The 288358-nt window shown below is 45.4% G+C and overlaps 6 protein-coding genes and 1 long non-coding RNA gene across 15 annotated transcripts; 6 read left to right on the top strand and 1 right to left on the bottom strand.

Annotated features, from left to right (window-relative positions):
* The first annotated feature begins 1579 nt into the window (after positions 1-1579).
* LOC143774929 (peptidyl-prolyl cis-trans isomerase-like) lies at positions 1580-6851 on the top strand. The gene is made up of 5 exons (XM_077262742.1): positions 1580-1737; positions 2954-2984; positions 4996-5084; positions 5464-5636; positions 6521-6851. Exons 1-5 carry the CDS (start codon positions 1669-1671, stop codon positions 6651-6653), a joined length of 495 nt encoding a protein of 164 aa, XP_077118857.1. The 5' UTR covers positions 1580-1668; the 3' UTR covers positions 6654-6851.
* Positions 6852-17977: 11126 nt separating this feature from the next.
* LOC143774928 (peptidyl-prolyl cis-trans isomerase F, mitochondrial-like) lies at positions 17978-50918 on the top strand. Of its 5 annotated transcripts, XM_077262736.1 has the most exons (6): positions 17978-18970; positions 23874-23952; positions 44144-44174; positions 47992-48080; positions 49165-49337; positions 49463-50918. In XM_077262736.1, the coding sequence occupies exons 1-6, from the start codon at positions 18912-18914 to the stop codon at positions 49611-49613; spliced, it is 582 nt and encodes a 193-aa protein (XP_077118851.1). In that variant the 5' UTR covers positions 17978-18911; the 3' UTR covers positions 49614-50918. The 5 variants fall into 5 exon arrangements, with proteins under 5 accessions (XP_077118851.1, XP_077118855.1, XP_077118852.1 ...); XM_077262740.1 differs by lacking the exon at positions 23874-23952 and having other exon boundaries at positions 18864-18970; XM_077262737.1 differs by lacking the exons at positions 17978-18970; positions 23874-23952 and adding an exon at positions 24670-24761 and having other exon boundaries at positions 49463-50917.
* A 38719-nt stretch (positions 50919-89637) lies between these two features.
* Positions 89638-176814, bottom strand: LOC143774926 (uncharacterized). 2 transcript variants are annotated; one of them, XR_013215570.1, is made up of 4 exons: positions 176401-176814; positions 93654-93836; positions 91473-91555; positions 89638-90779 (listed from the first exon to the last, which is right to left on the bottom strand). It is a non-coding gene; the product is annotated as an uncharacterized LOC143774926 (long non-coding RNA). The 2 variants fall into 2 exon arrangements; XR_013215569.1 differs by lacking the exon at positions 176401-176814 and adding an exon at positions 175143-175272.
* On the top strand, positions 102444-118623 carry PGAM2 (phosphoglycerate mutase 2). Its single transcript, XM_077262731.1, has 3 exons — positions 102444-102994; positions 114310-114490; positions 118384-118623. Exons 1-3 carry the CDS (start codon positions 102584-102586, stop codon positions 118551-118553), a joined length of 762 nt encoding a protein of 253 aa, XP_077118846.1. The 5' UTR covers positions 102444-102583; the 3' UTR covers positions 118554-118623.
* LOC143773351 (uncharacterized) lies at positions 107958-109213 on the top strand. The gene is made up of 2 exons (XM_077260826.1): positions 107958-108082; positions 108173-109213. The coding sequence occupies exons 1-2, from the start codon at positions 108069-108071 to the stop codon at positions 109125-109127; spliced, it is 969 nt and encodes a 322-aa protein (XP_077116941.1). The 5' UTR covers positions 107958-108068; the 3' UTR covers positions 109128-109213.
* LOC143774925 (melanin-concentrating hormone receptor 1-like) lies at positions 173975-223481 on the top strand. Of its 2 annotated transcripts, none has more exons than XM_077262734.1 (4): positions 173975-174164; positions 175692-176353; positions 196234-196785; positions 221080-223481. In XM_077262734.1, exons 2-4 carry the CDS (start codon positions 175995-175997, stop codon positions 221294-221296), a joined length of 1128 nt encoding a protein of 375 aa, XP_077118849.1. In that variant the 5' UTR covers positions 173975-174164; positions 175692-175994; the 3' UTR covers positions 221297-223481. The 2 variants fall into 2 exon arrangements, with proteins under 2 accessions (XP_077118849.1, XP_077118848.1); XM_077262733.1 differs by lacking the exon at positions 173975-174164 and adding an exon at positions 175149-175284.
* Positions 223482-242409: 18928 nt separating this feature from the next.
* Positions 242410-266124, top strand: NUDCD3 (NudC domain containing 3). Of its 3 annotated transcripts, none has more exons than XM_077262726.1 (7): positions 242410-242541; positions 246820-247020; positions 247102-247349; positions 259366-259498; positions 262021-262164; positions 264100-264288; positions 265106-266124. In XM_077262726.1, the coding sequence occupies exons 2-7, from the start codon at positions 246829-246831 to the stop codon at positions 265214-265216; spliced, it is 1017 nt and encodes a 338-aa protein (XP_077118841.1). In that variant the 5' UTR covers positions 242410-242541; positions 246820-246828; the 3' UTR covers positions 265217-266124. The 3 variants fall into 3 exon arrangements, with proteins under 3 accessions (XP_077118841.1, XP_077118842.1, XP_077118843.1); XM_077262727.1 differs by lacking the exon at positions 242410-242541 and adding an exon at positions 242542-242782; XM_077262728.1 differs by lacking the exon at positions 242410-242541 and adding an exon at positions 244434-244497.
* Positions 266125-288358: the final 22234 nt, after the last annotated feature.

Raw genomic sequence — 288358 nt, 5'->3', positions numbered from 1 at the left:
GATAGACTCTGTGTGGAGTGAGTGCAGCCCCAGCCTCCTGTGATGTCCTGTTCCAGGAGGGGCAATAGACTCTGTGTGGAGTGAGTGCAGCCCCAGCTTCCTGTGATGTCCTGTTCCAGGAGGGGCAATAGACTCTGTGTGGAGTGAGTGCAGCCCCAGCCTGCTGTGATGTCCTGTTCCAGGAGGGCGGATAGACTCTGTGTGGAGTGAGTGCAGCCCCAGCCTCCTGTGATGTCTTGTTCCAGGAGGGGCAATAGACTCTGTGTGGAATGAGTGCAGCCCCAGCCTCCTGTGATGTCCTGTTCCAGGAGGGGCAATAGACTCTGTGTGGAGTGAGTGCAGCCCCAGCCTCCTGTGATGTCCTGTTCCAGGAGGGGCAATAGACTCTGTGTGGAGTAAGTGCAGCCCCAGCCTCCTGTGATGTCCTGTTCCAGGAGGGGCAATAGACTCTGTGTGGAGTGAGTGCAGCCCCAGCCTCCTGTGATGTCCTGTTCCAGGAGGGGCAATAGACTCTGTGGAGTGAGTGCAGCCCCAGCTTCCTGTGAGGTCATGTTCCAAGAGGGGCAATAGACTCTGTGTGGAGTGAGCGCAGCCCCAGCCTCCTGTGATGTCCTGTTCCGGGAGGGCGGATAGACTCTGTGTGGAGTGAGTGCAGCCCCAGCCTCCTGTGATGTCTTGTTCCAAGAGGGGCAATAAACTCTGTGTGGAGTGAGTGCAGCCCCAGCCTCCTGTGATGTCCTGTTCCAGGAGAGGCAATATACTCCCTGTGGAGTGCAGCCCCAGCCTCCTGTGATGTCCTGTTCCAGGAGGGGCAATAGACTCTGTGTGGAGTGAGTGCAGCCCCAGCCTGCTGTGATGTCCTGTTCCAAGAGGGGCAATAAACTCTGTGTGGAGTGAGTGCAGCCCAAGCTTCCTGTGAGGTCATGTTTGAGACTCTTCTATATAAAAAGTTGCAGAAAGTGAAGTAAAAAAAGTAAACCATTAATGGATTAGCAGACTAGGGAGAAGTGTAGGGTGTTGTGTAATACATTACAAAAGTGTAAGGCTAGACCTAGGAGCGGACCACACCTTTAAGCTGCGCTCATACTCTGAACTGAATCAATTCAGATGTGTAGAACATTTCGTTTCCATGTTTCTTATTTTTTAAAGCCGCGTGTGAATCCGCCTCACCAGGAGGCTGCAGTGCTCACGCTGCGGCTTCTGCTCCATGTGAGGAGGCGCTGACAGATCCGGGGGTGTCAGCCGTCACCAGCAGCTCCGTCCTCCCCTCCCGCTCAGTGACCGGGAATGATCGCGCACCGGTCTCTGCCCCACAATACGGGCCGCATCTTTCTCGCTCCATCCTCGCCTTCTCCGCGGCAGACAAGACGCGTCCATCACGGCCGTGCGTCACAGCCCCCATCCACCCCGACTACCGCGCCTTTCCGGACCGCGCCCACTTACCTTTTAAAAGACCACGCCCTTTTCCGTAACACTTCGATTCGATTGGCTGCTGCATCTTTGATTTTCCGCTCCTGACCAATCGCCAGTGGGCGTGTTGGGGGTGGAGCTAGCACGACATATAACAGCCGCGGAGCCGCCCTCTATAGGTTCTTTTCGGTTGTTCTCTCGTACCGAAAGGGCTTGTGGCTGCTCCTCGGTTTCCCGCCGCTCCTCTATCCGTGCATCATGGCTCTTCCTAAGGTTTTCTTTGACATCACTGTGAGCGATGATCCCATCGGCCGCATTGTTATTGAGGTAATGATACATTTTCTAATTTATTTTTTCGTCCTAATGCGCCGGCTACTCATTGACACAATGGGCGGATCACGTGGTGCGGTATTTAGGGGCGGTCAGGTCTGCGCCCTCAGTCTCGTCGGTGTGAACGTGTGTGGTGCCTTCTGGAGACGAGCGGGCAGGAAGCGATTGCGTTGGTTGCTGTGCACGCGTTCTCCGCAGTGATGGCGGGCTGTAACGTCTGTCAGCGGCGCCGGGGTCTCTCCTGGCGGAAGGGGGTGTGGCTTAGGACTGGCCCCGCCTTCGCTGTTCGGGTGGGCGGGGTTTGCGGAGGACGCCATTTTGGGGAGCGCTCTGTATAAGATGTCTGCTTCCCCCGCTGTAGCGCTGTGACTGCGGCGCGGCTGCTGGCGCCACTTTCCTGAGCAGCTGGGGGTCTTGTCACTTCTAATGCCTGAAATAAAAGCCCCCTGTAACGTGGCCGCGTCTGTGACATGCAATGCTCTCACTAAGGGCCGGCACAGCGGCATCCCCGGCACTGTGACCTTGAATGGCCGCTCCGCAGCACGTGTGGTGATTAATGCAGCTGGCCCAGACTGCTAAACCATGGGGCTGCTGTGGAACTACCACTCCCGGCATGCATTGCCCCTTGGGGCGGTGGGTTAGGCGCCACTGGGGCCGAGATGACCAGAGAGCTGTGAGTGGTTTCCAACCTTAGCAGTTGCAGGACTACGACTCCCGGCATGCCCTGAGGGGTTTCAGCTGCTCCTTGCATGCTGGGAGTTGTAGTTCTGCAACAGCTAAATCTGGAAACGGCTTTTAGCCCCCTGGTTTAGTAGTCATCTCTGCCCAAATGGAAAAGAAACCATCAGGTCCCCCAAACTCGCTGCCCTAAGTGGGCAGTGCATGCTGGGAGTTGTAGTTCTGCAGCACATGGGCGCTAAATACTGGATGGGAGGCTTCCCTGCTGTGCTTAATGCTGAGGGGAGGCCTAAAGTGGTGTCCCCTCCTTATGGGCCGTGCATGGTGGGGGTGCGCCCGGCTGTGGCCCCCCGCAGTGCCCTAGAAGCCTCTCCTCCCCCATAGCCTCTGTCCAGGCATCCGCTGACTTGTCTGCTGACCCCCACAGCCTGAGGCATCGGGCACACGCCGCCTGTGAGCGCTGCTCCCTCCATTGTAGCATCTCTCTCCACTTCTGCTTTTAATAAGGTTTTCTCTCCTGTTTTTTTTTTTGCAGTTGAGGCCAGATGTCGTCCCAAAGACCACAGGTGAGGGGCCGTGCTGAGATCTTAAGGGGGTCTTATGGGTCTACATGTGTTCCCCTGATCAGGAGTCACCAGTGGATCTGTCAGTGAGCTCCATCTGGCCGCATTCTCCATCTCTTATCCTGTGATCTGACCTTTGAACGAGCTGTAAAGATGGCTCCGGAGACGAGGCTCTGGTGATGGAGCTCACTAATGTGATACCTGGTGGAGACTTCTATAATTTGGGTTTCTCCCCCCCCCCCCCACACACACAATCCAGGGCTGCACTGCTCTCCTGACAGTTCGGGGGCAGCGCTGTGGCTGGGCGCCTCTTTCTGAAGGTGGTGGCTTGTAAGCGCTGCCCATGTTCGGCCTGCCATCAGAAATCAATAAAACACGATTTACAAGATGAGAATCCTCCTTTATAAAACCCTACTGCAATGCTTTTTCTCTAAAAAGACATTAGTGGCCACCTGAGGTTGTTCAGCGCCCCCTCCCCCCTGTCAGGAACAACCAGCACGCTGGCCTTATGGCTGCCTGTAATGCCTCATCTCTCCACTTGGAGTGCTGTAATGTGAGTGCCCATTCTTCTGCCACTGTCAGTTTCAGGGGTCCGTTTATGACAATGGCCCACTTTATTGGAATGTAAATACTAACATGGGGATCCTGCATGATCACTGGGGGGTGATCACATGTGCTGCCAGCCCTGTCGCTGAGGCTGACGTCGGAAGGGTCAGCGGTCCAGTCAGCTTCTAACCAGTCTCCATGCATGTGCTACTCATGGCAATCTGCTCCCCCTAGTGGTGGCTGCTTGTAGTGAGGATGCAGGAGTTTCTGTGTATTTCTAGGCAAGACATGGGGACACAAAGCTCGGCACGGTGTACAGCCTGCAGCCCTGAGGCAGCACTGTACATAATTTTCTGTCTTCCTTGTGCTGGTGGCTTTTGCACCACAATTTGTGCCTTTATTGCTCTAGCAGTCTTGTTACACTAAAACAGCAAATGATGAATTTGGCTAAAATTGCTCACAGGAGAACATGTGTTGGCAAGTCTGATGCTTTTGGGATCCCAAGTCAGGTTACCAATGCAGTAGACCCCCCGCCCCCAAATGATAAAGGTGGGGGCATCACAAGTGAAAAATACAAACCTACAAATTTATGGAGAGGGGTGATTAATCTAGTATTAATTGGACTGTTTGCACATAGTGACTGTTCATACCAAGCACAGGCACTCTGTGTTCCACAGCAGGGCCAATCTATGTAGTACACGCTATGGAGCTATAAAGGACAGGAGGCTGCAGATGGATGGAAAGGTGTAAATAAATGATTGGGCCCCCACCATGGTGCACTGAATGGTTGTTCAGAGTCCCTTTAAGAAAGTCACAACCCTCTTGTGCACAGTCGCCCTATACAAGCCTCATCTGTGCACAATGAATACCAGGCAGTCACACTCCATGAACTAGGCAGTCTGCAAGTGGTCAATTCATTGATATTTGGCACCTGTGCTGCCCCCTGCCTTTGTCATGGTGTACTGCATGCTGCCAGCACTTTGGTAACCAGCAGTTTTTCAAAACCCAACACCTAAGAAGAAAACAGCCTGACCGACACCAGGTCAGGCATAATGCCAGAAAAGTTAGCGGTTGCCAGTCAAAACTCTGAAGCCTGTAGTGACTGACTAGACTTGTGAACCACCACCATACACACTGTGCACTGCAGGGATTTGTTGGTTCCAGTCCAGGAAAGGTACGTATGAGTTATACATGCTCTCGGGCAGAGGACAGGGCCTTGTGCCCCATTCACCTGTGTGGATTGAGGCTGCCCTCTCTAGTTGGGCTATGGCACTGCTAATTACTGCTGGCCAGGGCATATGTATTACTCATTCATGGCCTCCGGTCAAACTGGCGAATCCCCACAGTGCAGTCACTGACTGCAGACTTATCAGTTTTGTCTGGTACAACCCCTTTAAGGGGTTGCTGCTAGGTGGCGGTGCCAGTCGGCAGATTGTAGCCTCATATCATGTCGTCTGCTTTTCTTTAGAGAACTTCCTGCAGTTGTGCACCGGGGAGAAAGGCTTTGGCTACAAGGGATCCTGCTTCCATAGGATCATCCCATCCTTCATGTGCCAGGTATGTAGCCCAGCTCTGACTTCATCCGCATCACTCCATGGCTGGAAAAAACAAAATGAGGTGGTCCATAAACATGTAGTGCTCATTGATCCTGTCCATTGAGGTGGTGGGTTGGGCCCCCCATGGATCCAGAGAACTGACGGAGTCTGTGCGGCCAGGCTGCCTGTACACGGAGCAATGAGCACTGATGCTTCAGGACGCCAAGGCCACCAGTCACTTGTCTGCTGAAGGCTATAATCCCAGTGCACATATTTGGTGCAGGGAAGCCATGGATCATCAGGAGGCCACATCAGTCAGACATCTAAGTGACGTGTCCTATGTGTTTCTTGAGATGACGGCATTAAATAACTGGTTTTTACATTCATTTTTACCCCTGTAGGGAGGAGACTTCACTCATCACAATGGCACTGGTGGAAAGTCAATCTATGGCGCCAAGTTTGCCGATGAGAACTTCACCCTGAAGCACACCGGACCTGGCATCATGTCTATGGCAAATGCTGGCCCGAACACAAATGGCTCCCAGTTCTTCATCTGCACTGCTAAAACTGAGTGGTGAGTTTCTGCCTTCTCAATGCTTCTTGCAAAGTGATTCTGGCAGTGGACAATCCCATGGGGTCAGTGCACTGGTCACAAGTGGGATCCTGCATGATGGCCGTTGTTTCCTGCCCTAGATAAAGCTTTGATAGCTTTCAGTAAATGTCTGTCGGTCCATGACCCTCTGTCTGTCGGTCCATGACCCTCTGTCTGTCGGTCCATGACCCTCTGTCTGTCGGTCCATGACCCTCTGTCTGTCGGTCCATGACCCTCTGTCTGTCGGTCCATGACCCTCTGTCTGTCGGTCCATGACCCTCTGTCTGTCGGTCCATGACCCTCTGTCTGTCGGTCCATGACCCTCTGTCTGTCGGTCCATGACCCTCTGTCTGTCGGTCCATGACCCTCTGTCTGTCGGTCCATGACCCTCTGTCTGTCGGTCCATGACCCTCTGTCTGTCGGTCCATGACCCTCTGTCTGTCGGTCCATGACCCTCTGTCTGTCGGTCCATGACCCTCTGTCTGTCGGTCCATGACCCTCTGTCTGTCGGTCCATGACCCTCTGTCTGTCGGTCCATGACCCTCTGTCTGTCGGTCCATGACCCTCTGTCTGTCGGTCCATGACCCTCTGTCTGTCGGTCCATGACCCTCTGTCTGTCGGTCCATGACCCTCTGTCTGTCGGTCCATGACCCTCTGTCTGTCGGTCCATGACCCTCTGTCTGTCGGTCCATGACCCTCTGTCTGTCGGTCCATGACCCTCTGTCTGTCGGTCCATGACCCTCTGTCTGTCGGTCCATGACCCTCTGTCTGTCGGTCCATGACCCTCTGTCTGTCGGTCCATGACCCTCTGTCTGTCGGTCCATGACCCTCTGTCTGTCGGTCCATGACCCTCTCTTCTCCTTCAGGCTGGACGGAAAGCACGTGGTGTTCGGCAAAGTGGTTGAGGGCTTTGACGTTGTAAAGAAAATGGAGTCATGTGGCAACAGCAGCGGGAAGACAGCAAAGAAGGTCGTCATTGCCAACTGTGGCCGACTTTAAGGAACTCCTCATCCCTGGTCTTACATCACAAGCATTCCTTACTCTGACTGCTTCGGATTCATTCGGTTATAATGAGGCTTTGTGGACTGCTGGAGCATAACATTTCACACTGTATCTTATTTTTTTTTTTTTTTGGGTCATTTTCCATTAGTTCTGTGATCTGCAGAACACAATCCAGATTAAATAAAAAAAAAACAATTATTTGGTCGTATGACTTTATTGGGGGGGGGGGGGTCCTCAATGACTGCTTTTCTCAGTGCATGTCCTGGCTGTCTGCAGCTTACAGATATTTAGCACTTTTGTCTGGCAGCTGTTGAGGCTTCTGCAGTCTGGCTCTAGTTATATGGGTTTTGCTAGTATGTGAACAATGTACTGAAAGTAAAGAAGGCGCCCATGTTACACATGTCCTGTCAGCTGTGCCGCTTATCACAAGCAGGAGGCGTGGGCTGGCTACCAAAAAACATACCGTATGGTCCCCAAAGACCCAATTACTATTCAAGGAGGAGTTTGTCTTGCGTACAGGATATTGTGACTTGTGAATGTTCTGTGCATCACTTAAAGGGGCTCACATAAAAATTACACTTGTTGGGTGATGGCTGACTTCTGTTTTGATGGGGCAGGCACAGTTCATTACTCACTGCTCTATCCAGGGGATGAGAAGCATACAGGGCATGGCCACCCCTAGACTTCATGAATAACATGCATGCTCAAATTTGGGACCTGATTAGCAGAGGTATATATATATATATATATATATATATATATTAATATATTACTTGTGTGGTCTTCCCACTGACATGTAGTACCCCCCCAATGATCAGTGCAATGTCTGCCACTCCTAAGTTGTGGGGCGGGGCATCTCCCATCAGGCTGGTATAACAAAATATTTGAAGAAACTCCATTATATACAGTAATGAGCACGGGCAAGGTGTGATACATGGACATTTAAATGAACAAACACAGACATTTAGGCCATGTGCACACGTTAAGTATTTTTTGTGTTTTTTTCGCTAGAAAAACGCTTACATATGCCTCCTATTATTTTAAGTGTATTCTGCATTTTTTGTGCAAATGTAGCCTTTTTTTTCCGCGAAAAATTCGCATCGCGGAAGAAAAAAAAGCAACATGTTCATTAAAGTGCGGAATTGCAGGGGATTCCGCACACCTAGGGGTCCATTGATCTGCTTACTTCCCGCACGGGGCTGTGCCCACGATGCGGGAAGTAAGCAGATTATGTGCGGTTGGTACCCAGGGTGGAGGAGAGGAGACTCTCCTCCACACACTGGGCACCATATAAGTGGTCAAAAAATAAGAATTAAAATAAAAAATAGTCCTATACTCACCCTCGATGTCTTCCCGCCTCCACTGCACGCTGTCGCTTCGGTTCCTGTAGCTGGTGTGCGGTGAAGGACCTGCCGATGACGTCACTGTCCTGTGATTGGTCATGAGCAGTCATGTGACTGCGACATCACGGAAGGTCCTGTGCAAACAGACGCCGGTGAGATGTCTGGGTGAGTATAACCATTTTTTTATTTTTTTTATTATTTTTAAACATTCAATCTTTTACTATAGATGCTGCATCTATAGTAAAAAGTTGGTCACACTTGTCAAACGCTATGTTTGACAAGTGTGACCAACCTGTCAGTCAGTTTTCCAAGCGATGCTACAGATCGCTTGGAAAACTTTAGCATTCTGCAAGCTAATTACGCTTGCAGAATGCTAAAAAAACGCAAAAAAAAAAAAATGCAGATTTCTTGCAGAAAATTTCCGGTTTTCTTCAGGAAATTTCTGCAAGAAATCCGCAACATGTGCACATACCCTTAAACAGGACATGTGTTTGTTCATTTAAATGTCCATGTATCACACCTTGCCTGTGCTCATTGTATAGCATTGAGTTTCTTCAAATTGTCATACCAGCCTGATGAAGAGATTCAAGCCACCTTGAAAGCTTGCTTTGTAACATCATTCACTATATCTTGTTAGGCATTAAAAGGTATCACACCCACAAGATTCCTATTCTCTCCCACTGAGCACTTTTTTTTTTTGCTACTGGCTAATACGGTACCAAACCACTTTTTTCATTTAACAGATTATAAGTGACTGTCTCTAACAGGAATCAGCCGATAAGACGGATTGTTAGATTTATTAAAGCATGTGAGAGATCCAAGCTGATCCCTAGCCCAAGGATACCTCCTTGGGATTTGAATTTGGTCCTAGAAGCATTAACTAAGACTCCCTTTGAACTATTAGAAGAGTTGCTAGTCAATATTCTCACCTTAAAAATTGTAATTTTAGTGGCGTTAACATAGGCCCGTAGATTCTGTGACAAGCCTTGTCGGTTAACCATCTGTTTACACAAATTTTTGAGGATAGGATTGTCTTAATACCAGACCCAACCTATCTTGCAAAAGTGGTCACAAAATTTCATAGAAGCCAGGAGATTATTCTCTTTTTTTTTTTTTTTTAAATGATCTTAAGAATACAGAGGAGGAGAACCTTCACACACAAGACGTTAGACGGGCCCTGGTAGAGTACTTGGCTGTGACAACAGTGGATGAAGAGGGAGGCCTTGTTTGTTTCTTTCCAGGGTGTTAGGAAAGGCCTCAATGTGACAAGGGGTACCCTAGCTATATGGATTAGGGAGGCCCTTAGGTTATCTAACTCCTCCAGTAATGTGTCAGTTCCATAGAACTTGAAGACTCATTCTACTTGGGCTGTAACAACCTCCTGGGCAGCGAAGGTGGAAGTGTCTATCAACCAGACATGTAAGGCAGCAACATGGTCCTCTCCTTCCATAAACATAGGTGTGATCTGGTTTCCTCTGTTGATCTATCCTTTAGGAGAAAGGTATCACAAGCTGTGGTCCCTCCCTAAGGTGGATTTGTTCTATGTAAATCTCTCCGGTGGTACTGTCATGGGACAAATGCAATCTTAGTTGCTCACTGGTAACCTGATTTTTTTTTCCATCATACATGACGGCACCACGAGAGAGGGGATCCACCCATCAAGGACAGGAAACCTTCAAGATAAAAGGGCAGCTCCTCTCTCCACATCAGTTGGTTTCCTGTCCTTGACGGGGAACCCTCAAGATGGAAGACATCTGATGAAGATTGAAGAGGATGCTGGGTCAGGTGGATTTGGGCAGGTGCTGTCTGCTGCACCAGGTACCCGTAGTCGCCTCGGGGGTCAATGAATACCATGCCCCTTCCTGAGCGAAGCATGGCCACAGCCCGCGAGGCGAATGCCCGGGTGAAGATTCTCCACGGGGGCCGCAGGTGGCATTTCCCCCCCCCCCCCTGTTGAGTAGAAAATCCTGCTGTCCACGGGGGTCACCTTATGGTGCCCCCCCTGTTGACCAAAGGTGGCCATGCAGCCCGTGAGGCACATCGGTGCCCGGGCTGAGTAAGTCTCCACGGAGGTTTTGGGGCCCTCCCTGTCGAGCTTCTAAAGCAGGTCTCCCCCTCCTCCCTGGTCGGTACCTGAGGATGGAGCGGTGTCTGGCGATGAGGGATGCTGAGGGTAAGTGCTGGCTGACATCTGTGGCGTGGACACCGTCGGCGCTGAAACCTCCCTCCAGCCGGCGCTGGGTACCCGGATGTGGAAGTACGCACATGCGCACATTACCCGGCGGCAGCACTCGGAACTGTTGTAAGGAGCTATGGGGCAGGGGGATCGGAAAAAGCGGCGCACACCGGAAGTGATGCGCGCCTGGAGCACAGCAGCGCGCACCGGAAGTCCGGGTGCGCGCGCAGGCCATCGGTAGTATTCAGATGGCAGGATCAACCAGGTATATGGTGAGCGCGCACCGGAAGTGGTTGCCAGGTGCGCGCTCTGGCATAATTGAACAGCGCAGGCGTTGCGCTTGCGGCGGCAGGATCAACCAGGTGTTTGATTTCTCATAGCACCGGAAGTGGTGCAGGCACGATCAGCCAGGTAATTAATTCATGACAGGTGCACATATGCACCTGACTAGTGAAGCAGCCAGTAATGGCAGGATCAACCAGGTGATTCATTAAAGGGGAAAAAAAAAGTGAATATTTAAACGAGCCAGAAGTGCTGCCCTGTGTCACTAAAACCAGGCTAGGTTGAAGGTGACTACTCTTGTTACGTGGTGGTGTGTATGATGGAGAGCTTTTCACCAGAGCATTTGATGCCACAGCAAGAGGTGCAGGAGAGGCGGTCTCGCTCAAGCGAAAAGAGCCAGAACCGCCGTGGCAGCAGCAGAAGCCGCTCGGATAGCATACGGACGGATCGCCATACCAAGGAGGGGTCCCTAGGCTCATTGGGAAACACAGAGAAAACCAATCGACCTCCGGATCCAGTACCCGTACTTTGAAAGCGTCCGAGTGGTGAGTGAACTGCGAGAAAGTCCAGCACGCTAATGTCTGTTCTTTTCTCTTATCTCCGTCTCTCCCCTCTTTTCTTACATACATTGCGGGGTGGAGTATAGGAGGTCCCCAAAAAATATAAGGGAAAAACTAAAAATAAGGGGTGTCCCTTATGTAAAAAGCCTTTAAAGACATCTTGGGGTAAAAGACTGTGTCAGGAGTGTATCAATAGGACGGTGGCGGAGGAAACACCCTCCTTTACGGACAGCCTAAGATCTCTGATCCAGTCCGAGGTCTCTAAGTCCGTAAAAGCATTGCAGACAGCCGACACAGATGTCAGATCTAGGGACAGATCCAGCCCCTCCGGAGCATCCCAGAGGGATTCCTCAGAGTCAGAGGGGGACTCGGATACAGCTCACTACTCAGATAGTAGCTCAGAGGAGGAGGATACATTTCCAGCAGAGGCTACGGACAGGCTTATAAAAGCTGTTCGTTCTACCATGGGGCTGGTAGATGAGAAGGCAAAAAAGACAGCCCAGGAACTTATGTTCAGTGGCCTACAGAAGAGAAAACGGAGGTCATTCCCTATTAATGAACAATTACAAGAACTGATTAAAAGGGAATGGCAAAAACCGGAAAAGAGGTCCCAAATAACCACCTCCCTAAAGAGAAGGTATCCGTTTGAGGAAGAGGCGTCCTCATCTTGGGATAAAGCCCCGAAGATTGATGTGGCAGTCTCAAAAGTTGCCAGGAAATCCTCCCTGCCATTCGAGGACCTAGGTTCTCTAAAAGAGCCTCTGGACAGGAAGGTGGATAGTTCCCTAAAGACGGCATGGGAAGCCTCGGCAGGTGCACTAAGGCCAGCTATCGCGGCCACTTGTGTAGCCAGATCCTTAAAAGTCTGGATAGACAACCTGGAGGAACAGGTAGAGCAAATAGTTCCCAGGGAAGCTATTCTAGAATCAATACCAACCATGAGAGCAGCGGCTGTGTTTCTAGCTGAAGCATCAGCGGACTCGGCTAGGCTGGCAGCAAAATCAGCAGCGTTAGCCAACACAGGACGCCGTGCCGTATGGCTTAAATGCTGGCCAGGAGATACTCAGGCGAAGATGAAGCTTTGCTCTTTGCCTTGTGAGGGGAACTTCCATTTCGGACCGGCATTAGACGAGGTATTGGAGAAAGCCGGGGATAAAAAGAACTTTCCAAAACAGCCATTTCAGCCCTTTCGTCGCTCCTTTCGGAGAGGTCAAAAATTCCGGAGGCAGCAGTACAGAGACCGAGACAGGAGCAACCTGGACAAGCGACCCAGGGGAGGAAAGGGCTTCTATTTTGGCAAGTCCCCCAGAGATACCAAAAAACCCTCCCAGTGACGGTCCTCAGGTGGGAGGGAGGCTCTCTCACTTCCTTCCAGCCTGGGAGAGGATCTCATCCAGCATATGGATCCTGCAGATCGTAGGATCAGGCCAAAAGATAAAATTCCACCACTGGCCTCCAAGAAGATATATGCAGACCCCGGTACAGTCCTCCCAAGAAAAACAAAACAGTCTGGAGGGGGAAGTAACATCACTCCTAGACAAGCACGTCTTGGAAGAGGTTCCTATAGAGGAAAGGAGGGAAGGATTTTATTCCCCTCTTTTTCTCATAAAAAAAACCGGACAACTCGTGGAGGACAATAATAAATTTAAAAGGCCTCAACAAATTTCTTGTAATACCATAGTTCAAGATGGAAACCATAAAATCAGCGGTGAAACTTCTCTATCCCCAGTGTTACATGTCCGTCCTCGACCTCAAGAACGCTTATTATCACGTCCCAATCAGACAACAAGATCGTCAGTTCCTCAGAGTGGCAGTTCAGATGGAGTCCCAGTTGCGTCACTTTCAGTACAGGGCTCTGCCCTTTGGGATAGCAACAGCCCCACGGGTATTTACAAAGCTGATTGCAGAGGTCACAGCACATCTCAGGGAAAAAGACACTCTAATAATTCCCTACTTGGACGACTTCCTGATAGTGGGGAAGAACTTTTCTCACTGTCAGGGGAAGGTCAGGATAGTGATGGACACTCTACAAACACTGGGATGGCAACTAAACCTCAAGAAATCAAAACTGGAGCCAGCAATGGTCCAGAATTTCCTGGGGATAACAGTAGACTCCGTGGCACAGGAGTGTCGCCTCCCAGAAGAAAAAGAAGAAAAAATCAAACAGATGATTATGACCACATTAAAAAAGCCGGAAATGACTTTAAGAAGAGCCATGTCAGTGTTAGGGTCCCTAACCTCCTGCATACCGGCAGTAAAATGGGCCCAGTTCCATGCAAGAGAACTGCAGTGGTGTGTGCTGCAGAACGACCGGGAACTTCAGGGGCAGCTAGAGAGGAAGCTCACTCTCCCACTCTGTGCTCCAATCACTGAGATGGTGGTTGCAGATAGATTCATCCCCCAGAGGAGTTCCCTGGACATTTGCAGCCTCCATGATAATCACAACGGACGCCAGTCCATGGGGATGGGGAGCTCACATAGACACACTATGGGTCCAAGACCCCTGGGCTCAAGAGGAGAAGGATCTATCCTCAAACGAGTGGGAGCTCCTAGCAATAGAAAGGGCGCTAGAGAGATTACTTCCACACTTGGCAGGGCATCATGTGAGAGTCCTATCGGACAACCGAACAGCGGTCGCATACGTGAACCACCAGGGAGGCACCCGCTCTCGGGCACTGATGCACATAACCACAAGACTCATGTCTCTAGCCGAAAGGCACTTCCTTTCATTATCGGACCTGCATATCCGAGGTGTGGACAACATAAAGGCAGACTTTTTAAGCAGGAACCACTTGAGGCAAGGAGAATGGTCCCTAAAAAAGTCAGTTTTTCAACGGATAGTGCACATGTGGGGAAAACCCAGGGTAGACCTCTTTGCCTCAAAAGCCAACAGAAAAGTTCAAACATTCTGCTCCCTGAACCCAGCAGACAGGCCGTTGGCAGTAGACACCTTCAGCATAGAATGGATGTCAGGACTCCTGTATGCCTTCCCACCGATATGTCTAATCCCAGCAGTTCTGAGGAAGATCAGGGAAGACAAGGCCAGAGTGATTGTGATAGCGCCCTTCTGGCCGAAAAGGCCATGGTTTTACTGGATGAGAGTGATGTCAGTGACGGACCCGTGGGTTCTCCCGGAAGACCAGGACCTTCTAACGCAGGGTCCCTTCAACCACCCGCAGAACTCCGGGCTTCATTTGACAGCCTGGCATTTGAGCGGTCGTTACTAGAGAAAGAAGGGTTCTCAGCTGGGTTAATATCCACCTTGCTCAGCAGCAGAAAACCAGTAACGACCAAGATCTATGGGAGGATATGGAAGAAATTCCTGTCCAGTTCAGGGCCAATACAGGAAGGTGAGGTCCCGATAGTGGCAATACTGGAGTTCCTGCAAAAGGGCTTAGATCTGGGGTTAGCTGTTAGTACCCTCAAAGTACACATTTCAGCCTTAGCCGCCCTGTTCAACTGTGACCTGGCAAGCAATAGATGGGTGGTGAGGTTTATCCGAGCCTGTAGTAGAGCTGACCCTGTTCCATCCCCTACTCCTCCACCATGGGATCTAAACTTAGTGTTGACAGCTTTAACAGAAAGCCCCTTTGAGCCGTTAAATACAACATCAGATAAAGTACTAACATTAAAAACAGCTTTGTTAGTGGCACTTACATCGGCCCGTAGGGTGGGGGATTTACACGCATTGTCAGCTGACCCCCCTTACACACAAATTTTGGATGATAGGGTTATATATATATAATAATAATTTTTATTTATATAGCGCCAACATATTCCGCAGCGCTTTACAACTTAGAGGGGACTTGTACAGACAATAGACATTACAGCATAACAGAAATCACAGTTCAAAACAGATACCAGGAGGAATGAGGGCCCTGCTCGCAAGCTTACAAACTATGAGGAAAAGGGGAGACACGAGAGGTGGATGGTAACAATTGCTTTAGTTATTTGGACCAGCCATAGTGTAAGGCTCGGGTGTTCATGTAAAGCTGCATGAACCAGTTAACTGCCTAAGTATGTAGCAGTACAGACACAGAGTGCTATTAACTGCATAAAGTGTATGAGAACACGATGCAAGGAACCTGATTATGTGTTTTGTTTTTTTTTCTATTTTTAATAGGCCACACAGGGATAGTTAGGTTAATGCGTTGAGGCGGTAGGCCAGTCTGAACAAATGCGTTTTTAGGGCACGCTTAAAACTGTGGGGATTGGGGATTAATCGTATTAACCTAGGTAGTGCATTCCAAAGAATCGGCGCAGCACGTGTAAAGTCTTGGAGACGGGAGTGGGAGGTTCTGATTGTTGAGGATGCTAACCGGAGGTCATTAGTGGAGCGGAGGGCACGGGTAGGGTGGTAGACTGAGACCAGAGAGGAGATGTAGGGTGGTGCTGAGCCATGGAGTGCTTTGTGGATGAGGGTAGTAGTTTTGTACTGGATTCTGGAGTGGATGGGTAGCCAGTGTAATGACTGGCACAAGGTAGAGGCATCGGTGTAACGGTTGGTGAGGAATATGATCCTGACAGCAGCATTCAGGACAGATTGGAGCGGGGAGAGTTTGGTAAGAGGGAGGCCGATTAGTAGAGAGTTACAATAGTCCAGACGGGAATGAATAAGAGAAACAGTAAGAGTTTTTGCAGAGTCGAAAGTAAGAAAAGGGCGAATTCTAGAAATGTTTTTGAGATGCAAATAAGAAGAGCGAGCCAGTGATCGAATGTGGGGGGTGAATGAAAGCTCGGAATCAAGGATAACCCCAAGGCAGCGGGCATGTTGCTTTGGAGTAATGGTGGAACCACACACGGAGATGGCAATGTCAGGCAAAGGTAGGTTAGTAAAGGGAGAGAACACGAGGAGTTCAGTTTTTGACAGGTTCAGTTTCAGATAGAGGGAGGACATGATGTTAGAGACAGCGGTAAGACAATCACTGGTGTTTTCTAAGAAGGTCGGAGTGAAAGCAGGAGAAGAGGTGTATAATTGGGTGTCGTCAGCATAGAGATGGTACTGGAAACCAAATCTACTGATTGTTTGTCCAATAGGGGCAGTATACAAAGAGAAGAGGAGGGGGCCTAGGACTGATCCTTGAGGAACCCCAACAGTAAGGGGAAGGTGAGAGGAGGAGGAACCAGCAAAACATACAGTGAAGGATCAGTCAGAGAGATAGGAGGAGAACCAAGAGAGAACGGTGTCCTTGATGCCGATGGAGCGGAGCATAGTGAGGAGGAGCTGATGATCCACAGTGTCGAATGCTGCGGAAAGATCCAATAGAATTAGCATGGAGTAGTGACCATTAGATTTAGCTGTTAGTAGGTCATTAGAGACTTTAGTGAGGGCAGTTTCAGTAGAGTGTAAAGAGCGGAAGCCAGATTGAAGAGGGTCGAGAAGAGAGTTATCTGAGAGATAGCGGGTAAGACGGGAGTGGACCAGGCGTTCCAGGAGTTTAGAGATGAAGGGAAGATTAGAGACAGGTCTATAATTAGCGGCACAGTTTTGGTCGAGGGAGGGTTTTTTAAGTAATGGATGTATGATGGCATGCTTAAATGAGGAGGGAAAAATACCGGAAGTGAGGGAAAGGTTGAATATTTTTGTTATGTGAGAGGTGACAGCCGGGGAAAGGGACTGAAGGAGATGTGATGGAATGGGGTCACTGGTGCAAGTGGTCGGGCGAGAAGATGCAAGGAGCCTGCTTACTTCTTCTTCAGTAACTGGTTCAAAGTCAGAGAGTGAACTAGATGCAGTGGGGGAGGGGGGACAGTGCCTGGTATGAAGAGATTGGGAGATGATTTCCTGGCGAATGTGGTCAATTTTTTCTTTGAAGTAATTGGCCAGATCTTCAGCGCGGAGATCTGTGGTTGGGGCCTGCTCTCTTGGGTTGAGTAGGGACTGGAAAGTGTCGAAGAGACGTTTAGGGTTATTGGACAGTGAGGTGATGAGGGTGTTGAAATAGGTTTGTTTGGAGAGGTGAAGGGCAGAGTTGTATGTTTTTAGCATGAACTTATAATGGATGAAATCTTCGGGTAGATAAGATTTTCTCCACAGACGTTTGGCGCACCTGGAGCATCGCTGCAGGAAGCGTGTTTGCAGCGTGTGCCACGGTTGTCGCCGTCTGTGTCGAGTTGCTCTATGTATAGGAGGAGCAGCTTCATCCAGGGCACTTTGCAGGGTTTCATTGTAATGGTTCAGAGCAGAATCAGGACATGAGATGGAGGAGATTGGGGCCAATGAGGACTGCAAGTTCTTCATAAGTTTCTGGGTGTTAATGGCCTGTATGTTTCTATAAGTGTGGAAAGTGGGGGTGACCTGAGCGGGATGGCAGTTCTTGATAGAGAATGAAAGAAGGTTGTGGTCAGAGAGAGGGAGAGGGGAGTTTGTGAAATCATCCACTGAGCAAAGCCGGGAGAAGACCAAGTCAAGGGAGTTTCCATCTTCATGCGTTGGAGAGTTAGTATGCTGCGAGAGGCCGAAAGAGGAGGTTAGAGATAAAAGGTGAGAAGCAGACGGGGAAAGGGGAGAAGCAATGGGGATGTTGAAATCACCCATGATAAGGGTGGGAGTGTCACAGGAGAGAAAGTGTGGAAGCCAGGTGGCAAAGTGATCCAGGAACTGATGAGAGGGGCCAGGAGGACGATACACCACCGCCACTCGCATGGAGAAGGGGACGTAGAGTCTGACAGCATGGACCTCAAAGGAAGGGAATACAAGTGAGGGTACTTGGGGAATAACTTGGAAGGTACATTTGGGTGAAAGGAGCAGCCCAACGCCTCCACCTGCTCTGTTGTCTGATCTTGGGGTATGAGGGTTGTATTAAAATTAGATCCGGCATATCTCCCCAAAGTGGTATCGAGATTTCATAGGGCTCAGGACATAACCCTACCCTCTTTCTGTCCCAATCCTAGTAACAAAAAAGAGGAGAGACTCCATTGCCTAGACTTTAGGAGATGTATCCTACAGTATCAAGAGGTGACAAAATCCTGGAGGAAGCAGAGGGCTTTATTTGTTTCGTTCCAGGGGTCAAGGAAGGGCCTTAAAGCCTCAAAACAAACTATAGCTAGATGGGTGAGAGAGGCCATTATTCTAGCGTATAGTAGTGCAGGCAGGGTTGTTCCACAGGGTCTGAAAGCCCACTCCACGAGGGCCATGGCGACGTCGTGGGCGGAGAGAGCAGATGCTACCATCGACCAAATCTGTAAGGCGGCCACTTGGTCCTCTCCGTCTACATTTTTTAAACATTATAGGCTAGACCTATCTGCTACCTCTGATCTCACATTTGGGAGAAGAGTGTTACAAGCAGTGATCCCTCCCTAAAAGAGAATACAAATCTCTGTAACTCTCTTGTGGTGCCGTCATGTATGATGGAAAAACACGGGTATTACATACCTGGTAATGTGTTTTTTCATGAGACATGACGGCACCCTTATATTCCCACCCTTTTGATCACGTCATTAGTTGGGTGCATTATTAGCATTATTTGTATTATACACTCCCTGGGGTATCGGTGAATAGAACCGTATAGGATGTATTATTTATGTGTACACTAACCAGCGGAGTTCCTCTCGTACTCTGTAAAACAACTGATGTGGAGAGAGGAGCCGCCCCTTTTATCTTGACGTTTTCCTGTCCTTGATGGGCGGATCCCCTCTCTCGTGGTGCCGTCATGTCTCATGAAAAAACACATTACCAGGTATGTAATACCCGTGTTTCCAGAAGCCATGATCGCACCCTTATATTCCCTCCCTTTTTATTACTGGTTGGTGCGCACCACTTACATTGGGCGTACAGTTAGAAGTTGTGATGTTTGATTGGTGATGGTTGTACAAATAACTGTCTGGAGGTCCTCTCATGCTCTGAAACCCAACTGATGCGGAGGAGAGCTATCACGTAGGTTTCCTGTCCTTGATGGGTGGATACCCTCTCTCCGGTGATGCTGTCATGGGCTCTGGAAAATCTTGTTACCGGTAAGCAACTAAGCTTTTTTCTGCTACAGATCTAGCAGAGCTCAAATGCTGAGCCCTGTATAACCCTGTCCACACCACTGACTGGCAGCTTTCAATTTTCCAGGCTTTCCATCAGATTCAAGACACCTTGTTAAGAAAATATAAAAAAATAAAATATTCATAAATTTCCAATTACACAAATTTCCTTTTTCCCCCAAACAGATATATGTCCACAATGACCTGGAATATATAATCTTGTCTGCAAAATAAAGTTAAAATGTCAATTTTGCCGTATTTTGAAATCTAAAAAACAATGGTAGAATTGCAGTTTTTTTTCATCATTACCACCTAACGAGAATGATGAAAAGTTTGCTAATATAATGTATGTATCCCCCCAAAAAGTTATGGTTTTCAGGATGCAGTGATGAAGTGTTCCGGACTAATTTATACATTTGGTAGTTTTCCACCTCATACTTGAATTTCTACATTTACGAGAATCCCCAGGTAGGCTGGTAGATGTAGTGCAGCTGATGACTATTTGAAGGCCTTTTGCAATGTATGGGGCTAGTGAAGACGCCATATATTTGGTAAAACTGGAGAGCAGATATGTTGCATAAAACCTTGATTTACTGTAGGGCCATATCCTGGACATCATGCAGTTCATAATGAGAATGCAAAGGGCCCACCCTTAAATGAACTCACATATGGACATTTATTTAATATCAGTCCGGTCCTTCTTAATTTTAATTCTAGTTGTGTCTAACAATGCACCCCTGAGAAGGATGATTCCATAGCCAGGTCCTTAATTCATTTTAAAGAGGTTTAGTTTCCACAAATCCATGCCCAGTGACAGGGCAAGATATTGGGCAAGAATACTACATGGTACACCCACAGATATAGAGTTTACAAAGGGAAGGATGCCATGATTGGATCCCCAGAATGCTCCCTCACTGTAAAATTGAGGAAAATGGTGCACCCACTCTTAGACTAGGGTTACCACCTCTACGTGGATAGCTTCTACAAGTGGTCTTTGATTTGCTTCATTTCCATGAAACACCTAAAGGGTTAACAAATAAACTGCCATTCTAAATACTTTGGGGGGTGAAGTTTATAAAATGGAGTGATTTATAGGAGTTTCTAATATTTGACCCCTGAAAGCCCCTACAAAAATAGCTGAACATTTTTTATGTCTTCAAACAGCCTTAAAAATTGAGAGAGTCTTAAAAAAAAAAACTATACCTACATGGAATTGTCAAGGTAAATTTGAAATATTTTTTTGTAGACAGGTAAATTCAAATTTTGAAAACTTCCAATGTTACCAAATTTTCTGTAAATTAATTTTTTTTAAAATAACGTAATGAAAAGCATATCAGTCAAAATAGACTCCCAAAATAACAAGCAAATGTGACATAAAAAGGCAAAATCTAAAAATCACTGGGATATGTAGAAGCGTTCTAAAGTTGTTATCACATAAAGTGACATATGTCAGATTTTAAAACTTGGGCTGTGTCTTGAAACCTAAAATAGAAAGTGTGCTTTAAGGGGTTAAAGTATAATTCCAACTTCAAAGTCACTTGTCATAGGGCATGGGAGATTCATGTATCAGTCATATGCTATATTTGAGGGCAAAGATGGACACTGGTACAGTATGGGGCACAAAGGGGAATTTTCTATTGTATTAGGGACCTTTTGGGACATATGCATTAATACTGTATGGGGTCCACAGAGGGAAGAGGGGCATTTTATTTTGGGGGAGACACTGTTACTGTACTCGGCAACAGGATAGACCTAGGGCACTTATATTCTTCTGGCACAGTCTGTAAGTTGGGGAAAAGTGGAGAGTTCTGTATAAGTGGATCAACTATAGATATCTGTGTGTTACTTTCTACAGAGACAAGTCTTGGCTGGGAATAGCATAGAAGACATAGCGAGCTGCAGCGTATGAAGAGCAAAAGCGAAAATTAATTACTTCAATTGGAGATATCACTATACACTAAATACTATATGTTACACGATATACTATCCATAGAGCTCTTGTGTATAATGTCACAAGTGATCACTGAATGACCTGAACACTCTATATACAGATCTCCTGTGTATAATGTCACCAGTGATCACTGTATTATCTGTACACTTACATTATATACTATCTATAGAGCTCCTGTGTATAATGTCACTGGTGATCACTGTATTACCTGTATACTAATCACTATATACAGAGCTCCTGTGTATAATGTCACTGGTGATCACTGTATTACCTGTACATTGACACTATATACAGAGCTCCTGGGTATAATGTCACTGGTGATCACTGTATTACCTGTATACTATACACTATATACAGAGCTCCTGTGTATAATGTCAGTAATCACTGTATTACCTGTACACTATATACAGAGCTCCTGTGTATAATGTTACTGGTGATCACTGTATTACCTGTACACTATATACAGAGCTCCTGTGTATAATGTTACTGGTGATCACTGTATTACCTGTACACTATATACAGAGCTCCTGTGTATAATGTTACTGGTGATCACTGTATTACCTGTACACTGACACTAAACACTGTAGATTATATACAGAGTTCCTGTGTATAATATCACCAGTGATCACTGTGTATTACCTGTATACCATATGCTATATACAGGAATCCTCTGTATAATGTCACTGGTGATCACTGTATTACCTGTACACTGACACTATATACAGAGCTCCTGTGTATAATGTCACTGGTGATCACTGTATTACCTGTATACCATATGCTATATACAGGAATCCTCTGTATAATGTCACCGGTGACCACTGTATTACCTGTACACTGACACTATACACAGAGGTACTGTGTATAATGTCACCGGTGACCACTGTATTACCTGTACACTGACACTATACACAGAGGTACTGTGTAGAATGTCACCGGTGACCACTGTATTACCTGTACACTGACACTATACACAGAGGTACTGTGTAGAATGTCACCAGTGATCACTGTATTACCTGTACACTGACACTATATACAGAGGTACTGTGTATAATATCACCAGTGATAACTGTATTACCTGTACACTGACACTATACACAGAGGTACTGTGTAGAATGTCACCGGTGACCACTGTATTACCTGTACACTGACACTATATACAGAGGTACTGTGTATAATATCACCAGTGATCACTGTATTACCTGTACACTGACACTATACACAGAGGTACTGTGTAGAATGTCACCGGTGACCACTGTATTAGCTGTACACTGACACTATATACAGAGGTACTGTGTAGAATGTCACCAGTGATCACTGTATTACCTGTACACTGACACTATACACAGAGGTACTGTGTATAATATCACCGGTGACCACTGTATTACCTGTACACTGACACTATATACAGAGCTCCTGTGTAGAATGTCACCGGTGACCACTGTATTACCTGTACACTGACACTATACACAGAGGTACTGTGTATAATATCACCAGTGATCACTGTATTACCTGTACGCTGACGCTATATACTATCTATACAGCTCCTGTGTATAACTGTAACTGGTGATAATATTAGTGCTAGGGTTCATTCAAATGTCAGTGATCTTGCATCAGTGTTTGTATGCCAAAATCAGGAGTGGAACTTACAGAGAAAAGCTTTAATTGAAAAATTGACACCTGTTCTGTGTTTAGGAGACACTCCTGGTTTTGGCATAGGGTGCTTTCATATTGCATTTAGGCACCCGTTCAGTGGCTCACAACAGGTTTTGTGTCTGAAACCTCCGCAAAACAGGATTCGGACGTATGCGCCGATAGAGCCATAGACTATAATGGTGTCCACAGAGCAAATGTTGTCTTTTCCGTATACCTACTGGAGATGGATATTCAGACGTAATAGACTGCGTCTGGGTGTCCACCTCCAGTAGGCATATATGACTGAAAATGTGAAAGCGCTCTATATACAAATACTGGTGAAAAATCAATGACGTCTGAATTAACCCTTATTGCTGTGCTTTTTTTACACCTCTGCTGGATGGGGCATCATAGAGTGTGTGTGGAACTGTGGGGGGCATCATACTATGTTGTAGGACTGTGGGGTTATCTTACTGTATTGTGGGACTTTGGGGACATCAATACAATGTTTATATTTCTGTGGTGAGTGTGGGGGGCATCATATTGTGTGTGCATGGGTCTTTAAGGGTATCAAATATTGTTGGCGGCGTTATGCTGTATTGTGGGGACATTATACTCTGTTGTGGGACTGTGGAGGCATCATACTATGTTGGGGGACATCATACTAACTTTATGTTTTTATGGCTGTGGAGGAATTCTACAGAGTTGGGGGAATACGGTGGCATCATACTGTATGAGAATGAGTGTGGGATCATATTGTGTGTAGGAGACTGTAGGACCATCATACTGTTGGGGGTGTCATACTGAATTGTGGGGACATCATACGGTGTTGTAGGACTGTGGGGGCATAACACTATGTAGCGGGTTCTGTGAGGCATTGGACTATGTGGAAGGCTGAGGGGCATCATAGTTTGGGGGGGACAGTGAGGGTATCACTGTTGTGGAGATGTTGTAGAGACTGGGGGCAACATATGCGTGCGTTGGGTGGCAGCATTATTCTCTGAAGAGTTGCTATGGGGGCATCATACTGTGTGTGAAGGAATGTTCTGTGTTGGCATTATACTGTTTGTGGGAATCATATTGTGTGGAAATCTACTTTTTGGAGCATCATACAGTGTTCCGGGGACCTAAGACGGTTTTTTAATGTGTGTGGGGGGCATTGTGTGGGAATACTTGAAGGCTTTACTAAATCATTATTTCTCTATGGACACATCTAAAGTATTGTCCAAAATTAGGGCAGTGACTTAGCGTAAAACAGAGATTACCGTTCCTTGGTCGCTTCAGTATATGTCTCTCTTTTTCCAGTCTTTCAACGTTGGGAGAGTTGAGGGCACCCAGCTACTGTTATCTCTCCAGCTCTTGGTTGCCTAATGGCGGACTTACAGTAAGTTAATAATAGCGCTACCATTTGCTTTTGTTTGTTATGCCTTTTTATGGCGACTGCTCAATTCTAGTTTAGATGACAGATTTATTGGTATTGGATGGGGGACATAATATGGGATTTGTTTAAGGAATCATGTAATCTTGGATTATAAGTAGCAAAAATATTAGGAAAGAAAATTCGCCATCTCCCCCATCCTGGAGGGATTAGGTTTATATATAGAGAGAGTTGTGGAAATAACTTGGCAGACATCTGAATGTAGGGCACCAAACCCACACACAAATTGGGACCATATAGTCAAATGAAAAGCCGTTCAATTCTCTTTATTATGTACACAATATTCTAAAATGCGTAATAAAAAAATTATAGGGAATGACATCGGGGATTGCCCCCTGAAAACACAGCCACTAAGAATATTTGGAGCCTGAACAATACAAGTTCAGTTGTCAGATGTTCTTGAGGTTACTGAAATAGCTTTGTGTTCATTGCGTTCACTACCCCCACCATAATCACACAGCATTTGGTGCTACCCACGATATATCCAACAGGATTAGAAGGGGAATATACTGAGCTGGTATCAAATATTCCTGGGTTCATTGCTTCAGGGGGAAGGGGAGGGCGGTATTATGTGTTATTGTGTGTGATGGACATAGCAGGCAGTAATACGTGTAGGTATATAAGGCAGTGGACACAGAGATCCTAATTCAGCATCTCTGAGACTTCACAGCGTGCCTGACCTCATTATGGAGAATAAACGGGTATTCTTTACCATATCGGCAGACGAGATCCCCTTGGGCCAAGTGGTGTTTGAGGTACGATGTGTACGATATAGCGCGGGTCTATTGGGCTCGGGGAAGTTGGGTTCAAGGATTAGGATAAGTTGGGGTTAGTTTTTAGTCCTTGGGTGTTGAGAAATGAATAGACCACTGCATGTATAGATACTTGGCTACTTAATATATACGTTTGTAATTCTGTTGACGTGAAGATATGGATGCTGTTGGGTATAAACGACTGGGTTCCCAAAGTTATGGTTCGGTTTCTGGTTCTTTTCCCCTGGATAAATACTATATTTATACACAAGCATCTCCTCGACGCAGTGGCTGGTCCATCACTCAATGGACATCGAAGGCAACCGATTGGGCCATACTTACTTATAACAGGGTCTGTTAGGTTTTGTCATGGCTTCTTCCATCTCAACGTAAAACAGCACCACATGCAGGGCTATTCTACCCGTCCAAACCAATGTAATGTGCGCTGGAGGTGCACGTAGCCTTGCTGACGACACACAACATGCATTCCTCATCAGCTTATCTGCGTGCCTTGCATAGCCTAGGCCCTTCTTTATGGATTACACTTCTTGAGTGCTTTTGAAGAGTCATTAATTATATTGCAATGTTTTTAATCATTACTGGGATAAATCAACATCAGCTACTAATTGCTAAACCAAGTACCCAAATCAGATGCATGCAAACTGTGTGCATACATAAACTATGTGTATAGAGTATACCGTACAAATCCTGGAAGCAATCTATATGTGATATACCAAGGAAACAACATATCTACCTCCCAATATCCTCACGATGTTTATCCAGTTTATAGTAAGTCCTACAGTTCTGTTCTTGTAAAATCAAAAGGGGGACGTACATTTAAATGAAAAACATTATAGAGACCAACGTTTAGGCAAAAAAGTGACACATTACGATACAGCTTCACACCCCAACAATCCCAGGTCTGGAGGACTCACTTTCCCATCTTCTGGAAGAACGGGTGCTTGCTTGAGCTAGTGCTCTTTTCCTTTAGGCCCTGTAGCGCCACATACTAAGTGCTAGAGTTGACCTTGATGCAGTTGCCACATTGTTACCAAAATCTTGCGAATCTCCTTCAACCTGCTGGCATTTCCAATACTTCTTCTAATTAGAAGACCTGGGTCAACGTTATCAGTGGGTCAATGTGATGAGTGCGTCACACCACAACGATGATGTTGCACTGGTCCCACTAATCAGAAGAGGCATTGGGGTTGCCACCAGGTAGGAGAAGGCTTTCAGAGGCATGGTCCAGCGCCCACAGACTACTGCCGTGGCTGTTGGAGCAGGGTGCTGCAAATATTTTTGCTCAACTAAACTAGGTGCAGAACCTTTTCTATTCTGAAGGCCTTATTGTCGGACTAAGCCAATCCCTTGGGTTGCAATACGATTTAATGGGGTATGATCATTCGAGATATTTATGGCTTATTGAAAGTTTGTCATAATTGTCCAACCGGTGCTGGTTCCACTTTCAGGATTCCCACCCATTGAAAGAATCACTCAGATCATATATGACTGTGGCTCTCCATTGTAGCTTATGTGAGTTAAATGCTGTTTGTTTTTTGTTTAAATATAATATTGCATATTTTCGATACTAGATTGTGGATATGGGACGTTGATCCAGGCAATTAGTTTGAGTGCCAATCAAATGCAGTGTTGGCAGTAATTTTTTACCTAATATGGGGCAATTAGCATTTGCCTCACATAATTTTTACCTTCACCAGGATGTCAGGTTTTACGATGAACTCAATGGACTTGTGTTTTTTTTTTCATCCTCAAAACTATGAAATGTTTAGTTTTTTCACTATTCCGTTTCCGGATCCATGCATGCCCCATCTTCACCTTGACTGCTCCTTTCTGGACTGCAGGTGATGTCATGAGTCCTTAATTTTACCAATATATGTCGAATACATAAAGGACCACAGTGCGCCATACAGTGGCACGTAAACGTTTGGGCACCCCTCGTCAAAACTACTGTTATTGTGAACAGTTAATCAAGTTGAAGATTAAGTAATCTCTAACAGGCCTAAAATTAAAGATGACATATTTCCTTTGTATTTTAGGCAAAAAATGTTTGCATTGGTCCATTTGCCTTTTTGTAATTTTTAAAATGTAAATGATGAAAATATATATATTTTTTGAGTAAAATACAACGGAAATGTGTCATCTTTAACTTTAGTCATTTTAGAGATCATTTCATCTTCAACTTAATAACAGTAACAGAAATTTTGACCTGGGCTGCCCAAACTTTTACATACCACTGTAAGTAATTATCTCACCCTTCTCCATTGCAACGGGCCATCCCTCTCTGGTGTGAGACCATCATGTGAGCCACCATACACACATGAGCATGTCCCAAACTAGGTGGTTGGCAGCCTCACTAAATGGCACCATGGACCTCATGTGGCCCGTACACGGGTGTTTCTTGCCTTCAAGCCCCATATGATGTCCAAGTCATGCATGACTTATTGTCCGCTGGTGTCAATAGCTACCACGTGATCTGCCGCCATCGTGCCATTTGGTACATCTACCCTCGCCTCCACCTGTTGTCCGCCGTCACAAACTAGACACATCAATCATTATCACAGCTCATTCTTGCCGGCTCTCATCGTCGGCCTCCGGCTTTCCAATTGAGCTTTACTGTTTACATAGGAAGGTCTTACGGTGATTCCTTCATAAGTAACAGGGGATAACTGGGATAGTTACATGGGCGCTGTTAATTTACAAAGCAGCTGTCTAGATCCGGATGATCCATCCGTCTGTGTCACATGACTCATTCTTAAAACATCCCATGGAGCAATTCATAAGCAGTAGGGGGAACGTCAAAGGGAGGAAAAGCGCCTAGAAGCAGCTTGTTTAATGCTGATTATCTACACAATGTGCTCTTTATTCCGGGAGGGACGTCTTTCTCGATAATCTGGAGTGGAGCATTGTACTACGCTATATCTGCATCGATGAGCATGCGCGCCTCCTAATACACCACTATGAGCACACAGATAGAAAGCACTTTAGTATCACCCGGTGGTCTTCTGGCCCTGCGTACATTGCAGTAACTGGACTGAGTCGGCCAGCGGGGCCAGTAAGGTCTCTTGATGGGTCTACTGAGGTGACGGCGTTGAACACAAGTCACTGCTTGTTTCCCGACACCATTCAGTCCAGTATAATCTGTGTCTAATGTAACAGATGACATAATAAGAAGGAAATCCCACTATTAGGCTCACATTACACTGCAGCTATTCATCCTAATCTCTGTTCAATATTTGCCAAAATTGTAACATTACCGGACCAGAATACAATGTGGCAATGAATATTTCCTCTCCCTTAACCTTTTTTTTCCAACAGACTACTTATCTCCATTATGATAGTAATCATTATTTTTATTTATTTTGCTTACTTACAGTAGATATAAAAAGTCTACAAAGTTTCAAATTTTTGTCATTAAAAAAAAAAAAAAAATCGTACCAAGAATAATCATTTCAGAACTTTTTCCACCCTTAATAATGTCATCTCTAATCTGTACAACTGAATTTAAAAATAAACTGAAAAATAAATATCTAGAAATAAAATAATGTTGTTGCATAAATATGCACACCCTTAAACTAAGACTTTGTTCAAGTGTCCTTTGAATTTATGACAACATTCAGTCTTTTTGGTAGGAGTCTGCCAGCATGACACGTGCCACTCTTCCTTGAAGTTGTAATCTACATCTGTCAGATTGTGAAGGAATCTCCTGTGTACAGCGCCCTCTTCACATCACCCATAGATTGTCTATTCGATTCAGGTCTGGGGTCTGGCTGGGCCGTTCCAAAACTTTGATCTTCTTCTGGAGAAACCATTCTTTTGTTGATTTGGAATTATGCTTAGGGTTATTGTCATGCCAAAGCTTAAAATTTCTCTTCATCTTTAGCTATTTAGCACAGGCCTGAATTTTTTGTTGAAAAATTGACTAATATTTGGAACATGTTAATTCTCTTAACCTTAATTAAAGCTCCAATTCTAGTGGCTGAAAAATAACCCCAAAGCATAATGCTGCCTCCACCCTGTTTCACTCTGGGTATGGTGTTCTTTTGGTGATATGAAGTGTTAGATTTGCACCAAACATATCTTTTGGAATTATGGCCAAAACGTTCAACCTTGGTCCCATCAGACCATAACACATTTTCCTCACATGCTTTTGGCAGACTTGATGTAGGTTTTGGTAGAACATAGCCGGGCTTGGATATTTTTCTTTTTAAGGAAAGCTCTTGCCATCTTACCCCACACACCAGACATATGAAGAATATGGGAGACTTTTATCACTTGCAATACAAAACCAGTATATTCCAGAAAATTCTACACTCTTTTATTGTTGCTGTAGGACTCTTGGTAGCTTCCAGAACCAATTTTCTTCTTGTCTTTCCATTAATTTTTGAAGGACATCCAGTTCTAGGTAATGTCACTGTTGTGCCAAATTAAAGCCACTTCTTAATGACCGTCTTCACAGTTTTCCATGGCATATCTAATGACTTGGAAATTATTTTGTACCCTTCTCCTGACTGATAACTTTCAACAATGAGATCCCTTTGCTGTGTCGCCAGCTGTTTATGATCATGGGTTTTGCTGTAAAATGCAACGAAGAAAATATTAAAAAAAAATCCTACTAGAACAGTTAAACTTTAGATAACACAGTCAACAGGTATTGTTATGAATAGGACTGGTGCGCAATACCTGGAGAGCAGGCACAAGCTTTGCTGATACTTGTCAGCCACCTGTCTACACAGTATCAGGGGTCTTTAATTTTTACGTATGGTTATGACTTCCCCGTCTTCAGGGTGGCTGATCAGAAAGTGGCAATTTAAGAGCCCAATTGGCATTCTGTTTATGTGCCGCTGCCCCTGCTGTACGATGACTATATCATCAAAGATAACTGCAATGTGGACAATGCTACACATGGTATTTCTTAACTCCGTTAACTCCGTTGTATGAGGCCGCTCACTTCTTCAACCTCTCCCATCGCTCCTGGCTGTCTCATCAGTCCTCCCTTTCTCCCTGCTGTTCACATGAGTCTTGTGAGTCACCGCAGCCTGCTGTGTGAAATCTGAGGGAGAAATCAACTGCACAACCACTCCTGAGACCACCGTATTATTCTTCTTATGTCACTTGTTTGATTCTTGCAGGGATTGCCTGTTTGTTAGGGAATGCCCACATGTATTCAGGCTGTCTACCAGCCACAAATCATGCAGCTGCGGGGACTCGAACATAATATAAGAGCACGGCCAAGATACTCGGATAACACCGGAGCATGCTTGGATAAGACGTTATCCGAGCATGTTCACTTATCACTAGTCACTTCATTTACATAGGTCCGTGTACAGTCCAAATTGAAATTATGCCTGTCTGAACTGGCCCTAAATACAGAATTCTGTTCACCAGAAATGAAACAGGACTAAGGGTGCAGAAAAGGTAATAGAGATACATTACAAAGCAGTGGATTTTTACATTTTATATCTATTGGCATCAATTTATGTTGTAGTGGACTTGCACTTTAAAAGGTTCCCTAGTATAGATAGGTTATTACCTATCCAATGGATAAGTGATAACTAAAAGATCGATGGTGGGCTAGCCACTGGCACCAGCATTGATCAGCAGAATTGTGAACTCTCTACTGGTATGTGCACCCAACATCTTTTTGAGGCAGGACCCGTCTAAGAAAAAAAAAAGCGCCATAGAAAGCCAAAAAGAATGAACATGTGCAAAGCAATGTCAAAACAACCTGCTATGCACATGTTCCATCTTTTGTAACTTCCTTTACAGCTTCAGGCTTCAAAAACTGAGAAGCGGCTAAAAAAAAAAGTGACCAGCCTGTTCTACTGGTGGCTGCAGCTATCTAAGACATTAAATAAAAAAAAAATAGTTTTCTGCTATAGAAAACCAACAGATCATAGGAGCATAAACAAAGGAGGTGACTACTGGGTGGCTGAGACGAAACAACAATACAAAGACTGCACAGCCATAACAACATCTGCAGTTTTATAACAGATCATTAAAGGGTCTAAGTTGACAAGTCTGCAGTCAATCTGTGTCCCCTTCAACCACAAGTCCAGCACTCTACACCCCATTCCTCTGGTGCACGACTCGATTTGTGCGTTTGGCCATGGAAGAGAGAAATTCCTGTTCTGACGTCTCGTCATACTAGGTCTCAGTGCTAGGTGTTGCAGTATTAGCGGGGGTTCCTCTGATGCTGTGTAATTCTCCCCAAATGTCTCATAGATCTAGCTGTAATTCTCAGGCCCAGTCCAGCATTTGGCAACTCGGAGACTTATTTCATGGCTTCATACTATACCTGTCATGACTGGGACCTCTCGTTCTCGAACCATGGCTTCCACCCCAACCTCCAGGAAACTCATATTGAGGTTATAGCATAGGTGCTCCTTCGGGGCCTATCTCAGGTAGCTGTCTCTCAGGCCTGCAACTAGTTGGTCTCTCAGCACCTCGTCCAACATATCCAGCCCTCGATACTCTTCTTGAGTCTTCTTAGTGATATGAGCCATTACTTCCCGCAGAGCAGTACCATACTGGGCCACTGTTTCACCCTTCCTCTGAACCCAGCGGAATAGACGTATGCATAACTTACCCATGTCAGTGATGTCATCATGCATGTCCTCTAGAATTTTGATCACTTTGTCTATCATATCATGGTCCCTTGGCTGGTAGAACAAGCGTTTGTCGTGCCTCTCCATCTAGGCTCAGCAGGTTCATCTCCGCCTGTAACGCAGGTGTCATGAGGTGCATGCGTACACACTCCTCAGTCGCTCCACCCAATCCCATAGTAACAAATTGCTCTCCGTAAACTTTGGGAGGTTACTAAGCATAGCCCCCAGGGGAATGCTTCCACTTGTGGACTCGGTTACTAACTGATCCGCCATTTCTGTGCTGCAGAGTTGCATCCTGCCGGCTACAACAAATCTGAACAGGTTACTAGAATGCAACGTGCACATAGAAATGAGGCAGAAGTAACCATCTAAGCTGTTTATTTTGCTAACATGAAAATCAAGGTGCTAGTTATGGAAACAGTCAGTTATTTGGGTACAGGGTATGAAATCACACAATATTAGCAGTAATGGCAATAACAATTCAACAGTTTTAATATCTTATCCTCTATTCTAACTATATTTCAGTGTTAACAGCGCTTTAATGTCCTTCTGCTTTAACTTTCATGGGCAGTAAGCGCAGTAATGTAACTTGTTTTTGGGCCATTTGGCTCATAACAGCACCCAATCCCTAAACTAGGGTCACATCTGCATGTTCCAGCTTCCGAAATTTTTGATCCTCTAGTCATTTCATTGTCTGGAGCCAATGTCTATGCTCCAAGACCCAGGTGCTGGGACTGTTCCTCCTGCAGTTGTCCTCGGGATCAAGCTCTACTTCAATTTCTCGATCATTCCGACCAAACAGCAACATATACAGTGTGTACCCGGTGGTAGCATGGACTCAAGTGTTGTACGACCACACCAACTCCAAAGTGAATTTGGGCCACCTTATCTTCCGATCTTCCTCCAATGTTCGCAACATTTGTAGCAACATTGAAGCATTTCTGGAGGACGTTTTTGAAGAGAGCACTGGGTCAGGTGTTAGATATGCCACGGTTATCAAATATAAAAGGGCGGAACGGCAAGGCGGGAAAGCAGTTGGCGCCAACCAGTTAGACAATAAAGACGTGTGAACGGTGGAACACAGAAGCAGAGCCACCGGGGAGTGACTGGGGACCAAGACCAGTGAGACATCGTGGGTCAAGCACCAAAGGCAAGAATACGCCGGGGAAAATCTGAAGCCCAGACTATGCCAGTCAAGACCTGATGTTTGGAAGCCACTGGTCAAGCCCTGAAGGTCCAACTCTAATCATTGTACTGGACCAGAAGTCTGCTGTGATGAAAAGGAAACATGAGTCAACCGGGTCGTCACTTCCAGTGTAGACACACGGTACAGGGTGTGGGCTGGGGTTGTGCAACGGAAGGGACAAGGGCCAGTCAGCGTGATGAACACACATAGGGTATTAAATGACTGGCTACTAAAGACTTGTGACCTACCAGGAAAGACAGGTGACCCCGTTAGCTTAGTTGATTTCTTCCGTCTCATCTCTATCTGTGAGTTGCATTCTAGTACCCTGTTAACACATGTAAAACAGATCATGAATAGTGTTGGACAGATTGATTCACAGGACTCTAGTCCAGTGACTGGGTCAGTAGTCTCTGGCGGCTGGATGGAAAGCTTGTTAATCTCTATCCTTCTTGGCTCTCCGATGCCACTTTTGATTAGTCGGGCTGGTGCGACTTCATCATTGCCCATGTTATGTGATGCACAGACGACGTTGCGCAAACCTGGCTAATCTATGTCGGTGCTGGGGTTCCTGGAAGGTAAGAGATTCGCAAACTTCCAGCCTAGTGGCCAGAGACTACTGACTTGGTAAATGGATTAGGGTCTTGTAAATTGATCCTTCAAGTTGTTGCCATGATTGATGAATGGGATAACCACGGGTCTCCTGATCTGAACTTGACAGCCTCATATACTCCTTTGAGGCTGTCAAGTTCAGGTCAGGAGACCTGCCGTCAGTTTTACATTGATGTCTGAAATTTTTTCTTGGCTTGACAAAGGCCCTGCGTGGCCGAAGTGTTGCTAATTTTCATGTGTGTATACTGATGTCAACAAAAATAATTGTTTTGGAAGGAAGATACCGGGTGCCTTGGATTTTTGGAGTATGAGGATGTCTGAATTTCAGTCTTTGTGTTTTATTAAGGTGTTCCAAAGTGTTTGTAAAATAATAACGGCTGTTTGTGATTTTTTTTGTCAAGCTATCGAGAAATAAAAACTAAAGTTGGCAACCCTGTTGTACCTGCATAGTAAGAAAGGCAGCAATTAAAGTGATTACAGGTCCGGAGATACCAGGTAGAGCACACATGTTTATATGATATAATAAATCGCATGATATTAATATCCACATATTTAACATATATGCAACATGAAGACATTTGGATTCCAGACCACACACTGCCCAAATAAAAAGGGTCCTTGTAAATTCCTTAGCATTATCTAATAATAGTAGCAGCGTCGGCTCCAATGATCCATAGTCGCATGGACTTAACACAAAGTCATATGTGTCACGAAGACTATGCCAATGCCCTAAATCCTATAACGCTACAGAAGACAAATAAATTCCATCCTTTATCAGGGATGTCTCCATGGCTGCTTAAGCCTTGAAATAATTGGGAATACATTCTTTTCAAGGATCAAAGGCATGTCAGTGTGAGCTGTGTGATACCTGCTCCTCTGCTATCTGTTACACATCACTAATAAAATGTAAGCTCCTGGGGACAGGAATCTGAGCCGAGGCTCTTTTATCTCGATATGTCTCTGCTTTTGTAGTTTATAATATAAGGTATATAACTGTGAAATAGTTTTGTCCTGTACATACACATATGAGGAGGGGGACTTGTCTCATAAAATGTCTCATAAAGCAAGATGACTGGGTCGCATACGTCATTACTTATGACTACATGAAAGTCTAGTAAATAGGATGAATGAATATACGGAAATTAAATTTGCTGGATTCAGTAAAATTCACCAATCACATTTATTTTAATTAGATTTATCTCTCCAGATCCCAGAACATAATTATTGGAGGGGTTAAAAAATAAAAATCATTATACTCACCTCATCCCTCACTTATTGGGATCGCTGGATCTCTTCCTTACTCACGCTTCAGTCTTGTATTCCATCTTCAGTCTTGTATTCCATCTTCAGTCTTTTATATTCCATCTTCAGTCTTCTATTCCATCTTCAGTCTTCTATTCCATCTTCAGTCTACTATTCCATCTTCAGTCTTCTATTCCATCTTCAGTCTTCTATTCCATCTTCAGTCTTCTATTCCATCTTCAGTCTTTTATATTCCATCTTCAGTCTTCTATTCCATCTTCAGTCTTCTATTCCATCTTCAGTCTTCTATTCCATCTTCAGTCTTCTATTCCATCTTCAGTCTTTTATATTCCATCTTCAGTCTTCTATTCCATCTTCAGTCTTCTATTCCATCTTCAGTCTTCTATTCCATCTTCAGTCTACTATTCCATCTTCAGTCTTCTATTCCATCTTCAGTCTTCTATTCCATCTTCAGTCTACTATTCTATCTTCAGTCTTCTATTCCATCTTCAGTCTTCTATTCCATCTTCAGTCTTCTATTCCATCTTCAGTCTACTATTCCATCTTCAGTCTTCTATTCCATCTTCAGTCTACTATTCCATCTTCAGTCTTCTATTCCATCTTCAGTCTTCTATTCCATCTTCAGTCTTCTATTCCATCTTCAGTCTTCTATTCCATCTTCAGTCTACTATTCCATCTTCAGTCTTCTATTCCATCTTCAGTCTACTATTCCATCTTCAGTCTACTATTCCATCTTCAGTCTTCTATTCCATCTTCAGTCTTCTATTCCATCTTCAGTCTTCTATTCCATCTTCAGTCTTCTATTCCAACTTCAGTCTTCTAGTCCATCTTCAGTCTTCTATTCCATCTTCAGTCTTTTATATTCCATCTTCAGTCTACTATTCCATCTTCAGTCTTCTAGTCCATCTTCAGTCTACTATTCCATCTTCAGTCTACTATTCCATCTTCAGTCTTCTATTCCATCTTCAGTCTACTATTCCATCTTCAGTCTTCTATTCCATCTTCAGTCTTCTATTCCATCTTCAGTCTTTTATATTCCATCGTCAGTCTTCTAGTCCATCTTCAGTCTTCTAGTCCATCTTCAGTCTTTTATATTCCATCTTCAGTCTACTATTCCATCTTCAGTCTTCTAGTCCATCTTCAGTCTACTATTCCATCTTCAGTCTACTATTCCATCTTCAGTCTTCTATTCCATCTTCAGTCTTCTATTCCATCTTCAGTCTACTATTCCATCTTCAGTCTTCTATTCCATCTTCAGTCTTCTATTCCATCTTCAGTCTACTATTCCATCTTCAGTCTTCTATTCCATCTTCAGTCTACTATTCCATGTTCAGTCTACTATTCCATCTTCAGTCTTCTATTCCATCTTCAGTCTTCTATTCCATCTTCAGTCTACTATTCCATCTTCAGTCTTCTATTCCATCTTCAGTCTTCTATTCCATCTTCAGTCTTCTATTCCATCTTCAGTCTACTATTCCATCTTCAGTCTTCTATTCCATCTTCAGTCTTCTATTCCATCTTCAGTCTACTATTCCATCTTCAGTCTTCTATTCCATCTTCAGTCTACTATTCCATCTTCAGTCTACTATTCCATCTTCAGTCTTCTATTCCATCTTCAGTCTTCTATTCCATCTTCAGTCTTCTATTCCATCTTCAGTCTACTATTCCATCTTCAGTCTTCTATTCCATCTTCAGTCTTTTATTCCATCTTCAGTCTACTATTCCATCTTCAGTCTTCTATTCCATCTTCAGTCTACTATTCCATCTTCAGTCTACTATTCCATCTTCAGTCTTCTATTCCATCTTCAGTCTTCTATTCCATCTTCAGTCTTCTATTCCATCTTCAGTCTACTATTCCATCTTCAGTCTTCTATTCCATCTTCAGTCTTTTATTCCATCTTCAGTCTTCTATTCCATCTTCAGTCTTTTATATTCCATCTTCAGTCTTTTATATTCCATCTTCAGTCTTCTAGTCCATCTTCAGTCTTCTAGTCCATCTTCAGTCTTCTAGTCCATCTTCAGTCTTCTTCACTTTTCAGTTCTTGCATGGCATCATGTTGGCACTAAAGAGTGAAGATGGAAGAGAATACTGGATGCGGAGGTAGGAAGCAAGCTAGCAGACGAACGGGCAAAAAGCAGGGACACAAGGACAGGCAAGAGGTGAGGAAAGTATAATGTATTTTTTTAAACTACTTTCAAGACCTTAAAAAAAAAAAATTTGAGCAAATCTCAAAAAATTAGGTTGTAGAAAGATCTGGATTATTGGTGAAATTTTAAGCAAATTTAATTAACCTCAAATCGATTCTCTTTTCTCTAAGGGCAAGTGCAGATGAGCTTATTTTCGGTCTGAGTGCGATCCGACAAAACGTTCGGATCACACTCGGACCAATATAAGTGTATGGAGCTTTGCGCATGCGTAATATTTTACTCAAACGGCGTCTGTCCGAGGAAAAAATTGCTGCATGCCCAAGTTTGATCCAATATTCAGATCGCACTCAGTCATGCAAGTCAATGAGTCCATGGAAAACAATGCACTCAGATGACATCTGAGTGCAGTCTGATTTTTACGGACTAGCAGAATGGCGAAGATGGAGACATGTTTTTCCCATCTTCTCCACATCTGAGATAATTGGATCATTCTATGATCACACTGTGATCAAACTCTGATCAGAGCGTGATTAGCACTATTGGACCGATTTTCTCATATGGTCGTGTGACCCTAGCTTACTAGTGAAGCAATGCTATGAATAGGGTATATGCTTATATCTCAGTTTTAAGTTAAGAATTAGCCAACCCCCTCCACAATGACAAATTTTATAGATGAGCCCCATAGTATTATATGCTGTAATAACAGGATGATCTACGGTGATGAATATAGTAAAGTAGCGCTTGCAAGGGATATAGAGGTGCAGAAGATTTAAGGAGGACCAGCATTCTATTGTTAGTTCATGCTCATTGTAGGTATCAAATAAGAATCACAATGATATAGGAGCAGACATCAACTGATTAAAACGAGGGACAAAGGGAATTACGTCCCAAATCTGACTAATCCTCAGACAGACGCATTGGAGCCGTTTTTAAACTCCTACTGCCCGAAGCATGCCTCGTTACAATCCCAGGATTATTGTACTAGCAGATCAAGGGTTAAATAATTGTTGCCCCATCCAGCCGTGTGCATCTAGGTCTCGGTGGCACACATTCTTATGATGTGTGAGTTTTATTGTTTCCACCCACACTGATGGGTCATTTGACTTCCTATGAGACTGGTTTGTGAACCCCACTGGGGACAGGGACTGATGTGGGTGAATGCACTGTGTATACGACTAGAATATAAGGGGATAATGGAAAATAATGAAATAAATCATGACAGCATGAAATATCTCTGCAGCGAGCAGCCGCTTACTGCAAGATGTAGGCCGAGCACGCTGCAGAGTCTGTCGCCCCAGGGATGCTGCTATGGCACAAAGCTGTCCGCGGGTGGAGTTATGACGTCACCGTGTGTGGGAGCAGAACGCCGCACTGCAAGATGTGCGAGTGTCTGACAAGGCAAGACACCCAGAATGTGTCATCGCCAGAGAGACAGCAAGACCCCTTCATGTGCAGACCAGAAATATGGTCAGCAGTGAGACTATCTTGTCCTTATTGTAATCCATATAAAAATATCAAGCCATTCAGTGCAAATGTGAGGAGATGGACATGCTGCCCACGTTTCCCTCTTGAAAACACAAGTTTGTTGTTATAAAATGTTATGCAATGTGAACTGTGATGTATAGTGTGACTTGTGATGTACGTTATAGAAGTTAGCAGAACTGAGTGTGCAGTTCAACCATAGGGACAGTTAGAGTTAATGGTTGATGGTTAGGAATAGCCCAAGTGGGAGGGGTTGAGTTGCAGGGAAAGTGACAATTTCCTGTCAGATAGGACGTGGAGTGCATAGCAAGTGGTCCTAAAGGTCAAAGGAGAGCATTGCCGCATTCTGGGGTGACCTGAAGTCAGAGGAGACCAAAAAAAAGCGATAGTGAGATCTGGAGTAAAAGTGACTAAGAGACAAAGTGACCTTCCGGAGACGGGTCTTGGGACATGACGCCTAGCCATAAGGCCCTGAGTTTATAATGATTGAAGGTAACAAGACAAAACAGGACTGAGTATGTGAGATGAGTAAAGTGTCCCTGGCAGTAGTTCCAGAGCACCAGCATTACCGGCCATACTGGCACCCTAGAACAAAAAGAGGACGTGGGACAAGTAAATTACTCTTGCTAAGCAGGACTCTAGTGTTAAAGCTGGGTTGTGGTGAAGTAGTGAGAAACAGTGGATATAGAGAACAATAGAGAAACGAAGAAAGGAAACTGTGTGGAAAATGCTTCGAGTTGTAAAGGAAATGTTCATAAGACTGTGTACCTGCTATCTCTTGTATATATTCCCTACCGAGTTCCCGTTCAGTAAAGAGCTTATTTTTCACTGGTGGTCTCCCTCATTGAACTGTGACACATCTGGTCCTGGCAAACCAGCAACATCGGTTACATGCGCCTGCACTGGCGTAGCGCCCTCACAGCACAAGTTCACATACCCAGCCAGGACTTCCACTTTTATGTAAAGTTCTGGGACATGACAGACGAGTGCCTCACCCATGGCTACTGCCCCACACCACGTTACACATCTTACATGTACAACAAGTCCAAGAAAGGGGTCAGATAATATTGACGCGTTTCAAACCTATACAGTTCTTACTTATAACCTGTTATGTCAGGCTGCATGTTAAACCCATCTTTCACTGCAGGTGTATTAGAGGCTTGTTTTGGAGCAAGCCCCTGATAAAGCTGTCTGACCCCCCCTCCCCATCCTGCTTGACTCCCTATCTCCCTGCATGTCTACCAGTGAAGAAAATTGGAGATGTAATTTCATGTCAATCATTTGTATGCTATGTGGCATGGGATTATAAAAACATCTTCAGTGTGCAGCTGTAACAGAACACCTACCAGCAGGGGGGAACAGGCCTCAAAGACTGTGAGTGACAGGTCTCACAGCTTGAGCAGCTTAGCTCAGGACAAAGACTTGCTTGCAATATAGTCATGCTGAAAAGCTGCAAACACCTTTTACAACATTCCAGAAACATAATTTCATTAAGTTATGGAGATACTATACGTCCTAGTCATACTTTGTGTATATTTCCGAGATCCCCAGAACATAGCGAACGCCTGCCTGGGTCTCAACCCATTCTAGCACCCAGGGCCATGGAGAACATAGAACAGCTAATAGGAAACAGATAGCCAAGATGTGTTTAGTCTATGTCAGGAAATAGGAAGAATTTCTCATTACTTCAATTACACATACAGCTCTCAGCTGCAGTTTCCTCTGCCTGCATGTGCCTGTGTGTGATTTCACCTTTCCCCCTCCCTCCTCTGCTATATAGCTGTAATGTGAGACCAGCGTGCCAGCAACCTTCACTGAGCAGCTTATAGCTTTATGCTGGGAAAGGCAGCCACAGTGCCATGTGCTCTTTTGTTCCTGTAGAAACTTAATAGTAAGGCATAACTCGACCCCAATTAGTGACAGACATATGAAAGTTATATATTTGGTATGTGCGACAATAGGGCTACATGCCGGTAAGTTCTGAGTGCAGCACCTCGCAGGGACCAAGGGATGGATTGCAGTTTAAGCGGGTCATGTATCTACCTTGTGTTTACACTTATAGGAACCCCCATGATGTGGGGATCATCATGATCATTGTGTCATCTTTCTACGAGGTTTATACAACAAGATATGCGGGATGATGGTTTTTCATATCCTCAAGAACGAGGAGTGCATTCCATAGCTCTGTCCACCCCATGAGGTCATCCAGGGGGAGAGACCCTTAGGTTTAGGCAAAGGTATAAAACTCAGAGGCCCAGACAAAGGGGGGTCTTTTGCCAGGGGATTCAGCTACGACAGGCTGTGCAATCTGACCTGAAGATAAGTGGGGAAGGTCCCCTCCCCAGCCACCACACGGCGTACCTCTGAATGATATGAATGAACCATAAGTCGATTTTCAACGTTAATCCCTTTTTATTTGTAATTGTTTGTACATACAATACTTGTCTTCTTTTATAATATCTTTTCTACTTTTGTAAACACTGCCTGTTTGGAGCAAAATAAATAAAATTACTAGCTTCCTTTCTCCTTTTTGTCCTACCACTATTGTATTTTCATATCTGACCATTGTATATGTATAGCTATTGTGTATATAGTGTATTGTCTAGTGAGCCCTTAAGACAATTAAATATATAATTTATCCTTGGGCTGCTCTTTTATTTCGATCCACGAATCCACACGTCCATTTCTGGGTTTAACTTTCCATGCTACCGGGGCTGGTTTCTGGCCTGATATAGTCTCATTAAATGACCGGTCTTATCTATTTAACGAGGAACTGGTGCCAGTCCTACTGGGCTCGCAGCACTGTTTCATTGGTGCTAGTGAAAGGGGCCTCTCAGCCTGTCAGGGTTGTTAGTGAGAGTGGTGTCACGTCAGTGACTGCATGGGCCACATCCTCTCGCTCTCCGTGCCTCCCTGGGCCAATGTGGACTTGGACGTCTGTGTAAAACTCTACCAAGTTGACCTTACGTGTCCGCAGGGGGTTGCAAAACGATACATTGGTGGAAGTGGAGATACCGCATTACGTGATCCATCTAACGTAATAATGACATCAGGTGGGGTTGCGAGATGTAGGTTCTTCACAAGTGGTGGCAACAGTGGGATTGTGGGTGATCTCTCTGGTGCCAATATATGTTAAAAAGCTGTATAACTTTTACATATACAATTAATACAGTATCGGTCAAAAGTTTGAATACACCTGTTCATGCAATGATTTTCCTTTTTTTGTTGCTGAAAATTCCCCATTGTAGATTAAGAAGGCAACAAAACCATGGAGGGACACATATGAAAACAAAGAGTAAAGAAACATGTGTTTAACAAATCATAATCTATATATATAATTGTCTAAGGGTTTTTCTGTCTGTCTGTCCTGGAAATCCCGCGTCTCTGATTGGTCGAGAATTCGCCTCGACCAATCAGCGACGGGCACAGTATCGACGTAGATCTCATAATGGTTGCCATGGCGACGATGATGTCATAAAGGTTGCCTTGACCAATCAGCGACGGGCACAGTCTGCCGCGAATTCTGGAATCATCATTGTCCATGTACTACGGGGACATGCATATTCTAGAATACCCAATGCGTTGGAATCGGGCCACAATCTATACAATTGTCTAAGGGTTTTTCTGTCTGTCCTGGAAATCCCGCGTCTCTGATTGGTCGAGGCCGCCTGGGCCTCGACCAATCAGCGACGGGCACAGTATTGACGTAGAAATCCCGCGTCTCTGATTGGTCGAGGCCGCCAGGCCTCAACCAATCAGCGACGGGCACAGTATCGACGTAGATGTCATAATGGAAATCCCGCGTCTCTGATTGGTCAAGGCCGCCTGGGCCTCGACCAATCAGCGACGGGCACAGTATCAACGTAGATGTCATAATGGTTGCCATGGCGACGATGATGTCATAAAGGTTGCCTCGACCAATCAGCGACGGGCACAGTCTGCTGCGAATTCTGGAATAATCATTGTCCATATACTACGGGGACATGCATATTCTAGAATACCCGATGCGTTAGAATCGGGCCACAATCTAGTATATGATAAACCTTAGATTCCTCAAAGTACCCCCTGTTACTCTGATGACAGCTTTACACCTACAGGGCATTCTCTCGAGCAGCCATATCAGGTCATCACCTGGAATGGCTTCCAACAGTCTTGAAGGAGCTCCCAGAGGTGATGAGCACTTGTCGACCTCTTTGCATTGATTTTACATCCAGCTCATCTCAAACCATCAAAAATTGTGCAATTGTTGGGTGATTGTGGTAGCCGTGTCATTTGATGCCCTGCTCCATTGCACTCCTTCTTGATCACACAGCCTTAACATAGCCTGGACGTGTTTTGATAATGATGTCACACTAATGATGTGATGACATTACAGAATGCTGAAATAGTCAGGTTGGGTAAGTTTGCATTGGATTTAGAATAAATTACCAACAGTGTTAACATAAAAGCACCCCTACACCATCACACCTCTCCCGCCATGCTTCAGCGTCGACATCACACATGTTGGAACTCATCCGCACACCTTTATGTTTATCACAGAGGCATGGCAGTTGGTTACCAAAAGTCTCACATTTTGATCATAGTACAGATTTCCACTGAACTATTGTCTAGTGGCAATTTGACCATAAAGGCCTGCGCCTCATAGTCTCCTCTGGAAAGCTAATATTGAGATCTCTCTTGATGTCTGTTTCTGATGTGCTGTAAATTTGAGTTTTCTGAGGCTGGTACTGTAACTCTAATGAATTTATCCTCTGCAGCATAGGCAATTCTTAGTCGTCCTTTACTGGGGCAGTCCTTACCATAGAGTTTGATAGGTTCATAGAATCCTAGAATGTTAGAGTTGGAAGGGAAATCCAGGGCCACCATGTCCAACCCCCTGCTCAATGCAGGATTCACTAAACCATCTCAGACAGATGTCTGTCCAGCCTCTGTTTGAAGACTTCCATTGAAGGAGAACTCAGCACTTCTCGTGGCAGCCTGTTCCACTCATCGATCACCCTCACTGTCAAAATGATTTTTTCTAATATTTAATCTGTATTTTCTCCCTTTCAGTTTCATTCCATTGCTTCTTGTGTTTCCGTGTGCAAATGAGAATAAGGATGATCCCTCTACACTGTGACATCCATTCAGATATCTGTAGACAGCTATTAAGTCTCCTCTTAGGCTTCTTTTTTTACAATTTAAACGTTCTCAGAGCCTTTAACTTTTCCTTGTAGGACATAGTTTGCAGTCCTCTCACCATCCTGGTAGCTCTTCTCTGAACTTGCTCCAGTTTCATGACTATACTTGAGGATACCTTCAAGGTTCTAGCAATTATCTGTATCAACTGACCTATGTCTTTGATGGACTGTTATTACACTTTCCGTAGTTTAGTGGTGTTTGCCTTATTCAGGCTTAGACGTTGTATGATAGGGCTTAGCACTGTATGGAGCTGTGTACTAATACTGCCTCACAAAACACACCTGTGGTTGCAAACATATCCTGTAGGCCGGTGGTTCCACAAATTAACTCTTGAAATGTCATACCTGTTCATTGGAAGCCTTTCCAGATGACTACCTGCTGAAGCTGTTTGAGAGAATGCCAAGGGGGTGTAAAGCTACCATGAGACTAAAAGGTGGGCACTTTGAGGGGTCTAAGGTTTGAGAGATATTCTGGGTGTGTTTGACGTGTTTCTATTCAACATTGTTTCCATGTGTAGTTTTGCTGCCTACAGTCTGAATCTACATTGTGCACTTTCCAACAAAAACAAGGAAAATCATTGCATAAATAGTTGTGTCAAAACTTTTTAGCGTTACTGTTTTATTGAAACTGGAATACCCCTCTAACAGATCTCTGCCACAACAGAGTGTGCCTTTTGATAGGCATCTATAAAATATCTAAGAGTGGTAAGAATAGTATCTGTGTAGGGTCCACTGTACAACTGGATTGCTGAGCAATATGCATCTGATTTTCCAAAAATATTTACATTGGAGAAACTAGTGTGGGAAGAAATGGCTTCTGTAGCTCAGTGATATGTCTGTGCATACTGTATGTAATGTGGTGGACTAATCTGTGTTTCTATTTCTCCTTAGCTCCGGTTTGATGTAGTGCCCAAGACTGCAGGTAAATGGCACATTTAGATTTTAGATCAATGAGATATGAAAGTGTATTTTTGCACATCAATACATGATCTGATTCCAGTACATGGTATAAACAGATGATATAAACTGTACATTTATATCCTATACACAGGTGATCAAATGTATGATCCGAGTGGTCGGCCTCCCCACCAGTCAAAAAAATGAATGAGGGTTGAGGTACTCCCATGTATAAGAAACGGTAGCCTATATGCATGACCACCACTCCATTCACTGTCTGTGGGAACAGTGGTCAAATACTTGCACTTCTGCTCCAATAGACCCATAGAAGTGGATGGAGTGGTGGTCATGCATGCACGCTACCAGTTCTTTCACACAGAATTTTGAGATTACTGGGATCCCCCCAATAATACATTGATCACCTATCCGGTGGTATTGTCATAGATGATTGTAGTGAACTATGTATAGGTATATATGTGTGACTAGCAATAATTTAACATCTGTCCGGAGACTGCAGGTCTCACAGTGGGTCACAACATATGGTATCCTGAGCAAGCAGTCTACTGTCTCCAATCTCGCCAGGGGGTCTTGCTGGGAACCAGGAAGGGAAACATTTCACACCTTCTAGCTCTTTTGAAGAGAGATGTCAATTACAGCCTGACACTATCTATCTATGAGAAATGTTATACAAAGAGTTTCAGAGAAAATAATATATTCATTGGGGGAGCGGCCGTGGTTTAATCAAAAACAAGCAATTATAATATTAACCTGAGAGGCTGTCACCGCTGTGCTCTGCTTTACGGCCGGCGCTGACACATTCAGTGCAGGGAAGCCGCCGGCGGGGGACGTGACAGACATCAGAAGGTGAGTATGTAGTGTTTTTTTTTACTTTTACAATGGTAACCATGGTAAATATCGGGTTACTAAGCGCGGCCCTGCGCTTAGTAACCCGATATTTACCCTGGTTACAAGTGAACACATCGCTGGATCGGTGTCACACACACCGATCCAGCGATGACAGCGGGTGATCAGCGACGAAATAAAGTTCTGGAATTCTAGCTCCGACCAGCGATATCATAGCGGGATCCAGATCGCTGCTGCGTGTCAAACACAACGAGATCGCTATCCAGGACGCTGCAAAGTCACGGATCGTCGTCGTTCTCGCTGCAAAGTCGCTTAGTGTGAAGGTACCTTAAACTCTATAAATTAGGCTTGTGCACATACAAAGTTGTTCACAGATTGAGGGCAGCCGGGCTGATGCGGTCCAGTCCATATTCATCCCCCCTCAGGGAGCAGAAAGCAGACTACAAAGTTAGATATTTCTGTAAGTTTTCTCCTGTTTATTTTTTATAACTGTTTTGCATATTTGTACTGTATGTCTTTTTGTTAGCATATTTTTATACCTTTTTTTATTGTAAGCACTGTACCTTTTTGTATTAAAGCATAAAACTTTAACAACTTGAACCTTGTATGTTCTAAAGAAGCCATAGTCTTAAACTGTATGAGCCTTATGATTGTCAGACAGTAGTAGTAATGGAGCGCCCCCAGAAGCAGGGCCGCGGGGCACTCGGTACTGGGCCTCTCTGTCTCAGTTCTGGGGTTGTGACGGTGGCTAGACCCGGTCCGTGACCCTGCTAAGGGGCGTCCAATGAAAGGTGTGATGATGGTGCATGGTGTAGATCGCGGTGAATAACGAGGACACAGGGTTGCAGTCTCTTTACCTCTTTACTGAAGGCTTCAAGGTCCTCAATCCAGAGTACGGTTAACAGGGCTGTCTGAGACCGGCCGGTCCGATGGCACCTCCAGAGTTCCCTTTGCAGGTGGAAATCTGTGCCTACCTTCTAGCGCCTGTGTGTTGTAGTACTTCCCTGCTGAGCACCACGGGATAGTCCTCACAACTATTGTGTCTGTTCCTGTTGTTCTTTCTCTCCGTCCCCCAGATAATATGGCTAGGACGCACCCGTATGACGGGGTAGGCCTGGAGTTCTTCCGGGACCCTAGAGTCGCCCCTCTGCCACAATTGCCTCCGTTGTCTGCTTAGGTGATTTAGGTGAGACAGCCAACCTATAATTGACTGTCCTGCCGTGGTTTGAAGTAATGCTTAAAGTCTCTTACTTTCTCGGCGTTCCGGCCACCGGCTTTGCGCCTCAGAAGGATGTTGCTGGTCTGGGGCACGACTCCTTCTGGTTCTATCGCCTCTTTGCTGTATTCCCGTTTCTCACTCCTCCACAATACCCCTCGCTTCTTGTCCTTTCTTGAGATACTGCCGCAATGCTAGGCCTCTGTCAGGATCCCACCCCTGACAGAGACCCCCCTGAATCTTTCCCCGCAACACCCTCTGCCACAGGATGTTGCCTGGTTCCAACCCAGTCAGCTTCTCTCTAACTTCCTATCCAACCCCAGTTTTACCAGATTGTGAGGAGTGGCCTAATACATAGCACCCTTAGCTCCCCCTGGAGACCAGACTATGAAGTGTATTGGTGTCTGTGATACCTGGTCAGGTGAACTCCTTCAGTGCCATCAGACGTACCATCACTCCCCTTAGCGGCGGAGCATCAGTACTGCAACGACCAGGACTCTGGGGCGCTGCACTAATATTTCCGGGACTCATCACCCGTGTGTTCAGTGAGTGGTGGCAGCGTGTATGAGCAGGTGTGTGGCCTGGGTCGGTGTGTGATTTATGCTCCCATTACAGCATAGGACAGAGGTTGAATGCTGAACTGAGAGAGGGGAGATAGATTAACTCTTGCAGGCATAACTCCAAGTCGCGTGCTGAGAGTGGGTACGTGACAAATTGGTGGCAGCACGGTGGGATCCGTGACAATGATAGAAAAAGAATGTTCCAGTGCACCATGAGATTATTCCCATATAGTCTTAAGCACGGAGAGCGGCTCTGCCTTGGCACAAGGTAACTGTGATAGTGGAAGGATAATCCAGCCTAATGGACATGCAATCTTATTCAAGTAGGGTATCATACAGAGGGTAACTGATAAAATATTTATGCTAGGATAAAAGATGACGTCAACGCGTTTCTAGTGCCGCAGCATCCTTAATCATGATGTATGATACCTACTTGAATAAATAAGATTTCAAGTCAGTTGGGCTGCATTATCCTTCCTCTATTATAGCCCTAAATGGCCATACAACACTAAGCCCAGTCCAAAGACCAGATAAAGACCTGAACCATTCATGTTAATATTTTACAAATATTTTGGAGGACAAGAAGTCATTGGACTTAGACTAACATAGAGATGATAAAAAGATTTTCATGACCCTGGTCCAGTGACCACATCAGTAGTCTATGGCCATTGGACACCTCTTCTGATTTATAAACCCGGCTCGATGTCATCATTGCGGCACTAGCCACGTATGACAACACTCTAGTCATACTAATCAGAAATAGCACTAAGGATTCTGGCAGGTAGGAGGAGGCTTTCAGCTCTCTGGTCCGGCGACCATGGACAACATACTCTGCCACGTTGTACCGAGCTCCTCATCATTCACATTCACTGTCAATAAATATCGTAGTCCCATTAGCTGTCACAGGAGACATTTTCTTTGAAAACTAGATAACCTATCTATATGTTTAGAGGACGTTATAAATTGAGATACTCAGAGGAAACGCACAAAAAATGGGGAGAAGATACAGATGTCATGGTCTTAGCCACATATAAAACTGGAGTGCAGCTCTGTAAGGAAACTGTGCCCACCAATGAGCCACTGTGCTCCTCCAAATATATAGACATATATTAATATGTTTTCTTGTTTTTCCCTGGAGACCTAATTTATTCTAAGCCTTTGAATGGGCCATTCATTGCATTCATTTTGTTTCCTGTTTGTAGAAAATTTCCTTAAACTCTGCACAGGCGAAGTTGGCTTTGGATACAAGGGCTGCACTTTCCACCGCATCATCCCTAACTTCATGTGCCAGGTACTTAACTGTGGCTTAAAAGTGGTTGTCACACCATTACAGATCACATTCATCACACAGATAATATGTATGAACAACATTTTCCATTTACGGGCTCTTAAAGAGAGTATTTCTGTAGGATGAACCCTCCTCATCCGTCTATATGGGCATGTAGGTCATAGGAAGCTGAATAAAATGATACCTTGATATCTGCGATCCGATATCTTATTTCAGAGAAATCCATGTTTTTCTTAATATGTAAATGAGCTGTTTAGATCTATGGGCCGGACATAGATCTCCCTGAGAATTTGCTTCCAGATCTAATTATAAATGAAAGAGGAAGATTCCACAAACGATAAAAAAGGAACGTTTCAGCAAAAAATTATTAGCAAACTATTTTTATGCTAGAAATACTACCATGAAACAGTTATTGCCAACCTTTTAGGCCCTTCGGTATGAAAATGGTTCTTGGAATACCCCATTTTATTTTTCATATGTATTTATATACAGGGAGGGCCATTTATATGGATATGCCTAAATAAAATGGGAATGGTTGATGATATCAACTTCCTGTTTGTGGCACATTGCCAGGAGGACGATACACCACCGCCACTTGCATGGAGAAGGGGATGTAGAGTCTGACAGCATGGACTTCAAGTGGATAGGTTCAGCCTAAAAATCAGACAGCAGACAGATGGTCTGTATTTTCTATCTGTTTTTCATGGATTGATGTCTAATAAAAGCATGAGTGACCTCTATCAGATTTGTTTAGTGTATGAGAAAAAAGAATACAGGTTTAGGTCCTGGAGAAGAAGGGGTAAAAGAGCTTATAAGATGGCACTGTAGGGTAAAAGGGTACAAAGAAAAGCATTGTGAATTTGCACCAATTTATTTATTATTTATTATTTAGCATTGTTCACCTACTTTGATAAATTTGAAACAAAGTCCACCAATGCAAAAAGAAAGATAAGAGACAAAAATTTCTTTAAAAAAATGATTAATCCGGGACAACTTTTCTTCCTTCTTTGCCTCCAGTCTTCTCCATAACCACCAGAATTACATATGCTCACACCCTCGTCTTTCTGCTCTGTTCCCCTCTCTCCAGGGTGGTGACTTCACAAATCACAATGGCACGGGTGGTAAATCTATATACGGTGGTAAGTTTGCAGATGAGAACTTTATCTTAAAGCACAACGCTCCAGGTACTATCTCTATGGCCAATGCAGGACCCAACAGCAATGGCTCCCAGTTCTTCATCTCAACCATTAAGGCTGATTGGTAAGAAGAAAAAACTTGAGTGACATATTCAATTGTTTTATAAAAATGCACCCAATATCTAGTATCCCTTGTTCCTCATCTACATTATCGCCCACCATAATCCGTGGCTCTCTCCTTCCCCGCAGGCTGAATGGTAAACACGTGGTGTTTGGTACCGTAGTAGAAGGGATGGAGGTAATAAAGAAGATGGAAAGTTATGGCTCCAACAGTGGAAAGACAAGCAAGAGGATTGTTATTGATGATTGTGGGGTGCTAGAAGAGGCACCCACTGCTTAATAGCCCTCCATTAAACCATACATTGCATACCACACTATACGACTGGCATACGTGACAATAATGCATTCATTGTTAAAGAGCTGAGCATAATCCTTCTTGGCATCACATGCCCATCTCTTAGCTATGTCCTAATGTGGCTAGGACTCATCATCTCATTCTACTGACCACTGTAGCCTTACCATTATCAACGACGTTGCCTTCTACCGCTTACAGGGGTTGTCCATATTTAGCAAGTTATCACCTGTCCAGGGGTGGAGACATACAGAAGAGGGCCCCTGTGCAAGAACAGTATATGGGTCCTTAAAGTTCCGATAATAACTAGCTAAATTGGACTGGATTGCTCAACACATTAGGATTTTGGTTTAACTCAGTGTCTTTTTTCAAAATTGATAACTTGGAAATCCATTTAAAACCATAGTAGTCATAAAGTAGTTTTAGCAGAAACATCATTTATGCACAGGGTTGGTGATAAAAGTGTGATTACTGGGGGTCCACCGGCTGGAAACCCCACCAATCATTAAGTTCGAATGAAGAAGTAGTACGCAAGCAAGACCATCAGTGCAATGTGGACTGACCGGTCAGCTCTCCTTTTCAGTTAATAGAGCAGTGGTCATATATATATAAACCACCACTCCACTAACTCATTAGACTCATGGACTTCAGTTTTCAGGATTGGTAGGGGTGCCGGTGATCAGACTCACAGCAGTCATATATCTATTACCTATTCTGGGATAATAACTGATTTGTAAAGATTTTCCCTTCGAGTAAATGAATGTCCTCGGCTGCAGGTTACTATAAAGCAGAGTTCCCCAACTCCGGTCCTCAAGGGCCACCAAACAGATCATTTTTTCAGGATTTATTTAGTATTGCCAAAGTGATAATTCCATATCCTTTGCAAATACTAAGGAAATTCTGAAAACAGGATCTGTTGGACTGGAGTAGGGGAACACTTCTATAAGGAAGCAAACTTCTCTGTACCCATCTTACCAGGTCCGCCTGTGAGTCTCCGCCACTGCTCCTGGTGTCTGGCATTGGCTTTGGAACTTATGAGCTCACCAATTTGGCTACTGCCCTGTGGTAAGTACAGTGGGAAGTGGGAAGGTAAGTACAGTGTGGTCAGGGCCAGTTTTAGGTAAAGTGGGGCCCTGGGCAAAGTTTAAAATGGGGCCCCAAATGCTAGCATATTGTACATCACACAGAAGCATTTCGGTTGTATTTACATGCGCTGATCTCAGGCCGCTAAACGAGTGTGATCGACAATACTGAAGTCGTTGGAAGCTTGTTTCCCGGCCTCTTTCCTGAGAAAGAATGATGAGGACAGAACGATCACTAATAGATCACTAACAGATCACCATACAGTATCATGTTATCAGCAGCACATCTACAGTTTACACCGGTGATGTGCTGCTGAGAACAATGATTTTTATTCCGGCATAAACAATCCAATCACCCAATGAATATGCAGCATTTTGCTTGTTTAGTATAATACACCCCATAGTCCTCCATATAATATAATGTGCCCCATAGTCCCCCATATAGTATAATACACCCCATACTCCTCCATATATTATAATGTGCACCACAGTCCTCCATATTGTAAAATGCACAAACCTTGGTCCTCCATATAATATAATGTGCCCCATAGTCCTCCATATAGTATAATACACTCCTCATAGTCCTCCATATAGTATTATACACTTCCCATAGTCCTCCATATAGTATAATACACTCCTCCATATATTAAAATATACTCCTCAGTCCTCCATATAGCATAATACACTCCTCACAGTGTTCCATATAGTATAATGCACCGCCATAGTCATCCATGTAGTACAATTCACTTCCCATAGTATAATGCACCCCATAGTTCTTCATATAGTATAATATATTCCCCATAGTCCTCGATACAGTATAATTCAGCCCACATATAGTATAATGCAGCCACCACCCTCCAGAATATAATGAGCCACCCCACAGAATATAATGCAGCCACCCCACAGAGTATAATGTAACCCCCCACAGAGTATAATGTAACCCCCCCCACAGAGTATAATGTAACTTCCCCATAGAATATAATGCAGCCCCCATATAGTATAATGTAGCCCCCTCATAGAGTATGATGCAATCACCCCTCATAGAATATAAATGTAATACAGCCCCCCCATAAAATATAATGTAGCCCCGAACAGGATATAATACAGCCCACCTCCCCATAGAATATAATGCAGCCCCATCAAAGAGTATGATGCAATCATCTCTCATAAAATCTAATAAAGCCCCCCACAGAATATAATGCAGCCCCCCATAGTATATAACACAGCCTTCCCCATAGAATATAATATACCCCCATAGTATATAGCACAGCTACGTAGTATATAGCACAGCCCACACAGTAGTATATAACACAGCCCACACAGTAGTATATAACACTGCCCACACAGTAGTATACAGCACTGCCCACACAGTAGTATACAGCACAGCCCACACAGTAGTATACAGCACAGCCCACACAGTAGTATATAGCACAGCCCACACAGTAGTATACAGCACAGCCCACACAGTAGTACACAGCCCACACAGTAGTATACAGCACAGCCCACACAGTAGTATACAGCACAGCCCACACAGTAGTATACAGCACTGCCCACACAGTGGAATACAGCACTGCCCACACAGTAGTATACAGCACTGCCCACACAGTAGTATACAGCACAGCCCACACAGTAGTATACAGCACAGCCCACACAGTAGTATACAGCACTGCCCACACAGTAGTATACAGCACAGCCCACACACTAGTATACAGCACAGCCCACACACTAGTATACAGCACAGCCCACACAGTAGTATACAGCACAGCCCACACAGTAGTATACAGCCCACACAGTAGTATACAGCACAGCCCACACAGTAGTATACAGCACAGCCCACACAGTAGTATACAGCACAGCCCACACAGTAGTATACAGCACAGCCCACACAGTAGTATACAGCACTGCCCACACAGTAGTATACAGCCCACACAGTAGTATACAGCACAGCCCACACAGTAGTATACAGCACACCCCACACAGTAGTATACAGCACAGCCCACACAGTAGTATACAGCACTGCCCACACAGTAGTATACAGCACAGCCCACACAGTAGTATACAGCACAGCCCACACAGTAGTATACAGCACTGCCCACACAGTAGTATACAGCACAGCCCACACACTAGTATGCAGCACAGCCCACACACTAGTATACAGCACAGCCCACACAGTAGTATACAGCACAGCCCACACAGTAGTATACAGCCCACACAGTAGTATACAGCACAGCCCACACAGTAGTATACAGCACAGCCCACACAGTAGTATACAGCCCACACAGTAGTATACAGCACAGCCCACACAGTAGTATACAGCACAGCCCACACAGTAGTATACAGCACTGCCCACACAGTAGTATACAGCACTGCCCACACAGTATACAGCACTGCCCACACAGTAGTATACAGCACATCCCACACAGTAATATACATCACTGCCCACACAGTATACAGCACTGCTCACACAGTAGTATACAGCACAGCCCACACAGTAGTATACAGCACTGCCCACACAGTAGTATACAGCACAGCCCACACAGTAGTATACAGCACTGCCCACACAGTATACAGCACTGCCCACACAGTAGTATACAGCACTGCCCACACAGTAGTATACAGCACAGCCCACACAGTAGTATACAGCACAGCCCACACAGTAGTATACAGCACTGCCCACACAGTAGTATACAGCACTGCCCACACAGTAGTATACATCACTGCCCACACAGTATACAGCACTGCTCACACAGTAGTATACAGCACAGCCCACACAGTAGTATACAGCACTGCCCACACAGTAGTATACAGCACTGCCCACACAGTAGTATACAGCACAGCCCACACAGTACTATACAGCACAGCCCACACAGTAGTATACAGCACTGCCCACACAGTAGTATACAGCACAGACCACACAGTAGTATACAGCACTGCCCACACAGTAGTATACAGCACTGCCCACACAGTAGTATACAGCACTGCCCACACAGTATACAGCACTGCCCACACAGTAGTATACAGCACAGCCCACACAGTAGTATACATCACTGCCCACACAGTATACAGCACTGCTCACACAGTAGTATACAGCACAGCCCACACAGTAGTATACAGCACTGCCCACACAGTAGTATACAGCACAGCCCACACAGTAGTATACAGCACTGCCCACACAGTATACAGCACTGCCCACACAGTAGTATACAGCACTGCCCACACAGTAGTATACAGCACAGCCCACACAGTAGTATACAGCACAGCCCACACAGTAGTATACAGCACTGCCCACACAGTAGTATACAGCACTGCCCACACAGTAGTATACATCACTGCCCACACAGTATACAGCACTGCTCACACAGTAGTATACAGCACAGCCCACACAGTAGTATACAGCACAGCCCACACAGTAGTATACAGCACTGCCCACACAGTAGTCTACAGCACAGCCCACACAGTAGTATACAGCCCACACAGTAGTATACAGCACAGCCCACACAGTAGTATACAGCACAGCCCACACAGTAGTATACAGCACTGCCCACACAGTAGTATACAGCACTGCCCACACAGTATACAGCACTGCCCACACAGTAGTATACAGCACAGCCCACACAGTAGTATACATCACTGCCCACACAGTATACAGCACTGCTCACACAGTAGTATACAGCACAGCCCACACAGTAGTATACAGCACTGCCCACAGTAGTATACAGCACAGCCCACACAGTAGTATACAGCACTGCCCACACAGTATACAGCACTGCCCACACAGTATACAGCACTGCCCACACAGTATACAGCACTGCCCACATAGTAGTATACAGCACTGCCCACACAGTAGTATACAGCACTGCCCACACAGTAGTATACAGCACTGCCCACACAGTAGTATATAGCCCAGCCCACACAGTAGTATACAGCACAGCCCACACAGTAGTGTACAGCACTGCCCACACAGTAGTATACAGCACTGCCCACACAGTATACAACACTGCCCACACAGTAGTATACAGCACTGCCCACACAGTATACAACACTGCCCACACAGTAGTATACAGCACAGCCCACACAGTAGTATACAGCACTGCCCACACAGTAGTATATAGCACTGCCCACACAGTATACAACACTGCCCACACAGTAGTATACAGCACAGCCCACACAGTAGTATACAGCACAGCCCACTCAGTAGTATACAGCACTGCCCACACAGTAGTATACAGCACAGCCCACACAGTAGTATGCAGCACAGCCCACACAGTAGTATACAGCACAGCCCACACAGTAGTATACAGCACTGCCCACACAGTATACAACACTGCCCACACAGTAGTATACAGCACAGCCCACACAGTAGTATACAGCACTGCCCACACAGTAGTATATAGCACAGCCCACACAGTAGTATACAGCACAGCCCACACAGTAGTATACAGCACTGCTCACACAGTAGTATACAGCACTGCCCACACAGTAGTAAATACCACAGCCCACACAGTAGTATACAGCACAGCCCACACACTCACTAGTATACAGCACTGCCCACACAGTAGTATACAGCACTGCCCACACAGTAATATACAGCACTGCCCACACAGTAGTATACAGCACTGCCCACACAGTAGTATACAGCACAGCCCACACAGTAGTATACAGCACTGCTCACACAGTAGTATACAGCACTGCCCACACAGTAGTAAACAGCACTGCCCACACAGTAGTATACAGCACTGCCCACACAGTAGTATACAGCACTGCCCACACAGTAGTATATAGCACAGCCCACACAGTAGTATATAGCACAGCCCACACAGTAGTATACAGCACAGCCCACACAGTAGTATACAGAACTGCCCACACAGTAGTATACAGCACTGCCCACACAGTAGTATACAGCACAGCCCACATCCCCCCTTCCCTCCCGAGAATGGCCCCACAGTCCAGTAAAAAAAAACAAAAAAACACAAGCTCCTCACCTCTCCTGGTGCCCTCGCTGCCTCCTGCTCCTGTGTCGGCGGCTGCAGCTGCACTGCCTGGTACACAGTGAGTGCGCGATGACGCCCACCCGCAGTGTCAGAGGCAGAGCGGGAAATGATGGGAGAAGGAGCATCAGCTGACACTCTCTTCTCCATCATTGCCTTGAACTGTACCAGCAGACGCCGGTATAGTTCAATGCGGTAGGGGAGTCGGCGCTGGGGGCAGGCGGGCCCCCCTGCCTCACAGGGGCCCCATAGCGGCTGCGTGAATTGCCGCTAGCTGAGGGCCTCTGGGGGAGTGGGGGCCCCAGGCAGCTGCCTGGTCTGCCTGCCCCTACCTGAGTGTGGTTTGTGTCTTTATAATAATCTGCAGCCAGGGATGTTCATTTACTGAAAGGGAACATCCCCTTTAATAGACAACCATTTCACACATCAATATTTGGTCAGTATTTTACCTCAGTATCTGTAAGCCAAAACCAGGAGTGGAGCAATCAGAGGAAAAGTATAACAGAAACATATGCACCACTTCTGCATTTATCACCCACTCCTGGTTTTGGCTTACAAATACTGAGATAAAATACTGACCAAATACTGAACGTGTGAACGTGGCCTAAATGCAGCTAATCATGTAGTTGATATTCGGTAGTTCCCTTGAGAGTTTTCTCAACTTCTTAAATAGGTAAAATTGGAAAAACGAGCAGCTCTGCACTCTACCTCTTTTTACAAATCAACTCTGTTCCCAGGAACAAAGGGATTCTCTATTATGAAGTTTACTGCTTGTTTTCTAAGTGAGGCGTGCATGCTTGCAAGCTGCTTTTTGCTATACATCTTGCTCTGAAGCTAGCGGATCTTCGGTGTCCCTGCTCTCCTCCGATGCTGCGGAGGCAAAGCTGCCTCCGCTTGCACCATGGGAGAGTGCACGGTCCAGACCAGCAGGGCGACCATGTGGCTAATCTGTACTATTCACCCTCCTCCCAGCAAGCCGGGACAGAGAAGCGGTGTGCTCCTGAAGAAAGAAGATTAAACAACTCCTTGCATATCTCTGTTGGGCTACGTTCACACCTGAGCCCTTGTCACACATTCTGGGGGCGATTCATGGAGGCGGTGTAGCGCACGCCAGTCTCAATGAAGCATTTGGTGGACTGCAGTCACCTGACTCTATAAGCGCAGTGTCCCGCTTAATGAATTAGACGCGTCTGTTACCCAACGTGCACCACAGCGACAAATGCACACTAGTCGGGGGGCTACCATACATTTCTGGAGGAAGTTATGCCACTTTAGTGGTGTAACTTCTGAAAAATTTGTGGGGCGTGACCATGCTACGTCCATGTTGACATGGCTGACCGGGACTGGCATGTAAATGCCACAAGTTGCGCAAAAATATTGCGACTTAATATTGTGTTTATCCCAAATTTCTTAAACGAATCGCCCCCATCGTCCTCTGAGATAGGAAGAATAGCAGGGCGTTTTTCGCTACTTTTTTCATAAAAAAAGATGGACAAAGCTTCATGGCCTGACGGATCTCGTTCTAGGTCAATGGGATCTATAGGTCACAATCAATGTCAGATCTGTTGTCAGAAACCATGATTCAGCTGTGAATCGAGCCTTAGAGTCTTGGCCACCATTGCAATCAGGACCTACATATAAGCATGACGCCAAAGACGAATCCTAGCCTTCTGACTCCACCATGTCGCTGTATAAGGGGCAATGCCACGCAAGTCAACTGTTTACGTCTAGAAGACCCATCTCAGGGTTCTCTCTGATTTAATGTTTATTTGATGTGTAAACTTATAAATAAAGTGCTGAAATAATGCTATAACCCTTATATCTAAGATATGTCCTTGTTGCTGCAGTACATGTATATGATGGGGATGTGTGATATACCATTACAGCTAGTATGAAAAAGGCCATAAAGGCACCATGGCTTCTACCACTGGAGTAGATGGTCAACGTTGCATTAGGTGAAGCATTGTCATAATTTATGTGTACACTATGAGAACACAGGACTTCCAGTTTATGAAGTCCACCTAAGGTCTATGCATATAAAAATCAGTCCGATTCTCATCCAGGAAAAGTTGGACGAGTGGAATCTATATGGTTTACCTTTTGTCATGCGAGTGCAATGTGAGTGTGCGATTATTAACTTGGCTCACATAAATATGACATACGTATGAAATGTGTTTTTTACTTCATATTTTACATTCTATGCTCTGTGTAACTTAAAGTTCGTTATCATAAATAATTAAGCAATTTTATATAGAGATATAGACAAATAGATGATAGAAAGATATTAGATATATAATAGATAATAGATAATAGATATATAAATATGATAGATGATAGATATGAGATACTGTAGATGATAGAAAGAGATTAGATACATAATAGATAATAGATAGATAGATGATAGATAGATAGATAGATAGATAGATAGATAGATAATAGATGATAGATAGATAATAGATACATAGATGATAGATACATAGATGATAGATAGATAGATAATAGATGATAATAGATAGATAGATGATAGATAGATAATAGATAGATGATAGATAGATAATAGATAGATAATAGATAGATGATAGAAAGATAGATGATAGATAGATAGATAGATAGATAGATGATAGATGATAATAGATAGATAGATGATAGATAGATGATAGATAGATGATAGATAGATGATAGATAGATAGATAATAGATAGATGATAGATAGATAGATAGATAGATGATAGATAGATGATAATAGATAGATGTGAGATAGATGATAGATAGATGATAGATAATAGATAGATGATAGATAGATAGATAGATAGATAGATAGATAGATAGATAGATAGATAAATAGATAGATAGATGATAGATAGATAGATAGATAGATAGATAGATAGATAGATAGATAGATATCCTGCAGATATATCATTTCTCAACTGGTGTGATTTATATTCAAGTGTGAGCGAGCCCTAACAGGAATGTCAAATTTCCTGCTGGCCGCCTTGTAAACCAGACCCAAGCCCCAGGCCTTCAGTTACAACAATCTGTTGATGGCATTCAGACTATATAGTAGCACAGTCTGTAATCTGGTCTGGTCTGTAACCCCCCAGCACCACTAATTATACACAGCTCAGCATTCAGAGCTCTGCTAAATCTGCAGCAGAGGCAAGTGATTGTTGTATCAAAAAATAAGTGTGCAGACCAGCAAGTGACACATTACTGAAATCAGGTCCTCAGTCCCTACATCATGCTGCTCTCATATTACATATCAAAAACTTGGTGAAAAATTCCCTTTAAAGGAGCTTTCCCAAGATTTCAATTTATCACCAACCACAGAAATGTGATGAATGTTAAGAAAATAGCACAGCCACTGTCAAAATTCAATATCCTGCCACCACCCTCTCTTGCTTGTGTTCCTTTAAGATACAGGAGATTTTTTTTACTAGCTGTTGTAACCTAATCCAGGCAACATCTGTGTCATAACAGCCAGAAGAGAAGGGTGGGGTGGGAAACTGTAGGACAGGTAAGTATGCATGAACTTATTCATAAGTACATAATCTGAATGTATATACTGTATGTGTGATGTTTATGAATATATCTAGGTAATATGTATGTGTTTGAAATTAGTATGTGTCAGGGATCCAATATTTGTCAGGACTTTTCTAATCCCAGAAATCCCTGATATCACAGGCCGGGAAGGTCACGAGTAATACCCGCTGTGATCTTTGGAGCTAACCGCTCTCTGCTACCCCCTATCATCCACACAATTTCTCGATTGGCCGACGATCAAAGCAGAAGGCCACATCCTGTTTGCACCACTAGGCCGGCAATCGGAAAATTAACATTGAGTGTACAGCATGTATACCTCCGGGTTCCAACACATGGAATATGTGCACACACTCCAGTACAGTCACAGCCAATTCTCAGATAACTCCAGACTACTTGCCACCACCAAAACTCTGCTTTGGTCGAAAGGACACCGTTTACGGTAGCTATTAGTTTGAGGCATAGTTTACAGAATAGAAGGAACAAAACTATGGTGGGCCCAGGCCCTGACACCTGCTGGCATACAGGGCCCCCGCTGCTCCAGGGGCCCCCAGCCAGTGGGGTGTCGCTAATAACGGCACACCACGCAGCTGCTATTGGGCCCTCGGTGCCAGAGGAACAGCCGCGGGTGACAGGAAGACTAAGCCTATTCCCGCTGCTAAAGTGAAATGAATATTCACGCTTCCCCATGCCCCCATGGGCGTGGAGAGGAGTGAATTCATGCCTCCCAACTTTCGAAGATGGGAAAGAGGGACAAAGTTTGCATGGCTCATATTCCCCCCCCCCCTGTATGCATGGCTCATATTCCCCCCCCCTGAATGCATGGCTCATATTCCCCCCCCCGAATGCATGGCTCATATTCCCCCCCCCGAATGCATGGCTCATATTCCCCCCCCCTGAATGCATGGCTCACAGTAGTCTCCCCCTGTATGCATAGCTCATATTCCCCCCCTGAATACATGGCTCATATTCCCCCTCTTGTATGCATGGCTCATATTCCCCCCCCTGTATGCATGGCTCATATTCCCCCCCCCCTGGATGCATGGCTCATATTCACCCGTGAATGCATGGCTCATATTCCCCCCCCCCGAATGCATGGCTCATATTCCCCCCCTGTATGCATGGCTAATATTCCCCCCCCTGAATGCAAGGCTCATATTCCCCCCCCCTTGAATGCATGGCCCATATTCCCCCCCCTGAATGCATGGCTCATAGTCTCCCCCCTGTATGCATGGCTCATATTCCCCCTCCTGTATGCATGGCTCATATCCCCCCCCCGTATGCATGGCTCATATTCCCCCCCCTGAATGCATGGCTCATATTCCCCCCCCGTATGCATAACTCATATTCCCCCCCCTGTATGCATGGCTCATATTCCCCCGCGAATGCATGGCTCATATTCCCCCCCCCCCCCGAATGCATGGCTCATATTCCCCCCCGAATGCATGGCTCATATTCCCCCCCTGTATGCATGGCTCATATTCCCCCCCCTGAATGCATGGCTCATATTCCCCCCCCCCGTATGCATGGCTCATATTCCCCCCTGTATGCATGGCTCATATTCCCCCCCCCCTGTATGCATGGCTCATATTCCCCCCCTGTATGCATGGCTCATATTCCCCCCCTGTATGCATGGCTCATATTCCCCCGCGAATGCATGGCTCATATTCCCCCCTGAATGCATGGCTTATCTCTCCACCCCCCGCTCCCGCTCCTGCTCCCATCTTGCATGGCGCACCGGCTTATGTCCTCCTTCATCCCCCCGTCCCCCGTCCCTCATACTCACCTGTCCCTCATACTCACCTAGTCACCTATCTCACATCGCGCGGCCACGCCGACATCCCCCTCGCTCTGTCCCGACTCCCGGCGCAGCACCTTCTTCCTGCGCGAGCGGTCACGTGATACCGCTCATTAAGGTCATGAATATGCGCATATTCATGACCTAAATGAGCGGTACCACGTGACCGCTCATTCAGGACAAGCTGTGTACGCCGAGACCAGGCATTGCTGGAGCAAGGTGAGGTGAGTATGGTCTTCAAGCAGGGAGGGCGGGCGGGGGCGGGATCAGAGCATTCCGTGCTGGACAGCGGGGCGAAGCAACAAAACCGGGACAGTCCCGCACAATGAGGGACGGTTGGGAGCTATGGTGAATTAATTACACTATAATAACGGGCAGCGTTTGCCACATGCTGCAGCTAACACTGCCCGCTATCAGGGTCCGCAGACCAGGGCCCCCGCTACCTCAGGGGCCCCTAGCCCACGCGGCCGCTATGGGGCCGTAAGCCAGGGGGACCCATCGCCAGCGCCGCCCCCCAGCCGCATTAATGGCAGCGGGTGCGCGATGACATCACTTCATCTCGTACCTGCTGTGTGCGAGGCCGACTGCAGCAAGCTCCTGACATCGGAGCAGACCAACTGCCGGAATCAGCGTGGGAGCGAGGAGGAGAGGTGAGTATTGTGGGTTTTTATATATATACAGTATATACATACATATGTATATATCTGTGAGTCTGGGACATCATTATTCCCTATGGGAGGGCAGCATTATACCCTATGATGGGGGCAGCATTATTCCCAATGGGGCAGCATTATACCCTATGAGGGGGGCAGCATTATTCCCTATGAGGGGGGCAGCATTATTCCCTATGGGGACAGCATTATTCCCTATGAGGGGAACAGCATTATTCCCCATGGGGGCAGCATTATACCATATGAGGGGGGCAGCATTATTCCCTATGAGGGCTGCATTATTCCCTATGAGGGGGGCAGCATTATACCCTATGAAGGGGGCAGCATTATTCCCCATGGGGGCAGCATTATACCCTGAGGGGGGCAGCATTATTCCCTATGAGGCGGACAGCATTATTCCCTATGGGGGCAGCATTATACCCTATGAGGCGGGCAGCATTATTCCTTATGAGGGGGCAGCATTATTCCCTATGAGGGGGCAGCAGCATTATACCCTATGAGGGGGAGCATTATTCCCTATGGGGCAGCATTATACCCTAAGGGGGGCAGCATTATTCCCTATGAGGGGGGCAGCATTATTCCCTATTCGGGGAGATACATTATACCCTATGGGGGCAGGATTATACCCTATGGGGAGCTGCATTGTACCCTATAAGGAGGGCAGCATTATTCGCTATGGGGGAGCTACATTATACCCTATGGGGGCAGCAGTATTCCCTATGAGGGGGGCAGCATTATTCCCTATGAGGGGGGCAGCAATATTCCCTATGAGGGAGCTACATTATACCCTATGAGGGGGGGGCAGCATTATTCCCTATAGGGGGAGCTGCATCGTACCCTATAAGGGGGGCAGCATTATTCCCTATGGGGGAGGCTGCATTATACCCTATGGGGAGCTGCATTATACCCTATGGAGGGAGCTGAATTATACCCTATGAAGGGGCTGCATTATACCCTATGAGGGAGGGCTGTGTTATACTCTATGGGTGGAGCTGCATTATACCCTATGAGGGGGGCAGCATTATACTCTAAGAGGGGGGGCAGCATGATACTCTATATTCTATGGAGGGGCTGCATTATATTCTATGGAGGGGCTGCATTATACTCTGAGGGGGCTACATTAAATTCTGGGGGGCTGTATTATGCTATATGAAGGGGGCTGCATTATACCCTATGAGGGGGCTACATTATATTCTATGGGGGGCTGCATTATACCTTATGAGGGGGTTACATTATACTCTATGAGGCTGGCTGCATTATATTCTATGAAGGGGCTACACTATAATATATGAGGGGGCTACTTTATATAGTATGAGGGCACTGCATTGCACCCTATGAGTGGGCTACTTTATATTCTATGAGTTGGCTACTTTATATTCTATGAGGGAGGCTACCCCAACCCCTGCTACATAATTGGGACGTGTACTACCTTATATTATACCCTGATATTAGCATATTTTACCACACAATTGTATTTATTTCTATGTAGCTACATAGTGGGCCCCAAGAATGATTTTCTCTGGTGGGCCCAAGGTGCTCCAGTCCGACGCTGCATGCATACACGATATGTAGCTCTCTGCATGAACACTGATGATAATTAGGATTTAACATTTTTGTCAGACCCTAAGTCTCACTCACACACCCCTCTATGATGACCTCACAAGGGCCCGGTTGTAGGCTGGACTCAGCCCTTCATAATTTTAGGAAATCCCAATTTATGTAATAACCCCTCATAGAGCGATCACAGAAGGTGGAGACTGATGTCATCTTTTGCATCTGGATTTTAGCTACACTTAGAGACCAAACATGGCTTATCTGCTGGTGGTTCTATGGCCTCTATGGATTTGGGGCCTTTTGGTGGGCGTTATAATTATGAAAAAAATATGGGTATTTTGCCTAGTTATCCCGGTACCAAAAATGTACCCTTCATTAATATTGGATGTATATAAAATCCAATATTCCATATCTTCTCCGGGAGCCATACTGTCTGCTTTCCCATTGTACTGCAGTTACCATAGCTAGTTGTAAAGGGTATTATATGTTCTTTGATCACCTGAAGGTACCTTCACACGAAGCGACGCTGCAGCGATAGCGACAACGATGCCGATCGCTGCAGCGTCGCTGTTTGATCGCTGGGGAGCTGTCACACAGACCGCTCTCCAGCGACTAACGATGCCGAGGTCCCCGGGTAACCAGGGTAAACATCGGGTTGCTAAGCGCAGGGCCGCGCTTAGTAACCCGATGTTTACCCTGGTTACCAGCGTAAAAGTAAAAAAAACAAACAGTACATACTCACCTGCGCGTCCCCCGGCGTCTGCTTCCTGACACTGAGCTCCGGCCCTAACAGCAGAGCGGTGACGTCACCGCTGTGCTTTCACTTTCACTTTAGGGCCGGCGCTCAGTAAGTGTCAGGAAGCGGACGGCGGGGGACGCGCAGGTGAGTATGTACTGTTTGTTTTTTTTACTTTTACGCTGGTAACCAGGGTAAACATCGGGTTACTAAGCGCGGCCCTACGCTTGGTAACCCGATGTTTACCCTGGTTACCAGTGTAAAACATCGCTGGTATCGTTGCTTTTGCTTTCAAACACAACGATACACGGCGATCGGAGGACCAAATAAAGTTCTGGACTTTATTCAGCGACCAGCGACATCACAGCAGGATCCTGATCGCTGCTGCGTGTCAAACTAAACGATATCGCTAGCGAGGACGCTGCAACGTCACGGATCGCTAGCGATATCGTTACAAAGTCCTTTCGTGTGAAGGTACCTTTAGATCCTAATTACCTTTTCCTGTCTCTCTCTCTCCTCTCTCTCTGTGGACAATAGATATCCTCTTCAGTCACCTGGACCTAAAGAGGAATCCTTGCATTTTAATTGATCAGCTTCACATAGCTGTACCTTGCATTTTATATAAAGACTGGTTTGATTGCTAGCTCTCATCTCCTCAGGACAAATGGTTGATGAAAGAAAAAAGGAAGGGGGGATATGAGGGACCTCAAGGATTTGTAATATTTTCTATGACAGTATGTATGAGTTAATAATGTGCGTATGTATATGTGTGTAACGTATGCTTGCATGTAAGTAGTAAATTTGTATATCATATAGCAGTACTATTTATGTGCATTATAGTAATACTATGAATTAGAAATGTGTGTGCTATAGTGGTACAATGTCTGAGTACAGTATGGCATGTAAGTTACATTATATTTTAAAGGTGGGAGAGCAAATTTAGTTACAGTGGTATGTATAAGTTTGGGCACTCCTGGTCAAAATGACTGTTATTATGAACAGTTAAGCAAGTTGAAGATGAAATGATCTCTAAAAGGCCTAAAGGTAAAGATTACAGATTTCCTTTGCAAGATTACAGATTTCCTTTGCATTTTAGGCAAAAAATATACATATATTCTTTCCTCTTTTACAATTTAAAACTACAAAAGGGAAAATGGGCCAATGTAAAGTTTGGCCACCCTTGGAGATTTGCGCTCTCAGATAATTTTGACCAAGATTTAATACCTTAATTAGCCTGTTAGGGTTATGGCTTGTTTACCATCATCATTTGGAAATGAAAGGTGATGGAAATTTCCCAGCTTTATAAAAACCAAGCCTCCTCTAACCTTGTGCCAAATGGGTTCTTCTAAGCAGCTGCCTAGCACTCTGAAAATGGTGGAGGCCCACAAAGCAGGAGAAGGCAATAACAAGATAACAAAGTATTTACAGTTGCCCTTTCCTCAGTTCGAAATGTAATTAAAAAGTGGAAGTTAACAGGAACAGTGGAGGTCAAGATAAGGTCCAGAAGACCAAGCAAAATTTCAGTAAGAGCTGCTCGCAGGATTGCTAGAGAGGCAAATCAGAACCCTTGAATGCAAAAGACCTTCAGAAAGATTTAGCAGACTCTGGAGTTGTGGTACCTTGTTCTCCTGTTCAGAGTCACCTGCACAATTATGGCCTTCATGGAAAAGTCATCTAGGAAAACATCTCCTGCTTCCTCACTATAAAATTCAGAATCAGAAGTATGCAAAAGAACATCTAAACAAGCCTGATGCATGTTGGAAACAAATCCTGTGGACTGATGAGGTTAAAAAAGAACTCTTTGGCCACAATGATCAAAGGTATGAGTGAAGAAAAAAGGGCACAGAATTTTAGGAAAAGAACATCTTGCCAACCATGAAACATGGGGGTGGATCAATTGTGGTTTGAGGGCGGTTTTGCAGTCAATGGCATGGCGAACATTTCATGGGTAGAGGGAAGAATGGATTCAATTACATTTTAACAATTTTTTAATGTAAACATAACACCATTTGTAAAATAGCTGAGGTTGAAAAGAGGATGGCTTCTACAAATGGATAATGATCCTAAACACACGTCAAAATCCACAATAGAAGGCCTCAAAAGGCGCAACCTAAAGGTTTTACAATGGCCCTCACAGTCCCCTGATTTGTACATCATTGAAAATCTGTGACTAGACCTCACAATTGCAATGTATGCAAGACGAACCCGGAGTCTCACAGAACTGGCAACACTGAGATCCATAGACAATATGGAGAGGAGTCTTCTGCTCACAGAGCAGACGCTCAATGGGATAGATGAGGAGGGGGATGGTAGGATGGAGCTGCAGGACAGTGTGGCAGTTAGCTGGGTGACAGATAGAAGGCGGGGTAGAGGGAAGAGTGCCAGGGAGGCTAGTCCTGATCTGGCACACCCCAATAAGTTTGCTAAGTTGGCAGATGAGGGGGGTGCCAGTACAGGGGTAGCACTGCTGCAGCCAGGCATGTCCTCTGAAAGCCGGAGGAGTGACTGCTCCAGTAAGGAGGGAAAAAGGAGAGCAGGGCAGGCCAGACAGGTGCTGGTAGTGGGGGACTCAATTATTAGGGGAACAGATAGGGCAATCTGTCACAAAGACAGGGATCGTCGGACGGTGTGCTGCCTACCTGGCGCTCGAGTCCGACACATCGCTGATCGGGTGGACAGATTACTGGGAGGGGCTGGTGAGGACCCAGCGGTCATGGTGCACATTGGCACAAATGACAAAGTTAGAGGTAGGTGGAAGGTCCTTAAAGATGATTTCAGGGAATTAGGCTGCAAGCTGAAAGCAAGGACCTCCAACGTGGTATTTTCCGAAATACTGCCTGTACCACGTGCCACGCCAGAGAGGCAACGGGAGATTAGGGAGGTTAATAAGTGGCTCAAGAATTGGTGTAGGAAGGAGGGGTTTGGGTTCCTGCAGAACTGGGCCGACTTCTCAGTTGGCTACAGGCTCTACGCTAGGGACGGGCTGCACCTCAATGGGGAAGGTGCAGCTGTGCTGGGGGAGAAAATGGTTAGAAGGTTGGAGGAGTGTTTAAACTAGGGATTGGGGGGGAGGGTATTCATTTTATAGGAGGGGAAGATAGTGCAGATAGAGACCTGGGCACAAATAAGGAAGTTGGGGGTGGCGGTGGCATGGGGGGTGGGGTTAGAACAGTTAGTAATTTAAGAAAGAATAGAGGTACAGAGAGTAACATCAAGTGCATGTATACTAATGCCAGAAGCCTCGCCAACAAAATGGATGAATTAGAACTAATGTTGTTGGAGCATAATTATGACATGGTGGGGATATCTGAGACGTGGCTGGATGAGAGCCATGACTGGGCTGTTAACTTGCAGGGCTATAGCCTGTTCAGAAATGACCGTACAGATAAGCGAGGGGGTGGGGTGTGTCTGTATGTAAAATCGACCTTAAAACCCATCCTGCGTGATAATATAGGTGAATCTAATGAAAATGTAGAGTCTCTGTGGGTGGAGATAAGGGGAGGGGGAAAAAATAATAAATTACTGATAGGGGTTTGTTATAAATCTCCAAAACTAATGGAAGCAATGGAGAATATCCTCGTAAAGCAAATAGATGAAGCTGCGACTCAAGGAGAAGTCATTATTATGGGGGACTTCAACTACCCTGAAATAGATTGGGGAACAGAAACCTGCAGTTCCAGCAAAGGTAATCGGTTTTTGACAACTATGAGAGACAATTACCTTTCACAACTGGTTCAGGACCCAACAAGGAGGGGGGCACTGCTAGACCTAATATTAACCAACAGGCCAGACCGCATATCAAATATAAGGGTTGGGGGTCACTTGGGGAATAGTGATCACAAAATAATAAGTTTTCATGTAACCTTTAATAAGATGGGTAGTAGGGGGGTGACAAGGACACTAAACTTCAGGAGGGCAAATTTCCAACGGATGAGAGAGGATCTTGGTGCAATTAACTGGGACGATATCCTGAGACATAAAAGTACACAAAGAAAATGGGAGACATTTATTAGCATCCTGGATAGGACCTGTGCACAGTATATACCGTATGGGAATAAACATACTAGAAATAGGAGGAAACCAATATGGCTAAATAGAGCTGTAAGGGGCGCAATAAGGGACAAAAAGAAAGCATTTAGAGAATTAAAGGAAGTAGGTAGTGAGGAGGCATTAAATAAATACAGAAAATTAAATAAATTCTGTAAAAAGCAAATCAAGGCAGCAAAGATTGAGACAGAGAGACTCATTGCCAGAGAGAGTAAAAATAATCCCAAAATATTCTTTAACTATATAAATAGTAAGAAACTAAAAAATGACAGTGTTGGCCCCCTTAAAAATAGTCTGGGTGAAATGGTGGATGAGGATGAGGAAAAAGCCAATATGCTAAATGACTTTTTTTCATCAGTATTTACAAAAGAAAATCCCATGGCAGACAAAATGACTAGTGATAAAAATTCCCCATTAAATGTCACTTGCTTAACCCAGCAGGAAGTACAGCGGCGTCTAAAAATAACTAAAATTGACAAATCTCCGGGCCCGGATGGGATACACCCCCGAGTACTGCAGGAACTAAGTACAGTCATTGATAGACCATTATTTTTAATCTTTAAAGACTCCATAATAACAGGGTCTGTACCACAGGACTGGCGTATAGCAAATGTGGTGCCAATATTCAAAAAAGGGGCAAAAACTGAACTCGGTAATTATAGGCCAGTAAGTTTAACCTCTACTGTGGGTAAAATCCTGGAGGGCATTCTAAGGGATGCTATGCTGGAGTATCTGAAGAGGAATAACCTCATGACCCAGTATCAGCACGGGTTTACTAGGGACCGTTCATGTCAGACTAATTTGATCAGCTTCTATGAAGAGGTAAGTTCCGGACTGGACCAAGGGAACCCAGTGGACGTAGTATATATGGACTTTTCCAAAGCTTTTGATACGGTGCCACACAAAAGGTTGTTACATAAAATGAGAGTAATGGGGATAGGGGAAAATATGTGTAAGTGGGTTGAGAGCTGGCTCAGGGATAGGAAACAAAGGGTGGTTATTAATGGAGCACACTCAGACTGGGTCACGGTTAGCAGTGGGGTACCACAGGGGTCAGTATTGGGCCCTCTTCTTTTTAACATATTTATTAATGACCTTGTAGGGGGCATTCAGAGTAGAATTTCAATATTTGCAGATGACACTAAACTCTGCAGGGTAATCAATACAGGGGAGGACAATTTTATATTACAGGATGATTTATGTAAACTAGAAGCTTGGGCTGATAAATGGCAAATGAGCTTTAATGGGGATAAATGTAAGGTCATGCACTTGGGTAGAAGTAATAAGATGTATAACTATGTGCTTAATTCTAAAACTCTGGGCAAAACCGTCAATGAAAAAGACCTGGGTGTATGGGTGGATGACAAACTCATATTCAGTGGCCAGTGTCAGGCAGCTGCTACAAAGGCAAATAAAATAATGGGATGTATTAAAAGAGGCATAGATGCTCATGAGGAGCACATAATTTTACCTCTATACAAGTCACTAGTTCGACCACACTTAGAATACTGTGCACAGTTCTGGTCTCCGGTGTATAAGAAAGACATAGCTGAACTGGAGCGGGTGCAGAGAAGAGCGACCAAGGTTATTAGAGGACTGAGGGGTCTGCAATACCAAGATAGGTTATTACACTTGGGGCTATTTAGTTTGGAAAAACGAAGACTAAGGGGTGATCTTATGTTAATGTATAAATATATGAGGGGACAGTACAAAGACCTTTCTGATGATCTTTTTAATCATAGACCGGTGACAGGGACAAGGGGGCATCCTCTACGTCTGGAGGAAAGAAGGTTTAAGCATAATAACAGACGCGGATTCTTTACTGTAAGAGCAGTGAGACTATGGAACTCTCTGCCGTATGATGTTGTAATGAGTGATTCATTAATTAAATTTAAGAGGGGACTGGATACCTTTCTGGAAAAGTATAATGTTACAGGGTATATACACTAGATTCCTTGATAAGGCGTTGATCCAGGGAACTAGTCTGATTGCCGTATGTGGAGTCGGGAAGGAATTTTTTTCCCCATGGTGGAGTTACTCTTTGCCACATGGGGTTTTTTTGCCTTCCCCTGGATCAACATGTTAGGGCATGTTAGGTTAGGCTATGGGTTGAACTAGATGGACTTACAGTCTTCCTTCAACCTTAATAACTATGTAACTGAAAGACTGTTATATGGCTACAAAAAGCATTTACAAGCTGTGATACTTTCAAAAGAGGGTGCTACTAGGTACTAACTTTTGCATCGGCCCATTATATGTTTTGCAATTTTTTTAAATATAAAAGACGAAAAATAAATAAATATATTTGCCTAAAATACAGAGAAAATGTGTTATCTTTAACTTTAGCCCTTTTAGAGATCATTTCATCTTCAATTTGCTTAACTGTTCATAATAACAGCAATTTTGACCAGTGGTGCCAAACTTTTACATGGCACTGTAACTTGTAAGTGTGTAAATGCGGAGGGGAGTTCTTCACTGAATTAATACTTTGGGTGAAAAAAATGCCAAGCTCTAACTACAGTCAGCTCAGAAAAAGGGAGGGACCAGTCCTGCTTAGTCTTGTTCCCTTTGCTACTGGGTGGTAAGAATATCTGCAGGACTCCATTTTCCAGAATAACAGCATTGTGAACTAGTGTAGGGGTGGGGAATTGGCCCAAGGGTCATGGACAAGCAAAGGATGGGATGACCTGACCAATGTGGCCAAACCAGCCCCACTGTTGTTCACTCTGATATTTTCTGTGGACCACTCGCCCAGTAGACTATCATAGGTACGAGTGTCATCCATAAAAAACATGCATAGCACTCGTACAAGAAAATCAGACATGTGAACGAGCCCTTAGGCTATGTTCACACTTTGTGTTTTTGCTGCGTTTTTTTTTTATGCAACGTTTAAGCTGCTTACCAAAAGCAGTTTTTGCTGCTTTTTTGCTTATATTTTTCTGCAGTTTTTTTTTGCGTTTTTGTCAGAGTACATTTGTGTCGTGTACGTGCTGATAAAGATTAGTGCATAAAAAAAATAACCTGATTCAACTTCATAAGGTTTTGGCACCAAACCTGATACCGGCGTTTTTTTCCAGCGTTTTTTTGTACTACCCATTGCTTTGTGTACTACCCATTGCTGAAAAACGCTGAAAAACAAAAACAAAGTGTGTGCGTGAGATTTTTAAAATCTCAGACTTTGCTGGTACTGTGAAACGCAGCTGAAAATTTGCATAAAAAAAGCTGCTAAAAAAAAAAAAAACCGCTGCAAAAATGCAACGTTTGAACTTTTCTAATCTCAAACTTTCATGCAGATGAATACAACAAACACTAGAGGGAGACCTCGGCTCGTTATCTAATCATTCAGCCGGCCATACTGTCTTTTACTTTTTTAAACAAGTACATTGTCTAATTCCATGAAAGGAGCATGCTGTTAAAAAATTAATTGTGCACCCCTGCAAAAAAAAAAAGTTATACTCCAATAATCCGAGTGACCAACTTCACTTCTCCCTGCACACAGAGCGGAGCGGTACAGGAGGCACAATGCTACTTCGTGTAGACCTTATGCCTACAACAGCCTACAGGACGGAGAGTGGCGGTGCAGGGAGTCAACCATGCGTTTCAAAGTGGTGCTTGCCCGAAAAGTCCAGGGCATGTGGACAACCTTGGATCTTGGAACGCAAAAATTCTTCCAGATCATTCTTCTGAATTTACACTTTGATGCCCATTCTGGTCTGATTTTGGATACCTCTTTGTCTTGTCTGGCCTCCTGGACTCTTATCCTGTTACCCCGAACTTGTTTCTAATTCTAAATCCTATGAAAAAAAGATTAGACGTAAACCCTAGCATACAAAATCCGAGAAGAAAGGCGAAAAATATGTACCGGTTTATGAAATATTCACTTTATTAGATACATGAAAAACACATAGAGACAAGGACATATAAAAAGTATTTAAAAAAAAGAGCTCATGAGGGGGAAGGGTATGTCCAAAAAGAATTAGAAAATCTTATTACAATTATATGTCCTCCTTGGTAGAATAACACTTAGGATAGAACAGTATGCACACAAAAATAGATAAGATATTCGTATAAATGTGTAGTATATAAAGTATAATAAAATTAATTAACTGCATATAAATGGATGTGAGGCATACATTATATGATAACAAAGATGCTAACAAAGCATATGTTATATTCTATGCAGCACAAGCTAAATCACAGCAATAACAGTTATAATGGAGAATTCCCATAATAATTTCATCACAAGTGAATAGGGACATGCCACAACCACCTCACACCACTCCAATGCTGTTTCGCCTCTGCTTCATCAGGGAGTGTTATTTTTTTGCTCTTTATATGTTCTTGCCTCTATGTTGTTTTTATTTGTACTTCATGTATCCAATATACACCGTGTTCCAAATTATTATGCAAATGACATTTTTCTCGGATTTTCCTAAATGGTTGGTGCAAATGACAGTCAGTCTAATAAAAGTCATCACCTGTTAGATTATACATCGAATTTTATTGAAGAAACTTCGCAATGATAACAGTATAATCTCCAAAATGAATAAAAACTCAAAATGCACTGTTCCAAATTATTAGGCACAGTAGTATTTCTAAACATTTGATTTGTTTTAAAGAACTGAAAATGCTCATTTGTGGAATTTTCAGCATTAGGAGGTCACATTCACTGAACAAAAAAACTATTTACCTCCAAAACATCCTAACAGGCCAAGTTACATGTTAACATAGGAGCCCTTCTTTGATATCACCTTCACAATTCTTGCATCCATTGAACTTGTGAGTTTTTGGAGAGTTTCTGCTTGCATTTCTTTGCATGAATTCAGAATAGCCTCCCAGAGCTGCTGTTTTGATGTGAACTGCCTCCCACCCTCATAAATCTTTTGCTTGATGATACTCCAAAGGTTCTCTATAAGGTTGAGGTCAGGGGAAGATGGTGGCCACACCATGAGTTTATCTCCTTTTATGCCCATAGCAGCCAATGACTTAGAGGTATTCTTTGCAGCATGAGATGGGGCATTGTCAGCATGAAGATGATTTTGCTCCTGAAGGCACGTTTCTGCTTTTTATACCATGGAGGAAAGTTGCCAGTCAGAAAATCTATAAACTTTGCAGAGGTCATTTTCACACCTTCAGGAACCTTAAAGGGCCCTACCAGCTGTTTCCCCATGATTCCGGCCCAAAACATGACTCCTCCACCACCTTGCTGACGTTGCAGCCTTGTTGGGACATGGTGGCCATCCACCAACCATCCACTACTCCATCCCACAAGTTGGTTTGGCTTGATGGGCACTTCTTGCGTACCATACGGTCAAGCTGCTCCCACAACAGCTCAATGGGGTTGAGATCTGGTGACTGCGCTGGCCACTCGATTACAGATAAAATATCAGCTGTCTGCTTCTGCCCTACATAGTTCTTGCATAATTTGGAGGTGTGCTTTGGGTCATTTGTAGATGAAATTGGCTCCAATCAAGCGCTGTCCACGGGGTATGGCATGGCGTTGCAAAATGGAGTGATAGTCTTCCTTATTCAAAATCCCTTTTACTTTGTACAAATCTCCCACTTTATCAGCACCAAAGCAACCCCAGACCATCACATTACCTCCACCATGCTTGACAGATGGTGTCAAGCACTCTTCCACCATCTTTTCATTTTCTTTGCCACTCTGCCCTGAAGGCCAGCATCCCGGAGTTGCCTCTTCACTGTAGAAGTTGACATTTTGCGTGTACTATTTAATGAAGATGCCAGTTGTGGACCGGTGAGGCGTCGATTTATCAAACTACAGACTCTAATGTACTTGCCTTGTTGCTCAGTTGTGCAGCGGGGCCTCCCACTTCTCTTTCTACTCTGGTTAGAGCCTGTTTGTGCTCTCCTCTGAAGGGAGTAGTACACACCGTTGTAGGAAATCTTTAGTTTCTTGGCAATTTCTTGCATGGAATAGCCTTCATTTCTAAGAACAAGAATAGACTGTCGAGTTTCACATGAAAGTTCTTTTTTTCTGGCCATTTTGAAAGTTTAATGGAACCAACAAATGTAATGCTCCAGCTTGTCAACTATCTCAAAGGAAGGTCAGGTTTATTGGTTCTGTAATCAGCCAAACTGTTTTCAGCTGTGCTAACATACTTGTACAAGGGTTTTCAAAGGTATTTTAACCATCCATTAGCCTTCTTACACAGTTAGCAAACACAAAGTAACATAAGAACACTGGAGTGATGGTTGTTGGAAATGGGCCTCTATACACCAATGAAGATATTGCATTACAAACCAGACGTTTGCAGCTAGAATAGTCATTTACCACATTAACAATGTATAGAGTGCATTTGTGAATCATTTAATGTTAACTTCATTGGAAAAAAAACTGTGCTTTTCTTTCAAAAATAAGGAAATTTCTAAGTGACCCTAAACTTTTGAACGGTAGTGTATATCTGAATAAAGGTGACATTTTTTTGGGGGGTGAAAAAATGGACTATTGTCATCCACACAGTTTAAACTGCTTTCTGTAAAATTAGAGGGGTTTGAAATGAAAAAAAAAAAAAAAAATGCTTTGCCTGCTACAGGTGACCACATTTTTTTGTCCAAAAAAATGACTATTGTCATCCATAAAATTTAACCTGCTTTGTGTGAATTTACGGTGGTCTGAAATAAAAAAAATTCTTTGCATGCTGCTGGGGACCACATTTTTTTATTCCGAAAATGTATTTTCAATTAAATCAAGGAAACTTGGCTTCCCGAGAGCTAGTGTAGCGCCCCCACTGCCGCAGGGCCGAGGGGTACCCGGTACCGGGCCTCTGAGTCTCTGCTTTGGGGTTGTCACGGTGGCTAGACCCGGTCCGTAACCCTGCTGAGGGGCGTACAGTGAATGATAGATATGGATGGTGGTCGTGGTGCGGTGTAGTGCCGGTCGCAGTAAATAACGAGGACACCAGGTTGCAGTCTCTTTACCTCTTTACTGAAGATCTCTGGGTCCTCAGTCCGGAATACGGTTCACCAGGCCGCGCAAGTCCGGCCGGTCCAATGGCACCTCCAGAGTTCTCTTTGCAGGTGGAAATCTGTGCCTTCCCGCTAGCGCTATGTGTTGTGGTCCTCCCCTGCTGTGCTTACGGGATAGTACCCCACAACTGTTGTGTCTGTTTCTGATGTTCCCTCACATCTCGTTCGGATGATGTTCTTGTCCTCCGTCCCTCCCTGATGTTCTGGTTAGGACGGCACCCGTATGACGAGTAGGCTCGGAGCTCTTCCGGGACCCTAGAGTCGCCCCTCTCCTAGTGCGCCCTGTCATGGTTCTCAACACACAGAGAACATAGTTGAGCATACAAAAGGACTAGCTCTTGGAAGATGGGAACTCGAGCTGACCGTGAGCTAAACCTATCACCACAACTGAAAGTGGCCGGGTAGCGTGCCTACGTTTTATCCCTAGACGCCCAGCGCCAGCCGGAGAACTGACTGACCCTAGCAGAGGAAAATACAGACCTGGCTCACCTCTAGAGAAATTTTCCCCAAAAGGCGGACAGTAGCCCCCACAAATATTGTCGGTGATATTAGAGGAAAATGACATACGAAGTATGAAAATAGGTTTAGCAAAATTGAGGTCCGCTAACTAGATAGAAGGAAGACAGAAAAGGGGACTTCACGGCCAGCTGAAAACCCTATTCAAAATTCCATCCTGAAATTACTTTAGAACTCTAATATCAACTCATGACACCAGAGTGGCAATTTCAGTTCACAAGAGCTTCCAGTCTCAGAAATATTCAAACACAGAGAACTGGAACAAAAATGCAAACAAACTTAGGACAAAAATCCAACTTAGCTGAAAGTAGTCTAGGAGCAGGAACATGCAACAGAAATGCTTCTGGTAACATTGTTGGCCGGCATAGAAATGACTGAGGAGCAAGGCTAAATAGAAACTCCCACATCCTGATGGAAACAGGTGAACAGAGGAGATGACAAACCCACGTTCAGTACCACCAGTGACCACCGGGGGAGCCCAGAAACCAAATTCACAACAGTACCCCCCCCTCAAGGAGGGGGCACCGAACCCTCACCAGAACCACCAGGGCGATCAGGATGAGCCCTATGAAAGGCACGGACCAAATCGGAGGCATGAACATCAGAGGCTGTCACCCAAGAATTATCCTCCTGACCGTAGCCCTTCCACTTGACCAAATACTGAAGTCTCCGTCTGGAAACACGGGAGTCCAAGATCTTCTCCACAACGTACTCCAACTCACCCTCAACCAACACCGGAGCAGGAGGCTCAACGGAAGGCACAACAGGTACCTCATACCTGCGCAACAATGACCGATGGAAGACATTATGAATAGAAAAAGATGCAGGGAGGTCCAAACGAAAGGACACAGGGTTAAGAATCTCCAATATCTTGTACGGGCCGATGAACCGAGGCTTAAACTTAGGAGAAGAAACCTTCATAGGGACAAACCGAGAAGATAACCACACCAAGTCCCCAACACAAAGACGAGGACCAACACGACGACGGCGGTTGGCAAAATGCTGAGTCTTCTCCTGGGACAACTTCAAATTGTCCACCACCTGCCCCCAAATCTGATGCAACCTCTCCACCACAGCATCCACTCCAGGACAATCCGAAGGCTCCACCTGACCGGAAGAGAAACGAGGATGAAACCCCGAATTACAGAAGAAAGGAGAAACCAAAGTGGCAGAACTAGCCCGATTATTAAGGGCAAACTCCGCCAAGGGCAAGAAGGCAACCCAATCATCCTGATCCGCAGAGACAAAACACCTCAAATAAGTCTCCAAGGTCTGATTAGTTCGCTCGGTCTGGCCATTAGTCTGAGGATGGAAAGCAGACGAAAAAGACAAATCAATGCCCATCCTAGCGCAGAACGCTCGCCAAAATCTAGACACGAATTGGGTCCCCCTGTCAGAAACGATATTCTCCGGAATACCATGCAAGCGAACCACATTTTGAAAAAACAGAGGAACCAACTCGGATGAGGAAGGCAACTTAGGCAAGGGAACCAAATGGACCATCTTAGAGAAACGGTCACACACCACCCAGATGACAGACATCTTCTGAGAAACAGGGAGATCAGAAATAAAATCCATCGAGATGTGAGTCCAAGGCCTCTTCGGAATAGGCAAGGGCAACAACAATCCACTAGCCCGAGAACAACAAGGCTTGGCCCGAGCACAAACATCACAAGACTGCACAAAACCTCGCACATCTCGTGACAGGGAAGGCCACCAGAAGGACCTAGCCACCAACTCCCTGGTACCAAAGATTCCAGGATGCCCTGCCAACGCAGAAGAATGGACCTCCGAGATGACTCTACTGGTCCAATCATCAGGAACAAACATTCTACCAGGCGGGCAACGATCAGGTCTATCCGCCTGAAACTCCTGCAAGGCCCGTCGCAGGTCTGGGGAAACAGCAGATAAAATCACTCCCTCCTTAAGGATACCCGTAGGTTCAGAATTACCAGGAGAATCAGGCTCAAAACTCCTAGAAAGGGCATCCGCCTTCACATTTTTAGAACCTGGTAGGTATGAAACCACAAAATTAAACCGAGAGAAAAATAACGACCAGCGCGCCTGTCTAGGATTCAGGCGCCTGGCAGACTCAAGATAAATCAAATTCTTGTGGTCGGTCAATACCACCACCTGATGTCTAGCCCCCTCAAGCCAATGACGCCATTCCTCAAAAGCCCACTTCATAGCTAAGAGTTCACGATTACCAATATCATAATTTCGCTCCGCGGGCGAAAATTTACGAGAAAAGAACGCGCAAGGTCTCATCACGGAGCAGTCGGAACTTTTCTGCGACAAAACCGCCCCAGCTCCAATTTCTGAAGCGTCGACCTCAACCTGAAAAGGAAGAGTAACATCAGGCTGATGCAATACAGGGGCGGAAGAAAAGCGGCGCTTAAGCTCCCGAAAGGCCTCCACAGCAGCAGGGGACCAATCAGCAACATCAGCACCCTTCTTAGTCAAATCAGTCAGTGGTTTAGCAACATCAGAAAACCCAGTTATAAATCGACGGTAGAAATTAGCAAAGCCCAAGAATTTCTGAAGGCTCTTAAGAGAAGAGGGTTGCGTCCAATCGCAAATAGCCTGAACCTTGACAGGATCCATCTCAATGGAAGAGGGGGAAAAAATATACCCCAAAAAAGAAATCTTTTGAACCCCAAAAATGCACTTAGAACCCTTTACACACAAGGAATTAGAGCGCAAAACCTGAAAAACCTTCCTGACCTGCTGGACATGAGAGTCCCAGTCATCCGAAAAAATCAAAATATCATCCAAATACACAATCATAAATTTATCCAAATATTCACGGAAAATGTCATGCATAAAGGACTGAAAGACTGAAGGGGCATTTGAAAGACCAAAAGGCATTACTAAATACTCAAAATGACCCTCAGGCGTATTAAATGCGGTTTTCCACTCGTCCCCCTGCTTAATTCGCACTAAATTATACGCCCCACGAAGATCAATCTTAGAGAACCACTTGGCCCCCTTTATGCGAGCAAACAAATCAGTAAGCAATGGCAAAGGGTACTGATATTTAATCGTGATTTTATTCAAAAGCCGATAATCAATACACGGCCTTAAAGAGCCATCCTTTTTAGATACAAAGAAAAAGCCGGCTCCTAAAGGAGATGACGAAGGACGAATATGTCCCTTTTCCAAGGACTCCTTAATATATTCACGCATAGCAGCATGTTCAGGCACAGACAGATTAAATAAACGACCTTTTGGAAACTTACTGCCCGGAATCAGATCTATTGTACAATCGCAATCTCTGTGCGGAGGCAGTGAACCAAGTTTAGGTTCCTCAAAAACGTCACGATAATCAGATAAGAATTCCGGAATCTCAGAGGGAACAGATGACGAAATGGCAACCAAAGGTACGTCCCCATGAGTCCCCTGACATCCCCAGCTTAACACAGACATTGCTTTCCAGTCGAGGACTGGGTTATGAGATTGCAGCCATGGCAATCCAAGCACCAAAACATCATGTAGATTATACAATACAAGAAAGCGAATAATCTCCTGGTGATCCGGATTAATACGCATAGTCACTTGTGTCCAGTATTGTGGTTTATTACTAGCCAATGGCGTGGAGTCAATACCCTTCAGAGGTATAGGAACTTCCAAAGGCTCTAAATCATAACCACAGCATTTGGCAAAGGACCAATCCATAAGACTCAAAGCGGCGCCAGAGTCGACATAAGCGTCCGCGGTAATTGACGATAAAGAGCAAATCAGGGTCACAGATAGAATAAACTTAGACTGTAAAGTGCTGATTGAAACAGACTTATCAACCTTCTTTGTACGTTTAGAGCATGCTGATATAACATGAGTTGCATCACCACAATAGAAGCATAACCCATTTTTTCGCCTAAAGTTCTGCCGTTCGCTTCTAGACAGAATTCTATCACATTGCATATTCTCTGGCGCCTTCTCAGTAGACACCGCCAAATGGTGCACAGGTTTGCGCTCCCGCAAACGCCGATCAATCTGAATAGCCATTGTCATGGACTCATTCAGACCTGCAGGCACAGGGAACCCCACCATAACATCCTTAATGGCATCAGAGAGACCCTCTCTGAAAATCGCCGCCAGGGCGCACTCATTCCACTGAGTAAGCACAGACCACTTACGAAATTTTTGGCAGTATATTTCCGCCTCATCTGTACCCTGGGACAAGGACATCAAGGCTTTTTCAGCCTGAATCTCTAAATGGGGTTCCTCATAAAGCAACCCCAAAGCTAGAAAAAACGCATCCACATTGAGCAACGCAGGATCCCCTGGTGCCAAAGCAAATGCCCAATCCTGAGGGTCGCCCCGGAGTAAGGAAATTACAATCCTGACCTGCTGTGCAGGATCTCCAGCGGAGCGAGATCTCAGAGACAAAAACAATTTACAATTATGTTTGAAATTCTGAAAGCGAGATCTATCCCCGGAGAAAAATTCAGGTAAAGGGATTCTAGGTTCAGATATTGGAGCATGAATAACAAAATCCTGTAAACTTTGAACCTTATTAGCGAGATTACTCAAACCAGTAGCTAAACTCTGAGGATCCATTTTAATCAGGTGAGATCAGAGCCATTCAAGGATTAGAAGGAGAGAGAGACGAAGGCTGCAGTATAAGCAGAGAAGCAAACTCAGGGAAAAAAAAAAAAAAAAAAATTCTCTGCAGACTTCTAATTCTCTCCTTTCTTCAGCCAATTATTTTAACCTCTGGCCGGCCAAACAGTCATGGTTCTCAACACACAGAGAACATAGTTGAGCATACAAAAGGACTAGCTCTTGGAAGATGGGAACTCGAGCTGACCGTGAGCTAAACCTATCACCACAACTGAAAGTGGCCGGGTAGCGTGCCTACGTTTTATCCCTAGACGCCCAGCGCCAGCCGGAGAACTGACTGACCCTAGCAGAGGAAAATACAGACCTGGCTCACCTCTAGAGAAATTTTCCCCAAAAGGCGGACAGTAGCCCCCACAAATATTGTCGGTGATATTAGAGGAAAATGACATACGAAGTATGAAAATAGGTTTAGCAAAATTGAGGTCCGCTAACTAGATAGAAGGAAGACAGAAAAGGGGACTTCACGGCCAGCTGAAAACCCTATTCAAAATTCCATCCTGAAATTACTTTAGAACTCTAATATCAACTCATGACACCAGAGTGGCAATTTCAGTTCACAAGAGCTTCCAGTCTCAGAAATATTCAAACACAGAGAACTGGAACAAAAATGCAAACAAACTTAGGACAAAAATCCAACTTAGCTGAAAGTAGTCTAGGAGCAGGAACATGCAACAGAAATGCTTCTGGTAACATTGTTGGCCGGCATAGAAATGACTGAGGAGCAAGGCTAAATAGAAACTCCCACATCCTGATGGAAACAGGTGAACAGAGGAGATGACAAACCCACGTTCAGTACCACCAGTGACCACCGGGGGAGCCCAGAAACCAAATTCACAACAGCGCCCCCCATGTCTTCATAGGTGATGTATGTTAGACAGCCCGCCTGAGACTGACTGTCCTGCCGTGGTTTGAAGTATTGCTTGAAGCTAGATATATAAATACTTCCTCGGCGTTCCGGCCGCCGGTTGTGCGCCTCAGTAGGATGTTGCCTCGGTCTTACAGCACGACTCCTACTGGTATTTCTCCTCTTGCTTTGATCTCGTTTCTCACTCAGCACAATATATCTCGCTTCTGATCCTTTCTTAGGGCACCGCCGCTATACTGAGCAGGCACGGTCCCGTGACGTTCTTCCTTGTTGCCAGGCCTCTGTCAGGGTCCCAAACCTGACAGGGACCCTACCGAATCTTCCCCCCACAACACCCTCTGCCACAAGGTGTTGCCTGGTTCCAACCCAGTCAGCTTTCTCACTAACTTCCTGCCTGACCCCCAGTTTTACCCACTGTGGTGAGGAGTGGCCTAATAAATAGCACCCTTAGCTCCCCCTGGAGGCCCGACTGTGAAATGTATTGGTGTATGTGATACCTGGTCAGATGAACTCCTTCAGTGCCATCAGACATACCATAGCCCCCCTTAGCGGCGGAGCCACAGTACTGCAACGACCAGGACTCTGGGGCGCTGCACTAGCAATTTGAAAATTTGTAAGGTGTGTATTAAGGGACTGGGAAGTGTAAGTGTTGATGATGGTACACACAGATGGCGCGGACATGGGGCAAGTGTGACTGTTGCTGAAGCACAAGAAACACACCCATACACAACACATAGCTTCCTGTCCCACTTTGCAGGGAGACATGGGACACCACTTCGAAGCCAGACCAGTGCGGAAAGGTTGTTGGTTGGATAGCAAATAAATAATGCTTCCAGCATGCTTGCTAGCTCCTCCCAGTGTTCCACATGGTTCTGTCTCACACCCAACAACCTGGATCACTTAATCCTTACCCTGATCCTCCTTCCTCCCACCATGTCAAGTTCCAGGAGACCAGTGATCCCACACTAGAACACTCCGAGGAGCTCTTCACAACATCTTTTTTGATTGTAGCCTCTCACCCTACATCTTGGAGGACATGATGTTTAATGATGCACAAAACTTAGAGTAGCCACAATTACAAGAAGATAATGGTAGGGAAAAGCAAATTTTGTCTAAGGAGGTAGATGATGATAAGACACAGTTGCCGATAAGTCAGGTTGTTGTTAAGTCACTAAGTCAGGAGAATCAGGATGCGGCGGTGGAAGATGAGGTGGTGGATGACAAAATCACTCACCAAAACTGGGACTTTGGCACTCAGAGCGAGGACAGCAGCGCTGAGGGGGAGGGATCGGCAGCACCAAAACAGGCAGGATGTGGTGGTGGGGTCACCAGAGGGCGAGCAACTGTTCCACAGAGCACTGACCCTCGTGAATTTCTCCATCAAAGAGTTAGGTGTTCCCCAGTCTGGGACTTTAAAAAAAAAAAAAAAAGAATTCTGAGACAAAAAAATGTCTCAAGAACCTGACCACTAAGGCTGGTTTCACACTTGCGTTTTTGTCTGCATGCGTTTTTTAAAAAAACGCATGTGTGAAAAACGCATGTAAACGCGGTAAAACGCATGCGTTTTTAGACGCATGCGTTTTTATAGAAAAACACAAGAAAACACAAGAAAACACAAGAAAAAACAAGAAAACCCTAACCCTACCCCTACCCCTAACCCTAACCCTAAACGTGACTGAAATACGTGGCACTGAAATACGTGCAACTGAAATACGTGGTACTTAAATACGTGGCACTCAAATACGTGGCACTTAAATACGTGGCACGTGGCACTTAAATACGTGGCACGTGGCACTTAAATATGTGGCACGTGGCACTTTAATACGTGGCACGTGGCACTTAAATACGTGGCACGTGGCATACGTGGCACTGAAATACGTGGCACGTTAATACGTGGCACGTGGCACTTAAATATGTGGCACGTGGCACTTTAAGTGCCACATATTTAAGTGCCACGTGCCACGTATTAAAGTGCCACGTGCCACATATTTAAGTGCCACGTGCCACGTATTAAAGTGCCACGTGCCATGTATTTCAGTGCCACGTATGCCACTTGCCACGTATTTAAGTGCCACGTGCCACGTATTTAAGTGCCACGTGCCACGTATTAAAGTGCCACGTGCCACATATTTAAGTGCCACGTATTTAAGTGCCACGTGGCACATATTTAAGTGCCACGTGCCACGTATTAAATACGTGGCACGTGGCACTGAAATACGTGATACGTGGCACTTAAATACGTGGCAATATGACTGTCAGAAAATGTTCATTAAACGGTTAGGGGTGAGGTTAGGGGTAGAGTTAGGGTTAGGGTTTAGATCCCTTTATCACCTTGATGGTGGTGGGTGGCTTTTCAGTGTGTTTTCTGTTTTTTTTCTATAAAAACGCATGCGTTTTTAGCGCAAACAAACGCATGTGCTTAAAAACGCATGCGTTTACATAGACAGCAATGCATTTTTTTGCCGCGAAAAAAGCATGCGTTTTTTCGCGGCAAAAAAACGCGCAAGAAAATACTGCAGATAGCATTTTTGAAAATGAACGCATGCAGACAAAAAACGCATGCGTTTGAAAACGCGACCAAACGCATGTGCAAAAAAACGCATGCGTTTTCAATGTTAAATATAGGAGAAAAAACGCATGCGTTTTTTTTGCAAAAAACGCTGCAGACAAAAACGCAAGTGTGAAACCAGCCTAAGATCCTAACCACTAGTGTTGAGCCGCCCCCTAGTGTTCCAGTTCGGTTCGGTTCGTCGAATTGGGGCATGTTCGACGAATGTTCGTCGAACGTTCGACAAACACCGTCGAACCCCATTGAAACCAATGGCAGGCAAACACAAACACATAGAAAACACATAGAAAACACCTTAAAAGGTGTCCAAAAGCTGACAAACTGCTCAGAAGACACAACAAACACATGGAAAAGTCACAAGTACATATAGTCATGCGAAAAGAAAAGAGGTGGAGGAGTAAAAGGAGGAGGAGACACAGATATAGGCATGTCATGCCCTTCTAAAATCAAGAAAGGCTGGAGTAAAAATCTAAAATCAGCCTACCAACTTCCAGACGTCGTGACTAGGGTTGAGCGAAACGGATCGTTCATTTTCATAAGTCGCCGACTTTTGGTAAAGTCGGCGTCTCATGAAACCCGACCCGATCCCTGTGTGGGGTCGGCCATGCGGTACGCGATCTTGGCGCCAAAGTCGCGTTTCGTATGACGCGTTTAGCGCCATTTTTTCAGCCAATGAAGGAGCGTGGGCAGAGTGATGACATAGGGGTTATGTCTGATATGCACGCCTATCATCATTTTATCGCTTGTGCGCAGTAGCGATTTGGAATGTGTAAAACGAAATTCTCTGTGCTGGGACGGAGGAGAGAGAGAGAGAGAGAGAGAGAGAGAAAAAAAGAAAAAATACCCATTGACGTGCATAGGGTTTCGTGTTCCGGCCGATCCTCGACTTTGCGCAGTAATCGGCCGATTTCGCCCGACTCGACTTTTCCAACAGTCGGGTTTCGCGAAACATGACTCGACCCTAAAAAAGTCAAGGTCTCTCAATCCTAGTCATGACAAGAATGGCGGCGGGTCCATTCAGAACACTTTCCTTAGAAGACGTAGTGGTATCCCCGTTGGGAGTCGTGCCAAAAAAGGAACCCAATACATTCAGACTAATCCACCATTTGTCATATCCAAGGGGCAGGTCAGTAAACGACAACATCGACGCGGAACCAAGTACAGTACTATATACTGTACCTCCTTTGACGAGGCAATCAGACGGGTCAAGAAGTTGGGAAGGGGCACTCTAATGACCAAAACAGACACTGAGGGGGCGTTCCGGTTACTACCTGTGCCTCCAAATAGTGTCCGCCTATTGGGCTGCTTCTGTGAAGGAGCATCCTACATAGATCGCTGTTTGCCCATGGGGTGCTCCATATCCTGCTCACTATATGAGGCATTTAGTTGCTTCCTCGAATAGGTCGTCATGGACGTTTCTAAGGGGGCACATATTATCCATTACCTCGACGACTTCTTATGCCTGGGCCCAAAAGACTCGCCACAGTGTGAATACACGCGGTAGTTTACCTGTGAGAAGGACAGAGCTGGAGGGAGAGCGGACACTTCAGAGCCAAGGGGTTAGATTGAGAAAGGAAGAAGGCGGTGTAGCTTACTTCATGGGTGGAGTACTCTGCTGAGTAGCAGACACTGCTACTAGGCCCAAAAGGATTTCCTGGGCTAGATGCAGTTAAAAATTAGTACTTAGATAAACAGGCGGTGTAGTTTGCTTCATGGGTGGGGTACTCTGCTGAGTAGCACAAAATGCTACTAGGCCTAAAAGGATTTCCTGGGCTAGATGCAGTTAAAAATTATTAATTAGATAAACAGGCGGTGTAGCTTGCTTCATGGGTGGGCTACTCTGCTGACTAGCAGACACTGAAGCTTTGGAGCAGACCTCTGAAACTGAGGCCATAGTATGAGTAAACAGCTCTGCAGACTCAACCATCTGTGTTACCCCAAGCCATAGTGTATGTCATTTTTAAAGGTTAAAGGGTGGGGGAGCAACTCCACCCACCTGGAATTGACGATGGCAACGTCATGTAAAACACAGCAAGGGGACTCCAAAAACAGTCTCCATTTTTTCCAAAAATTGGGGCACAGACACCACTTAAATGGCATCAATTTCGCCAGAATTTCATAAAATGGTTGGTGAGGTGATTTTCTAAAAATCATCAAGCTTTTAGTCTGCCCAGGATGACACAAGGGTAGAAAAGTCCTTGCGGATCCAGGATTTGTTCATCTTGATGAACGTTAGTCTGTCTACATTGTCACTGGACAGCCACGTGCGCTTATCTGTCAGCACACCACCAGCAGTGCTGAACACACGTTCAGAGAGAACGCTGGCTGCGGGGCATGACAAGATCTCCAAGGCGTGAGTGGCGACCTCAGGCCATTTTTCCAGATTGGAAGCCCAAAATGAGCAAGGGTCCAGTTCCACAGTCATGGCATTGATGTTAACTTGGAGATACTCCTGTATCATCCTCTCTAGGCGTTGGCTATGCATCAGACTTCTTGTTTCCTGTGGCCTTGCAAAGGATGGTCTAAAAAATTCTTGAAACTATTGGAAAAAATTGCTGTTTCCACCAGATACGATGTTACTGTTACAGTTTGAGTCATGACTCGACAGTCTCACAGTTGGCAAGTTAGAACTCAGAGATTCACTATGTGCACCACTGGTGTCTTGTAGAAAAGCAGATGTAAGATTCTGTAACAGTCTCTGCTGATACTCCTGCATGCGTGAATCCCTTTCTATGGCTGGAATTATTTCGCCAAATTCACTTTTGTACCGGGGATCTAAGAGTGTGGCAACCCAGTAGTCGGCATTACTTCGGATTCTGACAATCCGAGAGTCATGTTGCAGGTAGTGCAGCAAGAAGGCACTCATGTGTCTTGCGCATCCAGGAGGACCAAGTCCTTGTTGTCTTGGTGACGGCGAGGTGAGAATCATGCTTCCTTCCTCTGCCCTCTCCCCCCAACCTCGCACAACAGAAATTTGATCAAGGTCTCCATCATCTGATGAGTCTTCCATGCCCAGTGCCAGCTCGTCCTCCACTTCTTCCTCGCCTCCTGCACCTTCCTCAACAGTTTGGCTGCTACCATGCACCCTCGGAAATCCCTCTCCCCCACCCTCCATTGCCAGCCGCCTTGGTGCTGCCGACCGTCTGGACCTTGGAGATATTATCCCTTCCGTATACAACTCCTCCTGTTCCTCCTCCTCTTGTCCCACCACCTGACTCCGAATACTGTTTAAGGTGTGCTCCAGCATGTAAAAGACCGGAATAGTCATGCCGATAATGGCATCGTCAGCACTAAACATCTTCGTCGCTATTTCAAAACTGTGCAGAAGGGTGCATAGGTCCCTGATCTGAGACCACTCCTGCAGCGTGATTTGCCCCACCTCTAGATCTCATTGGCCCAGGCTATACGTCATAACGTATTGCACCAGGGCTCGTCGGTGCTGCCACATTCGCTACAACATGTGCAGAGTTGAATTCCACCGTGTGGGCACATCGCATTTCAGCCGGTGAACTGGCAGGCCCAACGACTTCTGTAGAGATGTAAGTCGTTGAGCTGCGGGATTCAAATGGCGGAAGTGAGCACACAGCGACCGTGCCCTCTGCAGAAGTCCATCTAGTCCGGGATAGTTTGATAAAAATTGCTGGACAACCAGGTTCAAAACGTGAGCCATACAAGGCACGTGTGAGACATTGCCCCGGCGAAGGGCCGCACCCAGGTTTTCCGCATTGTCGCACACGGCCTTCCCTGGATGCAGGTTCAGTGGAGACAACCATTGATGGAACTCGGTCTCCAGAGCTGACCACAACTCCTCAGCTGTGACTCACATTTCCCAGACATTTCAAGGTAAACACCGCCTGATGCCGTTGAGCCCTGGTGACAGCATAGTAAGGAGGTGTGCAGGATTCCTTCTGCGCAGTTAGAACTCAGGTGGCATTACCAGACAGGCTTTGGGTGCAGGTGGAGGACCGAGAGGAGTTTGAGGAGGTAGAAGCAGTGGAGGAACTTCTAGATACAGAGGATCGACGAGCAACTCGTGGGGATGGCAAGACTTGGACAGCAGCCCCTTCTCCTGATGTCACCATAGTTACCCAGTGCCCAGTCACCGACATGTAACGCCCCTGTCCATGTCTACTCGTCCAAGTGTCTGTGGTGAAATGCACCCTGTCACACACAGAGTTTCTCAAGGAAGCGGTGATGTTGTGTGCGACATGCTGGTGTAGCGCAGGCACAGCTTTCTTTGAGAAGTAGTGGCGACTGGGCATCTGGTACTGGGGCACTGCGACGGACATAAGGTCTCAAAAATCCTCTGTGTCCACCAGGCGGAAAGGCAGCATTTCTGTAGCCAACAGCTTGCAGATGGGGAAATTCAACCTCTTAGCTTTGTCATGGCTAGGAGGAAATGGTCTTTTACTTGTCCACGTCTGAGGGACCGAGGGCTGGCTGCCGTGCTTAGACAGGGTTGAGTAGGGTGTCCCTGGCAAACTGCTGGTCTGTGAGGAAGGTGCAGGCGGAGATATTATGTTGCCTTGATCAAAATCTGGTGGTCTCGATGTCGGAGAGCGCTCAACACCAGCAGGTGTTCCACTTGCAAATATCTTGACGACCTGCCAATCACACTGGCTGTTGCGGGTAAAGAGGTGGAAGGTCTGTGTCCAAAACCATGTGCGACTGCTGTCCCCACAGTCACAGAGGATGAAGAGGCCGCGGATGCACTTGATGGGGCAGACGGTGGTTGGCCCGGCCCACTAGGCTGCATTGTAGCACAGTGAGCTTCCCACTGCAACTTATGCCTCATATTCATGTGACGGTTCATGCATGAAGTACTTAGACTATTCATTTTTTGGCCTCTACTGAGATTTTGGTGACAAATCTTACAGATAACATGAGTTGGGTCATCCTTTGCGATCTCAAAAAATGCCCAGGCTATGCAAGGCTTAGACCCCGTGCGACCTGAAGAGCCACGACGACTTGTGCTCAGAGGCACAGTTGTGGTTGAGGATGCAGTTGTTGACGTGCTTCCAGTACTCCATCTCAGTCCAGGAAGGCACAACTTAACCTCGTCGTCAGACTCGTCACCAGCATCCTCCTCCACCTCCTCTGCTGACCTCATGGAATGGCGGACTGTCGGTTGACAGTAAGTGGGGTCTCCAACCTCGTCATCATCACCCTGTGTGTTCTCACACCCGCCAACCTCTTCCTGCCCGGACCGAAAAGTCAAGTTTTCGTTCCAATCAGGTATCTCAGTCTGAGCAGTCTGAGCAGACCTCTGATTCCCAGGCTATAGTGTGAGTAAACAGCTCTGCAGACTCAACCATCTGTGTTACCCCATACTCAGACGGGCGGCTGGAGACTTGGGAGCTGTGAGGAAGCAAGTGCGATTGGGGTGACACCTCTGAGGACTGGAGTATTTGTGATGTTGAGGAGGAGGACAGCCCACTTGAACGAGCACTTGATATCCGTTCAAGCACCTGCAGTTTTTGTGCCTCATCTGGAATTTGTAGCGATGCTTGTAGCGATGGTCGTAAGAAAGGGATCATATCAGATTGTCCACGAAAAGAAGTAGACATCTTACTTTGGCTGGAAGATGGTCTTTCTTCTGCAGATGTTACTGTTGCTCTACCACCTACCCCACGGACACAACCTTTTTTTCCCTTTCCAACACGCCTATTCCCCTTTCCACCAGCAGCAGGCCTTTTGCCACTCATTTTGGTGCTTTACTAATTGACAACTCTGTATCTGTAGTTGTTGGCACAAAAAACGATGGATGGAAACCGACCAGAGCTGAGTGGCCAAACTGTGCTCCTAGGCCCAAAACGATTTACTGGGTTAGATGCAGTAAAATTTTAGATACACAGGCGGTGTAGCTTCACAGGTGGGCTACTCCGCTGACGTGCAGACACTGCTCCTAGGCCCAAAATGATTTACTGGGTTAGATGCAGTACAAATTTAGATACACAGGTGGTGTAGTTAGCTACACAGGCGAGCTACTCCGCTGACGTGCAGACACTGCTCCTGCTCCTAGGCCCAAAACGATTTACTGGGTTAGATGCAGTAAAAATTTAGATACACAGGCGGTGTAGTTAGCTTCACAGGCGGGCTACTCTGCTGACGTGCAGACACTGCTCCTAGGAGAAAAACTATTTACTGGGTTAGATGCAGTACAAATTTAGATACACAGGCGGTGTAGTTAGCTTCACAGGCGGGCTACTCTGGTGGCGTACAGACACTGCTACTAAGCCCAAAACGATTTACTGGGTTAGATGCAGTAAAAAATTAGATGCACAGGCGGTGTAGTTAGTGTGGAGGCCACACACATTACTGAGCATCATTTCCTTGTCTTGAGGCATTTCCACTGAAGTTGGATCAGCCTGTAACTTCATTTTCCACTTTGATTTTGAGCATCATTCCAACTCCAGACCTCCGTGGGATATTAGTTGTGATTTACATTGATAATTTTTAGGTTTTATTGTTCTCAACACATTCCACTATGTAATAAATAAAGATTTACAACGGAAATATTTCATTCAGTGATATCTAGAATGAGGGATTTTAGTGTTCCCTTTATTTTTTTGAGCAGTGTATAAACCAGCTAACCCATGCTCTGGACATGTTGGAGCAAGGAATCCAAAAGGACCAATTGCAGTAAGAATATATAGAAAAAAATCCAGCTTCTTAAAATTTGCAGAAATTATTGGAAAAATGTATAAAAAAATCAGTGCATGATATTCACAGAGACAGTGCACCAACAGTGCAGCAACGCGTTACCAACGCACACAGCTTTCTTTGTCAAAGCTGCAGACAGAATGTCTACAAGGTATTTAAACTATCCAAACACCAATGAGCACATGTCAAACAGTCTCACGATCACCACTAAATTCGGACAAAATGAAATGGCAGAATTTAAATTTAAAAAAAAAAAAATAAACACCAAAAAGCCAAAAAAAAACAACCCAAAACTCCCACAGATATAGAGACAACAATCCTACAAATAGAAACTGTCTCAGTAATGAAACAAGTTATTTGCGAATGTTTAATCCATTAGGGTCGCAGGTGTTGTGGCTGAACATCCAATATGTTTCATGGTCACGGAGCCGCCTCCTGATGTCTTTGCCTCTCAGAGTGGAACAAATGTTTTCTATTGCGAACACTTGAAATGAAGAAGTGTCACGATTATGATGCCTAGATGCATGAGAAATCGCACGATTAGTGTCAGAAGTATCATAGATATCAGAGCTGCTTTTCTTTAGTGCAGCCCACATAAATCTTATCACTCAAAGAGCATTTAGTAATGTATATCACATTGTCACTATTAAAATTAATGCAATGCTTGATGTCATAACATTGTGAATGGTCCACATTTAGATCATTTTTTGTGACAACAGCATAGCGACATATCCTGCAACGATTAATGCCACATTTGTAAAAATCCTTACAATTGAGCCAAGTGTGACGATGTATAGCGGATTTTGACACATTACATGACATAATATTCCCCAGTGTGTTTGCTTTTTTCGCCACAACTGAGCAACCTAAAGTCAGGATCTTAGATAGAATCGCGTCCTCATGCGATAAAGGTAAATATTTTAATACAATATTTTTGATTTCTTTGAATTGAGGACCAAATTGAAGAGACAAAACCGGGTTAATGTCCCGGGGGTTGTCATTTCTCGGTCCACATGTAATTAAATCTGAACCCTGTGCAATATTACTGGCCAAGTTAAGGGTCTATGATGGGTAACCCCTCTTTTTTTAGTTTTGTGTCACATTTGTGTAGTCCATTCCCCAGTTTGTCTACGTCACTAAAATTGCACATAATACGGGTGAACTCACAACCGGAACTGCTTTAATAGTGTGCCTAGGATGGCCACTCACCGCAGGCTGGATTGTGTTGCCTGATAAAGGCTTGGAGTACGTGGGTGTCACAATATTACCTTTTATGCCCTGTAGTTTCAGATCTTAAAAAGAGATGCAAAACTGGTGAAATACAAATGTGAAAACCAAACCTTATGGAATAACATTAATAAATGCAACATAATTTGGTATGGCATATATATTGCCCCTACAAATGAAGAGGAGGTCATCAATATACCTGCCATACCAAAAAACATGTGACGAAAAGGAATTGGAAGAAGCATACAACCATTTTAACTCCCACAATGACATGACCAAGTTAGCGACCGAGGGTGAATATTTAGCTCCCATAAAGACCCATTTGCAAATGAGAAAATAATTCTGCTCATATACAAAAAAAACTATAAGTCATCAAGAAATGTGTTAGATGCAGAATATACATACGGTAATCAAATGAGATGTATAATCGCTAAATTGAAATAAGTGGAATCTTAAAGCTTCAAAGGGGATTTTGTATGGAACGCATGTATATAATGAAGCCACTGGCGGTGGCTTATCTCTTAGAGAGGAAAAGGATCATCAGTCCATGTTGGATCTCCATCTTCCCCAATATCATCTGTATTGGGAGAATCAGTGCCCCCCATAAATATTAGACTGTCAGAGAGTCTGTCAATATTGGTAGGTTCAGCCAATTTTAGTCTAATGTGTATGAAGGCCTTTAAGATACTCACTGATCAGCAGAACAAAGGGGTCACAAGACTTAAACGGGTGGTGCAAAACACAAGTTAATGTACATTACAAATCCCTATCGATTTAGTGCCATCATCTAATCTTTCTCTTTGAGGATGCTTCATTTGAAAATCCCACCGCATGCTGGGATACTGAAAAGAAATGCCATCAGAGGGCAATCCTCACTTATGCAGCCACTTCTCCCTCCCTCGAACTAAGCATAATCGGTGACCTCCATATCAGGGGCTGGGCTAGTCCCTGCTCTACTGAGCATGCGTTAGTTGTCAATTCCGAAGCACGCTCAGTAGATTTTTGTCACTTTGCGATGCACACAATGTCAGTGCGCTCCCTCAACAGCTCTTATCAGAAGTAACGAGCCAGCAACAGAGCGCACTGTAAGATGAACACCCAGCTTGCAGAGACAAGCGGCGCCCCTGTAAGTGACGTCAATTGCAGGCGTGGTGCTGGTGGTCTCTGCCTATGCACTGCCCGATGGCTGGAAGCGAGTAGCTGCAGGGAGAATAAAACTTCATTTTCTCCCTGCAACCGCACTTCCAGTTACACTTCCAAACATGAATAAAACGCTATTTACTCGCAGATTACCGCTATGTCTGCACGTAAATGGCATTTTTATAGCTGACAGATTCCCATTAATTGTACTGAAATGTATAGTCGTCAACACTTTTTAAAGGTGTATCCAGTACTATATTATTTTTTTATTATGGGCCTAAGAGCTACCTGACAGTTCTGCCTGGCGCCGATCTCAGCCAGCACAAAACAGTAACAAATTGCTCCTGCTGGCGATTCTGCAGCTTCCGTTGATGTCATGTCAATGATCCATTGTCTAAATAACGGAAGCCTGCTGTCAATCAGCATAACATCAGTAGTCATGCCGCCTTGACAGAGCAGAGCGGAAGAAGAAAAGCTCCTCTGTTGACGTGGAGCAGCTGAATCGCTGGCAGGAGAGGTCAGTGACCGATCTGAGCCAGCACCAGATAGAACAGACAGGTAGTTGCTAACTAGTTAGTAACTACCTGTCTGTTAGTTTTTTGGCTCATAGTAAAAAATAATTTAGTCCTGGACAACACTTTTTATACTGTGATTCTACAGGGTATTAATTTTATACAACAGGAGTCAATGGGTGACATATGCTAATGCATGCTAAATGTGAGGACATTTTCATGAAATATGCACTACATGGTGCGATCAGATCCTTTACATAAGAACCTACCATGACTGGTACTAGGAACTCTGCAAGCGGTGTATTTGGAAGGTTAGTAAGCCTAATTGATAGATAATAAAAAGTTATACACAGATCTGATGTGATTCATATTGCCTTGGAGTGCAAAAAATAATATTTCCATTCACTGACAGCAAGCAGGAACTGGTGATGAATTAGTGCACAAAGTATATTAGAAAGTTAAACTATGTATCTATTAAGGTTATATTAAGAAACTGAAGAAACAACTTTACCTGGTGCCGTCCTCTCCATTACCACTGCGCCGTTCTTCTCATTCTCAGTGTCCAAAATGGTGACAGCAGTGTGATGGACAGCACTGTGGAAATCTCATCCTTCCCTCCACTGCTACTGGTTGGACCAGTGCCGATGACAATGGCCCCGCTCCATTCTACAGTGACAATCTGACGGCTCTCCCACTGTAAAGGCCCCGTCTCACATAGCGATTTACCAACGATCACGACCAGCGATACGACCTGGCCGTGATCGTTGGTAAGTCGTTGTGTGGTCGCTGGGGAGCTGTCACACAGACCGCTCTCTCCAGCGACCAACGATCAGGGGAACGACTTCGGCATCGTTGAAACTGTCTTCAACGATGCCGAAGTCCCCCTGCAGCACCCGGGTAACCAGGGTAAACATCGGGTTACTAAGTGCAGGGCCGCGCTTAGTAACCCGATGTTTACCCTGGTTACCAAAAAAAACAAACACTACATACTCACCATCTGATGTCCGTCAGGTCCCTTGCCGTCCGCTTCCTGCTCTGACTGAGTGCCGCCGTACAGTGAGAGCACAGCACAGCAATGACGTCACCGCTGTGCTCTCACTTCTCACTGTACGGCCGGATCTCAGTCAGAGCAGGAAGCGGACGGCAAGGGACCTGACGGACATCAGATGGTGAGTATGTACTGTTTGTTTTTTTTGGTAACCAGGGTAAACATCGGGTTACTAAGCGCGGCTGTCATGTTCTCAATGGCAAGAGAACATAGCATCAGCATATATAGGAACTAGCTCTTGGAAGATGGAAACTGAGCTGACCATGAACTAAACCTAACGCACAACTAGCAGTGGCCGGGTAGCATGCCTACGTTGATTCTAGATGCCCAGCACCAGCCGGAGGACTAAATAATGCTAGCAGAGGAAAATATTAGTCCTAGCTCACCTCTAGAGAAATACCCCGAAAGGAGACAGAGGCCCCCCACATGTATTGGCGGTGAATTAAGATGAAATTACAAACGTAGTATGAAAATAGGTTTAGCAAATTTGAGGTCCACTTACTACATAGCAGAAGACAGAAAGGACACTTTCATGGTCAGCTGAAAACCCTATCAAAACACCATCCAGGAATCACTTTAAAACTCTGACATTAACTCATAACACCAGAGTGGCAATTCCTGTTCACAAGAGCTTTCCAGACACAGTAACGAAACTTCAGCTGTGAACTGGAACAAAAATGCAAAAACAAACATGGACAAGAGTCCAACTTATCTAGTAGTTGTCTAGGAGCAGGAACAAGCACAGAGAGGCTTCTGATAACATTGTTGACCGGCAAGCAACTAACAGAGCAGCAAGGTTATATAGCGACTCCCACATCTTGATGGGAACAGGTGAACAGAGAAGATGACAACACCAGTTCAATTCCACCAGTAGCCACCGGGGGAGCCCAGAATCCAAATTCACAACAGTACCCCCCCCCTCAAGGAGGGGGCACCGAACCCTCACCAGAACCACCAGGGCGATCAGGATGGGCCCTATGAAAGGCACGAACCAGATCAGAGGCATGAACATCAGATGCATTCACCCAAGAATTATCCTCCTGGCCGTATCCCTTCCACTTGACCAGATACTGGAGTCTCCGTCTGGAAACACGAGAGTCCAAGATTTTCTCCACAACGTACTCCAACTCACCCTCAACCAACACCGGAGCAGGAGGCTCAACGGAAGGCACAACCGGTACCTCATACCTGCGCAATAATGACCGATGAAAAACGTTATGAATAGAAAAGGATGCAGGGAGGTCCAAACGGAAGGAAACAGGGTTAAGAATCTCCAATATCTTATACGGGCCGATGAACCGAGGCTTAAACTTAGGAGAAGAGACCCTCATAGGGACAAAACGAGAAGACAACCACACCAAATCCCCAACACAAAGCCGAGGACCAACACGACGGTGGCGGTTGGCAAAAAGCTGAGTCTTCTCCTGGGACAACCTCAAATTGTCCACCACCTGTCCCCAGATCTGATGCAATCTCTCCACCACAGCATCCACTCCAGGACAATCCGAAGTTTCCACCTGACCAGAGGAAAATCGAGGATGAAACCCCGAATTACAGAAAAACGGGGACACCAAAGTGGCAGAGCTGGCCCGATTATTGAGAGCGAACTCCGCCAATGGCAAAAAAGCAACCCAATCATCCTGGTCAGCAGACACAAAACACCTCAGATATGTCTCCAGGGTCTGATTAGTCCGCTCGGTCTGGCCATTCGTCTGAGGATGGAAAGCGGACGAAAAAGACAAATCTATGCCCATCCTAGCACAGAATGCCCGCCAAAATCTAGACACGAATTGGGTCCCTCTGTCAGAAATGATATTCTCAGGAATACCATGCAAACGAACAACATTTTGAAAAAACAGAGGAACCAACTCGGAAGAAGAAGGCAACTTGGGCAGAGGAACCAAATGGACCATCTTAGAGAAACGGTCACACACCACCCAGATGACAGACATCTTCTGAGAAACAGGCAGATCTGAAATAAAATCCATCGAGATGTGCGTCCAAGGCCTCTTAGGAATAGGCAAGGGCAACAATAATCCACTAGCCCGAGAGCAACAAGGCTTGGCCCGAGCACAAACGTCACAAGACTGCACAAAGCCTCGCACATCTCGTGACAGGGAAGGCCACCAGAAGGACCTTGCCACCAAATCCCTGGTTCCAAAAATGCCAGGATGACCTGCCAACGCAGAAGAATGAACCTCAGAGATGACTCTACTGGTCCAATCATCAGGAACAAACAGTTTATCAGGTGGGCAACGATCCGGTCTATCCGCCTGAAACTCCTGCAAGGCCCGCCGCAGGTCTGGAGAAACGGCTGACAATACCACTCCATCCTTAAGGATACCTGTGGGCTCAGAGTTACCAGGCGAGTCAGGCTCAAAACTCCTAGAAAGGGCATCCGCCTTAACATTCTTAGAACCCGGTAGGTATGACACCACAAAATTAAACCGAGAGAAAAATAATGACCAGCGCGCCTGTCTAGGATTCAGGCGCCTGGCGGTCTCAAGATAAATCAAGTTTTTGTGGTCAGTCAATACCACCACCTGATGTCTGGCCCCCTCAAGCCAATGGCGCCACTCCTCAAAAGCCCACTTCATGGCCAAAAGCTCCCGATTCCCAACATCATAATTCCGCTCAGCGGGCGAAAATTTACGGGAAAAGAAGGCACAAGGCCTCATCACGGAGCAGTCAGAACTTTTCTGCGACAACACTGCCCCAGCTCCGATCTCAGAAGCGTCGACCTCAACCTGAAAAGGTAGAGCAACATCAGGCTGACGCAACACAGGGGCAGAGGAAAAACGGCGCTTAAGCTCCCGAAAGGCCTCCACAGCGTCAGGGGACCAATCAGCAACATCAGCACCCTTCTTAGTCAAATCGGTCAATGGTTTAGCAATATCCGAAAAACCAGCAATAAATCGACGATAAAAGTTAGCAAAGCCCAAAAATTTCTGAAGACTCTTAAGAGAAGAGGGCTGCGTCCAATCACAAATAGCTTGAACCTTGACAGGATCCATTTCAATGGAAGAGGGGGAAAAAATATATCCCAAAAAGGAAATCCTCTGTACCCCAAAAACACACTTAGAACCCTTCACACACAAAGAATTAGACCGCAAAACCTGGAAAACCCTCCTGACTTGCTGGACATGAGAGTCCCAGTCATCCGAAAAAAACAGAATATCATCCAGATACACAATCATAAATTTATCCAAATAATCGCGAAAAATATCATGCATAAAGGACTGGAAAACTGACGGAGCATTTGAAAGACCAAAAGGCATCACTAAATACTCAAAGTGGCCCTCGGGCGTATTAAATGCGGTTTTCCACTCATCCCCCTGCCTGATACGCACCAAATTATACGCCCCACGAAGGTCAATCTTAGAGAACCACTTGGCCCCCTTTATGCGAGCAAACAAATCAGTCAGCAACGGCAATGGGTATTGATATTTTACAGTGATTTTATTCAAAAGCCGATAATCGATACATGGTCTCAAAGAGCCGTCTTTTTTTGACACAAAGAAAAAACCGGCTCCTAAGGGAGATGACGATGGACGAATATGTCCCTTTTCCAAGGACTCCTTTATATATTCTCGCATAGCAGCATGTTCAGGCACAGACAGATTAAATAAACGACCCTTTGGGTATTTACTACCCGGGATTAAATCTATGGCACAATCGCACTCTCGGTGCGGAGGTAATGAACCAAGCTTGGATTCTTCAAAGACGTCACGATAGTCAGACAGGAACTCAGGAATTTCAGAGGGAATAGATGATGAAATGGAAACCACAGGTACATCCCCATGAGCCCCCTTACATCCCCAGCTCAACACAGACATAGCTTTCCAGTCGAGGACTGGGTTGTGAGATTGCAGCCAAGGCAATCCTAGCACCAAATCATCATGTAGATTATGCAGCACCAGAAAGCGAATAATCTCCTGGTGATCCGGATTAATACGCATAGTTACTTGGGTCCAGTATTGTGGTTTATTATTAGCCAATGGGGTGGAGTCAATCCCCTTCAGAGGAATAAGAGTCTCCAAAGGCTCTAAATCATACCCACAGCGTTTAGCAAAGGACCAATCCATAAGACTCAAAGCGGCGCCAGAGTCGACATAGGCGTCCGTAGTAATAGATGACAAAGAGCAAATCAGGGTCACAGATAGAATAAACTTAGACGGTAAGGTGCAAATGGAAACAGATTTATCAAGCTTTTTAGTGCGCTTAGAGCATGCTGATATAACATGAGTAGAATCACCACAATAGAAACACAACCCATTTTTCCGTCTAAAATTCTGCCGCTCGCTTCGGGACAGAATTCTATCACACTGCATACTCTCTGGCGACTTCTCAGTGGACACCGCCAGATGGTGCACTGGTTTGCGCTCCCGCAAACGCCTATCGATCTGAATAGCCATTGTCATGGACTCATTCAGACCCGCAGGCACAGGGAACCCCACCATAACATCCTTAATGGCATCAGAGAGACCCTCTCTGAAAGTCGCCGCCAGGGCGCACTCATTCCACTGAGTAAGCACAGACCATTTACGGAATCTTTGACAGTAAATTTCCGCTTCATCTTGCCCCTGAGATAGGGACATCAAAGTTTTTTCTGCCTGAAGCTCCAAATGAGGTTCGTCATAAAGCAACCCCAAGGCCAGAAAAAACGCATCCACATTGAGCAACGCAGGATCCCCTGGTGTCAATGAAAAAGCCCAGTCTTGAGGGTCGCCCCGGAGCAAGGAAATCACAATCCTGACCTGCTGTGCAGGGTCTCCGGCAGAGCGAAATTTCAGGGACAAAAATAATTTGCAATTATTTCGAAAATTCTGAAACCCAGATCTATTCCCCGAGAAAAATTCCGGCAAAGGAATTCTCGGCTCAGATACAGGTGCATGACAAACAAAGTCTTGCAAATTTTGTACCTTCGTGGCGAGATTATTCAAACCTGCAGTCACACTCTGAAGATCCATTACAAACAGGTGGACACAGAGCCATTCAAAGATTAGAAGGAGAAAAAAAAAAAAAAAAAAAAAAAATTCTCAGCAGACTTCTTATTTCTCTCCTTTCTTAGCCAAGGATTTTAACCCTTTAGTGGTCCGGTCAAACTGTCATGTTCTCAATGGCAAGAGAACATAGCATCAGCATATATAGGAACTAGCTCTTGGAAGATGGAAACTGAGCTGACCATGAACTAAACCTAACGCACAACTAGCAGTGGCCGGGTAGCATGCCTACGTTGATTCTAGATGCCCAGCACCAGCCGGAGGACTAAATAATGCTAGCAGAGGAAAATATTAGTCCTAGCTCACCTCTAGAGAAATACCCCGAAAGGAGACAGAGGCCCCCCACATGTATTGGCGGTGAATTAAGATGAAATTACAAACGTAGTATGAAAATAGGTTTAGCAAATTTGAGGTCCACTTACTACATAGCAGAAGACAGAAAGGACACTTTCATGGTCAGCTGAAAACCCTATCAAAACACCATCCAGGAATCACTTTAAAACTCTGGCATTAACTCATAACACCAGAGTGGCAATTCCTGTTCACAAGAGCTTTCCAGACACAGTAACGAAACTTCAGCTGTGAACTGGAACAAAAATGCAAAAACAAACATGGACAAGAGTCCAACTTATCTAGTAGTTGTCTAGGAGCAGGAACAAGCACAGAGAGGCTTCTGATAACATTGTTGACCGGCAAGCAACTAACAGAGCAGCAAGGTTATATAGCGACTCCCACATCTTGATGGGAACAGGTGAACAGAGAAGATGACAACACCAGTTCAATTCCACCAGTAGCCACCGGGGGAGCCCAGAATCCAAATTCACAACACGCGGCCCTGCGCTTAGTAACCCGATGTTTACCCTGGTTACCAGTGGAGACATCGCTGGATCGGTGTCACACACACCGATTCAGCGATGTCAGCGGGACCTCAACAACCAAAAAACGGTCCAGGCCATTCCGACACGACCAGCGATCTCGCAGCAGGGGCCTGATCGCTGGTACGTGTCACACATAGCGAGATCGCTACTGAGGTCGCTGTTGCGTCACAAAACTTGTGACTCAGCAGCGATCTCGCTAGCGATCTCGTTATGTGAGATGGGGCCTTAAAGAGGACAACCTTTAAATACCTAGTCAATAATAATGATGTCATTTCTATAGCTCCACCATAATCTGCAGCACTTTACAATTAAGCGGGGACATGTACAGACAATAAAGACATGGTGGATGGGGGTGTCATTGGGTCATTTTGGCGAGCAGTTGTGAGGGGGTTCTTGATGTGTTTTGTCTGGCGGATTTTGGGCCTCTTCAGGGTGCCCCCGAACTTGCATGATCCGGACATCGACCAGGATCTAAGTACATGTACAAAGTGCTATTGGGTGCACGAAACATGTGGAGGCAGATGAATAGGAGGGACAAGATTCTAAGGAAAATTTAGAAAAAGGGAACACAGAAGTGTGAGGTTCAGATTATGGAAGATATTAGTTTTAGGTCATCAGCGGAATGGAGGGCACAGGTACGGTGGTAGACTCAGACGAGGGAGGAGATGTAGGGTGGTGCAGAACTGTGGAGAGCTTTGTGGGTGAGAGTGGTAAGTTTATGTTGTACTCTATAGCGGATGGGTAACCAGTGCAATGACTGACACATGATGGAGGCATCGGTGTAGTGGCTGGGCAGAAATATGACCCTGGCTGCTGCATTCAGGATTGGAGAGCAAAAAGTTTAGTAAGGCCGGGTGCACATGATCCGGAAGTAGCAGCACTTTGGATGCAGACTTGTCCAATATTGATCCAAGTGATCAAACTCGCCAATGCAAGTCAGTCTATGAGTCTGTGAAAAAAAATCAGTCAGCACTTGGATGCCATTTATGTGCTGTCTGTTCTTCACTGACCCCTATCAGTTTTTTTTCTCATCTGAGAAACAGGATTCTCTGAAGGCATGGCTCACATGATTCTCTGGAGGCATGGCTCACAAGATTCTCTGGGGGCATAGCCCATATGAATTTTTGGAGGCGTGGCTCACATGATTCTCTGTGGGCGTATCTCACATGATTCTCTGGAGTCATGGCTCACATGATTCTCGGGGGCGGGGCTCACATGATTCTCTGGGGTGGGGCTCACATGATTCTCTGTGGGCGTATCTCACATGATTCTCTGGGGTGGGGCTCACATGATTCTCTGGGGTGGGGCTCACATGATTCTCTTGGGGCAGGGCTCACATGATTCTCTGTGGGCGTATCTCACATGATTCTCTGGGGTGGGGCTCACATGATTCTCTTGGGGCGGGGCTCACAAGATTCTCTTGGGGCATGGTTCACATGATTCTCTGGGGTGGGGCTCACATGATTCTCTTGGGGCAGGGCTCACATGATTCTCTGGGGGCAAGGCTCACATGATTCTCTAGGGCAGGGCTCACATGATTATCTGGTGCAGAGCAAGACAGCAATGGAGGCTGGAATGGGGTCTATTCTCTTCAGAGAGGATTCACGCTTTCGTCTTGGATGCAATGATAGATTGGTCTGGAGGCCACATATGCAATTAATTGGTAATTGCAAAGGGAGCTGCCAGCAGTGGATCTTGATGATTTGCCCAAGTGCATTCAGTGTGGCAGAGCATTCCTCATACTACCATTAATAACCTCATTGATGTAAGTGCAGCCATTTTTGCACATGACGCTCATACTCAATACTGTATAAATCAAGACGTTTTGAACATTTTGTTTCCATTTTTCCCTCATTTGCTTATCATTAACTTGTCTACCCATCCTTTGATTGCTATCACTCCATGACTTTTCTTTCTTGGGTTTGTAGTTTCAATATTGAGGGGTGTATTTCAAATGTTATTGTGCCAATAGCTGACTATGGGGTATTAGATTCTTGTACATTGCTTTCAGCAGTGAGCACAAAATACAGCAATGCAGGATTATGGCAAGTATAAAATAAAACATCCATCTGATCAAACAGTCACCAAACTGAGAAAAACCTTAAGAACATCATAGTGTTGCACTGTACAGTATAACCCTTTTTGATACCAGACATTCTTGTAGAGTAAAGGTACAAGTGACCTTTAGTTGATACCTCCTCAGTTGCCCTGTTAAAAGGTCAGTACCAGCTGTCACTGTTGGGCGAGACTATTTTAAGCCTCGTCCCCCCTCTCCACTTCTCCCATTGGACACCTGTTCCTACTGAGTGATTGGACACCATGAGAACTAACACCGGGTATATAAGTCTCAATGACCTGAGTTTGGATGGGGGGACATTTCAGGGACCAGGATATTCGTCTGACTACTTCACGGCTTTCTTTCCCCACGTACAAGCCACAGTGAACATTCACAGGTCGCCTCAATCCAAGACATATAAGTCACAGCTCTAGTTACTCCGTTTTGGTAGTCACCATGCCGCACCGTTTGGTAATTGTCCGTCATGGCGAAAGCTCATGGAACCAGGAAAATCGGTTCTGTGGCTGGTTCGATGCTGACCTCAGTGAGAAGGGTAGAGAGGAGGCCAAAAGAGGGGCTCAAGCCATTAAAGACGCAAAGATGGAGTTTGACATCTGCTACACATCTGTTCTGAAGAGGGCAGTGCAGACACTGTGGTATATACTGGAGGGCACGGACCAGATGTGGCTGCCAGTGCACAGGTCATGGAGGCTGAACGAGCGTCATTATGGGGGCTTGACTGGCCTGAACAAGGCAGAAACCGCTGAGAAGCATGGAGAGGAGCAAGTGAAGATCTGGAGGAGGTCTTATGACATCCCTCCACCACCCATGGGAGAAGACCATCCATACTACAAGCTGATCAGCAAGGTAAGAAACCAAAGCATCTCCAGTAACTTCTATCCATGATGATTTATTATGTCTGTATGGCAGAAAGACTGACGACAGTCAAGATTATACAAAGTGCAGAACAAGCCTTATGTGAAAAAACTTAACGTTAGTTGTTTTTTTTCTACTGTTTTTCATGTCTTATATAAAGAAAAGCCAGAAAAAAATGCCAAATTCAGAGGACGCGTTTAAAAAAAATAAATAAAACAAAGAACCACCCCACCAGAAAAACACAGTACACCAAATAAGCCACAAATTAATAGTAGGTTTTATGTTTCACTATTACCTTTATTTAACATCTTTACACAGCATTTTTGACAGAAACAAATTTGTATTAAAAAACAAAACAAAACTGTGAAAATCACTTATAGGGAGTCTGGCGTCCCCCAAAAGTCAAATGAAACCTCTGTCATATAGGGGACCTTGCATATATAAAAATCATTGCTGTTGTACAGATTTTACTAACTTTGTTTTACATAAAAAAAATATTTGATCACATATGTAAATGAGAGGTCCTCCGTGCCCCTCAATTACAGTCCTTCCCTTATGTTGATTGACAGAGCTCACTTTGAAGTGCTGCTTGACTTGAATGACTGGCTCTGCGCACACTGACACTGCAGCGGCTGCTCGCTGCACACAGGATCACACAGTAGCGGGTGACCAATGCTGACAGCCCAAACAATTCAATTGAGATTAATGGAACTGATCTTCAGTCATAGCGTAAGACCAATATCAGTCACCTGTGAAACATGTGAAGGCTAGCTATGGTCTCCTGACTCAAGCTTGACCGCCTCAGCCTTTTGAGTTGGGGTCATGAGACCTGTGACCTCCCTGAGCATTGTGGTCCATACTCGGACCGGAATACAAAGGTGTCCGAATTCGACATAAGGTCAGGAACTGCTTGCTATTACATGCACTGTTTTTGTCCATAAAAATGGATGAGAATAGCGCACTGGAACACTGCCTAAGATTGGTCAGTGTGCTGTTCATGTACTGACCATGCGGTGCGGTGGCGCACAGCAGCTGAAAGATGCGCCAGATTCATTAAGCGGCACACACTTCTTCACAAATTTGGCATACATTACTTTAGAGCATTCCATATTAACTCCACATCAACACTGGCGTACAAAATACCATTCCTGATAAATCAGGGCAGCACTTTCTGATATCACCCTATGCTAATGACACTCCCATTCCTTGGCCTGAGCAAGTACCAGAGGAGCAGTTTATTTTTCACATCTGATTCATCTTTTGCATCTTTTTTTTACTGCACCTCTTTTTTTTGTTTTGTGGTTTTCCTTGACATTCTGTGTGCGAATTCTTTCAAATGGCGCGTGTAGTTCATGAACTTTGAGCAAAAACAAAAATGCTTTTTGTTTTGCCTTTAACCTTTTTTTTTGCGTCTTTTAACTGCAAAAAGTTGCATGTTTCACCACAGTTATGCAAAATTTTGCCCAGATTTTAATTTTGCTTATAAAATATCACTCCAGAAGGGGGGACGGACTGCGGTGCATTTGGACAAAAAAATGCACCTCTTTTTAAAAAGTCCCTGCTTTGAGCAGGGGGTTGGACACCATGACCCTGGAGGTCCCTTACAACTGTAATATTCTATCATGAATCAGCCCAAAACATCTGGAAACCCCAAACCCAGCCCCCAAAAACCCAAAGGAACACATATAAAAATAGACTTCAAAAAAGGCACAAATGGAAAGATGAATCGCACCATGAAGATTAGTGCTAGGAAGGAACAGGGGATGTGGAGATTGTCATTTCACTGGTGACTTCTCAGCTGTAGATGACCTGCACGCAGGAACCTTACACCTTTTCCTCCCTGGCTCTCGGCATGCCTGTCATCTCCGCAATTCGAGACTGGACTCAAAGCACGCACTCTGGTTCTGAAGTGCATCAGGTCTGTTCATATATGGCCAGCGGACTATTAGTCCCACCGTCCAATAGAAAGATAAAATATAAGTAGGTCCTGATAGTTAGTCCCAGAACACGAAGATTACAGACTACGTTCTACTACAAAGATGGTTATGCTGGCACCAGTAGTACATCAGCTGCGCACATCACAATACAATTGTGTTCCAAACCAGCGACAGTCTAGTGAACACATCTCATGCACCATTGGTGACTTTTGAGCTTACTCAGTAAGGCCTTCAACTAGGTCACAACACACAACAGAATTCCCAAAAATCCGAGGCACCAAAGGATAAACCTTGTAAAAAAAAAAATAGATTTTTTTGACCACATTGGGTCTTTGTGAAGCCTATGGAATATCACAGTATTTTCTAGGCTTGAGAGAGGATAAACTGAAGCCCACAGCAGAGCCATGGACCCAGTGACCCATGACTCAGCGTGGTAGGGCAAGCATGGGTTAAATTAATAAAAGTAGAAGAAGCATGGGCTTTGTGGGGTCAAAAGTTTAAGGGGGTTCGTAAAAGGTGGGGGGACGTTGACATTAAAGAAGGCCTCTATATTATCTGAGAGGGGGTGAGGGCTACCACTCGGCAGGAGTCACCAACAGTAAAAGTCCCGTCCTTTAATTTGGTTGTTCTAGTAAGGCTGAATTATCGAAAATGGTGAATGGGGGTGTTGTTGGGTCAATTTGGCAAGCGGTGGTGAGGGGGTTCTTGAAGTTAGTTGCAAAATTGTTGTGGGGGATTGTATAACGGGTGGATAGTAATCTCCCCTTTGTTTTAATTTTGCCTGGCGGATTTTGGGCCTCCTCAGGGTGGAGTCCCTGGGAGTCGGTGTAATGGAAAAAGGTTTTTTCGGCAACAAAGGTGCCCCCGAACCTGTGGTTGCGGCTGGGGGTAATGTTGGAGGGTTCATTATTATTTATTGGTTTCTGCCATGGTTAGGAGCTCCATTGGTTCTTGGCCAATTAGTTTAAAGACAAAGCTGGTAGGAGTGTTTATTTGGTCGCGATCTGTGGGAGCGGGGTGGTGATGTGAAATGTTTGGGTAGCAGTAAAGGGACATTCGGAGGGAAGCCTCTACAATACTGCAGTCAAGGCCAAATATGGCTGAAACGTTGCCTTGCCTTCCTATTGTTTTGACTTCTTTTGAAAATATTTTGGAATAAAAATCAAGTTGTTTTTTTTTTTACAAGGATTATCTTTTGGTGCCGCCGATTTTTTGCAACTCCAAAAGAGTGAGTTCCTAGTAGAGAGAAGTAAAAAGCCGCTCCCAAACCTAATGTCAGCAGCCGGGTTCAGGTCAGGAGACCCGTATTCAGACTGTGCATTGCAGCCTGAGTACAGACACAGAAGTAGGAAACCTGTCTCTAATGCTACTTTCACACATCAGGTTTTCGCCGTCAGGCTGAATCCGGTGAGTTTTGAAAAAAAACGGATCCATTGCAAATTGTGAAAAACTGATGCAACGGATCCGTTTGTTTGTTTTTTGCCGGATCTGACGTGCTGATATTTGGGCACTAGCTGGGAGAGAGAGAGAGAACTCCAGAATGGGAAAATGCAGCTACGGGGCATGCTCAATGTAAAAAACCGGAATCGGTTTGACGGATCCGGTGCCATAGGTTTCCATTGTAGCAAAAGCTGCATGGCGCTGGATCCGTCGCTGCCCGTTTTTTAAACGGACAAAATAAGTTCCTCTGTGTGTTCTGTCCGGCCGCACATAGGATCCAGAGAAAAACGGATGAAACGTGAGGCCATCTCACGCTAATACAAGTCTATGAGAAAAAAACGGATCCGGCGGCCAAAAAAAACCAGATCTGTTTTTTTTTCAAAATTCGCTGGATTGTGCATGGGAAAAACCTGATGTGTGAAAGTAGCCTAAGGCCGGGGTCACACTAGACCGTAATACGGACGAGTGCTATGCGATAAAAAATCGCATAGCACTCGGCACAATGTTAATCTATGGTGCAGCTCCCATCATCCGATATTTTCTCCACCGTATTTCGGATCCGAGGGAACTCGCAGCCTGCTGCGATTGTCAGCGTATCTCGGCCGAGACTCGCCAATGCAAGTCTATGGGTGCGAGAAAAAATCGGATTACACACGGACCATGCGTGTGCATTGCGAGAAATACGGAAGACTTCTCCAGGTGACAGGAAATTGAATCATCCATCATCAGGAAGCTTTGGAATGCTAATTTATGCCCCACGCTGGATTGCAAACCAGGAAGCACGCCTCCACGGAGTGTACTGTGTAGCAGCATGGCCAGACATATAAATGTGGAGATGCTGATTGCTCTGGTCCATGATAGACCAGAGTTATGGGACCAACGCGATGCACATTATGCTGACCGCGCACGAAAAGACGCAGCATGGAGGGCAATCTGTCGCCACATGTTCCCCGATTTTGATCAGCGACCTCAAGAGGTTCAGCAAGAAATTTGTAAGTACCATTCTTTACACAAAAAATGTGCTTTAACATTTTTGGAACGATAAAAATAGGCGTGAACACATCATATGTGGTGTGTTTTGGAGTGATGTAAATGTTCCAAGCTCTTGGTTGAGGCTACAAAAACATTAACAAGACACACCAATATGGTTCCAATATATTAGCTACAGTCCTTTCAGATCTTACCAAGGGAGTTTTAGGTCCCCTTAGGCTCCTGGGCCTGTGTGTGCTTGCAAACCCTGAACCTGTTGTAGTTATGTGATTGTGCAGCATGGTGGCTCACTGGATATGAGTCCTGGGTTAAAATTCCACCAAGGCCAAAAGATGCAGAGTTTGGATGTTCTCTCCGTGTTTGCGTGGGTTTCTTCTGGCCACTCCGCTTTCCTCACACAATCCAAAGACATACTCATAGGGAATTTATATTGTGAGCCACATTGGTGACAGCAATGATAATGTTTGTTCCAAACTGCCGAATATGTTATCGTTATGTAAAAATACAGATTCTTTCTTATTATTTGTTATTCCCCAAACAACTTTTTCTTCTTTGCAGTGAATGATGTCACTAGACGCTGGCGGAGTTGCCGGGATCAATACCGGCGGGAACGTCAAGTTTCGGGGCGGAGTGGTGATGCAGCACCCAAAAAAAGAAAATATCTTTATTTTGATAGGCTGAATTTTCTTGCCCCGGTGATGGAGCTCAGACCGTAAGTGGATGCATGTCCAAAAAACTTAGACACATCTTCTAATCGAATCTGTTTATAATTTTTGCCTCTCAAATCATTTTTGAAATACAGAACAGAGTCCAATCTGACAGAAAGAGAGACTGCATCTGACTCGGAGTTGGTGATTGACCCCATTGGTGAGGATTCCGAAAGGGCTGGACCCTCAGAGCAAGCACAAAGCAGCAACCAACCACAACCAGCAGCAGCGTCTTCTGCCACACAGGAGGCCAATCCAGAGGTTGAGGAAGGAGGCCAGAGCAGCAGTCCAACCTTGGCTCTGGATACATCACCACAGCCTACTACCAGACCAAACCGTGGTCGGCGCAGAAGGGTGGCTTCTAACACTGGCACCAGGAGGCAAGTGGATACAGGGGTGTTGGACTATTTGGCAAGGGCTGCACATGACGATGGGGAGGAAGCGTACTTCCGCAGTCTTGCCCGCTATTTACGCCCCATTCCACGTTCGCTCAGGCTGCGTACCAGAGGTTGTATACAAATTGTTATTGATGCGGCAACACCCCCAAACAACCCCATTCGTTTGTTCAACTACCTAGAACAGTGGCAAATGTCACCTACAAATGTTCTGGCGGTGCAAGACCTTCCAGAGGAACCCAACCAAACAGTTGCAGCACCCTCCTTGCCACGTATAGCTCCACCACACCAGCCTGCCCAAAACACCCACCAACAAACAAACAGGGCAATGAATGAATATCCATCCACTGCCCAATCTGACCACTTGAACAGACACATGTTTGGAGGCTGGTCCCACCATGTGTCTGCTCGACATGGCCAGATTGGGGGTTATGACCAAATGGGTCAATACAGTACACAGGACTTTATGCCCTTCTACCCTCAACATCCAGTTTTACCTCACACTCAGGAACGAAACGTGCAACAACACCCTTCATATATATCTGCCATACCACAGGTTGACAGTCTGGTTGGTCCACCACCTAGGCCAAGTTCAGCACATGCTGGACACCCGCCATCATCATCATCGCCACCCCCAACCTACCAGAACCTGTAAGTTCGGGCCCAAAAGTTTCAGCATGTCATTTAGTTTTGTTAATTTTATTATTGTGCGCCATTGGCCTGTTATTTTTTCATTTTGACTCTGGTTACTAGGCCTAAAATTACATATGATGTGAATATGTTTAGGCCAAATATATATATATGCTTGGAGCATTAAAATTGTTGCCCAAAATATGAGTGTTGTGTATTCTTAGGACTACAAAGGTGATGTTGCAACTTTCTCTTTTTTTTGGAAAGTAAAAGAAGATACATACTACACAATTCAAACATGAACATTAAGCTATTTATTACCTAACAATATAAAGAAAATTTAAATCACAACAGCATTGTCTTGCCAATCAGTCGCTCCCTCTGGTGACACAAAATAATTTGTTAACACATCTCGAACTTTTAGGCCTGAGGGCTGACGACGAGAAGGAAGAACACGTGGAGTAGGCAATACAGTATTAGCATAATCAATTTCATCAGCAGCAGATGATGGGCAATCATGTTTTCTAGTAAAGTTGTGAAGAACAACACATGCTTTGATTACACCATTTACATTGCCTTCACTCAGTTGTATTGCGGACTGAAGGACCCGCCATTTAGCAGTGAGAATGCCAAATGAGCACTCTACCAGACGGCGGGCACGTGAAAGGCGCAAATTAAAAATTCGACGCCGGTAGTCCAGGCCTCTCCGTGGATATGGCCTCATGACGTTCCGGGATAATTGAAACGCCTCATCTGCTACCATCATGTAAGGCACCACATCTAAATTTGCCCCTGGTAAGTTACTTGGGGGTGGGAGATCCAAATCATTGTTGCGCAGCCGCCGACCCATTAAGGAAGAACTGAAGACTCTAGAGTCTCCAGTTCTCCCATAGGCCCCAATATCTACAATTATAAACCTGTAGTTGCTGTCGACCAGGGCCAACAGCACTACAGAGAAAAACTGTTTATAATTATAGAATTGTGTCCCTGAGCCCGGCGGCTTACGCACACGGATGTGCTTTCCGTCAAGAGCACCAATACAGTGCGGAAACTGGCAGGTGTCCTGAAATCCTTGGGCAATCCGTAACCAATCGGACATTTTCGGCTCAGGCATCACCTCTTGATGGAGTCTTCGCCATATTTCCGTGCATGTATCCCGCACAATTCCTGAAATTGTAGATTTTCCAAGTAAAAACTCTAAATGCAGTGCCGCATATGATAGTCCAGTGGCAAGGAAGCTAAAAGAAACAAGATAATTTGTTTACCCGACAAAATTCAAACATTCCAGTGTTCTCTGTGGAAAAAATACAATTGTCAAAATAATATGCCAGGATTCCACAAACATTAAGGACATGCGATGGCTTTGATGTTCGATTTGCTCAAATATTCCAAATTTAGCCCAAATTACGTTGTTTTATGGCTGATATGACTAATTTTTAACCCCAGAAAAACTCATAGAAAGTCGGGGGTCGTCTTATATGACGGAAACTACGGGTATGTTGAAGTTTAGGAAACATTTAAGTAGCTATTTTTCACAATGGGCAATACCCTTAAACACAAATCTTTGTTGGGAAACAGAGGATTGATACATACCGTAAAGTAAGGATAAGGCGCTCCTCTGCACAAATTGATTTTCGCATCCTGGTGTCCTTCTTGGTAATCCCTGGTCGCAAAATCTCCAACAAAATATCAAAGGTTTGGATCCGCATCCGACAATAGTTGAAGAACTTGTCTGGATTGGTCCTCAGAGCAGCATACAGACGTTGGAAATGTCCTTTCTTGATCCGTTGCTTCATAAGTGGATGTACCCACATCCGTCTCCGCCTCCTCGGATCAACAATTACTGGGTATGGCTCTCCAAAACGTTGTGAAAGTACCCAGTTGTAAAGCACACGCTCTGTGGTGTTAAAAGTCAGTAGATCCGACATGTTGCTCATCAAGCAGAAGTGCACCAACACAAGCAGGGACTCTGCTGCCTTCATTGGTGGCTGCCACCTGTTTTAGGGCCCTTAAATCATGGTCTGGGTGATGATTTAAATTTCTTCAGGTGCCAAAACCGTTATATGTCCATTTTGCAAGCTTGCGTGAAAATCTCGGCATACGGATGCCATACGGATGTCACACGGATGTCACACGGATCATTTGATGCGAGGAAAACGCATCCTCGCACGGCACACGGATCACTGTTTTTGAAACATTTGTGCGATTCTCGGCCGTGAAAAACGGACCGTTTTTTTATACGTTAAGTGTGTCCCCGGCCTAAGGCGAGAGAGAGAGAGACCCCAGAACGGAAAAACTCCATGATTTGTATGGAAAATGTTTTGAAAACTGGATCTGGGCGCCGGATTCATTGTTTCACACCTCCGTTTCATGTGTTTTTGGCCGATTCCATCACTGTGCATTTTTTCCGCCGGACAAAAAAACGTTGCAGTGTACATTTTCTCCGTCCGCCGGAAACGACTATTTGGACGGATCCGGAAAAAAACTGATGAAACGTCTGGCCATCAGGCACAATCCGGCGCTAATACAACTATATGGGAAAAAACCGGATCCGGCGTAAAAAAAAACCGGATCTGTTTTTTCCAAAAACTGCCGTATTGTGCCTGAAACAAAAAAACCTGATGTGTGAAAGTAGCCTAAGGCTATGTTCACATGGAGTTTTTAAGGTGTTCAAAAAACAATGAGGTTTTCAAGCAGAACACTCATTTTGGAGGAATTTTTGGGAGAATTATTGTTTTCCTGAGCCGTTTTTGGAATTTTTTCCTTAAAGGGGTTGTCCGGTCTAAATTGATAAGTCAGCAGTCACTGGTGTGGGGATTTGCCAGTTTCTGAGCTGGGATTGCGGGGTATGTTGGCATTAAGGCCTCGGCACACATAGCGATTTACCAATGATCACGACCAGCGATACGACCTGGCCGTGATCGTTGGTAAGTCGCTGTGTGGTCGCTGGGGAGCTGTCACACAGACAGCTCTCTCCAGCGACCAACGATCAGGGGAACGACTTCGGCATCGTTGAAACTGTCTTCAACGATGCCGAAGTCCCCCTGCAGCACCCGGGTAACCAGGGTAAACATCGGGTTACTAAGCGCAGGGCCGCGCTTAGTAACCCGATGTTTACCCTGGTTACCAAAAAAAACAAACAGTACATACTCACCATCTGATGTCTGTCAGGTCCCTTGCCGTCTGCTTTCTGCTCTGACTGAGTGCCGCCGTACAGTGAGAGCAGAGCGCAGCGGTGACGTCACCGCTGTGCTGTACTTTCACTTTCACTTTGCGGCGCTCAGTCAGTGTGGGAAGCAGACGGCAAGGGACCTGACGGACATCAGATGGTGAGTATGTACTGTTTGGTTTTTTTTTGGTAACCAGGGTAAACATCGGGTTACTAAGCGCAGCCCTGCGCTTAGTAACCCGATGTTTACCCTGGTTACCAGTGAAGACATCGTTGGATCGATGTCACACACACCGATTCAGCGATGTCAGCGGGACCTCAACGACCAAAAAAAGGTCCAGGCCATTCCGACACGACCAGCGATCTCACAGCAGGGGCCTGATCGCTGGTACGTGTCACACATAGCGAGATCGCTACTGAGGTCGCTGTTGCGTCACAAAACTTGTGACTCAGCAGCGATCTCGCTAGCGATCTCGCTATGTGAGACGGGGCCTTTAGACATAAGGCCCCGTCTCACATAGCGAGATCGCTAGCGAGATCGCTGCTGAGTCACAAGTTTTGTGACGCAACAGCGACCTCAGTAGCGATCTCGCTATGTGTGACACGTACCAGCGATCAGGCCCCTGCTGTGAGATCGCTGGTCGTGTCGGAATGGCCTGGACCTTTTTTTGGTCGATGAGGTCCCGCTGACATCGCTGAATCGGTGTGTGTGACACCGATCCAGCGATGTCTTCACTGGTAACCAGGGTAAACATCGGGTTACTAAGCGCAGGGCTGCGCTTAGTAACCTGATGTTTACCCTGGTTACCAAAAAAACCAAACAGTACATACTCACCATCTGATGTCCGTCAGGTCCCTTGCCGTCTGCTTCCCACACTGACTGAGCGCCGCAAAGTGAAAGTGAAAGTACAGCACAGCGGTGACGTCACCGCTGCGCTCTGCTCTCACTGTACGGCGGCACTCAGTCAGAGCAGGAAGCAGACGGCAAGGGACCTGACAGACATCAGATGGTGAGTATGTACTGTTTGTTTTTTTTGGTAACCAGGGTAAACATCGGGTTACTAAGCGCGGCCCTGCGCTTAGTAACCCGATGTTTACCCTGGTTACCCGGGTGCTGCAGGGGGACTTCGGCATCGTTGAAGACAGTTTCAACGATGCCGAAGTCGTTCCCCTGATCGTTGGTCGCTGGAGAGAGCTGTCTGTGTGACAGCTCCCCAGCGACCACACAGCGACTTACCAACGATCACAGCCAGGTCGTATCGCTGGTCGTGATCGTTGGTAAATCGCTATGTATGCCGGGGCCTATACTCCCGGCCAGAACCCGACTACTGGGCACAAGTTGTGCAACCTCAATCCATTCACTTGTATTGAGTGAGGTCGTGGTCACTGGACTGCCGAGTCACTGGATGGCAATGTCATTTTGCGCTATGTTCATTTTTGTGGCACTTTTTCAGATGAATTCCAGGCAGGCGGCCCATAACCTGAATGAAGTTTTTGTTTTCTTTTCACTATGGGCCTAAAAACTAGCAAGAAGTTTGTAGTTGCTCTACCAGGAGCAGCTCAGAGTGGTCATTGACTACTCCTGCCGGCGATTCAGCTGCTCCACGTCAACAGAGCATCTCTTCTTCCTCTGGGCTGCTCTGTCTACAGCGTGTGACTGGCAGCGTCATGCTGATTGACAGCCGGATCTCCTCAGTTAGAGCTGGCTATCAATCAGCATGACATTGTCAGTCACACTCCTTCAACAGAGCAGAGCGAAAGAGAAGCCACTCTGTCCATGTGACGTCAGCGTCGACAGCTAAATTGTCGGCAGGGGCAGTCAGTGACCGTTTTGTGTCGGCAGAGATTGGCACAACAAGCGGGTAGTAGCAAGTACCTGTCTGTTTGTTTTTTAGGCCTCAAGTAAAATAAAGAAAAATAGTCCTTGGTAACCCCTTTTAATTTCCATGACTTCCAATTACTGGGAGTAAACAAGAAAGTCTGGTTCCATGCAGGAAATCCCTTACATGTCATTCTTTATCCACTTCTTGCGGTGCAGGATCGCCGCTATGCATCTCTGGCTGCATCTGAGCTGCCTTCATGTGAGAGTCTGAAGGACACCATTGCCCGGGCACTCCCACACTGGAATGATGTCATCGCCCCACAGATCCTGGCGGGCAAGAGGGTGTTAATCGCTGCCCATGGGAACAGCTTAAGGGGCATCGTCAAACATCTGGAAGGTAAGGAGCAAGTGCCGCATGCTCAAAAGGAATCTGTCACCATCTTTTTATTATTCCATCTGAGACCAGCAAGATGTAGGGGCAGAGACTCTAATTGTAGCGCTGTATCATTTACTATACTGGTTGCTGCAGTTTTGATAAAATCCCTGTTTTAGCTGCTACAGATCTAGCAGTTCTCTGAATGCTGAGTTCTGCAAAACCCGGACCACACCGCTGATTGCCTATGCACAGTGTACACAAAAAGCAGCCAATCAGTGGTGAGGATGGGGATATATAAAGCTTATGAATATGGAGCACTACATGGCATCAGGTTTGCTAGTCCTCTAGTGATAATCTTCTGCAGATAAACAGTGATTTTATCAAAACTACCACAAGCAGCCCATTAGCAACATGTTACTGGAATTAGGGTATCTGCCCCTACATCATGCTTCTCTAAGATTAGGTGGGAAAAAGACAGGTAACAAATTCCAATTAAAGGGGTAGTCTTAACGTTTGGAAGTTAGTTTGGGATAGGGGATAACTTTCCAATTGTTGGGGTCAGACCACTGGAATGGGTTCCGATCCAGTGATTTGGGGCTCTGAATAACCCCATGTCAATCATGCGCATTATCGCTCCATTCATTCTTACAGGAGCACCAAAGACCAGACGAGTGCAGCACTTGGGTCCCATCAAGAATGAATGGAGCAGATGTGAGCATGATCGACCACCGCTCCATTCATATGAGGCTCTTTAGAGCCCCAATCCTCGGCATTGATGGGAGTACCAGCAGTTTGACCACCATGGATAGGGGGACAACTTAAAAACTTGAGGATACCCCTTTAATTAAAGGCAATATTTGAATACTATAGACGTACTAAGTTCATTATTCCGGCATTACAGTGACATTTGTACCAAAAAACTGTCATACATGGCTTGCATCATATCTATTGTGTGGGTGTGGTGTAGAAGCGGAAAGGAGAGTGGCTTGGCATGAAATTGTGGCTCAAGATCCATCACCATATACCAAAATGTTGCCACAAATTTCTAGTGCAAAGTCAATTAGTAGGTGAGGGTCTACTTAATCTAGATTTATACTGTCTAACTATTACACATAATTAGTAAACCTCTAATTACTACAGTAATTTTAAAGAGATCCAGTTCACCGAGATTGCCCTCAGTCTGTCATCAACATATCTATCAAACTATTTTCCTAGGCAAAAGGTCATACACCTTAAAAATGAAGCCTGTGGGACCAATTCATGACGACCGGCGGTACTGATGGTGGGGCGTGCTGGAGTCATGAAGAGGCGTATGCACCTATGTGTGCGCCTTGCCACAAATCCTACTCCAGCCCCTGTGGGAGTAACATCTGTGTTGTAGTGAACTCCGTCGCTCATCATGAATTTAACGGCCGCCATGCCCTCGTTCCACCCCAACTCTGTCAATTTTGTTAGAAACTGGCGTGAAAGTGACAAACGTTGCAAAATTTTGCCGCGTTCTCCATACATTTCTATGAGCAATAACATAGGAAAGGTAGACACCAGAATAGTGCATGTATTGGCTCCTGCTCCAGTATGTACACAAAGCTGCTCACGGAGACAATCATGTCCGCAATTTACAGATGTGACTGGCTACATTAGTACTGTACTGCCTAATACTGCAGCTTGAGAACATGTACTTCTGTATGTATGAGAGAGGAGCAAGATGAGGAAACAAGCAGAGAACGAAACACAGAAAGATTGTGCTGAGCTTTCTAACAAGTCTTTTATCTCACCCCAGAGATGGATTCCCATCCACGTAGCCCAGTACTGCTAAATAAGTTCATCTATGTCACTTCTCTCTGTGAGCTAAAAAAGGGAATGAAGAGCAGGAATCTCTCTCTGCGTGTTGTGCAGGAAACATCATAGCACCTCGTTTCCAGCTCAGAGTCAATTACAAATTAAGAAGTCAACCTTGCAGTGGAGAAAACTGGTAAAAATGTACTCACACAGGACAGCTTATTCTGAAAGTTACTTGAAAGTATGGATACTCTTTAAATGTCACTTATAGTATTCGGCCTGGCTGCTTCCTTGCACCTGTCCCATCTCATCGTCTGGCTGGTATAGTTACCCTGACCTTTTCCAACTGACCTTAGAGTGACATTTCCTAAAATGACCTTACACCCTGCCTGCTGTAGAGGTTAGCAGGACAATCAACTTTCTACCCGACGGCATCACTATTCATGTGTAAATTCACTGCCAATATAACAAGCAGCCATATAGCATGATATAGCTATTTCTTAGCCAGTACTTCTGCGTGACCTCCATGTAACCCGTCTTCTTCTGCCTCTCATTCCTATGGTCTCCCAGTTACTATTCTTACTGGCACCAGTTCCAGAAGCCATATATAAATATCTGCAGCTGCTCTAGCGCACTCTGGTTTCTCATAATGCCCCCTTGTGGTGCGCGGTGGTAACACATGTGCAATACAACATTATGTAATGAGCTGTAAAAACTATATGTGTATAAAATCCGATATAACGCTGGGTATTATCTGCTCAGAATATCACAGTAACACTAAAGGGTCGGTAAAATGCTTCGATTAGATGCACTTTTGCATTTGATTCCTGCATGCATGCTGCTGATTATCCTGAATATGTGCTACATAGAGATAGGAGAGCAGGGATCTATCAGGACTGTGTCTGCTGTGTATTGGAGATATTATAGCAGGTAGTCTCCACCCACCAGCTCAGAGACAACTGAAAATTAGGATAGAGTCTGTAGCGGGGAAATTTGGTGAAAAATGAAGAGTCATATAATAGTGATATTCCTCATGTACACACAACAGCTTATTCTGGAAAGTGCGACAGGTACGTTGTTGTAACATTAGGGGAGGCTGCCAACATATACACTCACCGGCCACTTTATTAGGTACACCATGCTAGTAACGGGTTGGACCCCCTTTTGCCTTCAGAACTGCCTCAATTCTTCGTGGCATAGATTCAACAAGGTGCTGGAAGCATTCCTCAGAGATTTTGGTCCATATTGACATGATGGCATCACACAGTTGCCGCAGATTTGTCGGCTGCACATCCCAAAGATGCTCCATACAAGGCAGGATGGATCCATGCTTTCATGTTGTTTACGCCAAATTCTGACCCTACCATCCGAATGTCGCAGCAGAAATCGAGACTCATCAGACCAAGCAACGTTTTTCCAATCTTCTACTGTCCAATTTTGATGAGCTTGTACAAATTGTAGCCTCAGTTTCCTGTTCTTAGCTGAAAGGAGTGGTACCCGGTGTGGTCTTCTGCTGCTGTAGCCCATCTGCCTCAAAGTTCGACGCACTGTGCGTTCAGAGATGCTCTTAGGCCTACCTTGGTTGTAACGGGTGGCGATTTGAGTCACTGTTGCCTTTCTATCAGCTCGAACCAGTCTGCCCATTCTCCTCTGACCTCTGGCATCAACAAGGCATTTCCGCCCACAGAACTGCCGCTCACTGGATTTTTTTTCTTTTTCGGACCATTCTCTGTAAACCCTAGAGATGGTTGTGCGTGAAAATCCCAGTAGATCAGCAGTTTCTGAAATACTCAGACCAGCCCTTCTGGCACCAACAACCATGCCACGTTCAAAGGCACTCAAATCACCTTTCTTCCCCATACTGATGCTCGGTTTGAACTGCAGGAGATTGTCTTGACCATGTCTACATGCCTAAATGCACTGAGTTGCCGCCATGTGATTGGCTGATTAGAAATTAAGTGTTAACAAGAAGTTGGACAGGTGTACCTAATAAAGTGGCCAGTGAGTGTACATGCTCAATGTAATATCATACTCCATTGATGTCTCACATTTTAGTCTTTTTCTTTACGGGGTACTCATACTCCACACACATCAGTAACCTCTTAATATATCTGCATTTCACCTCCTCGTTGCAGGAATGTCGGATGCAGCCATCATGGAGCTCAACCTTCCCACTGGCATCCCCATAGTGTACGAGCTGGATGACAACTTAAAGCCATTGAAGCCCATGTCTTTCCTGGGAGATGAGGAGACTGTGAAGAAGGCGATGGAAGCAGTGGCTGCTCAGGGCAAAGTCAAGAAATAAAGGGAAAAGAAGGCACTTAGAGAAAGTAACGTGGACTAGTAGAATAAATCCTTCTCTTATGGTCCTTCTACCATTTTCTCATTATTGTAAAAACCATGTAATTTTTTATTCTACTGTCATCGCGTCCTTAATTAGTCCGTTTTATGTTGACCTTCTTCAGCCTTAATCTGATTTCGCAAACTGGAGATGAAATAAAGATCTGCATAATGGGGATATGTAACATAAAGGGATCCTCGCCGGCAGCAATGACACCCAAGACGTTAGACCTTTCTCCTTCTCTATGGCAATGTGGACCCATGGAGCAGAATTACCAATTAGGAAAGAGAAGAAGCGGCCCTACTTTTCTTACCTACTGAAAGGTTTGGAATCATGGATGACCCCACCAAGAGCTGACATCTTTAATACAAACGGTAGACCATCAAAACCAGATTGGTGGGGGTCCAACACCCAGCACGCCTGTTGATCAGCTGTTCCCGCTGCTGGCCAGATGTGATCAATTGCGAAACTGCACAGCTCCATCGACTGCATAGTGGCCGCGGACGGGTACTGCACATCGCCCCTATTAAATGAATAGGAGTGGATCTGCAGTACCTTTCTGTGGCCACTATGCAGTTGATGGCGCTGTGCTTTTTGCTTTTCCACTAGCAGCTGAGCATATCCAGCTACCAAACAGCTGACCTGGTATTGATGACCTATCCTGAATATAAGCCATCAATGTTAAAGTACTGGGCTGGACAACCCCTTTAACCAATGCAAAAAACGGTGCTTTCCTATACGTACATCCATGAATCTAGTCCATAGGCTGAATACATCACAAAATACTGTGTATACTTAGCGGTGATTTCAGAAATCTGATTTTATCCTTTCTTCTCACTTCAGCTCATCCCATTTATTGACCCATATGCCACTGCTGATACAGCGCCATCCTGTGTACACTCAGCATTACTAGACATGTAGAATCACACAAACACCGCTCTCAATGGAATGTCTTCCAATCTCATTGGTGAAAAAGTGTTCACTATATGTCATTTTACAAAACGTCCTGACATCCTTGAAAACATGGCGGCAGGTGTGTTCTTGTATCTGAATAAAAGAACAATAAGCCAAACGCTGATTGCACAATTTGAGAAGTTATTGGTGGTGTTATTGCTAAGAATACGGTTGGGCTTCATTGCCTCCTGTCCCTCCAGAGACCTGGGGACACGTACTGGAGCCACAGAGGTAAGAGTAATTGGGTAAAAAATATTTTATTATTTTTTCTCATTTATTGCTTCTATAATTTTCGTTAAAGGGAATCTGTCACCTGATTTTGGATATTCTGAGAGTAGCAAAAGCAGGGGAAGGAGATCCTGATTCCAGTGATGTATCATTTACTGAGCTGCTTGCTGCACTTTTGAAAAAAATCCTGTTTTATCTGCAGCAGATTTAGCAGTTCTCTGAATGCTGAGCTCTCTATAACCCTGCCCATGCCACTGATTGGCTGCTTACTGTGTATAGATAAAAAGCTACCAATCAGTGGTGGGGGCGGGGTTATACAGAGCTCATGAATATAGAAGACCAAACCAGCAGGATTACTAGTGATAATCCCCTGCTGATAAAGTAGTGATTTTATCAAAACTACAGCAAGCAGCCCAGTGTCATGGATCCCTTCTCCGTGGTGTTACTTATTCCTCACGTGCCTGCTCACACACGTGACTTGGGGTTGTGCCTGCAAGGGTTAATCTATCTCCCCTCTCTCAGTCCAGCATTCAGCCTCTGTCCTATGCTGTAATGGGAGCATAAATCACACACCGACCCAGGCCACACACCCGCTCATACACGCTGCCACCACTCACCGAACACATGTGCGATGAGTCCCAGAAATAATAATAATACTAATAAAAATATGTCTAGCACTCATAAGGCTCACACACCTTAGGCTATGGATTCTTTAGAACATTCAAGGTTCAACTTGTTAAAGTTTTATACTTTAATAACAAAAGGTTCAATGCTTACAATGAGAAAAAGGTATAAAAATATGGTAGTAAAAAGACATACAACTTATGCAAAACAGTATCAAAATAAACAGGAGAAACTTACAGAAATCATCTAACTGGTAGTTTGCTTTCTGCTCCCTGAGGGGGGGGGGGGTGAATGGAGTTGGTGGAACACATCAGCTTCTCAGGCTGCTCTCACACGTGAACACAGTTCTCTGTCTGCAGCCTAAATTTATAACTTTGGTCTGGAGGTCAGGTTTCTAGACCGGCCCCTCAGGTCAATATCATAACTGCTGCCTGTTTGATTGGGCCACGGCCGCGCCCCCAATGAATACATTATTTTCTCTTGCGATACTTGAGAAAAGGTTCTCAGGAATAGATGCCCTCCGGCCGCAATTAGCATCTCCCCTCCAGGACCTAGAAGGTGCCAAAGGTTCCCTTTCTTCTTGGCCCTAGCTAGACCTCCTGGTGAAATATGGAGACACAATGTCTACTAGTCCCAAGGAAGTACCTGTTAACACCTAGGTGTGACTTGCCTTCAGGACAGATGTTACATTATCACTAGGCACACATATAACCCTAGACATATGCCACTACACACATATAGATATATATACACATATTTCACCACACCCAGTAAGTGACACAGCTCTTGAATCAGTGTCTCTTCTACGTTATGCTGCTTTCAGAATAGGTAGCAAAAACCTGCTGACAGATTCCCTTTAAGTCAGACTGTAACATGTGAGAGGGGGTCTCTATAGATCAGAATTATTATTATTATTATTATTATTATTATTATTATTTTTTAAGTTTTACTCCACGGATAATTGATCAGATTGAGATCTGGAGAATGTGGAGACGAGCCATCATGGTGATCTCTTTCTGATATTCAATAAACCATTCCTGAGCTCTGTCCACATTGCATTTTGGCTATATATCAGATTCAGGATAATTCCTTGTCATATACATAAACCTCTAGTGTATGCCACTGTAAAGCCATACAGCAGTATGTGTCCACCATTGTCGGGAGTATAAAAAAACATAATGCATTGTGTTGATTTTTGCAGTGACCCACTGAATATTAAAATGAGTAATCAGACCAGGACACCTTCCTTCATGGTTCCATAGCCCAGTTCTGATGCTCACCTGCCCACTGTAGACACTTTCAGCTGTGGACACAGGTTAGGATGGGCCCTCTTGGCTCATTGAAGCCTCTCTGATATAGCAGTAATGAATCCTGACCTTCAGTTTATTACACGCTGTTAGGCTTGGGCAGGCTACAGTGCTGAACTCTATAATTAAATGGATTGTTCAGGTTTGTGATGAAAGTTTGCAGTCGCTCTATGTGATTGCAGGCTTCTGAATCCTCACACTGCATGCTGTAAAGGTACTCCCGTGCAGGCGGTAAGAGTGGGCGGTCATGTGAATGCATATATGCAATTTGCATATTTCCTGATACATTCTGACTAAACATGCATGGCCTCGCTATATAAAAGTGAATTGAGCAAAGGCAGCAGATGTCTAGTTGGCACGTGACCGCATGTATACAAACCGCATACATGTGGTCAGGTGACCTTTCCCTCTCACCACTGGCACTGGAAATTCCTGATGTCACGCAGTGCCTGTGCTGTGAGGATTCAGAGTGACTGTAGAGTGACTATAGAACTTTCACAATAAATCTGGAGAATTATTTTAATGGAAAAGAAAGAGCAACAAAGATCAGCTCACCTCCTCTCAGTCCCAGCGCACAGATCATGCAGTGCTGCAAGTAGTATGAAGGAAAAGCAGAAGTCCAGCGTGGGTGATGTCCATAAAAAATACCTTTTATTCCATTTTTGTTAAAAGCACATAAATCCAAAGTCCATCTTCATATCCATAGACACAAAAACGGGTGATTCATACCAGTGACAGTCACAGGCTTAAAGTGCATTAAAATCAAACGCGTTTCAACGGTCGTGCCGCCTTACTCATTGAAATAAAAGGTATTTTTTATGGACATCACCCACGCTGGACTTCTGCTTTTCCTTCATAATTCTTTTAATGCTCCTAACATAAATATAAATTTAATTACCCTAAACTTGTCAGATGTCCCAATACTTTTTTGACATGGCCATTATTATGTAATATGACAATTTAGGGATTGTTACATGTGTACAGGTTCAGAACCACCATCAGTACATGAATACATCACCAGAACCACCAACAGTGCAGAAATACATCACCAAAACCAACCTCAGTACATGAATACATGACCAGAACCACCATCAGTACAGGAATACATCAGCAGAACCGCCATCAGTAAATGAATACAGCACCAGAACTGCCATCAGTACATGAATACAGCATCACAATAGCCACCATCAGTACAGGAAAACATCACCAGAACCACCATCAGTACATGAATACAGCACCAGAAAGACCATTAGTACATGAATACTCATTGTAATGTTAGGTCAGACGAATATACAATTGCATCACGTGAACTTACAATTCCTGGTATGTCCTTAACAATGGAAAGGAGATGCTGGGAGTTGATGTTACCAGCCATCATCAAACTGCGCACCATACAGGAACCACAATACTGATTAGATGCAGGCAGTAACACTAATAAACATTTTCATCAAGGTACCGTACCTTATAGGTAACATCTTGTCAGATGGGAGTTGCTCTAAATCTTTTCATCTCCATCTTGTCCACACACCATGATGACTTTTCACATCCATAACTCATCTCTGCAGACTTCTACAGCACAACCCATCATGTTGCCCTTAAAAATAACAGTGTGATTATAAAGCTCCTGAATAAAAGTATCTGCCCTACGCTGAGAGTCAGAGTGATGAGCGGGAAGACAGTGGCAAGCATAGCGTGCACGCTCAAAAATTATCATGTGGTCACTGACGCTCAGCGGCTTTGGAGCATACACACATAGGATATGAAGCACCCAGATTCAGTGCCATGCCCAGACAGCTGATCGTTATTGCGAAGGCGCGGGATCTGCTGGGAGATGGTTGTGATGTAGGGAGCAGTGACGGGAAGGAATGCTAATAGGATGGGCGTGGAGAATTTGATAAAGGCATTTGACTGACCGTGACTGAAAAGCTAGAGATCCCCACCCCTATGACTGAAACACAAGGTATGTGGGGCAATCATCAAAGTATAAAAAGTGATTTTTTTAGATAAATACGGGGATGTTTTGTTTGAGACAAACATGTTAGTGATGCAATGTGCATCACTAATAAGACATTGGGGGCGGTTTAATAGCAATAAAGGACGTGGCAGGTTCCCTTTGAATATCATTTCACCAGATGAAACAGCTTTTTGCTCGTTCATAGGGCGACCGGCAACCTGTTTACACTGCAAGATATCCATGTAAGGAGCGTCGCTGGTATCACTCATTCACAATCATCTCGCAGTGTAAATTCACCTTAAGGAAATCTGGCTTTATCGCCATAGACAAGTTGTAGCCTCCAGTAATGATTTGTTTCAGTATCTGAAGGAAAACATGAACATACCCCCCCACACACACTGTACAAATACCATACTGAAACACAACACCGCTGCTCTAATGTTCCTCAATTGCCTATAAAGGTCGGGTATGTACCGTAATTACGTCGGCTAGATTTATGGGCACAAAATGACGGCACATCCGACAGAGGCGCAGCAATATATTCTATATGTGCCATATCTGCTTCTATCAATGAGCTCGGAAATGAGGTGACCACACACACACGTCTCCGGGTACTAATGTATTATACGGTGGCTTTGTACTATGATTATGTAATTATAGCCAAGTTATATTATCCATTAGCCAAAAACAATACAACTCTGACAGAATAGCGCTATTCTCTATACCAAAGAGCGAAGCCACCCACCGGAGACAGATGCCACCCACCGGAGCCATATGCCACCCACCGGAGACATATGCCACCCACTGGAGACATGTGCCAGCCACTGGAGCCATATGCCACCCACCGGAGACATGTGCCAGCCACCGGAGCCATATGCCACCCACCGGAGACATATGGCACCTACCGGAGACATATGCCAGCCACCGGAGCCATATGCCACCCACTGGAGACATATGCCACCAACTGGAGACATGTGCCAGCCACCGGAGCCATATGCCACCCACCGGAGACATATGGCACCCACCGGAGACATATGCCACCCACTGGAGACATGTGCCAGCCACCGGAGCCATATGCCACCCACCGGAGACATGTGCCAGCCACCGGAGCCATATGCCACCCACCGGAGACATGTGCCAGCCACCGGAGCCATATGCCACCCACCGTAGACATGTGCCAGCCACCGGAGCCATATGCCACCCACCGTAGACATGTGCCAGCCACCGGAGCCATATGCCACCCACCGGAGACATGTGCCACCCACACATGCAAGACATACCTGTGACAACCATACTGCTCAGCCAGACGGCGTGCTATTATCTACACTAGCTGTATATTATCCTGAGCCCTCCTGCATTTTTTTTTCCTCATATACTTAGCAAAAGTGTCCGCACACCGACTCTATGGTGTCATTTGCTTCTCAGTATGTATAAGTGTGGAGCGCCCCCACACCGCCACAGGGCCGAGGGGTACCCGGAGCCGGGCCTCTGAGATCTCAGTCCTGGGGTTGTCACGGTGGCTAGACCCGGTCCGTGGCCCTGTCTGTCAGTGGGGGACGTCCGTTGCAAATAGGTGCTGTTAACGGTGGTGTAGCGGTGCAGTTGTGGGGTGCAGGTCGCGGTAAATAACGAGGACACCAGGTTGCAGTCTCTTTACCTCTTTACTGGAGATCTCTCGGTCCTCAGTCCGGAATCCGGTCCACCAGGCTGCGCAAGTCCGGCCGGTCCAATGGCACCTCCAGAGTTCTCCTCACAGGTGGAAATCAGTGCCTTCCTTCTTAGCGCTTTGTGTTGTAGTCCTTCCCTGCTGTGCTTACGGAAAGTACCCCACAACTGTTGTGTCTGTTTCTTAAGTTCCCTCACAACTCGATTAACTGATCTTCTGCTAATCTTCCGTCCCTTCCTGATGTTACAGTAAGAACGGCACCCGTTTGTCAGGTAGGCCTGGAGTTCTTCCGGGACCCTAGAGACGCCCCTCTCCCGCAATTGCCCCCCAAGACTTCATAGGTGATATGTGGTAGACAGCCCGCCTGAGACTGACTGTCCTGCCGCTGTTTGGAGTATGGCTTAAAGCTGTATATTATTCCACTCCCTCGGCGTTCCGGCCACCGGTAATGCGCCTCAGCAAGGTGCTGCCTCTTTCAACAAAACCCCTGCTGGTATTCTCCTTCTGCTTGATTTCGTTTCTCACTCAACACAATCTATCTCGCTTCTAATCCTTTCTTAGGGCACCGCCGCTATTCTGAGCAGGCACGGTCCCGTTACGTTCTTTCAATGCCAAGCCTCTGCCAGGATCCCACCCCTGGCAGAGACCCTACTGTCTCTTCCTCCACAACACCCTCTCTCACTAGGTGTTGCTTCGTTCGATCCAGTCAGCTTTCTCTACTAACTTCCTGCCTGACCCCCAGTTTACCCACTATGGTGGGGAGTGGCCTAATGAATAGCACCCTTAGCTCCCCCCGGAGGCCCAGCTGTGAAACATATTGGTGTCTGTGATACCTGATTGGAGGAACTCCTTCAGTGCCATCGAACGCACCATGGCTCCCCTTAGTGGCGGAGCCACAGTACTGCAACGACCAGGACTCTGGGGTGCTGCACTCCCCCCTGGTTAAACACAGTACTCCGGGACTGGGAAGAAAACAACAATACAGGTTAGCAAAAAGACATACAAATTTGTTGAGTGCAAAACAATAAGCATACTTGAACAGGCTTCCCTTTATGGGAGGTGAGGACACTTTAACGTTACAAAACATAATCAAATATCATAGCAACAGGCTACAATTAACTCTCATTACCCAACCGGGTATTCTACTAAGTGCAAATGCTGGAACAATAAATTAACATTGCCTTTAAGAAACATACACTCTTAGTTTATCAAAGGCCTTCCTATAATCACATTACAGGGCAAGGTAACTTCACATTCTCCTACTTTGAACCTGCAGGACCGCCTGTCCCTATGGCACCAGACCTACTGCCTCTCCTTTCTTTTACAGGACCGCCCCGTTCAGCCAGGGCCTACTGCCTTTCTCTACTATACATAGTATAGACATAACATTCCTTTCAATTTGAGAGCATGGAGCACACTCTGCTTGGCTCCTATAAGGACTCACTCACTAACCCCTACGGGTCTACTTTCTGTCCTTAGTAACGAACTAACTTTCTATGGGGACGCAGGGTTTACCTTCTATCCTCACCTTCGTTATTACTTCTTTACTTTCAGTTAAACGGAACTCTACATCTACCCCTACGGGCTTTCTGCATCTTTCTCTTCAAAGAACATTATCTAGGTTTCACATTTTAAACAAATTAAACACACATAACTTTTCCATGAAAAACAGTTACATTTCCTTCAAAGCATTATCTTGACATTACTGTTCTAAAACAGTATCACTTTCAAGTTCAATTCTAACCTCCCCTTTAAGAGGAGATCAAGTCTTTCTGAGGTAGCTCTTCTTCTCAGCCTACCAGTCCATGCAAAGGCTCCGGAATGGTATCTTCGCAAAATGTCTTTAAACAAAACCAGTAGGAAGCACCTTTAAGAAGGTGCAAACTATTTACAAGAAAGTTCAAATCATGCACAGTCCATGATTTCGCAGTTTGTGTAACTTTGTGAAAAACTTCAAGAAAACAACAATAGTGACCCCGGGTCAACAAAGGGGTCACCTTTTTAAAGTTTACCCTGGACGGGTTTAGCAGCAACTTAAAGAACAAACAGTAACTATTTACATTTTCAGGTTTCCGAGGTTTACTCTTGCTCAGGTGGCTTGGGCTCCTGCCCCCCGGCCACTGTGGTGCCAGTGTCCGCGGTTCGAACGTGCAGATGAACTCGACTGGCCAACTCGGTGGCCGCTACCAGGCGCACTGTCGCGATGGTGACAAGGTCGGGTGCTCCTGGGACCAGGTCCGAGGTGGTAAGGGTTGCGGCTCCAAACATACACCGCCGAACATTCCGTGCATACCACCCGAGCGGGTTCTGGTGGCGGCTGTAGGTCACCTGATCCCCCTTTTGCAATGGTTCTCCACTTCGGCCACAGCAGGGAGCCCTCACGTTACAGTGCGCAACAAAAACGTCAGTATCCAATCCTGGCTCGTGTATGAGGCCCCACCCCCTTCTTGCATGGTAGGCCAACACAGTGCCCCGCCTTATCACGTCTCTGTCATCCCATGCCGGAGGGGATTGTTGTATTTTCGATGGACCCATCGGCTCGGCCTCTTTCCGGCCTTTCCACTGTAGAATCAAGCACTGTCTATATTGTTCCCACGTAAGCACCGCAAGAGTGGACCCGTTCTCCTGGGATCCATCTGTCCCAACCCAGGGGCTGTCCCACCGAAGAACTACTCCATCTAGACTCACATCCACGGGCTCTCCCACTCTAGTCGACAGCGGTGGCACCATCCTCCCCAGGTCACCAGGGGATAACACCATTAACCCTGCCGAGAAGGGTCGACCTTTACTGAGATGGAGGTGGGTCGTGGAAGCGGACTCGGGAGGGGGAGCAGGGGCGTCTTCCGTACCTACGCCTGATGTGGTTCCACCGATGTCGATCCGGTCCGCCGACAAGAACGCTGGAGTCGGCTGCTGCTCGGACCGCGGCTCTTCCGATGCGGCCCCCGAACGCTGCTCCGCTCGCTGTGGTTCCTCCTCCACGGACTCCAAGGTCAGGGTTGGTGGACTCAGCTCTGCTATCTGCTCCAGGAGTTTCAGGCCCTCCGGCTGCAGGGGACATAAGTCCGGCTCCGGTGAAGAGGGGCAAGCCGGAGTCGCATCTTCCTCGCTCAGGCACTTGCTGTTCATCATCGCTGCCTGATAGTCGGTGGCAGTGCATGCACCTGACTCCGCCATTTCTCCGAGGTCGGGCTTCTCCATCTCCTGCTTCCCGCCGTTGCAAATCAGGAGGTTGTCTTCTGCTTTGGGGCAGGTCATCTCCTTGCAGCCCGAAGCGCAGAGGGCGGTATCCATTTCTCGCGCCATTCTGGTAGTCTCCTCCCATAGCACGCCCTCCTTCTTCTCCAAAGTAGCGATGGCGGCGGCTTTTGGCGGGAACTTCTATTGGTCAGTGGTAGCACACAGTCTCTCAATAAAGCTACAGTTCATGCACAACAAATCACAGTCTCTAGGCACACATGACCTGATTCTTCAGGCTTAAGTAGATCCTGTTCGTGACGCCAAGTTGTGGAGCGCCCCCACACCGCCACAGGGCCGAGGGGTACCCGGAGCCGGGCCTCTGAGATCTCAGTCCTGGGGTTGTCACGGTGGCTAGACCCGGTCCGTGGCCCTGTCTGTCAGTGGGGGACGTCCGTTGCAAATAGGTGCTGTTAACGGTGGTGTAGCGGTGCAGTTGTGGGGTGCAGGTCGCGGTAAATAACGAGGACACCAGGTTGCAGTCTCTTTACCTCTTTACTGGAGATCTCTCGGTCCTCAGTCCGGAATCCGGTCCACCAGGCTGCGCAAGTCCGGCCGGTCCAATGGCACCTCCAGAGTTCTCCTCACAGGTGGAAATCAGTGCCTTCCTTCTTAGCGCTTTGTGTTGTAGTCCTTCCCTGCTGTGCTTACGGAAAGTACCCCACAACTGTTGTGTCTGTTTCTTAAGTTCCCTCACAACTCGATTAACTGATCTTCTGCTAATCTTCCGTCCCTTCCTGATGTTACAGTAAGAACGGCACCCGTTTGTCAGGTAGGCCTGGAGTTCTTCCGGGACCCTAGAGACGCCCCTCTCCCGCAATTGCCCCCCAAGACTTCATAGGTGATATGTGGTAGACAGCCCGCCTGAGACTGACTGTCCTGCCGCTGTTTGGAGTATGGCTTAAAGCTGTATATTATTCCACTCCCTCGGCGTTCCGGCCACCGGTAATGCGCCTCAGCAAGGTGCTGCCTCTTTCAACAAAACCCCTGCTGGTATTCTCCTTCTGCTTGATTTCGTTTCTCACTCAACACAATCTATCTCGCTTCTAATCCTTTCTTAGGGCACCGCCGCTATTCTGAGCAGGCACGGTCCCGTTACGTTCTTTCAATGCCAAGCCTCTGCCAGGATCCCACCCCTGGCAGAGACCCTACTGTCTCTTCCTCCACAACACCCTCTCTCACTAGGTGTTGCTTCGTTCGATCCAGTCAGCTTTCTCTACTAACTTCCTGCCTGACCCCCAGTTTACCCACTATGGTGGGGAGTGGCCTAATGAATAGCACCCTTAGCTCCCCCCGGAGGCCCAGCTGTGAAACATATTGGTGTCTGTGATACCTGATTGGAGGAACTCCTTCAGTGCCATCGAACGCACCATGGCTCCCCTTAGTGGCGGAGCCACAGTACTGCAACGACCAGGACTCTGGGGCGCTGCATAAGAACATAACTTTAAGTTGTGATCTAAACTCTTGGACCCCACCAAGCGCTGCTCCTCTTCATAGAAAGGAAAAGAAACATTAGAAACAGACGAATTTGGCCATCTCATTAATCACCGAACATGCCTGGTGCCTAGCCAGAAAGGAAATTTAGGGCCCTGTGTTCTCAATAATGCATGGGTCCCATCGGTCAATCTCCCACTCAACTACCTTTTCTAACCCATCTTAGACTATGTGCACACAGAGTTTGGGAGTACTTGGAGCAGGAAGTAGTTAAAAGAACGTGACCTCTTTTTCAGGCAAATTCTGACCGAAATCTGCTTGAAAAAGTGCCAAAAAAGTTCTGCAAAAAATGGACATAACACACAGTAATGTCAAAATCACATTGCTGTGCACATGTTCAGTATTTTGTTACTTCTTTTAACCGGTTCAAGCTTCGGAAGCAATTAAAAATAGTAACGTGTTCCTTTTTCGGGCGGCTTAGCTTTGAAGCTACCCACTCTGAATTACCAGAAGATGCAGGAAAAAGATGCTAGTGACGGAGCTGCAGCAAAAACATGAGCAGCTTTTTCCCTGAAAAAAAAAAACACTGTTGGCTCCACTATAAGACACTTTGTGTGCACATATCCACTAAGCGGAACTTTCCAAATCTCAAAATTTTTCAAAAATGTTACGTTTCGGCTCAGTTTCTACTCCATAAACTTAGCAAAAAGACTCCATGTGTACACAGCCTTAAGTTATGTGCACACGTCTTTTCCAGGTGGATTCCAGGAGAATTCCACTAGGAATCCACCTGAACAAGTGTCATGAGAGCGTCCGATAAAATGAATATAATGCAAAGCAATGTCAAAACTGTGTTGCTGCGCACATGTTCCGTCTTATGTCACTTCTTTAACCGTTTCGGGCTTCAGAAATCCTGAAGCGGTCAAAAGAAGTGACATGTTCCTTCTTCGGGCGGCTTCTGCTGAGAAGCCGCCCACTTGCTATACTTCACAGTATAGCTTAAAAGACACTACTGATAATATCCTGCTGATAAAACAATTATTTTATGAAATTTCCTTGGTTAGGGCAGTACATGTCAGTCGTATCCTGCAGCTAAGGAGCACATGACATATTTTTATATTTCTATAGGGTATAGAGTGGACCTATCTCATCGTGTTGGATCCATGATATAGATCTGTGCCATCCTATATGCAGTCTTGTGGTTGAGCCTTTGAAATGAAGAACCAGCTGGGTTAGAGGAGTTTGATTTGCATTTAGGAGGTACGGTTTCTTCCCTTCCTACGTGGAAACAGTTAACAAGCTGCTCATTAACTTATAATTAATCAAGGTACACGCCGTATTAAATATTTATGTGTTAATCAGGCCATTCGGATATTTGTGCAATAATAATGAGAACTCTAATAGGTAAAAAACTGACTGTGGCTTTTCGGAGTTCTTAGCTTGGGGACACAAGTCATTAGATCCATCAACAGCACTTACTCTGCAATTGGACTATTTCTCGATAACAATATTATTTCACCTGCAAAATGGTAACTAAAAATGAATAAATCAATTGAAACAGCAAAAAGATAATGCAAATACATGAGGCGAAATAAGAATTGAACACATTTCGAAGTAAATATATTTCTAAAGGTGCTATTGACATGAAATTCTCACCAGTTGTCGGTAACAACCCATCCACTCCACACAATGAAAGAAATCAAACTATAGATGTCCATAAATTATGTGTAATAATGAGAAATGACACAGGGGAAAAGTACTGAACACACTTTCTGAAACTGATTTAATATTTCATACAAAAGCCTTTGTTGGTGATGACAGTTTGACATCTCCTGTATGGAGAAACTAGTCGCAGGCATTGCTCAGGTGTGATTTTGGCCCATTCTTCTACACAAACACTCTTCCAATCCTGAGGCTTCCGTGGGCTCCTTCAATGAGCTTTAGTTCCTGCTATACATTTTCTATTGGATTCAGGACAGGTGATCGGCTCGGCCATTCTAACAGCTTTATTTTCTTTCTCTGAAACCAATTGAGAGTTTCCTTAGCTGTGTGTTTGGGATCATTGTCTTGCTGAAATGTCCTCTGTCTGAAATCTTCCAGGGAGCCTGTGGTCATGGCTTGTTTATGGTGAAATGATTTTCTTTCCACTTCCAGATTATGGCCCCAACAGTGCTCACTGGAACCTTCAGCAGTTTAGAAATTCTTCTGTAATCAATGCCATCAGTATGTTTTGCAACAATAAGGAAGCAAAAGTCTTGAGAAAGCTCACTGGTTATACCCATCATGAGGTGTTTCATGTGTAGCACCTTGGGAATGAGACACCTATTTATAGACTATTAGTTGAACCAGCTGATATTATTTTTCACTAAGTGGCAGGATTTCTTTCTAATTACTGATAGATTTCATGACTTCCCATGACATTTTGCAGCTCTGTCTTCATGGGTTCAGTACTTTTTCCCTGTGTCATTTCTCATTATGACACATAAACCTAATTTATGGACATCTATGGTTTGATTTCTTTGCCTGTGTGATTTGGATGGCTTGATACTGAAATCTGGTGAGAATTTCATGTCATTAGGACCTTTAGAAATATATTTACTTAGACAATTGGTGACATGTTCAATACTTATTTCACCAGCTGTATATGACATTGCCAAGTATATAGCCAATATGAAATGGGTTTGTCTCATATTAGAGCATGTAGATGATCAATAAAGGGTTATTCTCAAGTTCACAGAAGGGTGCTGTTGGGTAGTGCTTGTAAAAACCACTTTTGTGATTTACTGCTTATTACAACTTTTCTTGAGATAGTAACACTTTCCTTTCTTTTCCATATATCTAGGCTGTGTGTTGTTGTTTCGATAAAGTCAGCAGGAGACTATCACTACCGGACTAGCTTCCTTGTGCCTCCTAGTCAACCTGCTATGTGTAACCCCGCCCCCACCATTGATTGGCTGCTCTCTGTAAATGCACAGTATACAGAGAAAGCAGGCAAATCAGTGGTGTGGGCGGGTTTATACAGAGCTCAGCATTCTGAGCACTGCAGCAGAGAACACAGGGATAGTATCAAAATGACACCATGCAGACAGCAAGTTGCACATCGCTGGAATCAAAGCCTCAGCCCCTACATCATGCTGCTTTCATATTGCATTACACAAAACTGGTAATAGATTCCACTTTAATTTACTTTCAACTTCAGCTTGAGTAAAATGTTCATATTTTTTCTACCCTGTGTTTATTATGTCCCTCTTCTGACATATATATAACAAACAGGGAACTCAGCAGGAATTCACCTTCAAGGGTCATGATCAGTATTTTTTGAATGAAGCTTTTTGAGTATCAATTTCCTGGTAAACAGGTGGACATCTTTCACTGATGTAAATGTGTCTAGATGGTGTGAAGGGGAAAAAGTCAGACCTTTTTGTAACACCCCTATCTGAACAGGGGTTAAGATATGATTAGAAAGATTGACTACCTGATACTGGTTATTCTTCCTCCGGCCCGACTGGGCACTATGAGCCCGGGGGTCTAAATGAGAGTTTGGGTTTCACAGCATTTTTATAGTAGGGCTTTAATGGGAATATGATATTTGTAGCATCTTTGATCCCCTTATATACATCTGAGGCATCTTTTTAGGGATGGGTTTCTTTTAATATGTTTAATTTACTTTGGTACATGTTTATATGTCTATTAATTGTACTTTTTGTCCTAATCTTTAAGATTCTTTACTTCATGTCCTGGTGTGGTCCTAATATTGGTGGCTCCATCGGTGCTGTTGAAGAGGCTATTTGCTATTTCCCTGCTTACGGACATTTTGCAAAATTTTGAATGGGTCTTTCTCTTATATATGATCAAGTGCGTGCCGGAGACCATGGCGTCAGAAGAGTCAAGACGTTTTTATTGGATTATGTATAGGTTAGGACGGATGGTGGTAAATTGTTATACGCACTATCTGCGCTATTCTGCATGTCTCATTTATTATTATTATTATATTTATTATGTATGCAATATTTTTAACAAGCTTGTTTTACATTATTACGCTTTGTTCCTTGCATTGCTTATTAATATGTATGTAAGTACACATGGGTTTTACTCATATGGGATATTACTGTATTCGTATTGATTGTAATGGTAGCTTTATATATATTAGATTATTGAGATAGTGGTTTTATATTTCTCATCACTTCTCACCCTCAATAAACTGTTAGTATATATATATACTCACCGGCCACTTTATTAGGTACACCATGCTAGTAACGGGTTGGACCCCCTTTTGCCTTCAGAACTGCCTCAATTCATCGTGGCATAGATTCAACAAGGTGCTGGAAGCATTCCTCAGAGATTTTGGTCCATATTGACATGATGGCATCACACAGTTGCCGCAGATTTGTCGGCTGCACATCCCAAAGATGCTCCATACAAGGCAGGATGGATCCATGCTTTCATGTTGTTTACGCCAAATTCTGACCCTACCATCCGAATGTCGCAGCAGAAATCGAGACTCATCAGACCAAGCAACGTTTTTCCAATCTTCTACTGTCCAATTTCGATGAGCTTGTACAAATTGTAGCCTCAGTTTCCTGTTCTTAGCTGAAAGGAGTGGTACCCGGTGTGGTCTTCTGCTGCTGTAGCCCATCTGCCTCAAAGTTCGACGCACTGTGCGTTCAGAGATGCTCTTAGGCCTACCTTGGTTGTAACGGGTGGCGATTTGAGTCACTGTTGCCTTTCTATCAGCTCGAACCAGTCTGCCCATTCTCCTCTGACCTCTGGCATCAACAAGGCATTTCCGCCCACAGAACTGCCGCTCACTGGATTTTTTTTCTTTTTCGGACCATTCTCTGTAAACCCTAGAGATGGTTGTGCGTGAAAATCCCAGTAGATCAGCAGTTTCTGAAATACTCAGACCGGCCCTTCTGGCACCAACAACCATGCCACGTTCAAAGGCACTCAAATCACCTTTCTTCCCCATACTGATGCTCGGTTTGAACTTCAGGAGATTGTCTTGACCATGTCTACATGCCTAAATGCACTGAGTTGCCGCCATGTGATTGGCTGATTAGAAATTAAGTGTTAACAAGAAGTTGGACAGGTGTACCTAATAAAGTGGCCAGTGAGTGTATATATATATATATAATATATATATATATTTTATTACCTTTTATGTTATATCTAACCTGGTCGCTCATCATGTTGAGCACCTTTTTCCTTGTCTAGCACACCCTCACTGGAATTCAATCTGCACTCCTTCTGGTTTAATCGTTTATTATGCACAGCACAGCATATTATGTCTCACAATTCTGGCACTGTCTCCTCGGTCCTTTTCTATCAGGCACACGGGCGATAGTGCGCATGCGCTGTCTATCGCATCACCATGTATTTCCGTAAGCGCTCCAGTCTGGGCCTGCGCACTATTATGTGCCAGATCCAGGGAGCGCAAATCCGGAAATACTTCATTATGGTATGATGACGATCACCGCATGCGCCAATGATCTCGCTCATCGTGGTGTGCTGATAAACTTTCTCCAGGTAATAGTCCCATGAACGCTGTATTATGCGGTCCATATGCGGGCCATTGAGATCATCCTTCCGCGCCGACTCTTAGTGTATTAATGCACCCAATGAGATACGAGCAGGGGTATAGGCCCGCCCGCCTCTTCCCTACACCTTTATTGGTTGCCACCGGTTTAAAAGATCACACTTTCCATCCCCTGGGCACGCTCCTGGAAGAAGCTTAGGGCGAAACGCGCGTCGGGACGCACAAGGGAGCACGATATCACCCTATACCGTCTAATCTACCAGCCTATATACCGGCGATCCATTGCTGTCAGGTAATACCTTTGATGTTTGTTCTATGTATGATGATTGCCCATGATGTATGCCCCGTTTGGGCACTATTAAATGGTTAAACTTTACTTCATATATTGGGCATATACAGCAAGACTTTTTGATAGCACTTATTGAGTATTATGCTCTTGGTATAGCTACGTTCTTTGACATATATTCAAGCGGCTAGGTAATACCTTTTGTGTCTGGTGTTATATATGAGAATAGTTTAAAAAAAAAAGTATGCCCGGTGCAGGGCACCAAATAAATATTGTTATATCTAATCTCAGTATACACTCCGCATATATGGCAATGCTATGATAGCACAAGCTAAATGGACATTATGTTCTCTTTTTTATGTCGTGTTTCTTGGCATATACTTGAGCAATACCAATTAGGGTATTAATTTCGTATCTCCACTGGGTATTTTTTGTATTTTTTGTACCGTACCTTTTGTCTTTTATGCTTTCAATAAAATAAGTTACATTTCTTGATAATTCTTGGTCCTCTTCCTTGGGCTCGGAGGTGAATTCCTGCTGAGTTCCCTGTTTGTTATATATATGTTGTGAAGTGCCAAACCAATTCTGTAGGACAATTGTTGAGTAATAACCTGATCTTTTACAGAATAGCTATGGCAGCACACCGCATACTTTACACACACAGTGGAGTCAATAATAACCCAGTATGCAATGGGCTCCTCAGCTCCCTCTACTGGTGACAGAATTTAACTGCATGTCCATGCAGGAATGTGGGGCTTTGTATGAAAAAAACAACTAGAACTCTGATTCTATGAAAATCAGCACAGAATGTTAGACCTAGAAATTATTAAGGTTTAAGTAATCTAAATGAAGCAATATCGAATTTCCTTTTGGTGCGTGTCGCCAGGGAGAAAGAATGAAAGGAAATAATGATTGTCTCAATAAATGGATGTGAACACAGGCAGGTAATTGTTCAAAGTTAATTAAAAGAGAAAAATTGAGAATAGCATAAGAATAAAATAAAAAAATAAGAAACCTCATTGGTGGCAGTACGTGCTAGGAAGAGATGTAATGTGATAGATGACTAGATCTACTGGCTTGCTGCTTTCTTCCTTCTGGAGGAGAGCCAGTTTGCATACCTTTTCCTGATGGAGGGTTTCCTTTGCGTATAAGTCTCCCTATGCTAGCTAGTCCATCACTTGCATACTCCATCAGAAGTGTCTCAGATCGCCCACCGGTACCCTGCTCATGAGGGGCAACAACCTTGATAAAGCCCATGGAACATTTTTTTTTTCTTGCCATGAAGAATCTAGATTGGCTGAAAATGCATAGTCATATTGAAAGACACATTTTAAAGGGAATCTGTCCACCAGGTTATTGTCACCCCATCTGAGAGCAGCATGACGTAGAGACAGAGATCCTGATTCCAGTGATCTGTCACTTACTGGACTAATTGCTGTAGTTCTGATAAAATCACTGTCTTATCAATTTATCAGCAGGAGATTATCACTAGAGGACTAGTCATGCTGCTGTGTAGTCCTCCATATCCATGAGCTCTGTAAAACCCCGCCCCCACCACTGATTTGGCAGCTTCCTGCCTGTGCATAGTGTACTCAAAAAGCTGCCATCAGTGATGTGGGCAGAGTTATACAGAGCTCAACATTCAGAGAACTGCTAGATTTGCAGCAGATAAACCAGGGATTTTGTCAAAACTACAGCACATAGCCCAGTAAGTGATATATGATCTGTGTCAAAGGTTTCTGCACCTACATCGCGCTGCTCTCAGATGGGATAGCAAAAATCGTCCTTTAAGGCAGATACCTCTAATTCAGCGTTTCTCAACTCCAGTCCTCAAGACCCCACAACAGGTCATGTTTTCAGGATTTCCTTAGTATCGCACAGGTGATGGAATTAATGCTAGAGCAGGTGATGAAGTTATCACCTGTGCAATACTAAGGAAATCCTGAAAACATGACCTGTTGTGGGGTCTTGAGGACAAGGGAACAAATGTTCTTTCTTCTGGAAGAACCCTAATTTGCCTCCCCTTTTCCCAGGTTGCACTGGGAATGGTTCCACTGCTATTTCTGGATCAAACAAAGGGACAATAACATATTCTATAGTTTTGTATTCTGTAATCGCCCCCATGACAAGTATCTATGAGACCCAGCACATTTTGCCGTCCGTGCTGTAAGGAGGGCAGATCTTCCTGAGTGCAGTCTTCTGAAAAGCTCTAGGCCACTTTCCAGTAACCCGGTGTAATAATATCATCATCACAGTCATAAAACATTGGAATAATATAAGCTACATTGTTCTCTTGCATATTGTGCACATAGAACATTGCCAGCCGATAACATTGTCAAGCTCATGAGAACAGAAGACCAAGAATAAAAACTAAACACGTAGACCCTGATTCATCAGGACCAGTATTATTCTCGATGAGGGGGTGCGATGAAGTGCACACCTCTTAATAAATTAGATGATGTGCAAATTGACTAATCACTTGTTCACACAGGACCCTGTAGGTTTGGATTTCTTTTTCCCTGAGGGCTGTCCCACACGTCCAGATAATTCCGGTACCGGAATAAATCGGTACCGGAGTTATCCGTGTCCGTGTGCCTGGGAACTCACGGAGGCCATACGTGCGGCACACGTGTGCCGCCCGTATGGCGAGTGGGTACCACACGGAGTGTGTGGTACCCACTCTGCATCATGCTGAAGCCGCGATTCATATGTTCCCTGCAGCAGCGTTTGCTGCAGAGAAAATATGAATAATAGTGTTTAAAATAAAGATCTATCTGTCCGCCGCCCCCCCCACCCCCTGTGCGCCCCCCCGCTGGTCAGAAAATACTTACCCAGTTCCCCCGTCGGCTGTCACTCCTTCCTGGTCTGGCCGCGGCTTCTCTACTGTATGCGGTCGATTACACTCATGAATATGTGGCTCCACCTCCAATAGGGGCGGAGCCGACTATTCATGATTGTAAATGAGCGGCCCCACGTGACCGCATACAGTAAGCCGCGGCCAGACCAGGAAGGAGCGACAGCCGACGGGGGACCCGGGTAAGTATTTTCTGACCAGCGGGGGGGCGCACAGGGGGTGGGAGGGCGGCGGACACATAGATCTTTATTTTAAACACTATTATTCATATTTTCTCTGCAGCAAACGCTGCTGCAGGGAACATATGAATCGCGGCTTCAGCACCATGTGGGGGGGACAGCGCTTACTGTAGCGCTGTCTCCTGCACGCACACGGACCCCAGACGGAGAATGTCCGTGTGAGGTCCGTGTTTTACACGGACCCATTGACTCTATTGGGTCCGTGTAATACGTGCGCTCCCACGAACACTGACATGTCTCTGTGTTTGGCACACGGAGACACGGTCCGCAAAAAATCAATGACATCTGAACAGATGCATTGATTTTTATGGGTCTACGTGTGTCAGTGTCTCCGGTACGTGAGGAAACTGTCATCTCACGTACCGGAGCCACTGACGTGTGAAACCGGCCTTAATAATAAAGACCTTCATTTTAAAACTGCATTTTGTGATTACTTGTGTTATCTGTGTCTAATATTTACATTTGTTTGATGATCTGAGCTATCTAACCCCTTAGTGACAGAGACAATTTGGTACTTAATGACCGGGCCAATTTTTACAATTCTGACCACTGTCACTTTCTGAGGTTATAACTCTGGAACGCTTCAACAGATCCTGCTGATTCTGAGACTGTTTTTTCGTGACATATTGTACTTCATGTTAGTGGTAACATTTCTTCGATATTACTTGCGATTATTTATGAAAAAAACGGAATTATGGTGAAAATTTTTTAAATTTTGCAATTTTCAAACTTTGTATTTTTATGCCCTTAAGGCTGCCGTCACACTAGCAGTATTTGGATAGTATTTTACATCAGTATTTGTAAGCCAAAACCAGGAGTGGAACAATTAGAGGAAAAGTATAATAGAAACATATGCACCACTTCTGCATTTATCACCCACTCCTGGTTTTGGCTTACAAATACTGATGTAAAATACTGACCAAATACTGCTAGTGTGACGGCAGCCTAAATCAGAGAGATACGTCACAAAAAATAGTTAATAAATAACATTTCCCACATGTCTACTTTACATCAGCACAATTTTGGAAACAAAATTTTTTTTTGTTAGGGAGTTATAAGGGTTAAAAGTTGACCAGCAATTTCTCATTTTTACAACACCATTTTTTTTTAGGGACCACATCACATTTGAAGTAATTTTGAGGGGTCTATATGATAGAAAATAACCAAGTGTGACACCATTCTAAAAACTGCACCCTTCAAGGTGCTCAAAACCACATTCAAGAAGTTTATTAACCCTTTTCGTGCTTCACAGGAACTGAAACAATGTGGAAGGAAAAAATGAACATTTAACTTTTTTTGCAAACATTTTACTTCAGAACCATTTTTTTTTATTTTCACAAGTGTAAAAACAGAAATTTAACCATAAATTTTGTTGTGCAATTTCTCCTGAATACGCCGATACCCCATATGTGGGGGTAAACCACTGTTTGGGCGCACCGCAGAGCTTGGAAGAGAAGGAGCGCCGTTTTACTTTTTCATTGCAGAATTGGCTGGAATTGAGATCGGATGCCATGTCGCGTTTGGAGAGCCCCTGATGTGCCTAAACAGTGGAAACCCCCCACAAGTGACACCATTTTGGAAACTAGACCCCTTAAGGAACTTATCTATATGTGTGGTGACTACTTTAAACCCCCAGGTGCTTCACGAAAGTTTATAACGTAGAGCCGTGAAAATAAAAAAATTGCATTTTTTCTACAAAAATGATCTTTTTGCCCCCAAATTTTTATTTTGACAAGGATAACAGGAGAAATTAGGAGACAAAAGTTGTTGTGCAATTTCTCCTGAGTACGTCGATACCCCATATGTGGGGGTAAACTACTGTTTGGGCACACCGCAGAGCTTGGAAGAGAAGGAGTGCCGTTTTACTTTTTCAATGTAGAATTGGCTGGAATTGAGATCGGACACCATGTCGTGTTTGGAGAGCCCCTGATGTGCCTAAACAGTAGAAACCCCCCCACAAGTGACCCCATTTTGGAAACTAGACCCCCTTAAGGAACTTATCTAGATGTGTGGTGAGCACTTTAAACCCCCAAGTGCTTCACAGAAATTTATAAGGTAGAGCCGTGAAAATAAAAAATCCTTTTTTTTCCTCACAAATGATTTTTGCCTGCAATTTTTTATTTTCTCAAGGGTAACAGGAGACATTGAACCTCAAAATCTGTTGACCAGTTTGTCCTGAGTACCCTGATACCCCATATGTGGGGGGGCACTGTTTGGGCACCCATCGGGGCTCGGAAGGGAAGGAGCGCCGCTTGGAATGCAGACTTTGATGGGATGGTCTGAGGGCGTCATGTTGCATTTGCAGAGCTCCTGATGTACCTAAACAGTAGAAACCCCCCACAAGTGACCCCATTTTGGAAACTAGACCCCCCAAAGAGCTTATCTAGATGTGTGGTGAGCACTATAAACCCCCAACTGCTTCACAGAAGTTTATAATGTAGAACAATGAAAATAAAAAAAATCATATTTTTTCCACAAAAAAGATTTTTTAGCTCCCAAGTTTTTATTTTCACAAGGGTAACAAGAGAAATTGGACCCCAAAAGTTGTTGTCCAATTTGTCCTGAGTACACTGATACCCCATATGTGGGGGTAAACCACTGTTTGGGCGCATGGCAGAGCTCAGAAGGGAAGGAGCGCTGTTTTGGAATGCAGACTTTGATAGAATGGTCTGCGGGCGTTATGTTGCGTTTGCAGAGCCCCCGATGTGCCTAAACAGTAGAAACCCCCCACAAGTGACCCCATTTTGGAAACTAGACCCCCCAAGGAACTTATCTAGATGTGTGGTGAGAACTTTGAATGCCCAAGTGCTTCACAGAAGTTTATAATGCAGAGTCGTGAAACTAAAAAATATTTTTTTTTTCCACAAAAAAGATTTTTTTAGCCCCCAAGTTTTGATTTTCACAAGGGTAACAGGAGAAATTGGACCCCAAAAGTTGTTGTCCAATTTATTCCGAGTACGCTGATGCCCCATATGTGGGGGGAAACCACTGTTTGGGTGCACAGCAGAGCTCAGAAGGGAGAGAGCACCATTTGACTTTTTGAGCACAAAATTGGCTGTGGCGTTTAGAGACCCCCTGATGTACCTAAACAGTGGAAACCCCCCAATTCTAACTCCAACCCTAACCCCAACACACCCCTAACCTTAATCCCAACCCGATCCATAATCCTAATCACAACCCTAACGATAATCACAACCCTAACCCCAAAACAATCAGAACCCTAATCAGAACCCTAAATCCAACACACCCCTGATCCTAATCTCAACCCTAACCTCAAATCTAACCCTAATCCCAATACACCCCTAATCCTAATCCCAATACACCCCTAACCCTAATCCCAACCCTAACCTTAACCCTAATCCCAAACCTAACCCTAATCCCAAACGTAACCCTAATGCCAACCCTAATCCAAACCCTAACCCTAATCCCAACTCTAACCCTAACTTTAGCCGCAACCCTAGTCCTAACTTTAGCCCCAACCCTAGCCCTAACTTTAGCCCCAACCCTAACCCTAACTTTAGCCCCAACCCTAACCCTAACCCTAAATTGAGCCCCAACCCTAACCCTAGCCCTAACTTTAGCCCCAACCCTAACCCTAGCATTAGCTTTAGCCCCAACCCTAATCCTAAACTTAGCCTCAACCCTAACCCTAACTTTAGCCCCAGCCCTAACCCTAAATTTAGCCCTAACCCTAACCCTAAATTTAGCCCCAACCCTAACCCTAAATTTAGCCCCAACCCTAACTCTAACTTTAGCCCCAACCCTAACCCTAAATTTAGCCCCAACCATAACCCTAACCCTAAATTTAACCCCAACTCCTCTAGCTGCCGGCCGGCAGATCATGGCGGGAGCACTGCGCATGCGCCCGCCATTTTATTACCGGAGGAAGAAGCCAGCGGCCAGGAAGGGACACAGGAGGACCCAGGGACACCGGTAAGTATAACAGGGTCCCCGAATCCCCCTATTTCTCTGTCCTCTGATGTGCGATCACATCAGAGAACAGAGAATTACACATCGCTTTTTTTTTGCGGTCGCCGGTAAACAGTTAATTACCGGAGATCGCAAAACAGGGGTCGGTAAAAACCAACCCCAATAATGTTCTTTGGGGTCTCAGCTAACCCCGGCAGCCGAGACCCCAAAGATCTTCCGGGCATGCGCCCGCCATTTTTTGGCCGGAACAAGATGGCGGCGCCCATCGGGAGCCACGAGGAGCACCGGGGGAGACAGGTATCGGTGGGGCGAACGGGGACCCCATTTCTCTGTCCTCTGATGTGCGATCACATCGGAGGACAGAGAAATTAAATGGGAAATCGCGTTTGTTTGTTTTTTGCGACCACAGGTAAACGGTTAATTACCGGCGATCGCAACCCGGGGTCTGTAAAAAAACCCCGAATCATGTTCTCTGGGGTCTTGGCTACCCCCGGTAACCGAGACCCCAGAGAAAATCCGACTCTGGGGGTTTTTTTTCACTTTTTCAACAGCGCCGTTAATTAACGGCGCTGTGGTTTAACCCCTTCACCCCCAAGGGTGGTTTGCACGTTAATGACCGGGCCAATTTTTACAATTCTGACCACTGTCCCTTTATGAGGCTATAACTCTGGAACGCTTTGACGGATCTTGGCGATTCTGACATTGTTTTCTCGTGACATATTGTACTTCATGTTAGTGGTAAAATTTATTCGATATAACTTGCGTTTATTTGTGAAAAAAATGGAAATTTGGCGAAAATTTTGAAAATTTTGCAATTTTCCAAATTTGAATTTTTATGCCCTTAAATCACAGACATATGTCACGCAAAATACTTAATAAGTAACATTTCCCACATGTCTACTTTACATCAGTACAATTTTGGAACCAAAATTTTTTTTTGTGACGGAGTTATAAGGGTTAAAAGTTGACCAGCAATTTCTCATTTTTACAACACCATTTTTTTTTAGGGACCACATCTCATTTGAAGTCATTTTGAGGGGTCTATATGATAGAAAATACTCAAGTGTGACACCATTCTAAAAACTGCACCCCTCAAGGTGCTCAAAACCACATTCAAGAAGTTTATTAACCCTTCAGGTGTTTCACAGGAATTTTTGGAATGTTTAAATAAAAATGAACATTTAACTTTTTTTCACACAAAATTTATTTCAGCTCCAATTTGTTTTATTTTACCAAGGGTAACAGGAGAAAATGGACCCCGAAAGTTGGTGTACAATTTGTCCTGAGTACGCTGATACCCCATATGTGGGGGTAAACCACTGTTTGGGCGTATGGCAGAGCTCGGAAGGAAAGGAGCGCCATTTGACTTTTCAATGCAAAATTGACTGGAATTGAGATGGGACGCCATGTTGCGTTTGGAGAGCCCCTGATGTGCCTAAACACTGAAACCCCCTACAAGTGACACCATTTTGGAAAGTAGACCCCCTAAGGAACTTATCTTGATGTGTGGTGAGCACTTTGACCCACCAAGTGCTTCACAGAAGTTTATAATGCAGAGCCGTAAAAATAAAAAATCATATTTTTTCACAAAAATGATCTTTTCGCCCCCAATTTTTTATTTTCCCAAGGGTAAGAGAAGAAATTGGACCCCAAAAAATGTTGGACAATTTGTCCTGAGTACGCTGATACCCCATATGTGGGTGTAAACCATTGTTTGGGCGCATGGCAGAGCTTGGAAGGGAAGGAGCGCCATTTGACTTTTCAATGCAAAATTGACTGGAATTGAGATGGGACGCCATGTTGCGTTTGGAGAGCCCCTGATGTGCCTAAACATTGAAACTCCCTACAAGTGACACCATTTTGGAAAGTAGACCCCCTAAGGAACTTATCTAGATGTGTGGTGAGCACTTTGACCCACCAAGTGCTTCACAGAAGTTTATAATGCAGAGCCGTAAAAATAAAAAATCATATTTTTTCACAAAAATGATCTTTTCGCCCCCAATTTTTTATTTTCCCAAGGGTAAGAGAAGAAATTGGACCCCAAAAAATGTTGGCCAATTTGTCCTGAGTACGCTGATACCCCATATGTGGGTGTAAACCATTGTTTGGGCGCATGGCAGAGCTTGGAAGGGAAGGAGCGCCATTTGACTTTTCAATGCAAAATTGACTGGAATTGAGATGGGACGCCATGTTGCGTTTGGAGAGCCCCTGATGTGCCTAAACATTGAAACTCCCTACAAGTGACACCATTTTGGAAAGTAGACCCCCTAAGGATCTTATCTAGATGTGTTTTGAGAGCTTTGAACCCCCAAGTGTTTCACTACAGATTATAACGCAGAGCCGTGAAAATAATTTTTATTTTTTTTCTCAAAAATGATTTTTTAGCACCCAGCTTTGTATTTTTACAAGGGTAACAGAATAAATTGGACCCCAAAATTTGTTTTCCAATTTGTCCTGAGTACGCTGATACCCCATATGTGGGGGGAACCACTGTTTGGGCGCATGACAGAGCTCGGAAGGGAAGGAGCGCCATTTGGAATGCAGCCTTAAATGGATTGGTCTGCAGGCGTCACGTTGCATTTGCAGAGCCCCTGATGTACCCAAACAGTACAAACCCCCCACAAGTGACCCCATATTGGAAACTAGACCTCCCAAGGAACTTATCTAGATGTGTTGTGAGAACTTTGAACCCCCAAGTGTTTCACTACAGTTTATAACGCAGAGCCGTGAAAATAAAACATCTTTTTTTTCCCACAAAAATGATTTTTAGCCCCCCAAATTTTTATTTTCCTAAGGATAACAAGAGAACTTGGACCCCAGAAGTTGTTGTTCAATTTGTCCCGAGTACGCTGATAACACATATGTTGGGGTAAACCCCTTTTTGGGCGCACGGGAGAGCTCGGAAGGGAAGGAGCACTGTTTTACTTTTTCAACGCAGAATTGGCTGGAATTGAGATTGGACGCCATGTCGCGCTTGGAGAGCCCCTGATGTGCCTGGACAGTGGAAACTCCCCAATTCTACCTGAAACCCTAACCCAAACACACCCCTAACCCTAATCCCAACGGTAACCCTAACCACACCCCTAGCCCTGACACACCCATAATTCTAATCCCAACCCTAATCCAAACGTAAATGTAATCCAAACCCTAACCCTAAGTTTACCTCCAACCCTAACCCTAACCCTACCCCTAACCCTAAACGTGACTGAAATACGTGGCACTGAAATACGTGGCACTGAAATACGTGGCACTGAAATACGTGGCACTGAAATACGTGGCACTGAAATACGTGGCACTGAAATACGTGATACGTGGCACTTAAATACGTGGCATTGAAACACGTGGCACTGAAATACGTGATACGTGGCACTGAAATACGTGGCACTGAAATACGTGGCACTGAAATACGTGGCACTGAAATACGTGGCACTGAAATACGTGGCACTGAAATATGTGATACGTGGCACTGAAATACGTGGCACTGAAATACGTGGCACTGAAATACGTGGCACTGAAATACGTGGCACTGAAATACGTGATACGTGGCACTTAAATACGTGGCACTGAAATACATGGCACTGAAATACGTGGCACTGAAATACGTGGCACTGAAATATGTGATACGTGGCACTGAAATACGTGGCACTGAAATACGTGGCACTGAAATACGTGGCACTGAAATACGTGGCACTGAAATATGTGATACGTGGCACTTAAATACGTGGCACTGAAATACGTGGCACTGAAATACGTGGCACTTAAATACGTGGCACTTAAATACGTGGCACTGAAATATGTGATACGTGGCACTTAAATACGTGGCACTGAAACACGTGGCACTGAAATACGTGGCACTGAAATACGTGGCACTGAAATACGTGGCACTGAAATACGTGGTACTAAAATATGTGGCACTGAAATACGTGATACGTGGCACTGAAATACGTGAAAATACGTGAAATACGTGAAATACGTGGCACTGAAACACGTGGCACTGAAATACTTGATACGTGGCACTGAAATACGTGGCACTGAAATACGTGGCACTGAAATACGTGGCACTATGACTGTCAGAAAATGTTCATTAAACGGTTAGGGGTGAGGTTAGGGGTAGAGTTAGGGTTAGGGTTTGGATCCCTTTATCACCTTGATGGTGGTGGGTGGCTTTTCAGTGTGTTTTCTGTTTTTTTTCGATAAAAATGCATGCGTTTTTAACGCAAACAAACGCATGTGCTTAAAAACGCAAGAAAATACTGCAGGTTGTATTTCTGAAAATGAACGCATGCAGAAAAAAACCGCATGCGTTTGAAAACGCGACCAAACGCGTACAAAAAAAACGCATGCGTTTTCAATGTTAAATATAGGGAAAAAAACGCATGCGTTTTTTTGTGCAAAAAACGCTGCAGACAAAAACGCAAGTGTGAAACCAGCGACGCTTTTTATAGCAAAAAAGTTTTTGCGTCTCCACATTTTGAGACCTATAATTTTTCCACATTTTGCTCCACAGAGTCATGTGAGGTCTTGTTTTTTGCGGGACGAGTTGACGTTTTTATTGGTAACATTTTCGGACACGTGACCATTTTTGATTGCTTTTTATTCCGATTTTTGTGAGGCAGAATGACCAAAAACCTGCTATTCATGAATTTCTTTTGGGAGAGGCGTTTATACCGTTCCGCGTTTGGTAAAATTGATAAAGCAGTTTTATTCGTCGGGTCAGTACGATTACAGCGATATCTCATTTATATCATTTTTTTATGTTTTGGCGCTTTTATACGATAAAAACTAAAATATAGAAAAAATAATTATTTTGGTATCGCTTTATTCTCAGGACTATAACTTTTTTATTTTTTTGCTGATGATGCTGTATGGCGGCTTGTTTTTTGCGGGACAAGATGACGTTTTCAGCGGTACCATGGATATTTATATCAGTCTTTTTGATCGTGTGTTATTCCACTTTTTGTTCGGCGGTATGGTAATAAAGCGTTGTTTTTTGCCTCGTTTTTTTTTTTTTTTCTTACGGTGTTTACTGAAGGGGTTAACTAGTGGGGCAGTTTTATAGGTTGGGTCGTTACGGACGCGGCGATACTAAATATGTGTACTTTTATTGTTTTGTTTTTTTTATTTAGATAAAGAAATGTATTTATGGGAATAATATATATTTTTTTATTATTATTTATTTAGGAATTTTTTTTTTTTTTTTTTACACATGTGGAAAAATTGTTTTTTTACTTTTTTACTTTGTCCCAGGGGGGGACATCACAGATCATTGATCTGGCAGTGTGCACAGCACTCTGCCAGATCGACGATCTGCTGTGCAGGGCTGCAGGCTTACGAAGTGTCTGCTCTGAGCAGACACTCGGTAAGCCACCTCCTTCCCTGCAGGACCCGGATGCCGCGGCCATCTTGGATCCGGGACCTGCGGCGAGGAGGGAGGTAGGAGACCCTCAGAGCAACGCGATCACATCGCGTTGCTCCGGGGGTCTCAGGGAAGCCCGCAGGGAGCCCCCTCCCTGCGCGATGCTTCCCTATACCGCCGGTACACTGCGATCATGTTTGATCGCGGTGTGCCGGGGGTTAATGTGCCGGGGGCGGTCCGTGACCGCTCCTGGCACATAGTGTCGGATGTCAGCTGCGATATGCAGCTGACACCCGGCCGCGATCGGCCGCGCTCCCCCCGTGAGCGCCGCTGATCGATGATGACGTACTATCCCGTCGGCGGTCATACGGGCCCACCCCACCTCGACGGGATAGTACGTCAGATGTCAGAAAGGGGTTAAGTACCCTTAACTGCCGCCGTTAAAAGGCGTATCGGCGGTCGTTAAGGGGCTAAGTGTGACAAACATGCAAAAGAATAGGAAATCAGGAAGGGGCAAAGACTTTTTCACACAACTGTACATATCCATGTAGACGGTTTAGGAGAGGTGATCCCACAGGCATGTTCCCTCTAAGAGAAATAAAATACGAAGAGAGGAGACATTTGAGGACTGAAAACTATAAGGGTATGTGTCCACGGGCTGGATTACATCTGGATTAGCTGCGGTTTGAACGCTGCGTACAACCAGCAACGTCCAGATGTTACAGCATAGTGGAGGGAATTTTCTGAAATCACGTCTCCACTATGCGTGCAAACACGCACCCAGCGGCCCTGCATTTACGGACATGCGGCGCGTCTTTTTAGAACGCAGCATGTCTGTTTACCTTGTGGCGACGCTGTGTTGCCTCAAGATGAATCACAGGGTCCTATGTATGGGGTGCAGAAATTCCAGATGTGTGCAATGAACACATCCGGAATCACCACGTGTACAGAAGGGGGCCGCGCTGTGGGCGGAGCGGGTTTTCTGCTCCATCCAAAGCGCCGACAATCCGGACCGTGGACACGTACCCTAAGAAGGAAATATTGGGAAAAAAAAAGGGAATTAAGAAGAAGATAGACAAAAGTGATGTGATGCAATTGATGGAAAAGAAGAATGGATGCAAAAAGGGAGAGCAGGATGCAGAAAAGGAGTACAGAAGGAATTATAATTATTACTAATATTTATTTTTAAGGCACAATTAATTCCAGGTTGCTGTACATGTGAAGATGGATTACATACATAAAATACACAGAAAAATACAATAAACAAACTATCTGTTCCAGACTCGTACAGAGGGGAGAGGACTCTGTTCTCACGGGCTTACAATTTATTAGGTACTGGCCTGGGGAAGGAGACAGTAGGTTTCTCCAACATAGAGAAATAAGAATCATAGAATGGTAGAGTTGGAAGGGACCTCCTGGGTCATCTGGCCAAACCCCCTGCTCAAAGCAGTATATACTAAATCATCCCAGACATGTCTGTCCAGCCTGTTTGAGGACATCCATTGAAGGAGAACTCGCCACCTCTTGTGGCAGCCTGTTCCACTCATTGATCACCCTAACTGTCAAAAAGTTTTTTCTAATATCTAATCTGTAGGGAGTAGATGAGTAAAGAAAAAGATTAAGAGAGGAGTAAAGATGAAGGGTAGGAGAAAGAAAGCAGAAGGTAAGAGCTAGAAGAATAGATGGAAAAAGATGGACAGAGACGTTAATGAAGCAGATTAGGAATAGAAGGCTTAAGGGGGGCAGTTAGGGCAAATAAGTAAGAAACAGAAGAAAAATTGTAAAGTGAGAAAGATAAAAGGAAAGGACAAACACAAGCATTTAGCACAAAAGCCAGTGTTGGAAAACAGGCATCACTATAACTAGTGTGCAGTCTCGGAATGGCCTAGCAGAGAATCAGTGGATCCTCCGGTGGGCCCCACCCCCCAACCTGTATCAGAGCTGTGCACATTAGTTTTAGAAAGAAGAAGTCTACTGCAGCGGCTGGTTCTGAGGGCCGGTGAAGAGGACAGAGCGGAGTGGATGCAGAGTGTTATGATCCGGTGACCCTGGAGCCGCATGAGAATATCTCTGGAGTAGGTGGTACCTGTACTGACCGCAATCCTAATACTGACACCGCAACTAGAAGTAGCCGTGGGATGTACCTAACCAGGCCTAGACACCTCGACACAGCCGGAGGACTAAATACCCCTAAAGATGGAAATGGGAAATCCTATCTTGCCTCAGAGCAGAGCCCCAAAAGATAGGCAGCCCCCCACAAATATTGACTGTGAGTTTAAGAGGAAATACGTACACAGGCAGTGTCATGGTATGTACTTTTGCCCGGTCCTGTATTTGAGTAATATGCCATTTGATGTATGTAACTGTTCTCTGGTTTCTATAAGCTGTAATTTATGTATTTTCTTGTGCTGGGAGTTCACCTGTAACAATGTCTCCTTCCCCCAATACTTGCAGCCCTAAGCTATAATGTAATTAAGCTTTGTCAACACCTCTAGTGGAATAGCCAATCTTCCTCACAGCAGGTGGCTAGTCAAATGTACATACTACGTAGACTAAGCGGAGCCGACCAGAATAGAATCTTCTGCTGGACCCAACCATTGATAGAAGGTGTGACCCCTACCCCCTTCATGGGTGGATCCCAGGAGCTCAGACAATCCATTCTTATTTTTGAGATCAGATGTGAGTTGACTTTTGAAGGAGAAGGAGTGGGGATTCTTAGCTGAGGCAAGACCCCATGTCCATCTGTGACTGCGGAAGCAAACGGGGCGAGACTTGAGCTGAGGACATATCTCGTCGTTCGTGGGATTGTTTTGTGATCGCTTGGACTCGTGTGGACTATTGTTTTGTTAGCTGGCACAAGGATTATCGGGAGGTGCCCCCGAACCTGTTCCGTTGGACTAATTGTGGACTCTGTAGATCTACCTGCATGTGTTGTTCCAGCGTTCTTGATAATAAATCTGTGGAATCATCCCTTGGCCTGTTGTCCCTTCTTGCTCTGCCGTACACCCCGTCACAAACTGGTGGCAAGCAGCGGGATCAGAGCAGAAGGAATGGAGGACAATGGCCCAACATCGGGAACCAGCACCACAGAGTACAAGAACTGGACTTTGGGGAGCCTACAATCAAAGGCCCGTGAAGTAGGAGTCCGTTTTAAAGGACTCTCCAAGGAGCAGCTAATTGAGGCTTTGGAAGGAGTTCGCCTGCAAGATGACGCTGAGGAAGGATCCTCACAGCAAATGGAGGAAAGACTGCAGCCGGAGGTAAATACCCAAAAAAGTCAGTGGGTTGTGTGGTACGAGGAGGAGTTGGCATTGCTCGGAGAAGAGGCCACCATAAACGATAAGAGGGAGGCCATTCACAGAGCTCAGGAGAGGGAGGCCATTCACAGAGCCGAGGAGAGGGAGAGGGAGGCCATTCACAGAGCCGAGGAGAGGGAGGCCATTCACAGAGCCGAGGACAGAGCTCAGGAGATGGCATTGCTGGAGAGGCAGATCGCTTTGGAAACAGCTAGAAGCTCCAGACAGACTGTAACCCCAGCACCCACCATGAGGGAACTCCCCAGAGTGTCCCGCAAAGACTTCAAGCCGTTTAATGAGGCTGCAGGCGACATTGAAGGCTTCTTCCAGGACTTTGAGCATCAGTGTCGATTAATGGAAGTCCCGGACAGGGAGCGAGTCCGACATCTTGTGGGGCTCTTAGAGGGTGGAGCTGCCGAAGCCTATAGAGCTATGGACCCTCGGGGGAACCGCGAGTATGCGGAGATTAAACAGACTATTCTAGAACATTATGCTGTGACGCCAGACACTTACAGGACTCAGTTCCGTACTTTAGCTTGTGATGGGGAAGTGTCTTTTAAGATATATGCTCATAGACTCAAACAAATATGTCATCGCTGGCTGGAGGCAGAGGAGGCCTTAACCTGGGAGACCTTCCTCCAGGTTATCCTAAAAGAGCAGTTTTACTTCAAGTGCCCTGCTGAGATCCGGGAATGGGTGCGTGAGAGGAGACCAGCGACAGTGGAAGAAGCTGCATCTCTCGCTGATGAGGCTCTCACCATCAAGCCTCAGTGGAGGGTTCTGTTGGAGGATGGAGAGAGGCCTACCAGCTCCACAACATCGGTGGCCCCCAGTTCTTCTGTCCCCATTGTTCCCTGTTCCTCTAAGCCACCACCTCATGCTGATACCCGTGTAAATGTGCCTCCAGTTGTTTCTACTGCATTTTCTGGAATACGACGAGGAGAGGAAGTAGCAGAGCGCAGGTGTTATGGTTGTGGGCATCCGGGGCATCTGCAGGCCTCATGCCCAGCCAGCCCATGGAGGAGTCGTCCTCAAACCCCTACAGCACCTTCAGGTGGGAGCCGGCCTCCAGGTTCCCTTACCCCTCGCCCAAGAGGACGCCTTGGATGGAGTGAGACCCAGCACAGATGCTATCGATGTGGGCAGCCGGGACATCTGCAAGCCTCCTGCCCAGCTGTTCAAATGAGGATTGATCCTGTACCCAGTCATATTATTAATTATGTACAGCCAAGTGCCATGGAGGAAGATGTGTCACCACTACGTGAGGATTGGCCTAGTGCCTCACCCACCCATGTTGCACCACTAGGAGTTTATGGTGTGCGACCTGCAGCTATGACGACTTCTGCTCATCGAGGTAAGCACTTGCAGGAGGTCGTGCTGGATGGAGAGACTTATTGGATTTTGTGACTCAGGGGCTTTCCTCACAGTGGCTGATCCCCGAGTGGTTCGGCCTGAGGCAATCCATAGAGGACCTGGGATTGTCATTAAACTGGCTGGTGGGCAATGGAGGACTATTCCCACAGCCACTGTGGATCTGAACTTTGGTTTTGGGGTCAGGCGATGTGTGGTTGGGGTGATGGGTGGTCTGCCTGCAGATGTTCTCTTGGGCAATGATGTGGGAGAGCTACGATGCCAATTCGTGGCTGCATGAAGCCACATGTAAGTTACGCTCTGCCTGTGTGTACTTAACCAGCGACCTGTAGAGGTCCCTAGTACGTACACAAATTGGGAGGGGAAGGGATTGTCATGGTATGTACTTTTGCCCGGTCCTGTATTTGAGTAATATGCCATTTGATGTATGTAACTGTTCTCTGGTTTCTATAAGCTGTAATTTATGTACTTTCTTGTGCTGGGAGTTCACCTGTAACAATGTCTCCTTCCCCCAATACTTGCAGCCCTAAGCTATAATGTAATTAAGCTTTGTCAACACCTCTAGTGGAATAGCCATTCTTCCTCACAGCAGGTGGCTAGTCAAATGTACATACTACATAGACTAAGCGGAGCCGACCAGAATAGAATCTTCTGATGGACCCAACCATTGATAGAAGGTGTGACCCCTACCCCCTTCATGGGCGGATCCCAGGAGCTCAGACAATCCATTCTTATTTTTGAGATCAGATGTGAGTTGACTTTTAAAGGAGAAGGAATGGGGATTCTTAGCTGAGGCAAGACCCCATGTCCATCTGTGACTGCGGAAGCGAACGGGGTGAGACTTGAGCTGAGGACATATCTCGTCGTTCGTGGGATTGTTTTGTGATCACTTGGACTCGTGTGGACTATTGTTTTGTTAGCTGGCACAAGGATTATCGGGAGGTGCCCCCGAACCTGTTCCGTTGGACTAATTGTGGACTCTGTAGATCTACCTGCATGTGTTGTTCCAGCGTTCTTGATAATAAATCTGTGGAATCATCCCTTGGCCTGTTGTCCCTTCTTGCTCTGCCGTACACCCCGTCACAGGCAGAAAAGACAAGAGTTTATCAAAAGAGGCACTTCTAGCTAAATAGAAAAGGATAGGACAGAGTTCTAAGCGGTCAGTATTAAAACACTAGAAAAATCCACAGCAGAATATACTATATACTACATCTGACTAAAGACATAGGATGTATATCTGCATCTCCAGAGAAACCAGCATGACAGAAAAATCCAAACAAAGTCTAAGCTGGACAAAAACACAATAGATTGCACTGCACATAAAAGCACACTGCATGCGTGCTACAGAGAACCAAAACAAGACACTTATCTTAGCTGAAATGACAGCAGGGCAAGTGGAGCCAGACAGAGATGCAATCCCTCCAAGATACAATGGACAACTGGCAGGGATTGATGGATCCTACAAACCTAAATACCTAATAGAGCTGCAATAAGCAGAAACACCTGCCCGGCCTATAATCCAGAGACCACTGCACTACCAATAACAACCACCGGAGGGAACCCAAGAGCAGAATTCACAACAGCAGAGCTGCCTAGCTTTAAAACCCGCCCCAGCAGCGGGCGAAGTCTTCACTCCAGTTCCTATCCCTACATCTCCTAGCCGGCTGGCGGATGATGCAGCACAAGTATTGCAGAGGACCAAGAGTGCCCAGAGGTCATGGCGTCCAAGAGTTTCATACTCACCGCCTGGTGAGCCTGCAGGATCCAGCAGCTGCGCTCGGGATGTGCGCGTGAAGACGTCTCACCCCCCTAACCAGAAGTCTCGCAGCCGAGCGCAAGACTTTCGGCCATGTCATTAGCAGGCGCCACCCTCATCATCGGCAGCCGCCGGTGATGCATCTAGCCGCCGCAGCCATAAAGCACTGCAGCGGCCCAGTCTGCCTCGTTCGCTTCATCTGGGGGTGGTTGCAACAGCTGGAGCCGCGATCCTCCGCCTTGGACAAGGCCCCACCTTTTCCTGGGCAGCAGCGACCTCGGATCCCGAAGACCATGAGCCATCAGCGGTGCAAGCTCCGGATCCGCTCCGCTCGCCTCCCATGCTGGGCTCGAGCGGGAGCTTCTTTGAAGATCAGGACCTATCCCAATCCAGAAGGGGTGATACTTTCTGTGTGCCCTTGTCTGTGTCTCATTCAGATCTTAAATCTTTGGTTAGCTCTCTTTTAGCTGAGACCCTGGGTGAATCGGCATCAGCTGTTTCTCCTATGGCTTATCAGCATCAGTCAGATGTTAACCCCATTCCTCATGGTGTACCCCAATCTCTTTTAAAGGAGGCTCTCATTTGTGAACTTTGCCGCGTTGGGGTTTCATTTGAGTGACTCCATAAAAGAAGCATATTTGGTCTAGGGGTTATGTGGATTTGATTTCAATTCTGCCTTCTCAAAGGGAACAGCATAATAAATCTGACAAAAAAGATTATGTTTTCCATTGATGACAGAAAGCCTGGAACGAGATCTTTTAACAATTGGCTCCAGACATTTACAATTTATTCTGCTGTTCTTGGTGAGAAATTTCCAAAATTATGTAGTGGTCTTTTTCAGCACATTGACATTATTCTGGAAGCTTACCATAACTTTGGCGGCATGGCCTGACTTAGTTACGATGAAGCTTTCAGACAGAAAATGGCAGTACATTCTAACGTTTCATGGGGTGTTAAGGACATCGGCCTTTGGATAAATATGATGCTCCTGCAGAGACACTCATTTGTGAAACAGCCTCCTCCTTCAACAGCAAAGAACAGCATTTGTTTTGTTTTCAATGAGTCATCCTGTAAGTGGCTTCACAATTGTAGGTTTTGCCATGAGTGTACTTTCTGTGCTGGGGGCTCATCCTTTATACAAATGTTATAAAAAAAACTTTCCATGAACTCCCAACAGGGATTCAACAAAGACATTTTTCTTACAAACACAGACCCCGGGGATTTTGGAAAAAATGCTTCAATGGCTAAGCAACTACCCAGATCTGGAGAGTAGAGACCTATTGTGCCGAGGCTTTTCTTCAGGGTTTTTTATTCCCCCTTTAAAAGGTTTGGGCTGCATGCTGGTAAAAAATCTCAGTTCATTAGCGGTGTTCCCTGAAATAGCTAGAGCTAAAATCGAGAAGGAGTTGCAATTAGGACGGGTCGCCGGTCCTTTTAATCACCCCACTTTTTCTGATTTTCGGGTTTCTCCGCTAGGTTTAGTCCCTAAAAAAGAGCCGGGTTCCTTTAGGCTTATTCACCATTTGTCATATCCCCATGAGTCTTCACTGAATGACGAAGGGAATAAGTCTTTATGTTCAGTTCACTATGCCTCATTTGATTCTGCAGTAGATTTCCTTAAGAGGTTTGGTAAGTGTGCATTGTTGTCTAAATCGGACATTCAATCTGTTTTTCGTCTTCTCCCAGTTAACCCGTTGGGTTTTAATTCACTAAATCACTAGGTTTTTGTTTTAAAAATACGTTTTTCTTTCACAAATGCCTTGTTTTTATTTTGAAACATTCTCTGCTTTTTTGCAATGGGTTATTCAATCTGATGTTAAAGAAGGCGGTGTTCTCCACTATTTGGATGATTTTTTATTTGTTGGGTCCCCAGACTCTAGCGTTTGCCAAGATCTCCTTAATAAGATTGATCATGTTTGTAATGAGTTTGGTGTCCCGATAAGACGGTTCAACCCGTTCATTCCCTTGAATTTCTTGGTATAACATTAAATTCTTTGAGGATGGAGTGTAGATTGCCAATGGATAAGATCTCTAAATTACGGGATGCTCTTTTTAGCATCCTTGTCAGGGATAAAGTCACTTTAAAAGAACTTCAATCCCTACTTGGTTTATTGAGTTATCCCAATGGGAAGGATTTTTTCTAGGTGCCTTTACGACGCCACAAAAGGCCTTCGGTCTCCTGGCTCTCAAGTTCATATTGGCTCTGATATTAAGGAGCATGTTAAAATATGGCTTGATTTTCTCTCTAACTTTAATGGTTATATCTTGCTGGCAGTGTTCTTTCGTTTGTTCTCACTCAGATATTTCTGTCGGTTATGGGATTTTTTGCTTTTCTCATTGGTCGGGGCCACAGTGGCCTGATTCGTGGGTTTCACAGAAAGTGTCAAGAAATGAAACGGTTTTGCACCTTTTTTCACTCGTTTTATTAATTTTTTGGGGGGGTCCTTTATTAAAGGATAAAAGAATTTTGATTTTACCAAAAAAACAAAGCATAGTTTTTGAGTTAATACTGTCTTCTAAGAATATTTTAGCAGCTAGGGTCCTTAGATATTTAGTATTATATTGCTTAAAGTTTAATATTTGGTTGAAAGCTAGACTCTGCCAGAGAAAAAAAATGTTAATTTCTGATTCCATTTGTCACCGCCAGTGGTCACTATTCCGTCATTTGGCCCCGGAAGCTGACAGAGAACCGACACCTTGCCCCCTCATGTTTGGGACATGATTCAGGGTTTAGCAGTGGGTTGATTTTTGTATTAGCAATAATTTTAACTATGTAGAATCCTCTCCGGTACTGGCTCTTAACTTTGCGGAGTTTTTAATAAAGGACAGTCATATTCGGCTGTAGCTAAATCTCTCACTGGAGTCTTTCTTTTTAAAATTGGCATGTAAAACCCCTTTATCACACTTATTCCCTGTAAAGCAAATCTTAAAGGGTTTTAGGAGAAGCTCCTTTAAGGTGGACACTAGATGCCCGATATCGTTCGAGTTGCTTGAAGACTTGTTTCAAGCTTTAAATTCAGTTAGCATTAACCACGCTGAGGCATGCTTGTTTAGTTCAGCCTTTTGCTTAGCATTTTTTGCAGCGCTGCGAGTTGGTGAAATTGTATAATCAAAAAAGTGTGAGCCATTAAGTTTGATGGTCTCAGATGTTTTACTCAAGGATTCTTATATGATCTTGCTCGTAAGAATATCTAAGAATGATCAGTTAGGTAGGGGAGCTAGCATTCTTTTAAACTCGATTTCCGATATTTCTATCTTTCCAGTAGCTAATGCGAATAGATGACTTTCCAGAAGACCCAAAGGTGCTGGCCCATTTTTTATTCGTTCTAAAGGTGAACCGGCCACCATAAATCAATTTAATTCAGTTCTTAAGAAATGTTTGGCTAAACTAGGTAAAGGTAATTTAAAAATCACTTCCAACTCTTTTAGGCTCGGCGCAGCAACTGAAGCTGCCATATTTGGCCTTCAAGATGAAAAGAATATGAAGTTGGGCAGATGGGAATCTAGGAGATTTAAGTTATATATTCACCCTGATCTTTTTGATTATTAAATTCTAGCATTCCCTTTGCAGATCCTTTAATAGTTTGGATTGTCGGACATTCTTTTATATTCTGGACTCGGAAGAGAGCTAGCCAGAGATCTTACACCGAGAATCTTTCCTTTAGCTCTTCTCACCGGCAAGTCTTTTGGCACAGCGTCAGGGGAATGCGATGGAATGATGTGTTTAACAAATTGGTTCAACTATGTTTTAAGTTTCCTTTTCCGGATTTAATTATAATTCATCTGGGCGGTAACAGTCTTGGAAAAAGCAAAACGTTAGATCTAGTAGCTGCAATGTGAAATGACCTCTCCTGTTTAAAGCTTAAATCTGGTTGCACTTCTTTTGTTTTTTTCCGAGATCGTCCCTAGGTTACTCTGGTCAACTCCGAATTTGATCTTTCTTGACAGGATTAGAAGGAGAGTCAACACAGCGATGAAACACTTTTTGGTTTTGTTAAATGTTTTTTCTATTAGGTATATGGACTTGGAGGGTTTTACTCCTGGTATTTGCAAGAATGATTTAGTTCACCTTTCCGATATCGGTTTATACATTTTCAATCTAGATCTTCAGTCTATAATTGAGCAATGGCTGCAGTGTTTTGGGGGGTCATGCCGCTCTGAGCCATGGCGTTTGGGGAAAATTGCCCAGCTGTCTTCGTGGATTGGTTTGGTATGGTTTAAATCATTGACAATTCTTGGTACTACCGTATTTTCCGGTGTATAAGACGACCTTTTAACCCCTGAAAATCTTCTTAAAAAGTCGGGGATCGTCTTATACGCCGGGTGCAGACCAATGTGCATATGGTGGGTGGGGAGTGGTCCCGATGACGAAGATAGGGGGAGTCTCACAGGAAAGTGTGAATGGAGTATCCCCCTATTACCTCTGTGCTGCGTGGGTGCTCTGTGCTGTGGGGCAACGGATCTTCATGCAGCGTCGGGGCTCTGTGTTGTGGGGCGGCAGCGGATCTCCGTGCAGCGTCGGGTCTCCGCCGGCATTTCCTCAAAGCCTGGAGGCACCGGCAGCTCCATTGCTGCAATGCGGTGGCCTCCGGGAAAATGGCCGCTTGGGCCGGCGCATGCTCAGATTCAGATCTCGTCCTGAGAGATCTCGTGCATGATCAGCAACTTTATCTCTCAGTGCAGCGCTGATGCATCCCCATGCTATACAAGCGATCAGCCTGCAAAAAATGATAGTCCCATAGTGGGACAAAGTAAAAAAGAAAAAAAAGTAAAAAACTTTTTTTTAAATAATTGTTAAAATATATAAAAAATGTAAAAACAAATAATAAAAAATCTAAAGATAAATATTTGAATTAAAAAAATAAAAAAAAAGTACACATATTTGATATCGCCGCAACTGGAACGACCTGACCTATAAAATTGTCCCACTAGTTAAGCCTTTAATGAACACCATAAAAAAATTAAAAAAACAAGGCAAAACACAATGTTTTATCATCATACTGCTGAACAAAAAGTGGAATAAAATGCGATCAAAAAGAAGGATATAAATAAACATGGTATCACTGGTATCAAAAGTCATCCTGTCCCGCAAAAAACAAGCCATCATGCAGCTGCATCAGCGGGAAAAAGAAAAATGTTATAGCTCTCAGAATAAAGCGATGCAAAAATAATTATTTTTTCTATAAAATTGTTTTTATTGTGTAAAAGTGCCAAAACTGTTATGACCTGGTGGTTAAGAGGCCACACTGATATGACCTGGTGGCTAAAACGCAACATGGGACGAGCTCTGAGAAGGTGGTATCTCTACTGACCGCAGTCCCTAATCCTAACAACAACACTAGTAATAGCCGTGGGATGTTCCTGACTCTCCCTAGACACCTCTTCATAGCCTAAGAACTAACTACCCCTAAAGAAGGAAATAGAAAGCTATCTTGCCTCAGAGAAAACCCCAAAAGGAAAGACAGCCCCCCACAAATATTGACTGTGAGTGAAGAGGGAAATGACGTACACAGAAATGAAATCAGATTTCAGCAAAGGAGGCCAATACTAAACTTGATAGACAGAGAGAAAAGGATACTGTGCGGTCAGTATTAAAAACTACAAAATCCACGCAGAGTTTACAAAAATGAACTCCACACCGACTCACGGTGTGGAGGGGCAAATCTGCTGCCCAGAGCTTCCAGCTAGCCTGAATATGACATAGTGACAAGCTGGACAAAAAGAGACATATTTGCAGAGCAATAGAGTCCAGGAAAATGGACAAACAAAAGCTAGCAAAAACTTATCTTTTGCTGACAAGGACAGGCCATATGAGAAATCCAAGGAGAGAACCAAATCCAACCAAGAACATTGACAGCTGGCATGAACTAAAGCCCAGAGCAGGTTTAAATAACAAATCCAGGCAAGGCGATTAGTGAAGGCAGCTGCCACAGCTACCTAAAGGAGCAGCAGTTCCACTCGAAACCACCAGAGGGAGCCCAAGGGCAGAACTCACAAAAATACCATTAGCAACCACAGGAGGGAGCTTCAGAACGGAATTCACAACACAAAACACACACAAAAAAGATATAAATGAGGTATTGTGGTAATAGTACTGACCTGAAGAATGAAACTGCCTTATCAATTTTACAACACGCGGAATTACATAAACCCCCCCACAAAAAAAAATCCTGAATTGCTGTTTTTTGTTCACTCTGCCTCCCAAAAATCAGAACAGAAAACGATCAAAAAATATAATTTGTCTGAAAATGGTATGAAAAATTATAGCTCTCAAAATATGGTGATGCCATTAAAAAACATATTTTAGTGTGTGACAGCAGCCAAACATAAAAATCCGATATAAATGTTGCATTGCTGTAATCACACCGACCTGAAGAATAAAGACACCTAATCACTTATACCACACGAGGAATGGCATAAAAAATAAATCAATCCAATTCTTCACCTGCTGATGAGTTTTTCATTCTGCCTCCCAAAGATCGCAGTAGGGCTCGGCGCACATTTATCCTGCGCTCTGTGTTGAGCGCTTACTTCGGGGTTTCCGTGTAAATCTCTGAAATACGTGATTCAGACAGAACCCTCAATGGAAGATTCCCTAAAATGAGGCAGTTGGAGGCACTGTGGACGCCGTGTCTGACCCGTGATTCGACAGTGCCCGTCTTTTTAGGATTGCATAAAAGTGCCATCGGCCACAGTTTTGTGCACTTCTGAAAAGAAGGACACCGTTGCACAGAGGTCAGACAGAGTCCACAGTAACTCTGCTGCCTCATTATAGTGAATGGATCCCTCAGGGGTTTCAACTGAATCAGGTCACTCGGAGATTTAGATGAAAACCCCAAAGTAAGTGCTCAGTTTAGAGCACCGGATAAATGTGAACACAAACATTATGTAAAATGCTCCCAATAAAAGTTTCAACTCAATCCACAAAAAAAGCAAGTCCCCACTCAGCTCTGTCATCTGTTAACGGAAATATAGGGGGCTTCCACATTACTGGTAGTACAAAGGTTTGGAAAAGTGAAATGGCTCCTCACCCTCCAAATGAAATTCAGCAAATTCTCCGCTCCCAAATCCAAAAAATGCACCCCTCCATTCTGAGCCCCACAGCGTACTTAAACCAAATATAGCGTCCACATGTTTGGCACTTCTGATGCAATGAGAGAGTGGCTAACTTACAGGTGCGTGTCTCCAGACGCACGGGCTGGGCATAACGTACTGGTGACTGCAACATACTGGTCACTATAGCGCAATGGTTACTACAATGGTAGTTTGCTATTTTCACTCGGCAACATTCATTGCTGCTTGTTTCTGAAAAATACACATGAAATTAAAATAGTCACTACACCTGTAGATAATTTCCCAAAGGGGTATAATTTCCAAAATGGGGTCACTTGAGGGAGGATTCTGCTCTTCTAGCAATTAGGGGCTCCATATAGGAAGTCCGCAAACTATTGCCACGTTCAGTAGAAATTGTGGAACAAATTATGGTACCATTTTTACCCACCTCTTGTGTGAAAATGTAAAATCTGGGGGTAAAATAAAATTTTGGTGGTAAAAAATGTAGTTATTTTTTCTTCACTGACCAATGGTATAAAATTCTGTGACACACTCGTGGTGTCAATATGATCACTGCACCCCTAGATGAATTCATTGAGAGGTGTAGATTGTAAAATGGGGTCACTTATCGGGAATACCTAATGGGCTTGCCTCTCCTAGTGGGTCATAGCACCTGCAAACCACAATAGTAAAATCTGGTGCGCCTTGCCTTCTGAGCTTTGCACTGTGCCTGAAAAATATTTCCTGATTACATGAGGGGACTGACGCACTCAGGAAAAAATGAACCTCAAAAAATCCTATTAGCCCTTAGAAAAATTAAAACTTGGTGCTAAAACAACATTTTAGTGGTAAAAATATAATTTATTCTTTCTTCACCGCTCAATGGTATAAAATTCTGTAAGGCACATGTGGTGTCAATATGATCACTGTACTCCTAGATTAATTCATTGGGAAGTGTAATTTGTAAAATGAGGTCACATATAGGGGGTTTCTGTTGTTCTGGCACCTCAGGGGCTCTGCCAATGTGACATGGCACCCTCAAACCATTCCAGCAAAATCTGAACTCCAATATGGCGCCTCTTCCCTTCTGAGCTTTGCACTGCACTATACTGTATTGTACTTGTATGTTGCAATTTCTCCTGTTACCCTAACGAAAATGCAAAATTTGGGGCTAAAATAACATTTTTGTGGGGAAAATGAGATTTTACTATTTTCACAGCTCAACAGTATAATCTTCTGTGAAGCACCTGGGAGTTCAAGGTGCTCACCACACATCTAAATACATTCCTTGAGGGGTCTAGTTTCCAAAATGGGGTCACTTGTGGGGGGTTTCCACTGTTGAGGTACATCAGGGGCTTTCCAAATGGGACATGACATCCACTAATGATTCCATAAAACTTTACATTCAAAAAGTCAAATGACGCTCCTTGCCTTCTGTGCCATACCATGCGCTCAAACAGTAGTTTTCTCCCTCATATAGGGTATTTGCGTACTGAAAAGAAATTGCACTACAAATTGTATGGTGCAATTTCTCCTGTTACCCTTATGAAAATGCAACATTTGGGGCTAAAAACATATATGTGTTTTTTTTATCATGGCTCAACGTTATAAACTTCTTTGAAGCACTTTGGGGATCAATGTGCTCACCACACATCTAGTTCAATTTCCTGATGGGTCTAGTTTCCAAAATGGTGTCACTTGTGTTGGATTTTCACTGTTCAGGCACATCAGGGGCTCTCCAAATGCGACATGGCGTCTGCCAATTGTTCCATCAAATTTTGCATTCAAAAAGTCAAATGATGCTCCTTCCCTTCCGAGCTCTGCCGTGCGCTCAAACAGTGGTTTCTCCCTCATATTGGATATCGGCATGCTCAGGAAAAATTACACAACAAATTTTGGGGTCCATTTTTTTCTGTTACCCTTGTCAAAATAAAACATTTTGCATCTGAAGTAAAAATTTTTGTGAAAGAAAGTTAAATGTTCATTTTTTGTTTCCGCGTTCCTAAAACTCCTATGAAGCAACTGAATGCTTAATAAACTTCTTGAATGTGGTTTTGAGCACTTTGAGGGGGTTAGTGTTTAGAATGGTGTCACTTTTGGGTATTTTCTGTCATATAGACCCCTCAAAATGACTTCAAATGTGATGTGGTCCCTAAAAAAAATGGTTTTGTAAATTTTGTTGGAAAAGTGAGAAATCGATAGTCAACTTTTAACGCTTATAACTTCCTAACAAAAAAAATGTTGGTTCCAAAATTGTGCTGACGTAAAGTAGACATGTGAGAAATGTTACGGTATTTATTAACTATTTTGTGTGGCATATCTCTGTGATTTAAGGACATGAAAATTCAAAGATTGAAAATTGTGAAATTTTCGTCAAATTTCTGTTTTGTTCACAAGTAAACACAAGTCATATCGAAGACATTTTACCACTAACATGAAGTACAATATGTCATGAAAAAAAGTCTCAGAATTAGTGTTGAGCGATACCGTCCGATACTTGAAAGTATCGGTATCGGAAAGTATCGGCCGATACCGGCAAAGTATCGGATCCAATCCGATACCGATACCCGATACCAATACAAGTCAATGGGACTCAAGTATCGGACGGTATTCCTGATGGTTCCCAGGGTCTGAAGGAGAGGAAACTCTCCTTCAGGCCCTGGGAACCATATTAATGTGTAAAAGAAAGAATTAAAATAAAAAATATTGCTATACTCACCTCTCCGAGGGAACCGGCAGCGTTGTTTGCTTAAAATTCGCGCTTTTCTTTCCTTACGTGAAGTCCCGGCTTTGTGATTGGTTGCGTCGCAGTCACATGGGCGACGCAACCAATCACAGCAAGCCGTGATGTAATTTCAGGTCCTTAAGGATTTTAAAATTACGTCCCGGCTTTGTGATTGGTTGCGTCGCAGTCACATGTTGTGAATTTGGATTCTGGGCTCCCCCGGTGGCTACTGGTGGAATTGAACTGGTGTCTTCATCTTCTCTGTTCACCTGTTCCCATCAAGATGTGGGAGTCGCTATATAACCTTGCTGCTCTGTTAGTTGCTTGCCGGTCAACAATGTTATCAGAAGCCTCTCTGTGCTTGTTCCTGCTCCTAGACAACTACTAGATAAGTTGGACTCTTGTCCATGTTTGTTTTTGCATTTTGTTCCAGTTCACAGCTGTAGTTTCGTTACTGTGTCTGGAAAGCTCTTGTGAACGGGAATTGCCACTCTGGTGTTATGAGTTAATGCCAGAGTTTTAAAGTAATTTCTGGATGGTGTTTTTTGATGGGGTTTTCGGCTGACCATGAAAGTGTCCTTTCTGTCTTCTGCTATGTAGTAAGTGGACCTCAAATTTGCTAAACCTATTTTCATACTACGTTTGTTATTTCATCTCAACTCACCGCCAATACATGTGGGAGGCCTCTGTCTCCTTTCGGGGTATTTCTCTAGAGGTGAGCTAGGACTAATATTTTCCTCTGCTAGCTTTATTTAGTCCTCCGGCTGGGCTGGGCATCTAGAATCAACGTAGGCATGCTACCCGGCCACTGCTAGTTGTGCGTTAGGTTTAGTTCATGGTCAGCTCAGTTCCCATCTTCCAAGAGCTAGTTCCTATATATGCTTATGCTATGTTCTCTTGCCATTGAGATCATGACAGTTTGACCGGCCCGCAAAGTGTTAATTGTTTGGGCTGAAGCAGGAGAAAAAGAAGTGTTGAAGGGAAATTTTTTTTTTTTCCCCTCAAGAGTTTGGCTGCCTAGCCCTTAATTGCTGTCTAGCTGCTTCTTACCTCCTCTTAACCCTTGAATGGCTCTGTGTCCACCTGTTTGTAATGGATCTTCAGAGTATAACTGCAGGTTTGAATAATCTCGCCACGAAGGTACAAAATTTGCAAGATTTTGTTTGTCATGCACCTGTATCTGAGCCGAGAATTCCTTTGCCGGAATTTTTCTCGGGGAATAGATCCGGGTTTCAGAATTTTCGAAATAATTGCAAATTATTTTTGTCTCTGAAATCTCGCTCTGCCGGAGACCCTGCACAGCAGGTCAGGATTGTGATTTCCTTGCTCCGGGGCCACCCTCAAGACTGGGCTTTTTCATTGACACCAGGGGATCCTGCGTTGCTCAATGTGGATGCGTTTTTTCTGGCCTTGGGGTTGCTTTATGACGAACCTCATTTGGAGCTTCAGGCAGAAAAAACTTTGATGTCCCTATCTCAGGGGCAAGATGAAGCGGAAATTTACTGCCAAAGATTCCGTAAATGGTCTGTGCTTACTCAGTGGAATGAGTGCGCCCTGGCGGCGACTTTCAGAGAGGGTCTCTCTGATGCCATTAAGGATGTTATGGTGGGGTTCCCTGTGCCTGCGGGTCTGAATGAGTCCATGACAATGGCTATTCAGATCGATAGGCGTTTGCGGGAGCGCAAACCAGTGCACCATCTGGCGATGTCCACTGAGAAGTCGCCAGAGAGTATGCAGTGTGATAGAATTCTGTCCCGAAGCGAGCGGCAGAATTTTAGACGGAAAAATGGGTTGTGTTTCTATTGTGGTGATTCTACTCATGTTATATCAGCATGCTCTAAGCGCACTAAAAAGCTTGGTAAATCTGTTTCCATTTGCACCTTACCGTCTAAATTTATTCTATCTGTGACCCTGATTTGCTCTTTGTCATCTATTACCACGGACGCCTATGTCGACTCTGGCGCCGCTTTGAGTCTTATGGATTGGTCCTTTGCCAAACGCTGTGGGTATGATTTAGAGCCTTTGGAGACTTCTATTCCTCTGAAGGGGATTGACTCCACCCCATTGGCTAATAATAAACCACAATACTGGACACAAGTAACTATGCGTATTAATCCGGATCACCAGGAGATTATTCGCTTTCTGGTGCTGTATAATCTACATGATGATTTGGTGCTAGGATTGCCTTGGCTGCAATCTCACAACCCAGTCCTCGACTGGAGAGCTATGTCTGTGTTGAGCTGGGGATGTAAGGGGGCTCATGGGGATGTACCTGTGGTTTCCATTTCATCATCCATTCCCTCTGAAATTCCTGAGTTCCTGTCTGACTATCGTGACGTCTTTGAAGAATCCAAGCTTGGTTCGTTACCTCCGCACCGAGAGTGCGATTGTGCCATAGATTTAATCCCGGGTAGTAAATACCCAAAGGGTCGTTTATTTAATCTGTCTGTGCCTGAACATGCTGCTATGCGAGAATATATAAAGGAGTCCTTGGAAAAGGGACATATTCGTCCATCGTCATCTCCCTTAGGAGCCGGTTTTTTCTTTGTGTCAAAAAAAGACGGCTCTTTGAGACCATGTATTGATTATCGGCTTTTGAATAAAATCACTGTTAAATATCAATACCCATTGCCGTTGCTGACTGATTTGTTTGCTCGCATAAAGGGGGCCAAGTGGTTCTCTAAGATTGACCTTCGTGGGGCGTATAATTTGGTGCGAATCAGGCAGGGGGATGAGTGGAAAACCGCATTTAATACGCCCGAGGGCCACTTTGAGTATTTAGTGATGCCTTTTGGTCTTTCTAATGCTCCGTCAGTTTTCCAGTCCTTTATGCATGATATTTTTCGCGATTATTTGGATAAATTTATGATTGTGTATCTGGATGATATTCTGATTTTTTCGGATGACTGGGACTCTCATGTCCAGCAAGTCAGGAGGGTTTTTCAGGTTTTGCGGTCTAATTCTTTGTGTGTGAAGGGTTCTAAGTGTGTTTTTGGGGTACAGAGGATTTCCTTTTTGGGATATATTTTTTCCCCCTCTTCCATTGAAATGGATCCTGTCAAGGTTCAAGCTATTTGTGATTGGACGCAGCCCTCTTCTCTTAAGAGTCTTCAGAAATTTTTGGGCTTTGCTAACTTTTATCGTCGATTTATTGCTGGTTTTTCGGATATTGCTAAGCCATTGACCGATTTGACTAAGAAGGGTGCTGATGTTGCTGATTGGTCCCCTGATGCTGTGGAGGCCTTTCGGGAGCTTAAGCGCCGTTTTTCCTCTGCCCCTGTGTTGCGTCAGCCTGATGTTGCTCTACCTTTTCAGGTTGAGGTCGACGCTTCTGAGATCGGAGCTGGGGCAGTGTTGTCGCAGAAAAGTTCTGACTGCTCCGTGATGAGGCCTTGTGCCTTCTTTTCCCGTAAATTTTCGCCCGCTGAGCGGAATTATGATGTTGGGAATCGGGAGCTTTTGGCCATGAAGTGGGCTTTTGAGGAGTGGCGCCATTGGCTCGAGGGGGCCAGACATCAGGTGGTGGTATTGACTGACCACAAAAATTTGATTTATCTTGAGACCGCCAGGCGCCTGAATCCTAGACAGGCGCGCTGGTCATTATTTTTCTCTCGGTTTAATTTTGTGGTGTCATACCTACCGGGTTCTAAGAATGTTAAGGCGGATGCCCTTTCTAGGAGTTTTGAGCCTGACTCGCCTGGTAACTCTGAGCCCACAGGTATCCTTAAGGATGGAGTGGTATTGTCAGCCGTTTCTCCAGACCTGCGGCGGGCCTTGCAGGAGTTTCAGGCGGAGAGACCTGATCGTTGCCCACCTGATAAACTGTTTGTTCCTGATGATTGGACCAGTAGAGTCATCTCTGAGGTTCATTCTTCTGCGTTGGCAGGTCATCCTGGCATTTTTGGTACCAGGGATTTGGTGGCAAGGTCCTTCTGGTGGCCTTCCCTGTCACGAGATGTGCGAGGCTTTGTGCAGTCTTGTGACGTTTGTGCTCGGGCCAAGCCTTGTTGTTCTCGGGCTAGTGGATTATTGTTGCCCTTGCCTATTCCTAAGAGGCCTTGGACGCACATCTCGATGGATTTTATTTCAGATCTGCCTGTTTCTCAGAAGATGTCTGTCATCTGGGTGGTGTGTGACCGTTTTTCTAAGATGGTCCATTTGGTTCCTCTGCCCAAGTTACCTTCTTCTTCCGAGTTGGTTCCTCTGTTTTTTCAAAATGTTGTTCGTTTGCATGGTATTCCTGAGAATATCGTTTCTGACAGAGGGACCCAATTCGTGTCTAGATTTTGGCGGGCATTCTGTGCTAGGATGGGCATAGATTTATCTTTTTCGTCCGCTTTCCATCCTCAGACGAATGGCCAGACCGAGCGGATTAATCAGACCCTGGAGACATATCTGAGGTGTTTTGTGTCTGCTGACCAGGATGATTGGGTTGCTTTTTTGCCATTGGCGGAGTTCGCTCTCAATAATCGGGCCAGCTCTGCCACTTTGGTGTCCCCGTTTTTCTGTAATTCGGGGTTTCATCCTCGATTTTCCTCTGGTCAGGTGGAATCTTCGGATTGTCCTGGAGTGGATGCTCTGGTGGAGAGATTGCATCAGATCTGGGGGCAGGTGGTGGACAATTTGAGGTTGTCCCAGGAGAAGACTCAGCTTTTTGCCAACCGCCACCGTCGTGTTGGTCCTCGGCTTTCTGTTGGGGATTTGGTGTGGTTGTCTTCTCGTTTTGTCCCTATGAGGGTCTCTTCTCCTAAGTTTAAGCCTCGGTTTATCGGCCCGTATAAGATATTGGAGATTCTTAACCCTGTTTCCTTCCGTTTGGACCTCCCTGCATCCTTTTCTATTCATAACGTTTTTCATCGGTCATTATTGCGCAGGTATGAGGTACCGGTTGTGCCTTCCGTTGAGCCTCCTGCTCCGGTGTTGGTTGAGGGTGAGTTGGAGTACGTTGTGGAGAAAATCTTGGACTCTCGTGTTTCCAGACGGAGACTCCAGTATCTGGTCAAGTGGAAGGGATACGGCCAGGAGGATAATTCTTGGGTGAATGCATCTGATGTTCATGCCTCCGATCTGGTTCGTGCCTTTCATAGGGCCCATCCTGATCGCCCTGGTGGTTCTGGTGAGGGTTCGGTGCCCCCTCCTTGAGGGGGGGGTACTGTTGTGAATTTGGATTCTGGGCTCCCCCGGTGGCTACTGGTGGAATTGAACTGGTGTCTTCATCTTCTCTGTTCACCTGTTCCCATCAAGATGTGGGAGTCGCTATATAACCTTGCTGCTCTGTTAGTTGCTTGCCGGTCAACAATGTTATCAGAAGCCTCTCTGTGCTTGTTCCTGCTCCTAGACAACTACTAGATAAGTTGGACTCTTGTCCATGTTTGTTTTTGCATTTTGTTCCAGTTCACAGCTGTAGTTTCGTTACTGTGTCTGGAAAGCTCTTGTGAACGGGAATTGCCACTCTGGTGTTATGAGTTAATGCCAGAGTTTTAAAGTAATTTCTGGATGGTGTTTTTTGATGGGGTTTTCGGCTGACCATGAAAGTGTCCTTTCTGTCTTCTGCTATGTAGTAAGTGGACCTCAAATTTGCTAAACCTATTTTCATACTACGTTTGTTATTTCATCTCAACTCACCGCCAATACATGTGGGAGGCCTCTGTCTCCTTTCGGGGTATTTCTCTAGAGGTGAGCTAGGACTAATATTTTCCTCTGCTAGCTTTATTTAGTCCTCCGGCTGGGCTGGGCATCTAGAATCAACGTAGGCATGCTACCCGGCCACTGCTAGTTGTGCGTTAGGTTTAGTTCATGGTCAGCTCAGTTCCCATCTTCCAAGAGCTAGTTCCTATATATGCTTATGCTATGTTCTCTTGCCATTGAGATCATGACAGTCACATGGGCGACGCAACCAATCACAAGCCGTGACGTCACGGGAGGCTGGACACGCGCGCATTTTAAAATGCGCGCTTGTCCAGCCTCCCGTGACGTCACGGCTTGTGATTGGTAGCGTCGCCCATGTGACTGCGACGCAACCAATCACAAAGCCGGGACGTAATTTTAAAATCCTTAAGGACCTGAAATTACGTCACGGCTTGCTGTGATTGGTTGCGTCGCCCATGTGACTGCGACGCAACCAATCACAAGCCGGGACTTCACGTAAAGGAAAGAAAAGCGCAAATTTTAAACAAAGAACGCTGCCGCTTCCCTCGGTAAGGTGCAGGCTGCGTCGGAGAGGTGAGTATAGCAATATTTTTTATTTTAATTCTCTCTTTTACACATTTTTACATTAATGTTGTTTCGATACCGATACCCGATACCACAAAAGTATCGGATCTCGGTATCGGAATTCCGATACCCGCAAGTATCGGCCGATACCCGATACTTGCGGTATCGGAATGCTCAACACTACTCAGAATCACCGGGATCCGTTGAAGTGTTCCAGAGTTATAACCTCATAAAGTGACAGTGGTCAGATTAGTAAAAATGGGCCTGGTCATTAAAGTGTAATCCACCCTCAGAGGTAAAGGGGTTAAAGGAACAGAAGGATATAACCATAATGGTGAGATGACTGCACCAAACGCCTTAATAAATTTGCAGCGATCTCCTGTAATGTATATTTACATATATGACAATCGTCAGGAGCGGACCGGTAATGTATTTATATATTCTCACATTTCCCATTAAATAACATTGCTGGATCATCTTTCCTTAGAACTCTGGGTTGTGCAGTTCCTCTGTTATTCCTCCTGGATACCTGGTGTATCCCTATACAATGTGGCTCTGTCAGCGCTGTTTGGACTGTGTCAGTCTATGTAGCCCCTGACTAGTAACACCCGGCTGTCAGTGTATTCACATATTTCTAGAAGGAATAGCAGAGTGGCACACAAAGTTCTAAGAACAGATGGATTTGCTAAAACAAACATATTAGGAGCCAAGAGAACCTTATTAACTAATTAGGGGCATAGTCAGTGTTAGGGCTCTTTCTGATGTTCTCGTATGAGCACGATTCGTGGTTTTCACAGACAGCATTCGTACCTATGATAGTCTACAGGGCCAGTCACGTATCCATGATCTTTTGTGGACCGTGTGACTGTTTTTGATTACATTGTCATGGCTGTCCAGTGTCCAGTCACAACATATTGAAGACCTCTTCAGCAAATTCTGCGCTCCCAAATCCAAATGCCCCTCTGCCTTCTGAGCCCCACAGTGTGCTGAAATCACATTTAGCATCCACATGTTTGGCAGGAGTATAGTTTCCAAAACTGAGTCACTTGAAGGGAAATTCTGCCTTTCTAGCACTTTTCTAGGACTCTGGATATGGAGTCCACAAACTATTCTAGAAAAAGCTGGACTCGAGGAGTCAAATCGCGCTCCGTCCCTCCCGAGTCTTGCCATGTGGCTAAGTAATACTGTACAGCCACATATGGGGTATTTCTACATTCATCAGAAATTGTGTGACACAATTTGGTGCCATTTTTAATCATTTCCCAGTGTGAAAATGTAAAATCTGGGGCTAAAACAAAATTTTGGTGGTAAAAATGTAATTATTATTTTTTTACTGCCTAATGGTATAAAATTTTGTAACACACTTGTGCTGTCAATATGATCACTGGGCATCTAGAGGAATTCATTGAGAGGTGTAGTTTGTAAAATGGGGTCAATTATGGGGGTTCTGCTGTTCTGACACCTCATGAACTCTTCCAGTGGCACCTGCAAACCATAACAGTAAAATCTGGCCCTCCTTCTCTTCGGAGCTTTGCACTGTGCCTGAAAAGTAGTTCCCGATTACCGTTGTTAAAAATAAAAAAAATTTCCCACCTCTATGCACTGAAGTAGGGGTCGGGAGGTGGGAGGGACTATGGGCGTGTGGAGCAGTGAATATTAATTTCTCTTTAGTAGAGGGCACAATAACTACAACCGCCAGCTCCTGCAGTGGCTGGACAATTATGTGAGGTTGGAGCGCCCCCGTAGGGCAGTGGGGTACTCGGTACCGGGTCCTTCGGTTCTCAAGGGGGATGTCACGGTGGCTGACCCGGTCCGTGGCCCTAGGGACGTCCGTTGTAAATGGGGAAAGGTCTTTAAAGGGATATGTTCATGACGCCACATGTGGTATTCGGTCAGGGTGACCGACGCTGCTTTTAGGGGTCCGCTGGGGTGATGTTATGGCAGCTAAATGGTATACCTTCCCACAGGTGAAGTATGTCCCCAGGGCTTCCCAGTGTGTAGATGGTGGATGGTGAGAGGTCAAGTGAATAACGAGGACACAAGGTTGCAGTCTCTTTACCTTTTTACTGAAGGCTTCAGCGTCCGCAGTCCAGAGCACCAGATCACAGGGCAAGCAGAGTCCGGCCGGTCTGAAGGCAAATCCAGAGTCCCCTTATCCAGGTGGAAATCAGTAGCCTTCCTCTAGCGCCTGGGTGTTGTAGTACCTCCCTGCTGAGCGTCTCGGTAAGGTCCTCACAACTGATGTTGGGGTTCTAGATGTTATGTCTCTTTCTCTGTCCCCCAGATGGAATGGATAGGACAAACCCGTATGACTGGTGGTCTGAGGCTTTTTACAGGGACTCTAGCACGCCCCGGCCCCCACAAGTTGCCACCGTGCCTCCTGGGTATGGGTCGAGCAGCTAATATGGAATTAACTGTCCTGCCGGTCTCTGGAGCAAGGCTTGGAGACGATTACTCCCTCCGTATTCCGGCTACCGGATCCTGTGCCTCAGAAAGGAGGCAGCCTTTTGCAGGGCAGAACTCCTTCTGGTTTCCTCTCCTTTTGCTATGACTTTGTTTCTCACCCTCTACAATACAATTCACTGCTCATGTCTTTCTTAGGATGCTGCCGCACTCCGGGCCGACGCAGCTCCGTGGCCTTCTGTCTAGGTCTCTGACAGGATCCCACCCGTTAGGGACCCACTACCCGAGCTCAGATAGCAGCTCACTGGGTGAAGCCCAGTCAGCTTCTGCCTAACTTCCTATCCAGACCACCAGTTTTACCTAATTGTGAAGAGTGCCCTAATAAATAGGAGCATAGCTCCCCCTGGTGGGCTGGAGTGTGAAGTGGGATGTATGGTTCTAGATACCTGGTAAAGAGATCTCCTTTATTGCCTTCAGACGTAACATCACTCCCCCTGGTGGAAGAATGACATTACTGCAACGACCAGAACCCTGGGGCGCTGCATGACCACTATTAAAAGAATAAATATTCACTTCTCAACACGCTCATAGTCCCGGGCGTGGGGAGCAGTGAGTATTCCAGCAGCCATGCATACCAGGATAGGGATGACGGGGCCATGCATACGGGGATAGGGATGAAGGGGTCATGCATACCGAGATGGGGATGAGGGGGCCATGTATAGCAGGATGGCGATGAGGGGTCATGTATACCAGGATGGCGATGAGGGTACCATATATACCAGGGTGAGAAGGAGGGGCCATGCACATGTATACTAGAATGGAGATGAGGGGACCATATATACCAGGATTGGGGACATTACTACAGAATTAACCACATTTCTTGCTTAAATGTTTTTTTCTTCCTCTAAAACCTAGGTGCGTCCTATGGTCCGGGGCGTCTTATAGTCCGAAAAATACGGTAATTATAAACTCAAATACTGGACTTCTGCAGGGACTTGGACCGTACCCCATTTTCCCCACTGGTCTCCTCATTTCCTCTTCTAGATTGCATTTCATATGACCAGGGTTCTAAAGAGCCTCGTCAGAATGGGGCAGAGTCGCATCTCAACGGATCGTGTCTCCAGGGATTGGGGAGTTATCTCCTGTCCCGGAGGTAAGGGATCATTTCCAAATATATCCCACCCTCTTTAGGGGAAAATGTACTTTAATGTAGTACAGTGGATGAAATTGTTCTGTTTTGCATACTGTATTATAAAATTCTCACGTACACAGAGCTTAAATACAGAAAAAGTAGGGCGGACCCTGGAGTAAATTCCACCTGTGGGCCGAACGAGAATACTAGTGAACTGATCTGGACCACATTATAATACCTTTCTACCACCTAAAACCTGCTCATTAGAGCATATTCCAGGAAAACATATTTCTAGAATAGTCTGGCAAGCTAAGATGAGAAGCAAAGCAAAATATGGGTTAACGAAAAGAAAACAAGACAGAGGGAGAAGAGTAAAAAGAAGAATGGAAAAGAATATCTTATGGGTAGGATGTAAAAAATAGAGAACATGGAAATTAAATGTAGAGTATAGATAGCAGCAAAGAGAAAGAAAGAGATAAACCGGAAAAAAAGAGATGGGTTAATGTGGGCGAGGAGTAGAAGCGGATTAATAGAAAGGAAATGGAAAAAGCGGAATAATACAAATATGAAGGCAGAAAATTGAAAAAGACTAAGAAACTCGAAAAGAGTGGAGGGCTTGAATAAAGAGAACTATCACAATGAGAGTGCAGGATGAGAGCGCAATAATGAGACACTAATGGATAGAGTGGAGGGGTGACAGAATCTGAGAATGAAGCAGGAAATGAATGAGGGTGGATAGGATGACTAAAAGGAAAAATGAAGGGTGGGAATGAAAGAGGCAATGTGAGCCGGTCTATACAGAGGGGGCAGCAGAAGTGATCGGAAGCAGAAAATGGACAAGTACAACCAGAAAGCAGGGGGAGGAGAGACAGAACACAATGAACAGAATACAGGAGAGCAGCTGTAGAAAAGGCAGGAGAGAGACCTGGGTCTATTAGAAGAGGGAGGGAAAAAACACTCAGGGACAGATTTAAGTAGATTAGTATGTACAGTCCTTACCTAGCAGCCTTCTCATTTCTTGTTATTTTTCATGCACTTGCAAGCAACAAGTCCCAGGTCCTGGTAGCAGGGATCTAGTCTGGGTGTCACATACTTCCATGCAGGCACAGACATACAGCAGCTCTCAGACACAGCTGGGGAGGTAAGCTACTGGCACAGACATGTCATCTATGGATTTCTAGATGGGATTGATTGAGGCAGGACATATGTGCTTATAATGTGTCTATGGCATTGTAAAATGTGGAGTGATATGATATGTATGGATGCCATATGTGCTCCCTCCAGGCTCTGTACGGATGGGTTGCGAGAGGCAGACTATATATATCAGCAGATTTCTGTGCTGCAGAGTGAATGGCATTTGTTAATGCAGTGGAGCTGCAGTGCCCGGAGTTGTAGGATGTATGCGGCAGTGGGTATATATAGGGTGGCAATGCATGTATATGGGGTATATATTGTATGTAGTCACTGCTGGCACAGACTCGTACAGGTGACTGATCCACGCGTGGGAGGGAGGTGATTAACTACCATTCTGTCCTTCTTTTATTTCAGCTTTCGGTCTGGAGGAAAAGTGAGAAATGGTGATAAGGAGACAGATAGAAGTGAATGAGTTCACACCTAGGATATGAAGAGTAAATAGTGGGATGTGTGAGAATGAGGGGTTCGCTCTGTATGTATGTATCCTTATAACCTCTCGGCCAAACTGGGCTCTTCGCCTACAAGATATTAAGAATTATTACAGTGAAGGACCATCTCTTCAAACCCCCCCTTTGGGATGGACTATGACAATCTAAGAGGGATCAGGACAAGCTCCAACATCCACGTCGTGACCCCTGTACACACAACAGTAGCAGCATGACACCATCCTTGCCTCTGATGCCAACGACTCTGCCCCCTGCCTCCGGTGTATTGTCTGTACGTGGTCCTGGGTGGGGAGTAGTCTATGGAATGATCTGTGGTTGTGGAGTCTTGTGCAATGGACTGGTCTTAGCCGTACTTCTCAGCTGTAGGCACACCTTGGTATCTGACCTGTATGTGGTGAACCTGGCGTTGGCCGACCTCCTCTCTTTACTTGGCATGCCATTACTTATCCATCAGCTGCTCCATGATAGAGGCTGGGTCTTTGGAGACATCCTATGTCGTGCTGTGACAGCCTTGGACTTGAACAATCAAATCACCGGTGTGGGCATTATTACTGCCCTCTGCGTTGACAGGTAATAAGTTTGGGATGCTGTGTGTATTTCTTTTACTTTATTTTTACCTGTAAGACTTTGCTTTGTCTTCTTCTGTTTCTGGGACACTGGTTAAAAATGCCTACAGTGTCCTGAATCCTGAAAGTCAAAACGATATGGCTTTTGGGCCCGTGAGGGTGGAATCACACATCATTATTTTTTCACAAAATTTTGATTGCAAAATCTACACTAAAATTTAGCAACAAACTACAATGCAATATAACGCTGGCCATAAACATTAGTTAGCTGTCGAACGAATGATTGTTTGACTGACAGCTATCTCTCCCTACTCCACGATACACAACAAGGCTTAGTTTCTATGTTCCTTATGAGAGAGTAGCTGCCAAAGTTATTTAGCAACTGCTTATCTCCTCTCTGAACCAAAGGGTTATCTCCTAAGGCCAGGTTCACATTGCGTTAACAGCAGCCTGTTCAACACATGCGTTAACAGCAGCCTGTTCAACACATGCGTTAACGGGCTGCTGTTAACGCAAGTGCCGGTATGTCAGTGCGCTAGCGCAGATAGAGCAGATAGACCAATACTTATGTCTCCTGACATAATCTGTCGGGATACAGTTGGGAGGTTCCCATGCTCATTACATGGTCAGCTGATTTTGACAAAATTGGCGGGTTTGGCCAAACTTTATCTAATTTAGATGGGGGCCTTAAAGTGGTTTTCCAGTTTCTAAAAAACCCCTGTATGCCTTCTGCAGTTTGTGTTAAAAAGACCATCCCCAAGTCAAGCGTTGAGTCTCCACCGCTGCTCTCGGAGTCTGGTATTGTCTGCGGCACTGATGTCATGTTACCCTTGCTACAGCCAATAACTGAGTTTAGCGGCAGAACTTGGGCAGAACTGCTGTGCTCAACTATTGGCTGCAGTATTGTCAGTGTGACGTTAGCGCTGCAGACAGTACCAGACACCAGTTGCAGCGGGTGAGACTCATTCACTCACATTGCATAAACCTCCATAGACTGTAGGCATGCTGCTGATTTTGTGACTCTGCAGCAATCCCTGTACGTTGTAGAAATGTTGCTGATTTTCTCTATTGATTTATTTCATTCCAATTCAATGAGATAAATATGTTGTCAAATTCTGCATCAAAATCTGTGGGTAACACACGAACATTTAAATGGCAAGTTTTGGTACCGATTTTAGGCCAGTTCCACAGTGTAGGAGGATATGCCACCTAGGAACACAAGAAAACAGGGTGACCACCCCGATGAGAGTTACAATTGTAGCCATATTGGTTGTTATCCAAATTTACCCAAGAGCAGAAATTACTAAAGGTCTCATTCACACGTCACTATTTGGTCAGTATTTGTATGCCAAAACCAGGAGTGGAGCTTAGAGACCAACAACTATAATTGAAAGATTTACTCCTTTTTTGGAGACAATCTTGGTCTTGGCATACAAATACTGATGAAATACTGATCAAAAACACTGATGTGTGAACAAGGCTGGGGGTTTCCTGACTCTGCACTGACAAATGATGAGCAGACACCAGCAGTTTCCTGCCATCTCCCTATTGAAAACACTTGAATGCTCAGACAAGCTGAACATCTACGTGTAAGGTGGACTCAGGGTGCCTTCACTTTGAGTTAAGTGTCCCCGTCATTGCATACGTCCCAAATTTCCAGAAAAATGGGGCCCGGACGCATGTGCCGATGGGGCTATAGACTGTAATGGTGATGGCAGAGCGAACGTGAGTTCTGCCGTTCACTTTTTTTCAGGAGTGTACGTCTACAGGAGGCGGACACTCAGACGCAGTCTACTGTAGGTGTACACTCCCGAAAATGATGCACGGCAGAGCGCACGTTCGCTCTGCCATCACCATTAAAGTCTATAGCCCCATCGGCACAAGCGTCAGGACCCCGTTTTGCTGGAGGATTTTGGTCATATGACCCGACGGGGACACAGAACGTGATGTGAAAGCACCCTTAGGAGAGATCGGTGTCTGCCATTCGACTGTTCGACTGACATCTGTCTCATTTGTACCTTAGACATGGTTGACTATCACTGCGAACAATTTAATAGAAGATGGGCACTTAATAACGAAATCCTCCTTTCGGCAGCATTTTAAGCAGCTCAATAGAGCCTTATTGTAATATACTGTATATATTACGACAGAAGCGAGAAACGGTCTGCTACAGCTAAGGCTTTGGGTCCTTTTGCATCTGGCTATTCTTGTGATGTTCATCCAACATTGTAAAAGATGAAAACTGTAATCTTTTCGATATTGGAGAAGTGTCAAGTCTTGGCTGATGGCACCGAGGGGACTCATGCCATTTTATATAAGATTGTGTAGCACAAAACAGACATGGTATATAAAGCTACATCGCTGGGCGACATATATAAAATAGGGGCAAATTATAGAAGTAACCAAGACATTTAGGCTGGTTGGTTGTTTTTTGTTCTTCTTCCAAAGAATGGACCCCCGAAATAGATCTCATAGGGGTATAAGACAAATCGAAGACTTTGCTTCTTATTGAGTCACGGCATAATTATTATCTGGAATGTGTTGGGTACATTTATTTTACTTGGAAAAGAAGGAGGAGGCAATGCCCTTTAAGTGCAGTGTTGCAGAAAACCTACTTTCATACAAGGTATTAGGAAAAAGACAATGATACTTAGAGTTGCCCTAGAAACTGGAAGAAAGTAGGAGAGTTTGCCATTAATAACGGGGTGATCTATAAAAAAAAAATCACATAATCATGAAAAACAATCTACTGGTAACGACTTTGTATGACACTTTAAGGGTGACAGCTATAAGTAGTCAGGTCCTTTTTTTTAACAGGGAGAGTAAATTAGACTTAATATGAGGTTTTGTCCTTGATCCAGCTGTGCAGATAACAGCTATTGTGTGCATGACATTCAGGGGTACATGTAACAAAAGCGTTTTTGCGATTAAAGGATTTTGTAATTAAAAGTGGCACTAAATTCACCAGAGTCACAAAATTCACAAAACTGCTGCTTGGATATAAATTTGGCACTTACTCCCAAAGCAACGGAATGAAGGATATTATACAGCAGTACTGAACAGTGTAACTGTGAATCCAGCTCTGGGGGGAGAATATACAAGCTCTATGCAGATGTCATCCTTGGCTAGATTGGAAGCTAAAACCCCTAACCACTGGACTGGTCTATGAGTGTGACTGCACAGAGGGGTCTATGAGTGTGACTGCACATAGGGGTCTATGAGTGTGACTGCACATAGGGGTCTATGAGTGTGACTGCACAGGGTGGTCTATGAGTGTGACTGCACAGAGGGGTCTATGAGTGTGACTGCACAGAGGGGTCTATGAGTGTGACTGCACAGAGGGGTCTATGAGTGTGACTGCACAGAGAGGTCTATGAGTGTGACTGCACAGAGGGGTCTATGAGTGTGACTGCACAGAGGGGTCTATGAGTGTGACTGCACAGAGGGGTCTATGAGTGTGATTGCACAGAGGGGTATACGAGTGTGATTGCACAGAGGGGTATACGAGTGTGACTGCACAGAGGGGTATACGAGTGTGACTGCACAGAGGGGTCTATGAGTGTGACTGCACAGAGGGGTCTACGAGTGTGACTGCACAGAGGGGTATACGAGTGTGACTGCACAGAGGGGTATACGAGTGTGACTGCACAGAGAGGTCTATGAGTGTGACTGCACAGAGAGGTCTATGAGTGTGACTGCACAGAGGGGTCTATGAGTGTGACTGCACAGAGGGGTCTATGAGTGTGACTGCACAGAGGGGTCTATGAGTGTGACTGCACATAGGGGTCTATGAGTGTGACTGCACAGAGGGGTCTATGAGTGTGACTGCACAGAGGGGTCTATGAGTGTGACTGCACAGAGGGGTCTATGAGTGTGACTGCACAGAGGGGTCTATGAGTGTGACTGCACAGAGGGGTCTATGAGTGTGACTGCACAGAGGGGTCTATGAGTGTGACTGCACAGAGGGGTCTATGAGTGTGACTGCACAGAGGGGTATACGAGTGTGACTGCACAGAGGGGTATACGAGTGTGACTGCACAGAGGGGTCTATGAGTGTGACTGCACAGAGGGGTATACGAGTGTGACTGCACAGAGAGGTCTATGAGTGTGACTGCACAGAGGGGTCTATGAGTGTGACTGCACAGAGGGGTATACGAGTGTGACTGCACAGAGGGGTATACGAGTGTGACTGCACAGAGAGGTCTATGAGTGTGACTGCACAGAGGGGTATACGAGTGTGACTGCACAGAGGGGTATACGAGTGTGACTGCACAGAGAGGTCTATGAGTGTGACTGCACAGAGGGGTCTATGAGTGTGACTGCACAGAGGGGTCTATGAGTGTGACTGCACAGAGAGGTCTATGAGTGTGACTGCACATAGGGGTCTATGAGTGTGACTGCACAGAGGGGTCTATGAGTGTGACTGCACAGAGGGGTATACGAGTGTGACTGCACAGAGAGGTCTATGAGTGTGACTGCACAGAGGGGTCTATGAGTGTGACTGCACAGATGGGTATACGAGTGTGACTGCACAGAGAGGTCTATGAGTGTGACTGCACAGAGGGGTCTATGAGTGTGACTGCACAGAGGGGTATACGAGTGTGACTGCACAGAGAGGTCTATGAGTGTGACTGCACAGAGGGGTCTATGAGTGTGACTGCACAGAGGGGTATACGAGTGTGACTGCACAGAGGGGTATACGAGTGTGACTGCACAGAGAGGTCTATGAGTGTGACTGCACAGAGGGGTCTATGAGTGTGACTGCACAGAGGGGTCTATGAGTGTGACTGCACAGGGTGGTCTATGAGTGTGACTGCACAGGGTGGTCTATGAGTGTGACTGCACAGAGGGGTCTATGAGTGTGACTGCACAGAGAGGTCTATGAGTGTGACTGCACAGAGGGGTATACGAGTGTGACTGCACAGAGAGGTCTATGAGTGTGACTGCACAGAGGGGTCTATGAGTGTGACTGCACAGAGGGGTATACGAGTGTGACTGCACAGAGGGGTCTATGAGTGTGACTGCACAGAGGGGTATATGAGTGTGACTGCACAGAGGGGTCTATGAGTGTGACTGCACATAGGGGTCTATGAGTGTGACTGCACAGAGGGGTCTATGAGTGTGACTGCACAGAGGGGTATACGAGTGTGACTGTGTAGGGACCGCAGGTAAAGAAGGATGCAGGGACAAATAGGAGCCAGAAAGCAAATAGCGTTTTTTAACTTTCTTTTTAACTTCCAACCAAAAAGATGACAAACGTTTTTCCACGCAGGGAACTTATATACAAGAACACAATCTCGCAGTAAATCCCAATTATTATATGGCCGCCCTGAACTACACCCGTAGAACGCGGCAGCGCCTCACTAGTGACTCCCTACTAAGATAAAGTCAACAACGGTCACTTATCAGTGCTGGTTCAGCGATGTAGTCCTGACGGTGAGGCTCCGACAACGCCGTAGTCCTGATGGCGGAGGAAGGAGGTGTCTTCTGGCGACGGGCCCAGGCGTAGAGTCGAGTCCAGAATGTCTTTTGCGGTGCTGCGTTCCCTCCTGCAGGCGGACGTTGATCCGAGGTAACAGCCTCCCAGTCCAGAGAAGAGTCTTTTTGAGGAGGATTAGGAGAATAATCAGTATCAGTCACATCTGAGACGAAACCATGCGAGTCCGTAGCACTCTCTGGCAAGGTGCTCTCAGGGAGCGCGGTAATACTGTCCCTGAGCTGGTCAGCACTACCCCTCTGCCTGGGGGGTCGCTGACGACGAATGCGTCTCTTTTTGGGGGCTCTGGTAGTTGCCCGCAGTGTCTGTTGCACGTTTTCCCCCTGCTTCCAGCAAGTCTCACTGCGGCCTGCACACTCACAACAACTGCGCTGCAGTTTCCTCTCCTCAGAGATTTCCCGCGCTTCTCTGCCCCTGCTTTCGCGCGTTTTGCTTTTTATCCTCTCCTCTCCCTGCGTCACTCTTCCTCCTGTCACATGAGCCTGGCTTCCCATGCACCCCTCAAATCCGTCCCCGGAACCCCGACTCCCGGCAACAATGGTTCCACCCGTCTGCACAGCTCACCAGGTCCCTGTCCCCTACATTCCCCCACCCTGTATGCTCGCCAGTCCCTGGGCGAGGCCTTCGCACTGACAGGTCGCCCACCTGACGGATTGTTCCACACTTGGGTCTGTCTGGTGTGTAAGTCAGGACTGTAGCGAGTTGGGGGTCTACCGGCAGTAGAACGTTCAGAACGTCGTGGCTCGGGTCCTTGTATAGGGGGTGTTGGGGAAATGTCGTCAGCGGAAGAGTGACTGGTCAGGGGTAGTGTAGTAGTCGAGATAGGGGGAGTATTTTGACGCCGTTCTTCTTCTTCATCATCTTCTTCATCCCACCAATGGTTGTTGGGGGATTCAGTCGTAGGTGGCTCTTCCCTGATTGCGGATTCCGGGGTGTCCGAGTCAACAGAGCGACACAACCGGAGCATGTTGCGATGAAGAATGCGAGTACCTGTACTTCCGAGGGCCTCAGACTGCACTTCATATACAGGTCCATGCGGGTCTATACGGCGAAGCACCCGATAGGGTGTTTTTTCCCAACGATGGTCTAACTTGTTTTGCGGTCTTTGCTCTCGAACGAGTACTCGATCACCTGGCCGGAACTCTGGGGGTTTTGCTGTAGGGGTGCTCCGATGCTCCACTTCCCGAATTCGAGTGTGTACCAGTCGGTGTAAGGTCTGCAGCCGATGCCGATGATCACGCACCCACGAAGCCATCCCTGTTCGGGGGCCTTCTTCCTCCGAAGACAGTTCCAGATCTGTCATGCCTTTTCCTGGGCGCCCAAAGACCACTTCATACGGGGTGCGTCCTGTGACTTGATGAACTCTATTGTTGTAGACCCACACTAGGTCCGACACATACTCCGGCCAGCGGGCCTTCTGATCTTGTTCTAGCGCACGCAGCATTTGAAGCAAAGTCCGGTTAAACCGCTCACAAGCCCCATTTCCCTGGGGATGATACGGTGTGGTGCGTGACTTATCAATGCCGTAGAGGCGATGCAGCTCTTCCATGACTTTGCCCAAGAAACAGGCGCCTTGATCCGAATGTATTCGCCTCGGACAGCCGTAAACTTGAATAAAGTTCTTACAGATAGCGCTCGCCGCCGACTCAGCTGTCTGATCACGGGTAGGGGTGACTACCGCGAATTTTGAAAAATGATCTACCATAACGAGGCAGTGTTCGTAGCCTTGATGCGCTGCTCCAATGGTAATGTAGTCTATCATTAATACTTCAAAAGGGGCAGACGTCGTGATGCTCTGCACAGGCGCCCTTTCCTCCGGTGACTTGGTTAGCTCACATTGTCGACATTGTCTACAGGCAGTTTGTACTTCCGCAAGCAGCCGAGGATGATAGAACCGAGTTTGCAGCCACTTAAACGTCCTCTTCACTCCGAAGTGTGCCCCGGACTCATGAGCTTCTTTAGCAACTGCGGCCACCACGGGCCCTGGTAAGACCATCTGCCAGGTCAGCTCGGAATCTGCCTGAGCCATGGTTAAGTGGCATAAGAGCCCGTCCTGAAGAGTTAGGCGCTCCCACTGCCGCAGAAGAAGGTTCAGGTCTGACGGGAGAGTTTGTCCAGGGCTCCTCACGGGCAATAGACCATTCGTTATCCACTGTCGCAATGGAGCTAGTTCCTGGTCTTCCTGTTGCAGCCGTATCCATTCGTCCCGACTCTGAACCAACAGTCCTGTAGCCGTTCCGTTCCCGGTCTGTTCCCGGCTCACAGCCGTCCGAGTAGCGCCCCCGATGGCGTAGGGGATTTCTTCTCCCTCCAGCTCCTCATCTCGGTTAGTCCTTGGGGGATTCTTCCGCAGACGAGATAATGCGTCAGCATGAACATTCTCCGCTCCTCGCTTGTAAAGGATACGGTATCTGTACTTGGCCATCCGGGCTACCCAGCGCTGTTCTAGGGCACCCAATTTTGCATTTTCCAGATGTGCCAATGGGTTGTTATCCGTGCGTATCAGCACCTCGGAACCGGCCAGGTACTCAGCGAACCGCTTTGTCATAGCCCACACCACGGCCAGCAGCTCCACCTTGAAAGAACTGTAATTGTCTGGGTTCAACTCAGAGTCATGAAGAGACCGACTCGCATAGGCGATCACTCTCTCCCGCCCATCCTGAACCTGAGACAACACAGCCCCCAATCCCTGAGAGCTGCCGTCGGTGTGTAGGATGAACGGTTGCGAAAAGTCCGCATAAGCCAACACCGGCGGCTCCATGAGAGCTGTCTTCAAGTCCCGGAACGCTGCTTCTTGTGACTCCTGCCATTGTATCTTCTTTCCCCGTTCCTTGGGGGAGCTTCCTTTCAGCAGGACTTGTAGATTGTGAGAACGGCGAGCAAAATTCTTCACGAAGCGCCGGTAGTACCCAGCGAGGCCCAAGAACGCCCGTACATCCTTAGCGGTCTCCGGTGTGGGCCACTCCCGGATTGCAGCAATCTTCTCCTGCGATGGCCGGACTCCTTCGGCGGACACCACATGCCCCAGGTACTCGATCTGTTCCCGGAACAAGTGACACTTCTGGGGCTTCACCTTAAGCCCGTATTTCAGCAACCGGTCTAGTACCTGTTCCAGTCGGCACAGATGTTCCTCGAATGTTGGGGCGTAGATGATGATGTCATCCAGATAAATGAGAGTGGCCTCGAAGTTCAAATCCCCCAGACACCGCTCCATTAATCGTTGGAAGGTGCCTGGAGCGTTGGCCAGCCCAAACGGCATTCGATTGAACTCAAATAGTCCCATGGGAAGGATGAACGCTGTCTTAGGACGATCTGCTTCTGTCATCGGGACCTGCCAGTATCCGCTGGCTAGGTCTAAGGTGGAAAAATATTTGGCCCGACCCAGCACGGAGAGAGACTCCTCGATACGGGGAAGTGGATAAGAGTCTCGGACGGTGCATGCATTTAGCTTACGATAGTCCACACAGAACCGGAGCGTGCCGTCCTTTTTCCGCACCAGCACGATCGGGGCAGCCCACGGGCTCTGACTCTCGCGGATCACTCCCTTTTGTAGCATCTGGCCTAACAACGTCTTTACTTCCTGGTACATCTGCGGGGGAATCTGTCTGTACCGCTCCCTGATGGGCACTGTATCTCCGGTCGGAATTCCATGTTCGATGGCCGTGGTACAGCCAAAATCATCTTCATGTTGCGCAAACACTTCAGCATAGTGTCCAAGGAGCCGCTGCACTCGCGAGACTTGTGATGGATCCAGACCCGGCAATTCTGCTCGCATATGTTCCAGAATAGTTTGACCTTTTCGGAACGCTATCAGCTCAGGATCCTGTGTAGACCGGACACTGACCATCCAGGGATCAGGGGAATCCACCTTTAACTGTAAAGTATCTGGAGGAGGCATCACTTCTAACGGTCGTAACACTTTGGCCATCTCACTTCGGACCCGTAGCACGACATCGTGTTCGTCCACATTCACACATCGCACTGGTACGGCCCCATTTTTAACAGTAGCCAGAGATCGGGCCACCAGCAGTCCTGTGGGCAAAGGGGACGTAAAGGTGGGCTCAACCTGCACTTGCACTCCTTCCAGAGGGATGCGAGCTCGGATGGGCAGGGATATAACAGTCTGTCCTGGGGGAAACGTCACTTCTGCTGTCGGGGAGGTGATTACTTTCCCTAGTATGTCTCCCTCCTGAAAGGTCTCTTGCACACGGACTTCCCTCACTAACTGTCTGAACACGGAGCCTTGAGGTGTACTGGTCCCCCACTGATTGAGTGTCTCTTGTGTGGTCTCCCCTAACAGCAAACTGCCAAAGTCCTTCAATACATTCATCCCCAAAGTCACGATATGTTGTGGGCTGGGATCCCCCCGCGTCAACACAACCCCCCGGCGGCCCAGGTCTTTCCCACATAAAGATATTTGCATCCAGGTGACCCCTTCCACTGGGATGGGCAGCTGATTGGCGGCCTGCAACCGGATTACGGGGCCCCATTGGGGTCTGACTGACACAGGGAAGTGTTTTCTAAAATAGGCCTCGGGCATCGTCGTGACTTGAGATCCGGTGTCCACCAGACAACGTACAGCCCGCCCTTCAAACTCTGCCCAAACCAGGGGGCAGCTGGCAACCAAATTTTCGGGACTTTCACCACCCATCCGCGGGGATTCTGACTCCGAGCGTCGTCCCCTTAGCTCGGAGTCCTCTAGTTTAACGGCCGCCGTGACGAGGCCCTCCCTCTCCGGGGGCACTCCCGTGCGAAATGTCCTGCCTCCCCGCAACCATAGCAAGCACCGGGGACCGGATAATATCCTAAACGAGCGCCACGAGCTGGACTCCCAGACCCTTGCCCCCGGGGTAGCTCCCTTGGGCTTCGCGCATTTTTTTTAACTTCGGCCAGTTCCTCTCGGATTTGTTTGAGCTCCTGCCGCATCTCCTGAACCCACGACGGCTCACCCCCTCCTGGTGCAGCGGTCTGGATAACCCGAGCCTCTCCTGTCAGGACCGTCACCCCCCTCTCTTGCTCCCGGGTGCGGGCCTCATTGCCTATGTCGGAGAAAGTCAGGCGCGGGTCGACCCGCACTCGTTCACGTAGAGCCTGTTTGGTCAACTCATCCCGCAGTCCCGTCACCAGTTGGTCGCGCAGGGTCACGTCAACATGTCCCATCCCCATACCATCTTTCCGCACGATTGCAATGTTTAGCTCTTGCAGAGCATTCATGTACTGAGTGACAGTCTCGCCCTCTTTTTGTCGCCGTCCAAACAACCGGGCCCGCAGCTCTCCCACGTCGGTGGGATCCCCGTGCGTCCCCTCTAACACATGTAACACCCCGGTAAAAGTATTCCGCTCTGTGGGGGGTCTCAACATCACTGAATCCCGAGCCTCTCCGTCTAAGGCCATAATGGCCACCTCTGCTTCCAGGGCTGGGGTCATAGGATGCATTCTCAACAGCCCCCTCATCCTTTCAGTCCAGCTCCACAACAACATGTTGCTCCCATTAAACTTGGGCAAATTGTTTAACATGGCCCCCAATGAGAGAGAAGCTCTAGGCCCAGCCCCATCCTCCGTATCTTCTGGCTCCTTCTTTGGATCCTGCATCCTGCCGACTACGCCAAATGTAGGGACCGCAGGTAAAGAAGGATGCAGGGACAAATAGGAGCCAGAAAGCAAATAGCGTTTTTTAACTTTCTTTTTAACTTCCAACCAAAAAGATGACAAACGTTTTTCCACGCAGGGAACTTATATACAAGAACACAATCTCGCAGTAAATCCCAATTATTATATGGCCGCCCTGAACTACACCCGTAGAACGCGGCAGCGCCTCACTAGTGACTCCCTACTAAGATAAAGTCAACAACGGTCACTTATCAGTGCTGGTTCAGCGATGTAGTCCTGACGGTGAGGCTCCGACAACGCCGTAGTCCTGATGGCGGAGGAAGGAGGTGTCTTCTGGCGACGGGCCCAGGCGTAGAGTCGAGTCCAGAATGTCTTTTGCGGTGCTGCGTTCCCTCCTGCAGGCGGACGTTGATCCGAGGTAACAGCCTCCCAGTCCAGAGAAGAGTCTTTTTGAGGAGGATTAGGAGAATAATCAGTATCAGTCACATCTGAGACGAAACCATGCGAGTCCGTAGCACTCTCTGGCAAGGTGCTCTCAGGGAGCGCGGTAATACTGTCCCTGAGCTGGTCAGCACTACCCCTCTGCCTGGGGGGTCGCTGACGACGAATGCGTCTCTTTTTGGGGGCTCTGGTAGTTGCCCGCAGTGTCTGTTGCACGTTTTCCCCCTGCTTCCAGCAAGTCTCACTGCGGCCTGCACACTCACAACAACTGCGCTGCAGTTTCCTCTCCTCAGAGATTTCCCGCGCTTCTCTGCCCCTGCTTTCGCGCGTTTTGCTTTTTATCCTCTCCTCTCCCTGCGTCACTCTTCCTCCTGTCACATGAGCCTGGCTTCCCATGCACCCCTCAAATCCGTCCCCCGGAACCCCGACTCCCGGCAACAATGGTTCCACCCGTCTGCACAGCTCACCAGGTCCCTGTCCCCTACAACTGCACAGAGAGGTCTATGAGTGTGACTGCACAGAGGGGTATACGAGTGTGACTGCACAGAGAGGTCTATGAGTGTGACTGCACAGAGGGGTCTATGAGTGTGACTGCACAGAGGGGTATACGAGTGTGACTGCACATAGGGGTCTATGAGTGTGACTGCACAGAGGGGTATACGAGTGTGACTGCACAGAGGGGTCTATGAGTGTGACTGCACAGAGGGGTCTATGAGTGTGACTGCACAGAGGGGTATACGAGTGTGACTGCACAGAGGGGTCTATGAGTGTGACTGCACAGAGGGGTATACGAGTGTGACTGCACAGAGAGGTCTATGAGTGTGACTGCACAGAGGGGTCTATGAGTGTGACTGCACAGAGGGGTCTATGAGTGTGACTGCACAGAGAGGTCTATGAGTGTGACTGCACAGAGGGGTCTATGAGTGTGACTGCACAGAGAGGTCTATGAGTGTGACTGCACAGAGGGGTCTATGAGTGTGACTGCACAGAGAGGTCTATGAGTGTGACTGCACAGAGGGGTATACGAGTGTGACTGCACAGAGAGGTCTATGAGTGTGACTGCACAGAGGGGTCTATGAGTGTGACTGCACAGAGAGGTCTATGAGTGTGACTGCACAGAGAGGTCTATGAGTGTGACTGCACAGAGAGGTCTATGAGTGTGACTGCACAGAGGGGTCTATGAGTGTGACTGCACATAGGGGTCTATGAGTGTGACTGCACAGAGGGGTCTATGAGTGTGACTGCACAGAGGGGTCTATGAGTGTGACTGCACAGAGAGGTCTATGAGTGTGACTGCACAGAGAGGTCTATGAGTGTGACTGCACAGAGGGGTCTATGAGTGTGACTGCACATAGGGGTCTATGAGTGTGACTGCACAGAGGGGTCTATGAGTGTGACTGCACAGAGGGGTCTATGAGTGTGACTGCACAGAGAGGTCTAGGAGTGTGACTGCACAGAGGGGTATACGAGTGTGACTGCACAGAGGGGTATACGAGTGTGACTGCACAGAGGGGTATACGAGTGTGACTGCACAGAGAGGTCTATGAGTGTGACTGCACAGAGGGGTCTATGAGTGTGACTGCACAGAGGGGTCTATGAGTGTGACTGCACAGAGAGGTCTATGAGTGTGACTGCACAGAGAGGTCTATGAGGGTGACTGCACAGAGAGGTCTATGAGTGTGACTGCACAGAGGGGTCTATGAGTGTGACTGCACATAGGGGTCTATGAGTGACTGCACAGAGGGGTCTATGAGTGTGACTGCACAGAGGGGTCTATGAGTGTGACTGCACAGAGGGGTCTATGAGTGTGACTGCACAGAGAGGTCTATGAGTGTGACTGCACAGAGGGGTCTATGAGTGTGACTGCACAGAGTGGTCTATGAGTGTGACTGCACAGAGGGGTATACGAGTGTGACTGCACAGAGGGGTATACGAGTGTGACTGCACAGAGAGGTCTATGAGTGTGACTGCACAGAGGGGTCTATGAGTGTGACTGCACAGAGGGGTATACGAGTGTGACTGCACAGAGGGGTATACGAGTGTGACTGCACAGAGGGGTCTACGAGTGTGACTGCACAGAGGGGTCTATGAGTGTGACTGCACAGAGGGGTCTATGAGTGTGACTGCACAGAGGGGTCTATGAGTGTGACTGCACAGAGGGGTCTATGAGTGTGACTGCACAGAGGGGTCTATGAGTGTGACTGCACAGAGGGGTCTATGAGTGTGACTGCACAGAGGGGTCTATGAGTGTGACTGCACAGAGGGGTCTATGAGTGTGACTGCACAGAGAGGTCTATGAGTGTGACTGCACAGAGGGGTCTATGAGTGTGACTGCACAGAGGGGTCTATGAGTGTGACTGCACAGAGGGGTCTATGAGTGTGACTGCACAGAGAGGTCTATGAGTGTGACTGCACAGAGGGGTCTATGAGTGTGACTGCACAGAGGGGTCTATGAGTGTGACTGCACAGAGGGGTCTATGAGTGTGACTGCACAGAGGGGTATACGAGTGTGACTGCACAGAGGGGTATACGAGTGTGACTGCACAGAGAGGTCTATGAGTGTGACTGCACAGAGGGGTCTATGAGTGTGACTGCACAGAGGGGTCTATGAGTGTGACTGCACAGAGAGGTCTATGAGTGTGACTGCACAGAGGGGTCTATGAGTGTGACTGCACAAAGGGGTCTATGAGTGTGACTGCACAGAGGGGTCTATGAGTGTGACTGCACAGAGGGGTCTATGAGTGTGACTGCACAGAGGGGTCTATGAGTGTGACTGCACAGAGGGGTCTATGAGTGTGACTGCACAGAGGGGTCTATGAGTGTGACTGCACAGAGGGGTCTATGAGTGTGACTGCACAGAGGGGTCTATGAGTGTGACTGCACAGAGGGGTCTATGAGTGTGACTGCACAGAGGGGTCTATGAGTGTGACTGCACAGAGGGGTCTATGAGTGTGACTGCACAGAGGGGTCTATGAGTGTGACTGCACAGAGGGGTCTATGAGTGTGACTGCACATAGGGGTCTATGAGTGTGACTGCACAGAGGGGTCTATGAGTGTGACTGCACAGAGGGGTCTATGAGTGTGACTGCACAGAGGGGTCTATGAGTGTGACTGCACAGAGGTCTATGAGTGTGACTGCACAGAGAGGTCTATGAGTGTGACTGCACAGAGGGGTATACGAGTGTGACTGCACAGAGGGGTCTATGAGTGTGACTGCACAGAGGGGTCTATGAGTGTGACTGCACAGAGAGGTCTATGAGTGTGACTGCACAGAGAGGTCTATGAGTGTGACTGCACAGAGAGGTCTATGAGTGTGACTGCACAGAGGGGTATACGAGTGTGACTGCACAGAGAGGTCTATGAGTGTGACTGCACAGAGGTCTATGAGTGTGACTGCACAGAGGGGTCTATGAGTGTGACTGCACAGAGGGGTCTATGAGTGTGACTGCACAGAGGGGTCTATGAGTGTGACTGCACAGAGAGGTCTATGAGTGTGACTGCACAGAGGGGTCTATGAGTGTGACTGCACAGAGGGGTCTATGAGTGTGACTACACAGAGGGGTCTATGAGTGTGACTGCACAGAGAGGTCTATGAGTGTGACTGCACAGAGAGGTCTATGAGTGTGACTGCACAGAGAGGTCTATGAGTGTGACTGCACAGAGGTCTATGAGTGTGACTGCACAGAGAGGTCTATGAGTGTGACTGCACAGAGGGGTATACGAGTGTGACTGCACAGAGGGGTATACGAGTGTGACTGCACAGAGAGGTCTATGAGTGTGACTGCACAGAGGTCTATGAGTGTGACTGCACAGAGAGGTCTATGAGTGTGACTGCACAGAGGTCTATGAGTGTGACTGCACAGAGGGGTCTATGAGTGTGACTGCACAGAGAGGTCTATGAGTGTGACTGCACAGAGGGGTCTATGAGTGTGACTGCACAGAGGGGTATACGAGTGTGACTGCACAGAGGGGTATACGAGTGTGACTGCACAGAGGGGTCTATGAGTGTGACTGCACAGAGGGGTCTATGAGTGTGACTGCACAGAGAGGTCTATGAGTGTGACTGCACAGAGAGGTCTATGAGTGTGACTGCACAGAGGGGTATACGAGTGTGACTGCACAGAGGGGTATACGAGTGTGACTGCACAGAGGGGTCTACGAGTGTGACTGCACAGAGGGGTCTACGAGTGTGACTGCACAGAGGGGTCTACGAGTGTGACTGCACAGAGAGGTCTATGAGTGTGACTGCACAGAGGGGTCTATGAGTGTGACTGCACAGAGGGGTCTATGAGTGTGACTGCACAGAGGGGTCTATGAGTGTGACTGCACAGAGAGGTCTATGAGTGTGACTGCACAGAGGGGTCTATGAGTGTGACTGCACAGAGGGGTCTATGAGTGTGACTGCACAGAGGGGTCTATGAGTGTGACTGCACATAGGGGTCTATGAGTGTGACTGCACAGAGGGGTCTATGAGTGTGACTGCACAGAGGGGTCTATGAGTGTGACTGCACAGAGGGGTCTATGAGTGTGACTGCACAGAGGGGTCTATGAGTGTGACCGCACAGGGTGGTCTATGAGTGTGACTGCACAGAGGGGTCTATGAGTGTGACTGCACAGAGGGGTCTATGAGTGTGACTGCACAGAGGGGTCTATGAGTGTGACTGCACAGAGGGGTCTATGAGTGTGACTGCACAGAGAGGTCTATGAGTGTGACTGCACAGAGGGGTCTATGAGTGTGACTGCACAGAGGGGTCTATGAGTGTGACTGCACAGAGGGGTCTATGAGTGTGACTGCACAGAGGGGTCTATGAGTGTGACTGCACAGAGGGGTCTATGAGTGTGACTGCACAGAGGGGTCTATGAGTGTGACTGCACAGAGGGGTCTATGAGTGTGACTGCACAGAGGGGTCTATGAGTGTGACTGCACAGAGGGGTCTATGAGTGTGACTGCACAGAGGGGTCTATGAGTGTGACTGCACAGAGGGGTCTATGAGTGTGACTGCACAGCTGTGATTAATGTGCAGCTGTTACTGAGGAGATCTAATAAGCCAGAGCTGGTATGTCACTCTTCACAAGGAGAAACCTTACCCCTTAGACCGCAGATCAGCATAGAAGCTGATCAGCAGCACTGTGCAGCGACTGCTACCATATACATCCATTACATATTTACATCCATCCTCCGCTGTAACTGCTAGCTATCCTCACCTATCTGACATTGATGACCTATCCTATAATTTGCATGGAGAACCCCTTTGACAATATAATTATATTTATTAAAGATTGGGCTACCTGCAGACAAGAGCCAGGATTATGCAATGTAAGAATTATGAGTAAAACAAGAAAGCAATGAGGATTATTAAATCAAAATTATCATTTCATGTGACTGTTCAGACTAATCTGTATTCTATGTGTATTTGTAATAACACTATTTCTGACATTTCTATGACTATCCTGCATTTTTCACTAGTTTTCCCCTTGGCAGACTCAATTTCCGATTTTCAGTTGTCTCGGAGCTAGTAGTTGGAGATTAGCTGCTACAATACTCTGCACATGGATTCCTGCTCTCCTATCTCTATCTAGCACGTCACAGGTTCAGCAGCAGAATGAAGGACATTTTACAGCAATATTTAACAGTGTAACTGTGAATCCAGCTCTAGGGTGAGATTAACAGTTAGGCTGGGTTTACACTGCATTATGTTAGCCATTAACAGCCGATTAATGTATGTCGTTTAATAATGTTAGCTTAGACTGTGGCGCCCCTGAGGTCCAGTCACCACAATGGTATTGCAGCTCGGACGAGGTGTGATGCTCCGCTCTCGGGTAAGGAGGGGGGCATAATCCAGAACCCACACACTTCCATCCAACATCAGACCTATCAAGGCCAGGGAGGGACTAGGGAGAAGGTGTGGGTGGAGAGAGTGACAGTTAGAGGGGTTGTCATGGAAACAGTAGGAGGAGTCAGGAAAGGTCTAGAAAGTTAGTCAGTCTGTGGGGACTCGAAGTGATGGGCAGTCTGGCTCACCAAAAAGAGCCGGCTCTTTTTGGATCCTAAATGGATCCCTATTGAAGACGTGTTCAGGTGTATGAAACCCCGCCCACCTGCCGCAGAAACTCCACCCTCTTGCTAGGAACCAATTACATTGATGAGTGGGTGGAGTTTTGCTCTGGTGGGCGGAATTACGCCTGCTTATTTCCGGGATTTTACGCCCAGTGAGAGCCATTCAGAGAATTTAGTGGCTCTCACTGGGGTGCCGGCTCCCATCGTTTACAGCTGGGAGCTGGTTCTTTGTATCAGATCGTTTGCGAACGACACATCACTAGTGGGGAGGGAGAGAGCAGAGCAGATGTGAGAGAGAGTTGGAGCTGGGGACTTGAGCAGTGAGGAGCTCGTCCCAGCACGAGAGAAGAGAGAGAGAGAAGTTCCAGAGAGTGAGAGAGGAAGAAGGGGTCCTAGGGGCACGGGTAGTGAGGAATCCACCCGTGGGGCCCGCATCCACGCTGACCATAGTTGGGTGGAGGGACCAGGTTGCAGTTAAGGGACAGGCCCTAGTCTGGTAGAGAACTACAAGGCCCAGCTAGCAAACCAGAGGCTGAGGTGACTGCACGTGCCACAGCCACATCCACACATATTCACTGAAAAGGCAGCCACATAGGATCAAGGGGACCAGAAAGACGTCACCTGGCAAGATCAGAGGCTGCTTGCTTGGGACACTGTGTGTAAAGGCACAGGGCAGGAGAGGTGGGAGCCAGTGCAGCCAGAAGGCCAGGAAAGGAGCATAAGAAGGGGGTACTGACAAAGTGTACCCTGAATTACCTGAGAGCTGGCTGGGCCACAAACCTAGAGGACACAGCCCCCCCCCGGCTGGGGACTACATCTAAGAACTGTGAGTAAAAGTGTGGAAACTACACCCTGCTGTGTCCTTGGAGTTATTACTGCATCATCTGCACTGCACCACAATATCCATCATCACCATCTTTAACAATATAAATGCTCTGGGACTAAGCTCTACCTGTGGAGAGCTGTAAAAACTCTGCTGCATCACCATCAGCCCCAGCGGTCCCTTCAAGCAGTGTCGGCCATCTCTAGCCAAGGAGCACAGGTGGCTTCACAAACAATTCCCCTATAAACTTTAATTAAATTGACTTTTATTGGACGCCCAGGGCCACGGACCGGGTCACTGATGCTATAACACATTCCTTTAAGAACCGGCCCGGTGCCGATTATCCCCACGGCCCTGGCGGGCGCTCCAAGACCAACCTAGAAAACTTTCATGTGCACAGAATAAGTGTTGATATAATAACTATGTGAGCACAGCAGTGTCGGACTGGGGTGCCAAGGGCCCACCAATAACATTAACTTTGGGGGGGCTCAATTTTCACCTGCATGCAAATATTATGCCACCTTCGTTCACAAATTTACCTATACCTCTATATAATAATAAACTGGGTAGCGTGGTTAAAGAATGATGAGATGCTGCTTTTTTCTGAGTGAATCAAGTGAATTATGCCAAGTACTGCCCATACAGTGGGGTTGGGGGCCCAGATTTACACAGGGGCCCACCGGGGGATTCCCCTGTTACCCTGTGGGCCAGTCCGAGCCTGGCGCACAGAACACCATGTTGTCAGCGGCACATCAAGAGAGGATGAAGCGCTGGCTGCTTAAAAATCATCTTATCTAATGAACAAGCATTTTGCTCATTTGTCAGATGATTGCCACACCGATAATCAGGAAACGAGCATTCCTAGGAATGCTCATTTTTCAGAGTGAATGATGCAATCAGAAAATGTGAGAGAACTGGCGTATAAGTGGAGAAAGAAGTACATTTCTCCTATAAAATATCATGCAAAGTTTGGTAAACATCCGTGACCATTTACAGTTTGTTAACTGATACTACGAGAGCCAGTTCTAGCGAGAACATAAGGTAAGTGTAGGCCAAGGAGCGTTTATGGGGCATCCGGCAGGAATCTATGAGGGATAGTATTCATGGGGCACGTGTGTGTATGGCATTTACTGGGCATCTGGAGCTAAAGTATGGCTTGGGGCAGACATATAATGTTATGGAATCATTTGTGACTTATTTTCAGAAACTGTTAGGTCAAATAAGAATTTTGCCGGGCCGCAATCTAGTTGCGTAAAAACTTGTATGTGGCGACATAGAGATTTCACAAATTCCGTCCTATTTTTAAATGTTTTGGGGTGGAGGGGATGTAATTGAGTCCTTCCACGTTTTTTATAATACTGCAAATCCTGGCACTGCTGTTCAGCAGATCCACCCTCTGATATGCACTTCTATCCATTTCAATGACGTACCGATCTTTCTCTCCCTTGTTTGCAGATATGTAGCTGTGGTGCACTCTTCTACCGTGGGCCAACGACGGAGTGTGCGTTGTACGTGGATAGTAACCGGATGTGTTTGGCTGTGTTCCCTTCTCCTCAGTACTCCGGCTCTCCTCTACTCTGGAGTCAGATGGGGAGATGGTGTGGCCCTGTGCGTTTTCGATCTTCCTGGTGCTCCGCCATCCCTTTACTGGTACACACTGATGCATAGCCTCCTGACATTTCTACTACCTTTGTCAGTCATAATAGTATTATACTCTCTCACACTTCACCACCTCTCTCGGGTCATGAGAAGAGTCCAAAGGGCACCATCTCAGCGCAGTCGGAGGGTTACACGTATGGCTCTGGCTATTGTGGCTGCATTTCTGTTCTGCTGGGCTCCCTTCCATGCAGTGCAGCTTGTTAATCTCTTCTCCACTGGACCTCCCTCAAGCTCTACTTTCTACCTCAATCAAGCTGCTATTTGCCTGGGCTATGCTCATAGCTGTGTCAGTCCTCTGCTGGTTATCTGCTGCACCGAGGGCTTCCGAGAACGCCTCCCGCATGCACGGTGAGCACTTTTAGTAATTTTCCTATGGATATATGTTTATGGCACTCGCCTTTTATACAACAGTATGAGACACCTAAACTTCCTAAAGAGCTGACATTTCTATTTTAGTAAATACCTGTATTCTTCATAAAATACAAATCTGGACAAAAATTAGTCCTTTCTCACAGCAAAAAAATAATCAAGCATCACTTATGAAAGGTGGCTACTAGAAATTTGTGAATGATTTTTGAGATGAATTTTATGAAATTCTCAAGTCCTGGCGAATTCGATTGGAGCGACTCGACTACAAAATGACCACTACAATTTTACACTTTGCAAAAGACTGTATCAGACATAGACAGCTGGCATGGCTTCATGCATAACTGTGCATTACAGCTATCACATCACATAACACAACCAATCAGGAGGGACTATAATAGCTTGTATAAAAGCTCAGGCAGAGAATGCAGCAGCCATGTTAGGGTGATATAAGATAGTGAGTGAGCATCAACGCTGACAGCTCAGAAGTAGAGATTGGAAGATAAAGCTTTAATACATTGGACAATACTACAGACACTAAAGTTTTGTACAACTGCAGCAGTGAAAAACAGAGAGAGAGAGAGTACTATTCTGTTAATACTAAAGTAATTCAATTGATAAAGGGGAGAGAGGAGAGAGATAGGAGAGGTGCCAGCAACAGAAGTGACTGACTCATTGTAATTGATCAGTAATACGGTGCAGCTGGCATTTGAATTACATCTTTTTTTCTTCCTTCATTCTTAATGCACTAGATAGCAGCAGTAAGACAGCACAATATTTTTAACAAAAAAGAAAAAAAAAACCCTAAACATCGGTATCAGCCAGAGATGGTGTGCTAATTTGTCACAAGCGACCGTACTATGTTTTTGCATTTCTTGTGCAATCCTTTTTGTGAAGAGGAATAATTGTTTTTAAAAACAGAAAATTCCACAAAATCCAGACATTTAACTGCGACTAGCTGCCTCACAAAGAGTGCATGTCGCAAACAATTTTTTTTTGCACTCTTGTTTTACCAGTCAAATTTTACATCCGTACACACCACACTAATATAGTATCCTGTTGCAGGTACTGACTTTTTGATCGTGTACCTACCTATCACTTCTTATATTTTTTTTTAAGTGGGTTGAAACTTGTTAGAACTAGAATAGAAAAAAAATGTTTTAAAAACATAGACATTTAACTGTGCATGTCTGTTTTTGCAAACCTGCATAACTAGTTTAGTTTGACAACCATACATGCCATACCTATGCTGTGGCGTGCTGCTACATTTTACTTTTCTGACTTGGATGAAAATCACTGATGAAAACGGGTCCTTTTTTCTCGTACATGAAAAAAAAAAAACGACTGACGTCTGAAGGAGCCTTAGGCCACCGGTATATACTCACCTGTGCGGAGGCAATTATTTACTACTACATCGGTATGCCTTCGATTTCATACAGAGCCTTTTTTCTATTGAATACCACATGTATGGATCTATTCTTCACTAGAAGCATTGTTTCTCTCAATATACATAAGGCCCCTGACGGAGTGTGGTACAAGACTACACGGAATTACATTTGCATCTGTACAGATATCTGTGCATGAAGCCTTATAATGTGATGGCAGCAATATGCATATGCAGCAGCTCTACTTGTCTATCAAGCTCTGAGCTTCCCCTATGCTGAAGAGGCAAATCTGCTTGCAGCACGGAAGAGCACTCGGTCAGGACATTTGGCATAACCAGGCTGCTAGTCTTGTGGCCAGGAGAGAACGGGGATTACAAAGGTGGGACCCAATAATAATCCAATAATTATTAACTATCCATTGGATAAGTGGTAATATATGGAGGCTGGAATACCCTTTTAGGCTGGTTTCACACTTGCGTTTTCATCTGCAGCGTTTTTTAAAAAACGCATGTGGTGAAAAAACGCATGTAAACGCGGCAAAACGCCGCGTTTTTTAGATGCATGCGTTTTTGCGGCAAAAAAAAAACACGGTAAAACGCGGCGTTTTGCCGCGTTTACATGCGTTTTTTCCCACATTTGTGTTTTTGAAACGCATGCTGAGAAGTGTGTGACAGCTGCCAATCATCAAAATCAACTAGAAAACACACTATTAATAGAATTAGCAAGGGTTAGGGTTAGGGTTAAGGTACCTTCACACGAAACGACTTTGTAACGATATCGCTAGCGATCCGTGACGTTGCAGCGTCCTCGCTAGCGATATCGTTTAGTTTGACACGCAGCAGCGATCAGGATCCTGCTGTGATGTCGCTGGTCGCTGAATAAAGTCCAGAACTTTATTTGGTCGTCCGATCGCCGTGTATCGTTGTGTTTAAAAGCAAAAGCAACGATACCAGCGATGTTTTACACTGGTAACCAGGGTAAAAATCGGGTTACCAAGCGCAGGGCCGCGCTTAGTAACCCGATGTTTACCCTGGTTACCAGCGTAAAAGTAAAAAAAACAAACAGTACATACTCACCTGCGCATCCCCCAGCGTCTGCTTCCTGACACTTACTGAGCTCCGGCCCTAAAGTGAAAGTGAAAGCACAGCGGTGACGTCACCGCTGTGCTGTTAGGGCCGGAGCTTAGTCAGTGTCAGGAAGCGGACGCTGGGGGACGCGCATGTAAGTATGTACTGTTTGTTTTTTTTACTTTTACGCTGGTAACCAGGGTAAACATCGGGTTACTAAGCGCGGCCCTGCGCTTAGCAACCCGATGTTTACCCTGGTTACCCGGGGACCTCGGCATCGTTGGTCGCTGGAGAGCGGTCTGTGTGACAGCTCTCCAGCGACCAAACAGCGACGCTGCAGCGATCGGCATCGTGTGAAGGTACCTTTAGGATCCCTAGGGTTAGGGTTAGGGGTAGCTTTTTATTAGAATGTCCTGGTCACCAGGTCACTGATAAGCCACCCCCCACCATCAAGGTGATAAAGGGATACAAACCCTAACCCTAACCCTTGGGATCCTAACCTTACCCCTAACCCTAACCCTACCCCTAACCATAACCCTTGGGATCCTAACCTTACCCCTACCCCTACCCCTAACCCTTGGGATCCTAACCCTACCCCTAACCCAAACCCTACCCCTAACCCTACCCCTAACCCTACCCCTAACCCTAGGGATCCTAACCCTAACCCTAAGGGTTAGGATCCTAACCCTAAAGGTTAGGGTTAGGATCCCTAGGGCTAGGGTTAGTATTCCTAGGGTTACTAGGGATCCTAACCCTAACCCTAACCGTTACCCTAGGGATCCTAACCCTAACCCTAAGGGTTAGGATCCTAACCCTAACCCTAAGGGTTAGGGTTAGGATCCCTAGGGTTAGGGTTAGGATCCCTAGGGTTACTTTTGATCCTAACCTTAGGGTTAGGGTTTGGATCCCTATGGTTAGGGTTAGGGTTATGGTTTTCTTGGTTTTTTTTGTGTTTTCTTGTGTTTTTCTATAAAAACGCATGCGTTTTTAACGCAAACAAACGCATGTGCTTAAAAACGCATGCGTTTACATAGACAGCAATGCATTTTTTTGCCGCGAAAAAACGCATGCGGTTTTTCGCGGCAAAAAAACACCGCTAGAAATTACTATAGGTTGCATTTCTGCAAATGAACGCACGCGTCAAAAAACACATGCGTTGCCGAAAACGCATCAAAACGCATGCGAAAAAACGCATGCGTTTTTAATGTTAAGTATAGGGAAAAAAAGCATGCGTTTTTTTGCGCTAAAACGCAGCTTACAAAAACGCAAGTGTGAAACCAGCCTTAATTCACCAAATACAGTAATATCTACATACTACCTGACTTGTGTAGTGGAAGTTAGGTAAGCATAAATGATATTGATGTATTTTGGTCCCCATAACATATTGCTGTATTAACCCCTTCACCTCCCCCCAGCCCCTTTTCATCTTCCTGACCAAGCCAATTTTTTCAATTCTGACCAGTGTCACTTTATGAGGATATAACCCTGGAACTCTTCAATGTATCCCTCTGATTGTTTTTTCATGACATGTTGTACTTCATGTTAGTGGTAAATTTTGGTCAATATGATTTGCATTTATTTAGGAAAGTATCAAAAATTTGATAACAAATGTGACAATTTTGCAATTTTCAAACTCTGAATTTTTAAACCCTTAAATCAGATAGTTATGCCACACAAAATGGTTAATAAATAACATTTGACATTTGTCTACTTCACGTCAGAATCATTTTTGATTTTTTTTTTCGTTAGGAAGTTAGAAGGGTTAAAAGTTGACCAGCAATTTCTTATTTTTCCAACAAAATTTACAAAACCAATTTTTTTAGGGACTACATCCCAATTTGAAGTGACTTCGAGGGGCCTACATGTAGTAAAATACTTAAATGTGACTCCATTTAAAAAAGGCACCTCTCAAAGTGATCAAAACCACAGCCAAGAACTTTATTAAACCTTTAGGGGAGTTAAAACCACATGGAAGGAAAAAAATAAGCATTTTACCTTTTCCCACAAAAATATTGATTTAGCCCCAAATTTTGCATCTTGAAAAGGGTAACAGGAGAAAATGGACCATACAATTTGTGGTGCAGTTTCTCCTATGTACACCGATACCCCATATGTGATGAAAAACTACTGTTTGGGCACAGGGCTTAGAAGGGAAGGAGTATCACTGGACTTTCGGAGTGAAAAAATGGCTTGCATTTGTGGATTCAGGTTCTGCCTTGAATTTTATTGATCATGATTTCGCTGTAAGCTGTAGTTATGATATCTCCTCTCTCGGCCTTCACGAACAAATTTTCCCTATTGAAAATTCTCCTTTTTCACAAAGCCACATTACTTTGAAGGTCGAGAATGTATGTATGGAGGTAGGAGTATTACACACTGAGTTCATTTCATTCATTGTTTTTCCGTCTTTACCTGTAAAGTTAGTATTGGGCCTAGCATGGTTAATTAAGCACAATCCTGTTAACAATTGGGAGACTCAAGAGATTAGGTATTGGGATCTTGTTTTTCTGGATATTTGTTGAGATCCTTGGCTTCTGTTAGGTCTCACTTTCCAGAATTCATTTAGGACTTCAGTGATGTTTTTGTGCTATTGACTTCATACCAGGAGCTAAAATGCCTAAATCTCTTTAATGTAACCTTTCTCTTCCAGAGAGGGAGGCCTTGAAAGAATATATTCAAAAGAGTCTGGCTAAAGCCATTGTTACCCTGCTGCAATGCAGCTAGGTGCAGGCTCCACTCACTAGTAGTGTTGAGCATTCCGATGCTGCAAGTATCGGGTATCGGCCGATACTTGCTGTATCGGAATTCCGATACCGGGATTCCGATACTCTTGTGGTATCGGGTATCGGGTATCGGAACAACATTTTATTTTAATTCTCTCTTTTACACATTTTAACATTGTTAAAATGTGTAAAAGAGAGAATTAAAATAAAAAATATCGCTATACTCACCTGTCCGACGCAGCCGGGACCTCAGCGCAGGAACCGGCAGCGTTGTTTGTTTAAAATTCCCGCTTTTACATGGTTACGCGAACTCCCGGCTTGTGATTGGTCAGGGCGCCCATGTTGCCGGGCCGCGGACCAATCACAGCAAGCCGTGACGAAAATACGTCACGGCTTGCTGTGATTGGTCCGCGTCCCGGCAACATGGCCGCCATTAACCAATCACAAGCCGTGACGTCACGGGAGGCTGGACTTGCGCGCTTTTGAAAAAGCGCGCGTGTCCAGCCTCCAGTGACGTCCCGGCTTATGATTGGTTGCGCCGCGATCAACCAATCACAAGCCGGGAGGCTGGACACGCGCGCAATTTTAAAAAGCGCGCTTGTCCTGCCTCCCGTGACGTCACGGCTTGTGATTGGTTAATGGCGGCCATGTTGCCGGGCCGCGGACCAATCACAGCAAGCCGTGACGTATTTTCGTCACGGCTTGCTGTGATTGGTCCGCGTCCCGGCAACATGGCGCCGTGACCAATCATAAGCCGGGACGTCACTGGAGGCTGGACACGCGCGCTTTTTCAAAAGCGCGCAAGTCCAGCCTCCCGTGACGTCACGGCTTGTGATTGGTTAATGGCGGCCATGTTGCCGGGACGCGGACCAATCACAGCAAGCCGTGACGTATTTTCGTCACGGCTTGCTGTGATTGGTCCGCGGCCCAGCAACATGGGCGCCCTGACCAATCACAAGCCGGGAGTTCGCGTAACCATGTAAAAGCGGGAATTTTAAACAAACAACGCTGCCGGTTCCTGCGCTGAGGTCCCGGCTGCGTCGGAGAGGTAAAGTATAGCGATATTTTTTATTTTAATTCTTTCTTTTACACATTTATATGGTTTCCAGGGCCTGAAGGAGAGTTTCCTCTCCTTCAGACCCTGGGAACCATCAGGAATACCGTCCGATACTTGAGTCCCATTGACTTGTATTGGTATCGGGTATCGGTATCGGATTGGATCCGATACTTTGCCGGTATCGGCCGATACTTTCCGATACCGATACTTTCAAGTATCGGACGGTATCGCTCAACACTACTCACTAGATGGCAGTAGAGTGGAAGCAGGACTGCACCTATGCAGAGCTGGCCTGCAGTGCAGCAGTGAGGCTAGCACAGGTGGCAGCAGAATAGTCAAACAAGCCAGGTCAAATCCTAGGCTGTAGCACAGTACCAAAGGAATACGCAAACTCACGGTCTAAGACAAGCCAGAGAGTCAGTAACGGTCAGGAGCAGATAAGCCAAAAAACAAAAGCAGGTCAGGATACAAGACAAGTCAAAAACAGGGAGTCAACACACTAATGGGAAACACGGAGTCAAGATGGGAATAGGGGAAAATAGAGACATGGGTTCAGACAGCAATGCAGCAGGACAAATCAGAGCAATCAGAGTCAGTTACAGCAACACTAGGCAAAAACTATAACTGACATCGCCTGCAGGAAGCAGGGGCGATAAATAGCCAATCTGAACCCAGGCAGAGGCTGAGAAAGATTAACTCTTGACATGACCAGACCAGAAAAAAGGAGAAGCAGGACTCAAAACCCAGTCTGGATCATGACCGTACCCTCCTCTCAAGGGGGGCCACAGGACCCCCAGGTTTTCCAGGATACCGCGCATGAAATGCCTGAACCATTCAATCGGCATGAACCGATCGCGCCGGGACCCAGGATCGATCCTCAGGACCTTAACCCCTCCAATGGACCAAATACTTCAGCGAACTGCGAACCATGCGTGAATCCACAATCCGTTCCACCTCATACTCCATCTGCCTATCCACAGAAACCGGAGGCGGAGGAGATGGAGACCCATCAGAGGAAGGTACAAATGGCTTCAGGAGAGACTTATGGAATCCATTGGGGATCCGAAGCGACTGAGGTAAACGTAAGCGAAACGCAACTGGATTGACAACCTCAATGACCTCATAAGGACCTATAAACCTGGGACCTAGCTTAGCGGAAGGAACTTTCAGCTGCATGTTCTTGGTAGACAACGATACTTTATCTTCCGCCAGGAATTTGGGTCCTGTAGATCGTCGCTTATCCGCAAACTGTTTATGTTTGCCTTGAGCTTCCCCAATGTTCCTCTGGACCTCGCTCCCTACTTCCTCAGCCACTGAATGGCCGAATCAGCCCCTGAACACCCAGAGTCCATCCTGGAAAACTCACCAAAATGGGGCTGAAAGACATAATTACAAAAAAACGGAGAAGTGCCCGTGGACTGATTAATACGACTATTAAAGGCAAACTCAGCCACTGGTAACAAAGAACACCAATCATCATGTTGGGACGTGGCAAGACACCGCACAATTTGTTCAAGAGACTGATTGGTCCTCTCCATCTGACCATTGGTTTCGGGATGATAGGCCGAGGAAAAGGCCAAAGTAATACCTAACCTTTTACAAAAAGCCCTCCAAAATTTAGACACAAATTGTACCCCCCTATCTGAAACCACATTCAAAAGCACACCATGCAATCGCACCATGTGCTCAACAAACAACCTAGAAAGTCTTTCAGCGTTAGGCAGTCCCGCCAAAGGTACAAAATGCGCCTGTTTACTGAATCTATCCACCACCACCAAGACCACAGTTTTTGCGATTGGAAGGAGGGAAAGTCCATCGACAAATGAGTCCAAGGTCTATCCGGTATTGGCAATGGCACCAATTCCTCGGCCGGCCGGCTATGAGAGCTTTTAGCATGGGCACAAGTATCACAGGAAGACATGAACACGGCGACATCAGAAGCCATAGAGGACCACCAAAACAGCCTAGCAATACCTCTACGAGTGACCGAAATTCCAGGATGCCCACTAAGAGCAGAATTGTGGAACTCCTGGAGCACCCTCAACTGGTACTGAACCGAGACAAAGAGCTTGTTGTCAGGCATAAACGGAGGAGCAAGAGACTGAGCCTCACGAATCTCCCACTCCAATTCTGAGGACACTGCTGCCACGACCACCACATGCTGAGTACGAAGGTTCAGGAGGTGATATCGGATCCAAGCTGCGAGATAAGGCATCCGCCTTGACATTCTTGGAACCAGGCCAAAGGGTGATAGGGAAATTAAAGCGTGAAAAAAAAGTGACCACCTCGCCTGTCTTGGAGTCAAACATTTGGCTGACTCAATATAAGATTCTTGTGGTCTGTAATCACCGTGAACTGATGAACAGCCCTCTCCAAAAAAGTGCCTCCATTCTTCAAAGGATAACTTGATAGCTAAAAGCTCCCGATTCCCAATATCGTAATTTCTCTCAGCAGGAGAGATTTTTTTTTCGAGAAGGCACAGGGCCCCAGGTCAGTCGAAGTGGTGGGTCCTTGGGATAACACCGCCCCCACATCCGGAGCATCCAGCTCAACGATTAATGGTTCAGATGGATCAGGCTGGACTAAAACAGGGGCAGACATAAAGCATTTCTTTAATAAAGCAAACATGTCCACAGCCAGAGCTGACCAGTTTTTGAGATCAGCCCTCTTAAGAGTCAGATCAGTGAGGGGCTTGACCACCTGTGAAAACCCCTTAATGAATTTCCTGTAATAGTTTGCAAACCCCAGAAAACATTGAAGACCATTTAAGTCTCTGGGTTGCACCCAATCCACAATGGCCTGTACCTTCCCAGGGTCCATACGAAACCCCTTGTCAGACAGAATGAACCCCAGAAAGGACAATTCTTGGACAAAAAATGTGCATTTTTCAGGTTTCGCAAAGAGCGAGTTCTCCCGTAACCTCTGGAGAACCGCACATAGATGATCCATGTGAACTTGTTTGTAAGATGAAAACACAAGCATATCATCTTAATATACCACCATAAAGAGCCCAACAAAATCAGAAAATACATGGTTGATAAAATTATGAAAAACAGCCAGCGCATTAGTAAGACCAAAGGGCATAACCAAATTCTCAAATAACCCTTCAGAAGTGAGAAATAGAGTTTTCCACTTATCTCCCCCCGAATACGAATTACATTATATGCTCCCTTGAAGTCCAATTTAGAAAACCATTTGGCCCCCGACAATTGATTGTACAAATCAGGGATGAGCGGGAGGGGATAGGTATTTCTCACTGTGATCTTATTTAATTTCCAAAAATAGAGACAAGGGCGCAAACCACCCACTTTTTTTTTTTTTACAAAAAAGAATCCAGCCACCATAGGAGAGACAGAGGGACGGATGTGGCCTTTACATAGGCTTTCAGAAATATACTCCTTCATAGTGGTTCGTTCCAGGCCAGAGAGGTTGTACAAAAGGGCCTAGGGCAATTTAGCACCAAGAACCAGATTAATAGTACAATCAAAAGGGCAGTGTGGTGGTAAGACCTCGGCCTCCTCAAAATCCTTTGAAATTAACGGATGACACAACTACAGTAGTAAGGCAATTTTTGACACAATTAGGACCCCATTTGACAATGTCCCAATTCCCAATCTATCACAGGGTTATGTAACTGTAACCAGGGGAACCCCAACACCAGTCCCGCAGGCAGATTGTCCAGGATAAAAAGGAGAAACTTCTCACAGACAAATTTAATTGCATTCTTAGCCAGCGGTGTTTTGTCAATGGCAACAATTTGAATAGGAGTCTCCAGCCTAAATGTCCCTAACATACACTTGGTCATCAAGTCAGAGTCAATAAAGTTCATGGATGACCCGCAGTCCACGAAAGCAGAAGTGGGCGTGAAACAACGCCCACAACTAAGTTCCATTTCAAACAATACTTTAGAGAATGAGGAAAAAGGTACCTGGGAGACTGGGTGACCTCCTCGACAATCACCCAGACTCAACCGCTTGTCTTGGGCAGGAGGAACAGTTCTTTTTCCAATGTCTGTGATTTCCACAGTAAAAACACAGCTTTGCTTCACGTCGCTGTCTCCTCTCCTTCTCCTTGAGGTTGGTGGCCCCCACCTCCATAGGTTCAGACAGTGGCAAAACAACAGGATTAGCAGGGAGAAACAGAACATCTCGCTGTGTAAGACCTCTCTCTGCAACCTCCAATCCATACGGATAGCCTGAGTCATAGCCTCCTCCAATGAGCAGGGTGGTGGATGGAGAGCCAGAGCGTCCTCCAGGTGATCCGACAGTCCTCTCCTGAACTGACATCTCAGCGCAGAGTCATTCCAGGACACCTCTTTGGACCTTCAACGGAACTCGGAGCTATACCATTCAGCCGAGAGCTTACTCTGAAAGAGACTCATGATTGTGTCCTCTGCCACTCTGACAAGGTCAGGCTCGTCAAAAATAAGTCCTAGAGCCTCAAAGACCCTATCCACAGACATACATTCAGGGGCAGTAGCAGGTAAAGAAAAAGCCCACGATTGAGGTCGCTCCCGAAGTAAGGAAATGATTATCCCCACTCACTGACTCTCATCTCCAGAAGATCGGGGTCTAAGAGAACACAATAGCTTGCAACTCTCCTTAAACGTACGGAACCTTTCCTTTTCCCCAGAAAAGGTATTTGGGAGCCTGACCGTAGGTTCAGGAGAGTGCAATGAGACATCAAAAGTGTCAGAGTGCATACAGACAGACTGGGAAGAAGATCACTGCAAAGATTTTACAGTGTCAGAAAGCTCTCTTTGCAGGTGGTTATGAGATGTGGCCAAGGCCCTATGTTCCACAGACAGATCCTGCATTATTTGTGTCAAACTAGTCATTTGATCAGCCAAGGTATGGAGCGGATTCATAGAAAGTAGAGCAGAGAAAAAAACCTGTCTGTTTCTGGTCAGTTATAATGTCACGCTGCTGCAATGCAGGTAGGTGCAGGCTCCACTAGATGGCAGTAGTGTGGAAGCAGGACTGCACCTATACAGAGCTGGCCTGCAGTGCAGCAGTGAGGCTACCGCACGTGGCAGCAGAATAGTCAAACAAGCCGAGTCAAATCCTAGACTGTAGCACGGTACCAAAGGAATAAGCAAACTCATGGTCAGAGACAAACCAGGGAATCAGTAACAGTCAGGAACAGATAAGCAAAAAGACAGAAGCAGGTCAGGATACAAGCCAGGTGCGGGCACAGCAGCGTCATATATCCCCTTAGCATGGACACAGGTAATTAACTATTTGATTAGGGTGGCAGTTGCGGGGGAGTTTGCAATTGAACGTTTAGCAGAGGCTTGTATATGTATTGATAATTCTTTGTATTACAAGTCTTAATTTATTGCAGCCTCTGAGGCATCTCCCCAAATGGGACTATACCATTTTTTTATGTAATATGTTAGATATTTGTTCAGCAGAGGATTGTATATATATTGATCATTTTGTGGTATTACCAGTCATAATTAATTGCAGCCTCTAGGGCATCTCCTTCAATGGGACCATACCATTTCCTGATGTAATACATTAAGATATTTGTGGTCCCCTTTGCACTATAGCCACTTTATAACTTTTTGTCACAGTGTTCATTCAATGGGATACTGAATACCATAGACATATGGACTGTTACTTTAATAAATTAATATTGTTATAGAATTTGATATATGCTATGGTATGTCTGCTGTAGTTGGTCGTAGTTGGTTGTCTCTATGTACACTTGTATAGTCCTATTTTTCACTCTTTGTGGTCATATTATGTATTATTGTTCTAATAAAATGTTGATATCTTTTTTACTTAATTGACTGATCCTTCAGTTGTTCTTAATTGATATAAGCTGTTTATTTGAAGGGTTCAATATTATATATAGTGAGGAAGTTCTTTTTGCTTCAGGATACAAGCCAAAACCAGGGAGTCAGCACACTAACGGGAAACACGGGAAGACGGGAATAGGGGAAAACAGAGACACGGGTTCAGACAGCAACGCAGCAGGACAAATCAGAGCAATCAGTCAGCTACAGCAGCACTAGGCAAAAACTACAGGGTGGACCATTTATATGGATACACCTAAATAAAATGGGAATGGTTGGTGATACCAACTTCCTGTTTGTGGCACATTAGTATATGGGAGGGGGAAAACCTTTCAAGATGGGTGGTGACCATGGTGGCCATTTTAAAGTCGGCCATTTTGGATCCAACTTTATTTTTTCCTATGGGAAGAGGGTCATGTGCCACATCAATTTCACAGAAAAACAATGGTGTGCTTGGTTTTAACGTAACTTTATTCTTCCATGAGTTATTTACAAGTTTATGAACACTTATAAAATGTGTTCAAAGTGCTGCCCATTGTGTTGGATTGTCAATGCAACCCTCTTCTCCCACTCTTGACACACTGATAGCAACACTGCAGAAGAAATGCTAGCACAGGCTTCCAGTATGTGTTGTTTCAGATGCAGCACATCTCGTATCTTCACAGCATAGACAATTGCCTTCAGATGACCCCAGAGATAAAAGTCTAAGGGGGTCAGATCGGGAGACCTTGGTGGCCATTCAACTGGCCCACAACGACCAATCCACTTTCCAGGAAACTGTTCATTTAGGAATGCTCGGATCTGACACCCATAATATAGTGCACCAAGGAGGACAGCTTTTTTTCTTTAAGTCGGTACGATTATAGCGATACCACATTTATATATATTTTTTAATGTTTTGCCGCTTTTACACAATAAAACTAGTTTCATGTTAGTGATTAAAAAAAACCTCTAAAATGCGCTAAAAATAAGTAGCGCTTGTTAGAAACGTACCCATGCTTCTATACGTCTTTGATGTGGCATGCTGTCCTTGGTTTCACCTGAAGGTGTGGAGACATGATGATTTACCTGTCCTGGATCCACCCAGAAGTAGTAAGTCAGCTGTCCTGGATCCGTGCTTGATCCTCCACAAAAATTCTGTCCTGTGCCTGTGTTACATTACTAAAGCCACAAGCTTTCCTTCACAAAAGAAAGTTATACTGTGGGTACAGAAAGTATTCAGACCCCTTTAAATTTTTCACTCTTTGTTTCATTGCAGCCATTTGGTAAATTCAAAAAAGTTAATTTTTTTCTCATTAATGTACACTCTGCACCCCATCTTGACTAAAAAAAAACAGAAATGTAGAAATTTTTGCTAATTTATTAAGAAAAACTGAAATATCACATGGTCATAAGTATTCAGACGCTTTGCTCAGACACTCATATTTAAGTCACATGTTGTCCATTTCCTTGTGATCCCCCTTGAGATGGTTCTACTCCTTCATTGGAGTCCAGCTGTGTTTAATTAAACGGATAGGACTTGATTTGAAAAAGGCACACACATCTATATAAGACCTCACAGCTTACAGTGTATGTCAGACCAAATGAGAATCATGAGGTCAAAGGAACTGGCCAAGGAGCTCAGAGACAGAATTGTGGCAAGGCACAAATCTGGCCAAGGTTTCTGCAGTACTCAAGGTTCCTAAGAGCACAGTGGCCTCCATAATCCTTAAATGGAAGATGTTTAGGACCACCAGAAGCCTTCCTAGACCTGGCTGTCCAGCCAAACTGAGCAATCGTGGGAGAAGAGCCTTGGTGAGAGAGGTAAAGAAGAACCCCAAGATCACCGTGGCTGCGCTCCAGAGATGCAGTAGGACGATGTGAGAAAGTTCCACAAACCAAACCTTGAGCCATTGAATCCACTGCCGGCTGAGGAGGAAACTCCCTACCTGGTACTAAAGGTGGGTTACTTTGCCCATGTTCCTGTTCCATGCCTGCTAGAACATTTTTTAAAACAGTAACTAAATCCTTTTTTGAATTGTGTGTGTGAAGTTGTGTGGATCATGCCCGTAGCAGCGTCAGACTTCCCGGGTTGTAAATCCAGCTGTTCTCTGTGTAAAAACCCCAGTCACCGACCATGTAGAAACTCCAGCTCCCTGTACTGCGAGCCGATCACCCTCGTGACAACGAGAGACCGTGTGCAGCTTGTTCCGTACTTTTTCAGGTAAAGAGGCTGAAGTGCCAGACTGAGAAGATGAGCGGCTATCAACTGGTGACCTCCTTCTCCTATCATGTCATCCTACATCGGACCTGTGACGTCCCCGTCTGACATTCCTCCTCTGAGCCGTCCTTTCAACACTCCCACCGCACCATGCAAAAAAATGATCCGAAGACGAAAATGCTTCAAACATAATGTCTTCCGTGCGATGAGAGCATCCAAAACCGTCATCAACCCTCGCAGATTTTCTCTTCCACCTCCTGCAACATTCAATCTCACATCTATATGTAAACTGAGCTCTAATTGCTGCATTCTATAAGCCATATTCCCTGCCATGATTATGGCTCACATTGTCCTGACTTGCAGATAAGCAACTTCTCCTCACTGAGTCCTCCCTTCCGACCATCCTTTCTATGTCCATTTGCAACTCACTCCCACTCTGCAATCCTCCAGAAACGGTTAAATGGTAGTTTCCTGCTGGCACGTCATTTCTACATTTCTCCTGACTGTGTGAGCCTCCACTTTCCTCATCTATCTGACCACTTTCATGTACCCCCATACCTCTGGCATTCTGCTGCGTCATGTGCTAATGTAGTTCAGCATTCTGCCCCTGACACTCGCGATTCACCACCGCCACAGCCCCTTGCATCTCCGTGTTTGATGTGTGGCCCGTACACTGAACCACACGTCGTCTGATAACGTCATCAATGTGCGCTCAATGTCTTCCAGTTCCCAGCCCGTGGTTCAGGCGTGATGGAGGCCTTGCGCGTCATCTCAGATGCACACGGGAGAATACGCTCTCCTACACTTCTCCAGCGGGAAGGTGGCGGTGATAGGCAAGCCTGCAGCCACCCGACTCGCTCTTGCATGATCTTCTCCCTTTAGCTGAACCTCCAAGCTGGACATCTTCTTCTCCAGTAAGACTCTGTTTGAATGACTGTTGTCATCTTTTTCCCATGTTATTATATCCTTTTTCACACCACACCCTCAAAATCTATGGTGCAACCTCAAATATCTCTGCACTTTTATTTAACCCTGAAGGGGCCTAAGCAACTCCCTCACAGTCATAGGCCCTTTCCTTAATCAGTTCAGGGCCATATATTCATTAAAGTGTGCGTTCCAAAACATCACTTCTTCCTTTCCGAGCCCTGCTGTGCATTAAAACAGTAGTTTCCCCCCACATTGTTTTGGTGGGAAAAATTTGATTTTTTATCAAACCCAAAACCACCTGGTGGTGTATATTTCCCTTTGTCATATTTTCCTCCTTCCTATATTTGTATTTGTTTTGCCCTGTGCACTTATTGTGTATTCCTGAGTGACTGCGGCGTGGTGTATATTTTCCGTTATCCTTGTCTGTGCTAACTGTGGGTATTGGTTAGTGGTCTCTTCACCAGGTGGTTTTGGGTTTCCCATGGTTGTCTATGCACAACCCGGTTATTGATTGGAAAACTCAGGACATAATTCAGTGGAGCGAATTCTGCCAGGAGAATTGCCTGGCCACATGTGTGTCTGCTGTGACTTCAGCGGTTCCTTGGGTTTTCAAACTACTCGGGGTACTGTCATGTCGGACACTGTTCATACTAAGGCGTTCGACAGACAGCGGTAATTCCGCTTTTGTCCACTATGCGCTCAGTGGCGTTGGCTAGATTTTATCTAGCTGGTCCGGGGTTAATTTAGCTGGTGCTCGGATTGGAAGCTGGGTCACGCCCACTGCCTTTAAATTGTTCTTCTGAACATTGGGCGTCGCCGATTATAGCTTTCTGTCTTGTGCTTGGTTATCTCGGTCTGGAGTGGTGGTCTAGGAGGAGTATCGTATCTGGTGGTGTATATTTCCCTTTGTCATATTTTCCTCCTTCTTATATTTGACTTTGTGCCTTTGCCTTCGTTGCCTAACGCTAAGACTCTGGCTCAGGTATTTGTGCAGGAGGTGGTCAGACTTCATGGGGTTCCGTCTGACATCGTTTCCAATAGAGGTACTCAGTTTGTGGCAAAATTTTGGAAAGCGTTTTGCTCACGGCTGGGGATCAAGTTGTCTCATTCTTCAGCGTTTCATCCTCAGTCGAATGGTCAGACCGAGCGTATGAACCAAAATTTGGAGCAGTACTTACGCTGCTTTGTTTCTGATAACCAGGAGGAGTGGTCGACGTTCCTTCCTTTGGCTGAGTTTGCCATCAATAATCACCGCCAGGAGTCTTCTGGGGAGTCTCCGTTTTTTTGTGTTTACGGGCTACATCCTCAATTTTGTACTTTGAGTCAGGGGGGCACTTCCGGCGTCCCGGAGGAAGACCAGTTAGGAGCACAACTGTCATCAGTCTGGAGGAGAGTTAAACAGCGCTTGTTGAGCGTGGGTGCTAGGTACAAACGTGTGGCTGACAGAAGGCGTGTGCCAGGTCCGGACCTGAGTGTGGATGACTGGGTGTGGTTATCCACAAAAAACATAAGACTCAAAATACCATCCCTTAAATTGGGTCCTAGGTTTATTGGTCCTTTTAAGGTCATCGCTGTCATTAACCCAGTAGCTTACCGATTGGAGCTTCCTACGGTGTATAAGATACACAACGTGTTCCACAGATCGTTGCTAAAAAAGATGGTGGGTCTTGTGGACGCAACACCGATGCCTTCCCCAGTCTTGGTGGATGGTAATTTGGAATTTGAAGTCTCCAAGGTGGTTGACTCTCGTGTAGTGCGCCGCACCTTACAGTATTTGGTACACTGGCGTGGTTATGGGCCGGAGGAGAGGTCTTGGGTACCAGCCTCGGACATTCATGCGGATCGGTTGGTCAGTATGTTTCACCGCCGCCATCCGGACAAGCCGGGTCCTATAAGTCGTGAGGGCCCTGGGGTCCCTCGTAGAAGGCGGGGTACTGTCATGTCAGACACTGCTCATACTAGGGCGTTCGACAGACAGCGGTAATTCCGCATTTGTCCACTATGCGCTCAGTGGCGTCAGCTAGATTTTATCTAGCTGGTCCGGGGTTAATTTAGCTGGTGCTCGGATTGGAAGCTGGGTCACGCCCCTGCCTTTAAATTGTTCTTCTGAACATTGGGCATCGCCGATTATAGCTTCTGTCTTGTGCTTGGTTATCTCTGTCTGGAGTGGTGGTCTAAGAGAAGGAGTATCGTATCTGGTGTGTATATTTCCCTTTGTCATATTTTCCTCCTTCCTATATTTGTATTTGTTTTGCCCTGTGCACTTATTGTGTATTCCTGAGTGACTGCGGCGTGGTGTATATTTTCCGTTATCCTTGTCTGTACTAACTGTGGGTATTGGTTAGTGGTCTCTTCACTGGGTGGTGAGTGGTGGTTTCAGCCAGTGGTTGTAACAGGAGACAGGGTGAGGATGGAGGCCCAGACATGCACACCATCAGTGTAAACTCTGGGAGAGGGTCAGTCAGGGTTTCCCAGAGTTGAGGGAAATCGCAAGGGCCCGGGTTATTAGCTCTTGCCTACCTAAGTTTCCCGTGACACCTAGGTTTCCCGTGACACCACCTCGGCTTATACATGAGTCATTGTCCCAGTTTATGGCTGGGGAGAGGCGGAGCAGCAGGTCACCGGAAGCAGGAGTCGGTGGCTGCGGCTAAAGTCTGTGTCTGCTGCTAAAGAGAAATGAATATTCACTGCACTGGTAATGAATATTCATTTCTCCTATAGTGCACGCACAGTTACAGCTGCAGCCGCCGGCTTCCAGCAGCGGCCGGGCTCTAACAGGTGCCCACTCATTAAGGTAATGAATATTCATCTCTCTCCGCTCCCATAGGCTGGAGAGAGGTGAATATTCATGACCTTAATGAGTGGGGACACATGATCGCCCGGCCGGAAGAGCTGCTGGATGCCGGAATGAGATGCTGCAAGGGTTCGCAGGGAAGGTAAGTAGGATTTTTTTTTATTTAATGCTTTTCTCATGGAGGCCAAACATACAAGGATGGGGATGAGGAACCATGTAGACAAGGATGGGCATAAGGAGCCACGCATACAAGAATGGGGGTAAGTAGCCACGCAGACAAGGTTGGGAATAAGGAGACACGCATACAAGGATGGGAATAAGGAGCCACGCTTACTAGGATGTGAATAAGGAGCCACGCAGACAAGGATGGGAATAAGGAGCCACGCATACAAGGATGGGAATAAGGAGCCACGCATACAAGGATGGGAATAAGGAGCCACGCATACAAGGATGTGAATAAGGAGCCACGCATACAAGGATGGGGATAAGGAGCCACGCATACAAGGATGGGAATAAGGAGCCACGCATACAAGGATGGGATGGGAATAAGGAGCCACGCAAACAAGGATGGGAATAAGGAGCCACGCATACAAGGATGGGGATAAGGAGCCACGCATACAAGGATGGGAATAAAGAGCCATGCATACAAGGATGGGAATAAGGAGCCATGCATACTAGGATGTGAATAAGGAGCCATGCAGACAAGGATAGGAATAAGGAGCCATGCATACAAGGATGGAAATAAGGAGCCACGCATACAAGGATGGGGATGAGCCATGCATACAAGGATGGGGATAAGGAGCCATGCATACTAGGATGTGAATAAGGAGCCATGCAGACAAGGATAGGAATAAGGAGCCACGCATACAAGGATGGGAATAAGGAGCCACGCATACAAGGATGGGAATAAGGAGCCACGCATACAAGGATGTGAATAAGGAGCCACGCATACAAGGATGGGGATAAGGAGCCACGCATACAAGGATGGGAATAAGGAGCCACGCTTACAAGGATGGGAATAAGGAGCCACGCATACAAGGATGGGAATAAGGAGCCATGCATACAAGGATGGGAATAAAGAGCCATGCATACAAGGATGGGAATAAGGAGCCATGCATACTAGGATGTGAATAAGGAGCCATGCAGACAAGGATAGGAATAAGGAGCCATGCATACAAGGATGGGAATAAGGAGCCACGCATACAAGGATGGGGATGAGCCATGCATACAAGGATGGGGATAAGGAGCCATGCATACTAGGATGTGAATAAGGAGCCATGCAGACAAGGATAGGAATAAGGAGCCACGCATACAAGGATGGGAATAAGGAGCCACGCATACAAGGATGGGAATAAGGAGCCATGCATACTAGGATGTGAATAAGAAGCCATGCATAAAAGGATGTGAATAAGGAGCCATGCATACAAGGATAGGAATAAGGAGCCATGCATACCAGAATAGGGATTAGGGGAGAATGCATACCCGGCTTATACTCGAGTCAATAAGTTTTCCCAGTTTTTCAAGGCAACATTAGGTGCCTCGGCTTATACTCGGGTCGACATATACACAAGTATATACGGTATGTTTAAGAAATGGTGCAGATGTAAAGTAGACATGTGGGAAATGTTATTTATTAACTATTTTGTGAGATATAACTCTCTGGTTTAAGGGCATAAGAATTACAAATTTTAAAATTGCAAAATTGTCATATTTTTCAGAAAATTTCTGATATTTCCACAAATAAACGCATGTCATATGGAACAAATTTTACCACTATCATGAAGTACAATATGTCACGAGTAAACAATCTCAGAATCACTGGGATCCATTGAAGCATTCCAGAGTGACAGTGGCATGTAAAAGTTTGCACACCCCTGGTCAAAATTAGTTTTATTGTGAACAATTAAGCAAGTTGAAGATGAAATGATCTCTGAGAGGCCTATAGTTACAGATTACACATTTCCTTTGTATTTTAGTAAAAAAAATATATATATCGTATATACTCGAGTATAAGCCGAGAATTTCAGCCCACTTTTTTGGGCTGAAAGTCCTCCTCTCGGCTTATACTCGAGTCATACCCAGGGGTCGGCAGGGGAGGGGGAGCGGAGCTGTGTAGTAATACTCACCTGCTCCTGGCGCGGTCCTTGCAGGTCTTTTCCCCGGCACCGGCAGCTTCCTCCTGTAGTGAGCGGTGACATGGTACCGCTCATTACAGTAATGAATATGCGGCTTCACCTCCCATAGAGGTGGAGCCGCATATTCATTACTGTAATGAGCAGTATCATGTGACCGCTCACTACAGGAGGAAGCTGGGGCGCCGGGAAACAGATGTGCAGCGACGGCGCCAGGAGCAGGTGAGTATGACGGGGGCAATGCGCGATATTCACCTGCTCCTCGTTCCACCGTCGGCACTGCTGCGTCTTCCGCAGTGACGCTCAGGTCAGAGGGCGCAGTGATGCGATTAGTGCATGGTGGAACGCGGAGCAGGTGAATATAGCAAGTTCCGGGGGCCTGAGAGGTGAGTATGTAATTTTTTTATTTTTCTAATCGCGGCAACAGCAAATGGGGCAAATATTTGTATGGGGCATCTTATGTGGCCATGTGCAGTGTTATATGGGGGCAAATATCTGTATGGGGCATCTTATGTGGCCATGTGCAGCGTTATATGGGGGCAAATATCTGTATGGGGCATCTTATGTGGCCATGTGCAGCGTTATATGGGGGCAAATATCTGTATGGGGCATCTTATGTGGCCATGTGCAGCATTATACGGGGCAATTATCTGTATGGAGCATCTTATGTGGCCATGTGCAGCATTATATGGGGGCAAATATCTGTATGGGGCATCTTATGTGGCCATGTTACCATTGTATGGGGCATCTTATGTGGCCATGTGCACCATTATATGGGGCAAATATCTGTATGGAGAATCTTATGGGGCCATGTGCAGCATTATATGGGGCAATTAACTGTATGGGGCCATGTGCAGCATTATATGGGGCAAATATCTGTATGGGGCCATGTGCAGCCTTTTATGGGGCAAATATCTGTATGGAGCATCTTATGGGGCCATAATCAACATTTGTGCAGCATTATATGGGGCATATTTTAATATGGAACATCTTATGGAGCCCATCATAAACTGTATGGAGCATTATATGGGGCTCCCGATTCAATATGGATATTCAAAAGCACTTAACTACTGATGTCTCAATTCATTTTACTTTTATTGGTATCTATTTTTATTTTTGAAATTTACCAGTAGCTGCTGCACTTCCCACCCTAGGCTTGTACTCGAGTCATTAAGTTTTCCCAGTTTTTTGTGGCAAAATTAGGGGGGTCGGCTTATACTCGGGTATAAAAAAAAATTACAAAAAGCAAAATGGGCCGACATGTATTTTTAAAATGTTAACAATATTATTTTTTTCTTTTAATGATTAAAAAAAATAGTAATCTTGCAGTTTTTCACTCTGGCAACTTGGCCTATTTTAGATAAATAATTCCTGCTGTTTCATGGAGCGTTTACGGTTTCCTTGTCATCAGAGGCAGGATTACAACTGATAACTGTAACATTGCTGACATTTACTGGGTATAGCGCTTACCGAAGAAGCTGCCTCTAGAACCTGGATACCTGCAGTGCTCCCGATAATCAGCTGTTCGGCGCCGCAGCTGCATGTGTCATGGCTGTGTGACAGACACAACACACAGGCCCTCCACACAGTAAAATAGGACAGTTGGGTCAATCCTCCTAACCTATCTATATGGGAACGCAGGTCATATATTGAATAAAATGATACCTCTATATCTGTAATATGATGTTTTATTCCATTGTTTTATTAATATGTAACTGAACTGTGGGTGGGACATACAGTTAGGTCCATATATATTTGGACAGAGACAACATTTTTCTCATTTTGGTTACAGACATTACCACAATTAATTTTAAACAAAACAATTCAGATGCAGTTGAAGTTCAGACTTTTAGCTTTCATTTGAGGGTATCCATATTAAAATTGGATGAAGAGTTTAGGAGTTTCAGCTCCTTAACCTGTGCCACCCTGTTTTTAAAGGGACCAAAAGTAATTGGATAATTGACTCCAAGGCTATTTCATGGACAGGTGTGGGCAATCCCTTCGTTATGCCATTCTAAATTAAGCAGATAAAAGGCCTGGAGTTGATTTGAGGTGTGGTGCTTGCATTTGGAAGGTTTTCCTATGAAGTAAACATGCGGTCAAAAGCGCTCTCCATGCAGGTGAAACAAGCCATCCTTAAGCTGCGAAAACAGAAAAAACCCATCCGAGAAATTGCTACAATATTAGGAGTGGCAAAATCTACAGTTTGGTACATCCTGAGAAAGAAAGAAAGCCCTGGTGAACTCATCAATGCAAAAAGACCTGGGTGCCCACGGAAGACAACAGTGGTGGATGATCACAGAATAATCTCCATGGTGAAGAGAAACCCCTTCACAACAGCCAACCAAGTGAACAACACTCTCCAGGAGGTTGGCGTATCAATATCCAAATCTACCATAAAGAGAAGACTGCATGAAAGTAAATACAGAGGGTTCACTGCACGGTGCAAGCCACTCATAAGCATCAATAATAAAAAGGCTAGACTGGACTTTGCTAAAAAACATCTAAAAAAGCCGCACAGTTCTGGAAGAACATTCTATGGACAGATGAAACCATGATCAACCTCTACCAGAATGATGGAAAGAGAAAAGTATGGCGAAGGCGTGGTACAGCTCATGATCCAAAGCATACCGCATCATCTGTAAAACACGGCGGAGGCAGTGTGATGGCTTGGGCATGCATGGCTGCCAGTGGCACTGGGTCACTAGTGTTTATTGATGATGTGACACAGGACAGAAGCAGCAGAATGAATTCTGAGGTATTCAGAGACATACTGTGTGCTCAGATCCAGCCAAATGCAGCCAAACTGATTGGTCGTCGTTTCATACTACAGATGGACAATGACCCAAAACATAAAGCCAAAGCAACCCAGGAGTTTATTAAAGCAATGAAGTGGAATATTATTGAATGGCCAAGTCAGTCACCTGATCTCAACCCAATTGAGCAGCATTTCACTTGTTATAGACTAAACTTCAGACAGAAAGGCCCACAAACAAACAGCAACTGAAAACCACCGCAGTGAAGGCCTGGCAGAGCATCAAAAAGGAGGAAACACAGCGTCTGGTGATGTCCATGAGTTCAAGACTTCAGGCAGTCATTGCCAACAAAGGGTTTTCAACCAAGTACTAGAAATGAACATTTTATTTAAAATTATTGAATCTGTCCAATTACTTTTGGTCCCTTTAAAAACAGGGTGGCACATATTAAGGAGCTGAAACTCCTAAACCCTTCATCCAATTTTAATGTGGATACCCTCAAATGAAAGCTGAAAGTCTGAACTTCAACTGCATCTGAATTGTTTTGTTTAAAATTCATTGTGGTAATGTCTATAACCAAAATGAGAAAAATGTTGTCTCTGTCCAAATATATATGGACCTAACTGTAGATCTCCCAGAGAATCTGCCTCCAGAGATTATTGTAAATGAAAGGGGCAGTTATCAGTGCGAGACATGTAATGACTGACAGTCTGCTCTCCTGATGTCTCACACTGGTAACTGCTCCTTTCACTTACAATAATCTCTGGAGGCAAATTCCCAGGGAGATCTATGTCCCTCCGTGATCTTAACAGCTCATTTACATAGTAAGAAAAACCTGCATTTTTCGGTATTCAGACATCGGATCACAGATATCAAAATATTATTTTATTCAGCTTCCCATGAGCTACATCCTCATATAGACGGCTTAGGAGGGTTGATCCTACTGATACTTTCCCAAATACTTGAATAACACAATAGGTCACTTTTTCTGACACATTTCCCTTAAATGCCAATGTCAGCTATTGACAGCAGCATCTACTGTAACTGATTAAATAGCAGTGATCGAATCCAGATCTGATCGGTGCTGTTATTATGTTCCAACATTTTTATAAAAAAAAAAAATATAGCGACATAGAGAGACATGCAACTGCAGAGAGCTTTGCCAGGTTTCTTGCATATCAGTGCAGGGTGTCGTTATCTTGTAGGTGGAGACTTTGGTTTGGCAAATGTCCTTAGTCATGCTGCAATACATGCATTTCGAGATATAGTATAGGTGGCACCTTCATACTTAAATGGATTGTTTTCCTTCCTTCTGGTAAAGAACTGATTTTCAGAACTGGAAAGTCAATGGGCTTTATTAGCCAAACTTTTATGAGAAGAGTGTCCATTTGGCTGATATACGCCGTCACATTAATTGCCTCCTTTCTGATTGCAGATGCTGCCGATTCCTTTTCCGCCATTGGGCTGGATTTTGGCCGATTGCAACCTTACCGAATAATGGTCCAAGCTCAGCCATCAACAGTCCTCCCATAGATGGATATTGTGCTCCTCAGCACCGGAGGAGGACTATTCACCTGGAGACCCCACCATGTTCTATCACTGAGAACACCAGGATCAGTCTGGGAATACGGGACGAAAGCAGCATCTTGTAATACCTGTTGTAATTCTTCCTGGGGTGATGATGGAAGCCCTAGCTGTGCCACAGTAATATCCAAGTAAACATCTTCCTGGTTGCTATACATCAGGTTTAGTGCAGTGATGTTCATCTTGTGACTTTCCACCTATTGGTCAAGCTACAATAACCAGAACCTACCGCTATCATAACATGCTGGAAGTTGTAGTTTAACGACCAAGCATCAGATCTTTAACACAGTGATTTCGATACAGGGGCTCTACAATTGGTGCCAGTCTACTATTTTTCTATATAGTACCTGAGGTGTTATAGTTGCGGTATATTTTATGTACAGAGATCTATGACGGCACAATCATTAAACATAACTTTAGGCTTAAAGTAGAAGACTACCTTGTACAGAAGAGACGGGACGGACAGGGAATATATTTGCACTAAGGCATTGATCACATGAGTTTTGATTTATTTTGACAGCTAAAACGAGTAGTAAAACATGAAAAGTGAAAAGGGCTAATCACAGGCGATTTCTGTCTTTAAGGGCAGGTACAGATGACTGTTTTCTCCCCATCCCCCCCAAAAAAACGGTCCTATTATGCTAATCACACTTGGATCAAAATGGGATTCTGGATTTTCTCGGAGATGAAAAAAAAAAGTTTTCTCCTCCTTCTCCATTATGTCAGTCTGTGATAATCGGACTGCACTCTGATATCATCCAAGTGCGGTCCGATTTTTTTCACACACCCATAGACATGAATGAGCAAGTGCCATCCAATTCTGAGAGGCTTGCTGCAATATTTTTTCCTCCGACCACTTGTCCAAGGAAAAATTTGGATGTTTGCACAGCCCCATAGAATAACATGGGCAGGAGAGTACTATGACATGAAAAATTGATTGGCGCTTGTTTAAAAGGAATGTATCATCAGAAAAATACACATTTTCATTTTTGTGTTCTCATTATTTTTTCCTACCCTTCTGCCAGGACTTATTTTAATAACATAGCAATATAAAGTTATTGATTTTTTTTAAGGGATGAGTTATAGTTTTGAATGTTTACCATACAATGTACTGGGGAAAAAAATCCAAGTTCTGTGAAATTGCAAAAAGAAAAATGTATTTCTGTCATTGTATGATGGATTTGAATTCATTGTGTGGTAAAAATGACCTGGCATCATGATTCTCCAGGTCAGTACAATTACCATGATTCTAAACTTTTTTTTCTTCTTTCTTTTATTGCAAAATAAATGTATTTTTTTTTTTTAAATTTCACACCGGTCCTTGAGGCTATTTTAGACTCATACTTCCTTCACTTTAAAGAAGACTTTTCAGAAGTCTCATTATCATCAGAGACAGTATGACAGTTAACAGATAACACCTAAATATAACACTGGATTCACCAATCATAAGATGCAAGTAAAAAAAAAAAATACAGATTTTTATAAGAAAAATGAAAACAAAAAAAAACCATATTTAACAGAAAACCTCAATGGAAACATTTTCTCATGATACATTATCTTTAAGGCCCTTTCACGTGGGCTGATAAAAACTGTATGGGGATGAATGAATGAATGAATGAATGAATGAATGAATGAATGAATGAAAAGTTCAGTTCCGGTAGGGCATGCACATTGTTGGCGGCATGTCCTCTGTTTACATGGGAGATGTGCAGCTGACAATGTTTTTTAGGCATGTATAAACTATGATTAGCCAATACCATAGAACAAGTGTTTTTCTCGTCCACTGGGAGCTCATCTCCACATTTCTAATGGCCAACGAGCGTTCTTACCAGTGCATATGGAGTGCACAGGATCATGATTTTTCTAAATATAAAATGAATCAGATCTGCCCAATGTGAACAAGGCCTAAAGTTTCCAATATGTAGACCTTTTAGTGTGTAATCTGGAGATCAGTGTCCATTCTCTTCAAGGACTAATAGGATCAACTGCAGGAAATACTGTAACCCATTGCAGAAACAATATGCATTATCACCACTTATGGCCTAAAAGGGTACATCGATGACAGACATTTGTGCCATGTCCGTGAAAAAAAACCCTCATGTGTTTTTGTCCCTTGGCATATAATGGAGATTGCAAGTTTCTGGCTACTTTACCTCTTTTGCAGTGCGGTTCAACTAGTCATAAAGAGGTTGTCCAGTGTAAACAGGTTATCGCCTATCTAAAGGATACGTGATAAGCTGCTGATCCTATGGATAGGTGGTAACTAGTGATGTGAATATACTCGTTACTCGAGATTACCAGAGCACGCTCGGGTGTCCTCCGAGTATTTTTTAGTGCTCGGAGATTTAGTTTTTCTTGCCGCAGCTGAATGATTTACATCTGTTAGCCAACATAAGTACATGTGGGGGTTGCCTGGTTTCTATGGAATCCCCACATGTACTTATGCTGGCTAACAGATGTAAATCATTCAGCTGCGGCAATAAAAACTAAATCTCCGAGCACTAAAAAATACTCGGGAGGACCCCCGAGCGTGCTCGAGAAATCTCGAGTAATGAGTATATTCGCTTATCACTAATGGTAACTTGTTTTAACTGGACAATCTCTTTTATAACACAATGGGGGATACAGGATCCATATTCTCTATAAACACGGGCGGGGTCCTGGTGCTGGTAACCCACCTATGAGATCTTTGGGCATACACTCGAGACATGCTATAAATATCTGTCCTTCAGACAATCCCTTTAAAGCTTACTGGCCATTTTCACTAAAGTATATATGCAGACGAAATCTGACATGGTTCATTACCCTTCTGTGCCTCATCATTTAGACAGAACTCACTGATTCTCATGGTCCCCTGATGCACAATTCCATGATAGCAGGCAGCAATGAGGCCCATCCTAAGGGCTTTGTAATGTCACCTTTGCAGCCATTTTGTTTTCTTATGTTATGCATCTAAAGTACAAAGAGAAACAACTTTGCAGACAGTCGTGATTTAAGCTATTCTATTGCTTTGTGTCTATCCCAATGGAGGCCTGCGGGTGTCCGCAGTAAAATCCACTAAGAAACAAATCCTGCGACTAGTCCTACATTCATGCTCTCTACAACTGTCCCCTATTGCTTGTTAACAAATATACATTAGCTACATCTACAGAAGAGCTGAGAGTGACCGTTACTGCCAGATCAGACTACACAGTGATTGTTTGTTGTCTGTTACCATGGAGACGCATAGCTCTGAGACACTAAAGAAGACAATTTGCTCAGTTGTTTCTCCTTTCTGTAGCATTATTTTGACTTACGGCATTGTACTAATTCCTAGGAGACAGAGCTGGAGGTTTTTTAGAGTATTACATAGAGTACAAATTGGAACCAACAGGATCTGACGGCATAATCTCAATGGTATCTCCTATGTTGCTGCAGTAAAGCATAGTGAAAAGTTCAGTCATTGCATAGTATTCACACCATTGCAAAATTTTACTGATGATCAAAACTGATAATGATGCAGCCCATTTACAGCAGCCATTTTTCCCAAATTTTCTACCTCGAAAGGAAATAACGCTATTAACCAGCAGATATGGGGTTAACCTGCAGGTTAATAGAGTACTGAAAGTGCAGCTACAGGGAGAAAATTAACTGAGACATTCCGGTGGCTGTAAGCACGCGCTGGCACTTTGACAGCCGGCTCTGCATGGATATATTGCACTAACAGCTGTCAGTCAGTGCAGGGGCGTGTTTACAGCCGCCAGTCACTGTGCACTGAGCAGTGACTGAAGCTGTGCTGACAGTCCTCTATGACTGACAGCCGGCGGCTCCTGGGTGGGAAAATAGCTCATTTTTTCTTAGATCTGCGCTTCCATTATGGCAGCTTTCTAACGCTATTAACCTGCAAATTAACCCTATACCTTCAGGTTAATAGCATTATTCGCTGTGACAGGTTCCCTTTAAACAAAGCTTAGTTGTCAATGTGAGTATATCCATTGATACCTGACCTGAACAAATGATCAGGTATCGCAAAATTAGTGTCATGAATAGGCACAATTCAAATACAGCATAGAAACCATACTGTAATAGCAAATACACTGAGCACAAACTGTTACCACGTGCAGGGAACACATACGAATGAATGCTATGAAAAAAATCAATACTCTAAGGATGTCCAAAATCTTAAACTTTTTTTTTTATACTGTATGTTATAGCCCCTGTTTAGTAACACTGAACAATAGAGATCAGGGTCCTAAGACCCCACTGATCGATTAAATAAGCTCTGAACTTATCCTCAAGAGCAAGCGGATTGGTAAAGACAATAAATAGGAAATACAGGTGCTTCTCTCAAAACTAGAATATCATAAAAAAGTTAATTTATTTCAGTTCTTCAATACAAAAAGTGAATCTCATATATTATACAGTCATTACAAACAGAGTGATCTATTCCAAGGGTTTATTTCTATTAATGTTGATGATTATGGCTTACAGCCAATGAAAACCTGAAAGTCATTATCTCAGTAAATTAGAATACTTTATAACACCAGCTTGAAAAATGATTTTAAAATCCGAAATGTTGGCCTACTGAAATGTATGTTCAGTAAATGCACTCAATAGTTGGTCGGGGCTCCTTTTGCATCAATTACTGCATCAATGTGGCGTGACATGGAGGCAATCAGCCTGTGGCACTGCTGAGGGGTTATGGAAGCCCAGGTTGCTTTGATAGCAGCCTTCAGCTCGTCTGCATTGCTGGGTCTGGTGTCTCTCATCTTCCTCTTGACAATATCACATAGATTCTCTATGGGGTTAGGGTCCGGCGAGTTTGCTGCCAATCAATCACAGTGATACTGTTGTTTATAAACCAGGTATTGGTACTTTTGGCAGTGTGGACAGGTGCCAAGTCCTGCTGGAGAATGAAACTTCCATCTCCAAAAAGAGGGAAGCATGAAGGGCTCTAACATTTCCTGGTAGACGGCTGCGCTGACTTTGGTCTTGATAAAGCACAGTGGACCTACACCAGCAGATGACACAGCTCCCCAAACCATCACTGATTGTGGAAACTTCACACTAGACCCAAGCAGCTTGGATTGTGGCCTCTCCACTCTTCCTCCAGACTCTGGGACCTTGGTTTCCAAATGAAATGCAAAATTTACTTTCATCTGAAAACAATAAATTGGACCACTGAGCAATAGTCCAGTTCTTTTTCTCCTTGGCCAAGGTAAGACGCCTCTGGCATTGTCTATTGGTCATGAGTGGCTTGACACAAGGAATGCAACACTTGTAGCCCATGTCCTGGATACATCTGTGTGTGGTGGCTCTTGAAGCAATGACTCCATCAGCAGTCCACTCAAAATTTTTGAATGGCCTTTTCTTAACAATTCTTTGAAGGCTGCGGGTATCCCAGTTACTTGTGCACCTTTTTCTACCACACTTTTTCCTTCCACTCAACTTCCCATTAATATGCTTGGATACAGCGCTCTGTGAATAGCCAGCTTCTTTAGCAATGACCTTTTGTGGCTTACCCTCCTTGTGGAGTGTGTCAGTGACTGCCTTCTGGACATCTGTCAAGTCAGCAGTCTTCCCCATGATTGTGGCGCCTACTGAAACAGACTAATGGACCTTTTTAAATGCTTAGCATGTGTTTTTTGTTAATTATTCTAATTTACTGAGATAATGACTTTTGGGTTTCATTGGTTGTAAGTCATAATCATTAACAGAAATAAACCCTTGAAATAGATCACTCTGTAATCACTCTATCTATATATGAGTTTCACTTTTTGTATTGAAGAACTGAAATAAATTAACTTTTTGATGATGTTCTAATTTTGTGAGAAGCACTTGTATGTGGTCTGTACTCTGCTCTGTGCTCATGCTCAAGGACAGGCTGAACACTTTTGTCTCTTGTCTTGAGAAAATGGTAGAGTTTTAGGACCCAGATTCCCACATGTCAACACTACAAATGAGGGGCAATAACATAAAATATCATAAAATGTTAAAAGTTTAGTTACCCATTAAGTTTAATTTAAAACGCCATATGCAGAGAAGCGAAAAAAACTTTTAACGTGATAGAATGATCTTTTCAGTTTATTTTTGGGAGGTTTTTGTCTTCTTTTCTTTTAGTTTTTATTTTCCTAAGCAATAAAGCGGAAGTCTAAAATTACTGATAAATCAATGGAATTTAAAAGAGTAAAATAAGATGAAGATATTTATAGGGGCCAAACACACTGGGGCTGTGGCCCAACATATCATGCAGTATATTAAGGCCCCGATTGTCAACCAGTTTTTGGCCAGAACTCTGGCTTGAAACTGCTTAAAGGGGTTGTTCAAGCTTGGGGTTCAAGTCTGCAGTCACTTTATGTGATTGCAGACTTGTTAATCCTCACAGAGCTCGCTGTCATGATTCTCTGATGCCGGGAGCACACTGGCGCGTTACTGCAAGCATGCGATTTGCATCACATTCCGACTAGACGTGTCCAGCCTCGCTCAATTCTCTTGTATTGAGTGAGCTCGCGCATGTCTAGTCAGCAGGTGACAAATCGAATACTTGCAGTCATGCTCCCGCACCAAAACGGGCGTGGAGAATCCACAGCGTGTACACTGAATACCATGAGGATTCACAAGTCTTCAGTTACATAGAGTGACTGCAGATTTGAGCCGCAAGGCCGAACAACCCTTTCAAATTTTGCTAATTTTTTGCATAGCGCCTCTTAATAAATTTGTTGCATCCTAATGAATCGGGGCCTACATGTCTAATGATGGTCATATTAATAGTGGCAGGCATTATTTTTCTAAATTGTAACTGTTTGTAAAAAGACTATGAAAGGCCAGATACTGCCACATGAAGCACAGGCAAGAGTATATTCTGTACAGTGGCCCATAAGCAAAAAACTGGTGTCATGTAATATGTGGTAATTATGGAAATTGTCTCTTCAGAGAGGAAGAGAACTAGAACTCTAGTGCCACCTATTGGAAGGTAGCAATCCTACAAGTCATTGCTACCTTCCAATAGGTGGCACTAAAGTTCTAGTTCTCTTCCTCTCTGAAGAGACAATTTGCATAATTAGCATATTTCCCAGAGGAGCATTGCGGCTTTAAGTCTCCTCATCTTGGCATGCTTAACATGTCAATCTCCGCAAGGAGAAACAATACTTCTGTAGTATATGGTGCAACGCATCTCGAAGGAGAAGTCATGTAATTTTTGTATTACAAGCCTAATGGTCATAATAACGCTTTGTAATAATAGAAGAGATCTGTCTTCCCAGTGTCAACAACTTTAATCCAGTATTGTGTGGAGGTCCAAAATCCAACCCAAAAAGTCTTGTTTTATTAGTATCGTGTTCAATAGAATCTGGTGCCAAGTGACTAAAATTGGAAGCTCTGTTTACACTGGCTTCATGGTTTTTGTTTTTAGCGTCCATATTGGACTCCTTACATGGGAGACACTAGTGGCGCCAGATGAACACCATCGACTATAATGGGATCCGTCAGGTTTCCATAATGGTGTCAGACACTTTACAGGAAAAGATAGAGCAGCATGCTTTACTAGTTAGAATTTGTGATGCAGGCTCTAAACATAGATATGAACACAGCCTTAAAAAGGTGCTAGTGTGAACAGAGCTTTACTGCATGCATATTTTATATTCCTCCTATAAAACCCCATGAGATCTGTCATGTTATTTACCGGCTGATGGATCTCTGATGATGTTCTGTACTGTGCTCAATGCCAAAAGGACAACCACGTCATTAGCTTACAGAATTATGGCGCTCCTGCTAAAAACTCGTCAATGTGCACGACGCTCATACATCTGCAGTAATGAGCGACCTCTGCATTAATGTGAACCTTTGCGGGGTTCTTTCAAATATGTTTTAAGGGGATAAAGCGGTTCTCCGGTATGTGTGAAAAATTCAACATATTAAAATATTGTGTTGTGTTTTACTATAAGAAGTAAAATAGAAGTGTGAATATTGTGCATCGACCTCTGGTCTGTTGCACCCATTGTTTTCTCTGCTCCATACCTCAATATGGGTGGTCATAACGAGTGATTGACGTCTAACTTTTCTCTAAATCTAAAGCTTCCTATATGCCACAGTCCTGTGTTAGTAACACATTGCCATAAGTATTGTAAAACATTATTTGCACACAGGATAGGTGATAAATGTATGATCGCGGGGAGCCCTACTGCTAAGAGCTCCACCAAGCATGAGAACTTGGGTCATAATCCCTGGTTCCTCTTCACTTCGCAGGATTGAGTGTTGAAATTCCATTCATGTCTATGGGACTGACAGAGACTGGACTCGGTTACTTCTCCCAGTCCCATAGACACTGGATGGAGCAGCAGCAGTCATGAACGACCATGCCACTCAAATCAAACCTCCACCACAGTAAGGTAGAATGGACGTAATGGGACATCCATACCAGTGATCGGAGGGGCCCCCAGCGATTACATAATTATCATTTATTCTATGGATGGGAGATAAATATCTTTCGTGGAACAATCTCTTTGAAAGGGTACTCCGATAGATACGTGATAACTTCTAGATCGGTGAGGGTTTGGCCATTTGACTCCCCACGATCACTAGAATGGGGCGCTTTTGTCCCCTGGAATGGAGTGACTGTGCGCATGCTTGACCTGCACTCCATTCATTCCCCATAGAAAGCTGAACTTAGCAATCCCAACAGTCCCAAAGAAAATGGACTGTACACACTGTGCTCCATTATAACCGGCATAAAAGTGCCTCGTTATGGTGATTGATGGGTGTCCAGATCGCCACAGAGCTAAAAGCTATCCACAGGACAGATGATAGCTTCTTCCAACCAGAACACCCCTTTAAGGCATCCTTCTTTAATAAAGGGGGCATTTATTGGGAATCTTCTCCAATAACCCCAAAGCACAAAAAAGCTCCTAAAAGCATCTTTCTCTGGATCACGACTGTCCTGATCAATGTCAATGAGAACGATGTAATTCTAAAAGGGGTTGTCCACTACTAGGACAACCCCTTGTTGATCTAAATGTTTGGCCTCGATAAAATCTAGAAGCTTATACTCACCTACTGTGCCGGCGCAGTTTCAGGGGTGTCGGAACTCGCGGTTCCGGGGCTCCCCTGTTGTTGTTATGACACGAGAGCCCGGTGCCCTATCAGTGTTGTCAGCTCTCCCTACAGATTGCACATAATAAGGGTCTCGGCAGCAGGACATCCAGTCGTCAGCTTACTGTTCAATAAAAAAGTGACAGCCACCTGATGGAAACACCTGCCAGAGCTCACAATGTATTAAACGGATGGGGATATCGAAGAGATGTGAATGTATGAGATTATGTGCACAGTAAAAAAAGCCATCTTGCCTTACCAACCCCCTAACAAATGTTCAGTGCAGCAGTTTGGAAACTGTTTCTCATTGTGCTCTGTGGAAATGATTTTCTTGCTGTGTGTTTCCAAATAAAGATGAGATTTTTCTATTATATGGCTTTTATGTGTGCAAATTATTTTATCCTAATGTATTACAAGCAAACCACTGTTTAGAAAAACTACGGGTTTTCCCCATCATTAACAACTGGATGAGAACTGCTGGGGCCCCCTGCGATTTTTAGAATGGGGCTCAGAGACGCCCCATCAGAACTAGATGTGCATTCGCACCACGGCACCATTCATTCTCTATGGGATTGGCAGAGATATCCCAGTACTGCATTTGGCTTTTACTGGTAGTCCATTCGAGGATGAATGGAGCAAACAAGTGCATGCACAGCCACCATGCCAACAAGGCATATCTGAGCCCTTGTTCTCAGGATCAGAGGGGGTTTCAGCAGTCAGATCTCCATTATTCCACAATTGATCACCTATCCTACCTAAGTTTCATTGAACATTGACTCATTAAATCCAGCTTACAAATGTTTTTTTTTTTTGTTTTTTTTTAAACACATTTCTTAGTGAAATATACCTGGCTGTAATTGTATCAGGTAATGCAGGGATCACCAGTGACATACACAGGAGCTCTTTATATAGTGTCAGTATACAGGAATCACCAGTGATATTATACACACGAGCTCTGTATATAGTGTATAATGTAAGTGTGCATGTAACACACTGACTCACAGGTGACATCTCTAGTTGAAATAATTTATCTTTGCTTTTCTTCTTTATGCAGCACAGACTGCCATCACTTTTTCCAGCCAGGACTCATCCCTGCAGAAAACAACACAGATATCAAGAGCACATTCCCCAATTTTCCCCCAACTTCCTAACTACTTCAGATGAAGAAAAAAAGTGACAGTCTCGCCCTGCACAGTAACAGGGTCCCTCTAACTGAAAACAGTATCTTCAAAAATAAAATACATTTCCATTTTGACCCATGTATCTCCATACTGCCCCAATAGTGCGGCTTTACAAAAAAAAGTAAAAAAATAAATAAAATAAAAGTCTCTCCTTACCTGTCCGTAATCTAGCGGCATCCTCTCCTTCATCCGAGATGCAGACGTGCCGGCGCACGGCAGTGACATCATACATCAGCGACATGCATGCTGACGTCAGCTGCTGGCCTGTGGTTAGCTGGCGGCTGTTAACTATTGCCGGTGTCTTCCCGCAAGTCAACAGATTTCAACTGAACATGAGTCATCAGACGCACATTCAGTTACAGAACTGGCAGGATTCTGCCCCTGAGCCCCCTCTGCTCACCGGGCCCCACATGCCAGTAAGTGCAGTTATTCCCTGATGGCAGCCCTGGGTCTCCCCCTTGGAGGTAGGGACTGCTCTCGGAGTTGTTGGGGAACCTACCAACAAATGGACCTGTAAGGCTTCCAGCTGCTTGACCCTTCTTTGGGCCATAAACCAAGCCATGGTAAGGGACTCAACCTCCGACTCACGTCTGGCCTCTAGCTCTCGTTCAGGGCACCAGATTACTTCCTCCATCACTTCCGCAATCAACTGCCTTAATCAAACTTAACCAACCTTGTCCTCATGTGCCCACTCCGCAGCAGCAGTATCTCCCATTCCACCATCATCTTATATTGCTTCCTACCTGACTCACAACCCAACAATGGCGCCATCTCTCTTGTCACTTGAGGCCCATCACGGATCCACCCTTCGCTGGGTGGGGTTCCTTATGACTCACCATCCTGTTTCTTGATCTTTTCACGTTTTCTGTGGTCACAACTTACTAGGTGTGCCTTTTCCTTCCACTTTGCTTTACAGCAATGGCCACTCCTTGCTGTAGGCTGGCACTTCTGATCACGACACTCCCTTCTGTAGGCGTAACCTCTGAAGGGCTGGACAACACTTTGTGTCTTTGTTCCTTATACGCCCTCGATGGGCAGGACCTTCTTGTTATTCTTCACCACTAAACACTATTTTAAAGTTCGTACTCGGTGCTATCTCAGTCCACGCAACCGTCACCATCCTTAATGTAATTCAACTCTTCCCCGCATCATTCTGCTCTTCCAGCTGATAGACTCGATCATGCCGACTACACCAAGTGTAACATGGTGCGGGGCATTAACCGTGGGCGAAGTACTCATCTCTTGCCCGTGGCACATTACATGAACGTAGGGTCCTGGCTGGGTGTGTGGACTTGTGCTGTGAAGGTGCTTCACCTGTGCAGGCCACATGTAACCGATGATGCTGGTTTGCCAGGACCAGATGTTAACCAGTTCTTAACAAACAAATCTTTTCTAAATAGCCATTGTGTGGCAACTATGTACACAGGATAGCGGATACAGAACTTTTTGCATATTTCTTCATTAATACAGAGCATCTCAATACACAGTTTCGCAAATTCTTGCCTCTATTGGTCTAATTTCTTTCACCACCACCTAACTTAACACCACAGTATAGTCCATGAAATAATTTCCTCTTCCCATGGTTCCGCGTCTGATTCTCCTTGTAGAGGAGAGGGCTTTTCAATATGGAAGGTCTCAGCTTCAAGCTCTCAGACACTTAGGGAACTACCGCCCAGGACACTCATTTCGTCTCACGTTCTATTCCGTCCTGGACCTGTACCTTTAAGAGCTGTAAGCTACTCAGGTTCTTGCTGCGAGGATTACCTTCTCTGGAGCCTTCTCACTTGGTCACTCTGCTCTCTGGGCAGTCCTGTCAGCGGGCACTGTCCTTTTCTCTGCATCTATTTTTCTTGGTCTGTTCCTCAGGATCACACGATCTCTGTCCTGATCTCCTTTCTCTCTTGCCACAAAACACCCACTACATGTGGCCTTGCTGAGCATTCTGACCAAACGTCTGCTCTAGCTGCAAGCTAGGCCCTGTCTAAGTCACTACCAGGAAGTCTTCTCTGATCCTGCTACATAGCGCCTCCCTCTCTGGGCTAGTCCCAACACTTAACTACGTTATGTCTTACGCTGCTCACTGTCTGTTGCTGGGCAGAACTCAGCTTCCTACCGGTACAGTGCAAAACACTACAATGCATCACAACACAATTCACATTACATATCTTCATCAAAATAACATATGACATTACACTTTATATTATAATAATAACATTGATGTATTCAAGGGTAACAGAGGGCAATATGTCCATCTCCTTACAGTCATATGATTTGGTACAAGCAGCTAGCAATGGTAATGTCCAAGTCTCCTTCATTATACACTCACCGGCCACTTTATTAGGTACACCATGCTAGTAACGGGTTGGACCCCTTTTGCCTTCAGAACTGCCTCAATTCTTCGTGGCATAGATTCAACAAGGTGCTGGAAGCATTCCTCAGAGATTTTGGTCCATATTGACATGATGGCATCACACAGTTGCCGCAGATTTGTCGGCTGCACATCCCAAAGATGCTCCATACAAGGCAGGATGGATCCATGCTTTCATGTTGTTTACGCCAAATTCTGACCCTACCATCCGAATGTCGCAGCAGAAATCGAGACTCATCAGACCAAGCAACGTTTTTCCAATCTTCTACTGTCCAATTTCGATGAGCTTGTACAAATTGTAGCCTCAGTTTCCTGTTCTTAGCTGAAAGGAGTGGTACCCGGTGTGGTCTTCTGCTGCTGTAGCCCATCTGCCTCAAAGTTCGACGCACTGTGCGTTCAGAGATGCTCTTAGGCCTACCTTGGTTGTAACGGGTGGCGATTTGAGTCACTGTTGCCTTTCTATCAGCTCGAACCAGTCTGCCCATTCTCCTCTGACCTCTGGCATCAACAAGGCATTTCCGCCCACAGAACTGCCGCTCACTGGATTTTTTTTCTTTTTCGGACCATTCTCTGTAAACCCTAGAGATGGTTGTGCGTGAAAATCCCAGTAGATCAGCAGTTTCTGAAATACTCAGACCAGCCCTTCTGGCACCAACAACCATGCCACGTTCAAAGGCACTCAAATCACCTTTCTTCCCCATACTGATGCTCGGTTTGAACTGCAGGAGATTGTCTTGACCATGTCTACATGCCTAAATGCACTGAGTTGCCGCCATGTGATTGGCTGATTAGAAATTAAGTGTTAACAAGAAGTTGGACAGGTGTACCTAATAAAGTGGCCAGTGAGTGTAAGTAAACAACAGCAAACAGCCTGATAAGTGACACATCGCTGAATTCAGTGTTTTAAGCCCTACCTCATGCTATCCTGAGATTACATAGAAAAAAAACTGTTTACAGATGCCCTTTAAGCCTGGAATGTGATGTATAATTTCACTTGCAGTGACATTATAGAAGATGCATGAAATTATTAGGCAGGTTAAAGAAACATGTTCTGAAAATTAAATATTAGAAAAACACTTTTCAATTTTAAGGCTATGTGCACACGTAGGAAAAGAGGTGCAGAATTTTCTGCACAAAATCCGCATCTCCTGGCAGAATCCGCAGCCGCGGATTTGCCGCGGTTTTTATGCAGATTTTGTGCGGTTATTATGCGGAATTGATGCGGATTTTCAGTGTTTTTTGCCATTGCGGATTTTTATCATGGAGGGGTGCAGAAACGCTGCAGATCCGCACAAAAAAAGTGACGTGCACTTCTTTGAAATCCGCAGCAATTCCGCACTGATTTTTCTGCACCATGTGCACAGTGTGGATCTGCAGCGTTTCTGCGCAGAAAAATCCACTGCGGATCCTCAGCAAATCCGCATGGTGTGCACATAGCCTAAAAGGAACCTGTCACGTGGATTTTCTTGACGATACCAGCAGAATGTTGTGGTGTTGTGGTGCTGTGCTGATTCACAGACAAGGTTTTATATAAACTTTCTAAAAAGGTTAGAGTGTAAGAAACTAAATAAAACATATGACAATTAGCTTTAGTCATCTGAGTGGGCCCTTCTTGTGAATAGTCACGCAATGCCACAATAGGTATGATTACAACTTTGACAGTATGACTCTCCACTAGTGATGAGCGAACGTGCCGGGATAAGGTGTTATCTGAGCAGCAGTGTCTTTGTCTTGTGCTCGAAAAATATGTACGAGTCCCCGCGGCTGTTCGACAGCTGCAACACATGAACAGACTGCCTAACAAACAGACAATCCCTGCATGTGTTGCAGCTGTCGAGACATGCAGCCACGGGGACTCGTATTATTCAAGCACGCTGAAGACACTCGGTTAGCACCCGAGCATGCTCAGATAACACCTTATCCCAGCACGCTCGCTCTTCAATACTCTCCACCGGAATTTCAGCACCGCTTGTGCCCCTTTTCAGACCACCCCCTCCATGCTTCTTTCATACCACTCCATTGAAGAAACCTACTTTCAGAGGATTCGGCACGGTCCAGCAGATTTACCAACTGTTCTGAGAGATCCCTTTTCTGAGTGGCGCATTAACATTTTGGGAGCACAGTGAACCTTCAGTCGTTCTATCTTTATGGTAATGCCGTAATGCCCAAACCAAAACAACGTAATAAATATTAAATTACCATGTTGAGGTAAGGATATTATAGCTTTGGTCATAAAATAAATCCTGCTTACACTTCTGATGCTTACAAGACTGCCCTAGTTAAGTAGTGATCTATCTCTACAGATATTACGAGACTCTACGCCTTTAGAGAATATTACAGGCTTGCTAACACTATATTTTCAAATCCTCTACAAAAATACCAATAATAATAATAATTATAGTTATAATAATAATAATGACAAAAGCAGCAGCGCCATCTACAGGCTACATTCAATATTATCGCTTTTCTACAAATATAAAAAAATCAATATACATTTTTCAAGGCAAAGAATTATGATGAGTTATGTTCATTATTTGATACCCATCAGGTCATAAAAGATCTATTCAGGCCATCGCAGATCCTGTAAAAATGTAAACCATATCCCTTGTGTGAAGAGAGCTATACTAAGCAATAAGGCCAGTTTCACACTTCTGACTGTCACAGGGAGAGTATGGATCGCGATGTCCGGACCTGTTGCAGGTCTCCTGGCCAAAAGTCAACAGTCTCATATATGCTTAAATGACAGGTCCGGACATCAGGGTCTGTAGTTGGACTGTGAATGTTGCACAAATAAACCTGAACTGGGCTTACTTTGATGGCACATGTGGTGACATGGGTTCTCTAAGTCATATGTCAGGGTGATCAACACACATTGAAGACTATGGGAAAGCGGGCAAGACTTGCCGAATGCATATGGAATAGCAAAGACCAGGACAGCAGGCAGACAAGCGGAGCAGGAAACAGCAGAAGACACAGAGCCAGGAGTGCAGACTTAGGCCGGGATCACACATGCGAGAAACACGGCCGAGTCTCCCATGTTAATACCCTGCACTCAGGAGCAGAGCGTGCGGCTGCATGTATTGCTATGAGGCTGCAAGGTCCGCTCCTGAGAACCGGCGACAGTGCCGGGTATTAACATGCGAGACTCGGCCGTGTTTCTCACATGTGTGATCCCGGCCTTACACGTCAGTGGCTCCGGTACGTGAGGTGACAGTTTCCTCACGTACCGGAGCCACTGACACACGTAGACACATTAAAATCAATGCATCTGTGCAGAGGTCATTGATTTTTTGCGGACCGTGTCTCCGTGTGCCAAACACGGAGACATGTCAGTGTTCGTGGGAGCGCACGTATTACACGGACCCATTAAAGTCAATGGGTCCGTGTAAAACACGTACCTCACACGGACGTTCTCCGTGTGGCGTGCAGGAGACAGCGCTACAGTAAGCGCTGTCCCCCCCACATGGTGCTGAAGCCGCAATTCATATCTTCTGTGCAGCAGCGTTTGCTGCATAGAAGATATGAATAATAGTGTTTAAAAGAAAGATCTATCTGTCCGCCGCCCTCCCACCCCCTGTGCGCCCCCCCGCTGTTCTGAAAATACTCACCCGCTTCCCTCGTTGGCTGGCGCTGCTTCCTGTCCTGATCGCACCTTCTACTGTATGCGGTCACGTGGGGCCGCCGATTACAGTCATGAATATGCGGCTCCACCTCCCATAGGGGTGGAGCCGCCTATTCATGACTGTAAATGAGCGGCCCCACGTGACCGCATACAGGAGAAGGTGCAGCCAGGACAGGAAGCAGCGACAGCCAACGAGGGAAGCGGGTATTTTCAGAACAGCGGGGGGGGGGGGGGGGGGGGGGGGGCGCACAGGGGGTGGGAGGGCGGCGGACAGATAGATCTTTCTTTTAAACACTATTATTCATATCTTCTATGCAGCAAACGCTGCTGCACAGAAGATATGAATCGTGGCATCAGCACGATGCAGGGGACAGCGCTAAACTTTAGCGCTGTCTACTGCACGCTCCGTGTGGTACCCACTCGGCACACGGGCGGCACACGTGTGCCGCACGTATGGCCTACGTGAGCTCACGGGCACACGGACACGGATAACTCCGGTACCGATTTTTTCCGGTACCGGAATTATCTGGACATGTGAGACTGCCCTTACACAGGTTCTGTAGATGTTTAGACAGTCCAGCGCTTGCAGCAAGCTAATGGTTAAACTTCCCTCAATCAGCTTCACCAGGCCCCCCAAACCGCAGCTATGTGGTTATTGCTACCTTTATACCCTTTATTCCTAACAAGACCCTTTCATAGTCTTATTGATTACTGCATAAGCCAAAAAAAAACAATTTTATAAGTGCGAAAGCTCTTTACAAATATCTGCCCCCTTGACAATGAAACACAGACTGACCTAGAGTTGCTTATTTAGGCTGGAGCTTCATGGTGACATTGGCCTTGAAACACAAAATCCAAATCTGCTCGACTTTTTACTGCTCGTGTAGTGACTGCCTTCACTTATGTTATGGTGCAATTCTCGGCATAGTACTGACATAACTCCCAACTGTCCCGTATTCAGCAGGTCTGTCCCAATTTGAGGGTTCAGTCCTGCCAGGTCAAGGCTTTGTCCTGATTTCTTAGGCCACTGTCACACGTTCAGTATTTGGTCAGTATTTTACCTCAATATTTGTAAGCCAAAATCAGGAGTGGAACAATCAGAGGAAAAGTCTAATAGAAACACGTCACCACTTCTGTATTTATCACCCACTCCTGGTTTTGGCTTACACATACTGAGGTAAAATACTGACCCTATAATGAATGTGTGAACGTGGCCTTATACTCTGACTCGCCAACAGCGTTTTTCCCCTTGCATTTTTTCAAGCTTACATAGAAGCATATGGAGAAACAGAGTACCAAAGCCGCAGAGTTCAGTAGCGTCTTTAGACGCACCGAGGACGGAGTTATCAAGAAATCACATCAACTTGCTTGGACATTTAGACCGTCTTCACATGTAGCGTGAATGCGGTGTATTTTCTGCTGTTTTTTTCTGCACACAAATTCTGCTGTGTTTCCCGTAATTGTCCAAAGTGGATGTGATTTCATGAAAACTGCGCCCCCTCTGGCCAAAAGACGCTGCTGATCTGTGCGGTTTTCATGTTTTTTTTCCTCTCAAGACTAGAGGCTTCTGGGTATGTGCACACGTTGCGGATTTTGCTGCGGATTTTTCCGCAGCGGATTTGGAAAATCCGCAGTGCAAAACCACTGCTGTTTTCACTGCGGATTTTCACGCGGTTTCTTCTGCGGATTCCTCTGCGGGTTTTCAACTGCACTTTCCTATTGGTGCAGGTTGAAAACCGCTGCGGAATCTGCAGAAAGAAGTGACATGCTACCTCTTTTTTTCCGCAGCGTTTCCTCGTGGAATTTTCCACAGCATGTGCACTGCGGATTTTGTTTTCCATAGGTTAACATTGTACTGTACCCCCCATGGAAAACTGCTGCGGATCCGCAGCGTCAAAACCGCTGCGGATCCGCAGCAAAATCCGCAACGTGTGCACATAGCCTAAATGTGGAGCCTAAAAAAAGCAAGTAAAAAAAAATTCAGATACTTTAAGGGCAGAATTAAAGCTTTTCTGTACTATAAAAAAACACATTAGAAACGCGGCTTCACATCTGCACCAAAAACGCATCGAATAAGGTGAAAAAGAAAAAAAAATGCAGCAAAGATGCAATAACCAGAGAAGATTGTAATTATGTAGTTTGGTGCGGATTCTGATGAAAATGTGTGAACACGGCCTTACAGACACCAAAAAGCCAGATATCATATAGTGAAGTTGCATAAATAGACACAGTTCTGCTGCTACTGTGAATGAAGTAACAAAAAATAATCCACAGGTCCTAACTAGAGATGAGCAGGGCGCACAGATGACGTCCCGCTGGCTCTGGGTGAACAAAAGCCGCACCAGGGGTGCCGGAAGGTAAAGGTACCGTCACACTAAACGATATCGCTAGCGATCCGTGACGTTGCAGCGTCCTCGCTAGCGATATCGTTTAGTTTGACACGCAGCAGCGATCAGGATCCTGCTGTGATGTCGCTGGTCGCTGAATAAAGTCCAGAACTTTATTTGGTCGTCCGATCGCCGTGTATCGTTGTGTTTGACACCAAAAGCAACGATACCAGCGATGTTTTACACTGGTAACCAGGGTAAACATCGGGTTACCAAGCGCAGGGCCGCGCTTAGTAACCCGATGTTTACCCTGGTTACCAGCGTAAAAGTAAAAAAAACAAACAGTACATACTCACCCAGCGTCCCCCAGCGTCTGCTTCCTGACACTGACTGAGCGCCGGCCCTAAAGTGAAAGTGAAAGCCGCTGTGCTGTTAGGGCCGGAGCTCAGTCAGTGTCAGGAAGCAGAAGCTGGGGGACGCTGGGTGAGTATGTACTGTTTGTTTTTTTTACTTTTACGCTGGTAACCAGGGTAAACATCGGGTTACTAAGCGCGGCCCTGCGCTTAGCAACCCGATGTTTACCCTGGTTACCCGGGGACCTCGGCATCGTTGGTCGCTGGAGAGCGGTCTGTATGACAGCTCTCCAGCGATCAAACAGCGACGCTGCAGCGATCGGCATCGTTGTCGCTATCGCTGCAGCGTCGCTTAATGTGACGGTACCTTAAGAGATTCGCGGCCTAATATCCAGCGGGCAGGTAGCACTGACCTGGACCGGAGACCCGTGAATCCATCCGCTCATATCTAGTTCCATCTGTCCCAGAAACAATGGACAGTCCCAGATTTGGGTCTACACCCAGAAGTCTAAAGGGGGGGGGGGGGGGATGAATCCAACAAAACAACCTGAGGTCTATGATAGGTAAAAGTGCTTTATTGTGTAAGGCAGCAGACAATAACAACTGTGAACAACCATCACTAGAGATAAAAAATGGGACACAGTGACCCCCGGGTGCCTAAATAGATATAAGGTGCCTAATCATCAAGCGCTAATGTAATAGTAGTAGATGTATTCAAGTAAATATAACAAACAATGCAAGTGCACCATAGGTTTACATAGTAAACGATCCCATATCCAGTGCCAAGTACCCAATTCAATTATGCACAAATATATTAGATACATGGTATGAATCCATCACCTGGAGAACAAGTACAGGCAGACCGGGGGTCAATGTGTCCGCCCCAACGCACGTTTCAGAACACCTTCGTCAGTCTAAGGCTTCTTTCACACTTCCGTCGGTAGTCGCCCGTCACGAAGCGTAGGAAGTGTTTGTTTTCACATTTCCGTCTGCGTTGCCGGGCAGGAAAGAGTCAGAGAGAGACATTTCCTGCCGGGCATGCGCAGACAGGAAAACTGGATGCGACGTACAGAAAAACGTTCCCTTGAACGGTTTTCTGTGACGACGGTCCGCCAAAACCCGATGCAATCCAGTGCACGACGGACGCAGTACAGAATGCTGTAGATAAGCCCCTGATGCCGGTGGGCTTAGCTCATCTTCGATTTTGGGGGTGACAGGTTCCCTTTAAGAATAATCTCACTAAATTGCAGCCGCCTGTCTGGATCATCCTCCAATAAACCATGAATTAGACGTGGACGATAAGTTTTCCAGCCAATAGATTTCAGGATTCACATGATGGAAGCTCGTGAAATTCCCAATTCTAAAGAGACTCTTCTGGTGGACTTTTTTGGACTCTGAACAAATGTTTCAGCAACAAGTTGTTTATTATTTTCTGTACAGAATGTTTTGGGTCGACCAGTTTGTGGAGCATTAAGGACTGAGCCAGTGGCATCGAATTTGTCACGAATGCGGTAAACGGTTTGTCTCTTTGGGGCTCGAGTACCAAATGTTTCAACCCAATTTGCTCTGTTTCAGCATTTTGAGATTTCCAATACTCTTTTAAAATCCATTTTCTTTGATCTGTATTTAAATTATCTGAAAAGAAAACAGATTTGGGGGAGATTTATCTGTGAAAACTGGATCTGTGAAACTGACTCAGTTGCCCTTAGCAACCAATCAGATTCTGCCTTTCATTTTCCAAAGAGTCTGTGAAGGATGAAAAGCGGAATCTGATTGGTTGCTAAGGGCAACTGAGTCAGTTTCACTTTACACCATGGTTGATAAATCTCCCCCTTCATAACCCTATTACACATACTGTCCACCTACTTTTGGACCACCCTGCGTGTATATATATGTATAAGACGGATGCAGCAATCAGTAAAAGATAGTAGGGGGAGCGCACCAAATCCTCCAATATATCCAAGAAATAGAGGCAGCACTCCATATGTACACACACACTATATGGATATGTTATATATATATATATATATATATATATATATATATATATATATATATATATATATATATATATATATATAGTTATAAAGTGTGTGTTATTCTGTGCAGTGTATATATGCATGTGTATAAACATGCATGTATAGCTCGCAGGCATATACATATCACTGCACACAGAGCATATTAACCACCCCAATAAAAAAAACAAACATTTGTTTATAAGTATTATGCGGCCATAACGTTACATTCGGCCCCCTGTTACCATAGCAACAGGCACCATTTTGGAACTGGGCAACGCTCTTACCTGTGCTGATAACCGGAAGCGGAAGTGTGGAACGACCCGGAAGTTGCTTGCACGGACACCGGAGAGTGAAAACAGTGGGTGACACAAATCCCATGTGAGTTGCTTTGCTGTGTGTGGTGCCGGCGCTGCTCCCGTAGCTGTCGGACATTGTGTTATGAGTGATTTCTTCTCTCTGGCGCTGATTACTGGTGTAACGATACGATGGAGACTCGCTGGGAGGGAGAGTGGATTGCTTGTCCCTGGCAGCCAATCATATTTTATTTTATGTCTTCCCAGTCGAGGTTTGACGATGTAAACTGGCACCTGATTGGCTGGTAGCCACTTCTTGTCTCTATGTATGTGTTCGTACATGTGCTGGGACTTTTAGTTCACCAGTAGCTTTAGTAAGCAAACGTTCCTACTTATGACCCTTTTGGACACCTATTGGAGCTATTGGAGGAGGAGATAGTCCCTTGTTACGTCTGTCAGCGTCGCTCTGTGTTACGTTGTGATGTTATGGCAGTACAGCGCTGCACATGATCGCATTATCACTGAGGCCGGTGATTGGCTGCAGCGGTATTGTGGGTTTTCGCTGCTGCAATGATGTGTGCGGTGAGGTTATTACATGAGTAATGAGGGTTTTTCTCAATCTGTTTTTTATGTTTTTGTCTAAAGTGATTATTTTTGTCAAACAGTTAAAGGCAGTAATAAAGAGGGTTCCATCTGTCAGCCTGACTGCTGATTCCTGCTGCCTGAACCAGGGGCTGCACCCATCAGACCCCCGGCTCTGTCATATCAGCCCCCCGGCTCTGTCACATCAGCCGGGTACCCTGAAATACAGCGGCGTTTCAGAGTGGACATACATGTGACATGCCGCACGGCTGCCTAGCCCAAGAGGCCGGTCCCTAGCGGCTTCTCTAAGCCCTGCTTCCCAGGACTATAACCCTAGGGGAGTGGGCTCCTGGACTAGTTATACGCCAGCTTTACATGTATGTTCTCTGTGAACCAATGTTTCAAGTAAGGCCGGGTTCACACTGTGTGTCCGCTGTCAAGTGCATACACTCAGTTGTATACATCTGGAAGAGCTGGCAACGTATACTGTAGGCTGTGTACAGACATAGTGTGCGCCTAACCTAAAGCATACCCTGATGACACGATGGAGCAAGTGTCTGATACATGCTGCCTGCTTCCCATTAAGGCTACATTCATATGTTTTTGCAGCTTTTTTAATGCAAATTTTCATCTGCGTTTCACAATACCGGCAAAGTCTATGAGATTTGAGAAATCTTATGCACACAGTTCCCCCCCCCCCCCCCCCCCTGACCGTTTTTTTACAAAATGCAGCATGTCACTTCTTTCAGCGTTTTAGCAGCATTTTTCACCCATTTGCTAGTGCAAAAAACGCTTCAAAACTGGCAGGTATCAGGGTGTGCTGCTTTTTTTTTTTTTTTTTTTTTTTTTTGGTGCCAAAACCTGATGAAATAGAATCAGATTTTTTTTATGCGCTAAAATTTTATCAGCATGTACAAAACGCAAATGCATCCGGAAAACACTGCAGTAAAAAAAAACAGCTGCAAAAAATGCGGCAAACACTCAGAAAAAAACTGGGTTTTTTTGGCGTTTCTTACTGCCAAGAGAACAGGTTTTGCCTGTGGGGAAAAAAGCATAAAAAACGCAATGTGTGAACATTGCCTAAAGATTGATCAGCAGAACCTGGTTCTTGTGATCTGCTCCAGCTGATCCTGGACTCCTGGCTCTTTCCCACCACCGTATTTTCTGTCCAAAAAACAAAGCAGACAGCACTCAGACCAGTGGGGCAGTGCAGATGAGCGAATTTTTTTTTATTTTTATTTTTTTTCCTTACTGAATTTACATGTGAAAAACATATTTCTTCTGTAAATTGGACGAGACTCATCCATTGAAGTCTGAGTGCGCAGAAAAAAATCGGATGCCGCAGTATAGCATTCAATTTTTACGGACGCAATGCGATTCTGAAACACAGGAAACTACATGGTCGAGTAAAAGATTAATGGCTGCTGCCAGGAGAAAACTGGTCGTCTACAGATGACAAGTGAGTAAAAAATGGGCAGAGTTTTCTGGATGAAATTCTCCCGATATTTTAGATGCTCTTGTCAGCCCGGCCTGAGGGTGTGAAAGTGGATTTCCAATGTCTGGAGATAACTTGGCGAGCCAGACGGGGCAATAGTCTGTTTTAATGAAAGAATTAGGAGCAAAAGGACTATAGGAGTTAGGAATAAACGAATATCATTGGGTGATAAATCTTTAGAATTACTTGACATGGAAAGAAAAAGTTAAGGAATTGGGCAGATTTGGGTCATCATACTAACCTCCATCCCACCTTGCCAGCAAATGCTTGGAGTAAGTGGGTAAGTTTCATGAAGGCTCATAAGGACATCTGAAATATATTTTTATGTGCTTGACATACTGTTGGCTTCTTATGGGTAAAAATGTTATTCCAGTCTGTGTCGTGTAGATTGATTTGAACCTCACGATGCCAGGTATTCGCTTCCCACCAGAGGGGAGCCAAATGCAGAAGGGCCTCAAAAGCAGTAGGTCTAGTGGAGGGTCACCCCTCACCAAAGACGTGTGAAGAAAAATATGTAATTGTTGGTGATGAGTGAGCATGATCGGGGGCTGAGAGAGTGTCTTTGGCGTGCTCGAATAATATGTTAGAATCCCCGCGGCTGCATGTCTCTTGGCTGTTTGACAGTCGCAACACATGCCCGAATTACCTGATGTTAGACAATCCTTGCATGTGTTGTCTGTCGAACAGCCATGAGACATGCAGCCTCAGGGACACAAACATGTTTTTCGAGCACGCCTAAGACACTTGGTGAGCACTCGAGCATGCTTAGATAACACTTTATCCGAGCACGTCCGCTCATAACTAGTTATTGTGCATATTGGATCCATGATAGGGTCCCCACCAGATGGATCCTCTGCAGTAGACCGGATGAGGCGGTCATCACTCGTCTCAGGCCGACATAATCTGACAGTTTCCCTAAGTTGAGATGGAAGGCCAGATTTGTCCCATCATGTTATCAAGATTTCAGTTAGATATTAGTGATTTTTCTCGCTTGTGAAATAAATGGCTCGCTTTTCATCAGTTCTCTGGATCTGAATTTCCTAAGTACCTGGTCCCTGTGACAGTTATCATCAGTAATTTTCTTTTATTCCCCCCCAAAAATGACGACCATCCGTGTACCGTCCATGATATTCACGCACAGGAGAATAATTTGGAAAGGAGAAAACAAAGGTCTCGAAGTAGGGGCTCACTTATGAGTATATCTGTAATCAATGACCTACCTTGTCTGCTGATATCTTCTGCATACACGGTGTACCTATATCTATTGAGGGCAGTGTAGGGGGTCCTAGGGATAGCCGCCGAGGAGCGGGGGCGCCATTGTCGCATTATAAGGGTGCCAGCCTCTGCTGTGCAGGCAAGTGCTCAGGGAAGGGTACAAAATAGGGTGAATCCAGGAGTATCTACACCATCTTCGCATTTTAGCATTGTCAAGTGTGTCTTCAATGTTGTAAGACATATTTTATGTACAATTTATTAATAAAGGTTAATGTTTTTAATTAGCGGTTTTCATATGTGAGCCACATGATATTCACCGACCCATAAACTTACATGGGTGATTTTTGATCAGTGACAGATGAAAACTGACTTTTCTCCTTATTAAATAGTAATGAATGAACAGTCGTCAGAAGCCAAACAGATAGCAAAACTGGAAATATCTATCTATCTCATCTTTTTTTTTGTGGACTCGCAGTCCACAAAACAACATGGATATGTGAAAACGTGGATAGAACATGTACATAAAAAATGTACATCTGAATATCTCTACCCCAAAAAAAAAAAATTCTTTTGGCATCAAAATACTGTCCTGAAAGTGTCTCCACCGCAGAGCGCCTTAGGTTAAAGGGGCTACCCAGGACTATTTAATTTTTTTTACTATGAGCCTAAGACCTAACATACAGGTGGCTGCGAACTACCTGCCTGTTCTGTTCGGTGCCAATCTCTGCCGGCAGAGAGCAGTCACAGACCGATACTGTCAGCGTTTCAGCGGCTTCTGCTGACGTCACATCGACAGGACAGCGGCTTCTCTTCTACTCTGTTGACGGGGCGTGAATGCTGATTGACAGCTGGCTGTCCCCAGTTATCAATCAGCATGACGACAGCAGTCAAGCCCCATTGACAGAGCAGCCCGAAAGAGGAAGAGCTGCTCTGTTGACGTGAAGCAGCTGAACCGCCGGCAGGTTATAATGTAAAAATAAAATAGCCCTGGATTAGCCCATCAAATGACCAATGAGCCTCCATTTCCGTTGATATCTCCAGACTGAACTCCTCCATTGTGTTTCTTTGCAGGCTGCAGTGATGGAGCCGGAGCTGTCAGACCGCTATGACCACGCACTGCTGGGGATCCTACAGCACGTGGGAAACATCCAGGACTTTTTAAATGTTTACTTTGGATTCTTGTACCGGAAGACAGACTTTTACCGACTGCTTTTAAGCCCCCAGGATCGCATGGGATTCCCCCCAGGTACTGCTCAAAACATGGTGCTGCAGGTGAGTAGCTGGTCCTTACAGTGTGCGGTGCCCCATACGTAATCTTGCCAGCGCTGGTAAATGACGGTTATCCTCCATCAGGCGTTCAAAACCTACGAGCGACTGGCCATGCAGGACCACGAGCAGAGGGTGCAGAGTTTTCAAGAAAAGTTAAAAAAGGAGGAACGGTTGTCAGAGAACAGCAATGCCCCGGGAGCAGCGGAAGAAGTGGTCGTAGAAGCATCAGCAGAAGCCATTCCGGTAAATCCAGAAGTGCCTATTGCACCGGATCCACAAGAGATCGCCGAGGCCAGCGGAAATAACACCGAGGACTCTGCTTCTGTACCCCAGTAAAGTACCACAATATATCATAGTATTCCATGTTGGATATATTCTTCTTTTCTGTATATAGAAGACTTAAGAAAAGTGAACAGGAGATACATTCATCCCCACTAGTTTAGTCTTCAGTACTTGCTGTATGGGCCTTAGAGGGATTGTCCTGCACCTCTCCCTTCCAAATCAGGAGGTGGAGGGCAGGATGATGATGGCCCCTGCCAGTTCATCAGCGAGTACTGTGCACGCCTGTTGGGGATTGTGCCCCCGTAGGTTTTTTTTTTGTTTTTAAGTTTGTTAAAAAAGGGGGGGGAAAGTTTTGTGGTGTTCTCTAATTTTTTTTTGTCAATGTACTTTTGTGAGGTCTTGTGATTTTGTGGTGAGCTAACGTTTTTATTGATGCCATTTTGACATAAATGCGCAGTTTTTATTGGGGGCTGTAGGTGTGGCAACTAAAAAAAACTATAATTTTGAAATTTTTATTTTTTAGCGTTTATCTTATGGGTTATATCTTTTTTTTTTTTTTTTTTTTTTTTAGTTTGAAAGATGTTACTTTTACAGATGAAACCAAATGTATTCTTTATTTTTAAAGGGGAAAAGGTGGGTAGACTTAAATTTTTATTTATATTTCTAAAAACATTTTTACAGGTTTTTTTTTTTTTTTTATAGTTGTCCTAGGGGACTTGCAATCCTTTGATCGATTGTTCTGTATGCTGCGATACCACATTGTTGTAATATATAGGTAAATGATGGTGTCCTGTGTAGCTTGGCCTGTGGCTGGGCTTCTCAGGAGTGCCAACATGGCACTCATGGAGACCTCAGTAGGTGCCCGGCTGTTATAATAACCAATGTGCACTCCACAATGCCTGCACAGGGGTGGGGACGGCAATGGGCTCCCTAAGGGAGAAAAGTAAGTCAGTGATAGAACAGTTTTTATCTGCTATTTGTGGACCGGGCACAGAAGCTGAGCCTGTGCTATACACTGGCACCTGGTATGAGATGTATATGTACAGTGGATGTATGGAAGGGGCTAAAGTGCAGGTAATAATTGGTGAACAGACATGTATATACAGTTAGGTCCATATATATTTGGACAAAGAAAACATTTTTCTACTTTTGGTTATAGGCATTACCACAATGAATTTTAAACAAAACAATTCAGATGCAGTTGAAGTTCAGACTTTCAGCTTTCATTTGAGGGTATCCACATTAAAATTGGATGAAGGGTTTAGGAGTTTCAGCTCCTTAACCTGTGCCACCCTGTTTTTAAAGGGACCAAAAGTAATTGGACAATTGACTCCAAGGCTATTTCCTGGACAGGTGTGGGCAATCCCTTCATTATGTCATTCTCAACTAAGCAGATAAAAGGCCTGGAGTTGATTTGAGGTGTGGTGTTTGCATTTGGAAGGTTTTGCTGTTAAGTAAACATGCGGTCAAAGGAGCTCTCCATGCAGGTGAAACAAGCCATCCTTAAGCTGCGAAAACAGAAAAAACCTATCTGAGAAATTGCTACATTATTAGGAGTGGCAAAATGTACAGTTTGGTACATCCTGAGAAAGAAAGAAAGCACTGGTGAACTCATCAATGCAAAAAGACCTGGGCGCCCACGGAAGACAACAGTGGTGGATGATCGCAGAATAATCTCCATGGTGAAGATAAACCCCTTCACAACAGCCAACCAAGTGAACAACACTCTCCAGGAGGTCGGCGTATCAATATCCAAATCTACCATAAAGAGAAGACTGCATGAAAGTAACTACAGAGGGTTCACTGCACGGTGCAAGCCACTCATAAGCATCAAGAATAAAAGGGCTAGACTGGACTTTGCTAAGAAACATCTAAAAAAGCCAGCACAGTTCTGGAAGAACATTTTTTGGACAGATGAAACCAAGATCAACCTCTACCAGAATGATGGAAAGAGAAAAGTATGGCGAAGGCGTGGTACAGCTCATGATCCAAAGCATACCACATCATCTGTAAAACACGGCGGGGCAGTGTGATGGCTTGGGCATGCATGGCTGCCAGTGGCACTGGGTCACTAGTGTTTATTGATGATGTGACACAGGACAGAAGCAGCCGAATTAATTCTGGGGTATTCAGAGCCATACTGTGTGCTCAGAGCCAGCCAAATGCAGCCAAACTGATTGGTTGTCGTTTCATACTACAGATGGACAATGGCCCAAAACATGAAGCCAAAGCAACCCAGGAGTTTATTAAAGCAAAGAAGTGGAATATTCTTGAATGGCCAAGTCAGTCACCTGATCTCAACCCAATTGAGCATGTATTTCACTTGTTAAAGACTAAACTTCAGACAGAAAGGCCCACAAACAAACAGCAACTGAAAACCACCGCAGTGAAGGCCTGGCCGAGCATCAAAAAGGAGGAAACACAGCGTCTGGTGATGTCCATGAGTTCAAGACTTCAGGCAGCCATTGCAAACAAAGGGTTTTCAACCAAGTACTAAAAATGAACATTTCATTAAAAATTATTGAATCTGTCCAATTACTTTTGGTCCCTTTAAAAACAGGGTGGCACATGTTAAGGAGCTGAAACTCTTAAACCCTTCATCCAATTTTAATGTGGATACCCTCAAATGAAAGCTGAAAGTCTGAACTTCAACTGCATCTGAATTGTTTTGTTTAAAATTCATTGTCGTAATGTCTATAACCAAAATTAGAAAAATGTTGTCTCTGTCCAAATATATATGGACCTAACTGTATGCTGTTAGGGCTAGCGGAACGCACCAAATAATAAGAAAGATAGAGTAAGGTGCGTTCGCAGCCCGGGGTCCACCGTGCAGAGATGGAACCTGCTGCCAAGTAATGACGGACTATATGGCGGTACAATGTGGATACACGGGTTAACTTCACCCTGTGTGAAGGAAGCGAACCCTGTTGCGTCACAGGGCCGCGGTACCGCACCAAGAGCGCAAGCAAGGAGTCACAGAACTCAATCCCAAGACACAGGATTTGAGTTCATGTAGACCTCTTGCGCTCGACACCGCAACTGGGGTGTCAGAGTGAAAGAAATAATATTAATAAAGATGCACGAGAGTGCGTGCGGTGCCGCACTGGCGTACGCCTCTAACCACCCAGGCTTGGGTCAGGAAAGCGCTGTGAAAGCGCACGGCGCCGCACTGGCGGTCACAGCAATTAGACGCTGTTTTGTGTGTTACGTGCTGATGGCTAAGTCAGGTGCTAGATAGCAATCATCCACCTTACACGAGCAGTCATATACAAGGGAGGGGATAATTAATGAGTGACTTTCACACATCCACACACACACGTTTACACTAGCGCATGGCCGTGCGGTCATGCAAACCTTTTATAGCTGCAGCAAGTACAGGACCTTCCCAGAAGGACCAATGGGAGGCTGCCACAGAAGTTGAGCACCTTCAGGACCTTCCTGGAGGACCAATGGGATCTGCTGCAGTATCTGAGCATGTGACCCTCGATCTCCAATGGGAGATCTTGCCCTGGGCATGCTCAGAAGGGGAAAAGCAGGACTTAGTCCCAAAAGCGTCTGCTCGCCGCTGCCCAGCACTGGCTTCAATGGCAGAAGCTGGAAAAGCAGCAGTAACCCTATGCACAGAGTGAGACTGAGCGAGACGCTGGGACTGATGTCTCCGCTGAGCAGGCTCCACTGCGGCTGGAGAAGAATGGGAGACCGCAGCGGAGATGGTTCGAGATTCCCCCTGTGCAGAGGTGGGAACTCGACACCTAACATATGCTTATAACAAATTTGTTGCAGGTTACAGTAGGAGCAAAGTGATGTGATTGAGAATCTCATCCACAATCTGTCAATATTTCTTGCAAAATTTCACAGTGGATTTAACTTTTTAAATTGCCTTGGGTAAAATCCACAGCAAATCGACATCTTCTTCAAAATGGGTTGTCCAGCACCTAAAATTTCTTATTTATATACCTATCTTTACACCCTAACCATTTTTGTAATTGTCTTTATTATAAAATACCCCACACATCTCCTTTTCTAGCTAATTCCTCATTGTTTTTTTAATATACTTCCTGTGACTTTTTGTTTGAGAGGAGTCTCAAACAGGACTTCACAGGAGGCTGGGGCTGCACTCCCCTCCCTGAAGTGTCTATGGCCCCTCCTTGAACCGGATGTTATAGGAGGCTGTGGCTCCAGTTACTTCCCAGCTCCGTCTGTGGCCCCACCTGGAACAGGACGTCTTTAGACGGAAGCCGACACTGTGCTTCCATCTCCACCGCATCATTTCTGAAATATAACGTCATCAGTGGGCCGAGTTAGAAACAATGAGTGACATCAGCTCCACCCTACAGCTTCTAGCACCGTCCTCAAACTAATCATTATCAAGGGGCGGAGATAGAAGCAGTAAGTGACACTAGTGCAGCCCCCTGATGATGATTTGTTTGAGTGTGGTGTTAGTTCCTGTAGGGTGGAGATGATGTTACTGACTGCTTCTATCTCCTCAACTTGACAGTGGCTTGTTTCACAGAAGCTAAGGCAGCAGGGGAGATAGAAGCAGAGTGCCGGTGCTGCACTCGCCTTTCCCACAGTGTCTTATCACCCAGGACATCTTCAGGGGGGATGCTTATCCAAGAACCTAGTGAGTCTCTGCAGCTTTGCCCCTTGATGACGTCCTTTTCCAGGACAGGCGATAGACTCTGCGAGGAGTGAGTGCAGCCCCAGCCTCCTGTGATGTCCTGTATGAGTCTCCTCTTAAATGAAACGTCACAGGAATTACAGTAAAAAGACACGTTTAGGGATTAGCTGGTTGGGAGAAGTGTAAGGTATTGTGTAATAAAGAAAATTACAAAAGTAGTTAGGGTGTAAGAATAGATATTTATAAAAGACATTTTATGTGCCGCACCACCCTTTTCTCATGGGGGTATTTCTAAAGTGATTGTGTGAACCATATAACCTGTCTACAATTTATTTTTCTTATTTCATATAGTGGTAAATTTTATGCCCCTGTATTGCCGCACAAAGATTTTTCTACTTAGGGATGACCACTAATGACAGAATGTCCCCAAACATGACGTAGGCTGCCTCTGCCATTGGTTTGGCTATTATTCATGTTTTAGAGGTGATGTCCACAGGATAGGTCATCAGTATCCGATCAGTGGGGTCAGACACCAGACGCCCCATAATCAACTGTTTACATCTCCAGCGGCAAATGGATGTATGCAGCGTGCAGTGCTGGAACAGCACAGCTCCGTAAACAGTGTAATGGCTGCGCTCAGGTGCTACTGCTCACCTCTTAGTAAATGGCAGCTGAGCTGTGGTTCCCAAGAATGGCCATTGCACAGGGTACAGAACTGTGCTAATCCAGCTGTGTGCAAAGAAGTGATCGGTAAGGTCCCGGGTGTTGGACTCCACCAATCTGATATTGATCACCGATCCTGAGCATCAGTTTCCAATTAGTGCACAAACCCCTTAATGACCAGAGGTGTTTTTGGTTTTGCATTTACATTTTTTGCTCGCCTTCTTCCCAGAGCCATCACTTTTTTTTTTGGTGAAAATGGCGAAAAAAAATTCCAAACTTTGTTAAAAAAGAAAATGGCCCCATTTTCCGAGATCAGTAGCGTCTCCATTTTTTTCGTGATCTGGGCTTGGGTGAGGGCTTTTGTTTTGCGCGCTGAGCTGACATTTTTAATTATACCTTTTTATGGCAGATACGATCTTTTGATCGCCTGTTATTGAATTTTAATGTAATGTCACGGCGACAAAAAAATGTAATTCTGGCGTTTTGACTTTTTTTTTTTTCTCGCTACCCCGTTTAGCGATCAGGTAAAACTTTTTTTTTTTTAATTGATCGGGCGATTCTGAACGCTGCGATGCCAAATGTGTGTTTGATTTTTTTTTTAATTGTTTAAATTTAGAATGGGGCGAAAGGGGGGCGATTCGAATTTTTATATATTATTATTTTATATTTTTTTAACTTTTGGCATGCTTCAGTAGTCTCCATGGGAGACTAGAAGCTGCCACAACCTGATCGGCTCTGCTACATAGAGGCGATGATCAGATCGCCTGTATGTAGCAGAATTACTCACTTGCTATGAGCGCCGACCATTGGGCAGCGCTCATAGCAATACAGATATGTCAGCAGGAGACCTCTGGTTGTCATGCCAACCAATCGGTGACCCCCGATCATGTGACGGGATCACCGATGGGCGTATTTCCGGCGCGATTATGAGCTGTGTCCTAATATAAGGTCATAATCAGAATTGCTGCTTTTGCAAGAGGGAGAAGTTACTGCTGTAAGGAGAATTGATGGATATAGTGTGGGGAAAATAAGTATTTGATACATTGCAGATTTTGCAAATCTTCCCACCTACAAAGAATGGAGAGGTCTGTAGTTTTTATCGTAGGTACACTTCATCTGTGAGAGACAGAATATAAAAATAAAAAAAACAGAAAATCACATTTATATAATTTTTAAATAATTAGTTTGAATTTTATTGCATGAAATTAATATTTGATCACCTAGTAACCAGTAAGAATTCTGGCTCTCACAGACCTGTTAGTTTTTCTTTAAGAAGCTTTCCTACTCATTACCTGTATTAATTGCACCTGTTTGAACTCGTTACCTGTATAAAAGACACCTGTCCACACACTCAAATCAATTACACTCCAACCTCTCCACCATGGCCAAGACCAAAGAGCTGTCTAAGGAAAACAGGGACAAAATTGTAGACCTGTACAAGGCTGGGCTGGGTGACAGGACAATAGGCAAGCATCCTGGTGAGAAGGCAACATATGTTGGCACAATTATTAGAAAATGGAAGAAACACAATATGACTGTCAGTCTTCCTCGGTCTGGGGCTCCATGCAGGATCTCGCCTCGTGGGGTAAGAATGATTCTGAGAAAGGTCAGGAATCGGCCCAGAACTGCACGGGTGGGCCTGGTCAATGACCTGAAAGGTGGGACCAGAGTCTCAAACATTACTGTTTGTAACACACTATTCCGTCATGGATTCCTTCTCTCCCAGTTGAAGTGTACCGACAATAAAAAATTACAGATCGCTCCATTCTTTGTAGGAGGGAAAACTTTCAAAATCATCAGTGTATCAAATACGGTACTTATTTTGCTCACTGTAGCTGTGATTCTACCATTAGGGAGTTGCATTTGTAATACCACCATCTAATACATATATAATATATATAACCCATGACTGGTATGGCTGTAAACACGATGTGGAAAAGCCACCGAGCTGTACGCAAGTATTAGCTGTTTATTGTGCAGTGATCTAGTGTTTTAATATATGGCAGACCAGAGTCCAGGGAGAAAGGGGAATTATTTTCTGACCATTCATTAGGGAAAAATAACTGTACTAGAAAGCAGAAAAACGGCCATCCAGATATCACATTAAAAAGACGTCCTACAATCAATATGTTCCAAGTCACCTCATAGCTGAGTACATTGTATTCATTGTTAAAGGGAACGAGTCATCTGAAAGTGATCTATTGTATAAAGGGGTTCTCCGTCCTTGGGGTACAAATCTGCAGTCACTCTTATTTTTATTATTTATTTTTATAGTACCATTGATTCCATAGCGTTGTGCGTGAGGAGGGGTTACATACAATACCTACCCTTGCGGACTTACAATCTACCGGATAATAGGGAATGAGGCAGTAGGTTCGGGGGGTGTTGGTGTGGCAGCATCTCTGGTGGTGGTGAGGCGGCAGCGGGGTCTTTGCCGGCTGTAAGATTTCCTGGAGAGATGGGTTTTCAATTTCCGCTTGAAAGTTCCGAATGTGGTGGATAATCGGACGTGTAGGTGCACAGAATTTCAGAGGATGAAGGATACTCAGGAGAATTCTTGCAGACGATTGGGTGAGGAACATATGAGTGTAAATGAGAGTATGAGGTCTTGGAAGGACCAGAGGTTATGTGGTGGGAGATTAGTTCAGAAATTTTTTGAGGGAGACAGATTAGGGACATCTTGTTGGTCAATATTAGTAGCTTGAAGTGGATACGTTGGGGAATTGAGAGCCAATGAAGGGATTTGCAGAGGGGAGAAGTGGAGGAGTAGCGAAGAGAGATGTGGATTAGTTGGGCAGCAGAGGTAAAGGGGTTGTCCAATACTTTGATTACTTTGTCATACCCACTGCTTGGCCCTGATAAAATAAATAAAAGCTTGTACTCCCCTCCCGTCCAGCATCGTTACAGCGGTGTCGGCACTCGCTCTCCCATGTGGTTGTTGTGACACCTGACCAAGACGCCCGATCAGCGCCGATGTCACTGTCCCCGTCTTCTGTCGAAAAGGACATGAAGAGGAAGTCCAGGCAGCAGCTGATCTTGGACATCCTTTTGATGTTCAATTCGTACGAAGGCGGAGACAGTGACGCAGGCGCTGATTGGGTGCCGGGGTCACTTGTCATAACTGCTTGTGATCCCCGGGACCATGAGGGCGACACCACTGGAACGGCATCGGCACGAGAGGTGAGTATAAGCTTTTTTATTTTATCAGGGCCAAGCATGGGGTATGATAAGGCGTTGTCCAAGTAGTGGACAACTTCTTTCATGACAGCCTAGAGAGGTGCGAGAGTGTTGGTAGGAAGGCACAGAGGAGGATATTGCAGTAGTTGAGGTGGGAGATGATGAGGGAATGCACTAGTATTTTAGTAGATTGAGGGTTGAAAAAGGGACGGATTCTGGATATAATTTTGAGTTGAAGGTGGCAAAGGGCCTTGATGCATTGTTTGAAGGCCAAGGCAGGGTCAAGGGTTACTCCAAGGCAAGCAGACTTCAGGTACAGAGGAAAGAATAATGTAATTTATTGTGATAGATCAGGAAGGGAAGATACATGAGATGGAGGAAAGATGATGAGCTCAGTTTTGTCTACGTTGAGCTTTAGGAAGTGGGAGAAGTAGGAGGATATGGCTGATAGACAGAGGGGCAGATCTGTGTGTCATCAGCATATAGATGGTACTGGAAGCCGTAGGACTTTTTGAGTTGTCCCAGGCCAAAGGTATGGATGGAGATGAGTAGGGGTCCCAAGACAGAGCCTTGAGAGACTCCTGACAGAGAGAGAATGGGATGAAGAGTTAATATGGGAGCGGGAGACACTAAATATGCGGTTACAGAGGTATGAGAAGATCCAGGAAAGTGCGAGGCCTGTGATACCGAGGGAAGAGAGCATCTGTAGTAGGAGGGAGTGGTCGACTGTGTCGAAGGCAGAGGACAAATCTAGAAGGAGGAGTATAGAGAAATTGGCTTTGGCAGTAAGTCATTGGTAATTTTGGCTAAGGCAGTTTCGGTGGAACGGTGGGGGGCTTAAGCCGGACTGAAGGTTGTCAAAGAGTAGTTTAAATAAGAGGTGGGAGGAAAGTGCAGTGTGTACGTGCTTTTCAAGCAGTTTGGGCTGGAGACGAATGGGAGCAGTGATATAGGCCGATAGCTGAATGTGGAGGTTGGGTCGAGGAATGGCTTCTTTAGGATAGTTGTACGTAATTGTGGCGTGTTTAAAAGCAGAAGGGAAGGTACCAGTGATAAGTTAGGGCTGGGATAAGCATGGAGGTGAGGTTGGGGAGGAGATGGCATGGGCTCAAGTGCACAGGTGGAGAGGAGATGAGTAAGCTCTCCTTCAGTGATGGTATGGAGGAAGGTTAGTGGGAGAGGTCAGTGTTCTAGTATACATAGGGCTTGTGGTGGTTGAGTAGTAAAGCCTTGCCTGATTTGGTCGATCTTGTTGTTGAAGTGTAGGACAAAGGCTTCGGCTGACATGAGGAACGTCGGAGGGGTCAGTGGTGGGTGGAGGAGGGAGTTAAGTGTTAAATAGATGTTTGGGGTTGTGGGGTATAAGCATATATGGGGGGTTATGAAGTTGGCTTGTTTAGCAGAGGGGAGGGTTGACTTGAATATGAAAGTTGCTTGTATGAATGTGGTGAAGTCTTCTTGTGAATGTGCTTTTTTTTCCAGCGCTGCTCTACAGCCGTGGACACTCGCTGAAGCTTTTTAGTGAGGTTGGTATGCCAGGGCTGTCTATTGATTTGTCACACTCTGCCATGCACGAAAGGGGTGACTGAGTCAATAGGTGATGTGGGTTAAGTATTGTAGAAAACAGTGGCGTGCTATCTGCATCGTGGAGTGAAGATATGGAGGACAGTGGTAAAGCAGAGTTGGAGAGTGTGTGAGTCTAGGCGTGTGAAGTTTCTCCGGGGTTGAGATAGATGCTGGACTTGGGGGGCAAGTGAGCAGGACAGGGAAGAGAATATACATACGTGTTCAGATAGGGGGAGAGGGGAGATAGTGAGGTTAGTTAGGGGGCAGAGACAGGTGAAGATGATGTCTAATGTACGTCCATCTGTGGGTGGCTATAGCAGACCACTGGGTGAGGCCAGAGAAGTGATAGCGGTTTAGAGGCTGCCGATTGGTGGGTGTCAGTGGGGATGTTGAAGTCACCCATGATGATGGATGGAGCAGAGAGGAACTATAGAAGGCAGGTGGAGACGTGGCCAATAAAGGTAGTGGCAGGGGCCAGGGGGTCGGTAAAAGATGGCCACTTAGAGGGAGGAGAATTGAGTTGAAGGTGCAGGTGGTAGAAAGGAGAAGACCCACTGTTCCACCATGTCTGTTGCCAGGGTGTGGAGTGTGGGTGAAGTGAAGGTTCCCGTAGCACAATTTCGTGTTTGTAAACTCCTCAAAAAAACTCCATGTGCACAAAGCCGTAGGTTTCTTGTTATAAATGAATCTGCAAAAACAACCTCCAGGATGGGGCGCAGGAACACGATGATTGCAGGCTCAGCCCCAACTGGTCGGAACATAGAATATTTGGTTCACATAATAGGGTAGGGCCAGTCAAGACTATACTGATGTGGATTTTATAAAGTACAAATCTCATCCACTTACTGTGGAATTTCTCCACAGGAAAATTGACCAGCAGTGGATTTTTTTAAAATCCTCAGAACATCGCTATTTCCGTCATTTGAGAAGTAAAAATCCCAAATAACTTCTCAGTAATAGGTGTAATTGCTGATTTTGCTGCAAATTACCTTCTTTTTAGCAGAAAAGTCTGCACCAAAATCTGAACTAGTCAGTGAGAATTTGTCTGTAGGATTTCCAGGCGGTTCCTAGGTAAATTTGCTGTAGAAATATCCACGGAACACCCAACCTATACAGACTAGAGATGAGTAAGAAGATGAGCCGGATGTGGATCCTGCATCCACATTGGTTACTCCTTGGCTGCCAGACTGGGTTCCTGGGAACGTTCTTACCCTGCACTTGAATGTCGGCTTCCTTGGCCCCATTCTAAAGGTGCCCGGAGTCCTCACCTAGGAAGTTCGACTCTGGTCCCGCATACATGGAGTAGTATATGGAGGACAGTCGTGGATGCCGGATCAGGGTTCTGCTAATCTAAGCCCAGCCTTAATGTAGACCTTGCCTAATAGCCCCTTCTTCTGGTCAAGCCTCCAAAACCAAACAAACAAAACACCAACGTCTGCTGAACAGGCATCTGATGTGTATAGGGTTCTCCCAACTCTTCCCCTACAGATTGTCGGGGGACACCAGGATCGGGCAGCCTGAGTTGAAACCCCCAATGCTTTTCTTATCCAGACAGACAAATTGCTGCCAATCATTTGTGTGTATGGAGGAATGGGGGGGAGAGTTGTCAGTCTTCTGATCGCTCGGTGTAAAGGCCCCGTTAATCTAGTTAGTCAATGTAAGGAACTTGGCACTCAGAGTGATGAAAAGAATTGTAATGATGACCAGTAATCCAGAATTACATACAAAAACATTTCGATCTGCGTCAGACCTTCATCAGTGTCCTGGAAAAAGATATCAGATATACAGAAGAACTTGGACTGTCAATCATAGTAAATATCATGTAGAAAAATACTTCTAAAGTAAAGAAATGGCTGATTCTTCTCTGCCCAGTGAAATAAGCCTCAGCCCATATTGCGTGAGTATGGGGAGGGTGGTAGGACAACGCTTCGTATGGGTAGGTGAGGTCCAGTGCTATGGTCTAGAGACCGGGAAGGGTTTCCCTTTGTCCAATACAGCTTTACAGGTCTCTGATTTTCTTGTTTTGTTTTTTTTATCAGGAGCCAAGAGAGTTTCCAGACGGACTCGGACAGCTACAATGGCGCAGTGAGGGAAAACTACACGTGGTCACAGGATTACTCTGACCTGGAAATAAAAGTGCCTGTGGCGAAAGATGTGGTTAAAGGCAGACAGGTGACTTGTGTGCTGCTCCTTCGTTATGTCTGAAGGCGACGTGCCACCACGGCTTCCAGTAGAGGGTGATACAGACTAATACAAAAACCAGACAGAAAATTGCTTTAAGTAGACACAAAGGATTTTGAGGAGTCTCGAGTGGTTTTTATTCATCTGCAGATGTGAACCAGTCGTATGTCTCCACCTGTGTAGAGAAACCTTCAGAACCTGCCTGCATGGTATTGTCCTGTGTAATAGAGCCGTATCTCATCTTCACTCACCACCGCGGTATTGGTAGAGTCAGTCATGTAGGGAAGTCAGTACCAGCCCGTGTGATGGCTAACTCCACGAGTGTCAGCCCAAGACCTCACACATGGACTAGATGTTGGTGACCAATCCTTCTGTGCGAAATTAACCTCCCTATAACAAAAGCTTGTTTGGGCCTTTAAAGTGGATGTCTAAAAGAGGATGTCTAATAATGGACAAAATTGGGGCAAAGGCAGGTAATGCTTTAAGTAATCAATATAGATATTCCTCACGGGTTGAAGCTGAAGCCCTCCTATCCCCGTTTGTGCAAACCAGTGAGCCCCATGTGGTCAATTTGCAAGGTTTTTTAGACTAGGATGATTAAACTGTTCCAATCCTGAGCATTAACACAGGGGCCAGGCTGTTGGCTGCAAAGGACAACTGCACCTTAAAAATAGGGTGCCATAGAATAAGGTGCCTTATGATTTGTGTAAAGGTGTATTGGTTGTCATAAAAGGGTTAAAGCGAAACTTTTCATTTAGAGGCACTGGTATTGGGGAACTGCGTTTTCATCCATTATTGGTCCCAAATGGCCCCTTGCAGCAGTCTTCGTAATATAGCCGAGCACTTTCATAGTAATTTCTAAGTTAGCAGGTAGTCTTGGATTTACCTGCTGCTCTCACGTTCTGATTGCTCCATGGTAATGGGCATTATACGGTCAGAGATGGAGGAAATATGCAAATATCCTCTTCAGAGATGAAGCGCACAGAAACTTTAAAGTCACCAATTTGGAAGCAGCAATCCTAAAAAATCAATATCGACCCTTTAGCGAGACTTGCCATATGACTTGGGATAAGAAGCCATATCAAAAACTTCATTTACAAACACTTGTTTCGGGGATGTTTGCCCCTCATCAGTGTAAAAGCAGGAGATCTGATTTGGCTGGGTGAGAGGCCTCTGACTTGGGTCTAAGGGGGAAGGTTTCTTTTTGTAGAGAGTGCATAAATGGTGTAAAGAGACTTATAGGCCATGCAATGCTTCTATGGGAATTGAAATATGCAAATTTCCTCTTCAGAGAGGAAGAACACAAGATGTTGAGTGCCACCTATTGAGGTATCGGTCCTAAAAGTCGATAACGAGCCTTGTCTCCACTCCCCCTTTCCTAGTGTTTGGGCTCCACCACCCTCTTCCCGTTGTTGTGCACCTAGTTTCTCTCTCACCCAGCGTGACAGATGGCCAATTTCCAAATAACTTTGTCTCCTAATCATGCGGCCATTGACCCGTCATGGGTGGGCGCAGCTTTAGCCGCACGGTGTGGCCTGCTTACAGCACTTAGTGAATGAGAGCACTACGATACATGAGCAGCGGCGGAGAAATAAAGCTCAGCCTTCTGCCCCTAGTCTTGTGAGCAGCCTGCCTCCTGCTGACGGATTACCAGGACAGGCAGGGCAATTCTCTTTTTTTTTTTTTTTTTTTTTTCTTTTTTATTATTAGATCACTCCTGCTCATCAATTCCAATGATAAAACTTAGGGAAGTATTGTACATGCAGTCTTCTTAATATAGAAGCATACGTTTGCCAAACGGGAGCCTACGCTTTTAACCCTTGGAGATACCTAGCGAAGGAATATATTATGTAACGGAAAGTAGGAATTATCAGACGTGGGATAAGACAGTGATACTCGATGAAGCAGCTTGATTCTCTCCGCCATCTGTAGGTTGCATATTCTTATGAGGCTTGTCAGCGGGCTGATGGAGAAGAAGATGCTGCTACTAATCTTCTGAACTGGCACCAGTATAGACTCGTAATAATGGGGTCTTTGGTAAATGCAGAGGTCCGTGATGTCACTCTCTTATAGGAAATCACCTTTAGAGTTACACAGACATCGGGAGAGGCCTTTACACTTCCAGTAGGGGACACTATCTAAACATTGCAGCAAGTCAGTGGCCACTGATTGGCTGCAGCGGTCATGTGAAGTTCCAGCTGGAAGAGAAAGTCCCCCTAGCTTTCTCTGGCTGCACCAGTCACGAAACGTACCCCACCAGAAGAGGGCGCATTGAAACCTTTGTAGGATGTCATGTCACTGCTGGAACCAATCTGCGGGTTTTGGTTGCAGTAGTCAAGTGACAATTTCCACCAGAAGAGAAAGTGAGGAGACTAATGGGCAGTGATGCACTGTATGTGTTTTTCTTTTTAATTTTAGGACCACCAGGGGCCCATTTATAAATAAATAATTGTAGTAATGGACGGACCCTTTACACGATTGATGCTATATTGGTTCTCTGTGTACTCCCCAAGGTATCGGTGGACCTGCGCAGCTCATGTATCCGAGTGGCCGTGAGAGACAGTCAAGGAGAGCGTGTCCTGATGGATGGGAACTTCACTCACAAAATAAATGCTGAGACCTCCCTGTGGAGCCTGGAACCTGGGAAGTGTATCTCGGTAATAAGATAGATGATGCCTCACGAGTGGCACGTACCGCTTGTCTGGAGGCAGGTGTGAGTCCTCGGTGATACCCCCTATAGATCTGCTCGGCTTATTGTGCTGCATAACTGTGCCAGACCCGGCTATTACTTTCCCCATGTCATTATCTGTACTGGTTGACACTTTGAGAACACAGAGAACCAAGAGAGGATGTACCGAACGTGAGGTCCAAAGATGAAGCTGTGGGACGAATGTTGTAAAGCTAAAAGTACCTTTAATAAACAAGGTGGGTAAAATAGAAATGGATTGACAGGGAGGGTGGAGGTCCGTGGTCCAAGTGGGGCCACACCCCGACGCGCGTTTTGGAACGTGTCCTTCATCGCCACCTACTACTCACTGCGATATTTATCTAATGTCACCATATAGCTTATCACTTATTTGGTATACCCCCATCTTCATTCAGTGGCCCGGGGTCTTTAAAGTTTTTGATCAATTAATATATAATTTATTTATTTTTTTAGTCTTGTATAGTAATCAAAGTTTTTCCTTCAAGTGCAGGCCCTTCTTTGTATGTAGTGCTACCATTTACCATGCTTGTTTAATAAAGGTACTTTTATCCTTACAACATTCGTCCCACACCACCTTCTTTGGACCTCAGGTTCGGTATATCCTCTCTTGGTTCTCAGTGTTTTCCCAAATGGTTTACCATTCATCCACCTAGCAAATATATCACTCATCGGGGTTTATCTAATATATTTTTCTTAGTTGATGGATATTATTTGCTACATTCAGTATGTGTTCTTTCACTTTAAAAACACAATATATTTTATATATTTCCCCCAAAATAAAAATATAAATCACTAGTGGGAGTAGCTGATCATGACATTGTCATTTGCCTATATCATAACTTTACATTATTACCTTTAGTATAGCACCACCTGCTGTTCATGTCCACCTAATGAGCTGCGCGGTGGTGGTCACACATGCTCTGTCGCTCTCCCCCCATTAAGCGACCCTGTGTTCACCGCAGAGCAGCCAACAGAAACGACTTACTGCCCTTCATCTCAGGAAAAGAGCAGAGGCAGTATATAGACTCCTACAGGAGAAATAAAAATGGACTCTATTTTCAGCTGCCAGAGGGGGAAGAGGAGAGATTCTTCCCAGGTTACATACCCAGATCCACAGTAGGAGCAATAAGGGATATGCATGGAAACAAAAAATTATGAAATGTTAACTTATGCTAGAAACGAAGCAAATTACTATCACCTGTTTTTTGTTTTTTTTTTGCTATCTACTGTGAGAGCAGCATGATGTAGGGACAGAGACCCTAATTCCAGTGATGTCACTTACTGACCTGCTTGCTGTCATTTTTATGCAATTACTGTATTCTCTGCTGCTGATCTAGCAGAGTTCAGAATGCTGAGCTCTGTAAAGCCACGCCTACACCACTGATTGGCAGCTTCCTGTGTACAATGACAGCTGCCAATCAGTGCTGGAGGGCGGGGTTACATAGAACAGTTGACCAGGAAGCACCAGTCACCTAGTCCTGTAGTGATAATCTCCTGCTGATAAAAAACTGATTGTATTGTAACTACAGCACACAGCCTAATAAGTGACACATCCCTGGTATCGGGGTCTTAGCCCCTACATCTTCCTGCTGTCAGATTACATAAAACAAACCTGGTGAAAGATTCCCTTTAAATCAGCTCTTTAGGATGTTTGGTATAACAAGGATTCATAGGATAACCTTGGACTCTGCACTGGATCACTGTCATTCACATCTATATGGACGCAGGTTGCGAGGCATTGATGCACTTTACAGGCCGTTCTGTTTCTCACCCTTTAGCACCACTCTGCTCTCCCAGTTTACACATTATTCCACTGGTGGGTATATAAGGGAAGTTACTCATTAAACCAACCTTTTGGGGTCTTGTTTTTTTTCCCCCCCCCCAGATTAGTCTGAGTAAATGCGGGGAATACTGGTGGAACGCCGTGTTAGAGGGCGAGGAGAAAATCGACATAGACAAGATCAACAAGGAGCGCGGCATGGCTACCGTGGACGACGACGAACACGCCGTGCTGGACAGGCTCACTTTTGACTATCACCAAAAGCTGCAAGGGAAGCCGCAGAGCCACGAGCTGGTACGTCGTAGCATTGGATGTGACTATCCTCCTTCACTATAGAATATCAGTATGTCAGATACACTTTCTATGCTTATACACTGACTACGGGAAAATGGCCCCAGATTCTTGCTCTTGGCAGCACCTCCACATATCCAAAGGGGAAGAAATTTTTTTTTAAACCTTGATTTGTCCCCTTTCCACACATTAGATGAACGTCAGGCGCACACATGTTTTTGCGAGGAAGCCATTGACCATGTGATGAGTGTGGGGTTGTTCTGAACATGATGGTGGATTTAAAGGGAGGAGGAAGCCCCGGTCATATCGTATATTAATATGCCAGATAAAGATGAGCACCTCGATCTGCGCTGCCCTTGTCTGACGCCCAGTCCGGTCCACTTTGGCAGACGGTCTTCTCGTCTGGGTCCTGCTTTAAAGGGGCTTCAGGCACTTACAAGATCGGGACTGCACAATGCACTGCATGACATTATTTTAGGCAGCACGAAATGTTGTGGGGCTTAGTAAAAATGCTGAGAAGACCGGCTACCATGGAGGACCGGACTGGACCCCCGACCAGGGTTCTACAAATCTAATTGCTCATCCCTAATGCTAGGTCTTTTGTTTTCAGAACGATACCCAACCACTAAAAGTATCTGGCAATGATATAGTCCTTAGCGCTTAGTTATACTCTAGGTAAATTTCACATTCTTGAACCTTAGAAAGTTGAATGACGATTACTCTGGGATCTGTAATTGCAGCCTCTTGCACGGCTTTTATAGGAGCAGACGCTTTTATATGATTGACCTCACAATGCTGCCTTATTCTTGTTCCCTTATAGAAAGTCCATGACATGCTGAAGAAAGGATGGGACGCGGATGGCTCGCCGTTCAAGGGGCAGGCGTTTGATCCTTCCATGTTCAACATCTCGCCCGGTGCCGTGCAGTTCTGACACAGGAGCAGGATCTAACGTGTCCCTCCTGCGGTCAAAGTTTACACGGTCACAGGCCGCGCCTTCCTCTAACATTACAATACACTTTCACGTATAACAGTGTATTTAAGTGCTTATTTATCATCGGTTTGATCTGGAGCTTTTATCTTAATTCTGCAGAACATTTTCCCTTCCCATTTTTTTTTTTTTTTTTTTTTGTTTTTGTATTCCGAATTGGTGCAAATTTTCTGATCATGTTTCCACTCTGATGACATCTCCAGCAAGGACATTGGTAAGATGGAGGCAGACATAAGAGTTAGCACATGGCTTATTGTATTTTTCAGTTCACCCAGGAAATTGAGGAAGAGTTGCATTAAAAAAAATTCCAGTAAAACCAAATCTAGGTAGTGGGAGGGAAACTGTCAGCAAAAAAAAAAAAAATGTATGTATCGGCAACCATAAAGGTGATCTGTAGGTAAATACTATTTAATGTGTGCTGCGGTCTAATTGGAAAATGAAGTTAAATTCTCCATGCAGCGCTCACTTCCAGTATTCAGGGCGGCGCAGGGGTAGTGAAATGTTGCTCACTACACTATCACTTTCCTGCTCCTTGACTGACATCCCTCGCTGCACACCCTCGCTGCGCCGCGCACCTTGTCAGCCAAGAGGCAGGTAGGTATTACTGTATGACACACTTACTGTTCACTGCTCCAATGACTGGAAGCGAGCAGCTTCAGAACAAATATTCCTTTTCTACCCACAACCGCACTTCCAATTAAACCGCTAATCATGTTCAGTATGGTATATTTTTTTCTTTTTAATAAGATCATTTTTTTATTAAACCATTTTTTTTCTATTGTACATGCATTGCAACAATTTTAGCAATGTAATATACATTCAAAAAGGGAAAAAACTCCCTCTCCATCAGTAACAAAAAAAAAATATAATGAAAAGGAAAACAAAATGTTCTTTATTGCATGAAGTCATTAGCAATACTAGTATATTAAAACTGTTTTTACCTGCAGATTACTACTCTGGCTGCATGTTAAGACCATGTTTTTGCTGACAAGATCCCTTTACCCTCTTGCTTTAATATGAGGATTTTATGAGCCCACCATCTGGACCCGTCTTTCTTTCTGAAATCCCCATATATATGCTGTGTGTGTGTGTGTGTGTGTGTGTGTGTGTGTGTGTGTGTATGTATGTGTATATGTATATATGTATATATATATATATATATATATATATATATATATATATATATATATATATATATATATTTACATATACATGCACACACACACAGTGGAGACCCATGAGAACCAGACCCCGGCCAGCTGCTGATTATTTTTCCTAAAAGGTTAGAGAATGATTGCAAAACTCTGATTGGTAATTATTGGCATGTTTCATGAATTTTCTTATTTTTTTTTTTTTTGTTGGACAGAAATATGCTTTCAATATCATGTTTTGCAAAACTGCTATATAAACATCTGCACCCTCCCGAAAGACTAAGCCAAAAGGTGGGCTTACATCCCCCCGACTTGCAGCGTTAAACGACTGCTGATCTGTAAATATTTACCGGTCGTTTAATAGCTTGTTTACACAGGCGGATCACGCCTAACGAAGCCGACTGAACGATCTGTATTGTTCTCGGCAGCACACAGTAAACAGGACTTGCGCTGCCGAGAACAATGATCGTTTGTGCACCACAAAACATAATTTCACTCGACGAACAATCGTTTTACTCATTCGTCGGCTGACCATCAGACTGTTTGGACTGCAAGATTATCGCGAAGCGAGCTCTCCTAGAAGCCCTCCTTCATGATAATCTTGCTGTGTGAAGAGACCCTAAATTTTTGTTGGGGGGTTTGGATGCTTGAGAACAGTGTAAGTGAAGATGCACATGGTTTCCTGATGCTGATTTGGCCACGGAGTAAAATTTTGCATGTGTTGCTGATTCGCTTCAGGTTTTACCCAGAGTAAGATTTGCAGCAAGTCTACAATAAATCTGCAGAGAAAGCCGCATGGAAGCCGGGAGTATTTCATAGTGGAAAGATATGACGTGTTACTCTTCTCTAGTTTCTATAAGCAGTAGGGTTGGATTCTGATTAATCCAGTGCAGAGATTATTGGTAATGCAATTGTGCGACCAAATGTCTCCACGTCTGCTATGTGTGGCTACTGAACCCTTAATCCCAGCATGATCTGGAGATGAGGGCTACCTCTGCCTACCACGTTGTTCCCACGCTCACTCTTCCTTCAGGCTATTCTCCGCACATGGGTAAATCACTGGAGTTATTGTTTTTTTTTTGCATTTAAAGCCGTTTACAGCCAATTTGGCCCTATGACATTATTTGCTTGTGATCATAACATTTCTCATATGATGAAAACCATTGTCAAGGATTATTAAAATAGTGCTGGAGGCTGCCACGGTAATAAAAAGATAAAAAATGATGTTGCATATAGCAACCCTTGGATTCTAAGATCCGTGCTTTGTCATTTTGTTGGGTCATACAACTTATTTATCCTCATAAATGGGACCCACAGATTCATGTGGTTACAGTAGACTGCTCTGCAAATTCGGTATTCTCTACTGTACTGGCCTGTGAGACCCTCTACGACAGATGGCGGTCTTCGCAATGGGAAACAGTCCCCCACCCAAGAGTAGTCTCTGCTGTGGGCCTATAATATACTTCTGATTTTGGATAGGGAGGGGGCATATATGGATCTTTTCTCATACATAGGAAAAATGGTAGCTTTTTTTCAAGACATGCCATGTTACAGATAACAGGGCTGTGTGCTGCCATTTTTATGTTGCACATGCAGTGGGGGAAATAAGTATTTGATCCCTTGCTGATTTTGTAAGTTTGCCCACTGAGAAAGACATGAACAGTCTATAATTTTAATGGTAGGTTAATTTTAACATTGAGAGAGAGAGAATATCAAAAATAAAATCCAGAAAATCACATTGTATAAATTATATAAATTTATTTGCATTTTGCAGTGAGAAATAAGTATTTGATCCCCTACCAAACGTTAAGAGTTCTGGCTCCTACAGACCAGTTAGACGATCCTAATCAACTCGTTACCTACATTAAAGACAGCTGTCTTACATAGTCACCTTAATAAAAGACTCCTGTCCACAGACTCAATTAATCGGTCAAACTCTAACCTCTAGAACATGGGCAAGACCAAAGAGCTTTATAAGGATGTCAGGGACAAGATCATAGACCTACACAAAGCTGGAATGGGCTACAAAACCATAAGTAAGACACTGGGTGAGAAGGAGACAGCTGTTGGTAAAATGGTAAGAAAATTGAAGAAATACAAAATGACTGTCAATCAACATCGATCTGGGGCACCATGAAAAATTTCACCTCGTGGGGTATCCTTGATCATGGGGAAGGTGAGAGATCAGCCTAAAACTACACAGAGGGAACTTGTTAAAGATCTCAAAGCAGCTGGGACCACAGTCACCAAGAAAACCATTGGTAACACATTAAGCCGTAAAGGTTTAAAATCCTGCAGTGCCCGCAAGGTCACTCTGCTCAAGAAGGCACATGTGCAGGCCCATCTGAAGTATGCCAGTGAACACCTGGATGATTCTGTGAGTGATTGGGAGAAGGTGTTGTGGTCAGATGAGACAAACATTGAGATCTTTGGCATTAACTCAACTTGCTGTGTTTGGAGGAAGAGAAATGCTGCCTATGACCCAAAGAACACCGTCCCCACTGTCAAGCATGGAGGAGGAAACTTTGTTTTGGGGGTTCTCTGCTAAGGGCACAGGACTACTTCACCGCATCAATGGGAGAATAGATTGAGCCCTGTACCGTAAAATCCTGAGTGACAACCTCCTAGCCTCCGCCAGGACATTAAAAAAAGGTCGTGGCTGGGTCTTCCAGCAAGACAACGACCCAAAACATACAGCCAAGGCAACAAAGGAGTGGCTCAAAAAGGAGCACGTTAAGGTCATGGAGTGGCCTAGCCAGTCTCCAGACCCTAATCCCATAGAAAACATATGGAGGAAGTTGAAGCTCCGAGTTGCCAAGCGACAGCCTCAAAATCTTAATGATCTAGAGATGATCTGCAAAGAGGAGTGGACCAAAATTCCTCCTGACGTGCACAAACCTCATCATCAACTACAAAAAAAAACGTATGACTGCTGTGCTTGCCAACAATGGTTTTTCCACCAAGTATTAAGTCTTGTTTGCCAGAGGGAGCAAATACTTATTTTTCACTGCAAAATGTAAATACATTTATATAATTTATACAATGTGATTTTCTGGATTTTATTTTTGATATTCTATTTCTCAAAGTTAAAATTAACCTACCCTTAAAATTATAGACTGTTCATGTCTCTGTCAGTGGGCAAACTTACAAAATCAGCAAGGGATCAAATACTTATTCCTCCACTGTATATTAAAAAAAAAAAAAAAATCACTACTTTAAGGAAAATCCTGAAATCCTTCAGTTTTCACTCTCTGACAGGCTGACACTTCTGTTTCTGTAGAGATCAGTACTCAACTCATTATCAACTCCGATAGTATTATAATAAGAGATACAACCTACATATTGGTAATGCAGGATACACCGTTGAAAAAAGTAATGTCACAGCTCACCCCCTCCTTGCACAATGACCTCGAAAACTTGGATAGCCCACAGTAGCCTGGGGATGGTCTATGTGACTGCTGTAGAGCAATGTGTCTGTGAATTCTAAAATTAAAGTACCAATGGATTCCTTTAACGTTTTACATATATGTGTAAGAGCTGAAAACATCTGGGTCAGCCCAAAAAGGTGAGCAGAAGCACTACATTTCTGTGCTCATGGGTGATCCTACTCCGGGGATTTGCTCAGCTCCTAGAGTAGTATAATACTATAGTGCATTTCAATACATATATATTTGTATATAAAAGGGACCATTATTGTGGACATTAAAAGTAAAAAGAGGCATGAATGGGGGACATAATTGTATGGGGATCAGAATGGTAACATCATAAGTGTATGGGGGCCAAAATGAGGGACATAATTATTATGGGGGCCTGAATTAGGGACATAAGTATATAGGGTTCAGACAAAATTGTTGGCACCCTCAACGTAATATTTATATCGTAGTGAAGAGGCGAAAACCTTCACCGCCGTGACACCTGTGGCTTGCTGAACAGCTGACTGTGATTTACACCTTGCCCCTGGATGACCGGGTGCACACCATGAAAAAAACTGTTCAAATAATGTCCGTAGAAGAAAACTGGTTGCACTCACATCTGCTTTATAAAAACTTCTTTATTGGTACACTTGGTTAAAATGGGACCCGATGAAGCGCAGGAGGTGCAAAACGACCGTCGTCCACAGTGTACCTCGCGAGTACCTTCCTGCTAGCATGTTTTAACCAAGTGTTCCAATAAAGGACGTTTTTATAAAGTAGCGGTGAGTGCATCCAGTTTTCTTCTATGGACTCAATATTTGGTTGCACACCTTTTGGAATAAATAACTGCAATCAATCACCAACCTATAACCATCAACAAGTTCCTTGCACCTCACCTGGAATTTTGGACCACTCTTCTTTTGCAAACTGCCCCAGGTCTCTCACATTTGAAGGCGCCTTCTCCCATCAGCAATTGTCAGATCTCTCCACAGATGTTCAATGATATTTAGATCCGGACTCGTTTCTGGCCACTTCAGAACTCTCCAGCGCTTTGTTTTCATCCATTTCTGGGGGCTTAAAGTATGTTTGGGGTCATTGTCCTGCTGGAAGACCCATGACCTAGGACGCAAACTCAGCTTTCTGACACTGGGCATTACATTGCAACCCAAGATCCTTTGGTAATCTTCAGCTTTCATGATGCCTTGCAATCAGTCAAGAAACCCAGTGCCAGAGGCAGCTAAACATCCCCAAAATGTTTTTGAACCTCCACCGTATTTGCCTGTAGGTACTGTGTTCTTTTCTTTGTAGGCCTCATTCTGTTTTCGATAAAGAGTAGGATGATTTACCAAAAAGCTCTGTCTTGGTCTCATCTGTTTTCAAGATGCTTTCCCAGAAGGATTTTGGCTTACTCTCATATGTTTTAGCAAACTGCAGTCTAGCTTTTTTATGTCTCTGTGTCAACAGTAGGGTCCTCCTGGATCTCCTGCCATACCGTTTCATTTCACTCAACTGTCGACAGATAGTTTGCACTGACACTGATGCACCCTGAGCCTGCAGGACATTGGAATTTCTTTGGCACTTGATTGGGGCTGCTAACCCACCATCTGGGCTATCCTGCGTTGCAATCTTTCATGAATTTTTTCTTTGTTGTCCATGTACAGGGAGATTAGTTAGTGTCATAAATTGTTAACTTTTTGATTATGTGCACATCATGGATAGAAGGAACAATTAATATCTCTGAAGATGGACTTGTATTCTTCAGATTGTCGATACTGTTCATCAATTTTGGTCCTCATACAGTTCTCTTCTCATCTTTCTGTTCACCATGCTTAGTGTGGCACACACAGACACAATGCAAAGATTGAGTCAACTTCTCTCCTTTATATCTGGTTTCAGGAGTGATTTCATATTGCCCACACCTGTTACTTGCCACAGGTGAGTTTGAACAAGCACACATGCATGAAACGAAATGTTTTTTTTTACCCAGAATTTTGTCTGGACAATTTTGGGTGTTTTGTGTGAACTATGTAAAATTTGCGTTTTTTTAATCTGTTTTGATAGCGTTGTTCCAATACACACAAAGGAAATAAACGTGTATAACAAAATATGTAATTGCAACAATTTTCTGGGAGAAATACTTCATTTTCTGGAACAATTTTAAGGGTGCCAACACTTTCGGCCATGACTGTAGATAATGTCTTCTCTTGTTAGACATTTAAAAGTTGGATGCTATTATTTGGAGGCGAAAAAGTTATTTCTATATGGGTGACACTGAGGAGGGGGTATCACTACTCTATTTCGGCACAAAGAACAATTATCGTTTAGGGTCACAAAGGGGTACTTTACAGAGGCTGTAAAAGGGGACATAGCATCAGTACTGTATGGAGGCCCAGAGGGGGACCGTTTGACTGTTGGAGGGTCACTAAGGGTTACATCACTACTGCATTGTGCTTTATTTTTGAGGCTACTGTTACTATGGGATGAACAAAAGAGAGGCGCTGTTACTGCAGCGGTCATCTGAGCAGCACTGTGGGACTTTTCTTCATCTGGCGCAGTGTAGAAGTGGGGTCTGTGAAACGACCAGTCATTGATGTTTGTGGGTTACTTGAAGAAGAAAATGATTGATTTCAATAGGAGACGTCACTGGATTTATCTGTGCTATATACACTTAGACGATGTACAGAACGTCTGGGTTTAACGTCACCGGTGGTAATGTTAGTATTGGTCTTAAGCATGCCCTATCACAGGTTATGGGGCAATATTTGAGAGAAGACATGTCATGATCTGACCTGTTACCCCAGTGGCTCCTATTACAGCACCGCGCTGGTATCAGTGAGATCTTTACCGCCAGCCATTCTGTCATGTTAGCAGAGGCAGACGGCATGGCGGGGGGCCGGATGTTATACACCAGGGCAATGGGGCTGAAGGATAAACCTGAATTCAGTGAATTAGACTGGTCCCAATACTATTGTCCATGTAGTGTAGATTTCAGGAGTGCCGATTCTCCTTGCTGAGACAATTGGGGCATAGACATTCATGTCAGTCTTCTGATTGTTATGGCTGCATGTGACCCCAAGCCAAAGACTGAGCCCCCTATATTTATGGCATATTTATGGAGTATCCCATCCCCCCAGACACCCTATAGATGGTTTAATCTATGACCAACCACAAGGAACTGTCGGGATTAGGATTCAGCTAATTAAAGGGCATTAGCGAAGTGCCCATAATGCAATCCCCTCCGGTCCGACCAAACCAGAGTTATTACACATTAATGAAGTGAGTAAAAAAAAGCCTCCACACATGTGAGCACATAACCCAGCACAGCTGGAAAGTGTCTGTAATGCATCCGACATAGTGACGGTTTGTTTCCTTAATCGATGATTGTGACCGAGCTTCATGCATCATTTATGTGGTGCTGAATGTTCCCGGCTGCTGCTTATGTCTTCTTTTTATACAGTGCGGCACATTCACTATCACAGATCCACAATTAGGCTGCATTATGTCATTTGCTTTCCCCACATTATTATATAACATTCGCTAAATGTGCCATGTAACTACATATAGCAACAGTTGCTTCACCTCTCAGTGGCTGTATATAAATGCCCGGGCTGTATATAGATTCCCGGACCTGTATATAGATGTCGGGGCTTTATATAGATAGCGGTGCTGTATATAGATGCCACGGCTGTATGTAGATAGCGGTGCTGTATATAGATAGCGGTGCTGTATATAGATATCTGGGCTGTATATAGATGCCGGGGCTGTATGTAGATGCCGGGGCTGTATGTAGATGCCGGAGCTGTATATAGATGCCTGGGCTGTATGTAGATTATCTGGCTGTATGTAGTTGCCGGGGCTGTATGTAGATGTCGGGGCTGTATGTAGATGCCACGGCTGTATGTAGATGCCGGGGCTGTATGTAGATGCCAGGGCTGTATGTAGATGCCGGGGCTGTATGTAGATGCCGGGGCTGTATGTAGATTATCTGGCTGTATGTAGATGCCTGGGCTGTATGTAGATGCCTGGGCTGTATGTAGATGCCGGGGCTGTATGTAGATGCCGGGGCTGTATGTAGATGCCGGGGCTGTATGTAGATGCCGGGGCTGTATGTAGATGCCGGGGCTGTATGTAGATGCCACGGCTGTATGTAGATGCCGGGGCTGTATGTAGATGCCAGGGCTGTATGTAGATGCCGGGGCTGTATGTAGATGCCGGGGCTGTATGTAGATTATCTGGCTGTATGTAGATGCCGGGGCTGTATGTAGATGCCGGGGCTGTATGTAGATTATCTGGCTGTATGTAGATGCCTGGGCTGTATGTAGATGCCTGGGCTGTATGTAGATGCCGGGGCTGTATGTAGATGCCGGGGCTGTATGTAGATGCCGGGGCTGTATGTAGATGCCGGGGCTGTATGTAGATGCCGGGGCTGTATGTAGATGCCGGGGCTGTATGTAGATGCCGGGGCTGTATGTGGATGCCTGGGCTGTATGTGGATGCCGGGGCTGTATGTGGATGCCGGGGCTGTATGTGGATGCCGGGGCTGTATGTAGATGCCGGGGCTGTATGTGGATGCCGGGGCTGTATGTGGATGCCGGGGCTGTATGTAGATGCCGGGGCTGTATGTAGATGCCGGGGCTGTATGTAGGTGCAGGGCTGTATGTAGATGCCGGGGCTGTATGTAGATGCCGGGGCTGTATGTAGATGCCGGGGCTGTATGTAGATGCCGGGGCTGTATGTAGATGCCGGGGCTGTATGTAGATGCCGGGGCTGTATGTAGATGCCGGGGCTGTATGTAGATGCCGGGGCTGTATGTAGATGCCTGGGCTGTATGTAGATTATCTGGCTGTATGTAGATGTCGGGGCTGTATGTAGATTATCGGGCTGTATGTAGATTATCTGGCTGTATGTAGATGCCGGGGCTGTATGTAGATGCCGGGGCTGTATGTAGATGCCGGGGCTGTATGTAGATGCCGGGGCTGTATGTAGATGCCAGGGCTGTATGTAGATGCCGGGGCTGTATGTAGATGCCTGGGCTGTATGTAGATGCCTGGGCTGTATGTGGATGCCGGGGCTGTATGTGGATGCCGGGGCTGTATGTAGATGCCGGGGCTGTATGTAGATGCCGGGGCTGTATGTAGATGCCGGGGCTGTATGTGGATGCCGGGGCTGTATGTAGATGTCGAGGCTGTATGTAGATGCCGGGGCTGTATGTAGATGTCGGGGCTGTATGTAGATGTCGGGGCTTTATGTAGATGCCGAGGCTGGATGTAGATGCTCTGGCTCTATGTAGATGCCAAGGCTGAGTGAAGATTCCTGGGGCTGCATATAGATGTCGGGGCTTTATATAGATAGTGGTGCTGTATATAGATGCCACAGCTGTATGTAGATGCCGGGGCTGTATGTAGATAGCGGTGCTGTATATAGATATCTGGACTGTATGTAGATGCCGAGGCTGTATGTAGATGCCGGGGCTGTATGTAGATGCCGGGGCTGTATGTAGATGCCGGGGCTGTATGTAGATGCCGGGGCTGTATGTAGATGCCGGGGCTGTATGTAGATGCCGGGGCTGTATGTAGATTATCTGGCTGTATGTAGATGCCGGGGCTGTATATAGATGCCTGGGCTGTATGTAGATGTCAGGGCTCTGAGTAGATTATCTGGCTGTATGTAGATGCCGGGGCTGTATATAGATGCCTGGGCTGTATGTAGATGTCAGGGCTCTGAGTAGATGCCGGGGCTGTATGTAGATGCCTGGGCTGTATGTAGATTTTCTGGCTGTATGTAGATGCCGGAGCTGTATGTAGATGCCGGGGCTGTATGTAGATTATCTGGCTGTATGTAGATGCCGGGGCTGTATGTAGATGCCGGGGCTGTATGTAGATGCCGGGGCTGTATGTAGATGCCGGGGCTGTATGTAGATGCCGGGGCTGTATGTAGATGCCGGGGCTGTATGTAGATGCCGGGGCTGTATGTAGATGCCGGGGCTGTATGTAGATGCCGGGGCTGTATGTAGATGCCGGAGCTGTATGTAGATGCCGGGGCTGTATGTAGATTCCGGGGCTGGATGTAAATGCCGAGGCTGGATGTAGATGCTCTGTATGTAGATGCCAAGGCTGTATGTAGATGCTCTGGCTCTATGTAAATGCCAAGGCTGTGTGAAGATTCCTGGGGCTGCATATAGATGTCGGGGCTTTATATAGAAAGTGGTGCTGTATATAGATGCCACGGCTGTATGTAGATGCCGGGGCTGTATGTAGATGTCGGGGCTGTATGTAGATGCCGGAGCTGTATGTAGATGCCGGAGCTGTATGTAGATGCCGGGGCTGTATGTGGATGCCGGGGCTGTATGTAGATGCCTGGGCTGTATGTGGATGCCGGGGCTGTATGTAGATGCCGGGGCTGTATGTAGATGCCTGGGCTGTATGTAGATGCCTGGGCTGTATGTAGATGCCGGGGCTGTATGTAGATGCCGGGGCTGTATGTAGATGCCTGGGCTGTATGTGGATGCCGGGGCTGTATGTGGATGCCGGGGCTGTATGTGGATGCCGGGGCTGTATGTGGATGCCGGGGCTGTATGTGGATGCCGGGGCTGTATGTGGATGCCGGGGCTGTATGTGGATGCCGGGGCTGTATGTGGATGCCGGGGCTGTATGTGGATGCCGGGGCTGTATGTGGATGCCGGGGCTGTATGTGGATGCCGGGGCTGTATGTGGATGCCGGGGCTGTATGTGGATGCCGGGGCTGTATGTAGATGCCGGGGCTGTATGTAGATGCCGGGGCTGTATGTAGATGCCGGGGCTGTATGTAGATGCCGGGGCTGTATGTAGATGCCGGGGCTGTATGTAGATGCCGGGGCTGTATGTAGATGCCGGGGCTGTATGTAGATGCCTGGGCTGTATGTAGATTATCTGGCTGTATGTAGATGTCGGGGCTGTATGTAGATTATCTGGCTGTATGTAGATTATCTGGCTGTATGTAGATGCCGGGGCTGTATGTAGATGCCGGGGCTGTATGTAGATGCCGGGGCTGTATGTAGATGCCGGGGCTGTATGTAGATGTCGGGGCTGGATGTAGATGCCGAGGCTGGATGTAGATGCCGAGGCTGGATGTAGATGCCAAGGCTGGATGTAGATGTCGGGGCTGTATGTAGATGTCAGGGCTGTATGTAGATTATCTGGCTGTATGTAGTTGCTGGGGCTGTATGTAGATGCCTGGGCTGTATGTAGATGTCACGGCTGTAAGTAGATTATCTGGCTGTATGTAGATGCCGGAGCTGTATGTAGATGATGGAGCTGATGTAGATGCCGGGGCTGTATGTAGATGTCGGGCCGGTATGTAGATTATCTGGCTGTGTGTAGATGCTGGGGCTGTATGTAGTTGCCGGGGCTGTATGTAGATGCCTGGGCTGTATGTAGATGCCGGGGCTGTATGTAGATGCCGGGGCTGTATGTAGATGCCGGGGCTGTATGTAGATGCCGGGGCTGTATGTAGATGCCGGGGCTGTATGTAGGTACAGGGCTGTATGTAGATGCCGAGGCTGTATGTAGATTATCTGGCTGTATGTAGATTATCTGGCTGCATGTAGATGCCGGGGCTGTATGTAGATGCCGGGGCTGTATGTAGATGCCTGGGCTGTATGTAGATGCCAGAGCTGTATGTAGATGCCGAGGCTGTATGTAGATTATCTGGCTGTATGTAGATGCCGGGGCTGTATGTAGATGTCGGGCCGGTATGTAGATTATCTGGCTGTGTGTAGATGCTGAGGCTGTTCGTAGATGCCTGGGCTGTATGTAGTTGCCGGGGCTGTATGTAGATGCAAAGGGCTGTATGTAGATGCCGGGGCTGTATGTAGATGCCGGGGCTGTATGTAGATGCCGGGGCTGTATGTAGATGCCGGGGCTGTATGTAGATGCCGGGGCTGTATGTAGGTACAGGGCTGTATGTAGATGCCGAGGCTGTATGTAGATTATCTGGCTGTATGTAGATTATCTGGCTGCATGTAGATGCCGGGGCTGTATGTAGATGCCGGGGCTGTATGTAGATGCCGGGGCTGTATGTAGATGCCTGGGCTGTATGTAGATGCCAGAGCTGTATGTAGATGCCGAGGCTGTATGTAGATTATCTGGCTGTATGTAGATGCCGGGGCTGTATGTAGATGCCAGAGCTGTATGTAGATGCCGGGGCTGTATGTAGATGCCGGGGCTGTATGTAGATGCGGGGGCTGTATGTAGATGCCGGGGCTGTATGTAGATGCCGGGGCTGTATGTAGATGCCGGGGCTGTATGTAGATGCCGGGGCTGTATGTAGATGCCGGGGCTGTATGTAGATGCCGGGGCTGTTTGTAGATGCCTGGGCTGTATGTAGATGCCTGGGCTGTATGTAGATGCCTGGGCTGTATGTAGATTATCTGGCTGTATGTAGATGCTGGAGCTGTATGTAGATGTCGGGGCTGTATGTAGATTATCTGGCTGTATGTAGATGCCGGGGCTGTATGTAGATGCCGGGGCTGTATGTAGGTACAGGGCTGTATGTAGATGCCGAGGCTGTATGTAGATTATGTGGCTGTATGTAGATTATCTGGCTGTATGTAGATTATCTGGCTGTATGTAGATGCCGGGGCTGTATGTAGATGCCTGGGCTGTATGTAGATGCCAGAGCTGTATGTAGATGCCGAGGCTGTATGTAGATGCCGGAGCTGTATGTAGATGCCGGGGCTGTATGTAGATGCCGGAGCTGTATGTAGATGTCGGGGCTGTATGTAGATGCCTGGGCTGTATGTAGATGCCTGGGCTGTATGTAGATGCCGGAGCTGTATGTAGATGCCGGAGCTGTATGTAGATGCCGGGGCTGTATGTAGATGCCGGGGCTGTATGTAGATGCCGGGGCTGTATGTAGATTCCGGGGCTGTATATAGATGCCTGGGCTGTATGTAGATGTCGGGGCTCTAAGTAGATTATCTGGCTGTATGTAAATGCCGGGGCTGTATGTAGATTATCTGGCTGTATGTAGATGCCGGGGCTGTATGTAGATGCCGGGGCTGTATGTAGATGCCTGGGCTGTATGTAGATGCCAGAGCTGTATGTAGATGCCGGGGCTGTATGTAGATTATCTGGCTGTATGTAGATGCCGGGGCTGTATCTAGATGCCGGAGCTGTATGTAGATGCCGGGGCTGTATGTAGATGCCGGAGCTGTATGTAGATGTCGGGGCTGTATGTAGATGCCTGGGCTGTATGTAGATGCCTGGGCTGTATGTAGATGCCGGAGCTGTATGTAGATGCCGGGGCTGTATGTAGATGCCGGGGCTGTATGTAGATGCCGGGGCTGTATGTAGATGCCGGGGCTGTATGTAGATGCCTGGGCTGTATGTAGATGCCGGGGCTGTATGTAGATGCCGGGGCTGTATGTAGATGCCGGGGCTGTATGTAGATGCCGGGGCTGTATGTAGATGCCGGGGCTGTATGTAGATGCCGGGGCTGTATGTAGATGCCGGGGCTGTATGTAGATGCCGGGGCTGTATGTAGATGCCGGGGCTGTATGTAGATGCCGGGGCTGTATGTAGATGCCGGGGCTGTATGTAGATGCCGGGGCTGTATGTAGATGCCGGGGCTGTTTGTAGATGCCTGGGCTGTATGTAGATGCCTGGGCTGTATGTAGATTATCTGGCTGTATGTAGATGCTGGAGCTGTATGTAGATGCCGGGGCTGTATGTAGATGCCGGGGCTGTATGTAGATTATCTGGCTGTATGTAGATGCCTGGGCTGTATGTAGATGCCGGAGCTGTATGTAGATTATCTGGCTGTATGTAGATGCCGGGGCTGTATGTACATGCCGGGGCTGTATGTAGATTATCTGGCTGTAGGTAGGTGCAGGGCTGTATGTAGATGCCGGGGCCGTATATAGATGCCGCAGTTGTATGTAGATACCGCCGTTGTGTACAGACGCTGCATGATGTATTTATTGCTTATTAGGAGCGTATGACACTTGCACATTTCATAGTGTTCGGGATTCTCTTTTGCAGCTATATATACAGAGCTAGTGGGGGTGTACAGTCTGCAAGTATTGGGGAGGGGGGCATCTGCAGTATTATAAACCTGCCTGGTTGTTGTTATGGCAACCAGCCACTGCTCACAACTTCTGATTGTGTGTTTGTGTGTTTTGCACACTAAAGAGGAGAAAGCTGCTCATGGCTGTGAAATGCTTCCATTATATTTCAGTGCATTAATGCAGAACAGAATTACTTGTTCATTTGTCTGCCCAGTACATACAGGTGCTTCTCACTAAATTAGAATATCATCAAAAAGTTAATTTATTTCAGTTCTTCAATACAAAAAGTGAAACTCATATTATATATAGTCATTACAAGCAGAGTGATCTATTTCAAGTGTTTATTTCTGTTAATGTTGATGATTATGGCTTACAGCCAATGAAAACCCAAAAGTCATCTCAGTAAATTAGAATACTTTATAACACCAGCTTGAAAATGATTTTAAAATCCGAAATGTTGGCCTAATGAAATGTATGTTCAGTAAATGCGCTCAGTACTTGGTCGGGGCTCCTTTTGCATCAATTACTGCATCAATGCAGTGTGGTATGGAGGTGATCAGCCTGTGGCTTTCTGAGGGGTTATGGAAGCCCAGGTTGCTTTGATAGCAGCCTTCAGCTCGTCTGCATTGCTGGGTCTGGTGTCTCTCATCTTCCTCTTGACAATACTCCATAGATTCTCTATGGGGTTACGGTCAGGTGAGTTTGCTGCCAATCAGGCACAATGATACTGTTGTTTATAAACCAGGTATTGGTACTTTTGGCAGTGTGGACAGGGGCCAAGTCCTGCTGGAGAATGAAATTTCCATCTCCAAAAAGCTTGTCTGCAGAGGGAAGCGTGAAGTGCTCTAAAATTTCCTGGTAGACGGCTGCGCTGACTTTGGTCTTGATAAAACACACTGGACCTACACCAGCAGATGACATGGCTTCCCAAACCATCACTGATTGTGGAAACTTCACACTAGACCCAAGCAGCTTGGATTGAGGCTTCTCCACTCTTCCTCCAGACTCTGGGACCTTGATTTCCAAATGAAATGCAAAATTTACTTTAATCAGAAAACAACACCTTGGACCATTGAGCAACAGTCCAGTTCTTTTTCTCCTTGGCCCAGGTAAGACGCTTCTGGCGTTGTCTATTGGTCATGAGTGGCTGACACAAGGAATGTGACACTTGTAGGCCATGTCCTGGATACGTCTGTGTGTGGTGAAGTAATGACTCCAGCAGCAGTCCACTCCTTGTGAATCTCCCTCAAATTTTTGAATGGCCTTTTCTTAACAATCCTTTCAAGGCTGCGATTATCCCAGTTGCTTGTGCACCTTTTTCTACCACACTTTTTCCTTACACTCAACTTTCCATTAATATGCTTGGAGGCAGCACTCTGTGAACAGCCAGCTTTAGCAATGACCTTTTGTGGCTTACCCTCCTTGTGGAGTGTGTCAATTACTGTCTTATGAAAATATGTAAGGTCAGCAGTCTTCCCCATGATTGTCGAGCCTACTGAAACAGACTAAGGGACCTTTTTAAACGCTTAGGAAGTCTTTGCAGGTGTTTTTTGTTAATTATTCTAATTTACAGAGATAATTACTTTTGGGTTTTCATTGGCTGTAAGCCATAATCATCAACATTAACAGAAATAAGCACTTGAAATGGTTCACTCTGTTTGTAATGACTCTATATAATATATGAGCTTCACTTTTTGTATTGAAGAACTGAAATAAATTAACTTTGATGATATTCTAATTTAGTGAGAAGCAATTTGTAGCTGACGCCCATGTGTGCAGATTTTGCAGTTACAAATACCACAACTCCTTAATATATTTAGTTGCTTTTAAAATTATCACAGATTTGGTTTATTGCAATAAACCCATCAAACAAGAACAATGTAAATAGGTCAACACAGGTAATCTAACAAGTGGTTTCTCCAAATTCACCCCTAAATGTAACTTTTACTGAATACTGCAGTCTCTTAATTATTCCAGTCCATTATGACAAACTTTTTTTAGTGCTTAGTAGAGCAGCTCTGGCTGTTATAACCTGCTACAAACGTGGTGCATAGCCAAACACCGGCTTATGGCAGTGTTCCCGAGTCTTAACCTAATCCTCAAGGTCGATGGCCTACAGGTCAGTAAAATTCTTGGTTTTTCGTGCTGAAACCACGTTCTTTATAATTAGGCAAAGATTTTCTGTGGGGTTCAAGTTAGGCAGCTGAGAATGTCACTCCAGAATTAGCAAGCCTTGGTGCACTGAGAGGTATGCTTGGGATTATTGTCACTTTGGAATGTCCAATGACATCCTCAGATTACTCACAGACAGCATCAAGTTTTCTGCTAGGATTTCCTGATACTTGATTGAATACATCTTGTCCTCCACACCCTGCAGGTTTCCACAGGAAGCAAAGTAATACCAGAGCATCACCGAACCCCCGCCATGCTTCACTGAGGCATCACTGAACCACTATCATGTTTCACTGTAGTCATCATTGAGCCACCACCATGCTTCATTGTTGGTATCACCAAGCCACCGCCATGCTTCACTGTAGACATCATCGAGCCATCTCTATGCTGTACCATAAGCATCACCAAGGCACTATGAGCTATTTATATTGTTCTTGTGTGATTGTTTTTTTGCAAACAGCAGAAGCTTTGTACATTTTTTTTAATAAGCCGAATTTATGGGGTTTGTATAACTTTGTTTGCAACTGTACATCACTGTGTAATCAAGATCAATTTAAGAAATCATGCCCCATGCCATTCATTCACTGCCAAGGAACAGATGATTGGCCTCGGGGAGACCAAAACATCCAAAACCGCAGAGACACCATCACGTGTTTCTCAACGCAGTGATCCAGAACACTGCCCCCCATACCTTGTGGGAAATATGCAAATGCATGTAGGATAGCTGCGGAGACACCATCACGTGTTTCTCGACGCAAGCAGTGAATAGCCAGACCTTTCCCCGGGAGGGAACAACCACGGGAAGGGCAGCATCCAATACTGGAAAACCACCTATGCCAAGCATGGTATCCATCCACAGACAGCTGTTTCGGAGTGTTTGCCCCTCATCAGTGTGGAGTAGGAATCTGGCTATTAGGAGCAGTGCCTAGTAAAAGGCTGTGAAGGAACAGATGATTGGCCTCGGGGAGACCAAAACATCCAAAACCATCCAAAATCCAGCTGTCTGTGGATGGATACCATGCTTGGCATAGGTGGTTTTCCAGTATTGGATGTTTTCCTTTATTGGATGCTGCCCTTCCCGTGGTTGTTCCCTCCCGGGGAAAGGTCTGGCTATTCACTGCTTGCGTCGAGAAACACGTGATGGTGTCTCCGCAGCTATCCTACATGCATTTGCATATTTCCCATAAGGGATGGGGGCAGTGTTCTGGATCACTGCGTTGAGAAACACGTGATGGTGTCTCCGCGGTGTTGGATGTTTTGGTCTCCCCGAGGCCAATGATCTGTTCCTTCACAGCCTTTTACTAGGCACTGCTCCTAATAGCCAGATTCCTAGTCCACACTGATGAGGGGCAAACACCCCGAAACAGCTGTCTGTGGATGGATACCATGCTTGGCATAGGTGGTTTTCCAGTATTGGATGTTTTCCTTTATTGGATGCTGCCCTTCCCGTGGTTGTTCCCTCCCGGGGAAAGGTCTGGCTATTCACTGCTTGCGTCGAGAAACACGTGATGGTGTCTCCGCAGCTATCCTACATGCATTCATTCACTGCCAGTCTGCCCGCCATCTACGTCAGCCTGCATCCTGCCAGTAGTGCAGAGACTCGGTCCTTGGTCTATTATTGGATTATCTCTGCCCAAGAAGAGAATCACTGTAATAAAAGAAATATTTTAGGGAGCTGAAGTATATGCAGTTATCAACTTTACAACCGGTTCATGTATGAAAAAAAGGTACAAATATCATCAGCGCTTTGGATCAGAGCCGTGAGTGTTTGGTCCATGTGTCTGATCTCACCATCCGAGTGTCGTTAGTGCTTGGTCCGCATGTCCGTTCTTACCATCCGAGTGTCGTCAGTGCTTGGTCCGTGTGTCCGTTCTTACCATCCGAGTGTCGTCAGCGCTTGGTCCGTGTATCCGTTCTTACCATCCGAGTGTCGTCAGTGCTTGGTCCATGTGTCCGTTCTTACCATCCGAGTGTCGTCAGTGCTTGGTCCATGTGTCCATCCTTACCATCCGAGTGTCGTCAGCGCTTGGTCCGTGTGTCCGTTCTTACCAAGTGTCGTCAGCGCTTGGTCCGTGTGTCTGTTCTTACCAAGTGTCATCAGCGCTTGGTTCGTGTGTCCGTTCTTACCATCCGAGTGTCGTCAGTGCTTGGTCCGTGTGTCCGTTCTTACCATCCGAGTGTCATCAGTGCTTGGTCCATGTGTCCGTTCTTACCATCCGAGTGTCGTCAGTGCTTGGTCCATGTGTCCATCCTTACCATCCGAGTGTCGTCAGCGCTTGGTCCGTGTGTCCGTTCTTACCAAGTGTCGTCAGCGCTTGGTCCGTGTGTCTGTTCTTACCAAGTGTCATCAGCGCTTGGTTCGTGTGTCCGTTCTTACCATCCGAGTGTCGTCAGTGCTTGGTCCGTGTGTCCGTTCTTACCATCCGAGTGTCATCAGTGCTTGGTCCGTGTGTCCGTTCTTACCATCCGAGTGTCTTCAGCGCTTCGTCCGTGTGTCCATTCTTACCATCCGATTGTTGTCAGCGATTGGTCGGTGTGTCCGTTCTTACCAAGTGTCGTCAGCGCTTGGTCCATGTGTCCATTCTAACCAAGTGTCGTCAGCGCTTGGTCGTGTGTCCGTTCTTACCAAGTGTCATCAGTGCTTGGTCCGTGTGTCCGTTCTTACCAAGTGTTATCAGTGCTTGGTCCGTGTGTCCGTTCTTACCAAGTGTCATCAGCTCTTGGTCCGTGTGTCCGTTCTAACGAAGTGTCGTCAGCGCTTGGCCGTGTGACCGTTCTTACCAAGTGTCATCAGCGCTTGGTTCGTGTGTCTGTTCTTACCAAGTGTCATCAGTGCTTGGTTCGTGTGTCCGTTCTTACCATCCGAGTGTCGTCAGTGCTTGGTCCGTGTGTCCGTTCTTACCATCCGAGTGTCGTCAGTGCTTGGTCCGTGTGTCCATTCTTACCATCCGAGTGTCGTCAGCGCTTGGTCCGTGTGTCCGTTCTTACCAAGTGTCGTCAGCGCTTGGTCCGTGTGTCTGCTTTTTTAATGCTTCTTTTAAATGATAAAAATTGGTCAAAATCCACCAAACAAAAAATGCATAAATAGGGCGGCACAGTCTCTATCGTAGAGGTTCTCTCCAGACCGCTGCCTCTTATCTGGGTGCTAGGCAGCGATTGGTACAGCCATACAATATTCGACTCTAGGTGCTCCTCAGGAAAAAAGTGACCATCTGTATAATCCACAAATAAGGAAGGATGAGGGCACTCACCAGTCTTCAAGAAGTTCAAACTTGTGCCCTCATCCTTCCTTATTTGTGGATTATAAAAATTGGTCAGCATGCTTGGTGTGGAGTCTGAACATTTTGTTTTTAACTTGCCTTTGCCTTAAAAGCACCACGTCTGCATTTTTTTTTATTTTGCCGCCGTAGTGGTGTCACTAATGCATGTTCCCTGTCCCAAGTAATATACTTTCTAGCTGCTGTCTTCAGCTCTTCCCAGAGCCGCTCTGGTCCCGCTTCCCCATCTTGAGACCACAGCTTCTGACTGACCGGAAGTCACAATTGACAGTCAGAAGTTCTCAATGTAAGGCTATGAGATCCTTGTTTTGTCTCTCATAGACTTACACGGAGAAGTGACCTCCATGGAAGCAAACACTGGAGTGACACAACCTGCAGAAGACGACGAGTGGAATTAAACATCAATGGCAAATGCTCAGATCTTTATCCTTTAGTAATTTCCAGGGTCTCAGAGGTCAGACCATCACTCATCAAACATTGATGGCCTACTCTTTTTATGATGGTGAGGGAGATTAGCAGCTACCAGATATATATTTATTTTGCTCACTTTATATGGCACCTTTAGTTTCCACAGCACTTTATAGACATCATTGTCATCACTGGCCCCCCTGGGGCTCATGATCTAAACTCCCTATCAGTATGTCTTTGGAGTATGGGAGGAAATGGAAGACCCCGGAGGAAATCCACGCAAACACAGGGAGAATATACAGTACAAACTCCTTGCAGATGTTGTCCTTGGTGAGATTTGACTGCAGGTCCTCTGCAGTGCTACAGATATATGCTTCTCCTATTGGTAGAATACCATCGTTCATCAACTACATCATGTTTTGTTTCCGTTCTTTCATTTGATTTTACTTATTCCTTAAGTTAATTTTAGTCTGAAGGAAAAAAAAAAGCTTGAATAAGGGCTTTGCCAGAGAAGAGCAGCTTATCTGCCTCCCCTAGACACAAGCTTGTCATATCTAATGCTAAATCCAGCCATGACTGAACTTATCGCATTTAAAAGTTATCTGAGCGCAGTGTTGGAATATGAAGAGATTTGTTTCATTTATTTTCCTGAATGTTTGAGAATTTGTAATTTCTTAAAGGGAAACATTATAATATATTATGTAATTCATGCCTAAAGGGAGAATAACATCCCTTAAACACGAAGGTCTGTGATACAGGGAGACCACCAGTAACACCATAATGGCCACGGTGCTGCACTATGTAAGAAAAATGCTCCTTTCCCCCAGGCTTCTGTTTATTTAGGGTTTTGTGGTCTCCCTTTCCACCCCCTCCTGTATCATGAGGGGCTTTGGTATGCCCCTTTTGTTGGCCAGCAAAAAGCCAGACTGGCTAGTGCAGCCCCTTCTCGTGTGTTTATAACGTGGAGCGGTGAGGTAGCCGTGGGCGAGGTAGTCATCTCTTGCTCCCTGACACGTTACATGAAAGTGGAGGTCCTGGTTGGGTGTGTGGACTTATGCTGTGAAGTTACTACACCCATGCAGGCTGCATGAAACCAATGTTGCTGGTTGGCTAGGACCAGATGTTTAAGGCTATGACCCCTCGGTCATTAATCAGCAGCGATTTGGATGCAACACATGTCCGCTGCGTCCAAATCCCTGCCGGCTTTTGAATGCAGGTGATTCCGCATGTGTTCATTGAACCGTGCGGAATCACCGTGTCCAGTACATTGTACGGGTGATATTTATCTTGCGGAGGAGACTTGTGTCTCCGCAAGATAAATTGACTTGCTGTGGTCTGGAAAGATGCGCCGCATGTTCGTCTCTGCAGGGAAGCTGCGGGCGTCGGTGCACGCATAGTGGGCATGGGATTTATTGAAATCCCATCCACTATGCTGTAACATTTGGATGCTGCGGGTTGGAATGCTGCAGAGTGACCCTGCGTCCAACCCGCAGTGTTTACTGACCATGGGAACATACCCTAACATGTCAATGAGGGAAACCAACATTCAAAAATAATTCTCTTTACTGAAAGGGAACTTGGTGGGGAATATATCCAAGAGATAGGTGGTGCACGGTCTTCTGAATGTTTCCTTTACAAATGGAAACATTATCCAGACTGTTTCCTTCCTTTTCGCTATTGCTCTTTATCTTCACCTTTCCTCTTTACTTTCTATACTTGTCCTCTGTCTCCACTGTTTCTCACTACTGCACCACAACCCAGCTCGACTCTACAGTCAGGTTTAGCAAGTGTCCTTTACTTGACCCGCTATTCCGCATATTCTTTCCCCTTAGGGTGCCAATATGGCCAGTACTTATCTGTAGTTTTGATGCTCTGGAACTCCTGCCTTGTACTTTCTACTCATCTCAGTTACTCAGTCCTGTCTAGGCCCTGTGCCAGGCCGGCTCACTTAGCTGCTCCTCGAGGTAGACACAGGCACAATCTCCTTCGGCAGGCCCTCCCTAGCAAAAATATGGACAAGTTCCCGGGCAATACTCTTAGCCAAAAAGTTCCTAGGGGTACTACTTCTGAGCACTGGGTCGCATAGTCCATGACCACTAGAATATATTAGTGCCCTCATGCCGACTTAAACTTAACTAACGGACCTACTAGGTCCATAGCAATTCGCTCAAACAGGATCTCTTACCAGTAATGGAACTAGAGGACTTCGGAAGTTGGCAGAGGGAGCAGTAATCTGGCAGGTGGGGCAGGACATACAATAATTCAGGATCTCCTGATAACATCCCGGCCAATAGAACCTCTGCAGTATTCTCTCCTGTGTTTTCTCCAGATGCGAATGGGCCATGTCTATAACCTTCCGCCGGTATGGACCTGGAACCAACAACTGCTCTATTATTTCACCTCCCCTCAGTGTAGTCACTCGATACAGCAATTCACTATTGACTGCAAAGTGTGGGTACCTGGTGTCAATCCCCGGCTCTTGAGCAACCCCATCAATTACAGACACCTTTTCAAAGGTCCATTTTAGGGTACAATCCCACATTTGAGCAGTCCCAAAATTTTTCCCCAGAAACCCTAGCTCAGGAAGCTCAGCAAGCTCAGCCTCCCTGGTCAACGAT

Source organism: Ranitomeya variabilis, chromosome 5 (assembly GCF_051348905.1).
Source record: "Ranitomeya variabilis isolate aRanVar5 chromosome 5, aRanVar5.hap1, whole genome shotgun sequence".
In the NCBI taxonomy this organism is placed as follows: Eukaryota; Metazoa; Chordata; class Amphibia; order Anura; family Dendrobatidae; genus Ranitomeya; species Ranitomeya variabilis.
The sequence above is the reverse complement of the archived record's forward strand: the minus strand, read 5'-3'. Positions and strand labels throughout refer to the sequence as shown.

Bases quoted from the DNA above. Each gene is read 5' to 3' on its own strand.
- LOC143774929 (XM_077262742.1), top strand. From the start codon at position 1,669: ATGGCTCTTCCTAAGGTTTTCTTTGACATCACTGTGAGCGATGATCCC. The intron at 1,738-2,953 runs GTAATGATACAT...TTTTTTTTGCAG, and splicing joins TCGGCCGCATTGTTATTGAG to TTGAGGCCAGATGTCGTCCC. The intron at 5,637-6,520 runs GTGAGTTTCTGC...CTTCTCCTTCAG, and splicing joins TGCACTGCTAAAACTGAGTG to GCTGGACGGAAAGCACGTGG.
- LOC143774928 (XM_077262736.1), top strand. From the start codon at position 18,912: ATGGGTGGATACCCTCTCTCCGGTGATGCTGTCATGGGCTCTGGAAAA. The intron at 48,081-49,164 runs GTACTTAACTGT...CCCTCTCTCCAG, and splicing joins TCCCTAACTTCATGTGCCAG to GGTGGTGACTTCACAAATCA. The intron at 49,338-49,462 runs GTAAGAAGAAAA...CCTTCCCCGCAG, and splicing joins TCAACCATTAAGGCTGATTG to GCTGAATGGTAAACACGTGG.
- PGAM2 (XM_077262731.1), top strand. From the start codon at position 102,584: ATGCCGCACCGTTTGGTAATTGTCCGTCATGGCGAAAGCTCATGGAAC. The intron at 102,995-114,309 runs GTAAGAAACCAA...CTTGCGGTGCAG, and splicing joins ACTACAAGCTGATCAGCAAG to GATCGCCGCTATGCATCTCT. The intron at 114,491-118,383 runs GTAAGGAGCAAG...TCCTCGTTGCAG, and splicing joins CATCGTCAAACATCTGGAAG to GAATGTCGGATGCAGCCATC.
- LOC143774925 (XM_077262734.1), top strand. From the start codon at position 175,995: ATGACACCATCCTTGCCTCTGATGCCAACGACTCTGCCCCCTGCCTCC. The intron at 176,354-196,233 runs GTAATAAGTTTG...CCTTGTTTGCAG, and splicing joins ACTGCCCTCTGCGTTGACAG to ATATGTAGCTGTGGTGCACT. The intron at 196,786-221,079 runs GTGAGCACTTTT...TTCTGATTGCAG, and splicing joins GAACGCCTCCCGCATGCACG to ATGCTGCCGATTCCTTTTCC.
- NUDCD3 (XM_077262726.1), top strand. From the start codon at position 246,829: ATGGAGCCGGAGCTGTCAGACCGCTATGACCACGCACTGCTGGGGATC. The intron at 247,350-259,365 runs GTAAAGTACCAC...TTTTTTTATCAG, and splicing joins GACTCTGCTTCTGTACCCCA to GAGCCAAGAGAGTTTCCAGA. The intron at 264,289-265,105 runs GTACGTCGTAGC...GTTCCCTTATAG, and splicing joins AGCCGCAGAGCCACGAGCTG to AAAGTCCATGACATGCTGAA.